The 204,519-nt window shown below is 37.0% G+C and overlaps 1 protein-coding gene and 1 long non-coding RNA gene across 2 annotated transcripts; one reads left to right on the forward strand and one right to left on the reverse strand.

Annotated features, from left to right (window-relative positions):
• Positions 1 to 12,532: 12,532 nt before the first annotated feature.
• LOC115506108 lies at positions 12,533 to 30,307 on the forward strand. Its single transcript, XR_004343171.1, has 3 exons — positions 12,533 to 12,567; positions 17,332 to 18,123; positions 30,246 to 30,307. It is a non-coding gene; the product is annotated as an uncharacterized LOC115506108 (long non-coding RNA).
• On the reverse strand, positions 19,448 to 185,327 carry PKHD1L1 (PKHD1 like 1). The gene is made up of 78 exons (XM_030303954.2): positions 185,255 to 185,327; positions 183,081 to 183,170; positions 173,466 to 173,610; positions 172,416 to 172,524; positions 171,323 to 171,380; positions 169,379 to 169,472; positions 166,425 to 166,478; positions 165,747 to 165,820; positions 164,434 to 164,476; positions 160,489 to 160,559; positions 158,961 to 159,071; positions 155,722 to 155,811; positions 153,620 to 153,888; positions 151,972 to 152,063; positions 148,781 to 148,940; positions 148,340 to 148,475; positions 147,388 to 147,531; positions 145,317 to 145,474; positions 144,216 to 144,329; positions 142,321 to 142,470; positions 141,185 to 141,309; positions 138,221 to 138,384; positions 136,862 to 137,034; positions 134,756 to 134,903; positions 134,098 to 134,252; positions 132,135 to 132,257; positions 131,104 to 131,209; positions 127,595 to 127,705; positions 125,866 to 126,030; positions 124,768 to 124,889; positions 123,035 to 123,167; positions 122,130 to 122,325; positions 119,900 to 120,042; positions 119,388 to 119,492; positions 118,497 to 118,685; positions 117,551 to 117,721; positions 116,300 to 116,523; positions 114,538 to 115,522; positions 111,232 to 111,480; positions 110,428 to 110,577; positions 108,352 to 108,526; positions 107,217 to 107,373; positions 106,163 to 106,319; positions 104,179 to 104,258; positions 103,613 to 103,742; positions 102,169 to 102,298; positions 98,705 to 98,946; positions 97,536 to 97,672; positions 94,467 to 95,496; positions 92,736 to 92,927; positions 88,357 to 88,508; positions 86,860 to 87,019; positions 84,896 to 85,067; positions 81,306 to 81,394; positions 80,800 to 80,948; positions 78,909 to 79,038; positions 76,932 to 77,050; positions 75,914 to 76,043; positions 68,289 to 68,462; positions 64,095 to 64,198; positions 63,056 to 63,185; positions 62,001 to 62,122; positions 60,396 to 60,486; positions 56,407 to 56,555; positions 56,202 to 56,324; positions 55,310 to 55,421; positions 55,113 to 55,229; positions 51,835 to 52,000; positions 48,640 to 48,872; positions 48,276 to 48,443; positions 39,270 to 39,427; positions 37,000 to 37,135; positions 33,814 to 34,158; positions 30,767 to 30,918; positions 30,220 to 30,366; positions 29,476 to 29,629; positions 25,624 to 25,890; positions 19,448 to 21,900 (listed from the first exon to the last, which is right to left on the reverse strand). The coding sequence occupies exons 1-78, from the start codon at positions 185,325 to 185,327 to the stop codon at positions 21,890 to 21,892; spliced, it is 12,762 nt and encodes a 4,253-aa protein (XP_030159814.1). The 3' UTR covers positions 19,448 to 21,889.
• Positions 185,328 to 204,519: the final 19,192 nt, after the last annotated feature.

Below are 204,519 nucleotides of genomic sequence, written 5' to 3' on the forward strand. Positions count from 1 at the left end.
TGCGCCACCCAGGCGCCCCTCAGAATGTTTTTTAATTCAACTCCAATTATCTTTATTTTCTATGAAAAAAATAAAAAAAACCCATAAAACAGTATACCGTCTTTTGTGCCTTTTGAAGTCTGAACCACATGAACATAACAGTACTATTCACAAATATTTTTAAATGTTTTTAACTTTTAGACAGATACATTGAATTATGTCCTTTATATAGATGAGGAAATTGATTAAGAGAGGTCAAATAACTAGCCCAAAGTCACATAGCTAATAACTTGGAAGTAACCATAGAGATGATCTAGTCCAGTGGTTCATGTATTTGGGATTCTTTAAAGAAATAATCAGGGGCGCCTGGGTGGCGCAGTCGGCTAAGCGTCCGACTTCAGCCAGGTCATGATCTCGCGGTCCGTGAGTTCGAGCCCCGTGTCAGGCTCTGGGCTGATGGCTCAGAGCCTGGAGCCTGTTTCCGATTCTGTGTCTCCCTCTCTCTCTGCCCCTCCCCCGTTCATGCTCTGTCTCTCTCTGTCCCAAAAATAAATAAAAAAACGTTGAAAAAAAATTTTTAAAAAAAAAAAAGAAATAATCATACCTGGACCTAACCCTAGTAAATCAATTAAATCATATTTTCTAAGGGGCAAGTTCCAGTTAAACTAGTAAGCCTACAAAGGAGATAAAAAATCGTCAATAGAAAAGGTGCCAGAGGGTGCCTGGGTGGCTCCAGTCAGTTAAGCATCCACCTCTTGATTTCAGCTCAGGTCATGATCTCACAGTTAGGTGAGATTGAGCCTCACATCCAGCTCTGCTCTCTCCCCCATTCATGCTGGCTGGCGCACTCTCTCTCTAAAGAAAAAAAGAAAAGAAGAGGAAAGGAAAGGAAAGGAAAGAAAGAAAAGGAAGAGAAAAGAAAAGAAGGGAGAAGAGAAGGAAAGAAAAAAAAAGGTGGCAGAAAACAGGGTAAAGTGGAACAAATAACAGATTGGACAAGTCAAAAACCAACAGCAAGATGAAAGACTTAAACCTATTCTAATTAAATGTCAACTGTCTAACATCCCATTTAAAGCCAGAGGTTATTAAATTAGATTTAAAAAATAAGATATTTGTACGCTACCTACAAGAAATGTACTTTAGGGGCGCCTGGGTGGCTCAGTCGGGTAAGCGTACGACTTCGGCTCAGGTCATGATCTCACGGTCCGTGAGTTTGAGCCCCGCGGTGGGCTCTGTGCTGACAGCTCAGAGCCTGGAGCCCATTTCCAATTCTGTGTCTCCCTCTCTCTCTGCCCCTCTCCCACTTGTGCTCTGTCTCAAAAATAAATAAAAACATTAAAAAAAAAAAAAAGAAATGTACTTTAAATATAAAAATACGGATAGGCTAAAAGTGAAAGAATGGGGGAAAATATACCATTCTAACACTAATCAAAAACAAGTTGAAATGACTATTTCAATGTCAGAGAGTAGATTTCAAAGAAAATAGTATTAGCAGGCATAAAAATGGTCCTTTCATAATGATAAAAGGGTCAGTTACTCAAAAGCACGTAACAATCCAAAATATATACATCCCTAATAACACAATGATGCCAATATCATAAACAAGAGGTGATATTACCAGAAAGTCTACAGATATTAAACAGCTTTTACTACAAACAACTTTATGCCTATATTGGACATATAAGAGGAAACGGACAAATTCCTTGAAACAAGTTATAAAAGCACAAGAAGAAATAGATAACCTGAAAATCTCTCTATCTATTGAAGAAACTGAATTTGTGGTTCAGACTTTTCCAGGCCCACATGGCTTCTCTGGTGAATTCTACCAAACCAAAAGGAAAAAGTATACCAGCTCTACACAAACTAGCAGAAAACTGAAAGGGAGAGAATGAATTCCAACTCATTCCTTGAGGCCAGCAATTACACTGATACTAATTCAGACCAAAGATATTACCAGGAAGGAAAACTAGAGGCTAATACCTTAAGAACATAGATACAAAACTCTTTTTCTTGGTAATTAAAAAAAATTTAAAGTTTATTTACTGGGGGGGGGGGGGCGTGCAGAGAGAGAGGGAGACCTGGAATCTGAAGCAGGCTCCAGGCTCTGAGTGGTCAGCACAGAGCCCAACAACGGGCTTGAACTCATGAACTGTGAGATCATGACCTTATCTGAAGTTGGACGCTTAACTGACTGAGCCACCCAGATGCTCCTAAAGTTTTTTTTAATGTTTATTTATTTTTGAGGCGGGGGGGGGGGAGGGAGGGAGGGAAGGGCGGAGGGGCAGAGAAATATAAAACTCTTAACAAAATAATCAGTAAATCAAAATCAACAATATATAAGAGGATAATATCTCAGACCATGTGGGGCATAACCCAGGAATGTAGGGTTGATTTAACACTTGACAATCAAATGAAATTCACCATATTAACAAACTAAAAAGGAAAAACCCTATATTCATCTCAGCAGAGGTAGAAAAAGAATGTGACAAAACCCAAAATCCATTCCTAGTAAAAACTCACTATCAACTAGGAATAGAAGGGAACTTTCTCAACCCGGTCACAGACATCTATGAAAAACGTATATAATTACATGAGACTTAATGATGAAAAACTGGACACTTCATACCTAAGATTATGAACAGCACAAGCATGTCTCCTTTTACCACTTTTAGCCAACACTGTAGCGGAGGTTCTGGCAAGTGCAATCCAATAAGTAAAGGAAATAAAAGGAAACCAGATTGAAAAGGAAGAAGGAAAACAGTGTGTGTCTATCTAGAAAATTCAATGGAATCTACAATCAACCATATTTTTATATGTTAACAGCAAACAATTACAAATTGAAATTTAAAAAAAATTATAAAAGCACAAAACATATGAAATACTAAGGACAAATGTAATGAAAGACTTACATACTGAAAACTATAAAATATCGCTTAGAGAAATTCTGAAGACCTGAATTAACTTAAAAAGATCTTTCAGCGCTTGAAGACTCAGCATGGTTAAGATATTAAGTCTCCCTAAATCAAATTATAGATTCAATGCAATACCAAACAAAATCTCAGCAAGCTTTTTTTCTCTAAAACCTGACAATTCTAAAATTCAAATGTAAATACAAAAAGCCTATAGGAGCCAAACAACATTTAAAAAGAACAAAGTAGAAAGACTAATACTACCTGATTTCAAGGCCTGTTACATAAAGCCACAGTAATCAAAATAGTGTAGTGTTGGAGTCAAGACTGACAGAATAAAAGGTACAGAAATAGACCCATATATACAGGGACAACTGAAATTTGACAAAGATGTAAAGACAGTTCAGTGGAGAAAGGACAGTCTTTTTGACAAGTAGCACTGGGAAAACTGGACATCCAGACACAAAAACAAACAAAACAAACTTCAATCCATATCTCACATCACTTAAAAAAGTACTCAAAATGAATCAAAATCTAAATACAAAACCTGAAACTATAAAACTTTGAAGAGAAAAAATACAAACAAAACAAAACAAAAAGGACAAAATCTTGGTGACCCTGAGTGAGGCAAAGAGTTTTAGATAGGACACCAAAAGCACCATCCATCAAAGAAAATATCAATAACTTGGGTTACATCAAAATTAATAACTAGAAGTTACTGAATTGTCGAAATTCAAAAACACTGTTGAGAGAATGAAAAGGCACAGCTTAGGAGAAAATCTCTGCAAAGCATATATCTGATAAAGGACTGTTATCCAGAATATATAAGGACCTCTCAAAACTCAGTGACAAAACAAATAACTCAATTAAAAATGAGCAAGAAAACCCAAAATAATCCACCAAAAAACCGTTATAACTGATTCATAAATTCAGCAAAATTACAGAATATAAAATCAATGCATAGAAATCGGTTGCATTCCTATACACCAACAATGAAGCAACAGAAAGAGAAATTAAGGAATCGATCCCATTTACAGCTGCACCAAAAACCATAAAATACCTAGGAATAAATCTAACAAAAGAGGTGAAATATCTATACACAGAAAACTATAGAAAGCTTATGAAAGAAATTGAAGACGACACAAACAAATGGAAAAAGATTCCATGCTCCTGGATAGAAAGAACAAACATTGTTAAAATGTCAATACTTCCCAAAGCAATCTACATATTCAATGCAATCCCTATCAAAATAATACCAGCATTCTACACAGAGCCAGAACAAATAATCCTAAAATTTGTATGAAAAGACCCCAAATAGCTAAAGCAATCTTGAAAAAGGAAACCAAAGCAGGAGGCATCACAATCCTGGACTTCAAGCTATACTACAAAGCTGTAATCATCAAGACAATATGGTACTGGCATTAAAACAGACACTCAGATCAATGGAACAGAATAGAGAACCCAGAAATGGACCCACAAACGTATGGCTAACTAATCTTTGACAAAGCAGGAAAGAATATCCAATGGAATAAAGACAGTCTCTTCAGCAAGTGGTGCTGGGAAAACTGGAAAGCGACATGCAGAAGAATGAACCTGGACTACTTTCTTACACCATACACAAAAATAAATTCAAAATGGATGAAAGACCTCAATGTAAGACAGGAAGCCATCAAAATCCTCAAGAAGAAAGCAGGCAAACACCTCTTTGATCTTGGCCGCAGCAACTTCTTACTCAACATGTCTCTGGAGACAAGGGAAACAAAAACAAAAACGAACTACTGGGACCTCATCAAAATAAAAAGCTGCACAGCGAAGGAAACAATCAGCAAAACTAAAAGGCAACGACAGGATGGGAGAAGATACTTGCAAACGACATATCAGATAAAGGGTTAGTATCCAAAATCTATAAAGAACTTACCAAAGTCAACACCCAAAAAACAAATAATCCAGTGAAGAATGGGCGAAAGACATGAATAGACACTTCTCCAAAGAAGACATCCAGATAGCAAACTGACATGTGAAAAAATCCTCAACATCACTCATCAGGGAAATACCAATTAAAACCACAACAAGATACCACCTCACACCTGTCAGAATGGCTAACATTAACAACTCAGGCAACAGATGTTGGTGAGGATGTGGAGAAAGAGGATCTCTTTTGCACTGCTGGTGGGAATGTAAACTGGTGCAGCCATTCTGGAAAACAGTATGGAGGTTCCTCAAAAAACTAAAAACACGATCTCACGGTCCGTGAGTTCGAGCCCCGCGTCGGGCTCTGGGCTGATGGCTCAGAGCCTGGAGCCTGTTTCCGATTCTGTGTCTCCCTCTGTCTCTGCCCCTCCCCCGTTCATGTTCTGTCTCTCTCTGTCCCAAAAATAAATAAACGTTGAAAAAAAAATTAAAAAAAAAAAAAAAAAAAGGGGGCGCCTGGGTGGCGCAGTCGGTTAAGCGTCCGACTTCAGCCAGGTCACGATCTCACGGTCTGTGAGTTCGAGCCCCGCGTCGGGCTCTTGGCTGATGGCTCAGAGCCTGGAGCCTGTTTCCGATTCTGTGTCTCCCTCTCTCTCTGCCCCTCCCCCGTTCATGCTCTGTCTCTCTCTGTCCCAAAAATAAATAAACGTTGAAAAAAAAATTAAAAAAAAAAAAAAAAAAAAAAACTAAAAACAGAACTACCCTATGACCCAGCAATTGCACTACTAGGCATTTATGCAAGGGATACAGGTGTGCTGTTTCACGTTTATAGCAGCACTCTCAACAATGGCCAAAGTATGGAAAGAGCCCAAATGTCCACTGATGGATGAATGGATAAAGCAAATGTGGTACATAAATACAAAGGAGTATTACTCGGCAATCAAAAAGAATGATTGCCACTTGCAGCTACGTGGATGGAACTAGAAGGTATTATGCTAAACAAAATTAGTCAGAGAAAGACAAATATCATATGACTTCACTCATATGGGGACTTTAAGACACAGAACATATGAACATAAGGGAAAGGAAGCAAAAATAATACAAAAACAGGGAGGGAGACAAAACATAAGAGACTCTTAAATATGGAAAACACACAGAAGGTTACTGGAGGGGTTGTGGGAGGGAGGATGGGCTAAATGGGTAAGGGGCATTAAGGAATCTAGTCCTGAAATCATTGTTGCACTATATGCTAACCAATTTGGATCTAAATTTAAAAAAATAATTAATAAATAAATAAACAAAAATTTAAAAATAAAAAATGAGCAAAAGGTCTAAACAGACACTTCACCAAAGAGATACAATGATAAATAAGTATATGAAATAATGGTCAACAACACTAATCGTCAGAGAAATGCAAATTAAAACCACAGTTTAAAACCATTTTATACCTATTAAAATTAATCAAATTAAAAAATGATGACCATACCAAGTACTGGTGAGGATGTGGAACAACTTTAACTCTCATACACTGGTAGTGAGAATGTAAAATGGTATAGCCATTTTGGAAAATAGTCGGCAGTTTCTTCCAAAGTTAGACAAACACATACTAGGTCACTCAGCCATTTTACTCCTAGGAATTTGCCCAAGATAAATGGAAGCATGTACCCATACAAAAACTTGTACTAGAACAGCAGCTTTATATTTAATAGCTCCAGACTGGAAACTACCCAAATATATATGTCAACAGGTGAATGAATAAACAAACAATAGTATATACATAGAGTAGATTTCTACTCAGCAATAAAAAGTAATGAACTACTACTGGAAGCAACAGCATGGCTGTTTCTCAAAATAATTATGCTGAATGAAAAAAAAGCCAGACAGAAAACATATATGAGTCCATATATTTTTTAAAAACCCTAGCAAATACAAGCAAATCTATAGTGACAGAAAGTGGATCAGTAGTATCTTGGGATGGGACTGGGAGTGATGAGAAGAATGAATTGCCAAGGAGAATGAGTAAACATTTCCACATTCAGAGTCTCTAAATACAAGATCACTAATCAATGAAAGATGACTATTTTTCCACTGTCGGAAGGTAGAGCAAATAACATTAAATCAAATCAGAAGAAATTACAACTGCACACATGCAAGTGCGCGCACTCACACACACACACACACACACACACACACACACACACACACACACACACACACATTTCTGACAATGCAATTTTCGCGTTTTAGCGGCTCCTTGCCTTTTATTTGTCACAGGAGGAAAATTACCAAGCAAGCACTTAGAATAGGATTCCTATGTTGGAATAATTTGAATATATCAGTATATCATCCAACTTCTTAATCAGCAAACTAATATACACTGAAATTAACTTTTCTGCGCAAAGTGAGGCAATAAGCCACACAACTAAAACTCATCTGCCTCCGAGTCCATTAGTAACAACTTGGGAAACAATCATTACAGTCGGTTAATACCATTATTTGGAGTAGAATGGTTTGATAAAACAAATGAAAACATAATTTGATACATTATTTTTTTCCAAAATAAAAAAGCATAAACACTATGTTTGGACATCAGTTCTATATATATTTACTTAAAAGAGGGTGAAACCTCACTTAAGTAATAATCATGGAATCAGAGAGAGCTTTATGTTACTTCTACCCAAAATTAAAATGCTGACTTTTTTTTTTTTTTATAAAGATAAGCAATAAAGGGCGCCTGGGTGGCTCAGTCAGTTGGGCGTCCAACTTTGGGTCAGGTCATGATCTCATAGTTGGTGGGTTCAAGCCTCACATCGGGCTCTGTGCTGACAGCTCAGAGCCTGGAGCCTGCTTCAAATTCTGTGTCTCCTCCTCTCTCTGCCCCTCCCATGCTCATGCTCTGTCTCGCTCTGTCTCTCAATTATAAATGTTAAAAAAATTTTTTTTAAAGATAGGCAATAAAACTTATAAGTTTCAAATCTTCCTAGATAAATACACCATCCCTCTATGAATAACCTGATGTTTTAAAATATATTTCATTCATGTATGGATTAAAGCAGACAGTACTCTTTGTTTTTAATTACCAGATATGAGTAATAACCTCCTAAAGTCTTGAAAACAGCATGTAACCGTTTTCTCAACTAGTAAGATATTATATTAAATTAAAAAGAACATAGTAAAAAATAGTGGTCACCTCTAATGGAGGAGTTGTATGGAAGCATAAGGGAACTAAGATCTACATTTCAATCTGAGTGGTAACAACACCAGTATACTATATATACTGTTTGTATGTTATGCCTTAATATAAAAGTTCAAAACAAATAAAAACAAAACAAAAACAGAAAGCAAGGGGGCACCTGGGTGGCTCAGTAGGTTAAGCCTCAGACTTGGTTTCAGCTTAAGTCATGATCTCAAAGTTTCAGGAGTTTGAGCCCTCCCTACTACCTCACCCTGCCCCACCCCGCCCCACCCCTCATCAGGCTCTAGGCTGGTAGCATGGAGCCTGCTTGGGATTCTTGGTCTCCCTCTCTCTCTCTCTCAGGATAAATAAACTATTAAAAAAAGAAACACAAGCAAACAAGGAAATACAAGTCAACTCTTATGGTACCTGATCCTAACTGCTCTGTAGAGCCACTACTGCCAGTCCCTTCAAAGAAGGGCAAAACACACAGCTAGCTCCTTTCATTTCTACAATTAGAAAGGTAGAAAGGCCAAGTAGACCCTAGGGTAACAGAGTTCCAAAATGCTCCCTTAGCAATGTTCATACATTTTTGTACAACCGGAGGCCTTATCTCCACATGAATGGAATGATTTACTGAATGCCTGTATTCAGAGTTGGCTTACTAATTGAGAGGATGGAAAAAATAGTGACTCAAAGAGTATGAACCAAAAAAAAAAAAAAAATTAAGAAGTTTACTATTCAAGTAACTTAAATATTTCTGTCAACAAAACCCTCAATTACTGGTTTACTGGATTTCAAAAAATGCAGTAATTTTGACTGCTCCTTTCTCTTAGTCCCTGATGTCCAAACTGTCAAAAGGCCTTATTCCACTTCCTAGTACTGCCCATATTCTTCTCTATTTCCACTGCAATCTCTCTGGCATAAGCTTTTTTTATTTCTTGCTGGGCTGTTATAAAGTTTTCTTAATTCCAGTATATTTCTCTTACAGTACTTATATTCTATATTTTGTACTAGAGTTTTTTCTATATACCTTATCTGCCCTGTACCATCTTTCCCAAGGGAATCTTGTTTACCTAGTACCTTCAGTTATCAGCTGCAAAGACAGACCTGAAAGGTTTAACTGCTTTATTATGAACAGAATGACCTGACTAGTTAAGATGAACAAAAGCTTCACTTTAAAGCTGATTTGTCAAAAATAAAACTCTCAACCAAAAGAAAGCAAATTTCCCTAAATAAAAATTTAGGCTAAAATTTCAGAAAAATTATAACAAAAAAAGATAACCAGAAAAGAGACTGTATGGAATGTGGCACTTGGGGGAAAGGGGGAAAAGAACTGAGGAAATACTCTATCAGGGAGAAGATATTTAATATTTAAGGACTGGGGAAAGGAGTGGGTCTCTGGATATATACATGCACGCACAGTTGAAAATAAATTTCATATAGAACCTTTGCAACCACTGTCATCACCTTGCCACAAATATTGTTGTGTGTCATTGTTCAGTATTTGTCAACTTGGCCGATTTCAATTGTAACTGAAATTAAAATTTAAAGTTTTGTTCAACAGGCACACCTAGGTGGCTCACTCAGTTGAATGTTTGACTCTTGATTTCACCTCAGGTTATGATCCCAACATTGAGAGATCAAGCCCTAGGTGGGCTCCTTGCTGAGCGTGGAGCCTGCTTAAGATTCTCTCTCTTTCTCTCTCTCTCTCGCTCTCCCTCCCTCCCTCCATCCCTCCCTCTCTCTCTCTCTGTCTCTCTCCCCCTCTCACACTCTCACTCTCTAAAATAAAAATAAAGTTTTGTTCAACAGAAAAACAGGAAGTGGGGCTATTACTGACAATAGAATTCTCTCCCCAGCAATGAAGAATATCTTCATTCTGTGGAAAATTTGCTTTTGTGATTATCAAAAGAGAGGAACCAATATTCATTGACCAGCTACTATATGCTAAGCATTATCTAAAAATTATCTCTTAACCCATAAAACCATCTTATGAGATAGATAATATTGTTCTCATTTCATAGAACTGAAGCACTAAGAGTAAGCCCATGTTTCCCTGTTCCTACACCCAATGACTCAGATTCAAACGGAGGTCTATTTAATTCCAAGGCCAAGAACACCTCACTAAGAATGCACATTCTTAGTAATACAGTGATGATATTATAATTTCCAGGTTAAATTTTCTAACCAGTTGCAATGAAACGGGAAAATGCACTCAAGTTAACTATACTTCTGATTTTATAAATTACACTCATTTGCAGGCAGGAATATTGTTGAGACCCACAGTTGCTTAATGTTCCCACTCAATTCAACGAATATATATGTTTAGCACCTACTATCTAACAGATGCTACCCTGGGTGATGGGAAAAACTATTGACCCAGTACAGCGAAACCCTTAGTTTGCTCTCAACTGTCACAGGCTAGTGACAATGTAAGGGACCAAAGAGATGGGGACTCATCAGTCTTGCTCAGGTTGGTATTTCTAGATCTTATCCAATAGATAAGCACATAGCAGGTACTCAAATATTTGTTGAATGAAGGGAAATTAACATTCCTTGAGTATTCAGTATGTTCAAGACATATTTGTAGACAATCTATGTTCTATCACGTTGCTGGACTCCTAAGGACAAGGAGGTTAAGTTCCACTATACCCATTTAACAGATGAGGCTGACAGTGAAGCTCAGATTCACTCACTCAGGATTTAGACGGACCCCAAAGCCCAGGCTCTCCCCACAGCATATTGCATTTGACAAAGCTTTTAATTTTGTACTTATTGTCTCAGTTTAATTTTTGAAAGGTCATCAACTTGTTAAGTATGCATCTTAGGCTACTTTGCAGTTTGGTTACTTCAAAATACTTTCAAAACTGAAAATGCTAATAAAACCTGATTTTTAAATTAAAATTTCCTTTAAAATTAGTAAGAAAATGCAAAAAATTAAGATACAGCAGGAAAAGAATCAGAATTCTGAAGCAACCTATCCTCAGGGCTTTTGGAGAAATGAACATCTCTAGGAAATCAACAGGAATGAAAACTCCACTCAGTCAAGAGAAAGATTCATCTACACTTGTGAAAAAACACTGCATTAGAAACTACAAGATTAAATGTATCTTCCTTCCTTGTAACCCTTAAAGTGCTGGCGAGACCCTTTCAGCAGTCACTAGATCACAATTTGTCAAACAAGCCAAGCCAAAATCTATGTTAGTACACACCAGAATAAATAAGTCTTCAATTGCTGTAATTCTAAAAACATATTTTTGAAATTTTTCAATACCAAAATAAAATTTAAAAAATACATACGCTCTAGTACAGCACGGAACAGCCTCAAATTAAGTTGGTAACTCTCAAGTTGGTTAAGGAATATCACAAGACTGCAAAAATAAAATTTACCTGAACTCACATGTGAAAAACCAAAGAGAAAGGGAACTAGAAGTGGAACGTGGGAGTGGGTTGTACAGTGGAGCGCTGAAGGTACCATCTCTGCCACTTAAAGGCCCTCAAATATGTGACACCTGAACTCTTAACAAGGAGGGCTGATAGAGTTAAGGTCTCCTGAATGACTCAAAAGGTAGGAGTTTCATGACTAAAATGCTTTCACTTATGGTCACCCACCTGAAACTGGCTGATGAAAAAAAAAATCATACCCACTGTACAGATGAGAAAAACAAGAGCATTTTCAGGTTACACAACCCAACGCCATGCAAACGGCGCTCAGAGAAACGCTCTAAATCGCTAGAAGTGCGTGCAGGGGTAGGTTGGGATTTGGATTTTGGAAAAATCTGGGAAGGAGCAAGGCCTGCAAAAGAAGGGCAGGAAGGACCTGCGGGGGCCCATTCGGAGACTCGAGGGCTTCCGCGCAGGCGTCCCGCAGGCGTGCCTTCCACGCGTGAGCGCGGCATGGTGAGGGCTGCACGCCCAGGGCCTGCTCCCAGTTGCAGTTCCTTCACCCCAGAGGTCACCCCGACCCGGAAACAGTACCCCAGAGTGGCAGTCGGCCGTAGAGGGGAGAAACCGGGTGGAGGGGCGAAAAGGAAGGTGGGAGGGCAGGAAGTGCGGGACGAAGAAGAAGGCTGACCAGGGAAAGGCAGAAGACCCCCCTCCCAGCCCCAGGTTGGGATCGGGGGGCAGTGGCGGAGGGAAGCCCCTCGCGGGCACGCGCGAGCCGCACACACTCACCTGCCCCTCCCCCTCCCCGCCCGCCCGGCGGAGGCTCCGAGCTGCCGCGGGCCGCGCGCGCACACAAGGCGCGCGCACGCGCGCTGCCGGTCGCTTCCCCGAGCTCGCGCTCCGCCCGTTCAGTCCCAGCCCCGCTCATTCAAAGCCGGGCGCGCGCTCCGTCGCAGCCGCCGTTGCCGCCGCGCAGCTGCCATGGCCGCCCCCTCCTCGGGAAACACTCCCCCGGCCCCTCCCACTTCGCCCTCCTGGAAGGCGGTTCTCGGTTGTCTCCGGACCCTCACTTCCGCACCCCGCCCAGGTCCTGTCTGGCCCAATAGACAAGAGACTGCGGGTCCGGCGACCGGGCTAAGCCAATGAGCGCCGGGGGCGGGGAGAGCGGTGGCCGGCGTGGCTGTGGCAGAGGCTAGGTTACGGGTAGGTTTTCTGTGTCTGTTGCTGGCAGTACGGACTGTTCCGTCTCAGAACGACTGGGTTCCTTCCGTGTTGCCCTACTTTCTGTGCAGAGTTCCTCCGCTCCAACCAAGCCCCTTTTTCGTTCGACCTACAGAATCCCCCTACCAAATGGGATCAAGGGAGAGCAGTATTTAGATTGCAAAATGGGGGAATTGCGGCTGTCTTGGGTAATTTGGCTGTCGGTAAGCCAGGTCTCAATCATTCCTCCACTTTAGGGGTGCGAAACATTTAGTTTAATTCAGGACTTGGCCTCCTCCAAGTTATTGAATTTCCTTTAATTAGGAGTTAAAAAGTGGCACTTAACCTTTTTCCTGCATTTCTTCGTCGCTTGCAGCGCAGGCTAGCCATTCCGCCAAACTAAGATTTTCTTTCTTTCTATGGTTCTCTCTTTCAAGTCCGTTTTTGTCCTGTATGCTATTAAAAGGCCAGGATTCTTTGCTTGTTGTGGGCGAGGCCGTCAGAAAACTATCTGCTCCACTGTGGGCGAGGCCGTCAGAAAACTATCTGCTCCACTGTCGCAAAGCAATAGTTTATATGGTCAGAGGCTGAAAGCAGTTCGTGTTTTGTTTTGGTTTTTTATCTCTTTTTTACTACAATCATTTAAGTCACCTAACCAGCACTCACCTACCCACTTACTTTGTAAGTACCCTTCCCACTTCAATCCGTACCACATTTCTTGTAATTTAACTTGTTTATCCCCAAGAGATGAACTGTATGTTTATAACTTTTGCTCTAGAATGATTCTATGTAACTTTGGATACATTATTTCACAGTTTTCTCATCAGTAACATGACCATAATGGGGTGTCTCACCACTGGATGGGAGCCCCCAAATGTGGAGACAGGATCAGATGGACAATGGCCCTGGAGGTGAAAAAATGTGTATGAGGCAGAACAAAGGAGATAGAACTTTCTCGAATACACCACAGGGGAGCCAGGGGACAACACAGCACAGCAGAGGAGAGGCAGAGGGAGAGAAATTTTTAAGCAGCCTCCAAGCCCAGCATGGAGTCTGACATGGGGTTCCGTCCCAGGACCCTGAGATCATAACCTGAGCCAAAGTCAAGAGGCAGATGCTCAACCAACTGAGCCTCTCACGTGTCCCTGGGACTGTTTTTAAAGGGGGAAGATAAGGAGGTATGGTGAAGTACTGAATTCTCCCTTTTTTGGTAATTGTGCCTACTTGTAAGTAGCCCATTGGTCAGTTAGGGCCTATGGATATTTTGAGGTGGAACCCCTGATGGGCCTGTCTGTATTCAGCCAGGGGGTCTCTGTGGGCCCTTTTTATACTCCATTGCTCAAGCCTGTTTGCTTGAAAGCAGCCTATGCACATAATAGTGCCTACTTCATAGGATGGCTAACCGGTTCAAAGCTCTTAGGGCAGAGCCTGGCACACGGCAAGCATACATAGACAATAGCTATTACTGCAGCTGCTGCTGTTATACTACTAGTACACTATTTCATCATCATTCCCAGTTACTGTACCTCCGTAAACCCACTAAATCCTCTGCATTCTTTTAAACACCTATTCTAACCTTAATCTCTTCAAATGCCTATATCCTAACAATGCAAAATCCCCCAATTTTTTTTGGATTCCCCTAATCAATAATCCAAAGTAGCCTACATCTTGACAAAAACATATTTTCAAAATGTTTTTTCTTAGACACATATCTTTGCTTCAAACTATCATATCCCTATGATATTTTTTATTCCTAAGGGTTTTTTAAATTAAATTTGCCATTTCCAAATGAAACAAAAGGTATATATTTTTCTAGAAACAACTAGTTACTGAATATTTCTTTTCCAACACAATAACAAAACTTGTTAAAGATTGCAGACTTGGTTTACTTTGAAAATACCTATGAAATCACATTTAAAATCATCTTCAGTCGTTGACTAGTAATTCTGTAATTGGGAATCACAGCTCCCAATAACTTGGGATCTTGCATGGGGACCATCCTTTGGGAGTGTGCAATTTGAGGTCCAGTCTTCCGCCCAAGGCTTGGGTGGGGTGGGGATAGGGACCACCAAATGTCAAGTGGGAGGAGGATAAGGCATAGACTTGGTATATGAAAAATTTTCTGAATTGCCTGTCTTCCATGGGTTGCAGTTAATTCTACCTGCTCTGTGTTCAGACACTTTGCCCATTTTGAGGCTTCTGATTTGCCCCTGCCCAATCCCTAATCACCAACTTGATTTATTCACTTTTATCAACTTGCAGCTCACCATTTAATCTCCCAGTTCAAAGCCTGTATGGGCTTTGTTGTTCTGAGTTCTCCATGTGGGTCTGAGTAGTGTTTTGTCAACTGTCCTCCCATCCCTGCCCAGTAGTTAGGGCAGACCTTGCAAACACAGCCCAGTGTTTCCAGATCTCCCCAACCCAATTCTCTGTCTTTTCACTAAAGGGATGGTTTTTTCCTCAAGCATAATTTTAGACCTGCTGTTCTGACTTGGACTTTAATGGCCTTTTATTAATGAGCAGCTGTTCGTGGTTGAATACAGATTATAAAGTCACATTCATTTCTCAATCAAGCAAAACAAAGCCTTGCGGCTCACAGAGTGACAGTTTTGAATAGATACGTTTGAAAGCAAAGGATTTTCTGATGATAATCTTAATGGATTGTTTTATTGATCTTTCTATTCTAGAGAATCGTGCTTGCTTTCAAAATAATACATTTTAATGTTCTGGAAAATTATAACTTATTTTTTAATATCCATCATCACCATTTAATACATAATATCAGTTGCTTAATAGAGAAAACAAAAAGTCTGAAGCAGCTTTCTTATTTTCTGTTAAAGGAAAACTGACTTTCTGTGAAGGATTTAAATATTTTCCATCACAAATATTACTATAGTATATTCAATTGGTAGTAATTTTTATTGCTAAATACAGGAAGACCCAAGGTTTAAGAATAATTTAGGGTTAAACAACTTAACCTTTAGAAGAGGCCTGGATAGGAATAGAGAAAAATAATCCATGTCTTTTATTAGAAATGGATTCAGGGGCACCTGGGTGGCTCAGTTAAGCAATCCACTCTTGATTTTGGCTCAGGTCATGATCTCGTGGTTGTGAGATTGAGCCCTGCATTGGGCTCTGCATTGAGCGTGGAGCCTGATTAAGATTTCTCTTTCTCTCTCTCTCTCTCTCTCTCTCTCTCTCTGCCTCTCCCCCTCTGCCCTTCTCTCCCACTTGTGCTCTCTCTCTAAAAGGAAGGAAGGAAGGAAGGAAGGAAGGAAGGAAGGAAGGAAGGAAGGAAGGAAGGAAGGAAGGAAGGAAGGAAAGAAAATGGATTCAAATAAAAAGATACCCTTAACTCTTCACTTCTGTGTTCCAGTAGTGAGGTTCAACAACATAATACCTCTTTGGCTAATGTCCATGTTGTTATTAGAGCTGTAATATAGTTCAGCTATATTATGAGTTAAGTAGATGTGATCTGAGATGTGGAAATGTAAGGCCATTTATTATTTCTAAGGGTAAATGTGTTAAGATGCCAACAACCAATATAAAGTAACAGTTTATAACACAATCTGTTTCATATGTGAATTGAAAACTTAAAAATGAAACAACACTGAATGAACAATGAAAGCCTAATTCATTCAGCTGTAGCATGATGGACATTGTGGCTTCAGCCTTAAACACATTTGAGCTTAGTTTTCTCATCTGCAAAATTAGATTAATAATTCCTGCCTTATAGGTTTAATTTGCAAACTAAGTGGCATAATGTATGTGGAAATGTGTTGGAAACAAAGCAATAAGGTCAATGGAAGTTTTATCATCTTCAAGTCTAGCAGAATCTTCTTTCAGCTCACAGCAGGGCATAGTGCTTCCAGGAAAAAGAGGAGTGAATTTTCTGTTACCAGCAGCCAGAAATAGACATGTTTGTTAGTAACACATAAAAAGGGGGAAAGAAGAAGGAATGCTAAATTTTAAAGTTACATTCTGAGTACATTCCTCAACTCCTTTGCCCTTTTGATTTTAAAAACAGAAGGGGAGGGGTGCCTGGGTGGCTCAGTTGGTTAAGCATCTGACTCTTGATTTCAGCTCAGGTCATGATCTCACAGTTCATGGGTTTGAGCCCCACAGTAGGCTCCGGGCTGAAGTTCAGGGCCTGTTGGGATTCTCTCTCTCTCCCTCTCTCTCTCTGCCCCTCCCCCACTCGTTCTCGTTCTTTCTCTCTCTCAAAATAAATAAATGAAAACTTAAAAAAAAATAAAGACAGAACGTGAAAATAGCTGTTACAAGGAAAGCACCTACAACCCTACCTTCTCCATGCTTTTTCTCACTACTTCTGGGATATTGTGCTTCTAATAGTATCTGTTACCAGGTTTTGTCCATTCTTTCTTCTCAGTATCTATCATTTTAGCACACCAGAATTCTCATAATCATCTCTAACTAGTCTTTTGTATTTTATTTTTTTCTTTCCTCTAAATTAGCTTGGACTTTGCTGTATGATTAATATAAATATTTTTAAAGCTTCTTCACAATAAAGGTCCTGTTCAAAATAGAGATTTGCTGTTGTCCATCAATTCAAATTCACTTGGAAGGACATGTGTCTTGACTGTTGCTTTTTAATCTCTTCATTTCAAATTGCTGCTCCTGGATCCCCCTATGACCATGTCTGGCCCTTTAAAATGTGAGACATACCATCAATTCTTGTTAAAAACATTTCTCTGTATATACTGTTTCAATATAAAAACTTAATATATTTATTTTCTCTCTTCCTAGGGAGAACTTGTATGCATAAAAGGTCATCTGCCTGAATAAATTACTGTAAAGAAAAGCCAAAGGAAAATACTCTTGCCACGTAACTGGACACACAAATATCTTGCTCAAAAGGAATTATTTTTTTCTGCTCATAGGCTCTGAGCCCATTACCATAGCAACCACAACTTGTGTTGTCTAACTGGATGTGAATTTTATACACTGTTATTTGAAATGTTAAGGCAGTAAGTGAAGATAAAGTGCAATTTCTATAATATTTTGGAAGGACTTGTTTATCTCAAAAATCTTGTAGAGGAAAAGTTTCATTGTGCAGCCTACTCATTTGTTTAATGAAACAGTTTATTCAACACTGACCATCGGCACAGCGTGTGCTAAGCATGTTAGAGAAGTGAAAAGCATAAAGAACACTTACCCTGGAGGAACTTCTCTAATAAAATCAGCTTGTCATGGGTAAACAGAATGCCTGAAAGAACAGTTTTTTCATAGGGAGTTATCTAATTTTAGAATAATCTGATCATCATAATTAGAGTAGTCTATTAGGACCTGTAAGTAAGACAGCTAGAGGCTTGTTACAGCTGGTCAGATTGCCCACAAGTATTCAAATACCTATGGTAACCCCTACAGCAGGTACTTTTCCTTTTGGTCTTACAAATGTGTTTGTAGCTACTCTCTGGAGAGGTGAGTGTTTCCTTCATTGGAAGTTGAACACTTCTTGGCAGCTGGTACTGGCCTGAGGAAGCTGAAAATGCCCACTGATGAACATGGAAGAAAAGTGTGATGGTTCACCTGTTTCAGGTAGGCTTCCTAAACCAAATATGCAATGGATTCAGATCAAGGTTTAAGCACTTCTGTTTTGGAGGATACAGGCAAAAACTTCAAAGATATACATGATATTTTAAATTATTCTCTTGCCCTGGTATTATCCCTGCCCACATCCCTGGATGGGAAGGATTAATTCCCTGTTCTCTTGTTTCTTTCAAGAATCTTCTGAAACCAGGAGATACATCGTTTAGGTTTAGTATTTCTGCCAAGTAACAAGGAAACCCTGCAAGAGCAAGGGCTGGTATAGGGCACCACATTGTCGGGGACTCAAGCTCCTTGCAACTGAGCACTCAGGGGCTGGCCTTTGTCTCCCTGGCCCAAGGACACATCTTGTTCCACACGGCAGAAAAGAATGAAGAAAAGGCAAAGCGATGCCTAACAGCCAGTTTTTAAGTTCCTACAATATTCCACAAGATTATTTCCAGTTTTATAACTTACTACACAAAAGTTGGTCATTCCTAATGGCAAGGGAGATGGGGAACTAGTCTTTATTCTAGGTGGTCTGTGCCCAGCCTAAGAGTCTATTTAATTAACACTCACAGTGTTTATTACATGCTAGACCTTGTTCTGGTGTAATAAGAAGCCTAATGATTTATTGGGCCAGGGATTGACATGATATAGGCAACATTATGGTACTAAAAATAGCAAGAGTGGCTACCATTTACCACCTACCACCTGTTAGGCACTGTTATTGAATTTCATATACATGCTATCATCAGTCCTCAAATACCACACTGCAAGGTAGATATTTTCCACATTTTATGTGTGAAGAAACCGAGAATGAGAAAAACTAAGAACGTGCCTGAGGCCATAGAGGTCATAAAGTATAAACCTAGAATTTGTGTCTTTGACATAAATACGTTTTATGAAAAACTTCTTCAGAATGAAACACTTTCCAGTGCTTGAAGAAAAGTGAGAAGCAGTGAAATGTTGCCACTTGGTTCTGGAGGTAGATTGAATCTTAGCTTTACCATTGGAAGCTCTGTGAACTGGGGCATTTTATTAAATCTTTTTAGGTTTCAACAGTGTCCTCATCTGGAAAAGGGGACAATGACTTCACAGGGTTATTGTAAGGAAAGAGTCCACATAGAACATTCAGCATATGTCTGACACATAGTAAGCATGTGGTGAATCTTTATTTATTGTTATTGTTAGTAGTAGTATTCTAATTTTTTTAATGTTTATTGAGAGACCGAGCCTGAGTGGGGGAGGGGCAGAGAGAGAGGGAGACAGAATCTGAAGCAGGCTCCAGGCTCTGAGCTGTCATTATAGAGCCCCATGAGGGGCTCTGACCGCATGAGATTATGTCCTGAGCCAAAGTCGGACGCACAACCGACTGAGCCACTCAGGCACCGCAGTGGTAGTAGTAGATGCACCATCTGGGAGTCACTGCAATGATCAAAAGTGATAGAGCTTAGAAAAGAGTAGAAACAGTAGTACAAGACATAAATGTTTTACTTATCAGAAATATAGGAAGACATTCTTTTTTTTTCTTTCTTATTAACTTATCCTGTTCCTTACATTGAGCAAAGTGGAAGCATTATATTTATTTTATGAATTTTTCACATCGTGGATAGAACAATCCTAATATACCAGTAAATAGCCACTTCTAACATTAAAAAGTATTTCTAAAAAATTAAAAATGAATTTCTAAGACAGCATTGTTCAAAGAAACATTTTTTTTAAAAGGTGGCCAGCTTATGAATGAAGGCTATTTAAAACCTTTTTGTCTAGGATTCTTAACAGCAATGAGTCCGACACCAATCCATTGCGTGCCTCAAACCTCTGAGCTTCCATAAGCCTAATTAAAATCCTTGTCTCTTGCTTTGGCATTGCGAGCTAGTACATCCAATCCTTCCCCTTTGCAAAGGGTCTCTCAGCATAGCTATTTCCAAAAAACTGCTCTCCAAAAATCCTCCAATCTACTCTTCTGGGCTACCTACTTAAAAAGGTTGTACATCTTTGTTTGGTACACCTCCCCCCCCCCCCCCTTTAAAATGTGTCCTAGCCAAAACTTCTATTTTAATACCTAGTTAAAACTGCATCCCTAGGACCTACAAAATAAATCCAAGCTCTTCTGATGGCATGGCACAGAAGACTGTTGTCTCTCCTTCCAGCCTTGCTTGGTGCCGTTCCTTATGTCAGATTGGTGTTCCAGTAACATCAGACCGCTTGCTGATTTCCCCACATTCCATGCTTCATTTGTCCACTAAACAGCGAATCAGGATCTACTAGTGCTGGATGTTTTGTTACATGGCAGGAAGACATGCTGCATAAGGAGTGCCCTGCCTTCAAGGAACTCACCATCTACTGGTGTTCCAGCCTTCGTTCTTGCCACCACACCTCTGCCAGGACTCTCTTCCTTCCTTGGTTCATCTCATGCTTTATTCCTCAACACTCATCTCAGGCATCACCCTTGAGCTGTGGTCCTCACATACTGTTTTGCATCAGTGTTACCTTTTTCCAGGACTATTTCCCCAACTACTTTGTGAGCTGGTAGAAAGTAGAGACAGCATCTTATTCCCTGTAATCTTCTCACTAGAATGTCTCGTATCTAGTAAATGCTAAATAGATTTGACTAGATAGATAGATTTGATTAAATAGATTTGTTCAGTTTGACTGAACAAAATGCCAGATTTATACAAAGATATTTGGATTTGCTACCTGGTAAATGTTTACTATTTTTCTTAACCAAGATTAACAATGATGTGGGGTGAATATACTAGGAAATGGCAGACAGAAGAGAAAGGTCTGAAATTTGTTGAATGTTCGCAGGTGTTCCCAATGCTTCCTTAGTGTTGTTACTTGCTGGAAGGTAACTTTTCTGAGTATCAGCTTTTCTTGCTCTGGACATAGCTACAATGCCTTTATTGATAGTTCTTCCTCAAAATTAAGCATTTCCTTTAGAATTTTCTGAGTAAAAAGTACAATTTTCATAGTATGAGAGCTTTTGGTTAACTTATCTACATTAATTATGAATTTTTTTGCATTCCCTTATTTTATTCTCTTAAAAATACGCATTTCTTGTGCTATAGCATGGGGTTGTAGGAAGCTACACTCATAGCTGAGGCATTTTTGAGTGGGAAGAACGTAAGCAGAGATAATTTGGGCTTTTTCCAAAAGTTTGCTCAGAGACAACAACAAAAACTCTTAGAATGGTAGCCAGGGTTTGGCAGGCCCAGAAATCCAGGCCAATCTAGAATTTCTAGGATTACTATAGATCTGAAAATCAGCAACTTTGTCTGAAAAAGGTATAAAACAAATCTCATTTCTCTAAAATCCTAAGAAATTAGAATGGTTTAGATCATTGGAAATCAGAGCGTCATGAATGGATAAAGGAAGTCAGATCCCCCAGTACATACACAAATTCAAAATGCTTCCAATCTGATCTAAAAGTGGGTAAGTCAAAACTAGACAAGCTCTTGCACACATAAAGGACTCTATGATTTGTAGGTATAGCAACTTGGAGGTGGCATATCTGCTTCCAAATCAAAGATTTCTTAAAGTTTTTTTTAAATGAAATAAGAACATACGAATATAAGGAATCAAAAGACTTATATTTTGAAGAAATTTGATTTTTGTCATGAAAGCTAATTAGTACATTTTATATATTATAAAAATATTTTTCGCTTATTTTCTTGAAAACGCTATAGGCTTTTTCTTGTTGCACAATAAAATAGCTTGTAAAAAGCAGCTCTTGTGTTTTTGTTTTCAGCCTGTTCTTCGGAACAGCACACTTTTAGTTGCATCCTGAAACGTGAAAACAATACAAATATTTTTTTAAGTAGCAGTAACATCTAGTGTGGTTTAAAATATGTTTAATTCACTTAACATTTCTAATATTTCATGGTATGGTTAATAGGGCAAAAGCAGTACTAAAAAATTAGTATTTCAAAGTTGACCATGTATTGTTAGAATCAATAATGCACTCTTTTTGTGGAACTGGGGAGAGACAATAATGGTGCTTAAATTTTGTATTTTTCACATTCAAGATGTCATTTTATTTAGTGGAACTTCATGACTTTCTTACAAATAGAAGTGTTAATTCAGAATGCAAAGTTATAAAAATCCCAGCATTTCATTTCATTAATCGTTGGTATGGTGTGAATGCACCCCACCCCCAAATTCCTACATTGAAAACCTAACACCCAATGAGATAGTATTTGCATGTGGGGCCTTTGGGAGGTGTTTAAGTCCTGAGAGTGGAACCATCATGATGGGATTAGTGTTCTTATAAAAGAGACCCCCAGAGCTCCTGAGGCCCTTCTATCCTGTGAGGGCTCCATCAGTGACCTAGCAGTGGGCCCTCACCTCACCATGCTGGCACCGTGATCTCAGACTTCCAGCCTTCAGAACCCTGAGAAATAAATTTCCAGCCTCCAGAACCATGAGAAAGCCACTTAGTCTGTGGTATTTTGTTATAGTAGCCCAAGACTAGGACAGTGGTGTTTAAATCATTTTATGTTTTAATTGAAGGATAGATTACTGAGCGATTATTTAGTAGCAAGGGAGAAGATGTTGATTAATTTTTCTATCTGGAGAAAAAAAGTCCTAAAGAAAATGCCAAGAATAGGGGCGCTTGGGTGGCTCAGTCAGTTAAGCGACTGACTTCTGCTCAGGTCATGACCTTGAGGTTCATGGTTTTGAGCCCTGCATTGGGCTCTGTGCTGACAGCTCAGAGCCAGGAGCCTGCTTTGGATTCTGTGCCTTTCTGTCCCTCCTCTGCTCATGTTGTCTTGCTCTCAAAATAAATAAACATTCAAAAGAGGAAGGAGGAAGGGGAGGGGGAGGAGGGGGGAGGGGAAGGAGGAGGGAGGGGGAGGAGGGGGGGAAGGGGGGGAGGAGAAAATGCCAGGAACAATATTATTTACTAATGACTTGAAAATAGAATTTTCTGAATTTTATATAATCCCAAAGTTTTTGGGAATAAGCAGGCTGAAAGTCAGTGAGGGTAATTAGAAAACAATGCATTTAGTGAGTAAATACAAAATGCACAAAGATATATTAAGCAGTACTTATACCTTATAGTTTAATGCTTCTGAGAAGAAACAAATTCAAGTAGTACCTGTCATGCTATTGTAAAATGGACAACTGGTGTTGCTTCTTTTAGAATTCTGGCATAAAAATACAATAACTTGTGTGCTGATCATTTCCTTCTTGTCCCTTAGTTCTAAACCCACCCTTATTCAGCTATAAGAGGCCAGGACTGAGTCTCTTCAAACCACACTTCTCCCTTGACAGCTGTCTCCTAATTAATTTCTGCCATTAAGAGGAAAGAACAGATAATTCCTGTTTGATCATTGTTCTTGAAACCCCAGCCTCCAGTTTGTTCTGCTACTCCCAGAACCAGCCTCAATGTGTCCCTTCATCCTGACCTTATCTATGTTTAAATTTAAATTATGGTCTTGGCTTTTATTGCTTGAAATTCTTCAGTATCCTTTTAAATTATTACCCCATCTCAAATTCTTCTTAAATCTTTCTTTGGATTTTGATTATTACTCAAATATAAGAATCTAATTAGGTATCTTAAAACTTAGAATATTTATCATCTTTTGATATTTGGAGATCTGTATTGGTTCTGTATAGATCAATCCTGATTTTTTAAATTTTATTTTTAATCAGGGTGAGATCCATATAACATAAAATTTTAACCATTTTTATTTATTTAAAAAATTTTTAAATGTTTATTTATTTTTGAGAGAGAGTGAGTGAGGGAGGGGCAGAGAAAGAGAGGGAGACACAGAATCTAAAGCAGACTCCAGGCTCTGAGCTGTCAGCACAGAGCCCAACATGGGGCTCAAACTCACAAACCGTGAGGCCATGACCTGAGCCGAAGTCAGGCATTTAACCAACTGAGCCACCCAGGCACCCCAAATTTTAACCATTTTTAAAGTGGACAAGTAGCGTTAGGTATGTTCACACTGCTGTGCAACCAATCTCTAGAACCGTTTTCATCTTCTTAAATCTTATCAGTATTCTTTATACGATGCTTTCATCTCATTAATCTGTCAGAAACTCTTCATCATTCCCCTATTAGATCAACTGCAAACTGATTAATACCTGCCAATCTAAGCTTTTTACTGTTTGCCTATATTACCCCAACTCAACATTTCCTCCTATGTTGGCAGGCAGGACTTGTCCCCCTTTTAATATTTAAAATCAACTAAACCACATTTTTAGCACCTATGATAAATATGGTATGTGGTCTTATCTTCTGAGTACTCACAGTTTATTTAGTGAAGGAAGGTAGATTTGAATTTCTGTAAGTTTAATACAAGTATACCACAGGAAAGGCTATAATAATGGTAGAAACAAAGCATAACTGGAGAACAAGGGAGAAGAGAATTACATGTATTAGCGAGTGGGAAGAAAGAAGGGAAACCTGGTGGAGGAGCTGGATCTTCAGCAAGGCCTGGCAGGATGCCATGAGCAGAGAAAGCCCAAAGGGAGGGAATACGTAGGATGGCAAGAATCTTTTCTAGGAATGATTTGTCACAGGAGGAAATCTTCAAAACTGACTTTAGGACCTTTGGTGTTGATTACAATTTGCATGTAGTGAGGAATCTTTGAGGATCTGACATGACAAATCACTACATGACATCACTACATGTCATAAATCTGACAGCTATATGGAGGATAGGCTGAAAGTGAGTTCGGAAGCAGGGAATTCAGGAGGCTATTATAAAAGGTCAAGAAAGAAGTAATAAAAAAGAAGAAGTTGTAAGTGGAGCCCCAAGACTTTAAAGGAGGAACAGATCTGTAACATTATGGATGGACATAGGGCAACTTGAAGGGACATGGAGCTTGAAGGAAAGAAGCCTAAGAAGTATCAGCCTGAGAGATGAGAAAAATGACCTTGGCATTAGCTGGGATGGATGTGTGACCCAAACTAGGTCAATGATACTGCTTTGGGATTTTGCTGAAAGTGTCGAGAAAGAGGTTTGCTCTTTCTGCATTAGCTGCCGGGCCGGTAGAACATACATGAAGACACAGGTGGTACCCCTGCCATGAGGTTTGGGGGTGGTCAGTCTGCCTGAGAGTGAATCTACTACCATCAAGGAGCATGGAGCCCAGAGATGGAGAGACATAATTTTTGGATGACATCATGTGAGTGCTTACGTCTAGTTATAGCAGAAATCACAACTGGACTTCTCAGTTAAGTGAGTTCATTTTACTGCCTAAACCAATTCAAGCTGAGCTTCTGCCCCTTGTAACTGAAAGAGAGCCCACCATTATCTTCTCATTCCCCACATTCCCATATGCTGTCATGTAATGTGAATAACATTTCCTGTAAGGTTGTCTTTATCTCCACCACTGAAGCTATTACTTTCTCAATGGCCAAGACCATGTCTCTGTTCCCAGTGGTGCCATGCACAATGGTTGTGCCCTTGATCTCTGTTTAGTAAACATTTACTGGAACCTCAGTATGAGGAGACATATACATACATTACATAAGAAATGAACTATGCTTACCTAGATTTATGTTCAAAATCAAAACTGTGGCCATAAATGTTTCCAAGAGCAACACTCTTCCCATCAGACAGCTAATTACTACAATCACTGTCTGCGCAGCTGTGCCCACAGTCGATGCTTTGCCACTGCTGCTGTCACTGCTGCCACTGCTGCTGCTGCCACCATTGGTGCCACCACCACTAGCGACAGACTGTGCTGGTAGGCTCAGAGTCCCAGATTCCACCCGGGCAATATCATCCAGTATAAATTCAATCTTATAATTTTTTCCTAGGAAGAAACATCATTATAGAATTTGACTTCCTTTTATAATTTGTTTGTTTTCACACAGACCCAGTTGGGTTTTCATTGACTTAAAAGTACTGTATAATTCCTAATGAAGTATTTTTGGAAATTGAGCCAAATAGATTCATTGAAGTATAAACACGCATAGAGGAGGTCTCAGAGTTAGAGTTCCAACTGCCCACCAACTGTGGGCAGGGGAAATCAGGCTAGATTTTCTTTCTGTAGCATCAGTACTTGCTTCTTAGGGATATCTTCCTAGTGCTCAGGACTAGAGAGAGGCTGCTTAAAATGAGGGACCGTAGGGAAAGGAAGTAAAAATACTGAGCCTCTGTTCTATCCCTGGATACTTGACCTGGAGTAGAGAAGCCTCAGCCTCAGCTGGGGGAGATGGGGTGGATACCGAAATACTAAACTTTTTATTTTGAAAAGTTTCAATCACAGAAGAGTTGGAAGAATAGTACAACAAAAACCATATGCTTTCCATTTTGATTCAACAATTTTACTGTTTTTCACACCTCCTTTAAGTCAGATGCTATTTTTGTGTCGCACGATTGTGACCCTTTCTTCTTACTTCCATGCAGACAAGCTTAAGGAAACTTTTTAGATATTTTTAGAATGTGGAACGTAAAAAGCTTGTCCAAATATTTTTTAATCCATATGTTAAATCTCCCCGGTTTTGAACATGAGATAACCAATATATTTTTCCTTGACATAATTGCTTCTACAACTCCTGCTGTCATTAATAATGGCTACCACACCGAGTTTGCAATTCTTGTCCAACCCTGAAGTTTTCATTCCTCTCCTTCTATTATCTTTTTTTAAAAAAATAATTTCTGTTTTCTTTCTTTTCCTCTCTGTCCCTTCATCCCTCCCTCCCCCTCCTTCTTTCTTCCCTTCCCTTCCATCTCCTTTCCTCTCCTTCCCTTCCTTTCCCTTCCCTTCCCTTTCCTTTCCTTTCTTTCAGAGTATAGTTAGATCTTGACCTCATTGTGCTTTCACAAACAATGCCAGTGCATTCTGTAACTTTCAAGACAGACGGTCCTTGTTCTATAGAATTTTCTGCCACCATTACAATCCATGACAATGGCGTATTTAAGTAAGTCTTTCCTTTTTTCAGTTTGAAAAAAACTGAAGTTTCGTGGCAGGCGTATTTTTTTCTTAAAATGTACTGTATTTTCAGTATGTTTTATATATACTGTGAGGAAGCCCAAGAGAGCCTTGTGGAGAGGCCACTCCCTGCAGGAGAACTGAAGAACCTAGCTAAAATCCAGAATCAAAACCTTAGGGATATGATTTCAGTCAAGCTATCCCAGCTAAAGCTCCAGACATCACTGAGCAGATATAAGCCATCCCTGTCCAAATTCCTGGCCCACACTGTTGTGAGCAAGTGAAATGGTTGTTGTTTGAGCCATTAGATTTGGGGCTGGTGTGTTATCGTAGCAATAAGAACAGAAACAAGCACTTTATATCATATAGGTTGCCAGGTAAACATGTCCCAAATGTTGTTATCCACTAGGAATACTATTTTTTATCCAGATTGCTCAAAGATGCAGATTCAGCTGTTTACTTTATTCTTCTTCCACCCTTTTCTCACTTAATTCTCACATCCCCATTTTCTGTGTGAGAAACCACAACCCATGCCTCCTCTCTATCTTGGCCCCTGCTTTGCTTCTTATTGAGCTAAAAGTAGAAGAGGGTGTGGGGCCACACTGTCAGGCTCTCCGCTGATCTGCAAGGGGATTTCCCACTTCCAGTAACTTATGGGGGTTGCCTACCAGAAAGAGTTACAAAACCGATGCTTTGTTATTTTTTTCTCATGTGCTTTGTTGTTATTACAATTTTATAGTGGTTAATCTACAAACTAGATAACTGATCTAAAGATAACGAAGAGATGACTGTCGTTGGTGTTCCTTACTATATACAACCAGAGAACTGAGACCATACACTTGATGAAAGTAAGAAAGTAGGACAGCAGGTAAGCAAGCAAGAAAGAGATTAGAAGCAATGGCTGTTCTCCATAGCAGTCAGATAAATACTTCAAGGGAAGCTTTGAACTAGGAAGGAAAATTTAGTGTATAAAAGGGGAATGATATTTTGTTATCACAATAAAACACCAAAACTTCTATTATTGTTTCAGCATTCCAGTGATACTGGTTATTTTGGAACATTGCTATTTGGAAGTGGCACTTTGAAGAACATAGCGTCCAGGTTGGGTTTTTGCCACTGGGTACCATTTGGGTCCACCTTCATGAGGCAGTGGGCAACCTTCTCTTCACCTGGCTTCTTGTTAAGTGCCTTCCCAGAAGAGGATCCCAGTTCTACTACCATTTACACTGACTCAGAAAGACTTAGGCTCTGCCCTTAACCAGCAAGTGTATAGGGCACTCTAGGTACCTGTCTAGGATCACAACTCATTTTCATTTGAGTCCCATCGAACACTGGGTTGAGATACTGCTGCCTAGTAGGCAGACCAAGCTTGTCTGGTTTAGGGTACCATCAAAGCAAGAAGAAGTAAAAAATAAGAAAAAAGATATTAGGGGGAATGATTTTTGTCTTTGATATTTAGTTGATATGAAAAGAATCAGACTATTATTGGAATTTCTTTTACTTATTTTACTCTTCACTTTTTACCTTTATTCTCACCTTTAGTATGTATATATGTGTGAGAGAACAGTGGTAAGAAGTGGGGAGGACCAATATAACTTTTCAGAAGTTAGGGCCTATAAAGTTCTTAAATGGGCCCAGATTAATGGTAAACAGATTAACAGAAGCCTGTCTCAAGTATAAGTAATTTATCTATTTCTCTCTTTTAGATACTCTACAATCTATCACCAGTAGATACTCTACAATCTGTTTTGGCCTCAGTAGGAAGGCTTTTACCAATTGGAGTTATGCCATCAACCCGTATAACGATAATATAAGAAACATCACAGTGGAAGTTATAACTATTTATTGTAATATTGAAGATATCACTTCATACAGATTCATTTGGTATACTTTATGAAAACTCATAGGACACATTTGTTCTGATCTCAGAACAAGTTATAATTCTCCACAACAACTGGTTTGTTTACTGGTTTTTCCTGATGGGCACTGTGGAATCATAATGCTTATGTTTTCTCCTTTGTAATGGCTTTCAGAAAGCTTAGAACCCACTTTTCAGTCCAACTCTGAACCCCTGCATGGGGCATTAAAGTTATATTAGCCTATCTTATCCTCCCTTTTCTTCAATTTGAAAATCTATGTATTGCTTGTTTTTATTATAAATGTAATGCATATTTAGTGAAAATTTAGAAAAATCAACAAATGGATAAAAATATGAATCATGATATAATTTTGATGCACAGCCTCAGATTATCTGTTTAATTTCCTTAATTACCTATTTTAATTTCTATTTGGTTTTGGATACTTTTGTAAGCTAGATGTTATCTGAAATGTTCTTTGAAACAAGGCAGGTATAGTGTTCCAATTTCTATAATTTATTGATCAGAGTATTATAGAATGCTTTGTTCAATTATAATTATCCCTATTTGTGGATGTATATGTGAAGATCCAAAATAGTACACTCACCTGTTCTAAGAAGAGTAAGGTCTGTATAGTTGGCCCAGCAGCTGCTGAATGGAATTGTTGTATTTCCACTAAGACCAGTGATGTGGTTATTATTGGAGTCCTTTAGTATGGCCTTCAAAGTCAGTGAAGTAATCCCAACTGATACACAATCACCCTAAAGAAAAAAGTAATAGATGGGGCGCCTGGGTGGCTCAGTCGGTTGGGCGGCCGACTTCGGCCCAGGTCACGATCTCGCTGTCTGTGAGTTTGAGCCCCATGTCAGGCTCTGGGCTGATGGCTCAGAGCCTGGAGCCTGCTTCCGATTCTGTGTCTCCCTCTCTCTCTGCCCCTCCCCCGTTCATGCTCTGTCTCTCTCTGTCCCAAAAATAAATAAACTTGAAAAAAAAAATGTAAAAAAAAAAAAAAAAGAAAAAAGTAATAGAGAATTATAATTGTCCTGTTCCCATGCTTTTTTTTTAAGATATGCAAAACTATATTATTTAAAATGCCTCAATACAAATTTGAAATCTGTAGAAGCTTCTCCTGTACAAGGAGTTCACAAATATGGGTGGGCAGTGGAACAAGTTCATTGAAAAGGAACATTTTTAAAACAGTAAAATATTATATCCACAGGTTTTAGTCCAGTTTTCAAGGGGTAGTGAAATCCTCAGGTTGCCAGCATACCAGGATTACAGAAGTTGGCTCACCTTCCAGAATTTATAGCTTAATTCCTTCACTCAGTTAAAGCTCTGGGTTATAACTTACATCTGAATCTACTGCCTTTACTGCAGGTTGCTGAGAAAATGGCTGTCCTGGCTGTGCTGCCACCGGCTGAGTGATCACTGAGAGTGAGGACACAAAGGCCACATGATGAACAGGAAATGCAAACCTTTCAACTGGTTGGGCAGTCACCTGTAAATTAACGGACATGAGTGATGAAGTGGTTTTCACATGATAAATTACAGTCAGTAGCAAATTCATCTTAGGCTAAGTGTAATATGTAATAATAAGCGTAAAAATATGCTTAATATGTGAAATTAATTTTCTTAAAATATTTCCCCCTGATCAAATTCATGAAGCGCTGTTATAAATATTCAAAGAAAATCACATTTTATACCAATAAATAATTTTTTAGAAGATATGCTCTTTTTTCAACTACTTTATCATTTTAGTATACCATTAAAAATAGCCAACGTTAATTAGAAAGACATGCTCTCTAAATTATTGCATTGAAATATAAAGAGTTAAAATAAGAAATAAGCAGCAATGTTTTAAATACCTAAGGTATATTTTTCTAGTTGCCCTTTCTTACCTTAATCCAGGCAGAGTCACTTGGGCTGGGGATGGGATTGGTTATAGACATGGAAGAAATATTAAATCCAAGGATACTACTGGTTTTTCCTGAAATTACAGCTTGTCCAAGAGAACCAACAATTTTTTGGAGTTCAGATAACTGCATCTGACCTATGGGGAAACAGTAATATGTCATATGTGATCTAAGAATATAGAATTATGAGAGTTTTTCACTTTAGTTTTTGTTTGCACTCCTCCATCCAAATTATGGAATGCTTTAGCTTTTTCTTTGCACATGAGCTCAACATGACAAAGTCATATGAATGAGCTTAGGAAAATGGAGAACTCTGGAGAGTATGTTTTTAAGCTGCAATTAAAGAAAAACCAAAGGTAGATAAAATAGACACAAGAAAAATGAATGACAGCATAGTGGGAAATATGTTTCTTAATTTAATACGTTCCCATGTCCTTCTTTGTTAAGAAGTGAAGCACTGTCATGCAAGTTTATTGCCACATAGCATTTTTTTAAAATAGAATTCTAATGTAAGGATAATTAGCATCATCGAATCTATACAATGTCTGCTAGTAAGTTCTGAAATTAACACTACACTACCCACAAATTGTTACTTGCTTTGGAACTTGATTTTCAAGTTTAATTTTAACACTACAGGTAGTTTCTATTGTCTTTGTCTAGCTTGGTGGGTCCTCGTAGACCTGCTGCCCCCACAGTGCTCCTTTCCTAAGAAGGGGCACCTCTATTCATCATACTCATTTGTCAGAGCCTGCTACTTTGGCTTGATCCCTTCTTCTACTTCATTTCTTCCCCATACCGTATAATCAGTTACTGATTTCTCAATCTCTCTGTCCCCACTGTCAAAATCGTAGTCAAAGCCATCATTGGGGGAAGGGGGTTACTAAAACAACTTTTAAACTGGCTTCTTGTATCCATTCTCCTTCTTCCACTCCATTCTATACACTGTATTCAGGGTGATCTTTTAAAAAACAACTCTATGCAGGATATTTTTGGTGTACTCTGAATCTTGACAACACCTCGTGCTTAGGTATCCAGTGCCTTCTAGATCCAGAGTCCTGCCTTGAGGACGAGGAGCACTGCATTTCTTCCATTAGGGCTGAACCATGAAGCTCAGTGTGCTCACGAAGAGGGAGGCAGCTGATCTCACAGAACACTTTCAAAATCGTGGTCCTAGGGAATTTCAGTCCTGTCAGTTTAACAGGTCTCTTTTGGTTGACTTAGACCCTCTGAATAAATGCTCAGTCTTTCAGACTCCTTCTTCCCCCCCCATTCCCTCCATATACTCTCCTCCAAGATGGCTTCCCAGGCATGAGGGCTCATGTGACCCAGGGGTAGCAGTACAAAGGTGCTTCATATCCACAGACTACTATTACCACTCGTCCTCACTGGTTTTTGGTGCAGCGTGGCAGGTCTGACCTGCCTGCACTGTTTACACATTTTCTCTGGCTGCTTGACACATGAAGGCACCCATTTCTGCTAACTGCCACCTTAAGAAACAAAGTCCTTAACCTGAAGAGCTTTTATCCCTGACCAATCTGTTTATCGAGAGGTCCCCTCTGTAGGGATCCCTTGAGGGACCCCTTTCTAGACACCTGGGAATTCCTGGATATCCTGACACTATGTGAAGGCCATGGAGAGCCAGGAGTATTACTACATGCACATCTTTCTTGCCACTTCCCAATATTTTGCTGTGAAATTCCTCTTTGCCAAGTTGTAGGGCTTTCCTTGAGCCATGAGTGATGTCCCCTAGAGACAGAAGGTGAGAACTTTACCCAGTACCCAGGTTTATACATGATAGAGTCCAGGTGTGTATGAAAAAGATGCTGGACAGAGATCAGATAGATCCAGATTTTCTGAGTCTGAAATTTATATAGTTTGGAGGCTCTCTTTAAGAAAAAGAATAAGGAAGGTGCTTATTTTTACAACTTTTATAATAACAATGATTGGACCACATTATTAAATGGACCCTTCTCCCAGAGTCTTAAAAGTTCAAGTCCCTCCCATGACTTGTACAAGTGAAAGGCCTGGAAGCTTAAGCTTCATTAGCTCGATGCTAATCTTCCTCTGACAGGGATCTACGTCTCATCTTTTTGGAGATGAGTGTGCCTAGTTGAGACTTGTGCTTGATTACTGGAGGCAATGGCATGGTTGGGGATACATGCGGGAGATGCATGCCAAGAGGCCAGGACGGTACAGTTGCACCTCAAGAGAGGCTTGCGACCACCTACCCTATAGCAGCGACTATGAAAGCAAGAGGCCACATGGGGGTCTGAAGACAGGAAAGTCCCCTTGGTATTCAGATACCAAATTAAACAGATAGAAAGGAAAAAATCTGAAGGGCTGAACATTTACCCAAATGCCCAAACTGAGTCACTCTAAGGACATAATTTAAAGCAGCAAAGATACCTCTGATGTGACAGCTGAGCTGATTTTCATCTGATACCTAGAAAATGGGGGTATGGAGAGTAAGGGACAGGGAAAAGGGTGACGGCTGGGGACACTGATTGGATCAGTCACAGGAATTAAAGACAGAACATATTCTCGCACCTTTGCATTTGCTAGGGTAAATCTGTGACTTTACTACAGCTCAGCATCTCCAAAGATCTACTCTTCTCCTTAAGGAAACATCCACAGTCCTTTCAGCTTATGAAGAGGAGAGCTTCTTTTGGTTTCCCATTTCCTTACACTTGAACATTCTTACCTTTCTCTTTTCATAGACTGATTCTTTTTATGCTTAATCTCTCAGCTATAAAGTCACTTCCTTATGTCACCTCTCAAATCTTCTGTGTTAGCTCAAATCCTTTTGTTGAATTTACTAATTGCTACAATAACAAAATAGAGGCTATAGTTGCTTCATAATTCCAAAACAGTTTGGGATTACAGGGGTAGAGTAGGAAAAGGGTCTCTAGGCCCTTACAGGGTTCAGGATGTGGGGTTGGTGGGATTTCCTGAGGGCAGGTTTACCAGGCCCTGGTAGGGTCATCGTGGGTCTAGTATTACATTCTTCTCTCTCAAACACCTACTCTTCATACCTGTGGTATCATTGTTTATGAACTGAGGAGGAGCATCTCCAATCTCCAATTCAACTGTGAGTCCCGTGGATCTCTTCCTCCGCAGACTCTTCCCTTGTATTATTTTGCTGACGCGGATTTTGTCACTTGGTATCTTCAGGAACAAGGCAAGATTTCTAACCAGGTTATGAGAGCTATAGAAGTCATCTTCTGTAACAGCAGGCAATTGGAAAGAAACAAATATGACCGCGGTGGTGTGGATTTCAACCGGTATAGTTCCTTTAACCAAAAGGTAAAGCATCTGGTAGGTTCTATCAAAGTAGTTTTCACCAAGGACAGTGGAATTCAGGTTAGGAAGGAATTGCTCTATGAAGGAAAAAAGCCAAAACAGCACAGTAAAAATCTTTATATTATCATAATAACCATATATTTAGTAGTATTTAATATTTGTTAAATTTAGGAAATTCTGAAAAAGTTCACCATTATTCTTCCATAGGAAAGTATGCATATTAAAAACAGTAACACCTTTAAAAAAACACTTCTAGAACTGACATGCAAAGTTAAAGTCAACACTTTAAACAATACTGTTAATCATCATTATACATTAAATTTATTTTAAAAATAATTAGCCATAGATACAGTATAATTGAGAAATAAAATTCAATTATGAACCCAAGAGCCTATATTGTACCTGGAACACTATTTACATGTTCAGAATTTTAAAGGCTTTACTGAAGGCATTTGGTAATTTAAAAATGTAAATTTAACTTTAATAGCTATCTAGTTTATGCAGTGCTATATATAAACTCTTAAGGAGCTTTTACAACTCAGTGCTTCTATTTTTACTAAGGACAAAAGTATATAATACAAATGAAGTATATACAAAAATATCTCAGAAGGATTTTATACCAATGCAACAGGTTTACATTTCAGCCTGAAAAATCTTTGCTTAATGCAAAACAAATTCTACTTCGGAAATGACTTTTGGAAAAGTGACTGAGATTTTTATATATATAAAATGAGTGAATATATATATATATTTATATATATATACACACATATACATATGTGTTTATGTATATGTGTGTGTGTGTGTGTGTGTATATATATATATATATATATATATATATTTATGGCAGAGTGTCAAAACTGTCTAAGTTAATAAATCCACTAACAGAGCCCAAAGGAATTATATAATAGTACTAGAATGAGACATGTAGCTTCTTACCACATTCATAGTGAGGCTTAATAAAAAAATAAATTAAAGTTTTAGAAAGAAGAAGATATTTCTTATGAATGTAATAGACATTCATAGCAGTTGGTATTAAGAAGCCACTTCATTATCACTATGTATCTCTTTCAGAGCTACTAGTGTAAGTTCTAGATGCAATTTGGTTTAAACCTTCTATGAATCTGAAGAATATGCTTTTATATTATAAATTGAAACTTCTCTCAAACTACATTTAGAGGTGCATACACCATTTATCTCAGGTAACTTCCTCATGTCTTCACAGTAATGGAAGGAAACAGAGACATACATAATGAAACATTTTGGGTAATCTAAAACAATATGTATAGATTCATAATACAGGGAAATTATTTTGCATTCTAAGTGCCAAAGGAAAAATGTTCATTTATAAACAATGCTATATCAGAAAAAAAATCTTGTAAGAAGGCAGTGGTGATACTGTTTTTCAGCCCTTCAACACCTGTATAATCAATTCCCTATATTAAATAGTCCTTGTTGAGATCATTTCTATTTCCCCAACTTGAATGATAGAGTACTTGGTCCCCAAAGTGTTGTTTTTCAAAAGAGTTAAAAATAATGAAATGAAGCAGCAAATATGAGTAGCTGTTTACATATAGAAAGTGATAACACAGACTCTTTTAACTTACAAGGAGGCAATATGGCCTAATGGTTAAGTGCATGGCTTCTAGAGCTAGACTCTCTGTGTTCAAGTCCTTGCTCTGCCCTCACCATCTCTGATATTACCATGGACTGAACTGTGCCCCCCGCCCCCTGCCCAGATTCACATGTTAGAGCCCTAACCCCTAGTGTAAGGGAATTTGGAGATGGGGTAATTAGCTTTAGATGAGGGTGGAGACTTCATGATGGATTAGTGCCCTCATAAGAGGAGATCCCAACGTCTGCTGTTGCTGTGAAGATACAGTGAGTAGGCAGCCATCTGCAAGCCAGAAGGAGAGCTTTCACCAGAACCTAACCCTCCTGGCACCCTGACCTCATACTTGCAGCCTTCAGAGAAAATGAATTTGTCTTTAAGCCACCCAGTTCGTGGCATTTTGTTATGGCAGCCAGAGCTATGACAGAGACTGTGGCAAAGTCACCTCCTGTTGTCTCAGTTTACTCATCTCTGCCTACCTCACAGGATTATTATTAGAATATTTAACAATGAGGTATTATATACAAAGCACTTATAACAGTGCCTGGCACACAGGAACATTTCTGGAAACATTAGCTATTCAGACTATTAGTAGAAATAGGACTTGCTCCATAGACAGTAATAGATATGGGTTATCCATTCATACTCTGAAGTCTAGGTGATGTTATGACCTACAGCACGCACTTGAGGAATTGTTAACCAACATTATGGGGCACATCTAAAAATGATAAGTAGCACATGTGGAATGGAAGGGATTGGATTTATAAGTACCGTGTTTAACAAAAAGACTTCAATGAGAAGATATAAATCCTGGCCTTGAAAATACTGATAAATGGACGTTTAGCCTTTTCCCTATATTTCATTTAAATCCAGTTTATTATATTGACTTCATGGTGTTTGGTTGATGTTATACTAGCTTTCTTGGCAATATTTCTGGTGACTGCCAATTAATTTTGGCTCTGACCTCTATGAAATAGAAGTAAAGCAGAAATAGGGTAAACATTCTAAGCAAAATCTCTTCTGTATATAGGATTAACTGAACTACATGTAGAATGTAAATGTTCTCAGGGGGGCCAACGAATGTGCCTCATACACAAAATCCACATGTGTACAGATAGATAAGAGTTCCATCAGGAATAATCTTTCAGGACACATATGCTATAAATGAATACATCTTAGAATTTGGTGGACCGTGGCAAAAAATATTTTTTCATTTGTCAATGGCTAAGGAACTAGAAATATTAATAATGAGACATTACAAAGAATTTTATACATAATTAAGTACTTTATTTTTCTGAGGAAATACCTGTGTGCAGATGTCTTTTAAGTTCACAGTGTTTCTTTTTAGGGTTCCATATTGTATTTTGGGGGCAAACCAATGTATTGTTCACATAGACATCCAAACGTTGAAGTGTGTGAAAAAAAATTCCTACCATGACAGCCTGTTAAAAATAAACAACATTTTTATTTCTTAAGAAAACAAGGAAACAATATTTAGAATTTAGCACTTAAAATGTCCTTCAACTATATATATCTTCTGTAAAATACTAAAACTAAGTTTTATGAATTGATGATAAATACTGAGTTAAAATTTGTAAATGGTCTTATATTCAACCATTCATACTGACATTATAGCTTAACTCTTAATTGATGATTCTCAGTAGAAAAGTATAATGTAAGAAAGAATTAGTAAAGGAGTATCTCTAAAAGAAACATTTCCTTTCAAAGGTAAAAAAGTTCAATACAGGCTTTGAGCTCCAGGGGCTCAAACCTGGGCTCAAACCTATTTCCAGGGGGAAATGGGGAATTTAGCAGTGCTCTATAATGCAACCAAACAAATTTAGTTAACGTTGAAAAAAAATGCTTACCTCTGAGACAAATTTGGTAGTAAGACTAAAAAATTAGTCAACATAACTATACTCTCTGATTCAATTTTGTTCATTTTCCATGTTTATATTCTTCACATCTCATAATATCAGATGTAATCTTAAAGTAAGGAGACTAGCTTTCACAAGGGCAGGGAGAAATTAATAAGGAATATAATAAGCTATACATAGTTTTGGAATCTTCTTTTGAAATTATCTTCAACATCTCAGAACATTAACAGTCACATTACTTTGCAGTTACTTTTAAAATTAAAAATACTCTCTTTCATTCAAAACTTGAATGCCTTTCTAAGCCAGGCCCTATTCTAGGAGCTGTCAAAAGTCCCTGCCCTCTTTGGGCTTACATTCTAGTGTGAGGAGAGAGACAAATAAACAGTAGAAATAATAAAAAGTAAAATATGAAGCATGTTAGAAGGCAGTAAGTGCTATGGGAAAAGGAAAGGGAGATCAGAGTATGGATAATTGGGAGAGCCAGCTGGGGAGGGGTGAACAGGCTAGGCCCATTGGGGGATTGGAGGGAGTCTGTAGAGAGGGGAAGTTAGCCACCTGGGGTAGAATGTTCCAGGCAGACTCAACATCTGGAACACAGGCCCAGGTGGTATTAGGTAGCAGGAACACCTAGGAGTCCAGTGTGGCTGGAGGAGGAGAAGTCAGAGGACTCTGGCTCTTGTACAAAGCCCAGTGGGGAAATTATTGCAGGGCTTGGGGCAAGGAGTGACCTGGTCTGACTTATATTTTGGAGGTACCTCTGTGGCTGCTGAGGTGAGTACAGACACTAGAGCGGGCAGGGACAGAGCAGCAGCAGGAGTGGGGAGCCAACTGCCTTAATCCAGGGAAGAAATAATGGTGGCTCAAAGTGGGTGGTAGCAGTGACGGTGGTGAGAAGTGGTCACGGATTCTGGATATTTTGAAGGGAGACTCAACAGGACTTGCAGATGGACTGCATGAGGAATATGACCCAAAGAGAGGAATCAAGAATGGGTCCAAGGTTTTATCTCCAGCAACTGAAAGGATGAGGTTGGTATCATCTGAGAAGAGGCAGGTGTCTCTCTTTGTTACTTCTCTGCTTTATCTTATCCACATCCCTTCTTCACATTCCTAATACTTTGGGATGTTCGAGTCTTGTACTCTGAGAAAAGAAAATCTCAACTATGAGACTATTGCTTAACCTCATACTCTTTTCCACTGACACGGTATATACATAAATGTAATCATCCCACCTGAATTCAGTTTATAGCCAAGATTTGATATGATTGAAGATATTTAAAACAACATGCTGTGATCTCTCAGGTAAATTCCAAAGGTGTATTTCTGAAATATATAAATAGCAGCCTGGAAAAATAAATATATAATTCCAGTGACCAATTCTGGATGTGCACTATTTTTATGTGAAATTTCAGGTTTGCTTGCCCATCACACAAATCGTAGGCCTCACTGTCATGCCTCAGACGTAGAGCAGAGAATCAAGTGTATACGGGGGAAGGGTGTTTGGTATGCATCTATGCTCTTAGGCTGATGAAACCTTCTGGATTGACAGGATTTTTAGTAGTACACTGATGACCCTTGAAAATGAGCTGTAGGGCTGACAATGTTCAAGAGAACAGGGGAGGACAGAAAGTCCTTAGCATATAGAAATGTATGTCAATAACCAACACCAATAACTCAAGAAATTATTTCTATCTCGTGTTACCTTTTTATGGTCAACATTAAGCAACATCAGTCGAAGATTCTGAGGACTGGTGCCAGTGAAGTAAACTTCATAAGATTTGTTCAGAGCCACAATGCTATGAAACAGGGACAGTCTTCTCTGGCATGTGTATCCGGCACACCAGCCATGATCCTGTGGGCCTAAAGCCACATAAGTAAACGTTCATGTTCCATATTATGAATATATTTAGTGCAAAGTCTGAAGACTAATTGTATTAAAAACAAATTGCAGTGGTCAGGTTCAGCATTTACATCCATTATCCATCCACCCATCTATCCAGCGATCTAAGCCATTTCTCAAACCTTAGCTTAAAAAAAGGAAGGCAAGAGGGGCACCTGGGTGGCTCAGTCAGTTAAGCCTCTGACTTCAGCTCAGGTTACGCTCTCATGGATCTCATGATGACAGCTCAGAGCCTGGAGCCTGCTTCAGATTCTGTGTCTCCCTTTCTCTCTGCCCCTCCCCTGCTCATGCTCTGTCTCTCTCTCTCTCAAAAATAAACATTAAAATTAAAAAAAAAAAAAAAAGGAAGGCAGGGAAGCCACTTCTCCCTACTACCCATACTTTTATACTGCACAGGGTGAAAAAAGGTAAGTTAGTGTGTTGAGTTTGCACTGGAAGGTCATTGAAGGAAACAGGTTTCTATGAATCTCTACTTTAATCATCATATTAAAGCCAAGGCCACATGGTAAGAAAGTGCTTGATCCTTTCTCCTACTTATTAAATGTGAATTCAGGTGGGGAGCCTCTTCAGTGAGAAATATGCCATTAATTTGTTAAAAACAGAGCTTGTACCTGGAAACACGGCTAACCCATGGATTCATTAACTTTTTACTTCAGTCACTCATCTTCATCAGTTAATTTGTGCATTTGACACACTCTTAAGTATGTTTTTTATGAAGTCTTTAATCTTCCTGCATTGTTATTTTAATACATTTTTAATTAAAGACTGGGATTATAAGCACCATTGGGGGGTCAACATCATTAATGACCTGAGAAATAATACTTCAATAATCCTTCTAGAAAGCCAAAAGACAGTGGAATCCAGACATTTCCAGAACAGGCATAATATGACCTTTGTAGCAAACTATTTCACTTCAGCTGGGTTATAAAACGTTGAGTGAGATACAGAATGACAAATTTTCTTGATGTATTTATTCAGTAGCTTTGCTCAATTTCCTGGCTTACTTGGAATTCTAATCAATATTTATAACTGAACTTCAATCAAATTTTGAATCAGTATAAAGTTCTGAATCTCATGTATGAACTTTCTCTTAGCATCCAAAATATAAATTCTACTTTTAAACAAACCTTCTTTGTGGGTTTTGAAAACAAACAGAAATTTCTATGTATTAAATGAAAAATTTAGAGTAGCAAAAGCCATATTTTAAAAATAGATGAAATTGAGTATTAAAATTTTAAAGGAAACTTTAGTGCTATTCAATAACTTTTATCTTTGGAAATTTTTTTTCCAATCTAATGTAGTGTATCTCATGATTCCGTGATTCATTCAATATCATCATAATTTTTGCAATGTTACTATCAATTAAGACTTCTTCAAATTGACAGTCACTTTTAAAAATTTAAATTTATTTTTGGGGTGTCTAGGTGGCTCAGTCGGTTATGCGTCCTACTTCAGCTCAGATCATGATCTCATGGTTTATGGGTTCGAGCCCCACATTATGTGACGCATCTGTGCTGTCAGCTTGGAGCTTGGAACCTGTTTCAGATTCTGTGTCTTCCTCTCTCTCGGCCCCTCCCCCACTCAAGAATAAATTGACGTTAAAAAAAATTTTTTTTAATGAAAATTTAAATTTATTTTTAAGAGACAGCGGGATGGCGGCATAGGAGGATGCTGGGCTCACCGCGCGTCCTGCTGATCACTTAGATTCCACCTACACCTGCCTAACTAACCCAGAAAACCACCAGAAGACTAGCAGAATGGAGTCTCCGGAGCCAAGCGCAGACGAGAGGCCCACGGAAGAGGGTAGGAAGGGCGGTGAGGCGGTGCGCGCTCCACGGACTGGCGGGAGGGAGCCTGGGCGGAGGGTCAGCCTGCCAGCCAAGCAGAGCCCCCGAGTCTGGCTGGCAAAAGCGGAGGGGCCGGACTGAGTGTGTTCCGACAGCGAGCGCGACTTAGCGTCTGGGAGGTCATAAGTTAACAGCTCTGCTCGGAAAGCGGGAAGGCTGGAGGACAAAGGGAGGGAGAGCTGCTGAGCCCCCTGGACGACAGAGCTCAGTTTGGTGGGGAACAAAGGCGCTCGCCAGCGCCATCTCCCCCGCCCATCCCCCAGCCAAAATCCCAAAGGGAACCAGTTCCTGCCAGGGAACTTGCTCGGCCCAAACACCCAACTCTGTGCTTCTGCGGAGCCAAACCTCCAGCAGCAGATCTGACTCCCTCCCGCTGCCACAGGGCCCCTCCTGAAGTGGATCACCTAAGGAGAAGCGAGCCAAGCCTGCCCCTCCTGCCCCCATGCACCTTGCCTACCCACCCCAGCTAATACGCCAGATCCCCAGCGCCACAAGCCTGGCAGTGTGCAAGTAGCCCAGATGGGCCATGCCACCCCACAGTGAATCCTGCCCCTAGGAGAGGGGAAAAGAAGGCACACACCAGTCTGACTGTGGCCACACTGGTGGGCTGGGGGCAGACATCAGGTCGGACTGCAGCCCCGCCCACCAACTCCAGTTATACACCACAGCACGGGGAAGTGCCCTGCAGGTCCTCACCACTCCAGGGACTATCCAAAATGACCAAACGGAAGAATTCCCCTCAGAAGAATCTCCAGGAAATAACAACAGCTAATGAACTGATCAAAAAGGATTTAAATAATATAACAGAAAGTGATTTTTAGAATAATAGTCATAAAATTAATCGCTGGGCTTGAAAACAGTATAGAGGACAGCAGAGAATCTCTTGTTACAGAGATCAAGGGACTAAGGAACAGTCACGAGGAGCTGAAAAATGCTTTAAACAAAATGCAAAATGAAATGGAAACCACCACGGCTCGGATTGAAGAGGCAGAGGAGAGAATAGGTGAACTAGAAGATAAAATTATGGAAAAAGAGGAAGCTGAGAAAAAGAGAGATAAAAAAAATCCAGGAGTATGAGGGGAAAATTAGAGAACTAAGTGATACACTAAAAAGAAATAATATATGCATAATTGGTATCCCAGAGGAGGAAGAGAGAGGGAAAGGTGCTGAAGGGGTACTTGAAGAAATAATAGCTGAGAACTTCCCTGAACTAGGGAAGGAAAAAAGCATTGAAATCCAAGAGGCACAGAGAACTCCCTTCAGACGTAACTTGAATCGATCCTCTGCACGACCTATCATAGTGAAACTGGCAAAACACAAGGATAAAGAGAAAATTCTGAAAGCAGCAAGGGGTAAACGTGCCCTCACATATAAAGGGAGACCTATAAGACTCGTGACTGATCTCTCTTTTGAAACTTGGCAGGCCAGAAAGGATTGGCACGAGATTTTCAGTATGCTAAACAGCAAAAATATGCAGCCGAGAATCCTTTATCCAGCAAGTCTGTCATTTAGAATAGAAGGAGAGATACAGGTCTTCCCAAACAAACAAAAACTGAAGGAATTTGTCACCACTAAACCAGCCTTACAAGAGATCCTAAGGGGGATCCTGTGAGACAAAGTACCAGAGACATCGCTACAAGCATAAAACATACAGACATCACAATGACTCTAAACCCATATCTTTCTATAATAACACTGAATGTAAATGGATTAAATGCGCCAACCAAAAGACATAGGGTATCAGAATGGATAAAAAAACAAGACCCATCTATTTGCTGTCTACAAGAGACTCATTTTAGACCTGAGGACACCTTTAGATTGAGAGTGAGGGGATGGAGAACTATTTATCATGCTACTGGAAGACAAAAGAAAGCTGGAGTAGCCACACTTATATCAGACAAACTAGACTTTAAATTAAAGGTTGTAACAAGAGATGAAGAAGGGCATTATATAATAGTCACAGGGTCTATCCACCAGGAAGAGCTAACAATTATAAATATCTATGCGCCGAATACCGGAGCCCCCGAATATATAAAACAATTACTCATAAACAGAAGCAACCTTATTGATAAGAATGTGGTAATTGCAGGGGACTTTAACACCCCACTTACAGAAATGGATAGATCATCTAGACACACGGTCAATAAAGAAACAAGGGCCCTGAATGAGACATTGCATCAGATGGACTTGACAGATATATTTAGAACTCTGCATCCCAAAGCAACAGAATATACTTTCTTCTCGAGTGCACATGGAACATTCTCCAAGACAGATCATATACTGGGTCACAAAACAGCCCTTCATAAGTTTACAAGAATTGAAATTATACCATGCATACTTTCAAACCACAATGCTATGAAGCTTGAAATCAACCACAGGAAAAAGTCTGGAAAACCTCCAAAAGCATGGAGGTTAAAGAACACCCTACTAAAGAATGAGTGGGTCAACCAGGCAATTAGAGAAGAAATTAAAAAATACATGGAAACAAACGCAAATGAAAATACAACAATCCAGACGCTTTGAGATGCAGCGAAGGCAGTCCTGAGAGGAAAATACATTGCAATCCAGGCCTATCTCAAGAAACAAGAAAAATCCCAAATACAAAATCTAACAGCACACCTAAAGGAACTAGAAGCAGAACAGCAAAGGCAGCCTAAACCCAGCAGAAGAAGAGAAATAATAAAGATCAGAGCAGAAATAAACAATATAGAATCTAAAAAAATGGTAGAGCAGATCAACGAAACCAAGAGTTGGTTTTTTGAAAAAATAAACAAAATTGACAAACCTCTAGCCAGGCTTCTCCAAAAGAAAAGGGAGATGACCCAAATAGATAAAATCATGAATGAAAATGGAATTATTACAACCAATCCCTCAGAGATACAAACAATTATCAGGGAATACTATGAAAAATTATATGCCAACAAATTGGACAACCTGGAAGAAATGGACAAATTCCTAAATACCCACACTCTTCCAAAACTCAATCAGGAGGAAAGAGAAAGCTTGAACAGACCCATAACCAGTGAAGAAATTGAATCGGTTATCAAAAATCTCCCAACAAATAAGAGTCCAGGACCAGATGGCTTCCCAGGGGAGTTCTACCAGACGTTTAAAGCAGAGATAACACCTATCCTTCTCAAGCTATTCCAAGAAATAGAAAGGGAAGGGAAACTTCCAGACTCATTCTATGAAGGCAGTATTACTTTGATTCCAAAACCAGACAGAGACCCAGTAAAAAAAGAGAACTACAGGCCAATATCCCTGATGAATATGGATGCAAAAATTCTCAATAAGATACTAGCAAATCGAATTCAACAGCATATAAAAAGAATTATTCACCATGATCAAGTGGGATTCATTCCTGGGATGCAGGGCTGGTTCAACATCCGCAAATCAATCAACGTGATACATCACATTAATAAAAAAAAAGAGAAGAACCATATGATCCTGTCAATCGATGCAGAAAAGGCTTTTGACAAATTCCAGCACCCTTTCTTAATAAAAACCCTTGAGAAAGTCGGGATAGAAGGAACATACTTACACATCATAAAAGCCATTTATGAAAAGCCCACAGCTAACATCATCCTCAATGGGGAAAAACTGAGAGCTTTTCCCCTGAGATCAGGAACACGACAGGGATGCCCACCCTCACCGCTGTTGTTTAACATAGTGCTGGAAGTTCTAGCATCAGCAATCAGACAACAAAAGGAAATCAAAGGCATCATAATTGGCAAAGATGAAGTCAAGCTTTCGCTTTTTGCAGATGACATGATATTATACATGGAAAATCCGATAGACTCCACCAAAAGTCTGCTAGAACTGATACATGAATTCAGCAAAGTTGCAGGATACAAAATCAATGTACAGAAATCAGTTGCATTCTTATACACTAACAATGAAGCAACAGAAAGACAAATAAAGAAACTGATCCTATTCAAAATTGCACCAAGAAGCATAAAATACCTGGGAATAAATCTAACCAAAGATGTAAAAGATCTGTATGCTGAAAACTATAGAAAGCTTATGAAGGTAGTTGAAGAAGATATAAAGAAATGGAAAGACATTCCCTGCTCATGGATTGGAAGAATAAATATTGTCAAAATGTCAATACTACCCAAAGCTATCTACACATTCAATGCCATCCCAATCAAAATTGCACCAGCATTCTTCTCGAAACTAGAACAAGCAATCCTAAAATTCATATGGAACCACAAAAGGCCCCGAATAGCCAAAGTAATTTTGAAGAAGAAGACCAAAGCAGGAGGCATCACAATCCCAGACTTTAGCCTCTACTACAAAGCTGTAATCATCAAGACAGCATGGTACTGGCACAAATACAGACACATAGACCAATGGAATAGAATAGAAACCCCAGAACTAGACCCACAAACGTATGGCCAACTCATCTTTGACAAAGCAGGAAAGAACATCCAATGGAAAAAAGACAGTCTCTTTAACAAATGGTGCTGGGAGAACTGGACAGCAACATGCAGAAGGTTGAAACTAGACCACTTTCTCACACCATTCACAAAAATACTCAAAATGGATAAAGGACCTGAATGTGAGACAGGAAACCATCCAAACCCTAGGGGAGAAAGCAGGAAAAGACCTCTCTGACCTCAGCCGTAGCAATCTCTTACTCGACACATCCCCAAAGGCAAGGGAATTAAAAGCAAAAATGAATTACTGGGACCTTATGAAGATAAAAAGCTTCTGCACAGCAAAGGAAACAACCAACAAAACTAAAAGGCAACCAACGGAATGGGAAAAGATATTTGCAAATGATATATCAGACAAAGGGCTAGTATCCAAAATCTATAAAGAGCTCACCAAACTCCACACCCGAAAAACAAATAACCCAGTGAAGAAATGGGCAGAAAACATGAATAGACACTTCTCTAAAGAAGACATCCAGATGGCTAACAGGCACATGAAAAGATGTTCAACGTCGCTCCTTATCAGGGAAATGCAAATCAAAACCACACTCAGATATCACCTCACGCCAGTCAGAGTGGCCAAAATGAACAAATCAGGAGCTTATAGATGCTGGCGAGGATGTGGAGAAACGGGAACCCTCTTGCACTGTTGGTGGGAATGCAAATTGGTGCAGCCACTCTGGAAAGCAGTGTGGAGGTTCCTCAGAAAATTAAAAATAGACCTACCCTATGACCCAGCAATAGCACTGCTAGGAATTTACCCAAGGGATACAGGAGTACTGATGCATAGGGGCACTTGTACCCCAATGTTTATAGCACCACTCTCAACAATAGCCAAATTGTGGAAAGAGCCTAAATGTCCATCAACTGATGAATGGATAAAGAAATTGTGGTTTATATACACAATGGAATACTACGTGGCAATGAGAAAGAATGAAATATGGCCTTTTGTAGCAACATGGATGGAACTGGAGAGTGTGATGCTAAGTGAAATAAGCCATACAGAGAAAGACAGATACCATATGGTTTCACTCTTATGTGGATCCTGAGAAACTTAACAGAAACCCATGGGGGAGGGGAAGGAAAAAAAAAAAAAAGAGGTTAGAGTGGGAGAGAGCCAAAGCATAAGAGACTGTTAAAAACTGAGAACAAACTGAGGGTTGATGGGGGGTGGGAGGGAGGGGAGGGTGGGTGATGGGTATTGAGGAGGGCACCTTTTGGGATGAGCACTGGGTGTTGTATGGAAACCAATTTGACAATAAATTTCATATACTGAAAAAATAAAATAAAATAAAACATTTAACAACAACAACAAAAAAATAAAAAAATAAATTTATTTTTAAGAGAAATGTCATGTCACTATTGTAAGTAGAAAGCTTGTATTGTCTTTCAGAAAAGAAAAATGTAAAAATAAATAGAATAAAATCTTTCTCCACCATTTAAAAAGAGTAATTAGAAAACATCTCCATTATTCACTGACTGGTCTAAAATTCTTCCCACAAGCTCTCTGCTTTGTAAGATTTAAAGGCAACACTTGTAATTGGGTTGATTGCAGGCCAGAGAAACCAGGCAAATTGTTGGTGCCATGGAAGTGGGGAAAGACTTGAAATCATGTAACTTTGGGACACCCCTGATTTAGCTCATTGTATTTTCTTCAACTCATTTTAAAAAATGAGTATTTTTGTGGCGTACTGGCCACTTTGTTGAATCGTGGGATATTTCAGTACAGGTTTTGACACTGCCAGGGCACAGAAATCTTTCTCAGGCAGGTTACAGTCCCCTTCGGCACTTAAAAGACTCTTAAGCCTTCTTAGGGACTAATCTTTGGGCCCCTGACTATTTCAGGGTACTACAATGAGTTTCTGCCCTCTGTTTTCTGCAGATGTTAGAAGTTCATCTTAGGTATTCAAAAAGTCCTGGACTTCTGAGTTGATCTGAATTCTTATGGAGGCCACTGCCGTCCCTCTGTACTAGAGCCACCCACGACCAGAATGTAAGGAGCCTAAACTCTGGAGCTTGTCAAGATATTCTTGACAGTCAAAGGAATTAAGAAAAGAAAAAAAAACCCAAAACACATTGTTTCAAGATTAAGCCTTATAAAGATTCATGAAAATGAAAAACAAGTGGGCTGGAAATACCTGTTCTCAAGTATTCCAAATAACACATTATCTGTTGTTGTCGTTTTTTCACACTGTCTGCTTTTTAATTTATGTAAGGCAAAATGTCTTTTTGGAGACAGGCCAATTTTTCCTTCAAATATTTATGCCACCTTATTAATACAGGTATGAAGATCACTCAAGGAATAACTTTCCTCTTCTTCTGATGGTCAGTTTGCAATAACTGTCCTTGCTTTCTAATATGGGAAACTGTTTAGGTGTCAAGCATCTCTCCTGCACACATATCTTTTCTTACAAACAGGAAGTAAAGCAATCCTGATGTTTGCTAGTTTTATATGTGATGTCCCCATGCATGTAATAAATAGCAAATGTTTGAGTAACTCTAATTTGTTTACACTGAATACCTACCATTAATGAGATCAACATAACCATTGCTCACTACAGCCACTGGTGAGAGTCTTCGAGTTTCTGTGTCAGAATCCAGGCTTTCAATAACCATCATTGCATATTCCATCCCATAGCACCGATAGCCCTGCCATCGTGGGATGTATTTACAGGTTGAATCTCTAATAATTCCTAGAAAAACAGATATATACATTTTAGCAAGGAAAAGCAATCTCTTTGCAAAAGCATCAACGGACTATATTTTTCATTTACGTAAGATTAGTAAGTAGAAAATATGTTATTGATTGAGTACCCCAATTAGTAAACATAAAAACATATGTACTTTGTTTCACAAACTTGAGGACTAACAGAATAATATCCAACGAACCTTTGTAAGGTGCTTTCTCAGTGACAGGAATTCTACTTCCATTTGGGAATGTGAGCATCACCTTAGGAATTCTGTAGTCTCCAATTCCAAATTGACTATTTCCATTCCATTCGTATTCTGCTTGAGGTATTACTGAACCAGAATTTCCCAGAAAAGAGCCATCCATGTCTCTGAGAAAAGATTTCCTTTTGGCATCACAAACCATGTCTACACAATCAGATGGATTCACCTTACTGTGGAGAAAAAGTGAAACAGATGAATATTTAGATTAAGTATCCTTCCCCTGTTTCTAGGGGAACACTCAATTGAGTGTTTGATAAGAGAGTATCCAGAAGTGCCTGGGTGGCTCAGTTGGTTGAGCGTCCAACTTTGGCTCAGGTCATGATCTCACAGCTCGTTAGTTTGAGCCCCGTGTTGGGCTCTGTGCTGACATTTCAGAGCCTGGGGCCTGCTTCGGCTTCTGTGTCTCCCTCTCTCTCTGCCCCTAACCTACTTGCATTCTGTCTCTCTCTCTCTCAAAAATAAATAAAATTTAAAAAAAGTATCCAAAAGAATTTTTGATTGATTGAATCTTATCATTTCAGAAAGGATTCAAAGTAGGACCAAGTAGCATATATAATTAGTATTGTAATGAGGTCTGCTTTTCCGTTCTGTTGGTATTATTATTAATTCATTGGAATTTCAAAAGTACAAGTTATACCTGTAGGATATAAAATTAGAATTCCATTTTGCTATTCCATATTTTGTTGGGAAGATTTCATCTTTCTACATTGCTCACAGTGTACTAACACTGTCCCATCAAGCAGGTGAACAGTTACTCTGTTGTGCAGGACATACAAAATCCCTGTGCTGGCAGGGAAGTCTTTATTATTTTTCCCTTCCTACTTTTTTTTTTCATGGGTCTTTAACATTTATAAGTATCCTATGCTTGGTATAAAATAATGCAAATACTTAATAAAAGTTCAGTCTCCTTCACTTTCCTATCTCAAGCTCTTAGGCCATTACCAATTGCAGATTAGTATATATTCCTATAGACTTTTATTTATGTAGATAGAAACAGATATACTTGGATTATAATTGTTATGCTATATATTTCAGTAACCATTATGTAAATACCCAAACTGTAAGAGATGAAATACTATAAAGTCATTCATTATGCAGTTCAACCATACATGGCATTCTGCCTTCAACTTGAGCTACCTGGAGTGTTGATTGTTAGCTGCTTCTAATAGTAAAATAGGTGCTTAATTTGCAAAATACTGCACATTGCATAGTATACATGGTATATTGTGTAGTTACACTACGTCGTGCTACATAGTATGGGGAAATATATCTTATTCCAGAGTTATAACAACAAAATAATAATGGAAAGCTCAGATCTATTAGATAGTGTTTAGCATCTTGCTCCCTTTTTGCTGTAAGGGGGACATGTGGGGTAAGTTACTATACTATACTACTGTACTGTAACAGTTTTGGAGATGACTTGAATACATAGTTCATGTGTTCTCTGTATTCAAGTATAAGAAGAGTGCTTTTGTGAGCAAGTCTGTGGGAAGAGTACCCAGTGGCACACTTATATTATGGATTAGGGCTCTGTCTTTACTTCGTATTGCAAAGAAACAGAGGCTGAAATGTAGATTTTTGTTCAAATGATTTATTGAAGGAGTACCATCAAAAAAGAAGTAGAGAAGCCACATAGGGCAAGGGAAAGAAAACAAGGTAACTGTGGTCTGTGGACTAGTTTCAATCTTATCTCAGGGGTACCTCTGGATCATTAACTGTACTGAGAGTTGCTTCCACCTGGAGATAAGGAGGCTGCCCTTTTGAACTCCTGTATCAACTAGTCATTTTCCATGGATTGCAAAGAGGTGGTGTTAGGGAGGGTTTTAGCCCCCCAAGGCTATTCCTGTTTGGCTAACAGCAATTTTCTGGAAAAGTGGGCAAATGTAGGTTATTATTGGCCAATATTTAAAGCACTAGGGGCCTTGTAAAGGGGATCTGAGAGAACATCAATAGCATCCTAATAAAAGCACAGAGCTCAAAGACTATTTTAAAATGTATTTTCTTCATGACCTAGTTATTAAAATTATATATTGCATCTGAAAGATTCAATGATAACTAAAGAGGAGCTAATAATCTTCTAGTGGGGGGAGGCTCTATTGAGCCAAAAAATACTACAGTTCAATAATTAATTATTAAATGAAGAGGTGTGCAGTTATCATCAAAACAAAATTAGATGATAAGCACCTGGGAGGCTCAGTCTTTGGAGCATCTGACTCTTGATTTCAGCTCAGGTCATGAAAGTGTTGTGGAATCGAGCCCTGTGTCAGGCTCCACACTCAGCATGGAAATTAAGATTAAGTGCTTAAGATTCTCTCTCCCCCTCCGCCCCTCTCCCCAACTCGTGTGTTCTCTCTAAAATAAAATTAAAAATTAAAAAAAAACCCACAAAATCAGATGAAGTCAAACTATTTATGAAACACTGCATTTCTCTGAAGAGATGTCTATCTAATTAGCAGTATTCCTTGTCTTCTTCCTATACTGAAAATGGTCAAAGATCTCTCATAAAATATTTCTTTCCTCCAATCTTGTCTTACATCTAAATTCCTGATTTGCATCTCCTACAAAGTGTAGCAGTTATTGGCTATCTTCTTTTAAGATTTAGAATCTAAGTGGCTCAGCTTCTAGAAATAGTCTGACACTGACTTTTGTGATTAAAAAGTCACTGTGCTAAGTTTTTGCATATTCTCAGTCACAGTGATTATAATGACTGACATTTAATTTCAAAGTGCATGATGGAGTGAACATGATAAGATATTTGGAAAGCAACAGGAAACAAAAGAGGTAAGGAAAAGGGAAGAAATGATAGAGATGTCTCTCATTCCTAATGATTATTTATGGAGAGATATTAATGTACAACACGCTCCTAACCTGGTCTCAATATTTTATGTTGAATGATGGTATTATCATGCATGGAAAAAACAGAGTGAGAAAATATACACATCAAAGCCTACTTTTTCAATTTAACTGAAAATACAGATGCATTAGCCTTAATTTTCATGATGCTGATTAAAATTTTATAGAAATTAATATTTACTTTAATATAGCAACTTTCTCAGATCTATGATGGGGGAAAAAGACAAGGCAAAGCTATAAATACAGGAAAGAAAAAAACTGGGATTTCATATATTATACCTTATATCAGGCCTGTGTATGAATATTTTTGATTGTTCAGTGGTATCAACCAGCTGTATGTTCTTCACATGGATGGGATGCTGTAAATCTTCATTTAAAGGGTTAGTAATGAATATCACATTAGTTTCACCTGAACAAACATTCTTAAATCCAACAAATGTTGAACCTAAAACATAAATAACAAAAAAATAATAAATAATTTTCTATGAAGAAAGTAATAGAATCAGTTTCATTTCATGTACATTCCAGCAAACGCATCATTTAACACCGCCTTGAACAGGGAGCTCTTTCCTTATGTGGTAGCTAGTCCACCACTAGTTATGTTAGATTGTTGCCTCCCTATATCAATACCATTGAATAGTCCTCTCATATTTTCTCTGAGCTTTGATATGTGATTTGCTGTGACTAATGGGACAAGCGCAACTGTGATATAAGTAGATCTGAAAAGTCTTGTGTATTAGGGCTCGCTCTCTTTTGGTGTTCTTGGGGAATCTTGTGATTTCCAGAATGTGAATGAGACTAGGAGAAATGTGGCCCAATTACTCTGGTCAAAGACCAGCCCAACCATTAGCAAGCACCAACCACCAGACATGGAAGTGAGACTGTCCTAGACAACTACTCCCTATCCATCCTGTAAACTGCTGGCAGCCTATGGAATAATCCGAGATGAGACCAGCAGACAACTATCAGCTGAACAGAGCCCAAACTGCCAATCCACAGAATTATGAGCTAATAAATGGTTGTTTAAAGACTCTAAATTTGGGTGGTAATTTGTTATGCAGCAAAGACTAACGGACACATTGTTTTTTTTTTTTTTTTTTTGCCTAATTTCATATATTGTGTGATCAGAAGATAACATTTATTGAATCCAAAACTTAATCTCCATTGTACTTAAAATCCAATAACTCAAAAATAGGAGGAAAAAAAAAGGTGACTCTAGAATTCTTAAATCAGTTATGTGCTATCTACTACTCTTCCTGATACTTTTTTCTAAGATGATATTGTATATACATGAATATGAGCCTGTAGATGAATATTAATGAAATACCAAAGTAGTGGATACTGTTTGTAAGCTGTATAGATCTGCTTTCCTGGCCCAGTGCACTGCCCCTTAGTTCCTGTGTTGGCTGCTAACTACTCACAGCTGCCCCCTTCTCTGGAGAATTGCCTTTGATCAGATCAGATGACAGCTCTCTCTCTCTTAAGAGATTATGCACTCCTAGCACTACCACCAAAAGGTTACCATGCCTGATTGGCAAGTGATACAGAAGGCTCCCTTGCCTCAAGAGGGGGAAACTAAGTGGTACAGCTCACACTGCACAGCCCTGCGAGGTTTCAAGAAGGAGCTAGACTCCAGCTGGGACCATATCCTTGCTTACTCCTTCCTCTGCCCTGTCCTACTTCCCTCACTCCCTTTCTTGTGAATGTGCATTATTAATAAACCACCTGCACAAGAATCCTATCTCTGGCTTTACTTTTAGACCACCTGATTTAGACAGCTGGAACCATAAGTGGTCCTGGGATATATAGTGTAATGATGCAATGATGAATCTAGTTCACTTGCTGTCTAGATGGGAATGAGGACACTCTTACTGGTGGTAGGTGTAGTATTGACAGTCTCTGGAATGCTGTAACAGTGCAATTGTTAAGATTTCACCTGTGGTGAACTGGGATAATATCTAAGTGGAAAGAATTGCTCTGGCTTGTACAGTAACTTTGGCATTTAAGTGGAAGATGGGAAATAGTAATTACAAGGAAACTAGAAGTAGTCAACTGTTGACCCTCACTGATGCTTTGAAGAAAGAAAATGTAAGTTGTGGTGATCAATCACAAATTCAAAGCAAACCTCAGGATCTAATCACAAAACCAGCAGAACGTTCCTAGAAGGTGGAATTTCAGACTGGCAAGTCTCCTACTTCAAAGTCATGGCTCTAATAGAAAAGAAATGGAACCCTGAGTTAGGATGGGAATATAGAAGAAGATAAACTTGAACCTTGAAACTCTGGGTTCCCCTTGAATGTCCAGATCTGTGTAAGTGGTCCACTTCTTCCTTATTAGAGCTTAGCTGCCCTGCCCTACTTGTTTGAAATCCTGACAAGACTTCAAAAGAGGTACTTGTTTATAAGGAAAATCTTGCCTTTTTCAGGACCTGTCTCTGCCTCCCCTTCTAGAAAACAGAGCAGTAAGCCTGGTCAAGTCTCAACATGGCCTCACTGGGGAAGCACTAAGCATGCTATGGGATGAGAGGAGTTATATACCAAAGGAACTGCACAAGCTGAGTAACATGTACTGGCAGGAATTAGAAGTATATATTGGAGAGTAAACTGTGATGGTGTTAGATCAGGGGTAAAGACTATAAAGCTAGACAAGGGAGAGTGTCAATATGGATGAGGGTGTTCTCCCATGTTGCTGCCATGGCTTTTCCAAGTTTGGGAAAAATAATGTTCCACCTTAAATGAAGTAGAATTGTAAGAATTGTCATGGCAGACTGTAGAAGAAGGATTCAAAAGATTCTGAGCAATGGACAATATTGGAATCACTCTATTATATAATGCCTGTGCATTTCAGCTCAAACTGGGGATGGCCTTGAAAGAGTATGGTGTGGATGGATTCTGCTATGGGATAGAAATTTGGGTAGTACACAGGGTGATCCACTTCGTGTGAAGAGTGGAGTGGTCTGAAGTAAGGCTAAACATGGACTACAGGCAGTGGTAAATGACACAGCTAGTTGGTCAGGGGCCTGGAAGGAATAAGACTGGATGATTGGGTAAAAGGAAGCCTGAGGGAAAAGCAAGGGTATGGGTCGATGGGAGTAAGCATATAAATGATCACAAAGCAGTATCAACTATGGAAGAAGCACTGAAGAAATAAGTGAACAGAATAATATAGCCAGTAGATGTTACTATGCTCTTAGGTTTTATAAGCTTAAATTTCTTCAGTTCTAAAGAAAGATAATAATATATAACCCTACTTACATAAAAGGGCTTTTATAATTGATAGAAACTAATTAATGTTAAATCACTATACCAGTGTTATTTCTGTTGTTTTAGAAGGTAAAATAAATGGGACTTCTTTAACGTATACAAATTTGGCAGGGGACCATTCTTCAAATTGACTGATAATCTGATTTCTTTGCTTCTCATACTGAGAAGATTCATATATAAGTTTACTTAAATCATTATTTTTTTTTACTTACAGTGAAACATTATGAGATATATTTTACATATTCTTTATAGAACTTGATTAAGTAGATTTTTCAAGACTATGTTTAAACTTGCCTGAGATATCCAAAAGGCCACTAATGGCATTGTAACTCATGATCCCTGCATGGGGCTTCCGGGGTGCCATGTTATGTGCTGAAGCAAAGGTAGGCCAGCAAATCCCACTTCTCCCGCCTGTTATAAAAGAAAGAAAGTTAATAAAATTCAAATATGCATTCATATGAACACCAAAACTAAATTTCTAAAATTTTCACCTGATGGAGGTCTGGTGCTCCGATGGGCAGCAGAAAGTTCGATATTCGGATCATCGTTAGTTAGGACATCAGAGCAATTAAATCCAGGGCTACTTCCAACAATTAATGAGCTCTATTAAAAAAATTCAAACAGTACAGCTTAAATAATAGCTTTTCTTCAAGAAAAACATTATAATGGGTAATTCTAAATTCCACTGTAGCAAAACACAGCCTTTCAGTTTGAGGAATGGATCATTCAAAAAACCAAGATGAAAGGATGTGATTTTATGCCCTGAATAGAATTACAGTCAAATTGGAAGGGGGAAGACAGGCAGGTAAATTGTTATATATAATGACATATTTCTATGACAGAAATATGCCCAGGGAAAAAGTAGAAACAAAAAGAGGAGAAAGTGTCAATACTACCTAAGCAAATTCAGGAAAGGTTTCACAGAGGAAATGAAAATTTAACTGTGGCAATATTAGCAGGTGGCAAGCAAGAAGGGGTGAGGAGAACATGGAGGAGAGGGAAGGATACAGCATTTCCTGGCAGAAGACAATGAGAACAAGGGGAGGATGTTTGGACTAGCCAAGCTATGAAGTCATAGAAATCATTCTTTAAAAAAAATTTTTTTAACATTTATTTATTTTTGAGAGAGAGAGAGTGTCTGTGAATGGGGGAGGGACAGAGAGATAGAGGGAGACACAGAATCTAAAGCAAGCTCCAGGCTCTGAGCTTTCAGTGCAGAGGCCAATGTGGGGCTTGAACCCACAAACCATGAGATCATAACCTGAGCCAAAGTCAGATGCTTAACCAACTGAGCCACCCAGGTGCCCCATCAAGGAGATTGTTTTTATTGGAACTTCAAAACGTTCACCTTTTCTTCTTATTGTGGCTGTACTCATTTCTTACCTTAATTTGCACTGTTTTACTGGAAATTTTGTGAGATACAGCAGCTGGTGTGTAAATCATTGAAAAAATGGCCATTCCATTGTCAACCAGAGTCACATTATAGATATGCATACTCTCTGTGGTCTGTAAAACAACTTGTAGGTCACATAGCACAAAATACAATCATAAAACAAGATAAACAAGCACCATATTGGATCACATTTACCTGAAAATAAATTCCATAATCCCAGCATGTCCAAATGGTAAATCCTTGTATAAGAGAACATCCAGGAAGGCCGTCTTGGTTCATATAAATACCATATAAACCTCCATGCGCTTCATTGTCAAACCACTTTTCCATGGGATTAGACTGACCTTGGAAGGAAATATGAAAACGGAGAATATTATAAGTCATGTCCTAGAGCTTTATGAACAGTACAGGTTAAAGTTAAATTTTTTAAAAATTAAATACAATAAAACCCTGGATTGCGATTAACTTGTTCTGCAAGTGTTCTGCAAGAGGAATAAACATTTCTAATAAATTTTAACTTGATAAATGAGTGATGTTTTGTAATATGAGTAGTACGTGATGCCAAATGTCACGTGATTACGACTCAGTCCATGGTTTTTTTTTTTTTTTTTTTTTTTTTTTTAATTTTTTTTTTTTCAACGTTTATTTATTTTTGGGACAGAGAGAGACAGAGCATGAACGGGGAAGGGGCAGAGAGAGAGGGAGACACAGAATCGGAAACAGGCTCCAGGCTCTGAGCCATAGCCATCAGCCCAGAGCTTGACGCGGGGCTCGAACTCCCGGACCGCGAGATCGTGACCTGGCTGAAGTCGGACGCTTAACCGACTGCGCCACCCAGGCGCCCCAGTCCATGGTTCTTGAAATTTGCTTTGATATACAGGTGCTTTGGATTACAAGCATGTTTCTGGAATGAATTATGCTTGCAAACCAAGGTTTTACTATACATAATTCTTATGCAAATTCAAACATGATGATCAAATATTTTTATGGCTTGGCCATTTATGGCTTACTCTACTCAGTATTTAATCTTGTTTAATTTGTCCCTTTACCAGTAGAACGATTGCATACTCATTTGCAAAAGTTTGGTTTAGTTGCTAGCACACTGAAGTTACTATATCTGACTAAACCAAACAGGAATTTCATGAGAAAGTACATGAAGTTTGGATTCAAAGAAGGCTAATTTTGAAACACAAGTGATACCACTTGCTGTTTATAAAATGCTTCCCCTACACACCTTTTTGTTGCTGGTTCCTTCTGGTCACCCCATTTTCAAGTTAAGTGTCACTTCTTAGAAGGCTTTCTCTTGACTATCTGATTCAAAGTAGCACCTCAGTTTCTCCACATGGCAATTAAAATTATTTTATTATTACTTATTCATGAATTGTCCATCTCCTCTGTCCTATTAGAATGTAAGCTTCATGAGAGAATACACTGTGTCTGTCTACCTCATTGATCACTGTATTCCCAGAGTCTAGAGGGTAATGCAGAGATAGGTGCTCATTTAACTACCTGTTGAATTAATGTATGTATGACCTTGGAAACATTGTTTAACCTTTTAGAACCTCAGTTTCTTCATATATAAAAACTTTGGGGGCACCTGGGTGGCTCAGTCAGTTGAGTGTTCATCTGACTCTTGATTTTGATTCAGGCCATGATCTCATGGTTTGTGAGATTAAGCCCCACGTCGGACTCTGAACCAATAGTGCAGAGCCTACTTGGGATTCTCTCTCTTTCTCTCTGCCTCTTCCTCTTTTTCCAAATAAATAAATAAACTTAAAAAAATGTTTTAATGCCTAATTGAGAGTAGTTTCAAACTGAAATTAAATAACCCACATAAAGTGCCTCAATAAATGGACGCTATACTCATTATTAATATAAAAGATAATTATGGGGCACCTGGGTGGCTCTGTCGGTTGAGTGTCTGACTTTGGCTCAGGTCTTGAGCTCACAGTTCATGGGCTTGAGCCCCACGCTGGGCTCTGTGCTGACAGCTCAGAGCCTGGACACTGTTTTGGATTCTGTGTCTCCCTCTCTCCCTGCCCCTCCCCTGCTTGTGCTCTATTTCTCTCTCAAAAATAAATAAACATTAAAAAAATTTGTTTTAAATATATAGGATAACTGAGGTGGATATTTATGAAACTTTATTTATGTCCAAATCAGATCAGCAACCTTAATAACTCCCTCCCAACCATGCATACATACATTGAAGGATTCCCTATATACAGCAGCATCACCTCCTGAACTTTACTTAGTACCAGTTCTCTTGTCCAAATCTCCTGGTGTTTGACTTCCTCCTATCTTCTATTGACTTTCCTTTCCTCCTAATGCTTTGGGATTGACATTTTACTTATCAACTGCCTGGATTCTGTTTTGTTTTCTCCATAAGAAGCTGTTCACATGTCTCTCCCTTGGTCCCACGCAGTGTTGCCCCTGGGACCCAGTGTGGGTCAGGGTTCCCCTCCCCACCTCCTGGCCTCTCACTGTGGGCCTCTTGGTGCCAGCCTCCCACTTGCCTGGGAGGTGGACTGGATAGGTTGGTGTCCCATTCCATGAACATAAATCCTCAATTCCTCAGTGATGTCTCCTATTTCAATTTCTCTAAATCCCAAACTTCCTTGTAAACACTCTCAATTATTTAGGAATATCACTAATTAAATATTCATAAATATTTAATCAGTTGGTGAAACACACATATTAGTAAATGTTCATATTCACAGGTCATATTTTGACTTAAAAAAATCCAGGACTACTTCAAAGAAGTTGCAGAAGAACTACATATTGTAAAATTTTAGTCAAAGAAAACCTTTAAGTTGTTGGGAATTAAAATATATAATAAGAGAATATAATAAGGAATTTGTTGGAAGTTGTTTTATTCCTTCAAAATGTATTGTGCATAAGAATAATATTAGCTTAAGCCCAATGATTTTTGAATTTACAGAAAAAATACTGACTCAAACAATCTTAAAAACAACCATACTGAGATATAAAAACCAGATGTACAAGGGATATAAAGTATTCAGAGAAAGTCCCATTTCCCCTAAGTTTCTTAAGAGGTGAACCCTGAAATTCTAGTATTTATTTTATTTTGATCTGATAATTCATTTAACTAACTGAAAAACCAAAAGGTTATAAAAAATTATACAATAATAAGTCACCAGTCACCCTGATCCTACTCACCTTGTTTTTTTTTGTTTGTTTGTTTTTACACTTTGTGTCTCTTTAAACACAAATACCCTACATATTCATATTTTCTTTCCTTTCTTCCATAAAGCATATCACAAACAAAACCATATTGTATGTATATTGTTCTGCAATCTCCATTTATCACTTAAGAATATCTTTGGGGATTTCTCTCTCCGTATCAGTAGATCAATATGTATCTTCTTCCTTCTTTTTGAAAGGTCCCTAGTGTTCCAATGTCTGGCTTTATAAAATTAGTCCACTGTTATTGTACACAAGGCAGGGTCCAGTTTCCTGCTAGCAGACAATGCTGTGATGAATCACCTTGTTCATAAATCATTTTCTAAGTGTTGTAGAGGCAAATGTTAGATTGCCAGAAGTGGAAATGTTGAGCCAAAGGCAAATGCTCCTATAATTTTGGCAGCTACTGCCCTGGTCCCCTTTATAGGAGTTGGTTATATTTGTCATTCAACCAGCAATGTGTAGATGTCCTAGCTTTCCTACAGCCTTGCCAAAAGAGTAGTTGTTTGGTTAATTTTGGACTTTTACTCATCTAATAGAAATGTATCTGAGAACTGTTTATGCCCTTTGACTTTTTCATGCTTGTAGGTTTAAACACAGGAAGAGTGAACATTAATTCCTCTAAAGAAGAAGCATGAAACAGTGTCATATCCCTAGAGATATGTATCTCTATGCTTGAAAGTGTTACTTTTGTGAAAGTAGTAGTGGGATGAGGCACTCACTGGTCCAACACCAGCCACATCAAGAATTGAAGTGACTGCTGGAGTTTTTCAATCATAAACATGGAAAAGTAATTATCCTTAAAAGTCTATTCCTTTTTTCTTTAGACCCAATGGTATCTTCAAATAATTTAGCTTGTTGACTTCTTTTAGTGTCCTGGAGGAGGAGATACTATATATTGAACTAACAAACAATAATTATTTCTTTCTAACCAATTTGAACACGGTATTTCCTAGTTTTAGTGGCTCTGTGCCAAGACTTACTTGAGCAAGGTTCACCATCAATACGGTATCCCACCCTTCCAAATCCAGCCACGACATTATTTTGTAAGACTGTATTGGTCCCTCTGTTTACCTAGCACAGTGATAAAGAAAATGCCATGGGTCAGGCTCTTATACAACTATACAAAGAGATCAAGTATCAACATATATAGGAAAACTAATTATGACTACTCTTTAGGAGGAAAAATGTGTTTCATTATTCACCCTGTCCAAATTTACATTATAAATGAAGTATTGAAATTACCTTAGGTTCTTGGTATAAAATCATCACTAGATACTATGCCTTAGATTTCATTAGAAAACTACATGAAAGATTTTTTTTTTTATTTCAGTCACAAAATCCACTGGGTATCACTCAATAATTATAAGCCAAGGGCCAAATTCAGTATTACAGCAAGGTTAGTAGGATTTTATCACTCTTTGGTTATATTATGTTACCAACTTAACTTATTAAGAAAAAAACAACTAAGGCAATTACAGTAGACCATAAGATTCATTAGAAGCACTCACTAGTTTAAATAAAATCTGCTATAATAAAAACTGGTTAGGCAGTCACTGAACAATTTTATTTTATGAGACCAAAGTGGCAAAAAATGAAATACATATAGTACAGAAGATTTAGTTTTTGCCTCTGGTGTCAGTGAAACAGCCAAAACTTCAACTATTTAAAGTATATTAAGCACTTTTATTTTTAAATATTATGATAAGAGAACAGAGTCAAGTGAAATCCATAAAAGTAAAATTAGTGTCTTTTCTTTCAAGAGGTCCAGAAAACTTTAAAGATTTAGAATTGCCATTGGATGACATTTTCACATCTATAAATAGATGAAAGAGAACATCATCATAAATGTATATGTTTCAGGATTTTAGGTTTTACTTTAAGGTAATTGTTAATAGTTGCACAAAAACAAAACTCAATCCTTACCCCATATTCCGAAGAGAGCTATTTTTAAAATTCCTTTTGGTTCCTATGGCATAGGTAAGTAAAATAAAAACAAGATGGAGCTTTATTTCCTCCAAACCCTTCCTCTGTACTTTCTATTTGCTTGCCTGCCTTCTCATCCTACCCCTAACAACCTACAGTGATTGAAGAAACTTTATGAGCAACAAGAAGGGTTCAGCTAAGAATACCGATTAGACTAAATAACTTTGCATAGAGAATCATAAGAGTTTTAGATGAGAAAGAGATTTTAAAGATTCTGTAGTCTGTTACTCTAATTTTCCTTACGAAGAAGAAAACTAAATTCAAAGTAGTAATATCGACAGGGCACTCAGTCAATTAACAGTAGAGAGACCCTGTACCAGAACTTCAAAGTGATAACTAATGTTGGAGAAACAAGGCAATAAGAGAATATTTGAACCACTGGACATCCACACAAAGAAAAATCCAATGGCTGTGGGAGCTTGCCACATCTTTTAAGAAAGTTTATTCTCTCCTTTCTTTAGCTTATTTTATTAGTTAACCAATCTTTAAGGAAGAAATAGTTTTCAGTATTTTGAGAATTACAGAATTTATAATCTTCAGTGAAGAAATTACAAATTATAATTTTGTATACCTTTGTATAACTATAAATCTGATCACTCTACCTCAATTGCTGCATGCCAGAGAGTTGAACTTAAATCCTTTCTGTTTTGATAGGTTCCCGGCCAAACTGAAAGTGCCACCAAGTTTCCTCGAACTCTGTTGGCATCCCCCCATATTCTTATTCCTGCAAAAAATTAATAAAATCCCCTCAAATACATAAAAATTTGCAATGAGTCCTATGGGGAATGTCTTTCATGTTTCCATGAAATTCATTTTCTAGTTTGAGCCTGACAAATCAACCTCCTAAATTCTAGAGTACACCTTTTGAACTCTACCTCTTTAATAGACTACCTGCATTAAAATCTTCTGGGGTGCCTATTAAATATGTGGGTTGACAGGCTCTGCCTCAGATTTTACCAAACACATCAATTTTATACACATTAATGAGTTTGTATTATGCTTTATACTGATATTCAAGAAAGGATAACCCCCTAAAACCAAGTCCAATTTTTAAAAAATAGTAACCTTTATTTGTGAATAATCTTTTTGATTGATATGTGAGGAGTATTTTAAGAGTCATAGTAATTTAAACTATTGGTGATTAGATGATTCACACGATATCATGGTCTGGTAAATAATTCTAGAGTTGTACTACTATGGCCATGATAGCCATAGCCACATGCAACTACTTAAATATAAAGTAAGTACAATTCAAGTTAAGTGCAATTAGGGGTGCCTGGGTGGCTCAGTCAGTTGAGCATGTGACTCTCGATTTTGGCTGGGATCGTGATCCCGGAATCATGGAGTGAGTTCCATGACAGGCTCCACGCCTGCTTGGAATTCTCCCTCTGCCCTCTCCCCGACTCGCACTCTCTCTCTCACTATAAAAAAAAAAAAAAAAAAAAGTACAATTGAAATTAAAAATCCAGTTATTCAATCACAGTAGCCACATTTTAAGTGCTCAGTAGCCACATGTGGTTTAGTAATTACCATATTAGCATAGATATAGGCCATTTCCATTCTCACAAGAAGATCAATTAAACAGCATGGCTCTAGAGTCTTCAGATAAGATTGTCTCAGGAAGCATGTTGTTTGGACAAAAATATTATCATACTACCTTCCCCCACTGTAAAGTGAATGATGTTGTCATCTATGTCCACTCCATCTGTTCCAAACACACCGATTGCTGGGGAAAAGCCATTATGAAAGGCACAGCCTCGAATATAAGATGAGCCATGATCTTGAATCTATGAAACATCAGGATTCAGTGAAAATTTTACAAATAAAATTAAAATATATTTGAAGAAAAAATTTGAAGTGATTTTCAGGAAATAAATGTTCATAAATAAAATACTCTATTTACTTTCCATGAAAGAAGATTATTTCCCTGTATATCTTTTAATCCTGGAAATTTCCATATGTCTTCAAATTATGATTAAGTAAAGCAAAAATGCATATTTAAATGTAGATAAAAATTCTGAAGTACTTTTCTATGCATTTATTTTCTATCATTACCTATAAAATGTTAAGGAACTAAAAAGTATTTCTCAGAATAATTTATTATATGATTAAGCAGGGACTTTTTAATTAAAAAAGGTGATGCTCTAGGCAGGGGGTTACAGTCAAATGTCTGTAGGAACCAGTCAATGAACAGGACTGGGGCTGCAACCTCAAACCTGCAACATTATTTTTCATTTCCATAAGAAACATGTTCTCTCTCATTTTTTCTTCAATCACCAGCCTTCTAAGCACATCTATTTTGACAGAGGCTTGGATATGCACACATACTTTTCACTTGAGAAATATAAGCAAACCCCGCTATGTTTAATAGAAACTATTTGGAAGTATTTTTGGTCACTGCGAAATAAAGTGGAGATTTGAAATAATATCACAGATCTTTAATTCTTTCACCTTTGTGCTCCTTTTTTCTGTGTTTTCTTTCTGCCTTTTTTTTTTTTTACTGACTTTAAATGCGTGACGTGGGTAAATCAAATGCTATGAGTCTAAAAAAGTTGGTGCGAAATGTATCTAAGGAAGTTACATTAGATCATAGTTTTAGCAATTCTAAGATATGGCATTTTTAGTAAAGTTAAATGAAAATCAAATCAAAATCAAAATGTTTCATTTTGAATATACACAAAAATTCAAGTACAAACCTGTTCTAAGTTAAGAAATGTTACTGCATATCTTGGATCTGTGCTATCCCTGAAGCCTTCTTGACCACAGTGATAAAATTCCACATTGCTTATCCTTGCATTTCCTGGCAGGGTAGGGAAGAAAGAGTTACATTTTTTTTTTCTTGAAATAATAAAATTTGTGTTTTTGTAAGCTATAAGAATTGTAATTTTCCAAATAACAAATTTGTTTTTAACTTTTTCATTGAAATTTCATTTGTTCTTCTTTGTTCCTTTAATCTAAATAAGGCAGTATTTCCGGACTTTTTTCACTGCGCTCCACAAGGGCCTTTTTGGACTTTTTTCTAATAGCCTCCCCTCCCCATGAAATTTCGATACCTCAGATATACTATATATCTGTTAATATATGGTGGCTCTTTGGGGGCCACAAACCATTGCTCATCTAAGTTTTTTTGTCCTGTAAGAGCCATTTTTCATCCCCTTGGTAGTGATATTGTCCCTTTTGAGAACGCATGACATAAAGCACAAGATATAATTTACCCAACAGTTCAATTTTGATGCTCTAAAGAGATTTTAAGGGCATTATCTTTACATAATCCCTTCCAGAATAAGCATTGTAAGTATCTGCTCATCAGTTTGTCATAAGTACCATTGAGGTGACAAGAGGCAATTTCATAGATTAGTAATAACAGCAATAGCAATCCATGAGAGATTACTCTGCCAAGTGCTGCACTAAGGGCTTAAAAGGCAATTTGTGGTTTAATTCAAATCCTATGAGTTAGGAAGTTTTATTATTCTTATATTCTATATAAGAAAATAGAGCCACAGAGAATCATGGCTCGTAAGCAACAGTAGAGGATATTTCCCGTTTCAAAAACTGATATTTAATAAAATGCAGTGGAGAAGAGTTACTTTGTACTGCAAGGGAGAAGCCTGTCTCAAAACCCATGAGCCAGCAATTGGATGTACGATGAAGAACATAATCATAAGCTAGAGACAGAGAAGAAATGGTTACTACAGATCATCTGGGCCTATAAAAGCCACAGATGTGTATAACATCACAAAACAATTTATAGGAGCAAGGAAAAGTTGTCATGAGAATTGGATCCATCATGGATTTGAAGTGAGGCAGGTGTGGATTAGTATCCATGGTCAGAGCAATTTCATCCCTCTAATAATCTATTTATCTGTCTTTAAAAGGGGACAATATGTATGCATAGCACTATGGGGATTAAATGAGATAATATATGTTAAATGCTTAGCACAGTGCCTGGAATATTGTGCCATGATCATCCTTACTGTTATCATCAGTTAAGCTCCTGTTGACAGATTATAGCCAACAGGTAGAAGCTATACTGGGATGACTTCTTGCTCAGTATAAAAGCTTTCTAAAATTAGAACTGTTGCAAAACATAATAGGCAGAATTATGAACAAGTGAAGACCTGCTAAACATTTCAAGTCAAGAATAAATGAGTGAATCCTGGAACCCAGATTGTGGGATCGAAATATCAGTTTCCAAATAAAAGAATCAGCATTACTTGGAGGAAGACTTAGTCTCAGGCTCGGAAGAACAAAACGAAAGACATGCAGTTTGTCATATCAGAAACTGAAGAAGCTAACGAAACCTAAATCAAAAGGACTTAGGCATCAACATGAAAATGTTTTGAAGGTCAGTGATGGGGCATTTTCATTTGTCAATGGCAACTGGGCATTTGTAATATCAGTAAGATTAACAATCACAATCCATATATGGATTAGAAAACACCAAATATGTTTAAAGCCACAGAGCTCATAATGACACTAATAACAAACAAAAAATAAAGATGCTTTGTCACCTTTGGAAAATGGTTGGGCACCAACTTACTACTTCAGAACTAGGTAATAATAGGAAAGAATCAGGCATTTTTCCTACACTTCGTATATAAACTATTTCTCAGGGTAGTCAAATAGTTGTCTGAGGAAGCTTCTCTTTACAGAAATATTCTAGATTACAAATAAGAAGGGAGTGGTAGAATTAAAATATCACCACTTTAAACCTCAGTGATTTAACAGATCCAGGCAATGATCATTAATAGCTGCTAACTTCACAAAAGAAGCTTATCAGACACAAACGGAATAATCCTGCATTACATGTCTACTTAGTGGAAAAGTACACCGTCAACCATGAAGAATTCTTTCCTAAAAATTGGGTCTGAGTATGATCAATTCTTTAGCTCTAAACTACCTATGATAGAAAATACAAAGGATACAGGAACAAGTGAAGTTCTAGGGATGAATTACTAAATTCTAGACTGTTGGAAATACTACTGAACAGGTGATCTAGGTTCTTTTGTACATAAACTGCAAGAAGAGATACATGAGTCAGATATTTAAAATTCACAGGGGCGCCTGGGTGGCTCAGTCGGTTAAGTGTCCGACTTCGACTCAGGTCATGATCTCACGGTCTGTGAGTTCGAGCCCCGCATCGGGCTCTGTGCCGACAGCTCAGAGCCTGGAGCCTGTTTCAGATTCTGTGTCTCCCTCTCTCTCTGACCCTCCCCCGTTCATACTCTCTCTCTCTCTGTCTCAAAAATAAATAAATGTTTAAAAAAATTATAAAATTCACAACCAATTGCAGCATGGTCTTATTTAGATCCTGATTTGAACAAAGGGAATGCAAGAGGAAGGAAGGAAGGAAGGAAGGAGAAAGAATAAATTGGGGGAGTCTGAATAATCATTTGATATAAGGAATTACATTAACATTTTAGCATCTGATACTTACAAACATTTTTAAAGTCTTTTAAAGTTGCATGCTGAAATATTTTTAGATGAAATAATATGTGATTGCTTCATTTACAATACCCAAGATATTGGAACAACCTAAGTGTCCACCAATGGATGAATGGATAAAGAAGATGGGGCATATATGAACAATGGAACATTATTAAGCCATTTAAGAAAAGAGGAACTCTTACCATTTGCTACCATTTGCCACAACACACAGACCTTGAGGGCATTATGCTAAGTGGGGTAAGTCAGAGAAAGACAAATACTGTATGAAACTCATATGTGGAATCTAAAAAAGCCATATTCATAAAAACAGAGTAGAATGGTGGTTACCAGGAGCTGGGGTGGTAGTGGTGGGGAATTAGGAAGATGTTGTTTAAGGGTATAAAGTTGCAGCTAGTGGCTAAATAAATTCTGGAGATCTAATGTACAACGTAGTGATTACAGTCAACAACACTGTATTGTAACTTCAGAATTGCTAAGAGACTAGATCTTTATTGCTCTCGCCACACAAAAGACATATTATGTGCATGAAAGAGATGTTAGCTGACACCACAATGGTAATCATATTGGGATATATAAATGTATCAACATAAATACAGTGTACACCTTAAACTTATACAATGTTATGTCAATTATATCTCAATAAAAAAATGTATGTGGTTGCTTCAAAATAACCCAGGGGCTTGAAGAGAGTGGGTGGTTGTATAGTTGAAACAAGAATGACCAAAGTTGACCATTGTGGTACCTAGTGATGGGTACACTGGGGTTCATTATACATTTCTCTATGTTTGAAAATTTTGTATATATTTGAAATTTTCCTTCAAACAAAATTAACAGATCTATTGTGCTTGTTATCAAATGATTTCTGTTTGGGTGAGAAGCTGGGCTGTTACCTAAGGTCATTATTAATAATTCTTATTGTCTATGAAGATAAAATAAGTAGAAAAATGTTAGGGATTTGGTTGTTGAGGGTAGCACCTGGGTTTACATAATCCCTCTCAAGGCTTTATTCTTCCATGTGTTAAAAACAAGACAACGGGCCCAAATTGGGAGTTGCTTATGCTCAGCCCCATGTCACCAAACTGAGACTGAACTTAATTACAGTTCCACTCCCAGAAATGGAATCTTAAACCAGTCAGTCAGGAATCACCTGATCAGCACTGGTTAGGTAATCTCCCTGATTAGCCCCTGCCGTCCCCTAGAGGCAAGTAACCTGCTCCCTTCTGCCTGTAAAAGTATTTCATTTTGCACAGCTCTTTGGAGCTCCTTTCTATCAGCTAGATCAGACACTGCCTGATTCACAACTCATTGATTAAAGCCAGTAAGATCTTTAAAATGTACTCACTTGAATTTTTTAAACAGTGTGATCCTAAAAAGAAGTGACAATTGTTTAAGAAATGACTAAACATAGAAGAGACCATGTTATATTTCAAATTTGTACCAACCTTTAAATGTCATCATATTTTCAGTGAATGAGCTGACCAGGACACGTGCACCAAAAGATTCCTTGAACCAACCTGGGTAATCTTCACCAAATATTTTGATGTTCCTACTCAGTATCCCAACATCAGCTGCTAACGTGTAGCTCTGACCTGTTCCAGGAACATGGTATCTTTCAGCTACAACAGAAAGGACAGCTAGATTATTACCAATGCTGAGAAATACCTGTGTTTATCAGTTCCTTTGTAATTCACAGGCCACATAAATTTCTAATATGCCAAAAGTCAACACAAATGTGTGAATTAATTAGATTTGCATGCTTAAACATACATAGATGGCAGACTGAAATTATGATAGTTTTAATTTTTTTCTTTCCAAGTTTTTATTTAAATTCCAGTTAACATATAGCATAATATTGGTTTCACGTGTGGAATTTGGTTATTCAACACTTACGTACAACACCCGGTGCTCATCTCAAGTGCCCTCCTTAATCTCTGTCACCTATTTAACCGATCCCCCCACACACCTGCCCTCTGGTAACCATCAGCTTGTCCTCTATATTTAAGAGTCTGTTTCTTGCTTTTCCTGTCTTTCTTCCCCGCCCCCCATATTCATTTGTTTTGTTTCTTAAATTCCACGTATGAGTAAAATCACATGGTATTTGTTTTTCTCGCACTTACTTGTTTCACTTAGCATAATACCCCCTAGCTCCATCCACATTGTTGCAAATGGCAAGATTTCACTCTCCTTTATGGTTGAATAATACTTCACTGTGTATATATGTACGTATGTATATACATACATACCACATCTTCTTTATCCATTCATCAGTCAATGGATATATGGGCTCTTTCCATAATTTGACTATTGTAGATAATGTTGCTAGAAACATCAGGGTACATGTATCCCTTTGAATTAGTATTTTTGTATCCTTTGGGTCAATACCAGGTAGTGCAATTGCTAGATCATAGATGGTTCTATTTTTAACTTTCTGAGGAACCTCCATAGTGTTCTCCAGAGTCGTTGCACCAATTTGCATTCCTGGTGCAAGAGGATTCCCCTTTCCCCACATTTTCTTCAACACCTATTATTTCCTGTATTGTTAATTTTACCCATTCTGACTTGTGTGAGGTGATATCACACCAGTTGTAGTTTTGATTTGATGATGAGTGATGTTGAGCATCTTTTGATGTGTCTTTCAGCCATCTGGATGTCTTCTTTGGAAAAATGTCTTTTCATGTTTTCTGCCTATGCTTTAATTGGATTATTTGTTTTTTAGGTGTTGAGTTGTATAAATTCTTTGTAAATTTTGGATACTAACCCTTTATCAGATATGCCATTATTCCCCCATTGTGCAGGATGCCTTTTAGTTTTGTTGATTGTTTCCTTCACTGTGCAGAAACTTTTTATTTTGATGAAGTCCCAATAGTTTATTTTTAGTTTTGTTTCCCTTGCCTCAGGAGATATAACTAGTAAGAAATTGCTACGGCCTATGTCAAAGCACTTACTGCCTGTGTTCTCCTCTAGGATTTTAATGGTTTACTGTCTCACATTCAGGTTTTTAATCCATTTTGAATTTGTTTTTGTATATGGTATAAGAAAGTGGTCCTCTTTCATTCTTTTGCATGTTGCTTCCAGTTTTCCTAACATAATTTGTTGAAGAGACTTTTTCCCATTGGATATTCTTTCCCGCTTTGTTGAAGATCAGTTGACCACAGAGTTATGGGTTCATTTCTGGATTTTCTATTCTATTCCATTAATCTATGTTTCTCTATGTGTGCCAATACCATACTGTCTTAATAATTATAGCTTTGTAATATAGCTTGAAGTCCAGAATTATGATGCATCTGGCATTACTTTTCTTTTCCAAGACTGCTTTGTCTATCCAGGGTCTTTTGTGGTTCCATACAAATTTTAGGATTGTTTATTTTAGCTTTGTGAAAAATGCTGGTGGTATTTTGATAGGGATTGGATTAAAAGTATAGATTGCTTTGGGTAATATAGACATTTTAACAATATTTGCTATTCCATTGCACAAGCATGGAATGTTTTTCCATTTCTTTGTGTCTTCTTCAATTTCTTTCATCAGTGTTTTACACTTTTCAGAGTACAGATCTTTACCCCTTTGGTTATGTTTATTCTTAGGTATCTTATGTTTTTTGGTGCAATTGTAAATGGAACTGATTCCTTGATTTCTCTTTCTGCTGCTTCATTATTGGCGTATAGAAATGCAAAAGATTTCTGTATGTTGACTTTTGCATCTATCTTCATTAGGGATATTAGCCTGTAGTTCTCTTTTTTAGTGGAGTCTTGGTCTGGTTTTGGGATCAGGGTAAAGCTGGCCTTGTAGAATGAGTTTGTAAGTTTTCCTTCTATTTCTGTTTCCTTGGAATAGTTTGAGAAGAATAGTTATTAACTCGCTAAATGTTTGGCAGAGTTAAACTATAAAGCCATCTGGCTCAGGACTTTTATTTATTGGGAGATTTTTCACTACTGATTCAACTACTTTGCTAGTTATCAGTTTGTTCAAGTTTTCTATTTCTTCCTGTTTCAGTTTTGGTAGCACATATGTTTCTAATAATTTATCCATTTCTTCTAGGTTGTCCAATTTGTTGGCATATAATTTTTCATAATATTCTCTTATAGTTGTTTGTATTTCTGTAGTACTGGTTGTTAATTTATCCTCTCATTTGTGATTTTATATATTTGGGCCCTTTCCTCTTTTCCTTTTGATATGTCTGGTTAGGGGTTATCAATTTTATCAATTTTTTCAAAGAACCAGCTCCTGGCTTCATTGATCTGGTCTATTTTTTTAGTTTCTATATCATTTATATCTGCTTTAATCTCAATTATTTTCCTTCTTCTGTTGGATTTTGGCTTCAATTGTTGTTGTTTTTCTAGCTCCTTTTAGTATGAGGTTAGGTTATTTATTGGAGATTTTTATTGCTTCTTAAAGTAGGCCTGTATTGCTATATACTTCCATCTAATGACTGCTTTTGTTGCATCCCAAGGGTTTTGGACCATCGTGTTTTCATTTTCATTTGTTTCCATGTATTTTTAATATCTTTTTTAATTTCTGTATTGATCCATTCATTTTTACCAGGATATTCTTTAACCTCCATACATTTTTGGTCTTTCCAAAGTTTTTCTTGTGGTTGACTTCAAGTTTCATAGCATTGTGATCTGAAAATATACATGGTATGGTTTCAATCTTTTTGTACTTATTGAGGCCTGATTGGTCACCCAGTATATAGTCTATTCTGGAGTCCCATGTGCACCTGAAAAGAATGTGCATTCTGCTATTTTAGGATGAAATGTTCTGAATATAACTGTTAAGTCCATCTGGTTCAGTGTGTCATTCAAAGCTATTGTTTCCTTGTTGACTTTCTGCTTAGATGATCTGTTCATTGTTGTAAGTGGGGTGTTAAAGCCCCTACTATTACTGTATTATTATCAATTAGTTCTTTATGTTTGTTCTTGTTTTATATATTTGGGTTCTTTCATGTTGGGGGCACAAATATTTACAATTATTAGATCTGGTTGGAGTGTTCCCTTTATTATGATATAGTGCCCTTCTTCATCTCTTGTTACAGTCTTTGTTTTTAAATCTAGTTTGTCTGATATAAGTATTGCTACTCTGCCTTTGTTTTGACATCCATTTGTGTGATAAATGTTTCTCCATCCCCTCACTTTCAATCTGCAAGTGTCTTTAGTTCTAAAATGAGACTCTTGTAGGCAGCATATAAATGGGTCTTTTTTTTTTTTTTAATTCATTCTGACACCCTATGTCTTTTGATTTGACTGTTTAATCCATTTACCTTCAGAGTAATTATTGATAGGTATGTATTCAGTGTCATTTTATTACTTGTTTTGTTTTGTTTTGTTTTGTTTCTGGAGATTTCTCTGTTCCTTTCTTGTCTTTGTCACTTTTGGTCTTTCCTTTCCACATAGAGTCCCTTTTACTATTTCTTGGAGGGCTAGTTTAATGGTCATAAAGTTCTTTAGATTTTGTTTGTCTGGGAAACTCTTTGTGTCTTTTTCTATTCTGAATGAAAGTCTTGCTGTCATAGAGTATTCTTGGCTGCAGATTTTTCCCATTCAGCATGTTGAATATATTACGCCACTCCCTTTTGGCCTGCCAGGTTTCTGTTGAGAGATCTGCAGCTAGCCTTATGAACCCTCCCTTGTAAGTTAGGGACCACTTTTGTCTTACTGCTCTTAGAATTTTTTCCTTTATCACTATATTTTGCAAATATAATTACAATATGTCTTGGTATTGGCCTGCTTTGTTGATTTTGATGGGAATTCTTTGTGCCTCCTGGATCTGGATATCTGTTTCCTTCTCCAGATTAGGGAAATTTTCTATTATTTCCCCAAATAAATTTTCTTCCTCCTTTTCTCTCTCTTCTTTATCTGGGACTCCTATAATATAAATGTTATTACATTTGATGGGAGTCACTGAGTTCCCTAAATCTATCCTTGTGATCCATAGTTCTTTCTCTCTTTTGTTCAGCTTTATTATTTTCCATTATTCTAGCTTCTATATCACTTATTCATTCCTCTTCTCCTCCTATTCTTGTGTTCATTGCTTCCAGTCAGTTGCAAATTTCAGTTGTTGCATGTTTCATTACAATTTTTTTTTAACTATTTTATATCTGTGGTAAGGCCCTTCCTGACATCTTCCATTCTTTTCCTAATCCCAGTGAATATCCTTATGATTGTTGCTTTAAATTCTCCATCAGATATGTTATTTATATCAGTTTCACTTAGATCTCTGGATGTGACCTTATCTTTTTCTTTCATGTGGGATGAATTCCTCCATCTTGGCATTTTGTCTAAATTTATGTCTTCTTCTTTGTGTTAGAAAAGTCTGTTATGTGTCCTGCTCCTTAGATGGTTTTATGAGGAAAAGATCATGTCTCTAGTGTCTGCTGGATGTATGCTGCTATAGTGTTTTGGCTGCTATCCTTCAGGCTAGTTGTCTGCAGAGGCTCTCCTTGCCTGCAGTGGGCAGTGTTTGGTCCTTGGCCATAGTGTGCCGAGTTTTAAGTAGGTTTGCTCTGGTCTGCCTGTTAAATGAGACCTGATGCTACTTCCACTAGAACTGAAGCCCTGCAGAAGTCTCTGGTCAGGAGACATGGTATGGGCAGGAATTTCTGCTGGTCTTTTAAGGAAGGGGCCCAGGATGCTGGGATTGGGGCACACTTGATTGAAAAGGGCCATACTGGCACAGCACAGCAGTGTGGGAGCTGGTGTAAGTAGACTAGGCAACCAGTGTTGGTGCTGTGCTGTTTACTGAAGGTGGTTCTGTGTTTATGCTGAGGGACAGGGGTGGGAAATGGTGCTAGGCAGCTCCTTTGCCCCCAGAGAGGAGCCTCCAGGCACAATCCCTCTCAGGGAAGCACTCCCAAAACAGCAAATAATCTCCCTGCTGTATGTCCCAGACATGTTTCAGATTGTTGTTTCCACACCGTCTGTCCCCCACCCCCACCCCCCAGTTGTCTGCCTGCCTTCACTTCAGGAGCCAGGTAGTGCCCTCAGGGCTCTATCCCAGGCAAGCCTGCTGACTTTTAAAACTCCAGGCTTCAGGAACATGGTGTGATGGGGACCTGCACTGGTCTTCTGAAGGAGAGGCCCGCCACCCTGTGACTGAGGCTGGCTTGACCAAGAAGGGCAGTCCCGCCAGAGCACAGGGGTGTGGGACTCGGAAGAGGCAGCCCAGGCAGCCAGTGTCAGAGACCAGCTGCATGTGGCTCTGCAGCTATGCTGAGGGGCAGGGAAGGGAAACGAGGCCCCTGGATGGCCGAGACAGAGACGCATCTCCATGAATTCTACCTTTCACAGAAGTGCTCCAAGAAGAGGGAACAGTTTCTCTCTGTGTTTTAGGCATTCCTCAGATTCTGCCAGCTGCCTCCCAGGTTGTTTGCCTGCCTTGTTTCCAGGAGCAGGGTAGAACCTTCAGGGCTCTATACAAGCCATGCCCACATACCTTTAAAACTCTAGTCTTCCAGACCTGCTGGTTGCAAAAACTCACGAAAATCAGCCCCTCTGTTTTCCTAGGCAATAACTTTGAGGAAGTGTTCTCCTCGTGCTTACCCCTGTGTGCTATGCTCTCTCTTGCCTTTCTCCGTGACCAGGGCTCCCTCCTCTCCACAGCACCTCCACAGTGATTCGTTTCTCTTCTAACCCATGTCTCTGCACCTCCTACCTTCTTTCTCCATGTGGCCTCTCTGTCTAGTTGTAGAGTTTGTTCTGTCAGTCTTCAGGTTGATTTCTTGGGTATTCAGAATGATTTGACAGTTATCTAGCTGTGTTCAAGGGACACGATGAGTCTATAGCATCTTCCTATTATGTTGCCATCTTAGATTCCCCCATAATACTTTTTAATTTATAAAATGAAATAAATAAAAAGCATTTCTTCTGTTTACACCAAAAGTATGATTATAATCAGCAATTATGAAGTTATTGTTTACTTGGTAGTTTGCATATAAATTAAATCACTGTTGTAAGGCCAAGTTGAGAAAATGAAGTAGAGAAGTAAAATAATTCGTCCAAGGTCATATGGATAATCAGAAGCACACAGATATTATCTTTTATGATGCCTAAACTTTGGTTTGTTCCAATTTTCCTATGGCATATTTTATACCGATCACATTTTTTTACAAATGTGTAGTAACATATCAAGCGCAGTCTATACACTTACATCTTAATGACTTGTAAAACATAATCTAAATTACATTCTACATTTCTAGAACTCTTACTCAAAATTTTAAGGCAAGCAGGTGTATTTCAACAGAAATAAATGTTTGGTAGTTTAAATGAAAGAATCTATAATGTCAAACTTATAAAAACCACTTGTTTTACAATTACAGTGTTGGTCAACAAGCTTTTTCCTTTTGATTTAAAAAAATGTGTGACATAGAATGATAGATACATATGCTTCTATCAAAATACTGCTATAAAAAGTTCTTTGAAGTTTCTTTTCCATGAACGTCAAACATCTGCCTATCAGTCATGCCACATTATAGCTGAAGTTCTCATGAGCACCAGAAGCATCTGTATGGCTTTTCTAACATAACACCCCTGTCTGCTACCACTTTCTTAGATTCAGATGAAAGTAGAATGTCAAATGGGGAAAGAGTGGGGCTGGGATAGCCCTGATCCTATAAGTTGAAAGATCATCTTCAGATGATTCTGATGAATTCCTTCTATCCTTGAGAATTATGGTTCTACCATTTTGTTGTAGCTTTTCTAAATGCAGTTATAGCTGAGAAATGTGTTAACAAAACAAATTGGGACAAAAATGCTCTTGGCTCAAGGGTTCTCAAAATTCACGTGGATGAGAATCACCTAGAAGCTTGCTTAAAACAGAAAGTGCTAACTTTACCCCCATGGGATGTTACATGTTAGTCTTTGCTGAATATTTGCTGAATGAATGAATGCATACAGCAGGGACTATTGGAAGCCAATACAGTAGTGCCCCTTGGGTACTAGTACCAATCAGAGTGAAATGTTCCTCAAAAATGTTAGATTTTTAAATCAAATAGTTGTAATTACAAAGGAGATCACTAAAAATGTGAACATTTCAAGGCATGTTAATTACATATCTATTTAAAGAACAGCTACTTACCAAGGTGAGTGTAGGAAAGGGTATCATTGAGAATCAGAATTTTCTCGTCGTGCAGGACTTTAATGATACTTCTAGTTTCTGTCTGGTGGAAATCATAGCTTGTAGTTGTTATCACAATCTCTTCTCCCTCCTTAGAAAAATTCAAGTGCCAAATTCAAGAACAATTTTCAAAATAGGTTTCTATTTCTTAATAATAACTTTTAAAATTCTAATTTAATTTATATCTGATTAGCAACATGGTATTATCGGAAAGAACAAACATACATTGAGGTCTCTAAAAATAAATATGCTTGTGTTTGATATTAAGAATTCTAAATTATGATTTATCTCAACATCTCCTCAAATTTAATTCAGTCACTAAATAAAATCACAGGCAATATACTTTTAAGAAATTAAATAGATCAAAGCAAATATATTCATATTTATATTAAAAATTGGTCAGTACAATATTCTTAAATTTTGCCAGTTTTTTTTAATATAATTAACTATTACTTGATATTCCTGAAATATGGGAAAGACACACATAAAAAATTTTTTTCCATTCAAAAACTTTCATATTTTCCTTTCATAACTAAAGATAAATAATGTTCTTTATATATTCTGAAGGACCTTTAAAATCCCAATTTTTTTTTTTCAACATTTATTTATTTTTGGGACAGAGAGAGACAGAGCATGAACGGGGGAGGGGCAGAGACAGAGGGAGACACAGAATCAGAAACAGGCTCCAGGCTCCGAGTCATCAGCCCAGAGCCTGACGCGGGGCTCGAACTCACGGACCGCGAGATCGTGACCTGGCTGAAGTCGGACGCTTAACCAACTGCGCCACCCAGGCGCCCCATAAAATCCCAATTTTTAAATGCCTACTATCAGGTCAGCTTCTGAGTGCAAGTTAATGCAAAATATATATTTCTTATCTGATCAATCCTATGAAAAAAAATGTCCATGAGAATAAAAAAGAAACCTTTGTAAGTTGACCCACTGTGTGTATTCAGTTCCCACCACATAATATTTCCTGTACCTGCCAATCCACAGCATCCATTAGAGATAGGACTTTGGAACCAGCCTCTGCAGTTTCTGAGAGCTTAGTTTTATATATTGAACGTGGAAATCCATGAAGATCCAGCTCACCAAACACCCCTGAAATAGAAAAGCTTCTATTTATTCACCACATAGTACTGAGTTAGGTGCTAATATAAAATGAAACCATTCATTTTAATAAGTGATTGGATATTTTAGAATGAATGGAATGAAGTTGGATATCTGCTCAGGGTTATACAAGATGGCTTTGGCTCTTTGAGCCACTTCTAGGAATCTGGTCCATAGAAATTAAAGCCAGTGCACAAGGATACATGAATGGGAATGCCCACCATAATACTAGAAAATATTGGAAAAATGGAATAAATCTAAATGTACATCAATAAGAGAATGATGGGGCGCCTGGGTGGCGCAGTCGGTTAAGCGTCCGACTTCAGCCAGGTCACGATCTCGCGGTCCGTGAGTTCGAGCCCCACGTCAGGCTCTGGGCTGATGGCTCGGAGCCTGGAGCCTGTTTCCGATTCTGTGTGTCTCCCTCTCTCTCTGCCCCTCCCCCATTCATGCTCTGTCTCTCTCTGTCCCAAAAATAAATAAACGTTGAAAAAAAAAAAAAAGAGAATGATGGAATAAATTATAATATACTAATACATTAGGGTAATGTGCTATAAAAAGAAAGAGTGTTATCTGTAAATATTGACGTAGAAAGATATCCATAACATGTTAACTGAGAAAGAAAACTGCATAGGAATATATTTAGTTTGACCATGTTTTTGTAAAAGGCACAATACTATAACCACAAATCAATATATGCAATATGAATGTACACATATATAAAGAACATGAGAAGACATGTAAAAACTGCTAATACAGATACTAGTTTCCTCATGATGGGGTAGAATTGGAAAGATGTATACTTTTTCTTAATATTTTTTATTGATATCGTTTATGTTGTTTGAAATGTTACTTTTGAAACAAAAAAATAAACACATAAAAGCAAGTTCTTTTTAAGATGGAATCTGTCTGCCTTGGAACACTTACCAGTGGAGAGCTGACTCCTTCAGTCAAAGCCATTTTTTATGCCCCTATTTACTGATTGTCACTGTTTAGAAATTGTATGGCAAAGCGACTGCAGCACATGCTTGTATGTATCTTTCCAACAGATATGCAGCAGTGTTAATAAACTTGGTTATTAATCATGACCAAATAAACCCTCTCAGTTCCTTTACTTTCCAGGCTCAGATAGGAATACGTACAGCCATACACATCCAACAGGAAAGTATAAAGTTCAGCAACAGTTGTGACTGGATAACTGATGGCAGTCAACTGATTCACAGATTATTAACACTATAAGTAGAATAATGTGTAGAAAAGTTACCTTTTAAGGGAAAAGCACTAAGATATGAGAAAGTATGATTATTTATAAAAAGAGACAGTTATAAAGAAAACCAGATTGGAGAAATAATACACATATGGAGAGATTAATGTTAGTTTTGCAATGAATTATATTTTGGTTTCAAATACGCACATCTATACCTATTTTAGTGTGACATGATTTATTTAAACATTTTTAAATTTATTTTTATAACGCTTTACTATAAATAAATGTCTGTAAAATCTTCTGATACCATAACATCATGAACTGATAAGTATTTTAGTGCCATATGTCTTAAAATAGATTCTCAGGGCACCTGGGTGGCTCAGTTGGTTGAGCGTCTGACTTCAGCTCAGGTCATGGTCTTGTGGTCTGTGAGTTCGAGCCCCACATCGGGTTCTGTGCTGACAGCTCAGAGCCTAGGGCCTGCTTCGGATTCTGTGTCTCCCTCTCTCTGACCCTTCCACGCTCATAGTCTGTCTCTGTCTCTGTCTCTGTCTCTCTCTCAAGAATAAATAAACATTAAAAAAATTAAAAAAATAGATTCTCAAAACTGACATGATACTTTTGGTATCTGGAAACACATACCTAAGACCTTTGATCCTTGATTTGGTCCTTCTGGAAGTGCCCAGTCTGGAGTAGAATGATTTCCTCTAAGAACAATCTGTAATTCTCCTTTAAAAGGGTTATCTTCCCAGCCACCAATCAATCTACCTCCCTGCAGTGAAGCAGAAAATTGTTAATACTTAAAAATTGGGCAGAAAAAAATTACACCCATAAAAATGGAATTAGAAAGATACTGGTAGCCTCCTCTAGTAAAAATGAATGAAATTTGTTATACAAAGAACAGTATTGTATCTGGAAGTGATCTTGATTTAACCCTGTCACTTTGGGATAGGTTGCTTAAATGATTTTTCAAAGTCGGACTTACTAGCTACTTATTGTCAGCACTGTCCTAAAGCTGAGACCTGCTTAGACCTAAACTAGTGCTACTGGACAGATGACGTTTTATTTTAGCACAATATGACATATATGAAGTACACTCCTCACACTTAATTCCAAGCTGTGCCCATTAGGAGGCCTCATTGTTTTGTTTTGTTTTTTCAAATTTTTATTTAAATTTTAGTTAACATATAGTGTAATACTGGTTTAAGTAGTAGAATTTAGCGATTCATCACTTACATACAATACCTACTACAAGTGCCCTCCTTAATGCCCATCACCCACTTAGCCTACCCCCCACCCATCTCCCTCTGTCAACCCTGTTTGTTAATGGTTTGTTTCCCTCTCTCTCTCTCTCTCTTTTTTTCCCCCTTTCCCCTATGTTCATCTATTTCGTTTCTTAAGGAGCCCTCTTTGTTGATAATAATAGCTACTACTAAATGCTTGCTGATTCTCTGCCAGGCATAATGTGTAAGGCTTTACATACATTATATCATTTGACCTTTACACTAAGCCCATGAATTGCTGTTATTATTCTCACTTGATAGGGGAGAAAACTGTTGCTAAAAGCGGTCAAATAACTTACCCAAGGTTCCCAACTGAGGTAAGGACTCAGTCGTACCTTTAATTTACCTCAAAGCTCATGCATCTAAATACTAAAATACTGCATATCTTTAAAGCAGTAAAGGCCTAGTTTTAGCAAAGAAAGGTTACTACTACTTTTATTTTCTTAGGACACTTAACAGCTTTTTGGCTAGGCCATTCTTTTTAATTAACAATAATAAAAACTGACAGAACAATTCAACCAATTATACTGTTACATATTCAAGACAGTCTGAGCTTTATGAGAGAATGAGGTGATTGTACCAAACAACTGAAATATTTTTAGTAGTCTTCTCCTGTTGTCATAATTCCATCCATGTCCATTCATTTTAAGAAACACTGTTTTCTTAAAAAAATAAAAGGTTTAAATTTTTTATTTTTTTCCACAACTCCTGGAATTGGATTCTCTGGTTGTTGGAGCAAGTTGTGGGTTTAGCTTTACCTAACAATAATACAAATATTCTACGTAGGATTAAAAATGGGCAAACTTCACAGTAAAAAGTAGCATAATTACTCCCTAAGGAATGTGTGGCCACCAGTTTAAAGGGCAGCAGAAATATATTGGACTTATCTCATAGGTTAGAGCCAGTTGTGTTTTTTATTCACATTGATTGAACATATGTTCTTATAATTTTTTTAATGTTAACTTATTTGAGAGAGAGAGACAGACAGACAGACAGACAGACAGAAAGCGAACAGGGAAAGAGCAGAGAGAGAGGGAGACACAGAATCCGAAGCAGACTCCAGGCTCTAAGCTGTCCGCACAGAGCCTGACGCGAGGCTAGAACTCACAAACTATGAGATCATGACCTGAGCTGAAGTCTGACGCTTAACCGACTGAGCCACCCAGGCACCCCTATAATTTTTTCAGTAAATCTCCAACATCCTAGAATTAGACTAATAAAGGTATAAATTGTAAGACCCTTCCTCCTACCTGAAGCAATATGTAGGTAGCATTTAGAACAACTTTTCTGTAAGAAGACTCTGCAGCTCCCACACTGTGTTTATCTTCCAGTTCTAGAACTCCCCAAATAATGAGACTTTCCATTGGTGGAATATCTGTGTCTGCTACAATCCATGTTCCTATAAAACAATGCTTTATTATGAGAAATATAACATAATCCATAAACTATTGCCTATAGATAAAAACAATGACAACCTTATCAGTGAGCCTTGGTTTTGAAGTTTGCAACCCTTTTTCCACACAATGACTTATTCTTATCTCTCCCAGGAAATCTGTTATCCTTAATCTTCAGGCTGAAATCCACATAAAACCCAGAAGGCTAGGTCTGGTACCCAGGACACAATAATAGAATCCATCTCTTCACATTTGCTCTTTCCCCAAGGTGTGCTGCTTAAAGGTGGAATGTAACTATTGTCGTATCTATCCTAATGTCACATAAATATAGGCATTTCATTTACTTACATTTATATACTTACCTTCAGGAATAACCACATTTGCCCCTGGGTGAGGTATGGTATAATTATTTTCTCGAGATGATTGCCAAAAAGAATCATTTGACCATAAGCTGAAAAGAGAAGAGAAATGATTCCATTAAGTATTATCTCTATATACTTAATGACCATCTCCTTAGGGTGTACCACTATACTAGATGTTTCGGGGATGACAGAATGTAAATTAGAGAATTTATACATTGTCACTAAGCAGACGAGCTGATAGGTGCAACTGGTAGGACACTTAACACATATGACTACATATACAGCTTTTTTTTTCCTCCATTGAAGAAAACTTCCTTTCTATCTACAATCTGAATCACTTTTTCTCCCACTAAATCCTCATTGTAATACCCTCATTTTGGCTAAGATGTAAATTACTTAATTTCCTTATAAGATTTCACATGACAGAAAGTGAAAAGAAATGTATCCTGGGGCACCTGGGTAGCTTAGTCAGTTAAGCACCCAACTCTTGATTTCAGCCCAGGTCATGATCTTGCAATTCATGAGTTTGAGCCCTGTAATTGGGCTCTGTGTCAGCATGGAACCTGCTTGGGATTCTCTCTCTCTCTCTCTCTCTCTGCCCCTCTCTGGCTCACTCTCTCTTTCTCTTTCTCTCAAAAAATAAAATATTTTTTTTTAAAAAGAAAAGGAATGCATCCTTTGTCCATTTAAAGACCCTTACATGTGGTGCTACTGCATGGGGAAAGGGGAAATAGGATATGGTCAGTTAGATTCTGTGAAGGGAGGGATGGAATTGGCGATGTGAATTGGCAACGATGAGTCAATGAGGTTAAGCCCCTGGGCTGGAGTCAGGGATGGTAGGTGTACAACCAGAGTGAGGGTTATGTTAAACTGAAATAGATATAAAAAGTGCTTTGGGGGAGAGGCAGTCTCCTCTTTTCATCACTATACTTTCCAGAAACCACCTCAAGTCCAAATTGTTGTAAAGAATATTATTATAAAGTTGATGATATTTTCCTACTGGAAAACATTCACAATCAGTGGTTGCTTCCTTAACTAGTAAAAACTTTAAAAATTCTATGATACTAATTCTGGAATTCTAAAAAAGGGTCAATACACAGTTTGGTTAAGAGTGTACTTGTAGTATACATTTGAATTACTAAGTTTTATCATTAAGAAATGTGTTAATCAAAAATTCTGTTATAAAAATTTGTTTTAATAGTTTTAAAAGTGAGGTTAGCAGTTAGACTTACAATAATACATTATTTTTCAAGAAGCAATTTTAGGGAAGGTTTGTTTAAGGTTGTATCTTTCTAACTAAATAACCTGGCCAGCATTGTACAGATTGGATAATTGATTTTATCTAGCTCTTCTCAAGATTAATAGCCTTTCATTCTTACCCCTACCAGCACTATACCATGCATTTTATACATTCTTCTTCTTACTGCCCATTGTTATAATCAATGAAACGAAGCCTAATACTTCTCAAACTAAGCATATGTGTGTTGAATAGCTAGAGCTTTACATCCTAATCTTGAGGTACCAGCTCTGGATCAAGATTCTGTTTGTTTTTACTGATAGTATTATCTGCATAATACTAATTAACAAATCCAATTATAGCCATTTCTAGAAAGCAGAACTCATACTATGAAAGGGAAAAACCCTATTCTAAGACCTATTCACGTAGCATAACAACATATTCCTCTATCACATTCTGGTCTAGACCAATCTAAACCTATTATGTGAGTCATAATGAATATTAATTAAATTTTCAACTATTTTTTCTACCCTAGACTACATAAGGGCTTTTTGGTCAATGTCTCTTACAAAGATGGCCCATGTCTCTTACAAAGCTCTCTAGAGTCTTTTCATGAGCCTTTCTTCACTGCCCCTCTGTAATGCTGACAGAGTAGCAAAAGTGGCCTTTCCAAAATGCAATTTGGAGTATGTTACTTCTCAGCTGAAAATCATTTAAAAGCTTCTACTTCTTTTTTTTTTTTAAATTTTTTTTTCAACATTTATTTATTTTTGGGACAGAGAGAGACAGAGCATGAACGGGGGAGGGGCAGAGAGAGAGGGAGACACAGAATCGGAAACAGGCTCCAGGCTCTGAGCCATCAGCCCAGAGCCCGACGCGGGGCTCGAACTCACGGACCGCGAGATCGTGACCTGGCTGAAGTCGGACGCTTAACCGACTGCGCCACCCAGGCGCCCCAAAAGCTTCTACTTCTTAATACTAACTGCCTGCCTGAGCTGAATGGTCTGATGTCTACCTGTTTCCAACAATATTTCCAGGCTACTCTCTTCTGCTCACCAGGGTCCAGCCATGCTGATTTTCTCTCTGTTCCTAGATATACCACACTCTTTCCCACTTCAGGGCCAAGATGCTTCCTTGGCTTAGAACACTCCTCTCCCACCCTTCCCATGGTCCTCTCTTCCTCACCCTTTGGCTCTCAGCTGGAATTTCCCATCCTTTCTAACCATTCCACCCAAAGGAGGTCCCTGTCATGTTGCTCTCTGTCCCAGCCCCTAACCATTGCCCTTATAACCTTTATTACAACTTACACTCATGTGCTTTATTTTCTCTTTACTTTTTTGTTTCTTTGCTTTCTTTTGTTGGCATCTATCTCTTTGGATAGAATGTGAGTGCAATGAGGGCAGGGACCACATCTTTGTTGTTTACAATGGACTCCCCAATGCTCAGCACAGTGTCTGGGGCATAGCAGGTGCTCAGCACATTTTTTTTAATGATTGGGTTAATATATAAACAAATTCAATTATTCTTTTTGTATAGTAGCTACTGTAGTATGTATTTTGAAATGTAATTCACCTAATAAGAAATATTGAGGCTTACTTGATGCATAGTAGTAGGCTCTTAAGTGCCCACTAAATGTTAGCTTTTATCATCACTAACATTATTTTTATGATTACTTGTCCATAAAGGACAAAAATAACATAAAATCAGGATCATACCTTTAAGGGTCTTAAAGGCTAGTACAGTCATCACATACTAGTTCCATGATGTATGGTAATTGCTATAATACAAGGTAGAGATGACATTTCACATAAGACATAAAGGTAAAGGTCTATGTAAGTTTCAAAGATAGAAAAATCATTTTTAACTAGGAGAATTAACACACATTAGGGAATCAAACATTTGAACTAAAATAAGTTGTATTACAAGATTTGGCCATGACAGTTATTCTAGACAAAGAAGACATGACCTGCTAAGAAAGCATTGGATTAATGAGGAGACTTAGTTTCTGGTGCTATTCTGAAAGTGTCATCAAAAGTTTTGTGATGTCGCATAATTCACTAAAGGTCGTTGGCGCCCGCTTTCTCACATATATAATAAGTGAGTTGGCCTAGCAATCCATATCTAACATTCTGCAAGTTGGAGATTACCAGTAACATTCACACATAATTTTTGTGAGACGTTTCCATTTTCTCATCAGGGTGGTTATAAGGCCCAAGTGAAGTAATGAGTGTGGACATGCCTGGTGACTTACAAGGCATTGTGCAGGTCCAGGGCATTATTTTCTCAACCAAGAGTGAGGTGTGAAAACCGTCAAGTGCTATCAAAGGTATTAACAAACAAAAGGCCTGTATACTTATATGTGGCTGGTCGCTTCCTGGGATTTGGTTTTCTTGATGGGGGATGTACAGGAAAGCAATCCTGGAGAATGCAGCAGTAAGCTTGGAAATTAATAATAACATCTTTCACATCAGGATCCAGGGTCCCAGAAATGGGCTGGCTCTGCTGAAGTTCATTTCTTCCTGACACTGGAGGTGAAGGAAAGTATTTTAAATTAATATGACGATCAGGGCACCTGGGTGGCTCTAGTGGTTAAGTGTCTGGCTTCAGCTCAGTTCCTGATCTCAGGGTTCATGAGTTTGAGTCCCACATCAGGCTGTCTGCTATCAGTGTGGAGCCTGCTTCAGATCATCTGTCTCCCTCTCTCTCTGCTCCTCCTCCCATTTGTGCTCTCTCTCAAAAATAAATAAACATTTAAAAACAATTTTTAAAAACAGTAAATTCATAAGATGACTAAAGAATCTGAATGTAGACAAAACCATGGCGACTTGAAAATATTCTTTAGATAGTAGGTTGGTAGAGCTCAAACATATGCAATACATGTGGAAAAATTCTGATGAAATGCACATGTCTTATTGAGAAGCAGTCAAACTGTATTGACAAAACAAGTATTCTGGAACTCAAAATGTATTCTTAAATATTTATAATTGCCCCAAATAATAAAATAATAAAAATGGAAACGAAATATTTGACAGCTTCCTTTGTACTCATTTCCTCTAATTTTGTGAAATAAATGTCAGGGCCATGTGTAACAGTGTTGGTGTTATCTCAAACATAAAATGTAATTTCTGGGACACCTGGGTGGCTCAGCCAGTTCAGCGTCTAACTCTTAATTTCAGCTCAGGTCATGATCTCAGGGTTGTGGAATCGAGCCCTGTGTAAGACTCTGCACTGAGCATGAAGTCTGCCTAAGATTCTCCCTCCCTCTCTCTCTCTCTCTCTCCCCCTCTGCCCCTCTCCCCACCAGCTCACTTTCATAAATAAATAAATAAATAAATAAATAAATAAATAAATAAATGAATAAATAAAATCATTAAAAAATTCTTGTAAAAAATAAAATGTAAGTTCTTAATTCAACTCAAGGCCCTTTTCTTTTCTTTTCTTTTCTTTTTTTCAATATATGAAGTTTATTGTCAGATTGGTTTCCATACAACACCCAGTGCTCATCCCAAAAGGTGCCCTCCTCAATACCCATCACCCACCCTCCCCTCCCTCCCACACCCCATCAACCCTCAGGTTGTTCTCAGTTTTTAAGAGTCTCTTATGCTTTGGCTCTCTTCCACTCTAACCTCTCTTTTTTTTTTTCCTTCCCCTCCCCCATGAGTTTCTGTTAAGTTTCTCAGGATCCACATAAGAGTGAAACCATATGGTATCTGTCTTTCTCTGTATGGCTTATTTCACTTAGCATAACACTCTCCAGTTCCATCCATGTTGCTACAAAGGGCCATATTTCGTTCTTTCTCATTGCCACGTAGTACTCCATTGTGTATATAAACCACAATTTTTTTTTATCCATTCCTCAGTTGATGGACATTTAGGCTCTTTCCATAATTTGGCTATTGTTGAGAGTGCTGCTATAAATATTGGGGTACAAGTGCCCCTATGCATCAGTACTCCTGTATCCCTTGGATAAATTCCTAGCAGTCCTATTGCTGGGTCATAGGGTAGGTCTATTTTAATTTTTTGAGGAACCTCCACACTGCTTTCCAGAGTGGCTGCACCAATTTGCATTCCCACCAACAGTGCAAGAGGGTTCCTGTTTCTCCATATCCTCTCCAGCATCTATAGTCTCCTGATTTGTTCATTTTGTCAAGGCCCTTTTCAACATAAATTCAGTCTCTAATCCTTTCACTCAGCAAACATTTCTTGATTCCTGCTATATGCAGGACACTGTATGGCATATTTGCTCATTAAGCTATTTTTCTCTTCCTTTAGACAAAGCATTAGATAAAAGAATCACTCTGCCCAATGAACACATACCCAAGTAATACAGAGTACTTGTGTTTGCTTCAAGGTGCCAGTCTCCATTCTTGCTAGTATTCCAACTCAACGGATTTGAAGAGCCATTCCTCATATCAAGAACATTAAACATATCAGGATTTTGAGTGAAGTTATGAGATATGATTACATAGTCTTCTTCCTATAAAAGTTTTCCCCAAAATATGATTTCTTTTATATGGTAATATCCTACATAATATACATTAATTTTGATGAGATACACATTAATTTTGATGACATATAGATACAGCTTATATTAAGACTTAAGTTGTGGTTTTAGTTTGTCATTTTGCATTCATATTTTGTTTAGTAACATTTACACATTTATGGAAATAATGCTAACTATATCCTAAAGCAACAAAATTCTTTCTCTCTCTCTCTCTCTCTCTCTGTATATGTATACACATACACACATATCTAGAGAATATTTTATTTCTATAATTTTTGAAACATTTAAAACAATGATAGGTATTGTTTTTGGCTACACGTATGTAGTATAAGTAGAAGAATATGAATCCCAATTCAGGATACTGTTTATCACCAGAGGTGGAAAGTGGGGGAATAAGATTAGGGTAAGCCAAACAGGGGACTTCCATTTTATCTAAAAATATTTATTTCTGGGGTGCCTGGGTGGCGCAGTCAGTTAAGCGTCCGACTTCAGCCAGGTCACGATCTCGTGGTCTGTGAGTTCGAGCCCCGCGTCAGGCTCTGGGCTGATGGCTCGGAGCCTGGAGCCTGTTTCCGATTCTGTGTCTCCCTCTCTCTCTGCCCCTCCCCCGTTCATGCTCTGTCTCTCTCTGTCCCAAAAATAAATAAAAAATGTTGAAAAAAAATTAAAAAAATAAAATAAAAATATTTATTTCTTTAAAAAAAATCAAAAGTAAATATACACAGAATGTTAGATTCAGATAGATCTAGGTGGTAGGCATAAAGGACTTGGCCTGTTGTTTTTTGTGTTTGATACATGAAAATACAAATTATAGGAGCACCTGGATGGCTCAGTCGGTTAAGTGTTCACCTTCAGCTCAGGTCATGATCTCGCAGTTCGTGGATTGGAGCCTGGTGTCAGGCTCTATGCTGATAGCTCAGGGCCTGGAGCCTGCCTTGGATTCTGTGTCTCCCTCTCTCTCTGTCCCTCCCCCACTCGTGCTCTGTCTCTTCTCTCAAAAATAAATAAACATTAAAAAATTTTTTAATAATACAAATTATAAAGCCTTTAACTGGTACCTGGAACATAAGCACTCAATAAATGCTAGTTATTGTTACGGTGATAATAAAAGGACACCAGCTTAGTATTATGGGAATATGGCAGAGATTGTTGACTTCGATTCCTACACAAGGTTCCTTTTTTTTGGCTGCTTAGATTCAGGGTGGGTCATGAAGTGTGTGCAGGTCAGCATGTGAGGCAAGCACCTTCCATGCTGCATTCATGTTATATGCAATCATAATTATTAGAAGATGAATTTTATAGCTCTTTACCTTAAATCCATAGAATGTTGATGTATAGGATATGTTGGTTATGTGACCTACATCTTTAAAATACCAGTTAATGTGCTTTGCATTTGGAATCAGAGCCATCCATCCAGACATATGAGTCAGTCGTTTCTTCTGAAAGGGAACAATGCTTGTGCCTATGGCAGAATGCAAAACAAACAAATAATAGTGATCTCTATCTCTAGAAAATTCCTCTTTTTACCAAGAAGTGCAAATGTCAAATATTAGCCAAGTCAACAGAAGTCTCTGAAGAAGTCAACATAGCATTTCATTACTTATATTCTAAATGTCTTTGTTAACTGAAGGCCCCAATGTTTAATATTCCACTTAACTGAAATACAAAATGCTTTCTCACTTGGAATTCTGAACTGAGATGACATCATTATTCCTTAGGGAAAGATAAAATTCAAACATGATGATGATTATGACCACTATGACAAAAGTGTTTAAATATATTAACACAGTTCTTTAAGTATTATTGGTCTAAAATATAATTCTTTTGAGGAGTCCCTAGGTGGCTCAGTTGGTTAAGTGTCTGACTCTAGATTTTGGTTCGGGTCATGATCTCATGGTTCGTGGGATTGAGCCCTGTGCCAGGCTCTGTGCTGACAGCGTGGAGCCTACTTGGGATTCTCTCTCTCCCTCTCTCTCTGTGCCTGCGCTGTGCGTGCATTCTCTCTCTCTCAAAATAAATAAATACATAAATATTTTAAAAAAATATGTACAGTGTTGCTATTCTTTTAAGAACTTAATTCTTCAGGATGCTCCATTTGTAGGGCATGTCAATATAAGTTATAATTCTTTATTAGATTTCCTGTATTTGTTGAGTTAACAAAATCTGAGTAACAAGTACTAATGGTAAGATTTGATTAAAGCTCTTAAGGATCTAGGTTACCACCAGACTTACCATGAACAGTGGCCATGATACCCTAAATTTTGTGAACAACAAACTTGGGACCTAAACTACCTGTTATGAGAAAAAAAATATTTAACTTGGTAATTCTTGTTCATGAGAGAGTGCCTGACAACTTCAGCTAAAGATTTGAAAAGAATTCTTACAATGTAAAGAAGAGATCTATGATTAATTGCTTACATTCTATTTTTTCCATTCCCTTCCCTCTCTCTTGTCATCTCTGATTGAACTTTATGTTAAATTTGCAAACTCTTCCCTTATAAATTTAGGAAGAAGAAGCTAGAAGAAAGACTATAAAATAAACTCTCATCCTTTTTCTTTGGAGAATGAGGCAAAAAAGTTCCAATATTAAGGAGGAACAAATTCATTAATTCTTAGGCTTGTGAATTAGCACTGCATTTAAAAAGGACATGAGCAGAGACCCTGAAAACATACAGTTCCAAATGACCTGCAATGTATGAGCAGAACTATGATGATTTCAATTTTATTCAGTAAGTATTTATTCCTCTCTCTTCCTTAAGTGCAGCGTAGATTCCTCAGGCCTATTGATGTTGGGGGACCAGACACTCATAACCATTTGAAAAGTGCTAGCTGAGTGAGCCTTGCCATCTTGAGCCTCTGGTTGCAGTGCAGAGATCCTGCCCCAGGGAGCTGGCTCTCCTTTCAGCATTTGCTCTGGAATAAACACACATGGAACAACCTGAATTCAACTGTTGGGAGGAGCAGAGCCCAAAGCATCCTAGCCGAGCACAGCCAAGATCACCCAACCCCCAGTCCTCAGACACGAGAGTGAAAACAAGTGATTGTAGATTTAAGCTATTAAGTTTGGGGATAGTCTGTCAGGAAGCAATAGCTGACTTAGATAAGAGTTCATGAAAATCATCCACAACCTCTAGAATTTGCTCTATGTTTGGCAGAACCAACCTCCACCAAAGTTTTTCTGATGCATGGAATTATACTTTAAGCTGAACTTCCTTCATGATTATTTTGTAAATAAAACTAATTATCATTTTTAATAGTTATTTTTGTTTTCTTAATTTTTTTCAGATGCATTCATTTTCAGCATGTTGATTTTAAGCATCTTGGACTGAAATTTGAAATTGATATTTAAAAAAACAGTATTAAAAGTAAGTGTCTCAGATTAATTTGCCATCTGGTCTATAGTATCACTAACAGTGTCAAAAATTAATTTGCCATCTGGTCTAACTTTACATATGAATTCATAAAGATATGTATATTCATACATATATACATAAAGATACACACATCACCATGTATAAGACCCTTTGATAAAGATATCTAAAGATATATGTAAAGTTATATCAAATCTTATTTCCCACTTTTCTAGTATATTTGTTGAACTTTTGATTCATTTAGTATATATATAAAATGAAAACAAGTGATCTTTTTTTTGGTTTTTAATTCTTAGTACTAAGTAATTTTATTTGGATTTAATGGAGATAAATAAAAATAGTCAAATTTGCTTGACTATGAAAATTTATTTATTTTTTATGTCACATTATAAAGGAAAATACCTGGCATGATGTTTTCTCTACTCTGTAATTTGGTCTGGGTACTACAACTAATTCCATTGTAATTCAATGCTTACTGAGTCTCCACTATCGCAATGTCTTGTATTGAGCTATGTGGGTGACAGAAAGATAAATTTATAGATCTTGTCACCAAGGTGTTCAGTTTAGTAATTAAATAAAAATCTTTATTCCTGAAAGGATCAGACAAAACGGCACAGAGAGACTTCACAAGAAAGCTATAGTCTCATAAATTCAGAAATATTAGACTTCTTAAATCAAAAATAAAAACCAACAGGGCACCTGGGTGGTTCTGTCGGTTAAGCGTCCTGCTCTTGGTTTTGGCTCAGGTCATAATCTCACTGTTTGTGGATTTGAGCCCAAGTTGGGCTCCATGCTCACAGCATGGAACCTGCTTGGGAGACTCTCTCTCCTCTCTGCCCCTCCCCCACTCTCTTCCTGTCTCAAAATAAATAAACTTTTAAAAAATGAATAATAACACAAATAAAAACTTCTAAAATCATCACTACCGCCACCACCACCACCACCACCAAAAAACCAACAATGACAAAAAACAAACCCTAAACTACAGACTCAAAATGTTTAAATATTACTACTGAAAAATTGTTAAAGGCATATATATTTTTTATTATGCTGTATATTTAAAATAATTTCCTCAGGGTGGTTTGTACATCTCTGAGTCCTCTGGAAAATTATCTTAGACCACGTTTTATAAAAAGCTAATGTTCAGTCATTAAAGTATTTGAAGATATGATTAAAACTTTTATCATAAGTAACTATTTGATAACATAATAATGGGAAATATTAATGTATTATCTCATCAGACAAAATAGCTTCATTTGCTTTTGGTGTTTTGGTTCCTTTTTGTTTTAGCTTCTCAGTTTTTAATCAGAAGAAAACATTCATAGATACTTTGCTTAAAATATTGTTTATTGTACCACAGTCTCTAAAAGTTTAAGTGATGTTGCTCCATCCCAGACATCTGGTAATCACAAGAAAAGGAATGGCTGCTGGGTTCATGTTTTTAAGCCACTGAGATAGTGGGTATAACCATTACCCAGAGAGTTGCTGTATGACCTTTTCAATTCATAGGAGGAAGAAACTCTAGTAGGAATGTTTTAAAAGTTAAATATAATAACTGATAACATCGTAATAAATGATAAAAGAATTGTTTCGTACTTACTGTTTCCCCTGCAGATCCACTGTCCACTATTCTTCATGAGTTTGGACAGTGGGGAGCAGAGGAAGAAGAGAGGCAGAGAGGAATGTGTAATGAACTCATTAGTCCCCTGACTCTCTCCCTGTGAGGAAGTAGGGGGTTCTCAGTGGGCTCCTGCATCTCTCGACCAAAGGGCACATTCCCATTTAACTTGCTTGTTTGGCTGGTGCAAATGCCAGAGGGATCATGAATAATGACAGCAAATTAATTCAACCTAGTCAGGTAATGATGTCAAGCTCATCTGATATTCCAGGTATGATATCATTACTAAAACAAATCGGTGAATCAATAATCCCTGGCACCTGGTGTACAGCTATTTACCTAGCAAATGCCCCTCCAACCCATTTCAATCAACAAATATAATCAAAAGGCTCTGCCTTCACTAGCAGGGACAACAGTGTATTTTTACCGTCTTGCTCCAAGGACTGTGTCAACTTTCCTACTCTCTGTAGTAATATTATCTGGAGGTTCCTTGAGCAGCAGAACATCATGCTGGTCCATGCATTTATTCCATATCCTCACATGCCCATTTTGGGTGTGTTATTTGTTTCCTGCCTGATAATGACTAATAAAAATATTATAATTTTTCCATGTTCCAAATAGCGAGTGACAACTCAAAAAGATGATGATGAAAATAGAAAAATATTTAAGTTACTAGTTTAAACGATTGTATTCCACTTACCAAAAGAGTCTGAGAGAACCACATCCTTTTCAAGCAGAGATACTGGAGAAGGCTTGTTGAATGCCAAACGGTGGAAGCTGACTGAGGCGTCACAGACAGCCCCAGGGAACCCAATGCTCCACTCGGCTTCTTGTGTGCAGTGGGAAGGGTCCAGCAATGAGCTGTATGGAATGACAGTGTGTCCTCTGTGACCTAGGAGATGGACATAAACAGAATGTTTCCTGTATCATGTTAGAAAACTAAAAAAACCAACAAAACCCCAAACTGTCTACAACATATAGCTACTGTGACCCATAGTACCAGTAACAAAATCTAAAAGTCCTGGTAATTTATTTTTTTGGCATGGGGGAATAGGACCTCATATGGAAGCTTTGCAGTGGATTCTTTGGTTAGGGAGATTATTGTAGATGTAGATGAAACACAGGATCTGAAGAATACATGAGAGCCAAATAAGGATGGGAAACAGGATAAGTAACTTACTCAAGGATACACAGAAGGATTCAAACCCAGGAAGTCTGACCATAGAGCCTGTACTCTTAACCAATGGACTGCCAACTACCATTAAATACCCAAGCTGAATGAATTAGATACTAATAAAGGTTATACAAATTTTTATAAATGAGAATCACCCAAATGTTCTCCCTCTAAAAGCCACAATTAGAACAACAGTCAAAAGTCAACAACTATAGTTGAGAACTCAGTCTATTTGAATATTGAGATGAATCTTTTTCCATCTTACAAAGTCTTTCAAAAGTAAATTGTTAATATCTGTAGATTTACTTGTCAATGATCTCTTAAAGAATTATGCAGAATCCCACACATAATCCTTGTGATCTTATTTAGACAAATATATCATTAAAATGTGTACAGATACTAAACTGCAGAAATTATGAATATTTACAGAAAATGTGGCATACTCTATGTTGAATTTTGTACTACAGTTAACATATTCTTTGAACTAATTTCAAATTCAGAATTTAGAGTGGTAAGAAAAGGACTGGGGAGCCTGGGTGGTTCAGTCGGTTAAGTGTCTGACTTTGGCTCAGGTCACGATCTTACGGTTTGTGAGTTTGAGCCCCACATCCTGCTCTGTGCTGACAGCTCGGAGCCTGGAGCCTGCTTCGAATTCTGTGTCTCCCTCTCTCTCTGCCCCTCCCCTGTTCGCACTCTGTCTCTCTCTCTCAAAAATAAATAAATGTTAAAAAATTTAAAAAAAAGGAAAGAGTTAACAGTAGCCCTGTAACTAATTCCTTTCTTTTACAGTATTTTAGCAGGATATTTCTAGTTTGCTTACATTGCTTATGTAAATAAACCTGGAATATATACATTGATGGGGCATGATTAGCTTAGAGAATTTGGGTAATCATGTAAACAGTTTCTTATCTGTATAATTAACTGAATATAAAATGAATAAGCAAAAAATTTCCCTTTGTGGTCAAAGTTCCCATAAATATTCCTCAAAATTTGCTGTTAATCCAAACCAAAGTGCAAATGCAAGAGAAAAAAAAAAAGGATAAAGGATATTTTTAAAGGCTATACCTGACAATTTGGGCTTCTTCCACAAAAAGAGTGTCTCATCTGTGCCTAGTGCTGACCTATATCCTTAAATCATTGCCAAAGTTTGATGCTGGGTAAGATCTGTGATTCATGTGAGTCTGCTTTGACAGTTCAACTCTCTGTGTAAACATAAACATTTCCAATGTATATTACCAGATGAGAATATAACATTACCTGTAAGTGAACCATCAACATCAATCAGTACCACTTCATGTTCCCATCGAAAGCCAGCCTTGTTTGGTGTGTGAAAATACTGGATATCAACAAATTTTGCACTCCAACCTCCACATTTTTCATTACAAACTCCAGTGATGGATGTCACTCCCAAAGCTGCACAGTTGGGACGGTCAAAGTTCATAAAGTGTACAGAAGATACAGTCAAGCCTTCACTAAATGGGAGAACCAGGCCTTTCCTTGTGCAAAATGCAGACCCCATTCCCAGTTCATCAAGATGCCCAACTATTTTGGCATTTTTAATCACTGCTCCATTGGTTTCACCCCATCCCCCAACATAAGGAGCCAGAATCCTCTTGGTCTCGATTCCAGCCTCATAATTATTTACCATCACAAAGTTATGGAACTGAAGGGCTCCTCCATTGACCCATTCAGCTCCTTTTTCACAGTTCCAAGTAGTAAGTGAATTAAATATCGCAGGCACTGGCACTGTAGAAGTACAAGATCCTGTTTGCATGGGGAAATATTCTTCAAATATCCATAGTCCAAACCAGCCTTGAGAATGAACAGTGTTGTTAAAGAATTCTCCAAGAGGAACTCTTTTTTGGCAAATGTTTCGGTCATAGGATGGCCCATCAGGATGGTTGTTCATTCGGTACCAAAAGCCAAAGTGAGTGCCTCCAGCAGCCGCATTGTGTCGTATGGTGTTGTTTGGGTTGGTTACCCAAAATGCAGCTGGGGTCACATCATCATTCAAAAGACTAGTACTTTGTTGCACAAAGACTGCCAAGTTATATTGCAAAATATTGCCATGTTCAATACCATCTTCTATAAAAAATGCTCCTCCCTTGATATCATATATAATATTCCACTCAACCAGCAGGTGATGTGTGTTATGGATAGTAACAGCTCTGTTATAGGCCTGGTGAATTGCACAGCCTCTTACATAAGATGTAAATTGCAAATCTCCGAGCAGGTGCCAATGAATTGGATATCGCCCCAACCGGAAAGCCTGGCCAGCATGGAATATCTGTCAAGCCCAGAAATCATAGCTATTTAGTGATACACATAGACGCATAATTTGCCTGGCTTATATTTTCTTGTTTCATAACAATCTCCAATTTTATATTAATTATTATCAATACATTTATATCTGCCATATTATTCATGTTTATCCTTCAAATCTGTTATGTGACCTTCAATCCACATTGTTTTATTCAATATATAACAGCCCATACTTGTTACCAAATGAATGAATGAACAAAAGCCATCTCTGAATCTTGTTTTTCACCTCAATCTATTACTAAACTTCCATGTTTGGCAATATAAAACCTTTCAAAGACTTATTTTTCTCCTTCACTCTGATTCTTATATAATAATAACAAATATTTCTTGAATGTTTACCGATTGCCAGATATTGTGCTGTGTCCTATATGCATGATCAATCTTTACCACAGCCCTACAAGGTAGCCATTTGTCACCAACTTCACTTTACAGATGAAGTTTACGATGGCTAAGAATCTTGTTCATGGTCATAAAACTCCATTTAAACTCCATTAAAGGTGGTCTGATTCTAGGTTGGTGCTTTTATTAACCACTGTGCTGTGCTTTCTTTCGGTAGGTCTATAATCCATTAATTTAATACAGAGGATACCAGTGTGTGGGAGTGCGTGTGCAAGTGTGCGGGTGTAATATGATCCCATAATGTTAGAAAAAATATTAGGGCATCTATTTATTTTCATTTTTCATCTAAAAATAAAAAAACTATTACTAATAATCAATACACAGATCGACCCTGACCTTATTTAGTCCATATCTCAGATGTCACATATGTGTAACATATCCTAGAAAGAGGGAGATACAGGTGTTGCCTCTACCACCCTTAATACGTTGTTTGCAGTCTAGGTGTCTCCAATTTAATAGATTTATGGATTTTACTATTCCTCTCTCTCTCACACACACCCTCTCTCCCTCCCTCCCTTCCTTCCATCATTTCATCCTTCCTATCCTCCTCCCTTTTACTGAACATCTGATAAAAACTGTGCTAAATTTTGATTATATAGACTGAATATGAGTAAGTTACAGAGGGGCTCCTAATCTCCTGGGGATAACTTGCGTATTTATTCATTTTTTCACAAATTGGTTACATTAACAATCAGTTGAGAACCTGCTGTATGTCAAGCACAGTTTCAGCTACAGGACAATCAGTAGAAAACCAGAAACACAAAATCTCTGAACTAATTGAGTTTATGTTCTAGGGAGAGAGATTGAAAATAGATATATATATGTCAGGAGCTATGAGTAAATGAAGGAAAACAGGTTTGGGCAGTTATTTCAAATAAAGACAGTAAGGAAAGGCCTCTCTTAAGGGAGGACATTTGAGAAAGACACCTGACCGAAATGAATGTGAGCCATACAAGCATTTGCTGGAGGAGCATTCCAAGCAAAAAGAAGAGCAAATGCAAAGAACCTGAGACAGAAATGTGCTTGACAAGGAGGCCCATGCAGCTAGCATGGCATGAGCCTGGGTAGAGTCACAGGAGATAAAGTCAGAGGCAAGCTGGGGGACAGATCGTGTGGGTCCTATGGGAAGGACTTGGGCTTTTTGTTTTAGGTGTAACATAAAGCCATTGGAACAGGGTGCAGCAAGATCTGATTTATACTTTAAAAAGTTTATTTGGCTGTGGCATGGAGATTCTATTGGAGAAAGGGTGGAAGCACGGTGACCAGTTAGGAGGGAATCATAGTAGTCCAGATGAGAGGGGACGGTGGCTTGGGTGAGGGACTGGGTGGCAGTAGTGGAGGGAGAGTGGATGCAGGTCATTATATTTTGTAGGCTGTGTGGGTAGAACTTGCTGACGAATTTTATGTGGGGTGTGAGAAAAAGAAACAAAATTTTGGCATGATTAAATGGGTGAATAATTGGGTGTATCAAAATTGTCTGTTTACTTCTCTGTCTCCTCTACCAGATCATAAGCAGCATCTGGTCAACAGCAGGAGTTCAGTGCTTAGTCACTGCCATGGATAACTTTTGGCAAACCACTGTGATTTACTAACAATGCGTCTTACCTCTACGTATTCTATTCTTCCAGTTACCATATTAGCACCAGGGACAGGAGCATGAAACATAATGCAGCCTCCAAACTGGTCACTTCCTATTTCTTCTCCAAACTTTCCCTGGAAGCATGTCTGTGTAGCAAATTCACCTTGAAAAATATTTTTTAAGATATCATAAAGAAAAACCATGGCAAAATCCTTTAATTATATAGATCCCCCATACCTAATTATACCTTTTTATTCATACATAATTTTAATCTCATCCTGGGATATAATTATTTGCATTCACATCATTTCCTCCTCTATCTCGTTCACCTTTGCATTCCCTAAGGTACCTATTACAGCATTTTTCAAAGATACTAAATAAATATTTGACTGGTTAAATTAATACTAATAAAGATATTTTTTCTTACTATCTCTGAAGCTTTGCCCCAATATTTGGAGATTAACATAATGCAAATCCTATATTTGTATAGCACTAGAATATGCATATTGCCACTTAATTCCTGTAACTACAGTAAGTGGGCAGAACGGGAAATATTCTTATTTTAAACAGGATGATATTAGGTTTCATGAACTGGAATCAGAATGTAGGTTATTTGACACTGAATCCAGAGAGCCTTTTCTAATATAACCCACTGAAGTCTATCTTTAAACCATATTTCTTAATATTTAACTATACATCATATTGTAATGGTATTTTTATTACATAAAAGCATCTATCTATCTATCATCTCTCTATCTATATATACATGCATACACACACAGGCACACATATAAGAACTGTGGTAAGCTATGGAATCATTTCTTGTCTAATGACACTTGAGTGGAAGAGACATGTCTCTTCAGGACCAAAGTGATTAACTGATATTGCCTGACACCCTGGCCATCCCATTGCCTTGTCCCAGAGATCACAGAGGCCTATGTTGAGGTGGAGTCTCCATCAGCCTATATCCTAGAATCATAACAATGAGCATATTGGACACGTGCAGCGTGAGTGAGAAATAAACCTTTCTCATTTTAAAGAGAAATGCCATTTGAGGTTTATTTAGTACTAGAGCATAACCTAGTATGCTCTTTCAACAGCAGTTTTTAACTGGGGGTGATTTTTCTCCCAGGGAGCACTTTTACAATGTCTGGAAACAATTTACAAGCTGACACACTCAGGTTGCTAAAATTACCAGTGTCAAATCCATCAGGACATGCTGGAATTTTGTGATTCCACTCCATAGTATCAGATCCTCTTATTAAAATATTCCTTGTGAGAATTCCAACTTCTGCTCTTGCTTCAAACAGAGTTCCATCAGGGAGTGTGACAGTGATTCCTAAGTGTGTGTAGTTCAGCGGGTCAGTGAGCACTACGTTTGTGCCATCAGCAGATACGGATGCAATGGTGCGTTTTTCATTCTCTCGTTGACCGTGTCTGTAAAAATTTCAACAAAAACCTTTCCAGATTAATCTAAATCAACATAATCTTGTTTCAGTGCATTTGTTTTATGCTCTCTGAACACTCCCTCTATAAACTAGGAAATTTTTAAATGTCTTACAACATTCTGAAGAGGAATTCGAAAATGGTGTTTAACTCTTTCTTAGAGTGAGCAAATTTTACAAATGCATTTCAATTAAATAAATATGTTCCCAGTGCTGCAGTTGTTTAGAGAGAACTGGACTAATTCCTATAAAGTATTCACATAAGCCATTCACTTAAAACTTTGAAGATCACACTCAGTGGTCCTCCACTGCGCATGATTATATCTGCCCATGAGACATTTGGCAATGCCTGTCACATTTTCGGCTGTCACAAATGGGGGTCCGACTGGCATCTAGTGGGGAGTGGCTATGGATATTTCTAAACATCCTATAACACAAGGGGCTGCCCCACACAAGAAAGACTTGTCAGGCCCAACGTGTCAACAGTGCTGAGGTTGATAAGCCATTGGAAGTTTCTGAGTAGGGAAAAGACAAGACTGAGGGGAAGTGTATGAAGCCTTATTTCTACCACTTCTTCAAAACACCTCCAATTCCAGCCACAGTGAAAGGACCTCTCGATTCTATAATATACTCACTCATGTATTCAGTCATTCAGCAAACATTTATTGAGTGTCTAGCTGGTTTTCTAGGCACAGAGTGAAGGATGCCAAGTAGAAAGTACCCCTGACTTTACAGAGACGTGTGTGCCCGTGCCTGATTGTATATTATCTACCAAAGTGTGTGACTGATGTTTTCAACAGAGGTAAGGTTAGGGGAGTTATTTCTGTGTCTTCCTGACCTTCCCTTTTGACTCATCTCTCCCTTGGCAAATCTTTTTCCTCTTTTAAATACTAGTTCAAATGACAACGTCACATGCAAACTGGGTAAAAAGACACCTCTCTCAACTTTCCCAGCCCTTCTGGATTCCCAACACACTCTATCTCATGCCCTGTCAGTGCCCACCATTGCCACACTGCGGGCCCATCATGTCTGCTGTGGCTCTCCTATCTGCTTCTTCGTCCCTTCCACTACCTGGCTGCTCCTGCAGGTAAGGCACCCAGAGGTTAAGTCATTTTGTGTGCTGAGCACTTAGTACAGTGCCTGTCACAACTCAGGAACAGTGTTTGATTGATTTCACAAATTAATGCAGAACGAATTAGTGAGGGGAGGAAAATAGAGGAGTGGAGCCCACATCGGAAGGTGATGTAATATTCCAGGTGTGAGGGACAGAGTCTAAATTAAACTAAGGGCAGGGAAAGCTGATGGAAGAGACATTTCAAGGGCAGGACCCAAAGAACTTGGTGATGTGCAGGAAGTGACAGATACTGATAGTCAGAAAGTCACTGGGAAAGTTTTTGTGAAGATCAAAACTAGACTGTAAGGGCTTAAGGGGAAAAAATGGATAACAAAAATGCAATGAAAAAAATGGGCATAATATTTAAGCAAATTAATCATTTTTTTAAGCAAAATGAAAGCAGCTAGAAAAGAGAATAAAGTTATTTTTCAAGACAGTGAGTGGCTGGAGAAAGCCAAAGTACAAAAGACTCAGAGAAGGAACTGTGGGCAAAGGAAGCCATGGGGAGGTGAGGATTAATGATGCTTGAGCTAAGGGTATACCAAGAGTGTAAGATCCCTTAGGCGATATAGAAAAGGGATTTAGGATGGCCTCTCCCAAATTCTCTTGGATTCAGATGATACACAGATTTCTTTAGAAAAGAAGGTTCTACAAAGCATTTTAATATGTTATGTGCACCTGAACACAATTTTTATGCCTTTGTAATAATATCTAACATTTATACAGCACTTACTTTGAGCCAGTTTCACTCTGAGTGCCTACACATACTAACTCATTTAATTCTTACAATAACTCTGACATAGACACTATTAGCATTCTAGTTTTCCTGAAGTACAGAGATGAAATACTATGGCTGCAGACCTGGCAAGTGGTATTGCTGGGAAATGGGTCCAGGCTGACTAATTTTAGTAGTTTTCTCAACCACTTGTTTTTACAAATTCTTAAATACAACGTATGAATGAAATAGTAAACAATGAGTTCAGTTTGGTGGGAAACTTCTTAATTCTTGTCCCTTAAAATTAAATATCTCTAAGCTAAATTCTAAATTTACCCTGTTATTTCACACAGAAAAGCTATAAACAAGAACCTTCTATTCTACTCGGAAGCCCTCTCATTTTGCTGCTTTTTATTTTGCCATTATGTAATTAAAATTTCTTCCAAAGGCAGGAAAAAAAAGGGCACTTACAAAGCTAAGTATATACTTAACTCTTCCTAACATCTGCAAGTCTATTTTTAACTTGGAAAATGGCAAAATCAAAATGCCATCTTGAATTTTAATTCTAAATTGAGTCACGACCTTAACATAATTTAGGCGTTTCTTACCATAAATTACTACTTGTTACCTGATAAGCATGACCATACCCAATTTTGCTATTACCCATAATTTGAACAATAAAGCAAAAATAAAGCTCTTCCTGCTCCCTTTCCCCACCAATATTCTTGGTGTAGCTGTATTATTTTTATTCTTTTTATTTCTCATTTGCTAATATATATAATTAAGCAGAAATTCAGGGTCATAGGCCGTTTCAATTGTAAAATGTCAGACATGTAAAAGGTCGTGTTAATCATCACTCAATCTGTAATAATTTCTTCTCTTTGTTTCAATCATTACTAACAACCTTGCTCCATGGGAACCACTGCTAAGACTGTAAGATATGAAAGAGTTCCCCAGCAGCCTGACACCGTGTTCTCTGGTGACCCCAAATAAAGCAGCTCGTTTACATTTTTGCATTCATTAATGTATTTAGCTAAAGCTCTAAGTCAGAGGTTTTAAATGACTTAATAGCAGAATGCTTTTTTCAAGCAAAATCTTACATGGGAATCTATCTGTGAAAGACAACTAAAATATTTCATTAGTATACATTTTATAGGTTCAAATTTATACTTATTCCTATTAGAAATTAACCAATTAAAACAACACAGTGGTGTTCAACCTGATGTTAACATTTAGCAAATATGTACTTGGCTATTTATATTTCTTTATTAGAGGTTTCCAATTTAAATCAAATAGTTGTAGACCTTCTGGATCATCCCTCTTTTGCAGAGTTAAAAAAAATCTCTATTCTAAATCAAAGTTATCATGCCCAGAAGACATCATACCTGTGACCTGTGCTTGCGATTACAATCTTATCGCCTGGTTTCCAAGTTACTGCTTCTTGTAAAATCAAAGTCCTTTCCCCCGCCTTTGCTGTATGAGCCAGACGAGTCCAGATCACAGAAACAGGCAGACCTGGAGCCAACAGACAAACTGAGTCTTTCTTTCTTTTTTTTTTAATTTTTAAATCAGTGTTTATTTATTTTTGAGAGAGAGAAAGATTCACAAAGCACAAGCAGGGGAGGGGCAGAGAGAGAGGGAGACACAGAATCCAAAGCAGGTTCCAGGCTCTGAGCTGTCAGCACAGAGCCTGACATGGGGCTTGAACTCACGGACCATGAGATCATGACCTGAGTTGAAGTCAGATGCTCAACCAACTGAGGCACCCAGGTGCCCCCAGACTGAGTATGTCTAAAGACGTGTTTTCTTGCATAGTGAGGGCTTTATGTATTTTTCATATTTGCCCAGATTGAATCAACTTTGGAAAGGTTCATTTTACCTTGGCATTTTATACCTTTCTCAAAAAAGAAAAAGAAATATTTAGAATGCTTGCTTTATAAAAGTAACAATTACGTTATGATAACATGTGTGGGTCTATAAAACTAAAAATCATCCTTCTGCAATGATATACTCCATTTAAAACAATCATCTTTATAAAAACACAATATAAATGTGATTTGATACTATTGTTAAAACAGGCAGAGGCCTATTACCTTTGCCATTGTTGATATAAATTGCTTATATTGATAATCTAGAGACAAATGAAATGTGTAAACTTCTGAAAATTACATTAGGATATTTATTTAGCACAATGCAGGGTGACAGTTATTATCATAATAGGGATTGTGTTTATACATTCTAAATTTATGAAAGAAACAGATTATTGCAATATAGAAGACTTTAACATAAAAACGATTCACACCATGCTTCCTTTAAATAAGTAAGCCTGATACCTCAAACATGATCATAATCATTTTTATTTGCTGGTAATTTTCCAGAATATAGTCATATAGAAGTACAACTATAAACTTATATTTTAGAAAGAGCCCATTTTAAAATACAAACATTAGAAGTTACAATCTTCTGCTTCCAGACTTAATGCCTTTGTATATAGACAAATGAAAGCAGTAATAATCACTAGGTACTCTGGTAGGTGCTGAAATAGGCAAAAGGTGTTGTGAGAACACATACAAAGGAAGAAGCAGAACGGTGTAGAGAAGATCCAGAACGGTGTCCCCAGGAGTGACTTGGGTTGTGAGTCTTGGTAGTAGGAAGGGCTGACCTGCCCTGGATAAGGGGAGGGCAGAGATAAAGAGGAACAAAGAGGGGACATGTAAAGACAGGAGAAGCTTGGCAAGTTTTCCTTTAGAGAGTTGTCAGGAGGGTTATCCCTTGTTTCCTGGCTAGTATCTCCTGGACCAATTCTCTGAGCCCTTTTGGCTGCCCTACCATGCAGATCCAGGATTCCCTCTCGCACGGCCAGAGTTTTGGTGCCATATACTGGGAGCTCAGGAGATCGCAGGTGCCCATGCAAGGTAATGACCGCCCTGTGTTGAAACGGGGATGCTTCTGTCCCAATCTGCAAGGGATTTCACAAGCATCATTCAGAAAGTTAAAAGTCAATATCCACAGTTTTAACCACTTAAAAAGTAACCCTTTCTTTTGAAAATTGATTGCTCGGTTGAATCTTTCTTCCAGTAGATAAACCTTACATTTTCTAGTCAGATCTTTGGAAAGTATACTGATTGACTTTAGCCACATTTCAGAGCTATTATTTTTTTCTGTTCTATTTAAAATTTGGCTCTATGATAGTATGCTATTCTCTTCCCATTGAAAGCACAAGAACACTCTGGAAGACATTTTCCCAAAAAGGGGATTTTAGACTAGTAATGGAGACCTACATAAAGATAAACTTGTGAGGGCTTGTTATAATTAACCATCCATTTTACAAGTGGTATTTTACAAAGAGATGGAGAGAGGTTAGCAAGGATTCCATATCAGGTTCTCTCGTATACCTGAAGAATGCCTCCGTCTGTAATTAGAATATTTTCTGCCTGGAGTTCAATGTCAGCTTCATCAAATATTAGAGTTCCACCTGTGAACCACACAATTTTGAAATATAACAAAGGAAATTATTATTAAAAGCTATTTATCAGATTACACATAAAATTTTAATTTCTTATTCTTTTTTTAATGTTTATTTATTTTTGAGAGAAAGAGCGGGCATGTGCGTGAGTGGGGCAGGGACAGAGAGAGAAGGAGCAGAGGAAGCAGGCTCTGTGCTGATAGCAGAGAGCCCAATGCAGGGCTCAAACTCACAAACCGTGACATCATGACTGGAGCCAAAGTCAGACACTGAACGGACTGAGCCAGCCCTAATTTCTTATTCTTATCTGCTGTCACTATGCATGTCACTTTAACTTCAGCTCTTTAGCAATATAAAATACAAAAATTTCAGACAAGACCCAAGAGTTGATGGAAAATTAAATCCCTAGACAGATTATTTTCCTTTGACCACTGTTATTTTCTATGCTTTTAAATAGTGCAGCTACATGTTCTATAAACACAAGTCTTCAAAATATAAATTAAGGCCAAAAACAATTAAAATTAGGGGTACATGGGTGGCTCAGTCAGTCGAGCGCCCAGCTCTTGATTTCAGCTCAGGTCATGATCCCAGGGTCATGGGATTGAGCCCTGCACTGGGCTCCATGCTGAGCATGTATTCTGCTTAAGATTCTCCTTCTCTCTCCCTCTGCCCCTCTCTTCTGCTTGTGTTCTCTTTCTCTAAAAAAGAAAAGAAAAGGGGCGCCTGGGTGGCGCAGTCGGTTAAGCGTCCGACTTCAGCCAGGTCACGATCTCGCGGTCCCTGAGTTCGAGCCCCGCGTCAGGCTCTGGGCTGATGGCTCGGAGCCTGGAGCCTGTTTCCGATTCTGTGTCTCCCTCTCTCTCTGCCCCTCCCCCGTTCATGCTCTGTCTCTCTCTGTCCCAAAAATAAATAAAAAACGTTGAAAAAAAATTTTTTTAATAAAAAAGAAAAGAAAAGAAAAGAAAAGAAAAAGTTAAATTAAATTAAACTAAAAATGAAAGAAAAGCACTTTTTATAGAAATCATGACAATGCTGACATTAGCTCTGAACTCCTATCCACTAATTTGCACCAGCAACACCTATAGCCTGATTAGCATTATTAAAGAATGTGCTGAGATATATTTTTATGAGACTGATGTAAATTTGTCAACAGTAAAACTTTACTTGTCCAAAGGTCCAAGAGTTAATAACTTCAAATACTTGAAACACACTATTATCCTGGAAGTTAAAACAAAAACAAAACACAAAGGTTTTTGAGCAGCTAAAGCCATTATGGCAAAGTTGATACCTGAAAGCCCAAAACATTTTACTTGCACCAAATATTGTTGCTTTTACATGCAGTTGTAACAGTTCTGGTTATTTCCTCCTCTGTACTAATGGAATATCAAGAAGCAGAGAGAAGCCCAAGTACAATGAAAGTAGTTTGAAAGACAAAGGTGAGAGTCACACCTGGCACCCAATGGGAGTTGGGGTGGTCATTTAGTATAGAATTGAGCAAATCTCTCTGATTTTATAACCCCTGGGGGCCACTATACCAGTCCTTTTCTGAATGGGAAATACCTTTTACTGTTGTGATTCACCACACGCGGAGAGGCATAGGCACATGCACATACATTATTATTGAAACAAAAGTTTCACAAAACAACATTTAACTTTAGAAGGTGCTTACCCATAAGAAGGCAAGACGCTCTGATATTTTCCATTCCATTTCATCAAAAGATTATGGTTACAACACACTAAATAACAGCATACCACAAATGGATTATGATGTTCAATTTAAAGAACACAGTATTCCATATTGCATTAAAAACATCATACCACTAGAAATAATCATAATCATGAGTTTTAACTAAATTTTATTCACAGAAATATTCCATAGACAGAATCTAATAAGCAGGTTTTCAGAAATTTACCCTGAATAAGCAACATTTTCAGAATAGGTGTATTTTGATCCAGCAAAATTGTCTGTCCTTTTGTAATAACAACTAGAGACCCTTCCTCGGGGGGAGATTTTCCTCCCCATGAGAAGTTGGAAGACCAGGCATCGACATACAGGAAATCAGCATCATCCTGTAATAAAATACGAGAAGCTTTTAAATACAGACGTTTTATCAGAATGATTCATTCAACTTCTCAAACAAGAAGGAACCTAAACCAGGAAACATTTTCATTAGTAACAAAGTATAATCTACCTGATTTTTTTTTTATTTTTTATTTTTTTAAATTTTTTTTTAACGTTTATTTATTTGAGAGACAGAACATGAACGGGGGGAGGGGAGGGTCAGAGAGAGAGGGAGACACAGAATCTAAAACAGGCTCCAGGCTCTGAGAGGTCAGCACAGAGCCTGACGCAGGGCTTGAACTCACGGACCGCGAGATCATGACCTGAGCCGAAGTCGGACGCTTAACCGACTGAGCCACCCAGGCGCCCCTACCTGATTTTTTTTAAAGTTTTAAGCGTTTATTTATTTTTGTGAGAGAGACAGAGACACAGCACAAGCAGGGGAGAGGCAGAGAGAGGAGACACAGAATCTGAAGCAGGCTCTAGGCTCTGAGCTGTCAGCACAGAGCCCAATGCGGGGCTTAAACTAACAGACTGTGAGATCATGAGCTGAAGTCAGACACTTAACTGACTGAACCACTCAAGTGCCCCAAGTTTAATCTACTTTAAATATGTCACAGCTGTCTGTCGGTTTATTTCACAATAATTATAAAGTGAAAAATCAATTACCAATTAGCCTACAATCCAGAATAAGTAAAAACCTGAAATCATAAAATATTAATAACAAGCAACAAAAACATGTTACTTTAAATTTAGCATAGTTACATTTCAGTTATGTTTTGGAGACATTAACAGAGTAAAAAGTCCATTAACAATTATGTCATCTCCCATAATGTTTTCTATTTCTCCTTTCTCTTCTACTTTTCTATTACTGTCATTAGTACTATACTCAACAGCACCTTTACCAGTTTGGCCACGCCATTCCTCCTGATGTTGACGTTAACTGGAGCCCACCCTGAAGGGGTGTGGGCATTTGTCACACAGATGATAAACGTCTTGTTGGAATACTCAACATCACATTTGGCTTCAGCTATGGTGATGTGAACATCCTGCATATTTTCACTGTAAAGAAAAAAGGGGACAAACAAAACATTGACTTTCTTCCCTCAAATTTCTAGGTAACATTTTCAAACCCTATTAATGATACGCACTACTGCAAAAATAATGATCTTACTCTATGATCCATCAAAGTGCAGACTGACACTTTTTTTAATAGCAAGTCTTCAAACTATGTGTTAAGAAAAAAAGTAAACAGAGATTAAGAAGACAGGACATAAAGCTGTACAAATTAGCAGGCATTCCAGTGCTGGGAGAAAAATTGCCTGGGTTCAATTTATTGAAAGAATCCATGTTGGTCTCTAAAGAGCCACTTTTGGTAGAGACTTTCAGGGATACTTTTGTTTATGTGATATTTGCACTAAATTCAAAGACTTCAGAATTTAATATCCATGTAAAAATTCAAGTCCAAGGTCTTGAGAAATTAAGTACTTGAGAAATTAAAATTGCCTTCTATGATTTAAATGATCTGCGGTTTTGAAGTCAGCCTTATCCACTTGAAGAATAATGACAGTGCAGTATATAAATTTGAGCCAAATAATGAATATGTTTAGGAAGAAGGAATCCGGCCACTTACAATGAAATGGACATGATGTATGAAGGCATGTTTCATCAACTCAGTGAAGCAGATCATGGTTGGTGATGAGATAGTAGGGGAAACATAACAAGATGTGATTTATACTTGGGGTCTAACTAGGATTTAGGGCAAATTATTTAACCTAATTTCAGTCTCCTAGCCATAAAATGGGATAAAAATATCTAAGATGGTAAGGCAGGAAGTTTCTGTGGGGTAGGAAGGTGCCTGACATGGAGTAAGTAGTTGATAAATGTTGGCTATTAGTACTAGGATGTGCCTCAAGCATGACTTCTGAGCAGATGGGTACACATTACGTGAGTATTTTAAGCACTGTCCTTGCATAGGAGAAAGGAAGAGTGATGCCTTGAGCTTATACACACCGATGTATGTGTGTGTGAAGACAGTACCTGAAGCCTGATCCCGTGATCGTAAGTCTGGTGCCCCCTGCTGTACTGCCTCTCTTGGGAGATAGTTCCGTGATGAGTGGAGTCAGTGACATGGCATACGTAAAAGGGGTCGTGGACTGTGACAAATCCTTCCCGTTGACCACACTCACTTCACAGGCTTGCTCAGGTCCTCTGCCTATGAGAAGAGGATCGAACTGAGGACAGTTCTGCCATCAGGCCCTTATTCATTTCCAAAACTCCCATTTTCAATAACATCTTCCTTTTCCTGTAATCACTTCCAATATACACAGGCTATTTTTCAATTAATAAGGATCTCTAGCAATAGCCAAAAAAATCTCAAAATTCATGCATGTAGTCAAAGAGAAAACCCCTTAGACCCTTTCCTGGAGACTCTTACTGTAGATGATGCTACAAACCTCCCTGTGGTTTCCAGCCCTAGAGGATGCAACACTACAAAACAGAGCAGGAAGGGAGGGAGAACTGGTAAGACACACAGGCTGAGAGCAGCAAGGACTGACAGCTGGAAGTGAGCTAAGAGACAGAAAGAACACAGACATGTGGTACGAAAGTGTACAAAGAAGAAGAGCTGGCATCAAGACAGCCCCAAAAACCTCGACAAATCTTGACAGCACTGTTGCATTAAAAAAAAATCAGCATATAAACTGATGTTGAAATGATAAGCTCATTCATAAAAGTGTTATATTTTCTTCAATATTCTTTGTTTAAGAAGTCAGGGGTGCCTGGGTGGCTCAGTTGGTTAAGCATCCAACTTCGGCTCAGGTCATGATCTCATGTTTCGTGGGTTCGAGCCCCACGTCTGTCTCTGTGCTGACAGCTCAGAGCCTGGAGCCTGCTTTGGATTCTGTGTCTCCCTCTCTCTTTGCCCCTCCCCAATTGGACTCTGTCTGACTCTGTCTCCCTTTCTCTCTCGAAAATAAACATTTTTTAAAAAGTCAGAGAAGAAGTAAAAATGTTTATAAAGACTTCCTCAAATTTTGTTAATTTTTTTTAAATGTGTATAAACCATATTTTTTATTCACCTAGAGCATTCCTTTTGTTTCATCTTAAATTTCACTGGATAATTAAAATGTGTTGTGTACTTAAAATACCAGATGTTTAAACTTCACAATAATATGATAACCCAAGAATTAGGGTTAATAACATCTCCACTTAATAGATGCATGAACTGAAATAGAGTTCAGTTACTTAACTGAGGTGACACAGTAAGTGGAAAAATGAAATTCAGGGGCTCCTGGGAGCCCGGGCTCTTAACCACCAAATAAAAATAAATAAGAGTAATAATAATAACAACAGCAAATCACATCTCATGTTTCAGATATCATTCCATCCACTTTACATACATTAACTTATTAAACCTTACAATAATGAAGTAGGAAAATGTGATTATTCTCAGTTTACAGATGAGGAAACTGAGGCACAGAGTAGTTGAATAACCTGCCCAAAGACACAGCTTGGGTTTGAATCTTGGCAATGCATTATCATGGTTTACACTCATAACCATTATACTATCTTATCTTTAACGGAAATCTAACAGTTCAATAGGAATTAAAAATGTGTTCTCCATTAGGCATGCTCAGTTTACCTGATAAACTGAAAAACCACAATTTATTATAAACAATTTAATCTAGCCCAAAGGTCATGAGTCTTGAAAGACATATAAACCTAGAAAACAAAGTTCTACAGAAATTGTTTAAAATGAGGACAGTCAGAGGCGCCTGGGTGGCTCAGTTGGTTGAGCGTCCAACTTCGGCTCAGGTCATGATCTCACAGTTTGTGAGTTCGAGCCCCACGTCGGGCTCTGTGCTGACAGCTCGGAGCCTGGAATCTGCTTCAAATTCTGTGTCTCCTTCTCTCTCTGTCCCTTCCCCACTCATGCTCTGTCTCTGTCTCTCAAAAATGAATAAACGTTAAAAAAAATTTAAAAAGAAATTTTTTAAATGAGGACAGTCATAAAGGTGATTCAATTGCCTCCAAATCTTAGAAGAAATTTAGACTCTGATTTCTTTAACATTAACCATTTCTCAGAGACTGCCACTCTTTTTTCTGACTACTTACCATTATTACTTGGAGTTTTACATAATAGTGTTGTGCAATCGGATTTAAGCCTGTCAACTGCACATTCTGAGCCACACACTAATATAGTTGAGGTCTGTGGATTAAACCCAGTGCCTGTCACAGTCATGGTCTGACCACCACCAAAGCTCCCTAATAAAGAAAAATAAAAGGGAAAAACACAGCTAATGAAATGAAAACCTCTTCTGTGTACATATTTCAAAACCTGAAATGGAAGTAAATTATAATAAATGAAATGATTCTTAGAACTGAAATTATATAGTATATATTATATTAATGCAACAGAACTCCTTTTGATGGTATTAATTTAAAACGTTTACTGAGTAAACATTACATCCTGTCATTTATTTCAACTACTTCTAGGAACCAAAATTTTATTTACCAGAGATGTCAAAAGGAATTTCAGAGTAGTCAAAACATAAATGCAAAATTACTATTTAATTAAGAGTACATTGATTATACTTTCTTTAACCACTAAGATAATTTTCAAATAGAAAAAAATATTTATGTATTCGTAATTATAGGTCAGTGACGTCTAAATATGATTTTATAAAATTATGTTAACACTAAGAGAAATATAGGCAGTAAATGAATATTTTGAAGTGATTCATTGATACATGCACATGCTTATTTTATGGATAAACCAAACTATCTTCAATGTGTTATAGGAACTACAAATCTTAGCAGTGTTTAAAGAATAATTTTTTTACTGAAGTGTTTACTGAAGATTAAGTGTTTACTGAAACAATATAAAATATTTGTAGGTTCCTACACATTCATGGCTACCTTGGCTTGGATGAATATTCTGAATAGTAAGTGGGTACTCAAATACAACTGTGGACACAGCAAAGCCTTTTGTCTTATGATGCATCATTACAGGATAGGTGCCACCAGCATGATCTCCAATGATGCACTGCAATACACTATCATTGACCATGGTTACATTACACTGGATGTTGTTTATCATCACGGAAATTTCCAAGATATCAATACCAAAATTAGATCCAGTGATTTGAATTTGGGTTCCTGGTGGACCTTTAAAAAAAAAAAAAGAAAACAATATATCCAGTACTTATATATGCATTGAAAGATATACTTAATTACTTCCATAAACAAAATAATATCCAGTTTAAAGCTTAAAAAACATTAACAAAATACAAAGTTTGGCTATACCATATATTATAATCTATAGTATATTTACTATAAATTATCTCAACATTCATTATTTTCCAGCACATTGTTATTCTGCTATTGTTAATGTTAATTCAGGCTACTGCAGAAGAGGGGAAAAGAGAAGAAAAAGATTCAGAATTAAGAAGTATGAATGTCTGGGGCACCTGGGTGGCTCAGTGGGTTAAGTGTCTGACTCTTGATTTCGGCTTAGGCCATGATCTTGTGCTTCATGGATTCAAGAACCACGTCAGGCTTTGCACTGACAGTGTGGAACCTGCTTGGAATTCTCTCTCTCTCCCTTTCGCTCTGTCCCTCCCCTGATCATGCTTTCTCTCTCTCTCTCTCTCTCTCTCTCTCTCTCTCTCTCAAAATAAAAAAAAGTATGAATGTCTGAGCAGGGGTGGTGAGTTGGAGTATATTTTATGAATGAGGCTTAGAATTTTTTATTTTTAGTACTTTCCTGATATTGGCAACTCTTTTGAGGATGGATTATTTTTCTTAATTTAAATATTTTCAATATATATACTTGATAAACAAATTATGATAGGTAAGATAGTAAATACAGAAACAAGGAACTAATTTTAAGAATTATAGATGAATGTTGATGCCTTGAATAAATGCACATAGAACAAAGTACTTCAATCCTTCTTCCTTTTCACAAAAATGCATTAAGGGAATTAAACACATGGAATTTTTCATAGTTCATCCAAATGAATGCCTTCATATTTAAAGAATAAGTGAATAGATATTAACCAACATAACTTGTTACACATAGAGTCATCAAATAGTAGGCTGATTTTAATTCAAGCAGTAATGGTAAAAATGGCCATATAACTGACCATAGTAAAGACCACTGACATTTAAATGGTCATTTTAAAGACCACAGAAATTAATAAGATCTTTCATGTTAGGAATAGTTTTAAGATACAAGCCAAAAAAATGATTTTTTAGTCTTAAATTTTTAATTTTGTCTAGCATTTTCACCTATCAAATGGAAGTGTTGTTCTAAGTTTGATCTATTGCCTATCTCTTTGGTAAATAAAGCAGCTCAGTTCTCACTTGTCTGCAAGTTCCATAACTTCAAATACATTGCTTGAAAGAGACATTCAGGGGTGTCTGGGTGGCTCAGTATGTTAAGAGTCTGACTCTTGATTTTGACTCAGGTCATGATCTCAAGGTTCCAAGAGTTTGAGCCCTGTGCTGCTTGGGATTCTCTCTCTCCCTCTCTCTCTGCCTCTCTCCTTCTCTCTCTCTCTCTCTCTCTCTCTCTCTCTCTCTCTCTCTCAAAATCAATAAATAAACTTTATTTTTAATTTTTTAATTTTTATTTTATGTTTTATTTATTTCTGAGAGAGCACAACTGGGGGAGGGGCAGAGAGAGAGAGAGACAGAGGATTCGAAGCAGGCTGTGCACTGACCACAGAGAGTCTGATGCAGGGCTTCAATTCACGAACCATGAGATCATGACCTGAGCCAAAGTCAGACTCAACCGACTGAGCCCTGCAGGTGTCCCTAAATAAACCTTTTTTTTTTTTTTTTTTTTTAAAGAAGGATATATTCAGGCAAAAAGATGGAACAGAAATGGCTCACAGAAATACAAACACATGCCAATATCCAATTCATCATTTGCAATGATTACAAATACATGGGGAAATGTATGTTATTGCTATATTAATGTTCACTTTAAAAAAAATTCCTAAATGAGAAAACTTAATGTATCAAAGAAAATTTCACTAGCAAACTCTTGAAGGGAGAGAATTCATCTTACCCAAACCTGGCACATTTTCTAGTAATACAAACTTAAAAAGATTATTTTTAAATAGCCTTTTAAAAGGGTAACATTTAGGGGTGCCTTGGCGGCTCAGTCAGTTGAGCGTCCAACTTCGGCTCAGGTCATGATCTCGCGGTTTGTGAGTTCGAGCCCCGCGTCGGGCTCTGTGCTGACAACCCAGAGCCTGGAGCCTGCTTCAGATTCTGTGTCTCCCTCTCTCTCTGCCCCTCCCCTGCTCATGCTCTGTCTCTGTCTCTCAAAAATAAATAAAGGTAAAAAAAATTTTTTTAAGGCTAACATTTAATTATTTTCTTATTAAAGTTGCCATTCTAGGTTACATTTTATGAATGAACTTATTTAACCTTATCAGGTAGGTACTTGCATGTATAAGGAAACTAATATTTAAAAAAAATTTGTCTGAAGTTGTATTACTATAAACTAGAAGAACCAAGATTTGAACCTAGGCATCAAGGCCATGTTCTCACCTTTACACTATAGCTGCCTCTCCAGAATTCATTATGTAGATGATAAGCATTCCAACACCTTGAAGATTATCAGAAACAGCATAGAATAATGACAAAAAAAATTAAGACATCTCAATCTGTTCTTAGCTTAGAAAAATGAGTTATGCTAAATCATTATGCAAATCTTATTTCATAATATTTTTTCCATCTGAATGGGCCAATTACCTTCTTAAAAAGAACTCTGTTGAGTTAATAAGTTAGTATTCAATTGTAGTTTCATGGAAACAAGATACATAGAAAAAGTCTCAATGTTTAGTAAGATCACCTACCCCTGAATTTTAACAGTTGTTTCCTGTGCCATACCAGCATTAATGACATAAATTATCAATTCAACTCATAGATACCCATCTATTTCTTCCTCATTTTGAAATTCAGGTCATGTTAATGGGGATTTTGTTTCAAAATAGAAGTTGGAATTTGATTAAAAATTTCATCATAAGAATGTGCAAAAAATAATCACAAAACGGAAACTACACAGAACTCAAATCCCATGTATTAATTGAGTTAAGTGGATTGTCTAAGAACACATCTTAATAATCACAGATAAACATTATTCCATTTCTACACTAGTAAATATTACTGATAATATCATATCAAGACAATAAAAGGAAGGCATTGGAGTACCTGTCCTTGGATCAATTTCTCTGAGAAGCGGAGTATCCTCCAAGGTGTATGTAAATGACAGAGGTGGATAAGCAACTGTATTAACGGAGATCTTCACATCGACCCTCCCAACCATCCGTGCCGGGGTACTGCAGAAGACTTCACTGGAGTTGACAGAAATAATTTCACAAGGTTCATCCCCAACAGTGACTGTGGTGTTGCCTGGATAGAAGCCATTTCCTGTGATCACCAAAGGAGTTCCACCAGCAATGCTTCCAGAAGTGGGTGTGACAGATGCAACTGCTGGGCTGCTAACAGTAAGGTTCCCCAGAGCCACACCTTTACTTCCCACCACAACACTAAGAGGATGAAGTCCAGCTGGGAGAGGACTCACCAGCAGGGTGATGTTATTGTCATTAACATCTATTGCTCTGACCTGTTGGTTTCCAATGAAAACAGCAATGTCTTCCAAGGCAGTGCCAAAACCGTCTCCTTCAATAAGAACTTCTCCAGGTCCTTTGATGGAGTTTGGGAGGATTCTCGTTATGAAAGCAGTGATACTTTCTGAGTATGAAAAGCTGCAGTTCCCCTGACACTGGGCAGGCACTCCGTGTATTAGAAGATCCACTTTCACCAGCTGTTGGGGAGCGGGAGATGTTTCACACTCAATGGCTGTGTAATTTACAGATAGAACTTTACATGGCAAATGACCCATAAAGACTTCTGCACCTGCAGAAGAAACCGCAAATCCAGAGCCTTTTATGGTCACTCTGGTCATTCCGCTAGTTGATCCTGCATTTGGCAGCACCATGTCGATGTTTGGCAAAAGTACAAAACGCCCATCAGATTCACTGGACAGCGTGTTGAGAGCAGTGCCCAGGTTGTAGACAGTTAATGTGACAATTTCCCTGATGCCAACGTCCATTGAGTTTTGAGGGTCGATATGACAAATAATGGAATTATCACTACTTTCTTCTACAATACAGGGGTAGCTACCAATCGTAACCTGAAAGTAAGATGAATATGGAAACAAGTCAATACATTACTCTGGAGTGAACTTAAATTTTATATTAACAGCAACTGAATTTTAAAAATTTAATCATGTGCAAACTTTTTTCCTCATAAAACTGATTTAGGGGGCTGATTAAAGCATCTCTCGGATCAATCTTAAAACTATGACCATACATGAATGGTCATAGCTACATTATTCATAATAGCCAAAAAGGTGAAAACAATCTAAATGCCCATAAATGATAAATGGATAAATACAATGTGTATACTATATAATGGGATATTATTCAGCCATAAAAAGGAATGAAGCACTGATAAACATAGTATATAACATTGAAGAACCTTGAAAACATTACACTAAGTGAATAAAGCTGGTCACAAATGACCACATTATTATTTATACATTCTATTTTATTATTATTATCATTCTATTATTTATACATTATTCAATTATTTATAAGAAAGGTCGAGAATAGGGAAATCCATAAAGACAGAAAATAGATAATGGTTGTTTGGGGCTAGAAGGGTTGGAGAGGTTGGGGATAATGTCTAAGGGTTAAGGTAAAATGTTCTAAAATTGAGTGTGGGGATGGATACACAATTCTGTGAATATACGAAAAGCTATTGAATTATGCACTTTCAATGGGTGAATTGTATGGTATATGAATTATATTGCAATAAAGCTGTTAGGAGTTACGTTATGAGGTTATGGATGAAACATTTTCCTTTTATTGAGTACACAGTAGTAAAAAGGAGATCATTATTTTCTTACCTTATTGGCACATGTGAGATTACTGAAGCCACATCCAGTAATTGTTATCAATTCATGTAGTGTTCCAGCAGATGGACTAATGTTGCTTATAGATGGTGAAAAACAACTTGAAAGCTCAAAGACCAATCTATCTGAATTTTTAACCCCAGTATTGTTCAGGCCACACTGGGGTTCTGTTGCTAGGCAGTCTGTCCCGGAGCTTCCCAAGTGCAAACTCACAGGTCCTTTAGATAAAAAGAACTACCCGTAAGTCATGTATAAATATTCTAAAACAAGAACCGTTCTCAGAATGCATTACTCTTTATTTTAATGGTGGTGGCTTATATTCCATTAAAACTTTTTCTTTTCTTTTGTTTTAGTGACAAGACGGGCTCAGGCAATACAAAGTTAAAATAAAGACCTGGACAAAGATGGTGCAGTAAAGAGAGAAAAGTGAATATAAAAATAATTTCCTTTTCAATGTTTCTAAAGCCAGATTCTATAGGGAAAATAAAACAATAACATCATTTCACATCTTAATATATTTTGGGGCACACACAGAGGGTCAGAACCTTATTTTTTATTTAAGTTTATTTATTTTGAGAGAGAAAGTGTGAGTGGGGGTGGGTGGCAGAGAGGCAGAGAGAGAGAGAGAAAAGAGAGAGAGAGGGAACCCAAGAAGACTCTGCACTGTCAGCACGGAGCCTGACATGGAGCTGGAACCACAAACTATTAGATCATGACCTGAGCCGAAATCAAGAGTTGGATGCTTAACCGACTGAGGCACTCAGGTGGCCCATTTTTTTTTATTAGAGAGAGAGAGAGAGAGAAGGAGAGAGCATGATTGGGGCAGACGGACAGAGGGAGGGAGACAAACAGAGAGAGAGAGAGAAAGAGAGAGTGAATCTCAAGCAGGCTCCATACTCAGTGTGAAACCCAATGCAGGGCTGGAGACTTTGACTCTGGGATCATGACATGAGCCAACACTCAACCAACTGAGCCATCCGGGTGCCCTCAGAGTGTCAGAACTTCTTCACACTACATCTCATTTGAGGCATACAAGGATTCTGGGAGAATGGTAGGACAACATTAACATGGGCCTCATTTTATAGAACAAATTCCAGTCTTAGAACAGTCCAGATTTATTCAAGGTCGTGTGGTTGATCAGAGGCAGAAGCAGTGTTAGACCTAGTCATCAGCCTCCTCCTCCAGAAAGGTCACATACACCCTAGGTCACTGGAGTAACAGAGTTTCCATCTTTAACCCTCTTACCTGGAGCGTATGTAGCTTCAGTGCTACCCACAAACAGGTGCAGGGGAATGTGCCTGGTTTCAGCTGGTAAAACATTAATGACTCCTTGGAGAAAAATAGAGCGAGACTCATCAACATACCCACTGCTATAATAATGGATTCCAGGTGAAGTAAATTGGTAAGAAAATGAACCTGCCATAAAATAAGATTATATGTAATAAATACAAGCAATTAATGCATCCTCAAAAAGAAATTTCAAATGATCATTCAAACACACATGCAGATGACAGGTTTATTATTTTTCATGCACATGACATTTCAACAGGAAGTAGTAAAAAAATGATTCACTGGTTATAAAAGAACCATCTTGTATAATGAAATTACATTCCAGGAAGACAAGAGCCAGCATTAATTTTTCTAGAAAACCACATTAAGTATGGCATAACTTACCAAATTTTAAAGAAAAACTCAACATGCAGTGAAAAATAAACAATACTTTGTGTTCATGAGAAAAAGTTCAAAGTGATTACATATATATATAACAAAACAGGCAGTCTAACAGTACACTTTACACTGAGTTGTTCTAGGAGAAATACTGATTTTAAGGCTGATTCCAATCGACAGAAGTTTGTTACTTGCTACTAGTTTGGTGTGATTAAAACATACTCCAGTTTTCTTTGTATTTTGCTTATCTCAATACTTTTTCAATTGGTTGGTTATTCCAGAATGAAGAAAGACATTTCTGATATCAGAAATCATCTCTGATATACAAAATACATTGCTTACATTTACTTATAATAGGTTTATAAACTTTTAATATTTTTACTATAGCAATACAATGTCAAATAAATCATTTGTGTATTTATACATATTATTTATACAAAAGTATTTTAAATATAAACAATATCCTTTTATTATATCTAGGAAAAAGAAACATAACACAAAATTCAACAAAGTGGAAACATACCTGATGCAGATTTTTCTCTTCCATTCATAAATCCTTTGCCATCATAAATTACACTTCCAGGACTGGATACAGAGAAAACCCTGTATCCTATTCCCCTGAGAAATGGATGTGTTTGCCAATGCCATGTCACTGTGTCTCCCACAGATACATTTAAGACTGATGGTGACCAGGCATAACCTAATCCATGTACTAGGAGCAAGAATTGAGACACATTTTTAAAAGAAAAAAGGAAAAGGAGTAAAAATTCTCAATAATTATCTTTGCAAATATTGCATTTTTGTACAGCTACTAGCAAAAAACTCTTTTAGGCTAACATCCTAAATTTTTTATGTGCATAATTAAACATGTAACAAAAATAAACAGAAATAATGGAAAGTATGATCATGAGAAGCTAAGGAAAAAAATAAGCCACTCACCTCCAAAACTGATGATCAAGAAACAGTTTGAAAAAAATCAGAAAGTCAATAACAAGTTGTTCAGAAATGTCACATGGAGTATTTTTTTAAAGCTATGGTCAATTTTTTAAACATAATTTTCTCAGGCATAGAGGCATACGAAAATCTATATAACAACAATTTGAATATTTATTTAGGGACCTATGACCAATAACAAACAACAGACAGTAGGTTTGGGAGTGCAATAAAATCGAATGGCGATTCCTCATCTTGGCAATTGTAGTCTAGCATTTTAGACTCAAGTCTACCACTGGCTCATTCTATATGTAGCCCCCTATGTCAAAGAGATAAAGTATAGACAAATTACTGACCAATTATAGAAAGAAATAGCAATATTTATTCTCTGAATACTTTGAAGTATTAAATAAATGAAAATAAAATCAATATCAGGGTAAATTGCTTCCATTATTTACAATATACAAATGTTGGCTGATACCTGAATCTTCTCCACTGTTGGTAATCCTAAATGTATTCCCTGTTGAATGAAGAATACATTTTATGACATTTTCTGATGATGAAATCACACTGCAATGGAAGGACCCTAGAAAGAAAAAAGATGGGGGAAATTTTTTCTCAAATATTTTTTGTAAAATATAGAAATGAAGTATAAGTAGTAAACAGTAAAGGCGCCACAAAAACTCCACATTATGTAGCAGGATCTTTGATATTTTTCTGATAGTTATCATGTTTGTGTACTGATTATTTTTACAACAGAGACCTTAACTTTTTAAAGTGTTTTATATGCATCAAATGTAAAATATTTACTAAAATTAAAAAAGTTACTCAATTTCTCTTTACTACCTTAACCACACTTAACTTTTTATACACTAATAGAAAAATAACGTTTCCATGATTGAACAGTATTTGTGTAATAACTCAGCACCTATAAGCACATCCTTTACAGTGAGAAAAAGGGATAACGCTCTTTGGTGAGGATGAAACTCTTACCTAAGAGCACAGTGTTCTCAGTCGGTATTGTGCTGAACCCCACGCCCATAATAGTGACTTCAGTTCCACCATATAAAGAGCCTCTCTGTGGAAACATGGTGGTCACTTCCAAAATATACTGTATAGAAGCATTTAACTTATCTCTGCAAAAGAAAAATTGGTAGATGTTTCAGTGACTTTTCCATGGCGTCCTGTTGCTAAACTCTCATTAGAATGTGACTCATTTCAAAGGAGGAAGAAGTTGAATATTTAATTAGACATTACTTTTTCAAACTAGATAATCTGATAATTATCATGGCTTTAATTTGGTTGGATGGTTTGTATGTATGTGTGTATATATATAATAATAATATAATCATATAACATGTAACAACATACTATATATATAATCATAATGTATATAATAATAGTTTTTCCCTAACAATGAAAATTAGTTTTCTGAAAATCCCATGGCAGAATAATTTCAGATGGAGGAACTTAAAATATTGTGAAATAAATATGGTTATTAGAACTGAGGTCACAAGAAATATATGCTATCCTTTAAAATATTTTACATATTCATTACAGTAAAACATAAAGGCAGCATTCATGATCTGTAAGAATATAGAAATGAAATTCCATACATTTCATTTAAGAAATAGGGCGCCTGAGTGGCTCAATTGGTTAAGCATTGACTTTGGCTCAGGTCATGATCTCACCATTCGTGGGTTTGAGCCCTATGTCAGGCTCTGAGCTGTCAGCACAGTGCCTGCTTCATATTCTGTCTCCTCTCTCTCTGCGCCTCTCCTGCTCATGCTCTCTCTCTCTCAAAAATTAAACATATAAAAAAATTTTAAAAAAGAAATAAAAGTTGTATGCAACTAATTTGAATTTATTATTCTATATATGTTGGAAACTTGTCATGATCTCCCTTCCCATTATTTCAATGAGAGAGTTTTAAATTTGTTTTGCGTTGTTACAGACGATGTGTCTCCGAGGAGGTCATGCTGTTCTGACCTGATACATAGAAGTAGACTCCTACATCCTAGCTCTCACCACAAGTAAAATGAGTCTTTGTATTAACTTTTATTTCACTTCCTCTATGCAACTGAATTGCTATTTATTTTTTTATTTTTATTTTTTTATTTGAGGAAGAGGTGGGGGGAGAGGCGCAAAGGGCAAGAGAAAGAATCTTAAGCAGGTCCATGCCCAGTGCAGAGGCCAACACGGGGCTCAATCCTGTGACCCTGGGATCATGACCTGAGCTGAAATCAAGAGTGGGATGCTCAACCCACTGAGCCATCCAGGTGCCCCTGGATTGGTATTTCTTAAACTGCCAGTGAAACACCCAGCTTTGTATGCTATCAATTCTATTTATTATCTCCATCACACCAAAAGCACAAACCAGCTGCCCTGTTAATCAAAGGGGGGGATGTAGTTCTGGGGTTTGTTCGTGGTTGCTCTTGTTCATATTCCTTCACCTCAAGATTCTGCTGCGATAATCTCTCCTCCTATTCTGACTTAAGCTTTACCTTCTTTTTTCTTAATTCCTAAATTTTAGTTTTCTCTTTTTCTAAGTATCTATACCAGTACTTTCCTTAGGCCAGCACTGAAATTTTACTTCAAAATTTTAACAAACAGCTTCCAGGAAGAAAATAGTGAGAAGTTACTTACAGGAAAAAGCTGGAGAAAGATTCTCTCCATCCTCTCCTTCAGATGGCCAGCTCCTACCCATTTCTTGGCTTAATTGTCACCTTCTAGAGAATGCTTTCCTGTCCCTCAGGAAAAGTCAGTGCTCTCTACTATATGCTCTTACAGACCTGCAACCTCTTATTCATAGCCTCTTTCATACTTATAATTAAGTTATTGATGTAATGTGTTTGAAATCTGCCTCCCCAACAAAATTGTGGGTATTATTAATGGCAGAGGACATGTCCCTCTTGTTCTGCACTGTGAATTCAGCACTGAACAAGTAACTAACTGCTCGGTAAGTATTTCCAGAATGAATGAAAATATGTGATATATACACAAATCTAGTTCTACAGAGAATCCTACAACATAATCTGAATTGTTCTCAAAACTAAGCACGTATTGCACTTTATATTTTTCAGAATCTTTTGCAAAAGGAGATAGAGATGGGTGAAGAAAGCAACTGCAAATATTAGAAGATGAATGGCTACTTCTTTTCTTATCCCAAAGCTGTTAGCCTCATGTGTCCCACAACCCCATGAGTTTATGGTCATTACTATACCTTGTTGATGCAAAACCCCAGTTTCTGACTTCTACATAGATATCATGTTTTCCAGGAGACAACTTGGGCAAAAGACATCTAATATCTGTGAAATTCCAGTGAAAAATCTGGCAGGGTCTTCCTCCAACATACACCTCCACGTTTTGTGCAAGTTCATTGCCAAAGTTATAACCCTTAACTGTTAAATTAACTTCTCCTATTATTTTAAAAGAGAAAAGAAGTTTTAGAAGAAGATTCCACTTATTATGTGGCATAAAATTTGCATATTAAGTAAATGAACTCATTTCTTATCTTTCATCAGATTTAGGAAATCCTAACGCTTGCAGAGGCAAAAGAAAAATCAGTGCAAGAATTGATATCTGCCATATGGAGATAAAATTCATATCTAATTGTTTCACAGAGGAAAAAAAAGATGGCAAAGTACTTTCTAAAAAACTTAATATTTTTCTCCTTATCACACATGTTCAAAGTGAAATAATAAATAGACTAATAGAACTTGTGGCTGGTTTTGCTTTAAGAAAGAACTGGGTGGCCCAGTTGGTTGGTTAAGTATCCGACTTCAGCTGAGGTCATGATCTTGCAGTTCCTGAGTTCGAGCCCTGCATTGGGCTCTTTGCTGTCAGCACAGAGTCTTCTTTGGATCCTCTGTATCCCCCTCTCTCTACCCCACCCCCATGTGTGCTTGATTTCCCTCTCTCTCTCTCGAAAACAAATAAACAATAAAAAAAATTGCAGGAGAAACTATACTTCAAAAACCTTTCTAGAAATAGTTTACATTTATATATGTGATGTATATGTATGTGTGATGACGTATGTATATATATCTTACAAACATGCATCTTACATATACATATATATCTTTCATGCACATGTCAAATGACTGATCTCATTAAAATTTTCCTTACCTAGTATTGTTCGTACTTTTGGACTAAAATCAGTTATAACCGGGGTCTGCAAACAGTTATAACTATAAGCATCCTTTGCTGAGGCTTGAAATCCATTGGTAATAACTGAAATATCAACTGTACCCTCAGTTCTCTGAAATAAGAAGAAAAAAATTAGAAAATATTCAATGTTGAGATGAAGAAATCTGATGGCTAAAAACAACTAGAACCATTCAAAATAAACTGCTGAAGATGTTTTGTTTCAAAGTTGTGAATCAGAATCAATTTTCAGATATTTAGAAAGCTGTGGTGTCAAATGCAGGCTACGTGTTTTAATGTTTTAGATAAAGGTACATGATGTACTGGTTTTGAGGGAGGTTATGACCAACTTAAATGTATCTATATTACTGGATTCCTAAGGGCTCTGCAATATAGTTAGGATGCTCTGGACAAGTGACTCTTTTAAATTAATAAAGCATAAGATACTAAAAGTTTTGACATTTTGCTCTTAAAATACACTCATGTAATCTATTCCTCTTCATTGACAAATCACATTATTATATCTTTTGCTGACTTGGATTCACAATCCAAGACGAATACTTGGACCCTCAAGAAAAATGTTTGGTGTTCTCACTGATAGAGGACCTACAGATTTCCCAATTAGGAAAAACAGTTTTTCCAGCACGTAGTATTTGCTTAATGCGCACTCAGCCTTTAGCTGAAACACAAAATCTAAACAATGTTTTCACTTACCCTATCCTCCAGATTCTCATCATCATTCGGTCCAACACATGCTCTAATTTACTCTTCCTATAGATTTCAACTACATAATACCCCCACTTAGTCTGCTAAATTTTTTTAATGTTAATTACCGTATCCAGCATCTTTGTGCACATAATAAACAAACAAGAGTCTTGGTTTAAATTTAAACACTATATTTTAAGAGAAAGAACAACAATTTAGTGCTAAGATCCAATATTCCACAAGGAACTTCACATGGGGGTGTTTTTTTTGGTATTAGATTTATGTATTTATTTATTATCAACAAACTGAAACTTTAACACATTTAAAATATATAGTCCTTAAAAAAAAAACCAAAAGATTTGCTTCTCTGAATTTTTTTAGACTGTTAGTGCTAAGGTTCTTTCATACTTAGATTTACCTGATCAACTCTCTTTCATCCTTCAAGCTCTGATAGGCCATCTATTTTTCTGTGAAACTCTTCTGACAGCCTCTCCTCACTCTGTTTTATTTTTACTTTGTTTTACTTCTTTAAAAAATAATTTTTTTTGACATTTATTCATTTTTGAGAGACAGACAGAGTGCAAGTTGGGGAGGGCCAGAGAGATGGAGACACAGAATCTGAAGCAGGCTCCAGGCTCTGAGCTGTCAGCACAGAGCCTGATGTGGGACTTGAGCACACAAACTGTAAGCCGAAGTCAGACGCTTAACGGACTGAGCCACCCAGGCGCCCCCAGTTTGTTTCTACTTCTATTATTTCAAATCGAACACACTGTTTAGTATTGGTTTCTATGTCTGTCTTTCTAAATGTTAGGTATCTAGAATGTGGATATAATACTTCTATTTGGATCTTAGCAGAAAGATGTTGAAGAAATAATTGTGAAGGAACGTTACTATAATGCTGCAGTTCCTAAGTAAATATGTCCCTTGTTTAAACTTCTCCTGAAATGTCCCTTAATTCATTAGTTTTCAGAAAAAAAAAAAAAAAAAACAACTAAAATCAGATGTCTTACTTTTGGTGTTCTGCAGGTTATCTTATTCAAATCCCCTTCAATCACATTGCAGGTTTCATTTCCAACTAACACCTTTGAATTTTCATTAAAACCAAATCCAGACAGAGTCAAAAGAGTACCACCTTCATAAGGAAATGACAACAACAATAACAGGTCAACAATACCAAAAGGAAACTTTGGCAAGAATCTAACTCATCCTTCAAGAATTTTCTTATCATCCAATGGATGGGTCGTCAAATAGATCAAGGACTAGGCTCGGTGTGTGTAATCACTGCCACATAGTACAGCCTGAGCTCTGAAGTCCGGAACCATAAAGGAAACTAGGCTAAGTGATTTAATGAAATAACAGATTTGCAAACCAACATCTGTTTTGGGGCATTACTATCACCTGCTATTTTCTATAGTGTCTTCTTCATCCTAAAGAGAAATTATGCTGGTTTTATATGTTCAACCATTTTGTGTTCTGAAAGTGAATTAAGACTCTCAATGAAATTAAAGTCAACTAAGACTCTTACCAAATCCCAAATTTTATTATCAGTAAGTAAAAGGGAAACTCAGAAATAATCCCAACAAAATAAAAATAAAATAAAGTGAAATAAAAACACAAAACACACCAAAAGGATCAAGACCAAGGCAAAAATCCCAAACTAAGGGAAATGAAGCAGGACAGGAAAAATGTGTTATTTTTTTTTCATCTTCTGTGTCAGGCTTCCTTTCTCCGATTTGTTCCTGGAACTTTTTCTGGGTCAAGTAGCTCCATTGAGACTGTGGTTACAAATGGAGCAGCTGGTAAGCAGAATAATAACTAATAAATCTTATCTTGACATAATTGATGAGCTTGTTATAGAAACATGTAATAATTGATGATATTAATTCAATAACCTAAGATGTAAGTATAAGCAGTCACCCTGACTTGTGCTTCATAAGAAACAAAAGAATTAGTCAGCCATTTAATTACTGTGCTTTCCAAAAGGGGAGTCTCCTTTGTTCTATATGAGGGGGCTTTGGGTTCCTCTCCCTCCACCCTGTTCTAGAAACAGTACAACGAAATGATGGAAATGTATGCAATTTTCTTTGTTTAGAACAATTAACTATTACCTGCCAGGCTCCCAGAAGCAGGCCAGATGTGTGAGATCTGATTCTGATAAATGAAGTAGAGTACCTCACCCTCTATGTTCCGTGCTAGTCCAACATCGGCTATGGACACAGCAACTGGGAAATGTCCAGCACTGCCATTCAGAATCCGGCACTTGATCTCATTTTCTTGTGAAACAAAAGAAAAACATGATAAAACAAATGTTTTTGTAAGATAAAATTACTGAAAGTTTACATTTGCAAATATAAATAGTGGGCTTCATTTTTATATCCCAAAAAATATATCTGAGGAAAACTACTCATATACGAATAGGGCGAAAGTTTTTACAAACTATCTGATGTTATGACTCAGACACTGTTAGAAAAAGGTAGGTGAAATAATAATAAAAGCAAAGTGAACAATTTACTCCTGATTTCTACTGTGGCCCCCCAAAAGTGGGGAGGGGATTATTATACTAGTAATTTTAAAATCCTAATCTGTAAAATCATTTATATCAATAATTCTAAAATTGTTGGTCCAATATGTGATTTATGTTAAGTAAAATATCAGGTTTCATCAAGAAAGGTGATCAAAAACTAAATGAAAATCTATCCTTCACACTTCATTCAGAACAATATATGCACATTTGTAATACAGATGCATTACTGACTTAGATCTCAAGAATGCATAGAGTATCTGAATTAAAAACAAATTATATGAAAGATACATTTGCTTATATAATCCTATTAAAATTAAGGAAAACACCTAGGATTAATTATGAAAGGTAATATTTAGGGAAATACACAATCATGGCTCTCACTTTTTCAAGAGTAAAAAATGTGAGTAATCTTGAAATTTTATGTTAACGGATAGAGATTTTGTTGGACTCGAAGTCAGGGAGGATGACCATGTCTCTTTGCTGCATTATTAATGTGACACTCTCAAAGCATGGGCACCATCGAATACCAGAGTGGTGTCTCTTATATTTTTGTGTCCCAGAGACACACCAAAAAAAGCTTTTTTTTTTTTTTTTAATTTGAGAGAGTTTGTGCACTTATGTGCAAGTGAGTAGGGGAGGGTCAGAGGAAAAGAGAGAGAGAGAGAAAGAGAGAGAGATTGAAAGACAGAATCTTAAGCAGACTCCACGCTCAGCACAGGGCCCAACATGCGGCTCCCACGACCCTGGGTTCGTGACCTGAGCCAAAATCAAAAGTTAGACGCTCAACTGACTTAGCCGCCCAGGCACCTCAAGAAGGAAAGCTTTTATATAATCACTTTATAAGGGAAAAAGAACAAAAATCAACAGTTAAGGGATAAAACACACTGTCCAACACTGAAAGAACTAGTTTGTGGTCATAACCAAAGATTAAAAAGATAATGCATTTGGGGTGCCTGGGTGTGTTGGTTAAGCGTCCAACTTCAGCTCAGGTCAGATCTTGTGGTTCCTGGGTTTGAGCCCCACATTGGGCTCTGTGCTGACAACTCAGAGACTGGAGCCTGCTTCAGATTCTGCTTCGGCCTCCCTCTCTCTCTGCTCCTCCCCTGCTCACACTCTGTCTCTCTATCAAAAATAAATAAACATTTAAAAAATTAAAAAAAAAAACCATAATGCATTTATCCAGAGAAGTTTGCCAATTTCATGTCCCCAGAGGTACTCTACAGAAGGACTATTTTAATACTGCTCTTTGACTCTACCTTCTCTTATGAGAAAAACAATTAAATGTAATAATAATAATTTTACAAAGGACCTACCATCCACAGAAAGAAGAGAGCAACCCACTGGTCCAACAGAGACCAATACAGCTGAACTGGGGGAAAATCCAGAGCCTACTATGGTTAGAATTGTGCTTTCTTCAAAGGATCCTGAAAATGATCAATTTAAATAACAATATGAAAAAGAAAAAACCAAAGAATCTGTTGTTATGAAGTCAAATGTTTTGCAGAGACAAATAAGCCTATTTTCATCTAAAGGCTATAAACAATAAGCTGGTAAGTAAGCAGAGAAAACAGACACATATTTACCAATGGTAAATTTTTTCCCATTGAATTGCTCTATATTTGTTCATATTTTAAATCTGTGTTGACAGAGATTAGCAGCAGAATATCTGTCTGAAGTATGGAATGATATAAGGAAAATTATCGTTATGACAAATTAAACAGGCATTCCTATATGATAACTTATCGTATGACAGAACTGCCATCACAAATTCATGAGAAAAAAGATGAACTGCTCAATACTTGTGGGCACTTTCCACTTGTGATAAAATAAGTTTCCTCTGTCTGGGGTATTATGCATCCTCAAGTGGCTGAGATATTCCCAGGTACACCTTCTGTCTCAGCATTTTACTCATAACTGTTTTTTCCATTCATTCTTAAGAGTGTCCAACTATAGATGCTGGAGAGGATGTGGAGAAACGGGAACCCTCTTGCACTGTTGGTGGGAATGCAAACTGGTACAGCCGCTCTGGAAAACAGTGTGGAGGTTCCTCAAAAAACTTAAAAATTGACCGACCCTATGACTGTTAGGAATTTACCCAAGGGATACAGGAGTGCTGATGCAGAGGGGCACTTGTACCCCAATGTTTATAGCAGTACTCTCAACAATAGCCAAATTATGGAAAGAGCCTAAATGTCCATCAACTGATGAATGGATAAAGAAATTGTGGTTTATATACACAATGGAGTACTGCATGGCAATGAGAAAGAATGAAATATGGCCCTTTGTAGCAACGTGGATGGAACTGGAGACTGTTATGCTAAGTGAAATAAACCATACAGAGAAAGACAGATACCATATGTCTTCACTCTTATGTGGATCCTGAGAAATTTAACAGAAACTCACGGGGAGGGGAAGGAAAAAGAAAAAGAGGTTAGAGTGGGAGAGCCAAAGCATAAGAGACTCTTAAAAACTGAGAACAAACTGAGGGTTGATGGGGGGTGGGGGGACGGGGTGTGGGTGATGGGTATTGAAGAGGGCATCTTTTGGGATGAGCACTGGGTGTTGAATGGAAATCAATTTGACAATAAAGTTCACATATTATAAAAAAAAAGTGTGTCCAGATTTGGGCGATAAGTGGTATAGTCACCCTACTTATATAACATCACATACAAGATGGATTCCACATGGATTTTAATAGGTAAGAATGAAAAATGTCAACCTCTTGAATTTTAAAAGAAAACATAATCAAACATCTTAACTTTAATGTACAGATGGTTTTCTTAAATAACATTAAAAAGTCATGGTTAACCATAAAGGAAAAGATAAATAAACTGGAATAAATCAGTGATTTGACTGTTCCCATAAACAAGATACTAAAACAACGTGCAGGTGACATACTGGGAGAAGATGTGCTAGAGGATCAGTAAACATAATATAAAATACACAGCTACAAGTCAGTAGAAAAAAGACAATCTGATAAAGGATGTTAACAAGCAATTTGCAGAAGAAATACTCTAAATGTCCAAGAACCAATAAGAAGATTCTTACATGCATTACTCATCAGAGAAAAGACAAATTAAAACAATGATGAGACAATTTCTTTCACCCATCAGATTGACCAGAATTAGGAGGCTGATAATCTAAGTATTGACATCGATGTGAGGAATACAGTGCTCTCACATATGCTGGAAGTACAGGCATGTTGGAGAGAAATTTGGCCATCTAATAAGCTGAATACACACATACTCAATTACTATCCAGCAATTCTATCTCTGGGCATGTACCCTAAATAAGTTCTAGCATGTACACCTTAGGAGATTTGTACAACAAAGCTCAATGCAATTATATGTAAAAACAAAAGTTTGTAAACGATCTAGATGTCCATCAACAGAGACAAAAATAAGTTGGTATATTCATGAAGTATTTTTAAATGACAAATTAGCTATGCATAAAAACATATATATTTCTCAAAAGGAATGCTGAATGACAAAAGTCAGATGCAAATAATATTTACAGCGTAATTTCTCTGATGTTTACATTTTAACATCTCTTTCACAAGCTTAAAAACACTAAAATTACCTTATGTGTGTGTGTTCTTTACAAAAGGTATTAACAATGGCATGGAAGAATACACACAAAATTAATTATTGTAACTGCCTCTGGGGAGATCTTTAGGGACTAGAACCAGAGATTGTGTTTCAAGAGGACTTTAGCTGTTCCTATAAAATTTTCTTTCTTAAATTGATAATTGGAAGTAAATATGACAAACTGTTAACTGCATTAATTTTCAGTGAAGAGAAGATAGGTGTTTTTTACAGCATTATTTATACTTATCTTTTCATTATTTTAAAATTTATCAAAATATGGCAAAAAAGCAATTTAGATTGTTAATTATTTTGAGTAAGAAACAGATTTTTTCAGGAAGTACATATAAAAGTGGAAATTCATTATAAGATACAAGGATAGATGTAAAAATATAAATATCAAGGGACCACAACGAAATTAAAGTTCATCAAATTTTTATACTTGATAGTTTTGATCCCATGTAACATGGATTATCCCAAAGTAATATCATTACTGTAAAGAAGTCTGAAGAACATATTCTTTCAACACAAAGATGAGTTATTTTTTAAATTTTCTTTCTTTTTTTTTTTTTCGGTGATATATAATTAGCAGATGAATTTTCCTACTAGCTACCAAGATTAAATCTGTGATTATACCATCTGAGTTTAGCATTCTGACTGAAAAGAAAAGCCACTCCTTACAATCTTTAGCCCCTGCTGTTTACTTTCGTGCTGGGGAGTTCAGACACAAAGAGTAATCACGTTTTTAAAGTAATTACATAATATGAAGATATGGTACAATGTGTCATCCAAGACTGAGTTCTTGGCAATGTGTTTTCCTCTAATTCTCAAGTCTAGGAACTAATTATTTTCTTTTACTCAACAGCAGCTGTCTCATTACCAGCTTTTTAGTACTAAATCTCCTAAAAGTGGTCTCATCTGACGAAAGATTCCTGTTAATACCCTAGCAAGCAGAATTTCACAAAAATGCCTCATCAGAGTGAAATTTTAGAGACCCGAATCTAACGTGGTGAAACTAGGGAAGTAGACTGGAGAGTCCAACTTCAAGTGTGATTTGTTTTTCAAAAGTAAGTAATTAATGCTCTTTCCACAGCTTTCTGATAGATTTTTTTAAAACTATGTAGCAATGTCTGCATGCCTGAGGTGGTGAAACCAGTATATTTAAAAATCATTATTAGTTTACACTTTTGCTACTCGTCTTCCACACTCTACTCCAAGTTAAAAAAGCGGGAGGTTACCTTGAGATGGGTTTATGGCCCGGACTACTGGAGTCGCCATGAAATCCCACGTAAACCCACAGTCACCTGAACACTTAGCTGGACCTCCGTTGACATAGACTTCAACCTTCAAATAATGAAACACAGAAACAGAGAACGGGTAGCACAGCTATGGAGAATATACATAAGATTTAAACAAATGATGGGGTTTTGTTTGTTTGCTTGTTTGTTTTCAAAAATTAGTCTATTTATACTCTCTGCTTTGACCATTCATTCAGCACATGTGCCTCGTATGCAAAGGCACAGTTCTAAGTGTTAAAATGCATTAAGACAACATTAAACACAACATCCCTGCTGTCACTCAATTTATATTCTAGTGGGGGGGGGGGAGACAGAGAGTCGCACTATAAATTTTTTTTTAAGTAAATGCAAGGTGCCTGGGTGGCTAAGTCAGTTAAGTGTCTGACTTTTGATTTCAGCTCAGGTCATGATCTACTGGTTTGTGCAATGGAGCCCCCACATTGGGCTCTGTGCTGACAGCACAGAGCCTGCCTGGGATTCTCTCTCCCTCTTTCTCTGCCCCTCCTGTGCTTGTGCACACATACATGTGTTTTCCCTTCTCAGTCTCTCTCTCTCTCTCTCAAAATAAATAAATAAGCATAAAGAAAAAGAAGTAAGTGCATATTACGCCCTAGCAGTGATTAGTGCTATGAAGGACAATAAAGGATGCTCTTGTGAAAGTCACCTACATTCATTACATATTAATTTCCTCATCATTAAAGTAGGAATGTTAATAATTACTTCACAGAATAATTAAAGATTAAATTAAAAAGCATATTTTCAAATTCTAACAGGTAGTGGTCAAGCTTAGAAATCCACACTTTTATCATAAGGAAGGTAATTTTCCCAAAAGTCATAATAATATTATTGAGTTAATATTCAGATGAAAATAAAGACATCATTCCTGCTGTTTCAACAGGTCTTTAATGTATTACAAACTTGGTACATATTTAAAATTATGTTACAGGTCATGAGAAAAGTTTCAGAAATACCTGTGGCTGTTGGTTGGGTGTACGAAGTAGGTCTCCAAGTATGCGCCGTCTGAATAAGCCACCATCTTTTATCTTCGTAACTGTCATATTAGCTTTTTCTCCAATAATATTGGAATCATTAATCTATTTTTACACAAAATTATTTTACTAGAAAGTCTATGATAAATATGACTGTACTAGTTTTTTTTTAATTAAGCAAGGTTGAAAGTGATTAAAAGTCAAAGATGAAAAAAATCATTCAAAAAAACACTTTAGTCACATTTTTTGAAAAAGGAGCCTCTTCCAAAGTGAACATAATCTACCCCCCCCCAAAAGGGCTAACATGACTGCATTATAATATATTACATCAATTACAAGTCATCATTATAACTGAATGACTAAAATCAACCTGAATTGTTAGAATAAAGCATGTCTAAGGAAAATCAATTTACTAAATTTTATTTTCTCAAAATGTTCTATGATTGTCCTAAATGTGACCATTCTGATAAATGATTTTTGAATAGTTGAATGAGTTATACCTCTTTCCACCTGAGAGTCAACTTTTCCCCTTCAGCATTTTTCACCCCTGATTATCCTGGTTTTTCATCCATTTGTGGAATTATATTTTTTGCCAATGATAAAAATTAATAAAATCAAATCAATACATACAACTTGGTTATTTCAAAATCCCTCTGCCAATATGCCAGCCTTCTCATATATACAGTGGCTAGCAAAGAGACAGGAGTCTCCACACTGGGCCCTGTGTGTGCTAAAGTGGTGATAAGAAGCAGAAGTGATGAGCAAGCAGGGAAGGACTGGTCAGAAAAGAGACAAGGGGGTAAATGCACAGACATCAGCAGAGATACCAAGAGGAAGACCAGTCACTAGAGCCACTCAGCTACAGAATCTGCTAATTCTAGTTCCAGACCATGTGTTTTCTTAAATTACCTCCATATCTTTATGAATGTTACTATTCTGCACACCCATAGTCTATGTAAGGTACATCATATGTTACATTTATATACGGGTGTTTTTTTTTTTTTTTTTTTTTTGGTCTCCTCTTTCCCCTCTCTCCTCATTTTTTTTTCTTTTCTCAAAATGGTCCCATAAGTAGATTTCTGTATTTTCTTCCACCTTCTGTCATGGACACCTTTCCGGGTGAATACACGTGGGTCTACACTATATATGGCTTCATGGTATTCAGGCTAATGTTGTGTCATTTTAACAACCATTCTTCTCTTGATGGGGCCAGGTTGCTAGGTTTTTACTATTACAAATACTATCACAGTGACTACTTTTGTGCCTACATCATTTCATATTTGTGTTATTTTTTCAGTATTATACAGTTATATAGCTGAGATTGCTAAATCAGAAGGTATCTATATTCAGATTCTACTAAATAATCCCCTAAAATGATCATACGAATCAACTTTCTCTCCAATAGTGCACGAGAGAGACCGTTTCCTCCCTCACACTCTTACTATCACTCAAAAGCATCATCTTTTTAATGTTTTTGACAGTCTGAGCCCCCAGACTCCTCTAGATTCCTCTCCTTCACATACTCTGGGTCCAACTCCTCTCCTCTGACCCCCTTCACACTCTAACTAAGCAAAGGTAATTAGATAACAGCTTACCACAGGAACTACCTGGGGGTACACAGGATAACCTATAAGCCCTGCCTGGGCTCCTCCTGCCCCTATCAAGGGTCTTCTAACACATATCCCTGGTCTCTTTCCAGAGGGGACAGCAAATAAAGTACCAACAGCAATTCTCCATGAAAGAGAACATCGAATCAACTTAACTTAGAACAATCTTCCCTCAATTTCTCTTTTTTTAATGTTTAGTCTATAGTTTGCATTTTTTAAATATAGACAGTCTCCAATTCTTTAAAAAAAAAATGAGGCAAGGTGCAATAAGCCAGCAACACATGGAAAACAAACAAACAAACAAACAAACAAACAAAAGCCAAGCCAGGGGAGGGAACCTGTAGAAGATTCTGCCTTCCACGTGTGCTTCTCCACTGGATGTTCCATGAGTATCCAGCACACGTTCCCTCCCGTGTTACTGAGACTCGTCCCACTTCTTCCACACTCTGGAGAGCAAACTGTAAATCTGCAGCCGACACAGTGGCGGGAAGGCCTGCATTCAACAGAGGGACAGCAAATAGCAGGGGTCAAAAATTCACAAACCGATTTCACCCTTAAAACCCATGAAGTATGTGCTACATACATACATAAGCCAACTGTCCTCCTCCAATATAGTAAAAATGAAATTTGCGTCTTATTTAGGCCAAGAATTTATGAATCTCTTGGAAGCAAAAATTACATGAGTAACGTACCTCAGATGATAGCTCTGGCTCAAAAACTTTTATTTTTGATTATTGATTAACTTTATAGAGAACCTATAAGCTGGGGACATAGAAGAAAAACAAACTTTTGGGAATGTAACCTGGTATATCTGGTGAGGCAATAAAGAAAAAGTGAAAATATAATTTGTTCTGGATAATTTAGCTTTATGTCACTAACATAATCTCAAGGATATAAATTATGTAGGGAAATCATATTAGAAAGAAATACACCAAAATTTTTATTATGGCTGCCTAGATTGGCATTGTCCAACCGTTCTGAACTTTTGTCATATACCTTTGAGAATGTGTCCATAAGCTTGAATGTCAAAGCTGCCACTTACAGGTGGAGACGCGGCTTGAATTCTCTGAATACGAATCTTTGACTCCCCTGGCCAATTATTTCCTCTGTAAACAGACTCATTCTCTGTCTCATTTGTGATTATCTAATTTCCAAAATAAATATTGATAAAATGATTAAACATAACAACAGCTAACATGATTTCTATTTCACCATCGTACAATCCTGTGACATGACATAAATGAGCCTCAGGTATTCAGGATTCCTCAGAACATTAAGGAGAGTCACATAAATCAACACAGGCCATACCTACAAAGCTGCAATAATGAGGCCAAAGTCAACTCAGTCATCTGTGCAGCAATCAGCTGGAACCTTAGTAATACCTCATTAATTCAGAGTGTACCCTCCATCACTCAACGAACAAATATTTATTGAACAGGCATCCCATTCAAGGTACAGTGCTAATCACTGTGGGGAGGCAAAGAAACATAAGATGAAGTCTTTGCTATCAAAAAACTAAAACTCTTTGGAGAAATAACATATGGGGACTAGAAAACTAACAATATACCGAAGTATATAATCAGCACAGATTCTGATCCAGACTCAAGAAAAACCTGCCTAACGTTGAGTGCCAATCAATTGACAAAAGCAACACATGCTATAAAAATTCATACACAGTGACTGTACTAGTGAAAATGATAACATCCTTCTGCTTCAGATCCCTCACGGTTGTCTGTGAATCTTGTGGAATTTAAAACTTTAAGCCTCACTGCCCACAGAAAAGAGTAAACATAATTGCCAAAAGACATAAGTTCACAGCAGCTTTGTTCATAATAGCCCCAAACTGGAAATAAGACAAAAGCCCATCAACAGGATGGTTAAATTGTGGTATATTCACACCACGGAATACGGTAAAGCAATGACAAAGAATGAACTACAGCTACATGCAACACACAAATCTCATAATATCAAACAGAAGCAGCTAGATGCAAAACAGCACATACTGGATTATTTATCAATACAAATAACATTTAACAGATGTGCACATTACTGCGTGTATCTTTCACTGGAATTTTTTTAAAAAGGTCACAAACATATGTCCCATATTCCTTAATTTGACTTTGACTGAATAACAAAAGCTAGAGGATACAATTACCAATTTTAATGAGGAATCTTGAAAAATGGGAGCTGATGTCACTGATTATTTAACAACACAAATCCCTGATACTACATTCTGTTGTGCAGCTAAGAGTAAACGACTGAAACATATTTACAAGACATTTCATCCTGAAGATACTAAGATTACAACATTGCACCAGCATAGGGTGAAGCAACTTTTGTGGAATACTTAAGAGTTTTCCTGTATTTTTAATCACAGAATCAGACTATCATTAAGCAAAACACTCTTTGAGACTTTCACAAAAATATTTAATTACTATTTAACTCCAATCTAGAGCTTATTATACTTGTTTTTGATTCACTGTGGAAAATTATATTAATTCCTTGGATAGTTTTGGAGGACATTACATTTTAAAATACTTACATTTATAGTATTTAATACTGATCTTATTATAAATAACTCAAGCAGTACAAAAATTATTCAGGTCCTTTTGGAATTCTGGAAACCTATCTTTTTCCTCCCAGTACCAATTTTGATACAAGCAAAAAGTGGTATTTCTAACAGAAACATTTAAGAACATATTGCAGAATTTCAAATTTTCTGTTCAAAACTTTTACTGAAAGAGCCCATAGCATTTCCTTTTAAGTCAACAGAGAAAATTCTAGTTAAATCTGTTTCTTAAGACAGTTTCCCCTTGTTTTTTCCCATAGACATATTTCTTAAAGACTTTCTTAATGCTTAAAGTGAATTTTCATGCTCAAGTCTAACAAGCCTCTAACTCTTCATTTATGCTTAGAATAAGTTTATCTTGTCCTATTAAAAGATATTCCATCTGAATGTCAGATGCTATATGCTTATCTTGTCCTATCAAAAGATATTCCATCTGAATGTCAGCCATTTGTAAAAATTTTTTAAAAAGGTTATTAGATCAAAGCTAATTTTCCATAAATTGAAAACAGTAAGTTGCAAAATTCTGAGCTTACCTGTGCAAAGCTCACAGCCATCATGGGTATATTAGAACTGCAATTATATGAAGTCATGGTGATAGAATATTGGTTGGTAATACTTGATCCATTAATTTTGGTCTGATTCACCTGAAAGTTCTTTAAAAATATCCCTTTATTTGCTAATGCTGGAAGTCTTCTCTTTGGCATTTCTAAAGAACATGGAATAAATGGAAAATAAAATTTCATAGCTTCTGCTGCTAAAAAAGAAAATCATCAAATAATATCCATGTCATGGAATAGGAATAGCTGTTTAGAATCAAATTTTAGAAAGAAGATCTTAAGACAAGTAGTTTTTGGAGCTTAGCAAACTTTTACTTCTAGAATATAAAGCTTTAAAGTCTGTCAACATATGAGCTTTACCAGGTAAAAGAAAATATTTAAAAGCCACCAAACCCTGGGTTTCATGTAGCCTTCTGTGGGCCTGTTAGCTCTGCTCTGTCCTAGGTTCCTGAATGTAGTGCTAAGACGTGCACTCCATGAGGACAGGACTCGGGCTGTCTTGTCCACAGCAATTTCTTTAGTAGCTAGTACAGTGCCTGGCACATGGTAGGTGCTAAATACATGCTATCTGTTGAACTACAACATCCATCTGAGCTCAAGTGAGCTGTCTTATATATGTGCTCCACTAATTAGAATGTAAATTCTGCTGAGAGCAGATTCAAAAGAAGTGACTCTAAAGTAGTACATTTAATTTTAACCAGTTGACTTTTGACCTTGCACTTGAAAGTAGTTCCAAAGGAAAGGATTTTAAAATTTCTCTGAAAAATGTGACTAGTCACTGTTAAAGGTGACTGTTTAGAATTAGGTTGATTTTTTTAAAGATCACAGTTTAATTGTAATTATTTTATTATCACAGCTCATATGTAGGAGTCTACTGACATGACTATAAAACAATGCTTAGACTACCAGAAATAAATTTTTCATTTATAGTATTATTAATTATCACCATGATGTCCATGAAAATATTCAGTTTAATCCTACCAAACAGATGCCAATGTCAATAGCTGCCTTTTAGGAACACATATCTTTGTGATGAGTTTCTCAAAAATCAAACAAAGCAAAATGAAAATATTTGTCACAGTTTATATATATATATAAACAGAATCCAGGACTAGAAAGACTAATTCTTGCCACAATGACAGAGTTTTCATTAAGAGTACATTTATCCTTAGAATAAAAAATAATATTATTTAAATAATAATATTCAGATAAAAGAATGACTCAAATATTTAGAGATTAATGTTTCTATGTAAAGTAAACAATAATTCCCATGGTAAGATTTTTCTACAAGATAGATTTAGAGGTTTTGAATCGATATGAAATGATACAACATACCATCCCACGCGGACACTGTAGATGTCTGTCCAATGTATACTGTGTCTACATAGAAAACCTGTGATTCTGATGCCTTCTGTAAACCAATCCTCTGAAGAGAAAAATTTGTCCCAGTGTATTTGGCTTGTATGAGGTCCAGAAGGTCTATGCAAGTGTAGGTCCAGCTGAAATATGGTTAATTAATGTAAACCAATACACTATAAAAAAGCACTAAATTCTTAAAGAGGAAAAGTGGTTTTTTTCCCACAAGAAGACCATTAAACGCACTTTATTAGCACAGAGGTGCAGCCATAACAAGAAACAGCAGACAGAAATTTGAACTGGTAGTAATAGACTTAATGTTGTATACTGTAAATATAGGTTTTCTTTTATTTGTAGCCTTGGCAAATAGCCACAGGAAGGTGAAATATTCTGTAGCGATAGGTAAGGAAATTAAGGAGTATGTGCCTTGGTGTAGAGCAAGCATATAAATAAAAACAAGACACAAGAATAAAGTAAACTATTTTAGTAAAAAATGTCAAGGATAGAACAGTAAATTCAGTTCAATACCAAGAAGCAAAACTGGAACTTGTTATTACTCCCAAAAGAGCTCCCTAGAGTTGCACTGTCTCCTGATATGAGACAAAAGTGGTAAGTGATTTACGTGAAGCACATTACCCCTTAAATGTGTAATTTAGATTCAGATTTTGTACTTGATATTAACTGCATTGGAATTCTATGAGTTATAGTTAAGCAATTCAGCTATGAGAGTTTGCAACAAAGAGAAAAATATTGCCATCAAAATAACTAAACACAATTTAACAATAATCTTTATATCAGCTACTGCTGTAATTATTAACTGACTAGTTTGTTTGAGCACCTACTATTTTAATTTCCTTCATGGTTCCCAAACTCATCATGGGATCCACCTCAGTGCCTCAAAGCTTAGCTTAAACTAACATATTTTTAGAAAACTATATGTGGAACTACAGCAAGATAAAGTGCTCTTTAAATAAATATGAAAAAAAAAACACTTAGGGTCTCAGTAGAATTCTACCCTAATTATATAATGCTAAAGTTTAAGAAACTACTACTTAGAAAATTTAGTATACTGAACAGGACCCTTTATCAGACAAAAAGAGACTACAAATGATATCAAAACTTAAGTGAACAGCACACTGTCTTTGTGGCTACATAACAGTGTTTTTTTATTATTATTATTTCTTTAACATTTATTTATTTTTGAGACAGAGAGACAGAGCATGAGCAGGGGAGGGGCAAAGAGAGAGAAGGACACAGAATCCAAAGTGGGCTCCAGGCTCTGAGCTGACATGGGGCTTGAATTCACAACCTGTGAGATTACCTGAGTAGAAGTCTGACGCTTAACCGACTGAGCCATGCAGGCATCCCTAGATAACAGTGTTTTCTAAAAGAAAATCGTATTTCACTTTTCAGATTTTGAAACCTGATTTATAGCTACAAAAATCACTGTTCTGGAAAGGTTATACCATAATTCTTGGGGGGGGGCAATGGCACTTCTAACACTAACATTGTACTAAAAATAATCTAACTCTAACACATCTACTTGATGGTGGCCTGTCTAACCTAAATCAAAGCAAATTTAGAAATACACAATAGGAGCAGGGGAGTTTACTTTGCCTTGACTGGCAATAATTTTACCCAGTGAACCCTATTCCTCTGAAAATCATGACATTCTTGTTTAAAGATATCATAGCATTTGGGGTAAAGGAAGCCCATCAGTCTTATCAAATGTATTTTACAGCAGATAAATTGCAGGTTAAAAGGAAAGACCTATTTAGCAATATGGTGAGTGATGCTTTGACGAATATGAAAGAACCAAGATCTGTAAAATGTTCCAAAATCTCGTCACAGTGAATGAGTCAAACGCATGCAGGTGATGCTCACCAAAACTAAAATTGTCAATCTAATCTGTTCAATTCAGGCATGCAGGGAATGTTTATAGCAAAATGTACCTGGAGAACACGTTTTCAAATAAAAAAGGTGTATATGTGCATGTGTATGTCTTCATTATGACTCTATTGTGTGTGAAATTTGTATGTGTGTTCTATGTGGAAATACAAAAGTGGATTGACACAAATTTCAGAAGATATAATAATAAAAAACAAAACGTAATTATGCAGAACTAACTTGTGCTTGAGGGTGTGGCAATTATAGTCATTAGATAGCTTTCTTAGACATCTATCTTCTTCCCTTATATTTCTCTGCTTGCATTTCTATGTGTCTAACTTTTGGCAAACCAAGCATTAAAAAGTGTCTCTTCTCCATTAACTTTGAAATATTCATTGAAATATTTTATTTGCTCTGCTCACACCTAGAAAGCACCTTGTTTTCAGTGATCAAAGTTTAATGACAATATTGTGATAAAGGAGTCTCTTTCTACCTGCCTTCAGTAAGTGGGAACATTATTAGATTTAATAATACATGATTTAAATTATAAGGTTTACCATTGTTTTACCTTTCAAATGGTCATGGGTGATGATAACACTAGACCAATTCTTATTTTCATAATCTATGTATTTATTTTTGCCACAATTATTTCTGTTAGGATGCTAATGTAGAGGGCATGAAAACAGCAGTCAGATCTATGCTGCACAGCATTTGTCAAAAACTAACAAAAAGTGGGGCATCTGGGTGGCTCAGTCAGTTAAACGTCCAAATCTTGATTTTTGGCTCAAGTCATAACCTCATAGTTGTGACACTGACCCCTGTGTTAGGCTCCATGTTGGGTGTGGAGCCTGCTTAAGACTCTCTCTCTCCCTCTCTTTCTTTGCCCCTCTCCTGCTCGTGTGTGTACATACTCTCTCTCAAAAACAAAACAAGAAAACCCAAACTAACAAAAAGTGGAAAAAAAATTTAAAAAGTTAACAAAGAGTGGGTTTGTTTTACGTTCAGGTTATATACTGTATTATGACTTCCATTTTACATTCACAGAATGTAACTTACTTGTTTCCATTAGTAAAGTTATAGGTAAATTGTATATCATTGCTTCTAGTAATCTTGCTTCTGTCTTGGTATTGGAATTTTAGAGCAATATAATTTGCCAGGAATCCTTTGTATGCTAAACATAACTACACAGAAAATTAAAAAAGAAATCAGTAATAATATCTTAGCTTTAAGTTGTTTTATAGCAATTCAAGTTAACTCAACTTAATCCAGTAAATAAATATTGATAATTTTCCATACAAAATATTTCAGAACACAGAGACAGGGATAATTAATTTCAGCCAATTAGGTATAGAAGAATTGTGAAAGATTTTCTAGAAGAGGAAGTGGAGTTGAACGACCTTACAATTAAGGATTAATTCCTTATTGTTTTCTTAGATATGGTTTCCTTAAAAAATGAAAATAATTCCCTCCCTTTAGTCATGTAGCAATGTAAAATTTAAATCCAGCTCTAAGTGAACTCTACCGTGGATGTAAAAGCCCAAACACACAAAGAGGAGATAAACACTGAAGTAGATTAATTGGGATGTGAATGCAGCTAAGCATTTAGAGGTAAAGATGCCTGTCACTGTAAAATGGTAGTTAAATACCAATCTTAATGGTCTACAACATCTTAAGCATACCAAATATATTTAGAACTTAGAACTTGAGGATGTATATCACAACTTGAGAATTTTAAAACCAGAGAAAGGGTAAACAAGACTATGATTGCTAATCTTAAATACCTATCCTAAAACTCCCATCTCTACTCATGCTTTCCCTTCACTTCTCCTTGACTGGATACCCAAGATCACTCTATGATGGCTATCCATTTTTGTTTCTTCTTAATAAATAAAATATATTGAGGAGATTATACATTTTTAATTGTTTTAATATTTAAATTCATGTGCAAGTAATTTTCTCTGAAATTATAAGATAAAGCAGAATACGTGTGCGTGATATTACATATTTTTTTCATTTTTTTTTTGAAAACCAACAGAAGAGGAAATCACAAGGCCCCAGAATGTGAACCACAGTACCTGTCTAATGTGACATGATTTCACATGACAAGCAGTTTTCCCTGTCTTATATTTCAGGAAATTTTATTATCAAGGTATTTTACAGATTAAATTAGCATATCATTTTGTTGAGTTCACCTGATTATAAGGAAATAATAAAATGTCTCCATATGGTAGTCTGTTTGGTTTAACATCTGTGGAGTCAAAGAGAACAGCTGGGTTTTTCAGGGAATAACGACCACAGTAAGCATCAGTTTCCGCTGTCTTCTGCCCTCTGTTAATATGTTCCTACAGAAACAGTAATATTTCAAATGAAAACATGTCTTATTGTCCTGCTTTATTCCCCCACATCTCCACCCAATTTGTTCAAGTTCCAACTTGGATCCATTGCTTCCCACACCACTTTAACTTGAAATATTCTCTCTTCTTTGAAAGTCTAATGCTCTCATCCTGTATCACTCCTTTGGCTCCACACTCATATAATCCCTTGTACCTGTATTTGGCTATTTCCTAAATCTTATATTTCTCCTTATATCATGAACTCTTAGGGATATTTATTCATTCCTTCCACAAATATTTTTTTACAATTTTTTTAAAGTTAATTTATTTTGAGGGAGACGAAGAGAGAGTGAGGGAGGGAGGTACAGAAAGAAAGGCAGGGACAGAGGATCTGAAGCAGGCTCTGTGCTGACAGCAGAGAGCCCAATGCAGGGCTCACACTCACAAACTCCCAAGATCACGACCTGAGCGGAAGTCGGATGCTCAACCGACTGAGCTACCCAGGCACCCCTCCACAAATATTCATTCAGTGTTCACTATGTGCCAGGTTATTGTTTGTTAATTTGTTTTTTGTTGAATCTTCAAGGTTCAAGTGGTGAAGAACACTATCCCTATATGGGATATTTCCTATCCCATGAAGTTTGGGACAAAGGAACTAAGGATTATAATACTGATGTTGAAGTATTATACATATATAATTATGAGGTTGAAGAGAGGCCTCTAACTCACATATAAAGCATCAAGAAAGATAACTCAGAGGAAGCACTACATGAGTTGTCTTTAAAGATAAACAAGACTCATTTCAAAGGAAAGATGGACTAAGGAGCTTCAGGGAGAGGGTAAAATAAGTGAAATAAGCAGGGATGTAAGAAGATGGTGCTGGGAAATGCAAATAATCAAAGTAAGATAGAGCAAAGAACGTGTGCCAGGATGATGATGGGAAATGAAGAAAGGAAAGAGCATAGTGTAAATTACTGTGCAATTCCCAAGGCTGCTGGCACTACATTCAGGATAGGAGAACCCAAGTACATACATGTTTATTAAATTAATTTGAAATGAGAGCCAATTAAATGGAAATATTTTCCTTTTTTTTTCACTAATAAATCTGCTCATTTAAACAGATTTAAAGCATGTGATTTAAAGCATGTGATAAATATTTTTAAGGATTAATATTTATTTCTAAGGTATTGATCTGAACCAAATCACTAGCCTATATAGTCCTTATTCTTATGGTATTCATTTGGAAATGGTGAATATCTGGCTTCCTCGGATTTTCAAAATAAGAATTAGGAAGATAAGAGTATTCTGAAATTTTCTTTACTGTACATCAAAGAAAAGTTCTTATACCTCACCAAGAGAGAAATAAGGACAAGTATTTTACTAATTGACCAGAGGGTGATCTCAAAAATCAAGGGAAGCCCTACTACAAATTATATGCTCAGAAGCCAATGAGGAAACAGGATATACTCTGCGTCCAAGTAAAGAAAACAAGTAAAACACCCTATAGATCTTATATTGTCCATCATCTTTCTTACTTTCCCTTGATCGAGAAAATTCATATGTGGTGAATTTCACAAATGAATCACACTATAATGCAAGGAGATGATAAAGCAGACCTTACCAATAAATGTGTAACAAATTATTTTTGCAATTTGACAATAGGAATTAATGTTAGTCCAGAGAGAATCACAAGATTCCAAGCATTGATACGAATTCTTATTTGGTCAGTTTCACTGTTCATTTACATTCCATACCAGGTTAAAATCAGACTCATAATCTCTAAAGTATTTCACAACAAATCCTTCTTCAAAATTTGCAATTTGCGGTGGACACTTGGCAGTAACCATTTCTTCTACGGCTGCCTGAAACTAAATTAAAAATATGAGCTTTAGTAACTTCTTTTTCATGAAGAGTTAGAACATTTATACTATTACTACTCATTCCACTAATTAGTTATAACTGAACATTTGCATAATTCCCATACTTCAGCCATCATTATGAGATCATTTCCTAAATAATTTTAAGTTAATATGTAATAATTTTAGTGTCTAGTGACTTTTTCAAGAGTTTTATTTTAGAATCACAATAGTTACATCCAATTGGGTAACATTAGCTTACACTGTTGTTATGTAAGGTAGACATACTTGTTTAGTAGTTTTTTTTTAAAGAGGGCAATGAGGCAAACCTAAATGAATTAGCACTCAATTAAACAGGTTCCAAGTGAATAGTTTTTCCCATTAGCTCAAAATTAACTGGAAAAAACTATACACTGTATTCTGTTTTTCAAAATATGCAAATACAATATACAAAATATACAATGTATTCTGTTTTTCAAAAGAAGAGATTCAGATACTATAAGACTGTATTGATGGGTTATTTTAAAAATAATAAATGATCTTGGATTATATAGGAATTGGTACACATTTATTCACAAGTTTTCCTGTAATTTCCACATCTACTTCTCTTGCAAAGCACAGATATAATTAGCATTTAGAATTAAGGAGATAAAGTAAGATGTTAATCATCAAACAAATATTAACCTAAACTCATTGTGTAGATAGTTGTCAAAATTCAATAACTCCCAAGCAAACATTCTTTCTACAAAAACAGCTGCCCCACACAGAGATACAATGGATCCTGTTGGCACAGATCTAAGAACCCCCCCTTTCATCCCCTGTGTCTCTGTGATGTTTCCTCCCTTCTCCACTCTCTATGGGTTGGCTCCAACCCACCATGTCAAGTAAATGAGTGTATTACCGCTCCTTAAAGTGTGGGGTTTATTTTGTTTTCTTTTGTTTTACTAGAAAGGTGATATTTAAATAGCTTTCTATTTAACAAATTAGCTAAGAGCATACTTCAGCTTCTGATGACCATGGGGTCAGAGGCTTCGAAGTGATTCCATCCCAGTTTAGTGTGAATGTGTCCAAACTGGGTTTTCCTTTGATTTGTTCTGTAATATCCAGGGTGACATTGTTCCCTTCAATCATTTCATAACCAAGCGGATCAAAGTCTCCTGCGATGAAGTACCAAATAGGATTTGAAGATGTTAATAAAATACCAATATATCCATGAGTAACAAAATTGGTTTTATTGTATTATCACAAAAAAGGGGGGATGAATGGGGAAGATGTGGATCCTTGAATTTGAGCTAAAGATTTAGCCGTAGCAGAAACAGCAAAATAACAGATAAAGTGCTATTCATTTAAGGTTCAATATCCATGGCTTAAAATAAAGTGTTACGGGATCAACAAAAGGAGGTATTGGGACCATGAGGTAAAGATCAACGACCAGTGGGATATTCCAAAACTTCTTTTCGTTTTGTCCCAGTACCATTATCATAGTATAGAGGGCTAGGCTGGGATATTGCTATTTTCTTTAAACATGAATACAGTACAAAACTGAATTCCAGGAAATAGCCTGAAGCCTGGGAGGCCTGTTAATACAATCTCACTTTAAAAGAAATAAGGGCTTGTCCTCAGATTTATCTCTGCTTTGGGAAGATGCTTCACCATTGGAAACCCACTGACCTCTGTTGGGTAGAGTCCTAGAATTTGATTTGGTACTTATGATTTTGGTACTGTATTTCTTAAGGCTGCTGAAGCTGTAAAATTTCTCTCTGAACTATAGATGTATTCCTCGGAGAACAAGGATCACCATATCTTCATTTATACAGCATTTTTGACAATCTAAACTTTGGGAAATTTTTAGAATTTCAATTCATGTTAAATGAAATTCTTTGCCCTCCATCCAACAAGCAAATTAAACAATTTTATAAAATGAGAAATAAACAATGAATTGGAAAATAATTATTGCCCAAAGCAAAGTAAATACATACATATTCAGGGACCTATTTTTGAACTAGATAGCCCAAATACTAAATTTGGTCGTTAAACTTGACTTTAAGACTTGAAAATGCAAAACATTAATAGGAAGTTAATAGCTATTGCTTGAAAAGGACAGAGAGGTAAAAATAATTTTGGTAAATGCTGTCTTAAACACAGGTGAAATGTTTTCTTTCAGTTTTTGTTTTTGTATGTTTTTTTTTTCTCACTGTAGGAATTCTCAGGGATTTTATTATTCTAATGAGATCTGTCAATCTTCAAGGATAAGCTGGGGTATGCAGTTTCCCATGTGGATTTGACCACAGAATCCTTTCATCAGGCAAGATCTGGTTAGACTAGTGTCTCCCAAGACATGCTAACTACTTAAAGCTCATTTCCAGAATTCATATCTTTGCTAATTTTTTCTAAATATGAAGTAGCCTATTATACAGATAGTGCATTTATGGTATATATAGTGTTTCTCATGCATTGAAGCTGTACATTCCTTGAAATAGGACTAAAATTTTAATTACAATAGAAAAAAATTGACCATTTATTTTCTATTTCTCCTAAAAGTGATCAAGGCTATGAATCCACTTCTTTCTCTGCCATTTTATGGAATTTTTACTTTTTTTTACTTTTTTTTATTTTTTATTATATGAAATTTATTGTCAAATTAGTTTCCATACAACACCCAGTACTCATCCCAAAAGATGCCCTCTTCAATGCCCATCACCTACCCTCCTCTCCCTCCCACCCCCCATCAACCCTCAGTTTGTTCTCAGTTTTTAAGAGTCTCTTATGCTTTGACTCTCTCTCCCAATCTAACCTCTTTTTTTCCTTCCCCTCCCCCATGGGTTTCTGTTAAGTTTCTCAGGATCCACATAAGAGTAAAAACATATGGTATTTGTCTTTCTCTGTATGGCTTATTTCACTTAGCATAACACTCTCCAGTTCCATCCACGTTGCTACAAAGGGCCATATTTCATTCTTTCTCATTGCCACGTAGTATGGAGTTTTTAATTTTTTCAGTGGAGCTTTAGAGAATATAAATTTGTTTCTTAGAGAAAAATTTACAGAAGTACAAAATGAGATACATGCTTACCTCTAGTTGATATAAACGTTACCATGTAAACATAGCTTTGGGAGTTTTGTGTTCTTATTACTTGAACTGTATCTGGTTTTATAGACCAGAGGTCATTTAAAGCTGATTGCAGTATGAAGTCAGAAGCATCACCAGGTACCAAGACTTGGATGAATTAAAAAAAAATAAAAATAAAAAGGCAAATGATTAGGGGCCTTAATTAAAAAAAAAAAAAAGAAAAGAGTTGCAATCTTTCTGCACTAACCACAGCCAGCACTGATGTCTTATATTTGAATTTTTAAAGCACCCGTAGTCTGTATCATATATTATCATTTAATAAAATTGTGTTTTGAAAGTAATTCTAGTTCAATAATAGTGACTACTTCATTGGATTGTAATTTCCTAAAGATCAGGATCGTATTTTATTGTTTTAATATTCCCATGGTAATAAGCATTGTTATTACCATTTGTTATTATTGTTATATAAGCTATTTGGAAAACAGTAAACACCCATTAATATTTACTTATTGAAACAATTAACAGAAATAGAAAACTTATATTTTCAGGTTTATTATAAAATATAGAGACGGAATATTTTTGTTAACAGATAAATTAGTATCTCATAGCTTTTTTTTTGAGAAATTGGAATATTTACTTCTCTGTAATGATGAATTTAATTCTTATCTTAACTTATCCCTGTGAGTCACAGACACATAAAACCCTTCTATGCACTTAGATATACATTTATTGTGATCATTACAAAAGAAAATGATAGTATATACCAGGAAGTTGTTTTTACTGATACCATTTTTTATCCCAGTCCAAAGGTTTTTCTTCATAATACATTTTTAGCTTCTTTGTCTAGCACACTATTAAAACAATATTTTCCAGAAAGAACTAGACTAGACTAAATTTTTATAATTTCATCTATAAATGAAGAGAAATGAAATCTCCTTTATTATTTGCAACTTACCAGTTTTTTCCATGTTATAGATTAATCTATAATGGTAGTGGGAACATGAATTGGCTTCCACGCATGGGCTGGTTACTGTTATCTTTTGAACTTCACTCCTTGCAGTAGTTCTTTCCCAGTTTTCCAATGTTATAACCTATTTCCCAATTTAAAAAAAAAATCTTCACTGTATAGAAAAGCACGTTTAAAAAGCATGATAGTCAATTATTCAATGCTTCTTTATTGCTCTATTTTACTGCAAATGATAAAATATTTTAAAGTTTCAGTCTTATCAAATAACAGCCTCTTTCATTTATAATACAGATACTTCTAACCACAAGTCAATAATTTTCCATGACTGCTTTCCCCTCAAGTAGTATCTTCCATAGTAAAATTAATAACCAAATAGAGCTATCTTGGAACGTTAACTTTCTACAAAGCAGATCTATCATCACAGCAAACCTGTATTTCCTGGACAATTGTCGACTGGGATCTGATAACTTGTTCTTCATTTACTGCATCTTCTGTTTGTTGCTCAGTATAGACATTTCTATACTGGTACAAGCCAACATCAACAAAGGCACTCAGTCTATACTCCTGCAGCAAGATTTCAATGTAATACCTGAAAAATATGAAATTTTTTCCAATGAATAAAATTTCAACACTATATAAAATACCTGCCTATTAAATGATTTATGTTGTAGTATCCCTGATTTTAAATATTACACTTTCATGGCAGTTTTTTAAAAATAAAATGAATTATGTAGGGTATCTGCACTAGAGATACAGAGTTGTCCCCATTCGTGACTAATTCATTCAGTTTTGTCAATAGATATTTATTGAAAAAAGATACATTCCCCTCTCCTATCCTCAAGAAGCTTAAAACAAAATTACATTGTAGATTATAATGCAAACTCCCTGGCATAAAACACAGAAGGCATGCAGAGTTTAAATACTCTAATGTATATAAGAAAATAACAGGCAGACTTAGACATATCATGTTTTGTATCTGAGTGGTTAAATGTTGTCAGGGATGGAAGTTCCTTTCTAGTTCCTTGAATAATGACTCCAGTTAAAACTGGGGAAATAAAACACTGCTTCAGGAAACTATTACTGATTAGATTGATCATGGCCTCTCCAACAAGCTGGATCATCTAATTGCATGTCCAGGATAAGGCATTTGCTGACTGGCTGTTACAGGTGAGTGAAAAGCTACTGGTTACCTACTTAAATCTCAATCAATGTCACCATTGCTCCCATCTTTGGAGAGGCCAGCTGGGAGTTCCTCTAAATTGCCTCACATCATTTAACAGATACCCTTTTGTATATGAAGAATAAATATTCACAATTCATGAAAGACTCTGAATGAGGGACATTTATCACCTCTCATCTTTCTAGGATGATGAGGCTCTGGGTCATCCCCCTCATAGAACTGATACAGGAGGATTCCATCAGGCTCTTGGCTGCTCTGAGAATCTGTTTGCCAGCTCTACCAAATGAATGTGGGCAATACTAAGAAGTAGGGCTCAAAGAAGAACCATTAAATTCTGTACCCTGTTAGCAGCTTAAAAATATTAATTAGGCACTTTCTATGTATCACACACTAAACTGAGCACTTTATAGACATCATATTTAATCTTCACAAAATCCTGTAAAAAATATAATTCTCTTTGTTCATATGAATAACAGAGACAAAGAGAGTTTTAAAGATTAAAGGATTATTAAAAATTAGTGACTGATTCAAAGTAGAACAGGGTAATGAAAAAGAAATTCACTTAGAGATAGGGCTATATTATCTGAGTAGGATGAATTTGGCAAATGAGCAGCTACCTTTGGAAAGGTCTAGGGACCACTGTGCAATAAGCCAAGTACAGTGGCCTCAGTTTCAAAATTCACAGCCATCATTATAAGTATCAGTGTGTAAATTCCAAGCTGACTTGCAGAAAGCAGACAGCAGATGTATTAGGGCTCACTTTCATGTAAGCTCTACGCTCCTGCCAAGCAGGTAAACTAAATGCACTTTCCACGGCCAAGGCAAAGCCTGAAAGTGTATTAACACTTAATAGCAGTAGGGATTAATTAGGTGTTCTGTTTACCCTGAATTGGCCCACTGATCCTGGTTAAAAAAGCAAGTGTTTAAGTACATAAAGAAGTGATAGTAGAAGGAGGAGGATAGAAAGAATGGAACGCTTTCCCCATGTCATTATTACTAAGATTTCAGTGAGAACACTGAGCGTAATTGCTTTCAGGTACCTTTAATCCCAATCCTCTCTGTCTAGTTCCAACAGATCTTCATGGTGCTGTCAATATCTGGAAGGATGGTGTGATAGAATGAAGGGGGGAAAAACAACAATATCCTTCCATCTAGAAGTGAAGTCTATTTCTTCACCCCCCTTGAATCTAGATTTCGCCATTTGCTTTGGCCAATAGGATATTAGCAAAAGTGATACAAGCAGAGTCTTTAAAAAGATTATGTACAGTAGGAATTTCTTTCTTCACTGCTGGAAACCCATTCACAAATTTGACAAGCCTGGGGTAGCTCTTGGGAGGCAAAAGACCAGGTGGAGTGGGACATCCCAAATATCTAAGTTCCAGCCCTGCTAACTGAGGCTCCTGATATATAAGTGAGGCCATCCTAGGCCATCCATCACCAACTAGAGTAGACAGAACCAAAAGAACTGCCTGGCCAATCACAAACTTGAGTTGCTTAAATTACAAAATTTGGAGGGGGGGGGGCGGGGTGGTATCTTATGCAGCAAAACCTAACACATACAAATGATAAATGGAAGATGATATCACGGAGTCTTTAGATCTCCGTGTAACTTAGCTACTTTGAATTTATCATGTCTTTTACCTCTTGCTTTCCAGGAATCCTGAATGCCTTTTTGAATGGTATCTCATATTTGAATGAAACTCTCATTTTCTCCCTGGACTTGACCTTTCAGCACTAAGTGATATACTTCTTAAGGGTAGGGAGTAGATTTGAATATTTTTGTATTAAATTTCCTGGCCCAATATCTAAATCAGTGAATATTAAATATATGTTAGCTGTGTTAATAATTCATGTGGTTTTATGTTTCTTCTCTAGAAATATTCAAGAGCTCAGCTTAGATGGCTGAATTGACTGAAAGGTCCTAGTAAGAAACTAAGAACAGGATCAAGTAAATTTCACAAAATTATAATTTCTGCAACAGAAATATTTGGATTTCAAATTTCCCTGGTTAGATGAATGTCAATATTCTTGGAAATACAGAAGAAATTTTTAATAAAATTATAGAGAATGACCAATTATAAATTAAGCCAATGAAATAACATCATTTCTACCAATAAAACAAATTGACAGGGGCGCCTGGGTGGCGCAGTCGGTTAAGCGTCCGACTTCAGCCAGGTCACGATCTCGCGGTCCGTGAGTTCGAGCCCCGCGTCAGGCTCTGGGCTGATGGCTCGGAGCCTGGAGCCTGTTTCCGATTCTGTGTCTCCCTCTCTCTCTGCCCCTCCCCCATTCATGCTCTGTCTCTCTCTGTCCCAAAAATAAAATAAACGTTAAAAAAAAAAATTAAAAAAAAAAACAACAAATTGACAATGTTTTTAGATATAAACTTACAGTTCTTAAATACTACATAACAGTTTAATGAAAATTAAAAAAACCTTACTCTTTTCCTTTCTGAAGATGAATGTCATCTGAACTTTGTGTTGGACTGGAAAAATAATTGTTGGCATTGGAAGAATGATATGCAATCTTCACCTTATCCCAAAGAGAGAGAGAGAGAGAGAGAGAGAGAGAGAGAGAGAGAGAGGAGAACTTATTAATAAACTTTTCAGCATTTATTTATCATTTATTATTTCTGTCAGTCCTAGAACTTTCATGAACAGAAAATGTGAAACTACATATTTTTCTTCTAAGATCTGTTATCCATGGTGAAATCCAGTGTTTAAAAATTATCAAAGTTCACTTCATACTTTCCACCCTTACCTAACGTCAGAACCACTATACCATAAATACACACAAACCACAGATTTTCCACAATTAGTACTGCGATGGAAAATAGAAAGATATATACCAGGAGGAAGGTTAATATTGTTAAATAAAACATCCTCTTGCTCTGTGGAGAGGTTTTAGGGGTTTAATCTACAAGAGATCACCAAAAGTAGGTCTGAAAGATGCCAAGGTCACTAAATGGGTCTGCATGCCAGATTGAGAAAATTCTGGGCTTCCCATCAGGAAAGATTATACTATCTTTGGAGGAAACGTGCTGAAAAGCTATGGTAAAATTAGAAGTCATATATTACAGGCAACAGTTTAAATTTGTTCCTCCAGGTTGGGGGGCAATCTTGCCATGTACATGGAGTCATAAAATGTTCTTTTGATTTGGTTCATTAGTTTCACATTTATGAAAACTCCTAAAGAAATCATTAAAATGCAGAATAATTTAATGAACACTAATGTTCAACGGAGTATTATTTGTGGTCATTAAAAGTCAGAAGTAAACTAAAAACTTTATCCACATGCACAAAGTTATACAGGTTTAGTAAACCCATGCAATAAAACACTTTTTAGTCATTAAAAATTGTGTTGTGTAAATTATTTAATAAAATGTGAAAATATTTATATGTGACAAAAATGACTGTGAAATTGGATGTGTGATCTTATGTCTATAAAAAAAAAACTGGGGTGCCTGGGTGGCTCAGTCAGTTGAGTGTCTGACTTCAGCTCAGGTCATGATCTTGCAGTTTGTGAGTTCGAGCCCCGCATCAGGCTCTGTGCTAACAGCTCAGAGCCTGCAGCCTGCTTCAGATTCTGTGTCTCCTCCTCTTTCTGTCTCTTCCTCCCATGCTCATGTTCTCTCTCTGTCTCTCAATAATAAATAAACGCTAAAACATTTTTTTAAATAAAAAAAACCAAAATAGACACAAAAAGAAATGATAGACTTTAATGTCATGACCAAGTAATAGTGAAATAGATGTAGTAGAATAGTGAAATATTTTCACTCTTTCCCAAATTGCCTAAGTATGGTTATAATTCTTCCATAATTAAAATGATATTTAAAGGAAATACGCATGTTTTTCCCTTCCTAGAGCAAGTTTAGATACAGGAAAGCATTTTTTTTAGGCCATGGGTTTTCTATGATGACTTTATAGTTCATATAACACATGTTAAAATAGCCAAGAACCCAATCACATGAAAATATCTCTCATAACCTCTTTAATATATGCATTGGTTTGGATTAGAATAGATGAGATACATATAAAGGTTGCCATATTGCTTTTGTAATATTAAATAGTATTCTGTGGCTTCCTTACCTTATCTTTTGGATGTCCAGTTTGGCTGAAATAAATGGCATAACGGTCATCACCTTTAATGTAGAATCTATAGACATCAGATTCTGGAGCCACCAAAAATCCACTGAAGCGTGCAACAAATGTATCTTGCTCCATAGGCCAGATATAGGAAGCTGAATCTACCCAACTGGCACCCATGTACCCCGGTGTTTTCTCATTGTATTCAAGTATCTCTTCAAGATGTACTGGCCTACTATTATTCCAGAGCTCAAGCTTTAGGCCTCTCCCACCTGAATGTAACAAAAAAGTATTCTCATCAGAATTTTGATGTGGTGTCTCAATGGCCCTCTACGTGGGTGGTGGTTATAAATTATTCTACTGTTATTCACATTTTTAGAGCATGCATGTTAACGAAACAATTGCACATACCTGTACATATACCTGTATCCACAGTATAGAGTGCTGTTAAGATAGTCTACAATTTATTTATGATTATTTCATATATTTGCACCTCAGATTCTACATATGTAAAATAGGAGTGATATTACTATTTGTGTGGTTGCTATGGGGATTAGATATTAGTGCTTTACTTAAGATAATAATATAATAATTATTACCTATGACATGACTCATGTTGTTTTATATAGTTAAATCTCAAAACTTCATGGTTCAGACCATTTGATTTCAAAACCTTTGCCTGATTACTCTAACAAAAGTTACTCTACTAATGGTTTACAAGTAATCAAGGAACAGACAGTGTTGGCTTTAAGATTTGTCATTATTTGTTCTTCTTCTTTTTGACACTACAACTGCTATGAATTCATCTCCTTCTTGGACAGAATCAGAGAGAATTATCATTAAAGTTAACCTACACTTGCCAATGTAAACTCTGTAATTAACAGTTTTTTCCTAATCATAAGGGAGCCATCTCACTTTTTTTCTTTTTTCTTCCTTGAAACACAACAATCAGACACATGCCTTCTTTCAGCAGCCTTAAGCTGTTCTGGAGCGGCTGGATCTAGAAAACAAAGGCTCCTCCTCTTCAGCTGAGTTTGTTCAGAGAGAAGTTTGTGCGTCTCAAACTTCTGCACCAGCAGTGTGCTCTGATATACACAACTCTCTTTAAAGTTACCAACTGTGATTATCAAAATTCTCTTCTGAAACTGGTCATTTTTTTCTAATGTCATCCAAAACAAGGAAATTTAAGAGGCTGATAAATGTAATTTTCTTGGCTCCAAATACCAACCAGTGATACAATTAAAAACCAATTTCACTTTGTGCACAAGATATGAGAAACACACCCTCAGATCCAGGCACAACCTCTCAGTGCTATCACTGCAGATGTCACTTTGGCCACAGGCCAAAGTCTGGAAAGAATTTTGAGTCCCCTTTCTCCCATCCCGTTATCACTCTTAAAACATTCCAGACAAGTAAGGATTTAACCTCTCCCATTTATTTTTTAACCACAGAAAGGCATTTATACAATTTCCATGTAGCCTGCACCAACATTTAGTAATCTCATTTAATTTTAAATAAAGTCACCACTGAACTCATTCAATAGAGATGTGTTGTTTTCAGTAGGGTGTCTGAGGAATTTAGGCATGGTGCAGCTTTGATGCAGCTATTTTAATGCAAATATTTCCTGATCCAAAAACTAGGAAGAAATTTATTATAATTCTCACCACAAATTCTAAATAGTTCAAATATTTTTTGTTACTAATTGTTATGGGCTGAATATTTGTATCCCTTCCAAAACTTGTATAATGAAACCTAATGCCCAATGTGATGTTATTAGCAGGGGGGGGGGCCTTTGGGAGGTCGTTTAGGTCATGAGATTGGACCTAATCTCATAAATGGAATTAGAGTCCTTATAACAGAGGCCCCACAGAGCTCTCTAGACCCAGGAAGGTGCCATCTATGAGGAGGCAGGCCTTCATCCAATCTGCTGGTACCATGATCTGGGACTTCCCAGCCTCCAGAGCTGTAAGATACACATGTTGGTTGTTTATATGCTACCTGGTCTATGGTGTTCTGTTTTAGCAGCCTGAATGTACTAAAGCCCTAATGATATATGTCTTCTTACATAAATGCAGAAATGGCTGTTCTCTCTTCTGGTAACTTACCTGGATATACAGTTCTGAGAACATCAGGTTTAGGGGGTGTCTTGCAGCATATGCTATTTTCTGTGACATTCAAAATATCACAGGCTTGGCCTAGAAAGAAGCAAGGTGTAAAGCTATTGCTACAGAGCTCCATAATGTAAATCACAATCAGCTTATCTTGAAATACTTTTTTGATAAAAACCAAGTTGCATAAGCAAAGAAACAAAGCTGGGGGTTCTTCATTTCCTTTATGTGTTCTCCATGAAAGCTTATCACTCATTAATTGTCATACTTTTACATGGTAATGTTTTCCTGGCAAAACATCACAAGCCTGGGTTAGAAAATTTTGTAATTTCTGAGAAACAAATTTTTAAAAAATGATAAAACTATGTCACTCTAAGAGATTTCACTCTGAGTCCAAAGTGAAGCTTTCTATTTTGTCTCCTACAGAAAAAGTGCTGAATAAACTCATGATGTTCAGAATCTGCAATAGCAGATGATCCCAGCCCTCTTAGGTAAGATAAATAAATAAAATGGCACTATAGTCCAAGTTCTCCAAATGAAAACAACAGAGATAATAATTTGTAAATGGTATTTTCACAGGCAGACTGAAACCAAAACAGACAGGGTCTAAATGAGAATGATTATACTTCTACAAAAGCACAATTTGAATTGAACAAAGAGTCTATGGTTTAGACTTCCAAGTGTCCCTCACAGTCAGAGCCTAATGTAAGGTGAGTCCATTAAGTATTTACTGACATGAGAATCACAGCCCATGAAAAGTGAGGCAAGGGTTAGCAAATGGAGGAAGGTATCTTTTCCAAGTCTTGCCTGGTGGCCTGGAAAACATACTTCAACACTACCTTTCATGATTCTGAATGCTCTGTGAATGCAAGGTAATTGAACTAGAAAACAGTGCATTTGAACAGCATATTAAACCAACTTAGCCCATTTTGTTTGGAGCAAGGGAAAGATACATAAACAAATCATTATTTTCAAGAAGTTACTGATGATTTCTCAACACCCCAAAAATTAACAATCCAATTAAAAGTGGGCAGAAGACACAAATAGACACTTTTCCAAGGAAGACACACAAATGGCCAAAAGACCAATGAAAAGATGCTCAACATCATTCATCAGCAGCGAAATACAAATCAAAACTACAATGAAATATCACCTCACACCTGTCAAATGGCTAAAATCAACAACACAAGAAACAGCTATTGGCAAGGATGTAGAGAAAGGGGAAACCTCTTGCACTGTTGGTGGGAATGCAAATTGGTGCAGCCACTCTGGAAAACAGAACAAGATTCCTCAAAATGTTAAAAAAAATTATCCTATGATCCAGCAATTGCACTACTAGGTACTTACCAAAGAATACAAAAATACTAATTCAAAGGGATACATGCACCCCAATGTTTATATCAGCATTATCTACAATAGCCAAATTATGGAAACAGACCAAGTGTCCATCAAGTGATGAAAGGATAAAGTGGAGATGGTACACACACACACACACACACACACACACACACACAATGGAATATTACTCAGCCATAAAAAGAATGAAATCTTGTCATTTGAAATGACGTAGATGAAGCTAGAGAGTATTATGCTAAGTAAAATAAGTCAGAGAAAAACAAATACCATATAATTTCACTCATACGTGGAATTTAAGAGACAAAACCACCGAGCAAAGGGAAAAGAGAGAGAAAGAGAGAGAGAGAGAGAGAGAGAGAGAGAGAGAGAGAGAGAGAAGCAAACCAAGAAACAGACTCTTAACTATTGAAAACAAGCTGATGGTTACCAGAGGAGAGGTGGATGGGGGATGGGTTAAATAGTTGATGGGGATTAAGGCATGCACTTGTTGGAATGAGCACTGGATGTTGTATGGAAACCAATTTGACAATAAATTATATTTTTAAAAATGCAAAAAAAACCCACCTTTTAAAAAAAGTCACAAGTTAAAAGAAAAAGGAATTACTGAGGATTTAAAATCTTAAACCTGGTTGCCACATTAATGGCAATGAAGTACCATAAAAATTTAACATGCTATAGTTATATTTGCATGTCAACTGTATCACAATATCAGATCCTAAAACACAGTATATAAATTAAAAATATTTTATGTTCTTGGTTTTAATATTTGAAACATATTTACATACAAACTTCAAAATAACACACATGATATTTAAAAATCTTATTGCCTCAGTTTTAATATTTATGCAGGTGACCAGTAAGGATTCATAGAGATAGAGATATAAATGTTAGATGAGGTTATTTTATATTAATTTCTTTTCTTCAAATCACATTTTGGTTGGCTCATGGGCATATTCCTTAAAAGTAGAAAGTACCATGGCAGAGGGCTGTATCAGAATAAGTATGTACCCAATTGCATGGACAGACATGCAGTCCTTTGCTCATCAAGGTAGGTAAGGTCATTATGATCAAGTGGGCAGATCCCCTCTATTACATTCATCCTCTATCTCCCTTTTGAGCTACACAGCTTCCTACCTTGAACTGGTCTCAACCAGACACATAAAAATGATGTATAATGAGAGAACCAAGCCATATGTACATTTGTAAAGATAGAACACATTAATGCTCTTTCCAGAGCCAACATCATCAGTGATTCCTGATGTCCAGATAAAACACAGTCAGTGAAAAGGGAATGAGAAGAGTATCCCCATGTACTTCACATTTCCCCATAACCAACCCCCTGAGAATTATACAACAGCTCAAGAAAGGCATTTAAAAGTTTGCTAAATAGAGGGTTTATGTGTCTCAAAGTATGGTGGGGAATTTGTGGATGGCAACTACGATGCTACCACACAATGTCCTTTGGTGATGAACTCAGAGCCCAAGTCCTGGTCATGTAAGGCTGCAAGAAATAGCCCTCACTGAAAAGTAGCAATGGGAAAAGTATCAAGCCCCAAAACCAAATGCCCATGTGAAAATACTCAGCTTTAAAAGTAAGACATTAAGGGGGTGCCTGGGCGGCCCAGTCAGTTAAGTGTCCAACGCTGGGTTTCTACTCAGGTCATGATGTCACAGTTCTGCTGACAACACAGAGCCTGCTTGGGATTCTTTCTCTCTCTCCCCCTCCCTGGCTCAAGCTCGTGCTCTCTCTCAAAATAAATAAATAAACTTAAATAAATGTAAGACATTAATTGAAAAAAGACTATTATTCTGCTTACAAATTATTTAAAAGCCAGGATCTATTCTTATAATGTAATATATTAAAAGTCATAAAAAAATACCTCCAACTAGAACTCTGACTGGGAAATCTGTCTGATCAAAGAATCGTCCACTTATTGTTAGCATGGTGCCACCTTGAATGCTTCCTTGTGACGGGGAAATCATAGTGACCTCTGGAGAGAGGGAGGAGAAACACATTAAATAAAATTTCATGAACATTACACATAAACCCAAATGCTTGAGTTTTATAAATTTTCTAGATTACCTAGCCTTGGCACATAGCACAGCACAGGCACTGGATTACTAAATGAATGAATTAAATGTTTCAATTTGGTCTCTGGTGCAACCCTGCAAAAAGGACAATTAATATGGCTCTCACAGAGACCTACATCTCGTGGGAACCAGTCTTTAGTGCTGACTGGTACTAAAGAGATACTGGTAATGGAGGATGCAGAAATTAAGGAAAACCTGGGCTGAGCAGAGTTGTTTGATTCAAACAAAAAACACAGGAAAGCAAGAGAACAGCCTCTTTACCTCTATGCTCTTAAATAATAAGTTTTTCTTCTATTTCTGGGCCAATATCTTTATTTGTATTTTTATCATATGGTAATACATTAACTATGATTGGAAGTCTTCTGGCTTCATATATAAAAGTTTTAGGTATATTAGTAAAATAGCCAGTGCATGATATATGATAGATTCTTATTGAAATTTATTCTTATTAGTTCTATCTATCAAAGTTCTTTGTATTTTTACATATGAGTTTCACATTAAATAGAAAAAGCCAGGATATGTCATATGTGATTGATTCCAAGACACTTTTCTTCACGTTTGAACATCTCTGAAATCTGAACGTGCCATTCCATCAATCACTCCTGACCTGGAATGAAGTGTAATTCTTCCAGGAGGGTTTGTGTTTGCTTTTGACACTCTCCTAGGAGTCTACCAACCTGATATTTCTGTAAATTACAATAAATCATAATCTGCTTGAGGGTTCTTTTGGACCATACCGAGACCATAAATCTGAATACTTGCCTTGTAGATTAAACTGACAGTGGAGAATTTTTTTTCCTCCCTCAACCCACAGCCCAAGCAGAGACATGCAAATTTCTCTTCTGTCTTTCCCTTGTTTTTTCAACCTTCTATTTAAAATATAGTTTTCAGGGGTGCCTGGGTGGCTTAGTCCATTAAGCATCCAATTTCAGCTCAGGTCATGATCTCACGGTTCGTGAGTTCAAGCCCCACGTTGGCTCTGTGCTGAGCCTGAAGCCTGCTTCAGATTCTGTGTCTCCCTCTCTCTCTGACCCTCCTCCTCCACTCACATTCTGTCTCTCTCCCTGCCTCAAAAATAAATAAATATTAAAATATAGTTTTCAGGGACTTAGCTTAATGTCAGGGCTTCCTATTAGGCTCCCCATCTTGTGTGCTTTTCCTTTCTTAGCAATACATAAATTAATATAGTACCCTTAAATCATTATTATCTTCGATTTGATGAAAGTACACATATCCCCCTTCTGTCTCTCTCATTCCTTCTCTCTCTCTGTCACACACACACACACACACACACACACACACACACAGGTCACATACCTGCATATGTTTGAAACATTGAAATTTTATTTAGAGAAGAAACAAAATATGCCATTTTTTGTGGGAAACTCCTGTGTAAAAAAAAAGTAAAAATCCTTACTTTAAAATAAACTTTATTTTAGGAAAATGTTATTTTTTTAGTGATATAAATCATGTCATAATTTGCAAAAGAGCTGGACAGAACATTTTGGGAAGATAAAAATGTTCTATATCTTGATGTACTTATTGGTTACATAAATATAAAAGTATACAAATCAAATAGTCATCTGTCAGAACTTACTAAACTGCACACTTAAATTATGTACATTTTATTATATGCAAATTATACCTCAGTAAAGAATTCATATTAATGTAAAAAAATAGGATCACCCTTCATGCAGGCTCTTGTGTTGACGGCCCTCCTCTCTCCTCTCTTATAACCCATTTGACATCAGAGTAAGTAACATTACTGAACACTTATCAGATATCATGCTAAGGTTTTTAAGCTTTTAATCTAAGATTTTTTAAGCTTTAAACTTATTATGCCATTTTATCCTTACATTAACTCCATGAGGTAGGTACAAGTCAGAGAATCTACTTCTGTTACTCAAAATCACATGGGGAGTAAGTGGTAGAAATAGAATTTGAAGCCAGGCAAGTTGAGTCCTGACCCCTGGCTCCTATCCTGTATCCTACACAGTTCTCATCTTCTGCCACTCACTAATCTGCATGAAAGCACAATGAATGAAAGCAGGTTAACAGTAATGCACCAGAGTTAAGTCACCCTTCACAAACATAGAACCTATTCACATTTTTTGACAGACATAAGATTTGCACTTTCATAGCCTGGAGAGCGTGGACGGTAAGGAATCTGGTCCTACAAATTAAATGCTGTTCCCTTAATTACCTCAATGTAATTCATAATTAGAGAAGTTAAGAAATTCAAGTATTAAGACTTAAAGCCCATTCATTATATTTCTAACACACCAAACTAGAATCTAAAAGGATAAGGCAAATCTTGTGGTTGAGACCAACAGTAAACTACAAATCTGACCCAAGCACTATGATCCACATTTGCAAGACTAAAGGGTCTCTGCAAATACTGAATGCTAAATTAGTTATTTAAGAAGTTCATACTGGATTCATGTTTGTATGCTATAAGCCTTTCAATTGATTTCTCAAAGATCTGAAATGATGCCAGCTCCAAAAATATTGTCTGTGGCCAGATCCTGCGTCTGAAAAATTAACCCTGCTTCTTAAGTTGGTGGGAAAATTGCCTCCTGAAATAAAATTTGAATGTAATTTATTTGGTATGACACTGAGGTGATTTTCACTAATTCATTGATAATGACTAGGCATTTCTCAATTAAGGCAGCCTCATCTGAACCTTATCAGTTTGGAACAGCTGTTGTTTGAACTTGGGGTAATAGAGGAGAGAAGGTGAACTATTAAAAGAAATAGAGAATGGAAGCCACGATGGTCTTTAATTGGTTCATTTGATATTCAGGAAGACTCCTGAAATTTGTAAAATATGGACTTTTTAATTTATAAAATGATTTAACATTTTTTTAATGCCATGTAATCATAAAACTAGGCTTTTAAAAAGTATATGCCATATTTTTACCAGTTATCTTAAAGTCCTAAGATTGTTTTATATAGAAACACAGTTTCCTCAATTCTGAGACATTAATACAAAAGAAAAGCTACTGGCTTTAAAAAAAAAAAGGAATTATACACCAAGATCACAGAATCAACTATTTTAAGCAATATTTTTGCCTATATTATGTGCAAATTTGCTGGCTTTTTAAAATTGAAAGTTTCAGGGCATGTTAATGCAACATGCTGATTTATATATACTTATCAATCACATTCAAGCTTGATCACTCAAACCTATTTTTAGATAATTATTTCTCTGAGAAATCTATGATGGATTTGGTAATTAATACCTTTCACACAGACTCAGAACTAAGAATTCATCTTTTTCACCTGAAGAAGAATGACAGTGGCATTAAAAAAAAGCAAATATGTTTCAAGAAATCATTTAAAACTCAGTAATTACTGCTTCTAACATGATTTTCTAATTTTTTCAATAAAATCCTATTGCCTATATACATATGTAGGTAGTGTCCCTGCTGAAAAAAAAACTGGTAAATCATGGGACACTATGTCATTTGCCCCATGGAAATCACAACAGTGAGTCATAGTACCATTTACATGCCATCCACTATGGTCTGCCCTTGAATCATAATATTCTTCATGGTTTTGGTCCAGTCTGTATTGGTCTATAATAAAGTATGCAATCCAATCATCACTTTGTTATAAACCTATTCTTTCTGGATGTCTGGAACCAGATGATCCTCAAATACAATGATAATGGATTTGGTCTCACCAACTCAATTACAGTTCTATGCATGAAAGGATCAAACATCATCCTTATTTTGCAGTCTGTGAGGAATAACATCTACTTTGATTGTAATATTGCCATTCTTCTCAATCTTTTTCATCTTTTTTCAATCTTTTCTAATCATTCATCTCTCTTCAGAAACAAAAAAGAAATCAAAAGACTTATCCTATTATTGATCTACTACAGCTATGTTAGTATTGGATGGCTTGATAGTATGATTTATTTGGATTTCTGTTAACTGGCTCATTTTCTCATTGGAAGACACTATGATACATTGGGCAGAATAATTCATTTAGGTTTGGCACATCTTGGTCCTGCCCATAAAAGGCCATTAGCATGCCCCAGTTAGTGTGACAGCCAACAAATGCCCCCACACATTTGCAAATGCACAGAGAGGTGGGGTAATCCTGCCATGGTCAAAGAATTCTGGATCAGGATGTTATGTAGTGATCCAATGTGGTTCTATGACTGTAACCCTCCATCACTCTTTGCAGAGCACTGGAACGGAATGCTCAGAGCCTGGAGTTAGGCTGTGTGGGTTCACATTCCAGCACTCCTTCTAACTGGCTGAATATCCGTGGGCAAATTACTCAACATTCCTGAGTCTCATTGTTCCCAGTGTGCAACACAGGGGAGATGATAACACTCAATTTCATAGGTTCTTGGGGAGAATTCAACTAGACAATATATGTAAAGTGCTTAGTACCATGCCTGCGACTAAATGTTCTTTATTATCTGTAATATGAGGTTTGCAACATGTGTTGAGATTTGCATATTCTGATATTTCTATAAACATATGGTAGTATTTCTTAGTGAAATTAGGATGTAGGATATCTACATATAACTCCCTTTCTCCAATTTGTGCCTCAGACACAGCCTTTCAGCTGTTGGGAAATCTAGCATTACCTAAAACAACAAGTAAATCTTTGACTGTGATACTGAAAAGGGTTCTTTTAGGTCTTACGGCTTTTCTGACTTAATTGTAATTCTTTTGATAACCTAATAGTTCAGTTTTGATGTGAACTAATGTTAAGAGTAAATAAAATCTTGATTGATTCCAAGATGATTTCTAGCTTTATTAAAAATCATGATTATAAGTGATTAACATTGGTGCTAAGATGGACAATTGAGAGCTGTAACTGCCATCTTTCATCACTCTGTATGTCTTGATGCTTTAAATGAATACCTTTATGTGGTAATATTAACTGTGGGATTTTATTTACTCTTACATTAGTTCACATCAAAACTGAACTATTCAGTTATCAAAAGAATTACAATTAAGTCAGAAAAGCCTTAAGGCCTAAAAGAACCCTTTTCAATATCACAATCAAAGATTTATTTTGTTGTTTTAGGTAATGCCAGATTTCCCAACAGTTGAAAGGCTGTGTCTGAGATACAAACTGGAGAAAGGGAGTTACGGACCCCTTAAATATTAATTTGGGAGAAGAAAGTGATTAGCCGTTCTTTAATCTCTGGATCTACAGCACAAAGTAAATATATACTTTTATTTTATTTACCCAGTTGACTCAATTATGAAAATTATTATTTACAAAATGACCTACCTTCCATAATCACTATCCAAGATGAAGCTGACATTGTGATGACCTGGAATTAATTAAAATACACAATCAATTAAATTCCCAATCACAGGAGAACAATAACTATACATTATAAAGCTGATTTAAAACCAAAGTAAAGACATTTAAAATTAAAACTGTAATTACACAACCATTTATTAATCCTCAAAGACATTATCTGAAAGAAGTATTTTAAAATATACACACTAAGATGTCTCAAAATTGTAACTAGAGGGGTGCCTGAGAGGCTCAGTCGGTTAAGTGTCTGTCCTCAGTTCAGGTCATGATCTCATGGTTCGTGAGTTCGAGCCCCACATCAGGCTCTCTGCTGTCAGCACAGAGCCTGCTTCAGATCTTCTGTCCCCCTCTCTCTCTGCCTGTGCCCCACTCACACACGCTCTCTCTCTTAAAAATAAATAAACTTAAATTTTTTAAAAATATAACTAGAAAAACCTGATGAAATATAATAATGAATGAAGGACGATAAAAGAACATATGCATAACCACATACCCCTCAAATTTCCTTGATTCATTCAACAGCTATTTATTTGGGGGAGACATTCTGCTAGGGAGATGAGAGACGCAGGGTGAGCTCTCGGTTCTCCAAACTGAGCATATTGTGCAGTAGAGGAAACAGCCAAGCGCAATGACACAAACAGAGAGCTAAAAATTGTGATAAAGCTATCAAAGAGAAGGAGAGTGAACTTTGAGAGTGGAAGGCAGGGCATCAGTGAAGGCTGTTTTGAAGACATGACATTTTATCGGAAATTCTCAAGACGGGAGGAGGCTTGTTAAGGCTCTGAGACAGAATGAAGTGAAGCTCATTCTAGAACTAAAGATTATAATGGATGCTAGCTGAACCTACTGTGGCAATCATTTCACAATATGTGAGTATCAAGCCATCAAGTTGTATGCCTTAAACTTACATAGTGATCTATGTCAATATAAAACTGGAAAAAAAGAACTCAAAGATTTATGTGCCTGGAGTACATAGACCAAGGGGAAAAAACAACATAAAAATTAAGGCTAAAGGGAAAACAGCTAAATTAGTGATGGAATTTTCTGGATGACAGAAGAATAAAAAAAAAAGAAATCTGAAGAAGTTTACCCTCAATGTAAACCTTAGGAAAAAGGTAATTTATACATGCTTACATGAAACTGAAAAGAAGCCAAGGTAAAGAGGAAATGTTGAAAAGAAAGGGATGAAGGGGCAGGGGAGGTCTAAGAGAATATGAAACAAGGAAACAGAGTCAGTCAGGCATTTCTGAGAATTATGAATAACGATGATCAACATTTACCAATATAGGTTCCAGTCGTCTTACAAATCATAGAACCCATGTCTCCATTTGGATGATCTAGTTTTAGACCATACCTAATAAAATATATATGTTAATTACAAAGTTTAGATTGACAATAGAGTTCTTAAATACTGTATTTCCCTTAAGTATCTATATAATAAAGATCCATTTATTGTCAAATAAATAATAAAATAAAATAAAATAACTGTGTTTCCTTGAAAACATCTTATGGACTTTAGAATATCTATCAGGACAGAAACTGTTGCTACAACAAAAATTTCTGTAAAATGAAAATATTTCCCAGCCTTGGTTGAAGATACTTGAATAAAGCTTCAGTTTATAATTATTTTATAGTTAACTTGGCTATCCCCATTGATATTCCTTTTAAATATTTTTAAATACTACCAAATGAAACAGTCAGTTGACAAAGATATTTCTCAAAATATCCTAAAACATAATAATCTAAATAATAGTTCATATCATACTGTACTGGAGACAATAGGGGATATCAGGTTACATCTAACTATATAAATGACTGCTGATTTACCATACAAAATATTATAATTTTAACTGTATTTTAGAGTATTCAACTATACAGTATTGCTAGATATTACTATTTACACTGGTATGTTTATACCTACTATTCATATTCTAAATAAAATTATTTGAATTACTTACAAATTATCAGATTGTGGTATGAGAAGCTCACAGGGCATTCCTCCAATATAAACTCTGTATAAATATTTTATTGGAAAAGATCAAGTTATGTTTAGTAAGTCATTTCAAAATGCTCTCCTCTGACGAAGCTCGCTGACACCTTATATTTTTCTCACAATCACTTATTATTATCACTCATTCATTCAACAAACACCTAGTGTACATCTATTATGTTGCAGTCTCTGCTGTAGATACTAGCACACATCAGGGAATAAAACAAAAATCTTGCCCTTGTGGGACTGACATTCTAACTGGGAAAGACCTGATAACAAACATGATAATCATAATACATTTGGTGTGTTAGAAAGTTATAATACCACAGGAACAGAAAATGTGGAAACAGATAATGGGAACTCTTCCATTGGAAGTTCAATTAAGTCAAATACAAAACAGAATTTTGTGTTTTGTAATACAAAGTATGTTCCTTTGATTCCTACAGGTAGGAATTACACAAGGTCCACAGCAGAAACCCCACAGAGAAATCAGGATGAAAAGAAGAACTAACATCCTCAATGCCACTGGAATGGAAATAAAAAGCTGAGAAGAGGCAGGGTTAGGCTTGAGGGAAACATCTGCCTGTGCATTTCCCTAGATGACCAGGTCAACCTACTGCTTTAAGGGTGACAGACCCCAATGCTATTGGAAGCCTGCAGGCATGACTGGTACTGTATTCTTTGCTGCACTCAGAACAAACCACCCAGCTTCCATGCCAACAAATCCCAGATTCAAAGTAAGTGCAGATACAAACATGAACTCTTAAAGTTAGGACTTGAGTTTGCAGAGAACTTTACGCTTTTTAATATACTCTTACACGCTAATCTTTTACCATTACATTAGGTTTGTAATGCAAGTACACTGAATTACTGTACCCAGTATGAGATTTATGGATTCATATTCTCCTTCTAACCTCCCACTTTATTGCATCTAAATAATAAATTTAGCAGCGAACACCTACAGGCATTTACTATGTTTAATCCTTACAACCATCTTATGGGTTAGTAACTATTACTCTTCCATTTTATAGATGAAAAAACTGAGGCAGGAAGGTTCAGTAGCTTGCTTAAGCCTACAGCCATAAGGAATAGATTCAGGATTCAAACCCAGGCAGTTGGACTCCAGCAGGTGCTCTTAACCATGCCCAGTGATTCCCACAGTGATGTGGATTTGCCTATCAGTGGGATTACTACCCTATTTGGCCTTAAATATATAAAATTTTTCCATCTTATCTTTTATACCAAAATCTCCCTAGTGGGTACCAAGTCCGTTAGTTATTTGTGTGTCCTCTATAATTTGTACCTCGTCTGAGTTTGGAGATTAGGCTGAATTTACAAGACCTGTGAGAAGCAGAAGCAGCTTAAACACCTTGGTATCTTGACTTCCTGCTCAGAACATGGCCACTGCTCCCTGCTAAGGGAATCAAGCCCAGTAAACTGCTTTGGGGGTACTTGGTGTCACAATTAAGATGGTAGAAATGAGATAAATGCAGTTCTAAGACCTTCTTCACCTCTCACATCAATAGGTGTGTGAAAAGTTTTTCTACATTTATATAGTATCTCAGGGTCTCCAGGATATAAGGGCTAGGTAGCCTGATCTCTAGGTCGCTGCTGACTGCAGTCCTGTGATTTCATGAAATAATTTCTATCCATTCCCCTGTACTAAACACAAGAAATTTCAGCTACAATTGCGAAAAAAGGAATCTTCTTGAAGGTTAAGCTTTCTATTTCCTGGCATTATTATAGGAAAGGATGACTTAGAAAATACCATCTAAGAATTAGAATATAAGCCATTCACGGCATTCAACTATATGGAAGCAAACAAAATCTTTATGCTAAACTATCTATACAAAATGTTAAGTATTTTTTCCTCTATTTAGTATTTATTTTATTATATGTAAGGAAACAATATAAACATTTCCAGAGTATTACACATGCGTACAAATGTGATTTGAGTTCTACCTCACAGAATGCCACCTAAATTACCTTTGTTTCATTTAGCAAAACCTCTCAAATTACTTGCTTTACACAGTTATATACTCATATGTGTGTATACATATGTATCACCTTTTCAGTATTTAAAAAAACCTCTAATTGCTGTATGAATTGTTATCTAATTTATTTATCCATTTTATACATGTATTCGATAAGCATGGAGCCTCTTCAAAGCCATAGTACTGATTCTGTACTTCCTTCTATAGCAAATGAAGAGGGCTTTATGTCTTCAGTCCAAGGCAGGACTGAAATAGGTATAGCACACGTATGCTTACAGAAAGATAATGCTAGTGACAATGCTAGTTTCTGGTCCAAAATGTGAACAATTATTTCTTGATATTAGGTAAGTAGCCAATATTACCATCTGGTCCATAGCTGGTAAACAGAGGAACCAGTGTTCAAATCCTACACTGTCACTATAAGTTATTAACTATTTTCAGTTTCAGCACTCTCCCATGCACCATGGGGTAGAAGAAAAAGGGCCAAACTGCATGTTAGGAGGCTTCGGTTCCCCCCATCTTCCCCCATCCCGCTGATCTTGACTAAGCTATAAACCTCCAAGCTACACAGCTACATATATATACAAATTGAGGCAGTTAGATTAGGTAACAAGTTATCCAGTAATAAAGTTCTATGACTAACTCAATTACTATTGAACTTGCCTCCATGTTCCTTCCATTAATAATATCCATCAAAGAAAAAAAAAGAAGTACATCAAACCAAAAAAGAATGGCATATTGGCCCTTTGCTTCCATGTTGATGGATGAATCATCTAATAATCTACTTTTCTTCCTATAATATGGCTGAAAATACACTGCTTAATCCCATCACATTGTAGTGATTTTTAATATCATTGGACCCATTAATTTTGGAATATCACATCATGAGATACCATGATAAGCATATGTTTCCACATCAAAAATTTACCTCAAAATCCTAACATTTTTCCCATTTGAGCTTAATGCAGTATTACTTCCATAGACATCAGTGAAGATTCTGCCTTGGATAGTTATTAGTGTGCCTAAAACAAACAAACAAAAAAAATCTGTGTAAGATTATCTACCCATACACCCATACACTTAATACCCAACATCAGAGGTATTCCCAATAAAACAGGCATCCAGATACTTATATCCCATGTTCATCACTATTGTTTACCATTGTTCTGAAAGTTCTAGCAAATACAATAAAACATGAGTATTTATGGTATGAAAGCACTATCTGTAAGTATTTATAGATAGTATTTATTAAAGTATTTATTAAAGAAGTTTTTCATGAAAAACAGAATGAATTATTCAATAAATACTGCCTGGGTCATGAATGACATATTTGAAAAAATAAATAAGATCTCTACCAAAAAAATAAATAAATCCTGAGAGAAATAAAAATTAAATATAAAACTAAAACCATAAAAACTCTTGAAAAATAAGTATAAATTTATAAAATATCTATATAATTTGGGGTGGTACAGCCTTCTACAGCATAAAATGAATGAAGAAATGACAATGGTTAAGAGCTATAGATTTAATTTAGAAAATAAAAAATGTCTTAATGACAAGAAAAACCATTAATGAAATTTAAAAGTAAATGGTAGGGCGCCTGGGTGGCGCAGTCGGTTAAGCGTCCGACTTCAGCCAGGTCACGATCTCGCGGTCCGTGAGTTCGAGCCCCGCGTCGGGCTCTGGGCTGATGGCTCGGAGCCTGGAGCCTGTTTCCGACTCTGTGTCTCCCCCTCTCTCTGCCCCTCCCCCGTTCATGCTCTGTCTCTCTCTGTCTCAAAAATAAATAAACGTTAAAAAAAAAAAAAAAAAAAAAAAAATAAATAAATAAAAAAAAAATTAAAAAAAAAAATAAAAGTAAATGGTAAATTAAAAAAAATACTTTCCACATAAAGATATATATATCTTTAAAATATAAAGAATTTTTGTAACTTAATACGGAAAAATTGACTAGCATTAAATTAAACCAATGTGATGAACAAGTAATTTATAAAAGAAGAAATACAAATGGTCAATAAATATACATAAATGAGTATTTTTTTTAATTTTTGTTTTACATTTATTTATTTTTTGAGAGACATAGAGAGACAGAGCACAGTTGGGGAGGGGCAGAGAGAGGAGACACAGAATCCGAAGCAGGCTCCAGGCTCCGAGCTGTCAGCACAGAGCCTGACGTGGGGCTTGAACTCACAAATTGTGAGATGATGACCTGAGCCGAAGTTGGACGTCCAACTGACTGAGCCATCCAGACGCCCCATAAATGAGTAAATTTAACTGCATAAATCAAGAACTGGAAAAATTAGAAATAAGCTACTATATTTTTCATATAAATACTTGAAAAAAATTAGTACTTAAAATTGTCAAGAGTATAGAAAAGGGTATTTTCACATATTCCTGTTGGGATTATACACTGGTATAATTATAACTATAATGAAGTGGAAGCCAGCTAAATGTCCGATAGGGCTATAGTTAAATACTTTATAGCAGATTCATATGCACCCCCTGAAAATCATTTTTGAGACAATATTGAGAGCTATTGTACAATCAGAAATGTGTTATTTAGGGCACCTGGATAGCTTAGTCGGTTTGGCGTTCAACTTGGTTTTAGCTCAAGTCGTGATCTCACGGTTTGTGAGTCTGAGCCACGCGCTGGGCTCTGCACTGACTGAGAAGTCTGCTTAGGATTCTCCCTCTTCCTTTCTCTCGGCCCCTCCCGCACTCACACATGTGCACTCTCTCTCTCTCTCAAAATAAATAAATACTTTAATAAAAAAGAAATATTACTTATAAATTATCAGATATAATAATTTTATATACTAAAAATTAAAGACCACAAACCAAAAAAAAATATTTCAGCTGTCTTATAACAGACCTGGAGTTCCAGATAAAGGTGTGATGCTCTTTATTGTTGGGGTTCTGAAACTTTTTGCCTGTAAAATAATACTGTCAATAAGCTAATATCTCTGCTCCTTACATTATTTACATTTAAACAATATCCATAATATGACTGACAAAATATATCTTTTTACATATAAGAAAATAAAATTTAGAATATTATTCTGATTATTCAAGATCTTTTCCTTAGCCACTAAAAATCTTCTTTCATTTCAAAATGTTTTTAGCTTGGAATTTTCACATTCAATCATCCTTCGTTATCAGTGTTAGTCAAACCCTAGTAATAAGGTTCTCTGGTAACAACTTTTAGGAATTTGGTGAAATAAAATTACAGAAAGCCTCCTTTTATTTAAGCCAATGGAGAAAAAATAACAAAGCATATTTCATAAACAGAAGCAAAACCTGGCTAAATTCCATCAAAGTAAGCTTTAGTAACTAAGCTAATGATAACTTTCTAGAGCAATGCAGGTATAATTCTTAAGAATTGTGACAAACATGATTGGAATTGGGAGAGAGCAGAAGTCCAGGGAGCCCACAAGGGTGATGGAAACTCTAATACTTTTGATAGACACACATAATTTTTAAAAATATATGGATTATCCTTAGAAGAAATGTATTATTGTAAATAACTCTATATAGGGTAATTACATTTTGCATGACTTCTATGGTACGTGCAGTTATATTTCATCTCTTTACATTAGAAATTATAAAGAAAGGAAAAATAGGCTATTTAAAATGAAGGTGAATCCAATGACAATAAGAAAAGGAAAATCAAACTAAGAGTAGAAATGGAGAAAGAGAAAAAAGAGTATGAGTGAGGAAACAACTTAAAGTTTAAAATTTTAATTCAATAGTAAAATTAAAGAGGGAAACAAATAAATGATAAAGGAGATTCCACTACTATAGAAGATAATTAAAACTAAGTGAAGTTATCCTTAGCTACCTGCTAGTATATTTTTTAAATGTGGAAAAGATAACAATCTGTAAAATTAAAAAATAAAAGCCCAGTTCTGCAAGAAAGCAAGCACAAGATCGATTATCCGTTAAGCTAAAGAGGAGATCCCATGTACATTGAAGGTGCATGCCCAGCTGTCAAGGCGACCTCTGCAGGTATTACTTTCTGTAACAGGAACCCCATCCACACTGACTCTCACGGTGTAGGAACCTTCTGGCATTGCTCTGCAAAGCAAATGAAGAACATATAAGGAATGCAATGACCCTTTTATTTCATGTATACCATCAATAAAAAATACTGCCCAGACTACAAGTCATTTTTTAAAACAAAGTGTCAAAAATTCTAATTGACGCACAGCTAAATTCCATTCTATATTATTAGAATTCCATTCTATATTATGGAGAGAGGTCCATCCTGAACTCTGTACTGCAGATTCTAGCATCATGGACCTCAGGCAAATGCTTATTCTAAGTGCACTGGTGCGTACTGAGGAGGAAAACAAATGTATTAACAAATGTAAGAATAATAACTTGAAACGCTATCATTGTCACCTTGGTACAGTTATGCTATGATTTGCTTTTTAAAAAGTTTGATCAAATTTCTAAGAAAGTTTTTGCTGCTGGAAAATAGCCAACAAGCTCAATGTAGATGAAATCCTCTAGAATACATGCTACCTGTCTTATTAGTAAAAGTTGCCATTTATAATGATTAATTTTTTCCTCTAAGTTGCTAATAACAAACATCATTTTGGGCTGATAGTAAAGAACTTGAAATGTCACTCTACAAAATGATCATCTTTAATCTTAATGATTATGTCAAGACTTTGAACAAAATTAATCAAATCAGACAGGAAAGCATAATTTTGATATTTTGAGGAGCATCATTATGATTTAATAGTAGCCATTTATCTTCTAAAAGGGATCAACAATGATAAGATAATAGCTATAATAACCTGGGAGAATATTTAGAATATATTTTATTGTGCCAATATGCGGAAAGAGCATTACAACTCAATACAATAAAGTTATAAAATAGTCTAAACTACATGAAATAAAGACAGCTGATCATCAGAAAATATTATTAATATCCAGATTATATAAAAAACTATATAAAACTAATATGTATATGAGAAAGATATTCTTATTAAAGGTAGTATAAAACATACCTAGTATAGCATGTAATTTGAGTTGAATGACTTGAATCCTTTTCTACATCACAAGAAAATGATTGGAAAGAGGAAACTAATTGCACGCTGTTTCCCCACTCAGCATTATCAACTCCATAGTTAAACTGGTTTGCTTGAGCAAAACCTGGAAAGGTAAAAACACTGAATTATTATTAATGGAATTCTGTTTTCAAAGATCTAACAATTGTCATTCAGTACTGAATCATCAATAAATAATAAGGAATAGTACTAAAGTAAGCAGTTAACCTATTTTGTATTTATCCCAATGATTATAATCCTCCTTGGAAGCATAAAAAATTGCTTTCAATTCATTTCTCCACAAAAGTAATGCTTGAGAACGTATTATTTGTTAGGCATGGAATTAAATAGCTTAGATTCCATTGGTAGGGTGTGCAAGGCTGGAGAAAACAGACGTGCACCAATTGCTATATCTGCTGGGGATAACTGCTATGAAACCAAGCAGGCCTGATGGGGTAGGAAGAGTAGATGAGGCGAACACTATTTTATAAGGGATGGAATCTTAACTTTGAGTTCCTAAAAAGCAAAATCTGAGGTGAGAACTTGCAAGCAAATGGTTTATTCAAGTGATGACCCCTTTGGGACAAAAGAATAAAACCTGAAGAAAGAAAACCTGAGCCAAAAGCACAGCTGGGGTTCAATCTTGCTGGAAACTTCCAAGGAAACTACAGACTACCTCTCGGAATCAAAGAATCAATGGCAAGAAACATCACTTCACAAATCCTGTCCGCATTAGTTGAGAGTTCTCCCTAGGGGAAAAGGGTTTTTCCTGCACTTTCGGGCTGCACATATGTCCACATGCCATATGGATTCCAATGTCCCAAGTCATTGCATCAGTGAAGCCCTGGGACAATAGACAAAGACATGCTATGGGCACAGAAGGCAAGAGCTACAAGCATAGACTTTGTCAAAGTATATGAGGGACTATTTGCCATAGCTGTGGCTAGCATTAGAGGTGAGAACAAGAGGATGTGAAGCTGAGTGTAAAAGACACCTCTTACAGTCAACTCTTCACAACATATAGACATGCTTATGCCCCACATTTTAAGTACAATCCATTTTCAAGCCAAGAGCTCTGCTAAAGATTTAATACCAGAAGGTTAGTGGGGCAAGATACAGGCCACACTAACACAATGGTTCCTGAGGCTATAATGAATACTCACCATACTCATTTTATTTTTTTTTACCACACATAGATTTCCTTACCCTTAACCAGTACTTCAACTAATGGAGTGACACTATCCTTCATACTGAGGGTCTGAGCCCTTAATTGCCTTGCCCTTGTTAGGCTATGGTTACCACAATCGCCTATTCAGTTATCACTGGACACAGAAGCCAAAAGATACTCCATTAATACCCTGAATTCCAGACATATTCCTCCCTATCTCCATTAGGGAAAGCAACCCTACCTCTCCATGATCATCAGTACTGATTATCTCTAGTAGTCTGCTAATTATGTTTGATGAATTCAAACAGATCAAGTAGTAGTGGTAGTTTCAGTTCAGTGGAAGCCATACAGGGATCCCTGGCAAAAGCATTCTCTAGGGGTGCCTGGATGGCTCAGTCAGTTAAGTGTCCAACTTTGGCTTAAGTCATGATCTCACAGTTCATAAATTTGAGCGCCTCATTGGGCTCTCTGCTTTCAGCATGGAGCTCACTTCAAATCTTCTGTTTCCCTCTCTCCCTGTCCCTACCCCACCAGCTCATGTGCACACACTCTCTCTCTCTCTTAAAAAAAGAAAAAAAGAAAGAAAGAAAAAGCATTCTATAATCCAGCAGAATCTAAAACTGTAGGGACAGAAAGCACAGATCCAGTTTCCAGATCACTGGAAGCAATACTGACAGAGAGTAACCATTTTTTTCCAGCTCCAAGTGTTCTGTCTCTTGGGAAACAGCAGCATGTATCTGCCATGGCTCCATGCATATGGCATATGATGGAGGCTAGCATCTCATCCCACAGAATGTTGTTTCCTAGCTGGGATCTTTTATAGACCCCTTTTATAGCTGACTTATCTTTTATAGACCATTCCATCATTCTACTAGGCCACATCTTTCAGGGTAACACAGGTTTTGTGGTCATGTGCCAATAATTACAACTTTTTCACTATAAAATGTTTTCTTTGTTATGAGGCACTATTCTGTGGAATTTCATGGCAATAACTCAGACTCTGGAAGCTCTAAGATGGAACTGGCAGAGGCACTGCGGATAGAGAAGGCAAAATCTATATCCAAAGTGTCTGTTCCTGCAATAATGATCTTTGTTCTTTCCATGAGAGAAGGGGAGTAATGCGATCAACTTGTGACTAAATAGGTGGTGGACTTCTTGAGGGATGGACCCTATTGAGGGCTTAGTATTGGTCTCTGCTACTGGCAGGTCAGGTATTCAGCAACTGTAGTGAGCAGCTTAGCCTCGGGAAAAGGGAGTCCATGGTATTGGCCCATGGCCTTCACCTCATGGCCCCTCTGTTCATGGGCCCATTGCACAAGCACTGAGGTGGACAAAGAGAGAAGTTCCTGAATGAGTCACTCCATCAACGTGGTTGCTCTGTTTCCTCTGTGGGGGATCCTCTCTTGCAGGAATTAACTTGAGACATACAAATCTGCATACTTTGTGCTCATACCATGAGCCCCTTCACGTGCCTGTTTCCAAGACCTCTTGTTTCTGATTTCAAACCTGTTTCTGGGATATAGGAGGCATGTGACATAAATGGTCAAGAAAGCTTTTTGGAAGGAGTAAGCCAGGAGACTATCTATGGCACGTGCATTTTAGATAGAGGGAACTTGATGTTCAGGGTTCTATACTGGGAACATGTTTCTGGATTCAAGAATTAGCAAGCATGGTTGGAGAAGTATGTGTGAGAAGAGTGGTAGGACATGGGACCAGAAGTTGAGGCATTTAGATTATTTTTATGAGTGAGAAAGAACTAGAGGCTTCATAGCAGAGGAGGGGCATGATGTGACTTACATTTTCTAAGATTCACTAGCTTCTAAGATTCACTAGCTTCTATTCTGAGAATAGAGATGAGGGGCAGCAGTGAAGATGCTATTTCAGTGATCAATGGATAAATAATTGGCATGGGGTCAAGAGAATATTGGAGGACAATCAGTGAAGAGAAACTTATACCTTTCGGGGGTGTTTTACTGTACACAGAAGCAGAGACGTGGGTGGTAGCCAGAAGGGGGTTGCGGGGCAAGAGGAAACTTGATGATTTTGCTCTTGCTTTTTTTTAGGTTGGTGAAATAACAGTATGCTTGCATGCTAATGGGTGTGATTCAATAGAACCAGAGAAATGGATGATGTGAAACAGAGTAGAAAATTGTTTTTTAATTGATGAAAATTATTTTAATCTTACTATAAATATATGAAAATTCCAGAATAGATCTGGAAGTAGTTAAATATCCATTAAGTAATTTTATGCCCCAGGTAAGTATTTTATATAGTTGGAATAACATTCAATTTTGAAAATAACCCAAGAAATAATATCTTTGGTTAAGATTAATTGGATAATGTTCTATTGATTAAATCCTATAATTAAATATTCTTCTAATAAAAATGTTTAAAAGATACTTAGTATTCTAACATGCAGAGTGAATATATGAATTTGTTAATGTTATAATATTTTCTGGAATAAAGTTAAGTTAGTAAATGAGCAGTAGTTGACCACTTCAAAATCTAAAATTCCTAAATTCTTAGTTTTAAAAAGTATGTGCGTTTTTAAATGTTATTTTTTTCTAAATATCACAAGTGCTTAACATTAAAACAGCACTATTGCCAAATTGATGACTAATATTTTTTAATTATAAATTTTTTTCCTTTGCATACATGTCATTAATGTAAATTTATAAGTTATCTGAATTTCAGAACCTAATCCCTACATAGCATATTGTCCCACAGTACCATAATAAACTTAAAATCTGTAAGCCATGAAAAATATTAAACCCAAAGATGTAGATTTAACTCTAAATCCTGTGTATATATTACTAATGTTAGAAAAAATAAATATTAAGTACTTGCTTTAAATTGTCAGTAGTTTTGCAGCTTGTTTCAGAAAACAATCACTACTACCACAAGTGCTCACAATTAACAACCTTTAATAGTTGAAGTGGCTGAATTGGGGTTGACAGATATCTGTGGCGTGACTTCTTTTTAAAGTATTGAACATTTTCAGTGTTCTAAAAAGTCCATGAGAAAACATGAATATTGCCTTGTCTAAGGTAGGACTGGAAGTAGGACCACACTGTGCCAGAGGTTCATCAAATGCCAAAGCCCCAAAGCCCCAGCTCTGGTAAAGCTACATGTTAGACGATAGTGCTTTTAATTTTATTTTATTTTATTTTATTTTATTTTATTTTATTTTATTTTATTTTATTTTATTTTATTTTATTTTTTTTAAGTTTATTTATTTGGAGAGAGAGAGAGAGAGAGAGAAACAAGCAGGATAAGGGCAGACAGAGAAAAGAGAATTCCAAGCACGCTTCACAATGTCAGCACAGAGCCCGATGCGTGGCTCAAACCCACGAACAGTGAAATCATGACCCGAGCTGAGATCAAGAGTTGGGGTTTAACCTACTGAGCCACCCAGCTGCCCCAGGAGATAGTGCTTTTAAAGGAACCCTGACATCCTGGGTAAAATCCCAGCTCCACATGTCCTTGTTGTATGACTTTGGGCATTAGAATTTTAGACATAAACTCTCTCATTCTTAAGTCTCCTCATCAGAAAAATGAACATAATAACATACTTATTAGATTGTAGGAAGACTAACCAAGGATTGTATATATTGCTTAGCTTGGTGCTTGGCTCACATGTTAAGAGCTCAGATGATATTTGCTCTTATTATTGGTCACAAAAATCCTGAAGTTTAAGTTCAGTATTAATATTCCTTTTTATAACTAACACAAAACTAACAAGTGGGTGGTTAGGATTTGAATCTAATTGTAGATGTCAACCTGGCACACATGATATTGGGAGAAAAATAACACTAAAAAATGTTCATTACAAAGCTATTACCCATTACCATACATAACTTCCTCCAGACTCTATGTTCTTAGCTCTTCTCCTGTCCTTTAAACATAGAAAACATAAGCAGAACTCAACAAAGGGGAAGGATTTCAATAAATACCGCTTTCTTCCTCTAAGCATAAACCGTAAACAAACAGAACTTATCCAATATAGGCTAAAGTTCAAATATAAGTATCAATTTAACATGTAAAAGATATCTGCATTGAATCTGAAGCTTTGATTCTAGGATGGCAGTTACTGCTAAAATGGAATTTTGAAAAGATACATGAAAACAGAGGAAAGCTAGCTACTTGAAAACGTGTTCTTTCCTTTTGCCAGCTAATGCTTATCTTTGGAGTTCCTGTTGAGTTTGAAATACACAGAAGGGCTGCTGGAAACTAACTAAAGCATGGAAAGTTTTACTAGTGGTGTGGTTCAGGATGTGATGCATGTATTTATTTTCCTATTAGGCACATGTCACATAATTGATATGGTAACATAGATCTGTTCATAAGCATTCTTAAGGCAAATACAATTGTAAAAAATAAAACCAACAAAAGAAGATATTGTTTGTTTGGTTTTTTTGCTTAGGAGTTGTTTTAATGTCATCTATATACTTAATGTCACATATATATTTAATGTCATATATGTCATACACAAATTTTATACAGTATTTATGTCACATATATAGACATATCTCCCAGGAGTAAAATCTATGGGAAAGCATAGGCCAAATCTGTAAGATTTGAAAATATCCTCATAAATTCTACTTAAAAAAAACAACTATAGAAATATTTCTAATGTTTTAGCTAACTCCAAAGAGTTCAAAAGAATCCCCTCTAGAAAGAATTTCAATATAAAAGTATAATTCTAAAAAATAATTGAGTATGAAGAAGATACCTCTGGAAGTACTCCAAAGCACAAAGATTACGGGAAGGGTTGGGTGTACCCTGGAAACAGAAAACGTTGAAGCTTCAGATGGAAATTCCTGGCATGTTGATGTATTTTTTTCTTTTGCAGAAAAACTGGAGATAAGACTTGCCAGGCACACAAACCTGTTTCTCCTGATAGCAGCCTGTGCTGCTATCATGGAAAATGTCAGTGTTGTTAAGGCCAGTAGTCGTTTTGCACAATGCAGGCTGTTTGGGTTTCTCTAGTTAAAAACAAAGCAGAGTTGAAAGCATATAAACCTACTCCAAAGTTGTAACATTCAAAACAATGAGAAGGAAAGGTGCAGTGTGATGAAGGATGATTCCTAAAGAATGGAACCAAACCTATAACATAAATGCAAAAATAAAATAAAAATAATAAAAATAAAATAGCTCTAATTTACGGAACAGATAGTATCTATGGGTACCTTAGATACATCATCCTTTTCAATATTTACAACAGCCCCAACAGGTAGGAATTAATATCCCACGTTACTGATGAGGAAGCTGAGGCTTAGAGGAGTAACTGGCCCCATTCACACAGTGGGAAGGGGCAGAGATGGAACAAAAGCCAGTCAGACTGGACCAAAAAGTCCCTGTGTTTTCATAACATTATAAAAACTATATAATTCAATACTTCAGTTAGACAAAAATGTATGTAATAAGGAAATCTCTAGAAAAAAAAAGCCAAAAGTAAAATACTACTCCTTCCATCTTACTCACTTAAGAGAAATATTAAAAAAAGACATTTGAGAAATACAAGGTATGAATATAAAGTAACAAGGCCAAGAAAGTTAGAAACACTCCAGAACTAATCAAAACGATAACACTCCTCATTAAAGTAGGCCTCCTAGACAGAGACACAATTATTTCCATGATCATGCCATTGCTCAAGACACTTTTTTTTTTTTTTAATTTTTTTTTTCAACGTTTATTTATTTTTGGGACAGAGAGAGACAGAGCATGAACGGGGGAGGGGCAGAGAGAGAGGGAAACACAGAATCGGAAGCAGGCTCCAGGCTCTGGGCCATCAGCCCAGAGCCTGACGCGGGGCTCGAACTCGCGGAGCGCGAGATCGTGACCTGGCTGAAGTCGGACGCTTAACCGACTGCGCCACCCAGGCGCCCCTCAAGACACTTTTACTTAGGGGTTTTTAAGCATCAGACTTCAGCTCAGGTCATGATCTCGTGGTTCGTGGGTTCAAGCCCCACGTTGGGCTCTGTGCTGACAGCTCAGAGCCTGGAGCCTGCTTCAGATTCTGTCTCCCTGTCTCTCTGCCCCTCCCCCACTAGCACTCTGTCTCACTCTCTCTCTCTTTCACAAATAAATAAACATTTCAAAAATATTTAAAACACTTTTACTTAGGTCATATAATTGTAAAATTATATCTTTGGCTCCTGAAGCCTAGCCTTTAGAACAAAGTAATGCAGCAGCAAATTTCTGCCTGCAATGGTGAATATGATATGTGGAAATAGCTGTAAGTCACATAGATACACCAAAATATTAACAGTAGACCTTTCTAGATGGTGGAATTTCAGGAACTCACTTTCTAAGTCGAACATTTCTATAACATTTAATTTTCTCATCATGCCTTTTACAAAAATAAAGTATTTATATAGTCATATGGGACCAACATTTAGGTAATCATCTAGCAGTGACAATTCCATTTAGAAAGTGTTCTTGTGTGATTAATAAATTAGGTCTGCATGCAATTCTAAACATGAAATATGGGTTAGAGAGCACTGATGGAGTATGTATATGTAGTTCTTCAAAAAAGTTTGTTCAAGTAGCACATTCACTTAGCTTTGGAAGTCTGGTGTGTTTTGTAAATTCATTACATTGCTCTATACACATTCTGTATATATCACGGGCCCTGAAAACCTATATAAAACAGTATTTAGACTCAGCCTCTGAGAAAGACATATGCTAACACATTTTTAGTCACCTGCAGTACGTGGGTAAAGTAAGAAGAGGGAAGACAAATCAAGGTGGGGATGCAGGTATCTGCAACTCAAATAGAATTTCACTATCCCATGATCCTCTATCTCTAGCAAGAGCATCCAGCAATTGAGACAGATGGGAAAACTAGAAATTCACCATGACACGAGTGACACACAATACACTGTGACTCAGAAAGTCCATGTAAGAGCAAAGGTTACAGCTAAATTCATAAAGATGTTCTTCCAAAACACCTTAAGAATAGAATGTTTTGTTTTGTATTTATAACTAAGGGCCATCTGGGTCTACATACTTAATCTCAAAGAATGGTTTTTAGATCAGAAAAGTTTAGGTCTCAAGGCAGAAAGAAATAGTTGAGTGGTGTTCTGTTCTGTTTTATTTTGTTGTGTTTTGCTTTGTTTTAGTCTGGGCATTTCTTTATGGCTTTGAAAACTCTGTTAAGAACCAAATAGCTTTCAAGCACATCTTAACAGCAATTTACAATACAAGGAAACTACGGATAAAGCCTCTTTTAAATTAGTCTTCAGCAAATACATTGGCTTTAGGTGTTTAGCTCTAAACAACAACAATCAAACGTTAGTCCAAAATATATTCTTCACAATTTAGAGGCATAAACCATTTTAAATATGTCACTGACAGATCGAATTCTGCAGAAATGTTACTTAGAAGTATTGAAAGACATTTCAGTATGTATGACAGAATAATTAAATGTGTTGCTCTGTCCATTCTAACTCCCAAAGGTTCTCATTTGTCTTTTTATTTTAAAGACTAAATAATAGTTTTTTGTATTTTCAAAAATGCTTTTCTTTCCTATCCTTCAAAAATCCATGAACAGAATATTACTATTATTTAGAATGCAAAGGCCTTAGGACTAAAAGAACCATATATTTAATCTTAGGAACAGTTGTTCATTAAAGAAGTTCACTGATTGCCTACTATATTTCCACCCATGACCAGGCAAGGAGAAAGTCATACATAACCCATACTTTGATGAAGTATATGAAAAGGACTGGGTGGCAGGAGAAGCCATCCAAAGTTTTGCTTTTAATTGCCTTTCTGCCTTCATTAACATTCTAGTTATCCATCACAGCCTCTTATTAAACATTCTACTTCCCAAGCCCTCCAAATGTTATATTTGATAAAGATAAATTAAATGTTATTAGACCCATGAAGAACAAAGCAAATAACTGCCAAGGTGGATTCAAGATTTTCCTTTTGGGGGCACCTGGGTGGCTCAGTCAGCTGAGCGTCCAACTTTTGCTCAGGTAGCGATCTCACCATTCCTGAGTTGGAGCCCCACATTGGGCTCTCTGCTGTCAGTGCGGAGCCTGCTTTGGATCCTCTGTTCCCCTCTCTCTCTCTGTCCTTCCCCTGCTCATGCTCACTTTCTCAAAAATGAATAAACATTTAAAAAAAATGTTCCTTTCAGTTCAGTCATTATAATCCAGATCTTGGAAGTTAAATTAAGCAAGTGATTATAGTATGAATTCAGATGATCAGGATGGTAGAGATTGTTGGGGATTTTGTTAGTTGTCAAAGGGGTAGAGTTAATATTCTGGCCAAAAGGAGAAACAACTCTTATGGATTTTTTTTAAACCACAAATCTCTAAATGTGATATAGTCTTTAAAATGCTTCAACCTTGGCCAAAAAGAAAAAAAAAGAAAAAGAAAAAAAGAGGCAACCTTACCTTCTCCTTTGATAGTCAGCCTTGTCGCTCCATTTATGCTGCCATATTTAGGTATTATTTCTGTGACTTTGGGAACAATTTTGGAGCCACCTGAAAGATATTACAGTGCAGAAGTAAAAGCATCAAGTACTCATTTCAAGCATCAAATGGTACCACATATTACAATGTTAAAAGAAAAACATCATGGGGGCGCCTGGGTGGCTCAGTCGGTTAAGCGTCCGACTTCAGCTCAGGTCACGATCTCACGGTCCGTGAGTCTGTGAGTTCAAGCCCTGCGTCGGGCTCTGGGCTGATGGCTCAGAGCCTGGAGCCTGCTTCCAATTCTGTGTCTCCCTCTCTCTCTGCCCCTCCCCCGTTCATGCTCTGTCTCTCTGTCTCAAAAATAAATAAACGTAAAAAAAAAAAAAGAAGAAAAAAAGAAAAACATCATGAAGATACAGGACTGAAAGTAAATACACCCATATTCTATTTGTGGCTCTACTACTAACCAATGATTTGACAGAAACTAAGTCATTAACTTAATTAATACCCTTTGGCTTTATGCAAAGTACTATCTTAGGTGCCACAAAGAGTGGGAATAATACATGATCATTCTCATCACTCTTACCTATCATATTACAAAAGATTTATTCCAACCCTTAATTTCATGTAGTGCTCACTAACTACAGTTCCATAACTACAGTTAGCAGCCCACACAGCAGCAGACAATGCTGCAGAAATAATACTGTGGAGAAATGGGTTGTTCGTTATAAGAGCACAGAAGAAGTGCAAAGCTGGGTCAATTGAAAGAATAGTCCAGGTACAAAAGGTAATGATATGTCTTAAGAAGAAATTGTTTTCTGTGACAGAGTAAGACTTTAGGGAAGATAATTTCTGGGATCTTTTCAGCCTCCTGATGATAGTAAGTTCTTACTCTAATGGTCCCTAACTCATTCAATGAATGGTGTAAGGTTCCTGGGGATATACAAATGTATTGACAGTCCCAACTTTCCAAAAGTTAGGATAGACAGCACAGAGTGACAGCACACAGAAGACAGCACAGGGGCCATGGGTGACTAAGAAGGGGCACTTCATCCACACTGCTTGGGTCATACTGGCTTCTTGAAAGAAGGGGCACCCCGGCTGCATCTTGCAGGGCCAATGTAAATAGCTGGCCTGGACCAAGTTTGGGAAGATAAAGAGCTCTAGAAACAGGGAGGGGCCTCTGCATACACAAGGGTGAGTGGACTGCTTCTTTGGAGAACTGGAAGTATGCTTTAAAACAACTCAAAGATACACATTGGCTACAAGAGTTCGTTTTCTGCTTAAACTATACAAATCTGGTACTTATAAGATTCAGTAACAATTCTCAAAGTAGGTGGAAAAATTTAAGCAGAGACCAAAAAGAAAGGCCACACAAATTACTGTTTAAAATGGATATATGAGAAAAGGTTAAAGAAATTATAATCGTATAGTCCATTCCTGCATGCAAAAAGTTTAGTATGGACTTCAGATGTGTCTGTACTTTAGGTCTGACTTTGCCAAGAGCTCTAAGACTGATCCTGCTTTAGGCACATTTATAACTCCCACCAGCTCACAGCCAAGAGTAGGAAACTCCAGTAAGGACTCTGAACCCTATCTCCAAGACCGTGCTGCTCCTCACCTATCTCAGGTTCATCCTCCCGTTATCTCCACGGACAACTCCAATTTCTTATCTTATCATCTCTTCCAACTCTCTCCTGGGTATTACTTTGAAGGCACAGGGCAGCTGCCCCTGAAAGTGACTGACACCAGTCACAGAGATCCATTCCTGTCCTAAGGGGGGGGGGGGGCACTGCTCTCCATACCTTGGGGGAAAGGGACCCAAAAAGAGTGAGAAGAGAGAGGACTCAGACTGTGTCCCCATCCCCACCTCCAGCCAAGTTTCAGTGTCTTTTTCAATGGAGTCACTTGGGGGTGGGGGCTGTGAGGTTCCATAATTCACGCAGGAACTCTTAAGACTTTAGAGCAATCCCTCTTCTCTTCTGTCTCTGTCTCTCTGTTAGGCCTGCCCTGCAGGTCCCAGGTCCGCAGGATCGCCATGCAGCCGTACTCGCAGCCTTGGCGCAGGGCTGGTGGCAGGCAGTCCCGCCTCTCCCACGCCACCCCTGGGATCAGGGGTTGCGTCTGCACGGACCGTGCCCGGGATGAGTTACCTGTGCGGGGGTCCGCGGCGCACAAGAGCAGCCCCCAGAGGCCCCAGGTTCCCAAGAGCCACAGGTGTCCCATCGCCGCGCCAGCCCCGCAGAGTCCGCGCGCGCCGCTCACTCGCAGCTGCAGCCAGTGTCGGGCTCCGGTCCGGGCGGAGACGCGCTCGCGCGCCACGCTCTTCCCACGCACGCAGGCGAACTCAGCCACCCGAGGCCCGCCCCGCCCCGGGCCGTCCCGCCGCACCTCTGGGATTTGCACGCAGATACACTCCCCTGCGCGGGAGAACTGATCCCGCCCCGACCGGTGTGTGGTGATCAGACCTCCACAGGCGAACCTGGGTGCTGACGTCTGAAGGCTGTTCCCATGAGTGTAATGACTCCATTTCATCTGGCAACAGAGATCAATGGGCAAGTTTTCCATGAATCCTGCCCCACTCCCCACCCCCCTTCAATTCTAGGCCTACACACTTTCATTTGCCAGTCTGCTTTAATTATTATCACCAGGTGGACCTAAAAGTCCACCTAATGCACAAACCCCACACGTTTTTTTCCCCTTCACATTCATATAAATTTGTGCTGATCCTTTAACTGACAATCATACTAATATGTATCGATTTCTCTGCATGTCCCAAACACCATGCCCAGTGCTTTAGAGACTTCAACTCACAATAATCCCCAAAGGACTCTTACGATTACTATTAATGACAATTACTATTGTTATCCCCATTGTTCCAAGCTGTGGACTGAGGCACCAAACTTTGAGTGACTTGCCCAAGGCCACGTAGCTAAGTGCAGTGAGGACCCAAGCAGTGACTCCAGAGCCAATGCACCTAACCCCTCCACTGCCCCCCAGTTTAGCACACCTCTAGTGAGGGTTTGCAATGCCTAGGACATACTCATCCTAAAAATTATTCATTATCTATCTGAAATTCACATTTAACTCAGTATCCTGTGTTTACTAAACCTGACTACTCTAGCTGGGAGGGAAGAGAGAAGAAATAGAAGCCAGAACTCTAAAATATGAAAAATAATAATATTAGGCCCTTGCTCTTCAAGAGTTTATAACTATCTCATCGGGGGTTGAATGTTTTTGTTGTTGTTAGATCCGGTTAATCACATTCATCTCATAATGTTCTGCAAACTGACTCCCCATGTCACCATCCCACAGAAACTAGTGCCTGCAAGGTACCACTGCCTCTGGGAACTCTTTGTAGCATGTGACACTGGTAACATCTTTCTTGAAATTCCATTCCTCTGAAGAGTCTTGGGTTTCTTCCTACCTCTCCAATCATTTCCATCTTCTATTTTTCTCTTACTTCTTCTTCCTGAAAATTGATGTTTCTGCAGGTTTTACTCACCCTTCCCTCCTCCATCTGGAAGTTGGTCAATTAGCAGAAAATCAGCTCATTGAATGCCAATTTGCTGATTAATTATTTGCCAAACTTACTAAATTTGAAGACTGCAATGTCATATAGCAATAGTTACCAGCTTTATCAAGAATTGCTTAGCAGCATTTTCAAAAATACTCACTTTAAATTATTAGCTGTGAAATGTGTAGAAGTGTATATATATTTCAATATCAAAAACCAAAATAAAATGTACTGTGGGAATAAAAGTTGGAATTGCTTGGTTAATTTTGATTTCTTTCTGCTGCTTTTAAATTAGAATTAGATTAAGTTAACCTAAGTTAAAGTTTAGATGATTTCATTAAAAAGTAATTTAAATACAATTTAATTCAAAATTTTTATTTTTTTCAGATGCTTCTGAATTTATAAATTAAAAAAGAATATGAGGAATAGGTGAAATAATACTAAAATATTTTAAGTGGTTTTAGTATTAAAAAGGTAGTAAATGTCATTCAAAAGTGTTAACAAATAAATCAGAAGTTAATGAAAAACTTTGTCCCATATCCTATACTAGAACAGTTTACAACCAGGAACCATTGAAATAGGCAGACTTTTCTATAGAAAGTCCTCCTATAGAAGGAATCCATATTGTTTATAACAAGGAGGAAAACTGTTCTATGTTTTGGATATCAATAAAGTGAATAGGGAAAAGTGCATATATGTATGAAACAAGTATATATAAATATAAAATACACATATCCATATATAATTCACAACCCAGTTGTGAGACTCAAAAATGTGTGTATAATTTTACTATATATTTCACCATCAGTAACCAAAATCAATTTGTTCAAGTTGCTAATTATTTATGTTAAATTGCATTCATTTAATTTGGTAAATTTGGCATATTGGTCATTTAGCAAATTGATCATTTGGCTAATTTGTTTTAGGAAAATTGATATTTCAACAAAAAGCCTGATTTTCTGCCACATAATGCCTAAATTTCTTGAAAAGCCAAGCACTGTAATTTGCATATATAGATTTTATACTCAACTCTTGTTGAATAAATGAGCATCTTTAACATTTCTCACTTTAAAAGTGCCTATTTATGGGGTACCTGCCTGGCTCAGTCAGTAGAGCATGTGACTCTTGATCACAGGGTTGTGAGTTCAAGCCCCATGTTGGCTGTGGAGCCTACTTAAAATAAAAATAAATAAATAACTAAAAGTTCTTATTTAGATGATAAATCAATGTCTTGCAAAAGATCTCACCAGTGATTTTTTTTAGGTTTATTTATTTATTTTGAGATAGAGGGAGGAAGGGCAGAAAGAGAGGTAGAGAGAGAATCCCAAGCAGGTTCCACACGTCCAGCATGAAGCCATACACAGGACTCGAACCCACGAACTGTGAGATCATGACCTGAGCCGAAATCAAGAGTCAGACGCTCAACCAACTGAGCCACCCAGGCGCCCCTCACCAGTGATACTTTTATCTTAAAATATTAATATAAGTGGATAGGATAATGTGACAATAAATAATTATAACTAGATGAAAATTTATGTAATGAAAAGTCAACTTAGAACTAGAAAAAATGACTATGTAGTTTCCATAACTAATGATTTATTTTTTTTTTTTTATTTTTTTTTTTTTCTTAAAAAAAATTTTTTTTTTTTCAACGTTTATTTATTTTTGGGACAGAGAGAGACAGAGCATGAATGGGGGAGGGGCAGAGAGCGAGGGAGACGCAGAATCGGAAACAGGCTCCAGGCTCTGAGCCATCAGCCCAGAGCCCGACGTGGGGCTCGAACTCACGGACCGCGAGATCGCGACCTGGCTGAAGTCGGACGCTTAACCGACTGCGCCACCCAGGCGCCCCAACTAATGATTTAAATTGTATTTATCTTTAGAATATTTAAACCTTTGTAATACAGATTCATCATGGACCATTGACAGGGGAAGGTGACTTCTGATCACTAAATCCCATGCTTCTTTTTTAAGTTAAAACAAATTCCAGCTCTAAGAAAGCCCCACTAATAGGGCCAGCATCATGGGCATATGACTCGTGCAGTCTCATAGGCCCCATGCATTTAATCCATGCTGTCACCATTGTGAAGTCCTAAATAATTTTGGAATGAGGGAATCCTCGTTTTCATTTTGCCTGGTCCTACCTACCATGATGGTGAAAAAGAGACAGATTATAAACTTGTTTATCCTTCAATTTGAAAGCAATGAAAAAGTATAGGGAGTTAGTAAGAACTCTTGCAGAGCTACAAGGAATAAAGGGTTCACTATGAATTCACCTTACTTGGAAAATGAGCTGTGTGTGAGAGCCTGATTTTGAATATAGAACTAATTATGAGAGATGAACAAAATGAGGTACCTACAAAAATAGGGTGGTTCTCTTAGTATGCTGTCAACAAATATTCAGTATTGTAGGCAGTAGGAATAGGGCACTAGTTTTGTTTTGTTTTTAAGCTCTGTCTTCACATAAGTTGCATTCTTAATGGAGATAGCCAATAGACAAGATAAGTGAGTAAAATATATAGTATGTTAGAAAGTGATACATGCTGGAGAGAGAAAAATAAGGAGGGAAGTATATCACATGTGTATTGCGGGCAGGGGGGTAGATTGAGTATGATGAAGTTTTAAATAGAAGGACCAGGAAATTGTCACAGAGAAGGTGAATTTCGAGTAAAGATCTGAAGGTCTAAAGGGAATTTGCTTAGCCGTGTGGACATCTGGGAGAAGAGCATTCCAGTCATTTTAGAACAAATGCCAATGCCATGAGGAGGGAGTGTGTTTTGATGTGTAAGGAACAGGGAAGTCAAAGTATATAAGATATGAAGACCAAGAAGTAATGGGAGGTGGGGCAGATCATGCAGGATCATGTATTTGACTCTGAGTTAGATGGGAACCCCCTGTAGAATACTGAGCTAAAATATGACATGATTTAACTTATGTTTTCAAAGAAACACTCAGATACTATTTAGTTGCACTAGGGCAAGAGCAGATGCATCAATTCAGAGATGGGACATCAATTCAGAGATGAATGCAAATAATCCAGACGAGAATAATGGTATCTTGGAAAAGGATGGTAACAGTGTTGGTAGTGAAAAGTGGTCAGATTGTAGGTATATTTGAGAACCGAGTCGATAGGATTTGCTGACAAGGAATATGTAGGGTAAGAGAAAAAAGGAGGGGCAAACATGACTTCAAGGTTTGGTCCGCAACATCTAGAAGTATGGAGGTCATTAAGAGGTGGTGAAGAATGTGGGAAGAGTATATTTGAAGAGTGTATCAAGAGCTCACCTTTGTAAATATCAAGTTTAAGATCTATTAGATTTCCAAGTGAGATGTAAAATAGGAAGTTTGGTTTTTGAATCTGAAGCTCAGGGAAAACTTCAGGTTGGAAATATTAATCTGATAAACATGAGCATGTATTTTAAAAATAATGAGGCCGAATGTGATCATCTAGTGAATGGAATATAGATGAAAAGATCTAAAGACAGAGCCTTGGGAAACTCCAATATTGAGTAGTAGGAAAGATGAGGAAAAACAAGCAAAACTGACTGAGAAAGGGTGGTCCAAAAAATGGCAGAGACATCAGGCAAGAGTATTGCCTGGGAAGCCACGTGGAGAAGTATTCAAGGAGGAAGAAGTAATGGCTATCGATTACCCTGGGATTTAACAATGTGGAGCTTATTGGAAGCTCTAAGAACAGTTATAGTAAAATTGCAGGAGTGAAATCCTGATTGGAGCAGATTCCTGAAAAAATAGGGCTACTTGGGGACCATCTTAGACTCTATCCACCCACAAGATAGAAGAGTTGGAGAGTCAAAAGGTCAGCGGAAAATACTCCCTGCAGGCAGCCAATCAGACTAGTGGTCATAGCAGTCTTGAATTAAAGTGAAATCAACAAGAATGGTGTCCTTTCTCCAGTTACTTGGAGGTGTGCATGTGCAGGCAGGAGAGTAGGCAATTTGGGAAAGCTAGTAGTTTTACTCACTTATCTTTAAGGCACTTGCCGGCACTAGGTGACACTGTTGGCAGCATTCTCTAATAAAAAGTCAGGAAACTAGAAAAATGTAAAGGGGTAAAGAGACTAAAACCTAGGCAAGCATGTGGGTTTTATTTTGTTTTTTAATGCCTTGAGAATTTTGTTTCTGTTGTTTGAAGTAGACAGTTCTTATGTGGGGAGCACTATCTTTTCTCCCTTTTAAACATCATCCCAATTTCTCCTTTGTGGAATAATCTCTTTACATTACATTTACTTTACATTACATTTACATTAATTTCCCAATTAAATGTAGTCTGGTGACCCAAGGTGTGTATATGTGTGGTGGGGGGAACCCAGAGTATCAGATTCTCTTTGGAGCTTGAACCTTGGGCAGAGGAGCCTTGAGAGAGTAAATGCTGGAATTCATTCATTGCCTCAGAGGTGCCCTGACTGGTCTGTTCACACAGGACTGTTCTGAGGTTCCTTCCTCCAAGGCTTAGAAAGTGGCTTGGTACAGGGGCGCCTGGGTGGCTCAGTCCCTTGGGAGTCTGACTTTGGCTCAGCTCATGATCTCCTGATTCGTGGGTTTGGGCCTCACGTTGGGCTCTGTGCTGACCGCTCAGAGCCTGGAGCTGCTTCGGATTCTGTGTTTCCCTCTCTCTCCGCTCCTCTCCTGCTCACACTCTGTCTCTCTCTCAAAAGTGAATAAACATTAATAATTTAATGAACATTAAAAAAAAAAAAAAGAAAGTGGCTTGGTTCCTACCTGTTTCCATGTTTTGATTTGTCAGGTTTCCTGTGAGAATATGGAGCTTCCATTATTCTTTATATAAATTTCCTTTTGCTTAAGTTTTCCAGTTAGTTACTTTTGTTTGCAACCCCCCCCTCCAAATTCTAATTAAGAAAACATTTTTATTAGTAAATCATACTTTTGTGTCAAGGGCAAAGCCCTGGAAAATGATACAGGCCAATTTGAAAAATGCCTCACTGGGTATAATATTTAATAAGGTGAAGGTGAAGGACCAGTGGGGCAGTGTTCTCAGAGGGCTGAGTCATTTGGCAATTCTTATTTTCCCAAAACCTTATATAGGAGATTTAAATATGGAAACTGTATTGACCCCAATTTTTTTTAGACACAATGTTATTAAGCCTCCCTTCCCCAAATAGCTATCTACGTGCTAGGATAATCCTAGTTGAGAAGACATTTCCTAGACAGAACGGAGAACAAATCAACATCTTATATGCCCTTGGCAAATGGTAATAACCATTTGTTATTTGTTTTGAAGCAAACAAAAAGCTTTCAATCTTGACTTTATATTTTGAAACACTCCACAGTATTTCCTGGCCAAGTATTGCTGATAATTAGCAATTTGTATTACTTTGAAAGTAGGTTAACAATATAATGGTCATATTCAGTTCATCAAAAAAGTATTTATTGTGCACTTACTATTTGCCCAGCATTCTGTTAGGTGTATTAAACTCCAATAAACTCAAATAAAATATTGTTTTAATTTATATTTTCACTAAGAAGCATATATATATATATATATATATATATTCATGCATTTATTCAACAAATATTTATTAAGGATGCTTGATCATCAAAAATAGTTCTAGGTAATAGAAATGTGTCAATGAGGAAGACATACAAAGTCCTTGCCCTCATGGAGCTTACAGTCAAGTAAGAAAGTTTCAATTGAGGTAACATCTAGAGCAATTATCTTAAATAAGGAACAAACATAGAATGAGTAAGAACTGGAAAGATGTAAGAGGTCCAATTTCATTCTTTTGCATGTGGTTATCCAGTTTTCCCAACACCATTTATTGAAGAAATCATTCTTTCCCCATTGAGTAGTCTTGATTTCCTCTTCCAATATTAGTTGACTGTATATTCATTGGTTTATTTCTGTTCCATTGATCTATGTGTCTGTTTTCATGCCATTACCATACTGTTTTTTGATTACTATAACTTTGTAATATGGTTTGAAATCAGAAAGTGTGATGTTTCCAACTCTGTTAATTCTCAAGATTGCTTTTGGCTATTTGGGGTCTTCTGTAGTTTATACAAATTGTAAGATTGCTTTTTCTAGTTCTGTGAAAAATGCTTTTGGGATTTTGATAGGGATTGCTTTGAATCCCTAAAGATGTCATCCTAAAGATGACTTTAGGTAGTATGTCCATTTTAACAATATTAATTCTTGCAGTTAATGAGACCAAAACAAAATTCCATTTATTTGTGTCTTCAGTTTCTTTAATCAATGTCTTATAATTTTCAGTGTACAGATCTTTCACCTCCTTGGCTAAATTTATTCTTAGGTATTTTATTGTCTTTGAAGCCATTGTAAATGGGATTATTTTCTTTATTACTCTTTAAGATATTTCATTATTTGTTTACAGAAATGTAACTGATTTTTATATGTTGATTTTGTTCCTAAACTTTACTGAATCTGCTTATTAGTTCTAATAGGCTTTTTTTTTTTTTGGTGGAATATTTAGGGTTTTCTATATATAACATCTTGTCATCTGCAAATAGTGACAGCTTTATTTCTTCCTTTCTGATTTTGATGCCTTTTTTTCTTCTTTTTCTTGCTCAATTGCTCTGGCTAGGACTTCTAGTACTATGTTGTTGTTGTTGTTTTGAGTTTATTCATTTATTTTGAGAGAGAGAGAGAGAGAGAGAGAGAGAGAGAGAGCACATGCATGCATATGAGCAGGTGAAGGGCAGAGAGAGAGGGAGTAAGAGAAAATCCCAAACAGGCTCTATGCTGTCAGAACAGAGCCCGACATGGGGCTCAGTCTCTCTAATGGTGAGATCATGACCTGAGCTGAAACCAAGAGTTGGATCCTTAACCAACTGAGCCATCCTGGTGCCGCCTAGTACTATGTTGAATAGGAATGGTGAGAGTGGGATCCTTGTCTTGTTCCTGATTTTTGATGGAAATTGTAATAATATGAAGAGATGACCGTGTTAACTAATCTTATTGTGGTAATCAATTTGTGATATATACATATATCAAATTATCATGTTGTACACCTTAAACTAACACAATGTTATATGTTCATCATATCTCAATAAAATTAGGAAACATTTTTATCAAATGCCATGATGCAATGACACATAAATAACAGTGCCTATGGCCACATTTTTAAGTGATGGCTTGGATTTTGTTTCTATTTCCCTCTTCTCTCCCTTTCAAAATAATGGCAAATAAGGATAAACTAAAAACAAATAAACAATTAAATAAATAACTGGGAAGGAACAAAAAGCCAGTGCAACGGAGATAGCAATTGAGGGGGAAGGAAGCATGAGGTAAGTTTGGAAAGCGATATGAGGGCAAGATAAAGTAGGCTTTTAAAACCCAAGGATGCAGTTGTTCAAGTTTTAAACCTTGATTTATGTTTCAGAAAATGCACTATACCTGCTTTGCAGTAAGGGATTAAATTGGGGACAAGAATGGACATAAGACTGGTTAGTATGCTATTGTAGTGTTCTTGACTAGAGATAATGAGGATGAAATTAGAAAAAAAGTATTGGAGGGGCTCCTGGATGTGGCTCAGTCGATTAAGTGTCTGACTTTTGATTTTGGCTCAGGTCATGATCTCAAAGTTCGTGAGTTTGAGCCCTGCATCGGGCTCTGTGTTGACGGTGTGCAGCCTGCTTGGGATTCTCTGTCTCCCTCTCTCTACCCCTCACCTGCTTGCTTGCTCTTTCTCTCTCTCTCTCTCTCTATCAAAATAAATAAACATTAAAAAAATTATTTAAAAAAAAGGAAATATTGGAATTGTTAAGAAATGGACAGATGCCTGGATATAGGTTAAAGACAGCATTGTTATTTACGTTTGGAATTTTATTTTGGAATGCATTGGTGGAACAAAGAAAACCTATGATGTCTTAAGTTTGGGGCATTAGTGCCTAGGTGGATGGTGGATCATTTACTTTGATATCGAAAGGCTGGAGGAGGTGCATTCTGAGGTCAGTGAGCCACACCCCTGTTTTCTCCAACTTGAGTTTGAAGTACTCATTAGGAGAAGGGTTGGCTTACAGGCTGGGAGCACAGGCTTTGAAGGCAGCCCTCCAGGGCTCTATGCTTCACTCTGCTACTCAGTAGCTGGGACAAACTACTTAACATCTTTGTCCTCAAGTCTCTTGTTATGTAAAATGAGAATAGAACTTACTGATAGTATTACTTTGGGAAGTAAATGACTTAGTAAATGTAAAATGCTTATAATAGTGCTTAGCATATAGGAAGCCCTCAACAATGGTAACTATTCTTATAGACCAAGTGTAAATGCCAAGTCAAGTAAACAAATAAAACCCGGGACTTATTCAGCAGCACATAGATGGAATTTGAAGCCACAAGAGTGGCTAAGATCTCAGAGGGCAGATGGCTGTGAACTTGGATGGGGAAAAATATTACAGCTTTATTTTGCATTCCCTTCAATTATTAACGTAGACAGCAAACCACAGTAGTGTCGTTGGTATCTGTGATATCACTGGAAATCATAGATATTCTTCTATAATATTACAATTGTTGGAGGTATCTTGAAACATCATTTATGCTCATCACTACTTAAAGGAATTATTAGACCCATAACAACATAACTATACTCTTCCCATCTCAGATGCTAGTGTATTAGTTGTGTATTACCTCATGTAAGGGACACAAAGGCTACAGTGTAGTTGTTTTTTAACAGACTATTTTTTAGAGCCCTTTACTTTCACAAAGTAGAGCAAAAGGTATGAAGACTTCCCATATACCTCCTGCCATCACATATGCAGAGACTCCCCCATTGTCAACATCCCCCACCAGAGTGGTACATTTGTTACAAGTGATATACCTACACTGATACATTATCACCCAAAGTCTGTATTTTAGGGTTCACTCTTGACCTTGTATTCTTTGGGTTTCAGATTGGTTTCTTTCACTTAGTAGTATGCCTTTAAGTTTTAATGAACTAAATAGCTCATTTCTTTTTAGTGCTGAATAATATTCCATTGTCTAGATGTACCACAGGTTATTTATCCATCCCACCTACTGAAGGACAACTTGGTTGCTTCCAAGTTTGGGCAGTTATGAATAAAGTTGCTATAAATATCCATGTGCAGGTTTTTATGTAGATATATTTTCATCTCGTTTGGGTGAATACCAAAGAGTGTGATTGCTGGATTACATGGTTTAGAGTACAGTTAGTTTTGTAAAAAAACATCAAACTGTCTTCCAAAGTGGCTGTACCATTTTGCATTCCTACCAGGAATAGAATGAGGAGGGTTCCTGTTGTACATCTTCCTCAGCATTCAATGCGTTCTGGGTTTTGGCCACTCTAATAAGTGTATAATGGCATCTCTTTATTGTTTTAATTTGCATGTCCCTGATGATATATGATGTGGATCATCTTGTCACTTGCTTATTTGCTATTTGTAGATCTTCTTTGGTGGGGTCTCTGGCCCATGTTTGGTTTTTTGTTTTCTTGTTGAGTTTAAGAAATTCTTTGTTATATTTTGGATAACAGTCCTTAATCAGATTAACCTTTGGCAAATATTTTTTCCCAGTCTGTAGTTTGTCTTTTCAATTTTTGACAGTGCCTTTTGGAGAGCATAAATTTAAATTTTGAATGAAGTCATGTTTATTGATTAGTTCTTTCATGGATCATGCCACCAGAGTTTTTATTTGTAAAAATTCTTAAGAGTGGCACTTTTTCATGCAAGAAAATCTCAAGATGAAAGCTAGGATACTTCTGAAATTTGGAATTTCCATTTAACAAAATTCTTTTTTCTAACATCCTATAAAATTGGAGAGACTCTAGTTCAGCCATATTCACTGAAAATGTTCAGGTTGGTTTTTGGACTGGAACAGAGGAAATTGTTGGAGCAGGTGGGTAGAGGGGATGTGACCATCAGTTGACCCACAATTTAAACCCAGGCAATCAGAGGCTTGGAATGCACACTCTGACCACCGTTTCCCACAGTGGGAACTATTTTCAGGAACGCAGCCTTGAGAGAGTGAGTTGCTATTGAGACCATCTGGACTGTGTAATATATCACTGAACCAAGTTAAGATCTCTATGTGAACTTTTAAGATTATGGCAGGTAGTGCAGAAATCAGCTTGCTTTTTTGCTGCCCAAGGCAAGCCTCATATGTAAGTTCCCCGCTTATTAAAACTTCTGTCTGGAGTGGCCTGCCTCTTTCTTCCGTCTCTAAGCTCCCTCCATGTACAGGGGCTAGTTTCAGGTTTTACCCAGAAGCTCCCAAACCAGCAGAAATCTAGGAGAGATTCTCATGTCAAATGTTCTCATTCAGGGTAGAATTATAAAAATATCTTAACATTTTGAAACAAGAAATGGAGAAATTGATAGCCTCCCTGTTCCCCTTGAGTATGTGGCTGGAAGAATTCTTATTCTGTGAGTCTCTTTTGGAAATGGGCAAGGTTGTTGACAAGTTCGAAGTTGTGAAAAGTTTTATCGCTCTGTTTTTTGTAAACATTATTTCTCCAAACAAAACTTCAATTGGAAAAAAAAAGCATTATTTTCCTTCCTGATTGCAGCGATACTTGGTAATATATCCAATATTCTTACCTTAATGGGAAAGGAAGAACCTCGTGATGTCATCACTTTTTGCTTTTTAACATAGACATGCACTAAGAATTAAGACTATTCCTAAAATCCTTTGCCAACAACTGTAAAAGTTATCAACACTATCCTCTGATAATTACTCTGAATAATTAACTGCATTTAAGAATTGGTCAAGAGATGGGGCACCTGGGTGGCTCAGTCGGTTAAGCGGCTGACTTCAGCTCAGGTCATGATCTCGCGGTCCGTGAGTTCAAGCCCTGAGTCGGGCTCTGTACTGACAGCTCAGAGCCTGGAGCCTGTTTCAGATTCTGTGTCTCCCTCTCTCTGACCCTCCCCTGTTCATGCTCTGTCTCTCCCTGTCTCAAAAATAAATAAAACGTTAAAAAAAAATTAAAAAAAAAAAGAATTGGTCAAGAGAGAGGATCAGACTAAGAAGGACATCTTTACCAAATAGTTCATTGGCATTCCCAGAGAACAAGACTTAAATGCTTATCTGAATTAAGGACCATTGGCTTTAATTTCTCTAAAAGCCAAAAAACTCCACATTTGGAACACTTTGAAAAAAAATGATTTATCCATGAGTTGGCTCCCCTGGCAGTTATTTTTAACCATATGAATGAGATAAAACTTTCATTTCAAGACTATTGTGCCTTCTACTTAAAAAAAAAATCATAAGGTGACTAGGATTAGCAACTGATCAGGAAGCAAGGCAACCAGAAGCAAGGCTGACACCCTCCAAACCTTGAAATGTTAGAGAAGGTGCTTCGTCCTCAGATGGCTGTCAATTTCTTCAAAAAGAGAAATCTAGGGACAATTAGAAACTATTGATTCTTTCAGAAGTTACTTTTATCTTGATAATATTAAAGCTGAACCGGAGATCCATAATCCTTTTCTTTTCAATAAACTCTATTGAAGATATTGTCCTAGCCTGTGATCTTTGATCTTAGAACCAAATCTTATTATAGTTGAAATGTAACTCAAAAAGAATCCTGGTGTTCTTTGAGACAAGATTTCCTGGCTTTGCAAAGTGAGCTGAAGAATCTTTCATTCCATTTGCAAAAAAAAAAAAAAAAAAAAAAGGAAAAAATGTCTCTTAAGTAATCAATATTTTCAGTACTTATAACCATTAAAACAAAAATTTGAAATTGATGGAATGTCCAATATATCATATAAATATCATATGTAATATATATGCTTGGTTAAACACCACCTCATAACTTAATGTTCTTATAAAAGTTAAGAAATAAATAGCCTTTAAATTGGTATTTTAAAAATAAGATGTGATTTTAAGCCTACCTATATTTGAAATGCATTGCCTTATTTTTGTGTTAATAAAGATGAATATTGTGCATTTATTTTGAAAGATATTTATAATTATACTTTAATATAGTTTCCTGTGTAACTCTAAGAATTTTATTTTGTGCATTTTAATATATTATTATGAGAAAGAATTGATAGGCTTCACTTGAGTGCCAAAATAACACAAAGCAGTCAAGAACCCTGAGACAGAGAAGAACTTAGGCCATATAATTGGGGTTTGAGAAGTTAGCAAAGACTGAGAGACAGCAGCCATGAGTTAAGAGAAAAGTAGGAGAGTTTCGCAACATGGGAAAGAAGAGAGGAATGTGTCTAACGAAGGAGAGTGGTCATTTGTTACCATTATTGCTAAGAGGTTATTAAGTAGATGTTTCTCTTGATCTTGACATGAATAGCTTCAGTGAAATGACAATTTCCACAACCCCAAATTGAGTGAGTGAGTGGGAAGTAAGTGGAGGTATAGACAACTCAATTAAGAAGCCTTCCTACAGTAGTGCCTGGGTGGTTCAGCTGGTTAAGCATTCAGCTCCTAATTTCAGCTCAGGTAATGATCTCACAGTTTGTGGGTTCGAGCCCTGCACGGAGCCTGCTCGGGATTCTCTGTGTCCCTTCCCCTCTCACATTCTCTTTTTCTCTCTCTCTCGAAATTAAACAACAAAAAAATCTCTTTAAGAAGTCTTCCTTGCTTTGAATGTGAGCAAAGAAATGAGGCTGTTCCTTGAGGGAGATTTGTGACCAAGACATGGTTTTTTGTAAAAGATGCAAGTTACCAGGCCAAATTTCTGCTGTAAGGGTTGATGAAATAGAGGGAGAAACTTCTGTTGGAAAATTTTGGAGAGGAGTAACCTCAGGAAAGAAATTATCAAGAAAGAGAGAGTGCTGGGATCCAGAGCACAAGTGGAGGAAAGTGGGGAAAGTGGATTCAGATTCAGGAAGGCTCACAGATTTGGTGATGTGATGATGCTGGGTTTTTGTCTGATTGCTGCTGTTTGTTGGTAAAGCAGGAAGTAGTGTTGTTACTGTGGGAGAGGAGTGTGAAACGGGCATTTGGGGGAGTGGGAAGTGTAGGCTAGGGAAGTATAGTAGAATTTTGGGGGCAGCGAAAAGTGTTCGTTTGAGAATTGTGACCATTATTTCTTTTAAAAATATGATTTTGAAAAATTTCAAGGCTGTTTGTGATAAGTATATCCTTCTCTTAGATTAACAGTGTCTATCATTCTCTCCATATTAAGTATATATACTTTTGTTTTTGTTGTTGAACCCTTTGAAAGTTTGTTATGATGTAACACTTCATCCCTAAATACTACAACATGGGACAAAGTCATTCCTCCTAATACAAATGTAACATTCAGGAAACTTAAAATACTGATATTATAGCCCATGTTTAAAAATTACCAAGTGTCCTAATAATATTCTTTATAATTTTGTTTAATAAGACTGTCACATCGCTTTAAAGACAAATATCTCTCTAGGGGGCACCTGGGTGGATCAGTTGGTTAAGCATCTGACCTTTGGTTTCAGCTCAGGTCATGATCTCATGGTTTGACCGTTTGAGCCCTGCATTGATTGGACTCTGTGCTGACAGTGCAGAGCCTGCTTGGGATTCTCTTTCTTTCCCTCTCTCTCTCAAAATGAATAAAAATAAACTTTGTTTAAAAAATTTTTTTAAATGCAAATATCTATTCTTTTTTTAAAACATAAAACAATTCTTGATCTTCATTTCTTTCCTTCTCCGCTCCCCCCCCCTTTTTTTTTTAACATTTTATTTATTTTTTTTTTAATTTTTTTTTTCAACGTTTATTTATTTTTGGGACAGAGAGAGACAGAGCATGAACGGGGGAGGGGCAGAGAGAGAGGGAGACACAGAATCAGAAACAGGCTCCAGGCTCTGAGCCATCAGCCCAGAGCCCGACGCGGGGCTCGAACTCACGGACCGCGAGATCGTGACCTGGCTGAAGTCGGACGCTTAACCGACTGTGCCACCCAGGCGCCCCAACATTTTATTTATTTTTGAGAGACCAAGACTGAGCTCAACCGGGGGAAGAACAGAGAGAGGGAGACACAGAATCGGGAGCAGGCTCCAGGCTCCAAGCTGGCAGCAGAGCCCAAAGTGGGGCTTGAACCCACTAACCGTGAGATCATGACCAGATGCTTAACTGACTGAGCCACCCAGGCACCCTGCTTTTTTCCCTTTTCAATTTTTATAGCCTTTCATTCTTTCATGACATTAACATTTTTGACCAGCCTAGGCCAACTTCAGAATGTTGTAGTTGTTATTTTAGAATAGGACTTATCAGAATGTTGTGTAATTTTCTCAACACAAAGTTCAGGGGATAAGATGCGTGGAGGGAGTAAGCTCTCAGGGTAGTTACATTTAAGCAGGACTGTGTGTGATTGGGGGGAGAAAGGGTGAGAGAAGTTAAAGTTAATTGTAAAGGAGTTCTAATGATAAACCATCAACTTTTACCATCAATGGGTAAAAGGAGGGAACGAGACCATGAAGGGAGTGAGGATAATAATAAAGGGATAGTTGGTTAACTGGAGGTTTCTACAAAGTTTCCATATTGTGAAAGAACTGGGTCAGGAACATAGGAAAAGCAGCTGATCAGTGAATACATCTGTGTTTTTCAGTACCTAGGTCTGCCAAAAATGTTTATGCATGAGACAAAATCTGGGAGATAGATCCCATACACAAAACTGTTTCATGAGCCCCACTGCTAGAAGTACAGCATGTATTATACATAAGGACTTGTAAAGTCCTTTCCTATAACTTTGACTTTATGTTACACCTGCTAAGAGGAGCTCTGTGATTCTCCTGATTTTTTATATTTTCAGCATCCCTAGCAGAAAGGAATCATGTGGATGATAGGCAACCGTCATGTAGAACTTTGTAAGTGACTAATGAAATCACCAACCGCATCAATGATACATCCGAGAAGAGAACCAGAGTACGTACTCACATGCTATATTAGCCAAACTGAACGCTCCTCAAATGACACAATATATATCGCTACCCAAATCGCCTGCACATCGGAAGGGCTGGGGCTTGATGGACGTCTCTATTTTCATTACTTGACATTATGCCTCTTACTTTGTCAAAACCCAATTTGAATATAAATAGCCACCTAGAAAGGATAAATTCTTAAAGATGTGCCCTCAACAGATAATTTTGGATTCGGAAGGTTTATAACTGAAAGCCATTTATTATCACTCAGTTCTGGTGATCAGAACATTTATGAGCATTTATGCCAGAGCATTTATGAATGCCCTAAGTACCGGCACCAGTTCCTGTACTCAACGTTATTTTATGAGCGACATTGAACCCCAAGTACAGAATCTATCTGCCTTCATTAACTGGGATTCTTTACCATCATCATCATAAGCCAACATTCATTGAGTGTCTACAGGGTTTTGGCACTATATAATGTTCTATTTATACTTTCCTTTTTTAAACACTAACATAGTATGAAAAAGGACGATACGAGTATTATTCCCTTCTAAAAGGACTCTATGAGAGAGGACCACGATGACAGGGAAATAAGACACTGGAGATTTTCTTTCACTTTTTATTAAGAATTTACTGTCCTTTTTTTGATAAAATAGCTGAAACAGAACTATTTCAGTCATGGCATATGCTATTTAAATCCAACTTGCTGTCTGAAACACTGGAATGACTTCAGAAAATGATACCAGTAAAGCAACGCATCTCACTGTAGCTTCATTTTAATTTATACCAGAACCACATTCTGAGGTCCTCACATTAAGTTTTAATTCAATAGCACTTTCATCTTGAAAAATCTGGCTGGCCCGAATTGAAATTAGGCCTGTCAGGAGAACACACTGGAGTTAGGGAGAGCCCCGGATGGAACCAAACTACGGGCTTCAAGTGCCCTCTGGTGGCTGACAGACAGAACAGCACAATTTGAAGTCTGGAATAAATAGGCACATGCCAAATTTCATTCTCTGTTGCGTTTATTATTCATATCTTTAAAAGAACTTATCAAGAATTTATTCTGTTAGGCACTTAGGATCAAAAGATAAATGGTATACAGTCTGTGTCATAGAGGGGTTAATAGTAGAATGAGGGTAAAACTGACTACAGATAATTTCAACCCTCCCTAAGTACTATTAGAGTGCAATTTAATCTATTACAACCAAAGGCATGTTTGTTATCTTCATTTTTATAGGTATTATCATGGTAATTAATAGTATATTGAAATTCCTGAAAAAATAAAAGCAGCTATTTTCCACATACATTGTAATTCATATATCTGTATAAATCCAGAAAACACATGGTAAATAATTACAGATTTCTAGAGTTTTTCCTAGGAGTAACTCAAATCCATATTGCTTTTATGACTGTTTTATTCATAGTACTAACAACTTTGTAATTATTTTAATTCTTGCTGGATAATATCAGACCTATTATGCAGATGAGAAAACTGAGCCAGAAGAGTCAGTCTTACCTGATAATTCAGTGTCAGAGATGAAACTAGAACTTGAATTGCCTGACTGCACCTGTTGGTTTTCTTGGTGGATTCATCCAATGACTTTTGTGTGGTTTCTAATGATAATATGAAGGGTTTTATGAAGTCACTGAGTAACATGAGATAGCCATTTACAAGAAGGGTTCACACCACACACACACACACACACACACACACACACACACACTGGATCACTTCCAACATCAGCTACTGAGCAGCTGTCACAATTCTCTTGAGTTAGATGGAGCCTTTTATCAAGTTATGAAAAGTCCCATATCTAATTACCAATCTCCAGCATCATCTTGAGCTTGGCTCTGCTCAACCAAATGATACACTCTTAATGCCAAAGCAAAGTGATTACATAAATAATTTAGTCTGGTCTTCTTTAATCCTATCCAGGAGAAGCTTATAGTAATCTTAATTAGTATTTCACTCACCCAGTTCAGCCCCGTAACAGTAATCTCCTATTGAATTCCTGACATTGGGAATGGAAGGGTGCAAGATCTTTAAACGATGTATTCCTAGTTTACATAAACCAATGATGTGAGTCAAGAAGTTAGTTTCAAAGGTATTAACGATGCTGGATGCAAACAAGACATTTCTGAGATGTCAAAGAAACCTAGAGGTGGTGGGGTAGAGGTGGGAAGTTTTGGGCACTACGATTTTAAAACTATGCTCTTTGGTACTTTTGATTGCTATAACGTATTTTCAATTCAGCTTTTTGTTGTTCCATTTCAAAGTATTTTGTTTTCATTTTCCTTTTGAGCTACTAAATATCTTCATGAGCAATTTTTGGTTTGTTTTCATACACAGTACTATGAAATAAGAATTGTTTTTAACACTTTTGATGTACCATGTTTCCTTTTTGATAACGGGCAACAGAAAAATGAACATAACTATCATTACTTTAGATCATTGCTTTGTAAGAGATGAAACAAAAACTCTCTTGCGTAGGTTTTGATTGTGTGTGAGGGAGAGAGAGAGAGAGGTCACTTTATATAATTAGGTCCAGCTGGTTCAGACTACACCTAAAATATAAGTTCATTGGAAAGTTAAAATTATATCTCCGGGACAGTGAACCAAAAATTAACATGAAGTCTTTTCTCAACTATACCCAATTGTATTATCTTATTTTGTGCTCCTATAAATGTTCATTTCCTTGTCCATCTATCCACAAATATCACTCAAAGTCAAAAAATGTTTCCTTTCCTCCAGGAGATATATGTAAAGTTCAGGAACCACTGTGGTGAAGAGAAATCATGCACAGGTGCTTCTTATAGAAAAAAAGGGGCGGGGAATCGAAAGCAAAGGAACGTTAGAATGTTTTAGCAACAACTCAAGCTGAATTTTGAAGGTCAGGTAGGAATGAAAGTAAAAGGGCTAAATTGATGGATTTTCAAAATTATTGAGGGATGAAGTAATTTTATTCTTTTGGGGACTCTTTAGAGCGACTAGAAATAAGTAAATGTCAGACCTACGTGCTATGGTCAAGCTTGAATTTTACTCTGTAAACTAAGAGCCGCTGAGAAATTTCAAGCAGAAAAAAATGATGA

Source organism: Lynx canadensis, chromosome F2 (genome assembly GCF_007474595.2).
Source record: "Lynx canadensis isolate LIC74 chromosome F2, mLynCan4.pri.v2, whole genome shotgun sequence".
In the NCBI taxonomy this organism is placed as follows: domain Eukaryota; kingdom Metazoa; phylum Chordata; class Mammalia; order Carnivora; family Felidae; genus Lynx; species Lynx canadensis.

What these genes read in the sequence shown, in the direction of transcription:
- PKHD1L1 (XM_030303954.2), bottom strand. Translation starts at nt 185,327, where the DNA reads ATGGGACACCTGTGGCTCTTGGGAACCTGGGGCCTCTGGGGGCTGCTC. An exon ending in TATTATTTCCTTATAATCAG is followed by an intron (nt 141,310 to 142,320) that starts GTGAACTCAACA and finishes TTTTCTGTGTAG; the next exon opens with TTATGTTTAGCATACAAAGG. An exon ending in TACAGTGTCCGCGTGGGATG is followed by an intron (nt 137,035 to 138,220) that starts GTATGTTGTATC and finishes CATGTTCTTTAG; the next exon opens with AAATGCCAAAGAGAAGACTT.